The 232,500-nt window shown below is 42.6% G+C and overlaps 10 protein-coding genes across 11 annotated transcripts; 3 read left to right on the top strand and 7 right to left on the bottom strand.

The window, feature by feature from the left end:
* Positions 1 to 10,849: 10,849 nt before the first annotated feature.
* echdc2 (enoyl CoA hydratase domain containing 2) lies at positions 10,850 to 37,649 on the top strand. The gene is made up of 11 exons (XM_080769972.1): positions 10,850 to 11,170; positions 12,108 to 12,175; positions 12,685 to 12,772; positions 13,396 to 13,482; positions 13,914 to 14,006; positions 14,738 to 14,794; positions 14,945 to 15,007; positions 15,419 to 15,543; positions 36,284 to 36,334; positions 36,630 to 36,677; positions 37,301 to 37,649. The coding sequence occupies exons 1-11, from the start codon at positions 10,921 to 10,923 to the stop codon at positions 37,376 to 37,378; spliced, it is 1,008 nt and encodes a 335-aa protein (XP_080626098.1). The 5' UTR covers positions 10,850 to 10,920; the 3' UTR covers positions 37,379 to 37,649.
* A 192-nt stretch (positions 37,650 to 37,841) lies between these two features.
* On the bottom strand, positions 37,842 to 54,419 carry zyg11 (zyg-11 family member, cell cycle regulator). The gene is made up of 18 exons (XM_080769540.1): positions 53,874 to 54,419; positions 52,638 to 52,803; positions 51,394 to 51,605; positions 50,804 to 51,121; positions 50,272 to 50,385; positions 49,411 to 49,527; positions 49,177 to 49,317; positions 47,883 to 48,059; positions 46,329 to 46,393; positions 45,167 to 45,266; positions 44,589 to 44,639; positions 44,350 to 44,511; positions 42,390 to 42,437; positions 42,056 to 42,253; positions 41,725 to 41,777; positions 41,375 to 41,472; positions 40,507 to 40,710; positions 37,842 to 39,962 (listed from the first exon to the last, which is right to left on the bottom strand). The coding sequence occupies exons 1-18, from the start codon at positions 53,895 to 53,897 to the stop codon at positions 39,946 to 39,948; spliced, it is 2,265 nt and encodes a 754-aa protein (XP_080625666.1). The 5' UTR covers positions 53,898 to 54,419; the 3' UTR covers positions 37,842 to 39,945.
* Positions 54,420 to 54,894: 475 nt separating this feature from the next.
* On the top strand, positions 54,895 to 56,954 carry coa7 (cytochrome c oxidase assembly factor 7). Its single transcript, XM_080770299.1, has 3 exons — positions 54,895 to 55,281; positions 55,913 to 56,053; positions 56,257 to 56,954. The coding sequence occupies exons 1-3, from the start codon at positions 55,176 to 55,178 to the stop codon at positions 56,700 to 56,702; spliced, it is 693 nt and encodes a 230-aa protein (XP_080626425.1). The 5' UTR covers positions 54,895 to 55,175; the 3' UTR covers positions 56,703 to 56,954.
* A 402-nt stretch (positions 56,955 to 57,356) lies between these two features.
* fam20b (FAM20B glycosaminoglycan xylosylkinase) lies at positions 57,357 to 76,397 on the bottom strand. The gene is made up of 9 exons (XM_080769897.1): positions 76,240 to 76,397; positions 74,080 to 74,409; positions 73,314 to 73,561; positions 72,440 to 72,526; positions 70,629 to 70,738; positions 69,747 to 69,918; positions 64,135 to 64,326; positions 60,621 to 60,680; positions 57,357 to 58,454 (listed from the first exon to the last, which is right to left on the bottom strand). The coding sequence occupies exons 2-9, from the start codon at positions 74,206 to 74,208 to the stop codon at positions 58,223 to 58,225; spliced, it is 1,230 nt and encodes a 409-aa protein (XP_080626023.1). The 5' UTR covers positions 74,209 to 74,409; positions 76,240 to 76,397; the 3' UTR covers positions 57,357 to 58,222.
* A 2,089-nt stretch (positions 76,398 to 78,486) lies between these two features.
* On the bottom strand, positions 78,487 to 184,380 carry ralgps2 (Ral GEF with PH domain and SH3 binding motif 2). Of its 2 annotated transcripts, XM_080771188.1 has the most exons (21): positions 184,236 to 184,380; positions 156,525 to 156,622; positions 153,651 to 153,778; positions 152,178 to 152,285; positions 147,944 to 147,994; positions 136,350 to 136,433; positions 131,782 to 131,871; positions 131,259 to 131,351; positions 126,582 to 126,708; positions 95,176 to 95,313; positions 94,695 to 94,785; positions 94,265 to 94,332; positions 93,790 to 93,925; positions 92,291 to 92,442; positions 91,626 to 91,680; positions 90,793 to 90,870; positions 89,472 to 89,577; positions 87,924 to 88,016; positions 84,857 to 84,962; positions 82,698 to 82,789; positions 78,487 to 82,205 (listed from the first exon to the last, which is right to left on the bottom strand). In XM_080771188.1, exons 3-21 carry the CDS (start codon positions 153,705 to 153,707, stop codon positions 82,176 to 82,178), a joined length of 1,755 nt encoding a protein of 584 aa, XP_080627314.1. In that variant the 5' UTR covers positions 153,708 to 153,778; positions 156,525 to 156,622; positions 184,236 to 184,380; the 3' UTR covers positions 78,487 to 82,175. The 2 variants fall into 2 exon arrangements, with proteins under 2 accessions (XP_080627314.1, XP_080627315.1); XM_080771189.1 differs by lacking the exon at positions 90,793 to 90,870.
* On the top strand, positions 98,384 to 122,096 carry angptl1a (angiopoietin-like 1a). Its single transcript, XM_080771190.1, has 6 exons — positions 98,384 to 98,756; positions 110,963 to 111,215; positions 111,939 to 112,556; positions 117,923 to 118,116; positions 119,875 to 120,145; positions 120,862 to 122,096. The coding sequence occupies exons 2-6, from the start codon at positions 111,026 to 111,028 to the stop codon at positions 121,047 to 121,049; spliced, it is 1,461 nt and encodes a 486-aa protein (XP_080627316.1). The 5' UTR covers positions 98,384 to 98,756; positions 110,963 to 111,025; the 3' UTR covers positions 121,050 to 122,096.
* A 15,829-nt stretch (positions 184,381 to 200,209) lies between the features above and the next one.
* Positions 200,210 to 202,481, bottom strand: faslg (Fas ligand (TNF superfamily, member 6)). The gene is made up of 4 exons (XM_080769989.1): positions 202,085 to 202,481; positions 201,295 to 201,340; positions 201,115 to 201,177; positions 200,210 to 200,993 (listed from the first exon to the last, which is right to left on the bottom strand). The coding sequence occupies exons 1-4, from the start codon at positions 202,364 to 202,366 to the stop codon at positions 200,584 to 200,586; spliced, it is 801 nt and encodes a 266-aa protein (XP_080626115.1). The 5' UTR covers positions 202,367 to 202,481; the 3' UTR covers positions 200,210 to 200,583.
* A 2,036-nt stretch (positions 202,482 to 204,517) lies between these two features.
* On the bottom strand, positions 204,518 to 208,515 carry LOC308319748 (uncharacterized protein). The gene is made up of 5 exons (XM_080769928.1): positions 208,378 to 208,515; positions 207,735 to 207,772; positions 206,913 to 206,987; positions 206,488 to 206,677; positions 204,518 to 205,652 (listed from the first exon to the last, which is right to left on the bottom strand). Exons 1-5 carry the CDS (start codon positions 208,442 to 208,444, stop codon positions 205,090 to 205,092), a joined length of 933 nt encoding a protein of 310 aa, XP_080626054.1. The 5' UTR covers positions 208,445 to 208,515; the 3' UTR covers positions 204,518 to 205,089.
* A 618-nt stretch (positions 208,516 to 209,133) lies between these two features.
* Positions 209,134 to 212,695, bottom strand: caiap (CARD- and ANK-containing Inflammasome Adaptor Protein; the record flags this gene model as incomplete). Its single annotated transcript, XM_080770502.1, has 4 exons — positions 209,134 to 209,883; positions 210,484 to 210,706; positions 211,191 to 211,320; positions 211,666 to 212,695. The coding sequence occupies 4 exons, from the start codon at positions 212,693 to 212,695 to the stop codon at positions 209,134 to 209,136; spliced, it is 2,133 nt and encodes a 710-aa protein (XP_080626628.1).
* A 4,428-nt stretch (positions 212,696 to 217,123) lies between these two features.
* On the bottom strand, positions 217,124 to 219,214 carry jun (Jun proto-oncogene, AP-1 transcription factor subunit). Its single transcript, XM_080770161.1, has one exon. It carries the CDS (start codon positions 218,825 to 218,827, stop codon positions 217,838 to 217,840), a length of 990 nt encoding a protein of 329 aa, XP_080626287.1. The 5' UTR covers positions 218,828 to 219,214; the 3' UTR covers positions 217,124 to 217,837.
* Between the last annotated feature and the right edge of the window lie 13,286 nt (positions 219,215 to 232,500).

Below are 232,500 nucleotides of genomic sequence, written 5' to 3'. Positions count from 1 at the left end.
ACTAGCGCAACGCAGACAACGCAATTGCGTTGTGGGCCGTGGCTCAGAGGTATTGGGCCGTCTGTAAAATAAGATTATAAATACATACAGAAATGCAATGACAGTTGAGTCAATTCTGTGTTTCTGTCAAGGAGGGCTGCATGGAGAACCTGCCAGTGATATATAGGTTTGGCCTTTTCAAACAAGATTTACAACTTGTTTATATATAATGCAAGAACAATGGCCATTGGCCAAGGTCCATGGTCATTTGTAGATTAAAAATAGTCTAACCCGGCTAACACAAATGTATGGTAAAAGTATAATACATTTACCATTTACTGATAACTTCTCCCAATGAGCAGGTTGATGCCTTGAATTCAGATTCCAGTGCACATAACATTGTGTAAAGCACTTTGGATAAAGGCACACAGACAACTAATATTGCACTCTGGAATTACCAGTTTATAATCCTAAGTAACAGGCCTATCTGTAAAAGTGCATTGTCCTCCAGTGGGCTGACCGACCCACCCACTACCACACTTAAATACTTTGTGTAATGGATTTAATTTCAGTGTTCATAATTTATCACAGACTATATCTAACCTCCATACCTTGATGTGTTCATCCAGGCTTTTTTCTCCTGATAGTCCCACCCACACTGGAATGTGGAAGTGCAGTCTCTGTACACTCGCAACTCGTAATAGGCTGACTTGTCCACTAAATAGAGTGCAGATATTCCTTTTTTCATTGACTTGTCCACTAAAACATTTAAAACAAGGTCACCACACTGTCAGAAACTGACTTAAGCCCCATGAGACACCGAATTAGCCGAATGAGCCGTTATGCAAAGCAACAGGGAGAGTCCCTTCTCGTCTAACCTTGCGTCACCAGGCTTTCCACCCTGGAGGAAAGCCTGATCTGTGTTACTACATTTCCATGTGATCCAGTCGGGAGCGGATGATATCGTTACGTGTTGTAGTCATTGTTTTGTAGTCATAGTCTTTGGAACACTTTACTAAATTTTGTGCATAGACAAATTTGGCCCTAGGCCCCACTTTGACAATTGACACCATTGGATTAATTATGTTTGAAATGAATGATGAAATGAATGATGAAAATGAATGAACAACATGAGCAATCACACAGAAATGTGTTTGATGTTATGCTGGGCCGTACTGGAATGCAGCTTATTTAGGAACACAATGGTTTTACTCTCTTTTGTTCTTTATAATGTATGTAAGAAAATGATCACAGCTGGACCTGATTATAGCCTACATGTATTTATATTTGTTTATACACAAATGTATTTTGTATGCAATGGAAGTAAGCTTTTAGGCTTTATGTTATTTTCTTGACTGCTACAAGCCGACCAGAGAAACAAATGAATACATAAGTTCAAATGTAACCGTTTCTATTCTGCTCTGCCCTGGCACACACTCAACAAAACATCTTCTCTTCTCCACAAGGAATCCTTTCAGAGGTGCTTTGTTCTGAACCTGAGAACTTTCTTCAGGTGAAACTTAAGCATCATTACAGAAGGACAGCAGTGTGCTAGTGTCACCCCATCTTTATTTCTGTTTTTTTTGCTGGCTATCCATAAGAGTGACCTCTTGGGTTTCCTATAGTGGATTGTATTGCCAGATAACTGCCTTGGTAAGCCTTGACGATCGGAATCATTAGTGTAACTTTTCTCCTTAGCCACTGTAAAGGGTGTCAACTTGCAGGCATTTGTAGATGCTGTACTGTACTGTACTGTTACTGTACGTGTGTGTGTGTGTGTGTGTGTGTGTGTGTGAGTGTGAGTGTGAGTGTGAGTGTGAGTGTGTGTGTGTGAGTGTGTGTGTGTGTGTGTGTGTGTGTGTGTGTGTGTGTGTGTGTGTGTGTGTGTGTGTGTGTGTATGTGCCCGGCTTCTCCATGCTTCTCCCATGCCCATGCCCGGCTTCTCCATTTACTATTTAATAAGAGAGTGTGCAGTGTCGGCTGTCACAAGTCAGACAGCCAGTCTGGACGCTGGCCAACAAGGACTGCCTCAGACTCCATCAGAGGTGAGGCCCCACATCAATCAGCTTCTACTTTTCAAAACTCCCCACCTCTCTAATCCTCTACCGTCACCAATTGCCCCTGGTTTCTTTCTCTGAAACATCAAGTGCTGTTTTTTATGCCTCCACCGGCCACAGCCGTGGCTCTGGTATTATGTTTTCAGGTTGTAACTCAGACATCTCAAGGAACGCCCGGAGGAACGCCTGGAGGGAATTTCATTACATCTGGCACAAACAAGCACTTCAACTCAAGGATGAACTGATTCGAATTTGGTGGTGAAAGGCCAAAGGCACTGCGACCTCATAATAAAACATGTTTTTTTATGCCCCTGCCACCAACGGCCGTGGCTGAGGCCATTATGTTTTGCGGTTATCCCTCTGTTCAGACTTATATCTGTCCAACACAATATGAATGCAATATGTCAGGAATGCTTTTGTTCTAGAATATGGCTGTTACAATTTGTCTAGGGGTATAAAGGCCGGAAGGAAAACATAATTTAAAACTGAATATATATTTATTTGTACAAAAAGGATGAAATAAGAATGGGGTGGATAAGATGACTGTCAGCTTAACAGCAGCAGAGACTCTATTTCTCTGTCTTCCAACCAAGCAAAAATGTTCTTTGTGCCTTTGGTTACTTGACCTTTAATGTTTCACCAAACCGTGAGTCCAAGTAGACATTTGTTCCATTGTTACAGCCAGAAGTATTTGATTCTGTATTCATATTTGGTAATTGGTTATTTAGATTTGTTATATTATAGTATTTGTGTGTTGCTTTTGTATTATTCTACATTTGATGCTGAGGCCATCTTGGTTCCTAAACTCAATGTAAACAATGGGACCACCACTCTCTCCACCTCTCCACCTTGCAGAAACAAAACAAAACACACATTAAATACATCCAAAGTCTTCACTACATAATACTTTATAAGTCTGGACAGACATGGATGTAACAGCGATGCAGTTTTTCTAGTTCTTTGGAGTGTTTTTTATTATTATAATTAGTAAAGTGTCTTGTTAGTTTGATCAGACCATGACTAGATATAGTGAAATATTTAAAAAAAAATCATGGGAGACAATGTTATGGAAAGAAGGAGATAGTACGCACGTATAATGTTGGACCGGACTCTGTTCACTTCTCTTTGTCTCTCTGAAGGTTGGTGTGGTCGTAACTCTCTGCCCATCTAACCCCTGTGTCTTTCAGGATTGTGAGTCATAGCCTAGCTCTTTTTGTGAGGACATTATTCGTCTCCATCATTCTAATGTAATTGGAACGGCTGTGAGAGCATTCATCACTGCATTCGACAGGTTAGGGGTTTTCTGAGGTTGGACAAAGTTCAGTGCCCTCAAGAGAAGGCCCAACATATGGTATGCTCATTTTATTATGTCCACATAAAGCTGGCTTGTCCTCATTGTAGATGCTGAAGAGCAGAAAACATGATGAACACAGGCTCCATTTTCAATGATCAGCATAATGTACCATATTATATCCATGTACATTGTATGGAAATGTTACTTTTGACATGTAGAGATCCTCTGGCCTATTGACACATTAAAATGTGTATCTGACATTGTTGAATGTCATTAACACCATTTGTGATGTGTCGAGTAAGATAGTGTGACCGACTAGTCACTACCCAGGGCAAGGAAGGACACAACACAGGGCAGCTTTCTTAAGTAGACCGTTTTATTCCTCCATGTGCAAGGAATAACACAACATATGACACTTTACACAGGAAAGCAGATACTCCCCACTGCAGTACCGGTTCTAGGCCTTTTGAGGCCCTAGGCAACATATTATACAGAGGCCTCCTGCTTTGCCACGCCGGATAAAAATTGTAAATTTGCCATGAAAATGCTTCAATCTGGTGCACTTTGAGATCAAAATTAAGAAGCTAGGTGGGGGCCACATGTGGCCAGTAGCCCATGTAAGGGATACATGAAAAAAAAAAAAATCTTCTCCCTGTGACGAGGCCCCCTCAGTGGTTGAGGCCCTAGGCGACCGCCTAGTTCGCCTATGCCTAGAACCGGCCCTGAGTGGTCCTACCCCCCCCATGAGACTTACAAATCCCAAATGTTTATAAACAAATCCCAAATGTTTGTAAACAAATCCAAAATGTTTATAAACAAATCCCAAAATGTTTATAAACAAATCACAAATGTTTATAAACAAATCACAAATGTTTATAAACAAATCACAAATGTTTATAAACAAATACCAAAATGTTTATAAACAAATCCCAAATCCCATGAGACTTGGTCCTACCCCCCCCCCGACCATGAGACTTACTACAGGTCAACTGGAAGTGGTCCTACCCCCCCCATGAGACTTACAAATCCCAAATGTTTATAAACAAATCCCAAATGTTTATAAACAAATCCCAAATGTTTATAAACAAATACCAAAATGTTTATAAACAAATCACAAATGTTTATAAACAAATCACAAATGTTTATAAACAAATACCAAAATGTTTATAAACAAATCCAAAATCCCATGAGACTTGGTCCTACCCCCCCGACCATGAGACTTACTACAGGTCAACTGGTAGTGGTCCTACCCGGCCCACTGTCCGGACAGAAGCTCTTTTGTGAGTGTTTGTGGAGATGACTGATTTATCCTGTTGTGCCTTGATCAAGTCCATGCACAACAGGTGCGCAGCCACACCCAGCTCTGAGTCCAGTTCTAGTTAGACTCAGGCCAGGTGTGACTGCTTAAATCAGTCATCCTCCATCTCACAGATGGCTTGTTGGTTATTGTTGATTATGCAATGTCAGCAAAGTGTACTAATTAATCCACCCCACCTCCCTCTGCACACTAGCCTGTGTTTTTATGAAGTCTATTAAAGTGTGCAGAAAACTGCAGATAGCCTGGGTAAACCCCTCCCCCCTCGCCAGATTTGCATTCTGCCTGAGGGGGCAGAATGAAATGTTGTCCAGCAGGGGGAGTGGGTTTACCCAGGCTATCTGCACACTTTAATAGACTTCATAAAATACATGCGCGCACGCGCGCACACACACACACACACACACACACACACACACACACACACACACACACACACACACACACACACACACACACACACACAACCCTCATTGCATGATTTGAAATACAGCCCAAGATACACAGATGTTCAAGGTTCTATTTAGGAAAACATCTAAAAACAAAACAACAACAATGGTGCGATCCATGGCACATACATGGGGCTAATATATTGTACATATGGAGCGAACCTGCACAGGCACCAGTCTTGTCTATGTAGCAAAAGGTCAGACATGAGGGTAAGTCATGCCAGAGAAGCATAGAGCAGATCACTGTGTTGACAGCCCTAACGACACTCACTCTCTGATGCCTGATTCATAATTAGCCTGTCGCTATTTGTTTACATCCAACGTTCTGGGTGGTAAATCTGGGACCGAGGCTACTTCAGACCAATCAGATCGTTTTGTAGGCAAACAGGAACTTCTTTCCACACAAACTTGACAGGGTTGCCAAGTCTGCTTATTTCCCGCTACTTTTGGCTTAAGGCTAATAATTAGTACTGTAATACATTACCAAAACATTAATTAGCATAGATATAGGCCTACATAGTATTTATAATGATAAATGCATACAATATTTTTATTAGGATTATATATGGTCATATTATTGTGTTTGTTTTGGCTTGTTTTTCTTGATTTGGCTTTAAGAGTTGGCTTGTTTTTGGAGGTGGGTTGGCTTATATCTCTCACACAATGTGGCAACACCGAAGTCAAAACAAAAACATTACAACGTTGATATTTTTTATTAAAAATAAAACGGTCATAATCAGCTTAGTGTTCTAAAAGAGTGAGTTTGAGAGTTGTTTCCCTGTTACAATGGAAGTCAATGAGAGCCTATTTTTATTTCTAATATGTAGGCTACTATTAAACTGCACAACGGAGCGAAATAATTAATGGAATGGACTAGTTTGCTCATAAGGTAAGAAAACAAACCCACACATGATGTACGTCAAATATATTTATTGACACTGCTTAACCATTTTGACCAGCATTGCAAGCTTGACCGAGTTTCCTAACCTAGTAACCGTTGCTAATGTGGTATTGGCCAACAACGGGCTTGGGTGGGACTTAGCGACAGGCTAATTGGTTGCCGATCTACAAGCTCACAGCATGTCACGCTGCGACGTGTTGTGAGCTTGGCGATCATCTATTTTTGGTGTGAGACATCACATCCAGTCCCATAGCGTCATCATAAGGCCCTGGTCACTCTCTCTGACAGGACGAGGGGGGGTGTAATCAGGGGTAGGAGGGCTTAGAGGGGAGGAGGTGGAGGGGGAAGAAGTGGAAGTGAGAGATGGATAGGTAGGCGAGGCGTCAAGGCTGGCGTCTCCCCTGACCACAGCAGTTTGTCCCTGGCATTGCGGGCAGTATAAGAAGGAGACCCACCCTGGGGACGCCAGAGCCAGTAGCAGGGTCAGGCAGCGCCGGCACAAATTGTGACCACATTGGAGAGGGAAGGGACCAGAGAGGAGAGGGCGACAGCATAGGGCACAGCGCCCCTCCAACCAGCCTTCTGATACAATGTTGACTCCTAAAGAATGGGAGGAGAAGTGTCTGAGTGGACGATGGAGGGCCAATTCACTTGTCACTGATGTCTGTACTCTCTGTGCGAACACGGGCGGAGAATCAGCACGAGCAGGGGGAACGAATGGGGCCGTCCACTGGCGTCTCTCTGAGGCTGAGCTCAGCTGGAGTGTGCTGCAGGTTGTGTCGGTGCTTCTGTGGAACAACGTGTGCGGTATCCTCGACGGCCGCCTGCAGAGAGGGCAGTGGATCTGTCCTCTGGATGCCATCGAGGGGTGCAGCAGGCAGGGCATGCAGAAAGTATGGCCACAGGGCAGGGTGCAAGGAGGGTGGAGACACAGATCAAACTCACTGAGACACACCGGGCACGACTCCTCTTCCTCATCCTGCTCCTCCGCTATGTCCTCCTGCTGGTCCTCCTCCATCTGGCGTAACGATGGCAGGTCGCTGTTTGACGGCTCTACCGTGGCCTGTGTGTGTGTAGCAAGGTTTTGCTCCGTGTCAGCTATTATTGGTAGCTGCGATACACTGTATGGAATGCATGCATAACATTCATAGTGCATATATTGCTGTATTGTTCATCTGTCAAATCTGTGATGTAGGCCTACCAATATAATGTCAGTGCATTTTGTTGTATGTCCTGCATTTATGTCCTTTGCTTTACTCTGTATGCAAACACAAATACATAATTTTAATGTATGTGTAGTGGTGGTCTAGTGGATCTGGATCTGTACCCACATCACATTGACTCTCTCGCCTCTCCATCATGTCCCTGCTCCTCTGACGCAGCAGGCGTAGTGTGTCTGCAGCCACGGGTCTGCTCTGGACAACAACAGACCGGCCGTGTCAACTTGAGGTGAGTGTCATCTCCCGTCACGATTTTCCATCTCAAGCTATGGGCGAAAGAACGCAGAAAGCAGAGAGGGGGAACACACACCTGTCATACGGTCACAGAGTTCAAACAACGGACTCCCTAATCGGAATCAGAACCTCGGAAAGGGGCGGCAGGGTCCAACGACCTTGAAACATTCCACTCCACCCCGTAATAATAAGAAGCTTAAAAAAACCTTAGAAAGCAACTCACCTGCCTCACCTGCTGTGATTTGACTCGTCTTTCTCTCTCAGTTTACCGATCTCTCTCCGTCTCTCTCCCTGCGTGTCTCCTGTGTCCTCTGTATCATCTATCTCGCCCTCTGGTCGATGGTCAGACTGGTGTGAATGTGAAAGTGTGTTATTATTGGTACAGCTGTTATGCCCCCAGATGGGTGACAGATTCCTCAGTCAGATTCAAATGTCTAAAAAAAGACCACCACGCCTCCCACGCACCCCACCCACCTCACTCCCAGCAGCACGTACACAGGCCCTTATAGCAGATCTGCACTTCACATGCTTACTAATGCGACCCCTTGTATACTGTGATAGGCACAGTTAAATGCCAACATTAAACACAGCAAGGCACTGAAAAATACATAAATAACAGAAAGAAAATAATAGAAATGCGTCAGCTCAGCCGTGAAGCGTGTGGTATATAAAGAATCTAGGTATACATGCGATTAGATTAGAGGATGCCTGAGTGCTGAAGAACACATCATCACCGTTTCATAGATTTTCAATTTCTCAGGCACACACACATGTGCACGTGCATCTGTCTTGTCCCAATGTGTTGTGTCACCGGAGCCCCCACACGTAAAGACCCGATCAATAATGTACGGTCAGGCTAGACGAGAGCACCTGTACGGCCATGGATAACCTTACCTCACTCCTCCCAACAACCCACCTGCTTTGTCTGACCGCCACACAGTGGTGGAAAGTAACTACTATAAGTACATTTTTAGGTACTTTTACTTTACTGGAGTATTTCCAATTTTCAATACTTTTACTTCTGCTCCACTACATCAGAGGCAAATATTGTAGTTTTTACTCCACTACAATTATTTGAAAACTGTAGTTACTAGTTACTTTGTAGATTTGAATTACAAAACATATATTCAGCCCTATTTAAACATCTACAGGCTCACAATGCATCTCGATTTGACGCGTTGTGAGCTTGTAGATCTTCTATTTCAAAAGACTTGACTAAACTTTATACAATGATACCTTGTGTCACGCACTCAAGGGCAATACATGACAAAAATGGAGTCCACACACAAAGGAAACCATATAATTTATATGTAAACTACAGTAAAGAAACAGAAGTGACACTTCAGCAAAGACAATGAAAAATAAAAAGAATAAGTAAATATAAATATATAAAATAAAAGGTATAGAACACAAAACACACAACAAATTAATGTAAGACTCATGCCTGATAGACCTCTATTGATCCCCACAGGGAAATTCAGTATAGGTTAGTATAGTATTCAGTTATATTACAGATAAAGTACAGTAAGAAAAAGTACACAGAAAGATACATCAAACACAGGAACAACATGCAGCACAGCCTCTCGACTTCTGCAAAAAAAAAAGCCTACTTTCCCTAGTGGATGCACTCTGAGCCACCCACCACACAGAAAATGTTTTTTTTTCACCAGAAGGAAAAATCTAGTCAATGGGATTTCCTCTTGGCAATATCTGTAGAGGGCGCAGTGGAGTAATTAAAAGTTTTTTTTTCTTCCGGTGAAGCAAAATCACTTTGTGGCCAAACTGTGCATTTTAAGATTTTTTTCATCACTAAACCGTCTTTGTATTGGCGAGTAGTGCAATCGTTCTTTGTATTTTTGCAGAAGGCAAGAGGCTATGGAGTATGGACCAGAGCTACACCTGTAATACCGGTATGCAGAACAACCAACACAAAGTCACAACCTCATCACAGTATATCTCTGCAGAAACCAGCTATGTCCAGCTAAATATAAACTTTTCAATGGAGAAAATGGAGACGTACAGCGACGACCTACACACAATATAACTTGAAAAAGAGAAAGGCGAGCACTTCGGTCAGTTGAATAGTTCACAGTTCATGTGTATTAGGTGCACGGGTCAGTTCTGGCAGAAACAGTATCTTTGAAAGGATCATCAGCACTCACTTGTTCCTTTTTGGGATCTCTTATTTATTGTGCAGCCCAAGCAGCAGATCAGATCACTCACGGACGTTTCGGTTTTGGCCAACGGCCTTCAGGATTTAAAAGGGTCAAAGGAGGGGGAAGACCTCATACAATTTGGGTAAACCATTCAAAATTCTATAGGGCAGCATCAGAAAAAACAAGGTCACCGTTTTTAACCGGGACAGAGGAACAACAGACAAGATCTAATAAGAGGCCTGGAGGTGGAACCGGGGCAAAGGAGGTCATAAATAGTTTGGTGCCAATCCATGTAATGCTTTAAAAACAAATAATAAAACCTTCTCATTTGACAGGCAGCCAGTGAACAGAGGCCAGAGAGAGAGGGAGGGTGTGTGTGTGTGTGTGTGTGCATGTGCGTGCAAGAGAGAGAGAGAGAGAGAGAGAGAGAGTTAAGTGACAGTGTACGTGGTCACTGCTTGACAGTAGAGACAGATGCACTTCTGGGTTCCGCCTCCTTGAGAAGTTGTCTTCCTAATGCTAATCCCAGAGTAGAAATTGGCAGTTCTCCGGCATGGGCGAAGGGACAACAGCTCGTCTATTCTGGCAGCAAATATGTATACCCTGCCACAGCCACTCACAATCAATATAAGATCCTAACCATGTATGGAATGGATTTGTATATGGTATGAGTAATACAATTAATGAAATTGTATTACACTGTAAACCATGGGTGGGGAAACATTATATTGTGGTTATTAATTTGGATCTGTCTTATTGCATTTTGTATGACTATAAATATTAACAATAAAGAACCTTTGAGTAAAACGTTTCTTAATAAACTGTCCTTTCTTTGACTGTATAGCGATCAAAGAAAGGACTGCAGTATAATATAGATTGTGCAGTGTGCATTATGTGACACTTGCATGCCCCCACTATTGCGGGGGCGAGTTGGTAAAGGGGCGAGTCGTTTGGTATTCCTTTGAGAACTTCTGGCACTGCCCTATAGGTTACTCAGAGTAATATAGAGCTATTAAATTATGAGGCTATACTCCTCTACGTCGTTTGTTGCTTGCTGCAGTATTTATAGCTGATTTATTTTGCTGAGTCAGTGTTGACACACAGTTCAAGTTTGACTCAAAAAGAGTTCTACCCAATGTTCAATGTACCGTATAGGCCTACTTCAATGTAACCATATAGCTCCCTCCCCTGGTAATAACGTACGTGTTCTTTTTCTCCACTCACTTCCTTGGGGAAACTTCAGCAGACGTGGTGGACTGCGGCTGATGTTCTTTTGTTTGTGAATCCTTAATACAAACTAAAAACTTCCCCACAATGATTACTTTCCTCCGCAGATTGGCAGCGCGACAGAGTTCATTGTTGCCGGGTTTGAGCGTTATGCTGCCGAACTCACTTGGTGGAGAAGCTCCTGCTAGCTCATTAATACCCCGGGTCGGAGTGAGTCTGCTGGCCCGCGGCAGCCGCGGTCTCTTGGGATGCACTCGCACACATCACCGCGGGCAACATACAGAAGCGACAGACTCTGTAGAAGTGGATCTAAATCGATTAGATGGAGAGGACACCGGTAGGACCCATTTTCACCAGTCGCAGGCGTGCACACACGCGTGACGCATATTGCAATCAACAGCAGCCGTTTTATTCAGGCCGCCCAAATAAACACCCAGTCCCATGCAGTCCCAGACTGAGAGCTGGTGGATTCAGGTGGAAGAGCAGTCTTGACTGAGCAGAGCAGTAGTACAGGTTACTCTGATATTTTATTAAGCTACCGTCAAATAAGCAAATGCCAATGTAGAAATACATGCTACGGCTACAGGATAAAGGCCTACATAAAAAAAGAGTAAAAGCCTGCATTTGTATCACAATACAGTAAAAGTAGATTAATGGTGGTCCAAATGTTTTGCAGATAGCTATAGGCCAATATAGTGTTGTGAGCTTATTTTCGAATAATCATAGTACAAAGCTGAAGTGGTTATAATGTATGGTTTGTAAATCAGCAAGATATTAAGGTAACTATAAGTAAACAAAGATTTCTAATAATTAAAGGATTACATACTTTTTTTTATGCCAAAGTATTGGCATCAAAATTTAGAGTAGAGTAGGGTACTACTCATTATGTGATGCATTGTGAGCTATTGTGGGCTATTTGTATGGTTGATGTATGTTTTGTAATAATAATCAAAATCTACAAAGTAACTAGTGATTAAAGTTTTTAATTAAATGTAGTGAAGTCAAAGTACCATATTTGGATCTGAGATATAGTGGAGTAGAAGTAAAAGTATTTGAAATTCGAAATACTGAATGTACAACCATAAAAAAACCAAAAACGAAATACTCAAGTAAAGTTAAAAGTAGGCTGCCTCAAAATTACAGGGCTATACTCAAAATAGTTCTATGGTTGTGTTTATAACCAGAATTACTCAATATCAGAAATTTCAAGACTTTCACTTCCTAACTGTGTTCCCTAAAAGCTTTAGTGAGTCAGAATTCTGTCTTCCTCTCAGGGATAGTGGAGGTGGTGATGTCGCGACACCATGCAAGGAATGCTCTGGGCCATGTGTTGGTGTCACAGGTGAGCTTCTGACCTGTCAGCTACCTGCCACTCATTCCCTCACACAGGCACACACTGACCTGTCGGCTACCTGCCACTCTTTCCCTCACACAGGCACACACTGACCTAAACATGTTACAGTTGTGTGAACAATCAAATTCATGTGACACCACACAAAACCCACACAGTGAGTCTTTTCAGAGTCGTCCAGGGTTAGGGTTAGTCATTAAAAAGCATTGTAAGATGCAGAATGCAGAGTCATTATGATTAAAATCCAATAGCAGATTAAAGTGTCTTGTGCATGATGGTTTTTACTATTTCCAGTGGGGGTCCATTCGGTTCCTTCTCAAATGCTTCCTCCTCTGTCCTTGCTGTAGTTCTCTCTGTGCGTCACCGTGTATCTAGGGAAAAACTGAAAAACCTCACTCTCCATCTCCAACAGTGGCCCTTAAACAGGGTGAATCAGCAGTCTTATCAGCATGACAGACACACATCTGGTTGAAATCCCCTCTGTTCCCCTGTGTGTGTAGATGAGAGAGCTGCTGTCCACACTGTCCAGTGACTCCGCTGTACGTGTAGTTATCTTCAGGAGTCTAGTCCCCGGGGTCTTCTGTGCAGGTGCGTTGAGTTCATCATCTACTCTCTACACCAGTGGTTCTCAAACCTTTTCATGTGAAGACCCCCAAATTGATATGTACTTTGCTGCAGACCCCAATTTGAAAAGGTTTTCGGAGACCCCCAGAAGAGAATATTTGTGTTACAAAATGGTTTCCAATAATTTCAAAAATAGCAGATGTACAAGCTCACAGCGCAGCACACATTGATGCATTGTGAGCTTGTATATCTGTTGTTTTTGAATAGCCAAACATAATTGGTGTATAGTGGTTAAATTGATCGTGATGCTGTTTTAACACATTTTGCTTGCTGGGGACCCCTGGATCCCCCCCCCCCCCCTCCCAGGACCCCTGGGGGTCCCTGGGCCCCACTTGCTCTGCACAGTATGTCCTCTCTTATATCCTGACTTTGATACATCAAACAACCCAATATTCTGTATATGAAAGCTGTATTTTGTTTTGCAACCCTGTCTGAACATAATCTTAACCCTAACCCGCTGAAATGGCCCTGAAACGTCCTAGTTAAGGGGCTGGTTCTACCTCAAACAACCCACGTTGTGTCTCACAGTGTCTGTGGTGTAAATAAAGTGTGTGCTAAAACAATCCTGGTCTCTGTGTTGGCCGCAGGTGCTGATTTGAAAGAGAGAGCTCTAATGAACGACAGCGAGTCAGATCTGTTTGTTCACGGCCTGCGATCGATGATGACTCAGATTGGTGAGGTGTTAGTAAGCAATGTGAGGAGCTCGTGTGTATGCATGCAAATAGGGGTCTTGTAATTAACCTGGAAGTGTGTTAGTGTTCCTTTAAATTGTGGATGTGTGTGTGGTAAGCAGAAGATATAATACATGGGGGGATCTACAGTATGCTTTCTATCCCTCCTTTCACTTGTTCAGATCTTTCCCTTGTGTAAAGCACTTCACTCTCTCCCTATCTTTATCCCCCTGTTTTTATTTCTGTTTTGTCTCTGTCCCTTCCTGTTGTGGTCGTTATTATTATTTTTTAAATCCTTGTGTTTCTATTTTACAAACCAATCGTGGCAGTATAAAAGTATAGAAATGTGCTATAAAAACATTACAAGTAATAACAAAGAGAAACGTGAAAACATTGCACTGAAATCTCTCTTTGGCGATGTGCTGCGATGGCAGCTTCGTTGCCCATGCCGACCATCGCGGCGGTGGATGGCTTCGCCCTGGGAGGTGGCCTGGAGCTGGCCTTGGCCTGCGACCTCCGCACAGCTGGTGAGTATAATCTGATCCCTTTAAAAGACATGCTTGTGAGATGTGAGTGTCTCTCTCTAGGTAACGTCATGAAAGAGTAACCTGTAGGAAGGCACACAGATCTTCTTTCTAAAAGTTTCATTATTTAAAATCTGTAGACCGGCGTCCTGACACCACCACACCATCAGAGCCAGACCTCATATTTGTACAATAGGAGAAAAAAAGATCTGCACAGAACAGCTAAGAGTATTATTATATGTTTATCTCTAAATTTCCACGACAACGCTCAGATGCATGCATCTCTGGCTTAGATTCTTCAAGTTACCCCGACACTATTCATTTGCTGATTTAAATGTCCATTACTGTGAGCCCCGGGATTCTTAATAAGCTTGCTGAATTTCTTTTTCCAATGTGGCTACGCTACATGAATACTGAGACAATACATTGGTGAGCCAAGGGACTAATGATGCTGGGGCCAGTCCCCCCATCTGCCCGACTGCTTATGTACCTTGAATCTACATGTGATTGGCTAAATCAGATGTGGCAGCTCAGTGATTGGTCGAGGGCTGATGCACGAGGTGAGCAGGTGCTCGTCTGTGTTTCGTCTGACACAAGCATCAGTCTGTCTTTACTCCCTCTCTGGCTTAATGACACTCTGCAGCACAAGTGACCTTCAACTGTCCTCTCTGTGTATTGTGCACATGTGTGCGTGTGTGTGTGTGTGTGTGTGCGTGCATGTATGTGTGTTTCAGCATATTCTGCACAGATGGGACTGATTGAGACGACACGGGGGCTGCTCCCAGGGGCGGGTAAGACAACCAGAAGGTCACGCAGCCACGCACATAGCCACGCACGCACGCAACCACACGCGCCTGTTTATTACATTGCATTGCCATTGTGTGCCATGTGTGTTAATAATAAGCTCCAACATCTTGACCTTGACCTTGTCTGTCCTGTAGGGGGCACTCAGAGGCTACCGAGGGCTGTGGGCATCACCCTGGCCAAAGAGCTGATCTTCACAGGTGGCATTATAAATTGCTCCTTTAGTTACTCTTTCTTTATATCACTGTTGTCGGGCAGAAACCTCTTATCATCATATTCTAGTTTTGTGTTTTTTGTCGTAAATGAACGCCCTACTACGTGATCAGACCATAGCGTCACACCAAAGCATAGAAAGTTGCAGATCCACAAGCTCTGCTACTTTTGTTACATTTGAATTTGAATCCTGAAAAGTAACAGTTTTGGACATACAGGTGGACATGAGGTTTCCACCCTGTCCAAACCAGGTGTTTCTCTTGAGACTGTAAAAAAGTCTCAAGAGTTTAGTGAACACTTCTCTTAGTAGTAAGATCTGTTTCTGTGTTTCATTCTCCTCTTTGTCTATTTCTGTATCTCACTCTTTTCATGATCCTCCTTCCTTCCTCTGTATTCAGGTAGGCGTGTGGGAGGCCAGACAGCTCTGGAGCTGGGCATGGTAAACAGAGCCACAGAACAGAACCAGACAGGGGACGCTGCTTACAGAGAGGCTCTCAGCTTGGCCAGAGAGATACTGCCCCAGGTCACGCACACGCGCGCACGCACGCACACGCACACACACACACACACACACACACACACACACACACACACACACACACACACACACACACACACACAGATTTAGCTTTCTGCCATGGCTCAGATACTCCTCCTTTAGGCATGGACAACTCTGCTTTATTTTCCTTCTCCTCCTACTTCACTATGGTCTCTCTCTCTCTGTCTCCCTTGCCCCTTCTCGACGACTCATCCCTCCTCTGCTAATCCCCTCGCTCATATTTTCTTCCCAGCATTCCATCTCTCTCTCTCTCTCTCTCTCTCCAGGCTTCTGTCGTTCCATGTTTCTCTCACTCGAGTTCAGATGCCCAATGTCGTTGGGGCCACAGTGGCGGTCAAGTGGAGAAATGGACTAACAAATTACACGCACACATCCACTCTCTCCCTCACACACACACACACACACGCACACACGCAGCCACACACACACACACACACACACACACACACACACACACACACACACACACACACACACACACACACACACACACACACAGAATCTGCCGAATGACTGATTCAGGAGATAAGCTATAAATATGTAACATGGATGGAGATGAACACCTCCACAGGGACACACATCTGCCATCTCTCCAATCACATCTCGTCTGCTGTCGTCAGACAGCCAAACAAAGTGATGCCTCACTCCCTGACGACTCCCAACTCTGAAATGCTTTTTGCACATTTGTGAGCCAGTGGAACAGAGATAGACTTTTGCTAGGTTTCTGGGGGACAACTCCTCATTACCAGGATAGAACAGATGCAGAGGGTATACTTACTGCTGATAATGTTGTTGGTTCATTTCATTTGCTTGTTAAAGGGCTTTTGAAGAAGTGTTACTTATGTTCATGATCTTCTACACAGTGGCCCGCGGATTAAGTACATAAGTAGTTTTACATGTTTTTTGTTCTAGACCAGTGCGTCTCAAAATGTTCTGTATCAAGTGGTCTGATGGGTGGGCCACATATGCATTATAATGTTCTGTATCAAATGCTCTGGTGGGTGGGCCACACATGCATTTTCAGAGAATGTAATGATCAATCAATCGACCGTGTTCCGGTTTCTGGCTTGGATCAATGGAATTACTTATATACTTAGTACTTACACGTACGGCATATTCTAGCGCGACGTTTTTCATCATTTTTGAAGATTTGAAAAAAATGACGAAATGACATTTGAACCATGTAAATACAACAAATTGAGCAGGGCACTGCAGGGAGTTGAACCCCGTTCCGGTAAACCAGAAGTCTGACACCAGTGCCTTAGTTTTTGTGTTGTTAATTTACAGGTCCAGGTGTGCATACGCATGTGCGCCTGTGCGTGTGTAGGTGCATATGTGCATTTGTGCAAAAAGAAAAGTTAGCCTCGTTTCTCATCATTTTGGACCGTGGGCTATAGCCCATATCGTACGGCATACTATGGCACGCCGTTTTTCATCATTTTTGAGGATTTGAAAAAAATGACGAAATGACAAAAACGATGGGTTATAGCCCATGTTTTTTGAAATTTTGAAAAAAAAAGTTAGCCTCGTTTCTCATAATTTTGGACCGTGGGCTATAGCCCATATCGTACGGCATACTCTAGTGCGCCGTTTTTCATCATTTTTGAAGATTTGAAAAAAATGACGAAATGACAAAAACGATGGGTTATAGCCCATGTTTTTTGAAATTTTGAAAAAAAAAGTTAACCTCGTTTCTCATCATTTTGGACCATGGGCTATAGCCCATATCGTACGGCATACTATAGCGCGCCGTTTTTCATCATTTTTGAGGATTTGAAAAAAATGACGAAATTACAAAAACGATGGGCTATAGCCCATGTTTTTTGAAATTTTGAAAAAAAAAGTTAACCTCGTTTCTCATCATTTTGGACCATGGGCTATAGCCCATATCGTACGGCATACAATAGCGCGCCGTTTTTCATCATTTTTGAGGATTTGAAAAAAATGACGAAATTACAAAAACGATGGGTTATAGCCCATGTTTTTTGAAATTTTGAAAAAAAAAAGTTAACCTCGTTTCTCATCATTTTGGACCATGGGCTATAGCCCATATCGTACGGCATACTATAGCGCGCCGTTTTTCATCATTTTTGAGGATTTGAAAAAAATGACGAAATTACAAAAACGATGGGTTATAGCCCATGTTTTTTGAAATTTTGAAAAAAGAATTTAGCCTCGTTTCTCATAATTTTGGACCGTGGGCTATAGCCCATATCGTACGGCATACTATGGCACGCCGTTTTTCATCATTTTTGAGGATTTGAAAAAAATGACGAAATGACAAAAACGATGGGTTATAGCCCATGTTTTTTGAAATTTTGAAAAAAAAAGTTAACCTCGTTTCTCATCATTTTGGACCATGGGCTATAGCCCATATCGTACGGCATACTATAGCGCGCCGTTTTTCATCATTTTTGAGGATTTGAAAAAAATGACGAAATTACAAAAACGATGGGTTATAGCCCATGTTTTTTGAAATTTTGAAAAAGAAATTAACCTCGTTTCTCATCATTTTGGACCATGGGCTATAGCCCATATCGTACGGCATACAATAGCGCGCCATTTTTCATCATTTTTGAGGATTTGAAAAAAATGACGAAATTACAAAAACGATGGGTTATAGCCCATGTTTTTTGAAATTTTGAAAAAAAAAGTTAACCTCGTTTCTCATCATTTTGGACCATGGGCTATAGCCCATATCGTACGGCATACTATAGCGCGCCGTTTTTCATCATTTTTGAGGATTTGAAAAAAATGACGAAATTACAAAAACGATGGGTTATAGCCCATGTTTTTTGAAATTTTGAGAAAAAAAAATTAGCCTCGTTTCTCATAATTTTGGACCGTGGGCTATAGCCCATATCGTACGGCATACTATGGCACGCCGTTTTTCATCATTTTTGAGGATTTAAAAAAAATGACGAAATGAAAAAAACGATGGGTTATAGCCCATGTTTTTTGAAATTTTGAAAAAAAAAGTTAGCCTCGTTTCTCATAATTTTGGACCGTGGGCTATAGCCCATATCGTACGGCATACTCTAGCGCGCCGTTTTTCATCATTTTTGAGGATTTGAAAAAAATGACGAAATTACAAAAACGATGGGTTATAGCCCATGTTTTTTTTAATTTTGAAAAAAAAAGTTAACCTCGTTTCTCATCATTTTGGACCATGGGCTATAGCCCATATCGTACGGCATACTATAGCGCGCCGTTTTTCATCATTTTTGAGGATTTGAAAAAAATGACGAAATTACAAAAACGATGGGTTATAGCCCATGTTTTTTGAAATTTTGAAAAAAAAAGTTAACCTCGTTTCTCATCATTTTGGACCATGGGCTATAGCCCATATCGTACGGCATACTATAGCGCGCCGTTTTTCATCATTTTTGAGGATTTGAAAAAAATGACGAAATTACAAAAACGATGGGTTATAGCCCATGTTTTTTGAAATTTTGAAAAAATAATTTAGCCTCGTTTCTCATAATTTTGGACCGTGGGCTATAGCCCATATCGTACGGCATACTATGGCACGCCGTTTTTCATCATTTTTGAGGATTTAAAAAAAATGACGAAATGACAAAAACGATGGGTTATAGCCCATGTTTTTTGAAATTTTGAAAAAAAAAGTTAGCCTCGTTTCTCATGATTTTGGACCGTGGGCTATAGCCCATATCGTACGGCATACTCTAGCGCGCCGTTTTTCATCATTTTTGAGGATTTGAAAAAAATGACGAAATTACAAAAACGATGGGTTATAGCCCATGTTTTTTGAAATTTTGAAAAAAAAAGTTAACCTCGTTTCTCATCATTTTGGACCATGGGCTATAGCCCATATCGTACGGCATACTATAGCGCGCCGTTTTTCATCATTTTTGAGGATTTGAAAAAAATGACGAAATTACAAAAACGATGGGTTATAGCCCATGTTTTTTGAAATTTTGAAAAAAAAAGTTAACCTCGTTTCTCATCATTTTGGACCATGGGCTATAGCCCATATCGTACGGCATACTATAGCGCGCCGTTTTTCATCATTTTTGAGGATTTGAAAAAAATGACGAAATTACAAAAACGATGGGTTATAGCCCATGTTTTTTGAAATTTTGAAAAAATAATTTAGCCTCGTTTCTCATAATTTTGGACCGTGGGCTATAGCCCATATCGTACGGCATACTATGGCACGCCGTTTTTCATCATTTTTGAGGATTTGAAAAAAATGACGAAATGACAAAAACGATGGGTTATAGCCCATGTTTTTTGAAATTTTGAAAAAAAAAGTTAGCCTCGTTTCTCATAATTTTGGACCGTGGGCTATAGCCCATATCATACGGCATACTCTAGCGCGCCGTTTTTCATCATTTTTGAGGATTTGAAAAAAATGACGAAATTACAAAAACGATGGGTTATAGCCCATGTTTTTTGAAATTTTGAAAAAAAAAGTTAACCTCGTTTCTCATCATTTTGGACCATGGGCTATAGCCCATATCGTACGGCATACTATAGCGCGCCGTTTTTCATCATTTTTGAGGATTTGAAAAAAATGACGAAATTACAAAAACGATGGGTTATAGCCCATGTTTTTTGAAATTTTGAAAAAATAATTTAGCCTCGTTTCTCATAATTTTGGACCGTGGGCTATAGCCCATATCGTACGGCATACTATGGCACGCCGTTTTTCATCATTTTTGAGGATTTTAAAAAAATGACGAAATGACAAAAACGATGGGTTATAGCCCATGTTTTTTGAAATTTTGAAAAAAAAAGTTATCCTCGTTTCTCATAATTTTGGACCGTGGGCTATAGCCCATATCGTACGGCATACTCTAGCGCGCCGTTTTTCATCATTTTTGAGGATTTGAAAAAAATGACGAAATTACAAAAACGATGGGTTATAGCCCATGTTTTTTGAAATTTTGAAAAAAAAAGTTAACCTCGTTTCTCATCATTTTGGACCATGGGCTATAGCCCATATCGTACGGCATACTATAGCGCGCCGTTTTTCATCATTTTTGAGGATTTGAAAAAAATGACGAAATTACAAAAACGATGGGTTATAGCCCATGTTTTTTGAAATTTTGAAAAAAAAAGTTAACCTCGTTTCTCATCATTTTGGACCATGGGCTATAGCCCATATCGTACGGCATACTATAGCGCGCCGTTTTTCATCATTTTTGAGGATTTGAAAAAAATGACGAAATTACAAAAACGATGGGTTATAGCCCATGTTTTTTGAAATTTTGAAAAAATAATTTAGCCTCGTTTCTCATAATTTTGGACCGTGGGCTATAGCCCATATCGTACGGCATACTATGGCACGCCGTTTTTCATCATTTTTGAGGATTTGAAAAAAATGACGAAATGACAAAAACGATGGGTTATAGCCCATGTTTTTTGAAATTTTGAAAAAAAAAGTTAGCCTCGTTTCTCATAATTTTGGACCGTGGGCTATAGCCCATATCGTACGGCATACTCTAGCGCGCCGTTTTTCATCATTTTTGATGATTTGAAAAAAATGACGAAATTACAAAAACGATGGGTTATAGCCCATGTTTTTTGAAATTTTGAAAAAAAAAGTTAACCTCGTTTCTCATCATTTTGGACCATGGGCTATAGCCCATATCGTACGGCATACTATAGCGCGCCGTTTTTCATCATTTTTGAGGATTTGAAAAAAATGACGAAATTACAAAAACGATGGGTTATAGCCCATGTTTTTTGAAATTTTGAAAAAATAATTTAGCCTCGTTTCTCATAATTTTGGACCGTGGGCTATAGCCCATATCGTACGGCATACTATGGCACGCCGTTTTTCATCATTTTTGAGGATTTTAAAAAAATGACGAAATGACAAAAACGATGGGTTATAGCCCATGTTTTTTGAAATTTTGAAAAAAAAAGTTATCCTCGTTTCTCATAATTTTGGACCGTGGGCTATAGCCCATATCGTACGGCATACTCTAGCGCGCCGTTTTTCATCATTTTTGAGGATTTGAAAAAAATGACGAAATTACAAAAACGATGGGTTATAGCCCATGTTTTTTGAAATTTTGAAAAAAAAAGTTAACCTCGTTTCTCATCATTTTGGACCATGGGCTATAGCCCATATCGTACGGCATACTATAGCGCGCCGTTTTTCATCATTTTTGAGGATTTGAAAAAAATGACGAAATTACAAAAACGATGGGTTATAGCCCATGTTTTTTGAAATTTTGAAAAAAAAAGTTAACCTCGTTTCTCATCATTTTGGACCATGGGCTATAGCCCATATCGTACGGCATACTATAGCGCGCCGTTTTTCATCATTTTTGAGGATTTGAAAAAAATGACGAAATTACAAAAACGATGGGTTATAGCCCATGTTTTTTGAAATTTTGAAAAAATAATTTAGCCTCGTTTCTCATAATTTTGGACCGTGGGCTATAGCCCATATCGTACGGCATACTATGGCACGCCGTTTTTCATCATTTTTGAGGATTTGAAAAAAATGACGAAATGACAAAAACGATGGGTTATAGCCCATGTTTTTTGAAATTTTGAAAAAAAAAGTTAGCCTCGTTTCTCATAATTTTGGACCGTGGGCTATAGCCCATATCGTACGGCATACTCTAGCGCGCCGTTTTTCATAATTTTTGATGATTTGAAAAAAATGACGAAATTACAAAAACGATGGGTTATAGCCCATGTTTTTTGAAATTTTGAAAAAAAAAGTTAACCTCGTTTCTCATCATTTTGGACCATGGGCTATAGCCCATATCGTACGGCATACTATAGCGCGCCGTTTTTCATCATTTTTGAGGATTTGAAAAAAATGACGAAATTACAAAAACGATGGGTTATAGCCCATGTTTTTTGAAATTTTGAAAAAAAAAGTTAACCTCGTTTCTCATCATTTTGGACCATGGGCTATAGCCCATATCGTACGGCATACTATAGCGCGCCGTTTTTCATCATTTTTGAGGATTTGAAAAAAATGACGAAATTACAAAAACGATGGGTTATAGAGCGCCGCAGTCCCCGCCCCCTTTCAGAAAGCGAGTGGCCCAGGAAGTGAAAGCCCCATGCATTCTGCCATCTGCACTTTTAATATAATTTATTTAAAGACGGTTACGCCGCGGACAAAGCCAATTCGGATCGTGACGAATCATGACAATGAACACAATATTTTGGGGCGATCAAATAATTTATAAGACGAAAAATAAAACAAATAGTGTTGTCTCCTGACTTTCTTTTCTTCTTTCTAATGATTTGATCGTCCCAAAATATTGTGTTCATTGTCATGATTCGTCACGATCCGAATTGGCTTTGTCCGCGGCGTAACCGTCTTTAAATAAATTATATTAAAAGTGCCGATGGCAGAATGCATGGGGCTTTCACTTCCTGGGCCACTCGCTTTTCTGAAAAGGGGCGGGGACTGCGGCGCTCTATAGCCCATGTTTTTTGAAATTTTGAAAAAATAATTTAGCCTCGTTTCTCATAATTTTGGACCGTGGGCTATAGCCCATATCGTACGGCATACTATGGCACGCCGTTTTTCATCATTTTTGAGGATTTGAAAAAAATGACGAAATGACAAAAACGATGGGTTATAGCCCATGTTTTTTGAAATTTTGAAAAAAAAAGTTAGCCTCGTTTCTCATAATTTTGGACCGTGGGCTATAGCCCATATCATACGGCATACTCTAGCGCGCCGTTTTTCATCATTTTTGAGGATTTGAAAAAAATGACGAAATTACAAAAACGATGGGTTATAGCCCATGTTTTTTGAAATTTTGAAAAAAAAAGTTAACCTCGTTTCTCATCATTTTGGACCATGGGCTATAGCCCATATCGTACGGCATACAATAGCGCGCCGTTTTTCATCATTTTTGAGGATTTGAAAAAAATGACGAAATTACAAAAATGATGGGTTATAGCCCATGTTTTTTTAAATTAAAAAAAAAAAGTTAACCTCGTTTCTCATCATTTTGGACCATGGGCTATAGCCCATATCGTACGGCATACTATAGCGCGCCGTTTTTCATCATTTTTGAGGATTTGAAAAAAATGACGAAATTACAAAAACGATGGGTTATAGCCCATGTTTTTTGAAATTTTGGAAAAAAAAATTAGCCTCGTTTCTCATAATTTTGGACCGTGGGCTATAGCCCATATCGTACGGCATACTATGGCACGCCGTTTTTCATCATTTTTGAGGATTTGAAAAAAATGACGAAATTACAAAAACGATGGGTTATAGCCCATGTTTTTTGAAATTTTGAAAAAAAAAGTTAGCCTCGTTTCTCATAATTTTGGACCGTGGGCTATAGCCCATATCATACGGCATACTCTAGCGCGCCGTTTTTCATCATTTTTGAGGATTTGAAAAAAATGACGAAATTACAAAAACGATGGGTTATAGCCCATGTTTTTTGAAATTTTGAAAAAAAAAGTTAACCTCGTTTCTCATCATTTTGGACCATGGGCTATAGCCCATATCGTACGGCATACAATAGCGCGCCGTTTTTCATCATTTTTGAGGATTTGAAAAAAATGACGAAATTACAAAAACGATGGGTTATAGCCCATGTTTTTTTAAATTAAAAAAAAAAAGTTAACCTCGTTTCTCATCATTTTGGACCATGGGCTATAGCCCATATCGTACGGCATACTATAGCGCGCCGTTTTTCATCATTTTTGAGGATTTGAAAAAAATGCCGAAATTACAAAAACGATGGGTTATAGCCCATGTTTTTTGAAATTTTGAAAAAAAAAATTAGCCTCGTTTCTCATAATTTTGGACCGTGGGCTATAGCCCATATCGTACGGCATACTATGGCACGCCGTTTTTCATCATTTTTGAGGATTTGAAAAAAATGACGAAATTACAAAAACGATGGGTTATAGCCCATGTTTTTTGAAATTTTGAAAAAAAAAGTTAACCTCGTTTCTCATCATTTTGGACCATGGGCTATAGCCCATATCGTACGGCATACTATAGCGCGCCGTTTTTCATCATTTTTGAGGATTTGAAAAAAATGACGAAATTACAAAAACGATGGGTTATAGCCCATGTTTTTTGAAATTTTGAAAAAAAAAGTTAACCTTGTTTCTCATCATTTTGGACCATGGGCTATAGCCCATATCGTACGGCATACTATAGCGCGCCGTTTTTCATCATTTTTGAGGATTTGAAAAAAATGACGAAATTACAAAAACGATGGGTTATAGCCCATGTTTTTTGAAATTTTGAAAAAATAATTTAGCCTCGTTTCTCATAATTTTGGACCGTGGGCTATAGCCCATATCGTACGGCATACTATGGCACGCCGTTTTTCATCATTTTTGAGGATTTAAAAAAAATGACGAAATGACAAAAACGATGGGTTATAGCCCATGTTTTTTGAAATTTTGAAAAAAAAAGTTAGCCTCGTTTCTCATAATTTTGGACCGTGGGATATAGCCCATATCGTACGGCATACTCTAGCGCGCCGTTTTTCATCATTTTTGAGGATTTGAAAAAAATGACGAAATTACAAAAACGATGGGTTATAGCCCATGTTTTTTGAAATTTTGAAAAAAAAAGTTAACCTCGTTTCTCATCATTTTGGACCATGGGCTATAGCCCATATCGTACGGCATACTATAGCGCGCCGTTTTTCATCATTTTTGAGGATTTGAAAAAAATGACGAAATTACAAAAACGATGGGTTATAGCCCATGTTTTTTGAAATTTTGAAAAAAAAAGTTAACCTTGTTTCTCATCATTTTGGACCATGGGCTATAGCCCATATCGTACGGCATACTATAGCGCGCCGTTTTTCATCATTTTTGAGGATTTGAAAAAAATGACGAAATTACAAAAACGATGGGTTATAGCCCATGTTTTTTGAAATTTTGAAAAAATAATTTAGCCTCGTTTCTCATAATTTTGGACCGTGGGCTATAGCCCATATCGTACGGCATACTATGGCACGCCGTTTTTCATCATTTTTGAGGATTTAAAAAAAATGACGAAATGACAAAAACGATGGGTTATAGCCCATGTTTTTTGAAATTTTGAAAAAAAAAGTTAGCCTCGTTTCTCATAATTTTGGACCGTGGGCTATAGCCCATATCGTACGGCATACTCTAGCGCGCCGTTTTTCATCATTTTTGAGGATTTGAAAAAAATGACGAAATTACAAAAACGATGGGTTATAGCCCATGTTTTTTGAAATTTTGAAAAAAAAAGTTAACCTCGTTTCTCATCATTTTGGACCATGGGCTATAGCCCATATCGTACGGCATACTATAGCGCGCCGTTTTTCATCATTTTTGAGGATTTGAAAAAAATGACGAAATTACAAAAACGATGGGTTATAGCCCATGTTTTTTGAAATTTTGAAAAAAAAAGTTAACCTTGTTTCTCATCATTTTGGACCATGGGCTATAGCCCATATCGTACGGCATACTATAGCGCGCCGTTTTTCATCATTTTTGAGGATTTGAAAAAAATGACGAAATTACAAAAACGATGGGTTATAGCCCATGTTTTTTGAAATTTTGAAAAAATAATTTAGCCTCGTTTCTCATAATTTTGGACCGTGGGCTATAGCCCATATCGTACGGCATACTATGGCACGCCGTTTTTCATCATTTTTGAGGATTTAAAAAAAATGACGAAATGACAAAAACGATGGGTTATAGCCCATGTCTTTTTGAAATTTTGAAAAAAAAAATTAGCCTCGTTTCTCATAATTTTGGACCGTGGGCTATAGCCCATATCGTACGGCATACTATAGCGCGCCGTTTTTCATCATTTTTGAAGATTTGAAAAAAATGACGAAATTACAAAAACGATGGGTTATAGCCCATGTTTTTTTAAATTAAAAAAAAAAAGTTAACCTCGTTTCTCATCATTTTGGACCATGGGCTATAGCCCATATCGTACGGCATACTATAGCGCGCCGTTTTTCATCATTTTTGAGGATTTGAAAAAAATGACGAAATTACAAAAACGATGGGTTATAGCCCATGTTTTTTGAAATTTTGAAAAAAAAAATTAGCCTCGTTTCTCATAATTTTGGACCGTGGGCTATAGCCCATATCGTACGGCATACTATGGCACGCCGTTTTTCATCATTTTTGAGGATTTGAAAAAAATGACGAAATTACAAAAACGATGGGTTATAGCCCATGTTTTTTGAAATTTTGAAAAAAAAAATTAGCCTCGTTTCTCATAATTTTGGACCGTGGGCTATAACCCATATCGTACGGCATACTATGGCACGCCGTTTTTCATCATTTTTGAGGATTTAAAAAAAATGACGAAATGACAAAAACGATGGGTTATAGCCCATGTTTTTTGAAATTTTGAAAAAAAAAGTTAGCCTCGTTTCTCATAATTTTGGACCGTGGGCTATAGCCCATATCGTACGGCATACTCTAGCGCGCCGTTTTTCATCATTTTTGAGGATTTGAAAAAAATGACGAAATTACAAAAACGATGGGTTATAGCCCATGTTTTTTGAAATTTTGAAAAAAAAAGTTAACCTCGTTTCTCATCATTTTGGACCATGGGCTATAGCCCATATCGTACGGCATACTATAGCGCGCCGTTTTTCATCATTTTTGAGGATTTGAAAAAAATGACGAAATTACAAAAACGATGGGTTATAGCCCATGTTTTTTGAAATTTTGAAAAAAAAAGTTAACCTTGTTTCTCATCATTTTGGACCATGGGCTATAGCCCATATCGTACGGCATACTATAGCGCGCCGTTTTTCATCATTTTTGAGGATTTGAAAAAAATGACGAAATTACAAAAACGATGGGTTATAGCCCATGTTTTTTGAAATTTTGAAAAAATAATTTAGCCTCGTTTCTCATAATTTTGGACCGTGGGCTATAGCCCATATCGTACGGCATACTATGGCACGCCGTTTTTCATCATTTTTGAGGATTTAAAAAAAATGACGAAATGACAAAAACGATGGGTTATAGCCCATGTTTTTTGAAATTTTGAAAAAAAAAGTTAGCCTCGTTTCTCATAATTTTGGACCGTGGGATATAGCCCATATCGTACGGCATACTCTAGCGCGCCGTTTTTCATCATTTTTGAGGATTTGAAAAAAATGACGAAATTACAAAAACGATGGGTTATAGCCCATGTTTTTTGAAATTTTGAAAAAAAAAGTTAACCTCGTTTCTCATCATTTTGGACCATGGGCTATAGCCCATATCGTACGGCATACTATAGCGCGCCGTTTTTCATCATTTTTGAGGATTTGAAAAAAATGACGAAATTACAAAAACGATGGGTTATAGCCCATGTTTTTTGAAATTTTGAAAAAAAAAGTTAACCTTGTTTCTCATCATTTTGGACCATGGGCTATAGCCCATATCGTACGGCATACTATAGCGCGCCGTTTTTCATCATTTTTGAGGATTTGAAAAAAATGACGAAATTACAAAAACGATGGGTTATAGCCCATGTTTTTTGAAATTTTGAAAAAATAATTTAGCCTCGTTTCTCATAATTTTGGACCGTGGGCTATAGCCCATATCGTACGCCATACTATGGCACGCCGTTTTTCATCATTTTTGAGGATTTAAAAAAAATGACGAAATGACAAAAACGATGGGTTATAGCCCATGTTTTTTGAAATTTTGAAAAAAAAAGTTAGCCTCGTTTCTCATAATTTTGGACCGTGGGCTATAGCCCATATCGTACGGCATACTCTAGCGCGCCGTTTTTCATCATTTTTGAGGATTTGAAAAAAATGACGAAATTACAAAAACGATGGGTTATAGCCCATGTTTTTTGAAATTTTGAAAAAAAAAGTTAACCTCGTTTCTCATCATTTTGGACCATGGGCTATAGCCCATATCGTACGGCATACTATAGCGCGCCGTTTTTCATCATTTTTGAGGATTTGAAAAAAATGACGAAATTACAAAAACGATGGGTTATAGCCCATGTTTTTTGAAATTTTGAAAAAAAAAGTTAACCTTGTTTCTCATCATTTTGGACCATGGGCTATAGCCCATATCGTACGGCATACTATAGCGCGCCGTTTTTCATCATTTTTGAGGATTTGAAAAAAATGACGAAATTACAAAAACGATGGGTTATAGCCCATGTTTTTTGAAATTTTGAAAAAATAATTTAGCCTCGTTTCTCATAATTTTGGACCGTGGGCTATAGCCCATATCGTACGGCATACTATGGCACGCCGTTTTTCATCATTTTTGAGGATTTAAAAAAAATGACGAAATGACAAAAACGATGGGTTATAGCCCATGTCTTTTTGAAATTTTGAAAAAAAAAATTAGCCTCGTTTCTCATAATTTTGGACCGTGGGCTATAGCCCATATCGTACGGCATACTATAGCGCGCCGTTTTTCATCATTTTTGAAGATTTGAAAAAAATGACGAAATGACAAAAACGATGGGTTATAGCCCATGTTTTTTGAAATTTTGAAAAAAAACGTTATCCTTGTTTCTCATCATTTTGGACCATGGGCTATAGCCCATATCGTACGGCATACTATGGCACGCCGTTTTTCATCATTTTTGAGGATTTGAAAAAAATGACGAAATGACAAAAACGATGGGTTATTGCCCATGTTTTTTGAAATTTTGAAAAAAAAAGTTAGCCTCGTTTCTCATAATTTTGGACCGTGGGCTATAGCCCATATCGTACGGCATACTCTAGCGCGCCGTTTTTCATCATTTTTGAAGATTTGAAAAAAATGACGAAATGACAAAAACGATGGGTTATAGCCCATGTTTTTTGAAATTTTGAAAAAAAAAGTTAACCTCGTTTCTCATCATTTTGGACCATGGGCTATAGCCCATATCGTACGGCATACTATAGCGCGCCGTTTTTCATCATTTTTGAGGATTTGAAAAAAATGACGAAATTACAAAAACGATGGGTTATAGCCCATGTTTTTTGAAATTTTGAAAAAAAAAGTTAACCTCGTTTCTCATCATTTTGGACCATGGGCTATAGCCTATATCGTACGGCATACAATAGCGCGCCGTTTTTCATCATTTTTGAGGATTTGAAAAAAATGACGAAATTACAAAAACGATGGGTTATAGCCCATGTTTTTTGAAAATTTGAAAAAAAAAGTTAACCTCGTTTCTCATCATTTTGGACCATGGGCTATAGCCCATATCGTACGGCATACTATAGCGCGCCGTTTTTCATCATTTTTGAGGATTTGAAAAAAATGACGAAATTACAAAAACGATGGGTTATAGCCCATGTTTTTTGAAATTTTGGAAAAAAAAGTTAGCCTCGTTTCTCATAATTTTGGACCGTGGGCTATAGCCCATATCGTACGGCATACTCTAGCGCGCCGGTTTTCATCATTTTTGACGATTTGAAAAAAATGACGAAATGACAAAAACGATGGGTTATAGCCCATGTTTTTTGAAATTTTGAAAAAATAAGTTAACCTCGTTTCTCATCATTTTGGACCATGGGCTATAGCCCATATCGTACGGCATACTATAGCGCGCCGTTTTTCATCATTTTTGAGGATTTGAAAAAAATGACGAAATTACAAAAACGATGGGTTATAGCCCATGTTTTTTGAAATTTTGAAAAAAAAAGTTAACCTCGTTTCTCATCATTTTGGACCATGGGCTATAGCCTATATCGTACGGCATACAATAGCGCGCCGTTTTTCATCATTTTTGAGGATTTGAAAAAAATGACGAAATTACAAAAACGATGGGTTATAGCCCATGTTTTTTGAAATTTTGGGAAAAAAAGTTAGAATTCTATTTTATTTGAATGATGAAACCCAGCTGCCATTAATAGTTGGAAATGGAAATGGAAATTGCGGAAATACGGAAATGGAAATTGCAGAAATTGTGGAAATTTTAATTGCGGAAATGGTGGAAATGGAAATGCGGAAATGGAAATTGCGGAAATGGTAATTGTGGAAATGGAATTGCTCATGGACAATTGGACAGGCAGGAAGGCAGACAGCTACTCATAGACAGGCAGACAGTAAGACAGCTACTCATTGACAGACAGACAAATAACTACTCATGGACAGACAGACAGACAGACAGGCAGGCAGGCAGGCAGGCAAAGAGCTACTCATGTTATGTTATGTTATTATAAAAGCTACTCATGTTATGTGCAATAATTTGTGCAGTTATGGAAACAGCTCTTTGTGTTTATGCAAGAAAATGTAACACATTTATTTATTTACATATTGTGTGCATGCACATTGTACTTTGATACATTTTGCGAAAAAAAAAGCAATTGAAAGAGAGAAGTTATCAAGTATCATTATTCATTAATGTCGTAATTTTATCTACTGGCCCCTGGCCCCTTGCCATTTTTGTAATGTGGCCCACAGGTAAATCTATTTGAGTATCCCTGTCGTACGGCATACTCTAGCGCGCCGTTTTTCATCATTTTTGAAGATTTGAAAAAAATGACGAAATGACATTTGAACCATGTAAATACAACAAATTGAGCAGGGCACTGCAGGGAGTTGAACCCCGTTCCGGTAAACCAGAAGTCCGACACCAGTGCCTTAGTTTTTGTGTTGTTAATTTACAGGTCCAGGTGTGCACACGCATGTGCGCCTGTGCGTGTGTAGGTGCATATGTGCATTTGTGCAAAAAGAAAAGTTAGCCTCGTTTCTCATAATTTTGGACCGTGGGCTATAGCCCATATCGTACGGCATACTCTAGCTCGCCGTTTTTCATCATTTTTGAGGATTTGAAAAAAATGACGAAATGACAAAAACGATGGGTTATAGCCCATGTTTTTTGAAATTTTGAAAAAAAAAGTTAACCTCGTTTCTCATCATTTTGGACCATGGGCTATAGCCCATATCGTACGGCATACTATAGCGCGCCGTTTTTCATCATTTTTGAGGATTTGAAAAAAATGACGAAATTACAAAAACGATGGGTTATAGCCCATGTTTTTTGAAATTTTGAAAAAAAAAGTTAACCTCGTTTCTCATCATTTTGGACCATGGGCTATAGCCCATATCGTACGGCATACAATAGCGCGCCGTTTTTCATCATTTTTGAGGATTTGAAAGAAATGACGAAATTACAAAAACGATGGGTTATAGCCCATGTTTTTTGAAACTTTGAAAAAAAAAATTAGCCTCGTTTCTCATAATTTTGGACCGTGGGCTATAGCCCATATCGTACGGCATACTATAGCGCGCCGTTTTTCATCATTTTTGAGGATTTGAAAAAAATGACGAAATTACAAAAACGATGGGTTATAGCCCATGTTTTTTGAAATTTTGAAAAAAAAAGTTAGCCTCGTTTCTCATAATTTTGGACCGTGGGCTATAGCCCATATCGTACGGCATACTCTAGCGCGCCGTTTTTCATCATTTTTGAGGATTTGAAAAAAATGACGAAATTACAAAAACGATGGGTTATAGCCCATGTTTTTTGAAATTTTGAAAAAAAAAAAGTTAACCTCGTTTCTCATCATTTTGGACCATGGGCTATAGCCCATATCGTACGGCATACTATAGCGCGCCGTTTTTCATCATTTTTGAGGATTTGAAAAAAATGACGAAATTACAAAAACGACGGGTTATAGCCCATGTTTTTTGAAATTTTGAAAAAAAGAAATTAGCCTCGTTTCTCATAATTTTGGACCGTGGGCTATAGCCCATATCGTACGGCATACTATGGCACGCCGTTTTTCATCATTTTTGAGGATTTGAAAAAAATGACGAAATGACAAAAACGATGGGTTATAGCCCATGTTTTTTGAAATTTTGAAAAAAAAAGTTAGCCTCGTTTCTCATAATTTTGGACCGTGGGCTATAGCCCATATCGTACGGCATACTCTAGCGCGCCGTTTTTCATCATTTTTGAAGATTTGAAAAAAATGACGAAATGACAAAAACTATGGGTTATAGCCCATGTTTTTTGAAATTTTGAAAAAAAAAGTTAACCTCGTTTCTCATCATTTTGGACCATGGGCTATAGCCCATATCGTACGGCATACAATAGCGCGCCGTTTTTCATCATTTTTGAGGATTTGAAAAAAATGACGAAATTACAAAAACGATGGGTTATAGCCCATGTTTTTTGAAATTTTGAAAAAAAAAGTTAACCTCGTTTCTCATCATTTTGGACCATGGGCTATAGCCCATATCGTATGGCATACTATAGCGCGCCGTTTTTCATCATTTTTGAGGATTTGAAAAAAATGACGAAATTACAAAAACGATGGGTTATAGCCCATGTTTTTTGAAATTTTGAAAAAAAAAATTTGCCTCGTTTCTCATCATTTTGGACCGTGGTCTATAGCCCATATCGTACGGCATACTATAGCGCGCCGTTTTTCATCATTTTTGAAGATTTGAAAAAAATGACGAAATGACAAAAACGATGGGTTATAGGCTAGCCCATGTTTTTTGAAATTTTGAAAAAAAACGTTATCCTCGTTTCTCATAATTTTGGACCGTGGGCTATAGCCCATATCGTACGGCATACTATAGCGCGCCGTTTTTCATCATTTTTGAAGATTTGAAAAAAATGACGAAATGACAAAAACGATGGGTTATAGCCCATGTTTTTTGAAATTTTGAAAAAAAAGGTTAACCTCGTTTCTCATCATTTTGGACCATGGGCTATAGCCCATATCGTATGGCATACTATAGCGCGCCGTTTTTCATCATTTTTGAGGATTTGAAAAAAATGACGAAATTACAAAAACGATGGGTTATAGCCCATGTTTTTTGAAATTTTGAAAAAAAAAATTAGCCTCGTTTCTCATAATTTTGGACCGTGGTCTATAGCCCATATCGTACGGCATACTATAGCGCGCCGTTTTTCATCATTTTTGAAGATTTGAAAAAAATGACGAAATGACAAAAACGATGGGTTATAGGCTAGCCCATGTTTTTTTAAATTTTGAAAAAAAAAGTTAACCTCGTTTCTCATCATTTTGGACCATGGGCTATAGCCCATATCGTACGGCATACTATAGCGCGCCGTTTTTCATCATTTTTGAGGATTTGAAAAAAATGACGAAATTACAAAAACGATGGGTTATAGCCCATGTTTTTTGAAATTTTGAAAAAAAAAATTAGTCTCGTTTCTCATAATTTTGGACCGTGGGCTATAGCCCATATCGTACGGCATACTATGGCACGCCGTTTTTCATCATTTTTGAGGATTTGAAAAAAATGACGAAATGACAAAAACGATGGGTTATAGCCCATGTTTTTTGAAATTTTGAAAAAAAAAGTTAGCCTCGTTTCTCATAATTTTGGACCGTGGGCTATAGCCCATATCGTACGGCATACTATAGCGCGCCGTTTTTCATCATTTTTGAAGATTTGAAAAAAATGACGAAATGACAAAAACGATGGGTTATAGCCCATGTTTTTTGAAATTTTGAAAAAAAAAGTTAACCTCGTTTCTCATCATTTTGGACCATGGGCTATAGCCCATATCGTACGGCATACAATAGCGCGCCGTTTTTCATCATTTTTGAGGATTTGAAAAAAATGACGAAATTACAAAAACGATGGGTTATAGCCCATGTTTTTTGAAATTTTGAAAAAAAAAGTTAACCTCGTTTCTCATCATTTTGGACCATGGGCTATAGCCCATATCGTACGGCATACTATAGCGCGCCGTTTTTCATCATTTTTGAGGATTTGAAAAAAATTACGAAATGACAAAAACGATGGGTTATAGCCCATGTTTTTTGAAATTTTGAAAAAAAAAGTTAGCCTCATTTTTCATAATTTTGGACCGTGGGCTATAGCCCATATCGTACGGCATACTCTAGCGCGCCGTTTTTCATCATTTTTGAAGATTTGAAAAAAATGACGAAATGACAAAAACGATGGGTTATAGCCCATGTTTTTTGAAATTTTGAAAAAAAAAGTTAACCTCGTTTCTCATCATTTTGGACCATGGGCTATAGCCCATATCGTACGGCATACTATAGCGCGCCGTTTTTCATCATTTTTGAGGATTTGAAAAAAATGACGAAATTACAAAAACGATGGGTTATAGCCCATGTTTTTTGAAATTTTGAAAAAAAAAGTTAGCCTCGTTTCTCATAATTTTGGACCGTGGGCTATAGCCCATATCGTACGGCATACTCTAGCGCGCTGTTTTTCATCATTTTTGAAGATTTGAAAAAAATGACGAAATGACAAAAACGATGGGTTATAGCCCATGTTTTTTGAAATTTTGAAAAAAAAAGTTAACCTCGTTTCTCATCATTTTGGACCATGGGCTATAGCCCATATCGTATGGCATACTATAGCGCGCCGTTTTTCATCATTTTTGAGGATTTGAAAAAAATTACGAAATTACAAAAACGATGGGTTATAGCCCATGTTTTTTGAAATTTTGAAAAAAAAAATTAGCCTCGTTTCTCATAATTTTGGACCGTGGTCTATAGCCCATATCGTACGGCATACTATAGCGCGCCGTTTTTCATCATTTTTGAAGATTTGAAAAAAATGACGAAATGACAAAAACGATGGGTTATAGCCCATGTTTTTTGAAATTTTGAAAAAAAAAATTAGTCTCGTTTTTCATAATTTTGGACCGTGGGCTATAGCCCATATCGTACGGCATACTATGGCACGCCGTTTTTCATCATTTTTGAGGATTTGAAAAAAATGACGAAATGACAAAAACGATGGGTTATAGCCCATGTTTTTTGAAATTTTGAAAAAAAAAGTTAGCCTCGTTTCTCATAATTTTGGACCGTGGGCTATAGCCCATATCGTACGGCATACTATAGCGCGCCGTTTTTCATCATTTTTGAAGATTTGAAAAAAATGACGAAATGACAAAAACGATGGGTTATAGCCCATGTTTTTTGAAATTTTGAAAAAAAAAGTTAACCTCGTTTCTCATCATTTTGGACCATGGGCTATAGCCCATATCGTACGGCATACAATAGCGCGCCGTTTTTCATCATTTTTGAGGATTTGAAAAAAATGACGAAATTACAAAAACGATGGGTTATAGCCCATGTTTTTTGAAATTTTGAAAAAAAAAGTTAACCTCGTTTCTCATCATTTTGGACCATGGGCTATAGCCCATATCGTACGGCATACTATAGCGCGCCGTTTTTCATCATTTTTGAGGATTTGAAAAAAATTACGAAATTACAAAAACGATGGGTTATAGCCCATGTTTTTTGAAATTTTGAAAAAAAAAATTAGCCTCGTTTCTCATAATTTTGGACCGTGGGCTATAGCCCATATCGTACGGCATACTATAGCGCGCCGTTTTTCATCATTTTTGAAGATTTGAAAAAAATGACGAAATGACAAAAACGATGGGTTATAGCCCATGTTTTTTGAAATTTTGAAAAAAAACGTTATCCTCGTTTCTCATCATTTTGGACCATGGGCTATAGCCCATATCGTACGGCATACTATGGCACGCCGTTTTTCATCATTTTTGAGGATTTGAAAAAAATGACGAAATGACAAAAACGATGGGTTATAGCCCATGTTTTTTGAAATTTTGAAAAAAAAAGTTAGCCTCATTTTTCATAATTTTGGACCGTGGGCTATAGCCCATATCGTACGGCAGTATAGTTTGGTATCGGTATCACAAAAATACCATGACTAGTTTAGTGTTTTGGGTTCTTCCACAGCCACAGGTTGAGACTTGCTGCCTTATTTTACCTACAAACAGTACTAGTTACAACCCATCAAACTCATGAATGTGTGTGTTTGCATCCCTCAGGCTCCTATTGCTGTGCGGATGGCAAAAGAGGCACTCAACAGAGGCACAGAGGTAAATTATGTTTTTTTCCAACAACTATCAATATATCTGAGGTTTTTCCTGGCTCAGAATGGGCCTTTAGGGAATGACTATGCATGCCAGTACCGTATGTTATGATTTGTCTGCATCACAACTATATGCAACAGTAAAAGCAATGAGCCAGCCTCCTATTATTTGATAGAAATCTATGCATTTTCCATTTTTCTTGCCATTTGTTTGTTGAACAACAACATTTCTATTATGCTTGAGTAAAGGACACACTGTATATAACTTCAGTGATACACATCAGTATGCGTCTCTTCTGTAGGTGGACATTACTACAGCGATGGCAATCGAGAGGATGTGCTATGCCAGGGTAAAATATAACCTTTTGATTTTTTTTAAACAAAAAAACAGCTTCTGTACAATGCATGCAGTGCCTTCTTTTGCATTTAACTTGCTGTCGGAAGTGGCACTGCAGTAGTTGACCACATACAGTAATGTGTGGTTCTATGTTTTGCTACCCAGTCAAAATGCTGCACATTGCATGTTGAGCCATGAGCTTCACTTTAATTTAAATACAGCACAGAGGATCTTAATGTGCATGCTAGATTATTATCTTCTTTCATGGTCTCTCTGTACCGTCTGTAACTTATTTATATGCCAATGGGAGCTTTTGTGCCTTTATTGATAGTATCAAGTGAAGATGGACAGGAAAGAGGGAGAGAGAGAAGGGGAGAGACATGCAGCAAAGGTCGTCATGAATGGGACTCGAACACGCTAGACACTGTCAGGCCAGTGCCTATAATATAGGCTCTGGCCTGACAGTGTCTAGCGTGGTCCAGACGCATGCCACATATTATGTGGTATGCGTCTGGACCACTAGGCCAGTGGGCACCCCTACTGGACATTTATTGATGTGCAGTGTCACCTCTCATGCATGGAAACCTTGTTTAGCTCATTAATGATTGTTGTCAAATTGCAAACCTTTCTTCTCAGGTCATCCCAACACGGGACAGACAGGAAGGCATGGCTGCCTTCATAGAGAGGAGACCTCCACAATACACTGGAGAGTAACGGGCTCTTGATTTATTTGACAGATAACGTCTTTCTCACACTCAAGATGCACACCGATACACCCCCACAAACATACTGTCCGATTGACGACAATAATTTGGAGTCCTTGCGAGTGTTTGCAGTAATATTCAGGATAATCAACAGCTTGTAATGTTTATATTACATATACACTAGCCTCAGAAACACAGACTGCATATTACTGTAGAACAAAATCACTTACATAATGCACATTCAAACGGAGTCCACCAGTTTATATCCACTATCTCAGGTGTAATGTAAATGTTTAATTATTTGTACTGTCACAGCTATTCCAAGTATGTGATAAAGAAATCAGTTTGCAAATCCTTTTCATGTGTTTACGTTATTGATAAGCTCTACCAGTTTGCATTGAGGGTAGATGTGAATGTGTGCCCCTGCTCCTTTAGAAATACCTGTAACTGAATTAAGAGACCATGATTCCCAGTTCCAGTTGAAGATGTACATTCTTTATTTAAAATTGAAGGGAAAATAATAATCTTGAAAACTTTACTCTCAGCAGCAACATAGCACAGACCTGTCTGGACTACACCTCATCGCACGAGCATGGCACAGATTACTCGTTTCCAACCGATACAATGTCGTGTGATGAAGTATACATTTGCCTTCTTGTTTCAGCAGATGAAACAGGTCTCAATCAAGGGCAGGCTATGGTCATATTAAAAACTAAATCCAAAGATATGAGCAACAGACAGACTGAGAACAAAGACAACAAATGCAGGCTCTATTCCAACTACTGTTTTGTTATATACACACACATACATTTGAAGTTCGAAACTTGGACCCATGCAAGTAGTAGCAAACACTGTACTGTACATGGACGCCAATTCAATGACATTGAGGCCATGGTACATTGTTTGAAACACTGCACCAACTATAGATCTTTTCCCCTATTAGGCAATACCGCCATTGCTCTTCAGAAACAGTTTTTCCATTGTATGAATCATCGGTGGTTTTAAAAGCACAATGTAAGAGGAATATCAGCTTAATTTGCATAGAGAATGCTGATACCATAGGTGCATTAGCCGATTAGCGGAGTCCAAAACAAGGGCAAGAAAGAGGATCGGCAGTAGGGTGGGTTTCTATGGTAAGGGTTTTCTCCATTGTTATGCTTTCCCGGGTGAACTCCCGGAGTGAAGTGACTCCTCGTGGAAAACTATCCAGGAGGATATTCATTTTCATAGAGCTTTAGAGGACTGGTAAGTGCTCTATCGTATTCTATCACAGGATAAATCTTTTAAAATCTTAAATCTGTTCATCCTCTACTACAGCAGTACCTTTCAATCAGATAAAACAAAACAACTTATCAATAAACATACAATATAACATTGTTTCCGTGCAACAATTTCAACCACTCATGACTATTTCTCTTGCATTCTATTATATACATAGCTTGTACTGATTACATACATACACTCGGATGCACATAGTTGTACCGACAGACAAACACAATCTGTCTCTCTTCTATGCACTCAACAAAGGCATAGGAAAGTACAACTAACACATAATACGCACAATCCTCCAGGATTAAATACCCATCTGAATACCTCCATGCATATAATGACCAACATTATTGCCGGTATTTGAGCCCGCCAAGAGACATTTGTACTTCCTAGATAGTAGATATACACATTTGCATTCCACAATTCCTATAAACCAAAGGCATTCTGCCCCGGACCACTGGATTTGCAGCACTGCTGGTGTCTCAGTTACACTTTTTGAGTGTTTGGCTACCAAAACACCAGACATTGAACTTTAAAACACTGATGACTTTTAGATCAATGATACAAGATTCCCTGTAAAGTTTTGGGCATCATGACGCCACTGTCCGAGCAAGTGACATTTCATCAAATCAAAAGATATGCATTGATTATTATATAATTTCCCTGGACTTTAAGGAGACCACAATAGCATTGCAGATCCAGGGTTTTGGGTTTCTCAGAACACAACACTGCTATAAAACAAACAAGCAGGCATTCCTATGGTAATTGGTAGAAACATTCATACAGATTCCAGCATGCACAAAGCTCACACCATCATGCACATGACAGATGCTCTCAGTGAATAGGATCAGTCGTTGCGTTCAACTGAGCGATTGGGGTATTGTACGATGCCGAGATTCGCACAAGTCGTGACTTTCAACTGAATGTTTGAATGGTTCACTTGTGCGCTTTCAAAGTGTTTGGTAAAAACATGATACGTGGGCCGACGAGACAGGAAAAGGGAAACCTCAAAATAAGGGTTCTTCTCACCATTTCCATACTAATTACAATAAAATAAATGTTTATGATCGGTATATAATACTTAGATAATACTTTTGTTCTGAAACAAACAACGGAAATAAATAAAATGTGTGCAAAGAACTGCGTACTTTTCTGTCATTTCGGGTCTACTTTGTACTGTTTGTAGGGATCACTGATTAAGAATTAAAATTATGTATATGTGTGCGTATAATGTGTCAAAATACACACATGCGCCCATGCTAAAATCCTCTCTGTTGTGGGACCAATGAGGTGAAGTCCTCTTCGTAGTCAGGGAGCCTCATTCTCTAAGGGAGAGATGCAGAGAGCATGGATTAAAGCTAAATAAAATATAACGACAATGTTTGTATGACGAAATCCTAAGGTGCATTTGTGAAACAGTGTGAAAGGAGCCGCCCCGCCCACACTAGCACTTTCAAATTCAAAAATGTAGATTTGTTTTTGGCTTTTGTGCCTTTATTGATAGTTACAGTGAAGACGGACGGCCAGCGGGCGCCCCACTAGCAGTGATTCCTAAACAATTATCACAAAATCTAAAATTACGATAATAATATTATTATTATATTATTCCTGCTGTTCTACCAACCAGGTGAAGAAATCACAGATTGAGGCTTTAACCTTTGCTTTTATATGAAATATCTTAGAACACATACAGTACGGTATGACACTTCAAATGCTCTAATCTTAAAATAATCACAGAAAATATCCAATCTACAAGCTTGTAGAGTGGCTATTTTCGCTGCGCAACATGCCTCCATAGAAGACATGCTGGCTTCTATGGAATCCAAGTGAGTGAAATCAGTGGTGGCGAGTACGAGTGGGACGCTTTACCGTTGTGAGGTTCTTGTTGTTGTGGCGGTGGGCGACACGTCGGTGTGTGTAAAGGCTGGCCAGTACGAGCTCTGTGGTGCTGTAGGCTCTCCAGGATGCTGTCCGTCAATCGCCTGACGTCTTTGTGGGTTTGTGGGTGTGTCTGGACATGCTCTAGCTGCTGTAGGCCACCCTCCTCCAATAGCATGCTGCAATAGCGAGAGGCTGTGGAGAAATAATACCACCTTCTCTGTCAAGTCAACCTTTTTTGGTTGACTTGAAACTTAATAGGCATCACAGAAAATACAAACCCAAAATAAATACATAAAATACAAGGTAGGTAGTGGCTATGGGGTTCACACAGGTTGGATATTGTTGTAAACTCTAAGTACTGGACCCTCGTCTGGTTTGACAGACAGGTAGTGTGTTCAGGCTGGGTGGTGTGTGATAATCCGGTTTAAGTATTCCTTCGGTACGGCGACTGCGGCGGTGGGCCCGGGAGAACAATAACGCGACACGAGACAATATCACGCTAAAGGTTCACAAAGTTTATTACACAAACAGGAACATATATAGTGCTGGATCATAATGACGTGACAACAAGATATCAGACATAATAACGTGCCTACTGCAGCAAGGCTGACCTTGCCGTCACCGAGATGTCTCTCGTAGCCTAACTATAAAGTATGCTACAGTTCAGGCAATACACAATACATATCAAGTACACTGTGTCTCACGTTCAAGTACACAGACATGGGCGATCAGATTATAACAGATATGAAGGCTAAAAACAAGCTTTAGTGAATTTACAGGACTAAACTTCTGTTTAGTACTGAGTTTACACTAACTACAGCATTGTATGCACTGCAGTATGTGTGTCGTCTCTTACCGTTCTTGCTGCAGACATGCTGCATGGCCCAGGCTGCCCACAGCTGAACTCCAGGGGTATGGAAGCACTCCAGCAGAGGAAAGAAGGGGTTAAATGACCTAGAAGAGGATAAGAATTGGATGAGGTGTTAGCATACAGCTACTGTACTGCTGAGATCATTTAGAAACTGAGTCATCACTAAATTAAATTGTTTACAATACTCAGTAGCACACCATTCATGCTTGCTTGCCGTGATAACTAACTAGTTAAGTCTAGCCACGTAGCTAAATGGCTTTGTGGCAACACATTTGGAGGATGTGCTCTGCTGAGTGCATTTAGTTGTGTGTTTCTGTTGGGAAGCAAACTCTCACCTGTATGCCACCATCTCACACTCTGGTGGCGGCCACTTCAGGATGGCAGAATGCTAGAAAGCAAAAACAAACAAATGATTAACTCCAATTCAAACGCTTACTATACAAGGTTTTAACATGCACTTACAATACAGGTGAGGCAACTTTGCATATATATGTTACAGAAACCAGGACAAGTGAGAAAAACGGAGCGGAGGGCGCCCATTTTCCTGGTGCGGGAAGCCGTGGCCGCCCTCAAAGGGTCCCGGTGCCCCCTCCCCCCCTCAAAGGGTCCCGGTGCCCCCTCCCCCCCTCAAAGGGTCCCCCCGGCCGCCAGTCACTGGTGTCCTACCAGCTGTTCCAGCAGTGTGGTGCGGAGGCCAATGCTGAGCGTCCAGGCCTCCTCCCCCCTGGAGGTGAGGTGGGCCAGGATCCCTGCAGCGAAGTAGCTAACCTCCACCTCAGAGCTGTGGAGCAGAGTGCAGATGTGGTCCAAGAAGCCCTGCACCATCAGTTCAACATGCAGCTCCCCGACTTCTGCAATGTTGTTCTACAACAGTGAAAACATGAAGAGCGGATTAATAGTGCATCAATATAGTGAATTTATTCCACCACGTAAGTCTGTGTGCGGTATAAAACAACAGCACTAAAACTAATACTTATGTTGAGAATCTTTAGAAACGTACCAGCAGCCCAAGAACTTTCTGCTGAATGGAAGACTCATTGGGGAATGACTGCAGACAGATTAGAGAGAGAGAGAGAATGTGTGTGAGATTCAGAGACGGAGTCAGCTTGCCTCCTTAAGCCCCGATTCATGTGGGATGTCGAAAATAGCCTAAATAGCCGACCCATAAGTCCACAACGCATAGCCTTGTGGGCTTGTAGGTCGAAGTGCGACACCGTTGTGCGATGGAGCATAAATTAGCTTTTAGGCATAGTTTTATAGCTCTGAACAGAACTCTTAATTACTAAGGCCCTCATTTATCAACCGTGCGTACGCCAAAATATGGGTGCACGCCGAAATTACCGACATTTTTGACATTTACCATTTCCGCCAACGCTTGAAATTGAACGTGACAACGTTGAAAATCCACGGTTGCTCCTCAGCTGGCGTACGCATTTTATTTCTGTCTTACACAAGCGGAGCAGCCTTGTCTGAACTGCTGACACTGTCACAGGCATCAAAACATATGTTTTCACTCCTAAAATGTTAATATAAAACGGTATGTGTATGTAAAAAACAAAAGAGAGATTTCCAACTTTACAAGTAATTAAAATCGCGCAATTAAAAACAATATAACATGTTTACAATGTATTAGTTTGTGCTTAATCAAACACTTGTTATGCGAGCGCACTTGTGAGATGATTTTGGAGCGCATGCGGACGCGGTGATGCGGCATATGCGATTATGATATTATTATTTTTTTAAAGGCATGAATGGACTGCACGCCTTTATTTCCAAGTGACAATGACAAGCATACAATACAGCTTGCCTATTTGTAGTAAGTACTAGCAGGCTATAGGCGTAAGGGGCTTAATCATTCACCATTTATAAGTGCTTAGACAGTTTTGACAGTTCAGATAAAAGCGAGATCATTTTCGGGGCTCGGGAGGACGGGACCGCGGCGTGCGTCGCCAACACATACCAGCGCAAGCGGCAAGCCTTCATCCATATGTTTATGATTCGTTCATCAATGATCAAATCACTACATAAACGTTGATTGTGAACTGCCTTGACGACATGATAGCCTATCTCTCATGCAGGCATGTCACCCACAGGACTTTAATATCACAGCAGTGCGCAGTATCACGCCTTCGCCGTGCACTGCGCACGAATGGGTAAAATTAATATAGGCCAGCCTACAAAAACTAATTCCATTCATGGCGATGCGATGTCGATGTGTCATGTATATGCGTGCATGCGTGGACATGACAGCAAAGCAAGCGAGGTGAGAGGAAAACAGACAGGGTAGGCCTACAACTTTATTTAATTCATGCAGGTGTTCGTTCTTTATTTAACAAGACACCAGTGGGCTTGCAAGTTGCGTGTGCTTCTGCGTGTGTGTGTGTGTGTGTGTGTGTGTGTGTGTGTGTGCGTGTGTGTGTGTGTGTGTGTGTGAGAGAGGTGCGTGAGGCGGGCAAGGCACGGGAGAAACCTTTTTTCCATAGTAAAAACTTGTTTCCATGGTTCCCACAGGTCGTAATTCATGTGTTCAGTCGCAAAAACGAGGGCGAGGCTTGATTTCATAGGGCGTGCCAGATAGATTTCAGCCGTCACATTTATTAACGTCAGGACGAAATTAAGGAAGGATCAGCTGTTTGCGATCACTTTATAAATGCCGTGGCGACGTGGGTGTACTACGAAACCTGCACTCGAATCTGTGGCAGATTTTACACTCGATTGATAAATGAGGGCCTAAGTCTACATAAGCGTTCATTTATTGGTGTGTGCCAATACAAAAGTGGAAATGTTAGTACTTTGTCCTCCATTGATTTTGGTTGTGGGGATTTTTTTCCCAATACCACAGAGGAGGACGCACACACGCACGCACGGCACGCACACACACACACACACACACGCACGCACGCACGCACGCACGCACCACAGTTTGGGAACTAGATGTGCATGTGCATGTATTTACATACCTCCAGGACTTTAATAAACAGATCCAGCCCTTGGTTCTCAATAAAATGGCGACAGGTCGTTGGTGATTCATCTGTGAGATTCCAGAGTGCACTGAGAGTGAATTTAAGGGTGGCGTCCACCACGCCTTGGGTTGCCTTCTGACGCACAATGTGGAGCAATTGCTGGAGGACAAGGAGAGCATCATGAGAATCTGACCGATTTTTCTTCTAAGCGAACACGAGTGAACCGACAAGCTTACCTTCACGATGAACAGTTCTGCCCCCAACTGAGCAGTCTGCTCTGTAGACAACTGAAAGACAACAGACATCCGTTAGGAAAAGGCATGTCAACTCAACAATGACAACTGTTTTGTTTCAATTATTTTACTCGTTTCACATAGTACCATAACAATATAACTCCATGGCCACTGCCCTTCCAGTTCAGACACATGACGAAATGCCCTGTACATTGTGCAATATATATAATACTAGCGAGTGTTGTACCACAAAGTTAATACTGAACTTTACAATTCACAATTTTGGCATTTAGCAGATGCTCTTACAAGTCTGAGATTGGAATAAACAGAGGAAACATGAACTCTAGTCAATAAACAAGGTAAATAATCACATGCTAATTAGAGCACAGCGAGAACAATGTAGTGTCTCAAAGAAACTAGGATACCAGGTAAACAATGAACCTAGCATCTTTCTAAATAACATGCCATCTAATATCTTTATCACATTCACTTTTAACACAAGCATAGACACATACACACAAAAACACTGATGGTGAAAACATACAAGCATGCATGCATGACTGCATGCACTTCACATCTACCTTAGCTGCCAAGATGGAGATGATGGCGACAGCCATCCTTTGCATGTTCTGGTCTTCATGGTTGCACAGCCACTGCATCACCAACTTGGCAGCCTCAAACCTAACGGACACAACAAGCCATTCAGATTGGATTTGCAACATACAATTCATACAGTCTCTAATGAGAGATCCATTCCCCTCTGCTGGCTTTGCAATAGAGGCCTTGTTGTACCGAAGGTTGGCATATTTCTCTTTCCTCTGGCATGGCTGTCTGTAAACATTAAAGGACCACTTCACCACTTTTCAACCTATCTTCATATAATAGGTCCTCACTAATAATCATGAAGAAATTGTGCAATGTTTTTCTACTCGGTCTGTGTTTCATAGGAGGGCTGTGGGCAGTTCAGAAACCGTCTTCCAGTGACATCATCGATGGGGAATACAAGCTAATAAAAACTGTAGGCTTTCTAGTCCTGAAAAGTTGCAATGCAAAAATGGAAGCCATCGTTCTCACGATAATGAAAATCTAAATATTTTTGTAAAAAAATCTTGTTTTAAAAAAGATCTGCCTAATGATGATGTCACTGGAAGACGGTTTCTAAACTGCCCACAGCTGTCCTATGAGACACAGACCGAGTAGAAAATAATTGCGCCATTTTTTCATGATTATTAGTGAGGACCTATTATATGAAGCTAGGTTGAAAAGTGTTGAAGTGGTCCTTTAAGGTAACCACTTTCTAAAGAAAAGGTACATGTGTGTATATAGACTAGAGTAGACACATTACACACATACTGTATATATCTTGAACAGCAGTTGTTGTATAGCAAGCGTTGTTTCCTCCAACATGGTGGGGGATAACGTGCATTCTAATTGAATAAAAAGGTTATTTATACTAATGTCAAGCACAGAAAATATCAGAACTCCAACCTAAAAACGCTATGAGCTGCAATGCGCTGTGAGCTTGTAGATTGACTATTTTTGTTGCATGACCCTGGCACACAATTAAAGTCCTTTGTTTCCTTGTGTATTAAAACTACATCTAAGCAATACAGTAACATGTATGATTGAAAACTAACTTGGAGTTCACGTTTTTACCAGTGCTGATTCAAGTAGACTGTACGCATTTTGTGGTGTATTGTGAGTGGGGGAAAACAGTTTGTGTGTGTGGGGGGGGGATCCCACCTGTTGAACGGGACTTCCTGTAGAATACGATCACTGCACAGAGACAGCAGGCAGTTCTTCTGCAGCTGGAGGCAGAGGAACCAACATGGCCGTCAAAACAGAAGCTGAACAATAGCTGGCTGTACTGAACTAACACAGTGACCGTCTGCTTCAGAGTGTCCACTGGTTCCCAAACACTGGGTTGGGACCCATTTGTGGGTAGCAAACACGGGCCCCCTTATTTTTTGTTTCTTCTTCTCATTATTATTATTATTATTATTATTATTATTAAAACATTCCCAAAACTTTTCATGAATTAAACCAAAATGCAATGATTCTTTTCAGTACTTCATGAAGAAATCAAAGAAAAATAAAATAAATTCCATAAATTAGAAGAAGTAGTGAAAATAGCCGATCTACAAGCTCACAACAAGGCGTGAAGCGATGTATTGTGAGCTTGTAGATCTGCTATTTCCACTAGTAGAGAATTACTAATTTCTGTTTTGGGTCACGGAAACCACGGGGAAGTTACACCATCAAAGCATCAGTGTTTTATTTAACCCATTTTGGGCGGGAAGTTAACCCTTTTTGGTGTTTTAAGCATTCCGTTATACTTTAGCTATTGAGAAATAGCAGATCTACAAGCTCATAGCACAGCACTGAGTGCCGTGTTATGAGCTTGTAGGTCTGATATTTTTGAAAAATCGCGCAAATCATTGAATATATATTCTTTCAGAGTGAATGTTTTTAACTCAAATCTTTGCTTCTGGGGGGTCCCTGGAACAACATATTTTCATTTTCACGTAAAGTTTCGACTTCAGGCCTAAATGGGTTAACCCAAGATGAAGGTGACATCATGCAGCAGGATACACACTGACTGACTTCCTGGTATCAGGCTTGTCACAATTATGACATAATTTGCAAATTATTTGAGATAATCACAATTATTATTTGCATAATTGTCCTATATATCATTTAAATTCCACGTTGAAAAATGTTCATATAGTTTCAAACCCTTTAAAAAATAGTGGAACTAGCAGATCTACACGCACAAAACACGTCATGTTGAGCTTTAGTTCGGCTATTTAATTACTGTATAACGTTAAATATGCAAGTTATTTGTCATATCTGCTCTGTGCAGTCGATACACAGACCCATTCAAAGGAATGAGTTCTAGGTATCGCGGGTTGCAGCCTGCAACTTTTGTTTACCAAACCTACAATGCAAACTGAAATGAAATTTTCATTCATAATGACAGAAACACAATCAAATCGTTAATCGCAATTATTTGAGCGTTAATCGTCACATAAAATGCCCTAATTGTGACAGCCCTACCTGGTATCCGTCCTGCGTAAAGACACTGTGAGTGACGTGAGTGTGATCATTGGTTCCTGGTATTGCTGGTTTCCCCCTACTACCTGGAAGCTAACTCACCCATTCATGTCTACTGGACACTGAGTGTATACGATCAACTTGTACAAATGACACCAGCTATACCAGGGGTTATGAAAAACCATGGTTGAGTAGTACCAGTTGTGTATGCACCCAAAATGACCTGTGGAAGGTTGATCATACCTGCTGGTGATTGGGGAAGGTCCTCATGGCCTCCAGTAACAAATGGGTGACGGTGCCCAGGAGCCTGACTGGCATCCCGGCTGCCAGGTCTTGCTTGGTCAGGTTGAACACACAAGCACTGGCTGCCAGCTGGACGTTCAAGGTAGCGGGGTGATTCTTCATACCCAACACTACCAACTGCAGATATGCATGGGGAAATAGTTACGATAGTTAAATAACGATGTCGTGGTGGTAGGTTGTTTTATTTTTTACAACTGATCCTCGTTAACGGTCATTAACTCTTTTTTCCCCCAGGTACGTATACGTACGTCGACGCTAGGTGGCGTCATATCCCAAGTCCGTACCGTTCCAACTATGGGATTGGAAATATATTCACAGTGCAAAGCAGTGGAGGGGAGGATTTTCCAACTCCTCCCTTCCTTAACTCAGATTCTAGGATAGCTGTCCTTGGTGGTCCTCTGCCATCCACATTTCGGATTTAATTTGTGCCTTTTTACTGCGACACTGGCGCCATGTAAACGCTTCTGACAAGAGGTAAGGAGTATGTGCTTGTTCCAGTGCTGCGGTGGTGTGTGTAAAAAGAGTGTGTGGGGGGCGGGCAAACTCCGACTTCTTAAAGTAAACGTGTATGCTGGCCCCTGGAGCTGGGGTTTATACCAACATAAATGCTACATGTTTTCATACAAAGCCTTTGGTTTGGTAAGCTGCTTGCTGCACTAAAACTCTTTTAGTGCCTATTAATTAATTATCAATAAGAGGCAAGCTAGCAGGTCCCATGAAACTGCGACTATGCCAGAGTTAATAGTCTTGAACTTCTTTTCCCTCTGCGACACGCAAGGAAAGAGGAATTGAATGAACCAAACTTGAAACAATATTAAATACACTCAGAGCATGAAGGGATGTTTGTGGTTGGCTGGCTTTAGCTGTTCAGAGGGAAAATGTAAGTTATACCGACCATATAGCTACCGTTCTCGGGATTAATATCTTACGTGTTCATATGTGGTTGACGATAAATTATAATGATCGTTCAGACATAGTGCAAACTCTCCCGGGAGGGTACAAGGTGTGTGATGGGAATCATGGGATGGTGTCACATACATGATGGAAAAAGCCTACCATTGATTTTGACAGAAACATTTAGTTTTAGACATATTTTAGTCATTTGAAATGTTTTAGTTTTAGTCTAGTTTTTATTATGCCATTGTGGTATACAGTATTTATCTGAAGTTGAATGGGGTGCAGAGAATGAATCATGATGTAAGTAAGTGTTCTTTGAACATTTGTGGTGGTGTACCTTAAGGATATCGGGCCGTGGTTTCTCCATGACATGGGTTAGGCTGAACAGGTGAAACAGAGCTTCTCTCACAAAGCCTTCTCTCTCGCTGTAGCGGCGCAGTGCCTCACAGATCTGCGTCTCGTTGGCTTCTCCTGTCACCTACGCATGCACACATACGAGACCACTAAATATTTGCACATCTTCAAACAGTGAATATTATGTTTGAAGGTACAGTTATTCGCCCAGACTTACTTTTAGACTGCCCTCTCCAGAGAGGAAATCCGAAAAGCCAGCATCTGTGGCCAACAGTCCCATAAAGGTCATCCCTGGTCTCTCCTCAACAAACGCCTTAACAGCTGCATCTGTCACCTGCAGAGCCCCAAACAAGAAATACAACCTGACTCTACATCTTGAAATACAGGTCCTTTACAAGATGTACAGCGCATCACGCAACACACACACACACACACACACACACCCCTTTAGTGGCACGAGAAAATATACAGTACGTTAACAATGCACAACTGAAAGGGAATAGAAATGATATGTACACTGAGCTATTACGGTACATTACAACTGAGCGAAATCTAACTTTCAAAACCATAAGAATTGTGCATTTGCTGTGAGAAATAGTTGGCCTATATATATCCACATAGGAAAGGTTAGCTTGGGGTAAGCTTTTGCAAGGTTGTGCACAAAAAAACACAGTTGTGTTTCAAAAGTGTTTAAAGGTAGTTGCTCTGTTTGTACAGTTTTTCTACAACTTTTTGTGTTATAATTGTGTGTAATTGTGTTGTCACAGCAGCAGCTCGCAAATCTTGCTGCTGTGTTTGCACATTGTTGTCAGTGCAGATATGGGAGTTTGTTGTCATTAGTCATGCACACACCAGGGATCCCAGACTTTTTCATGAATGAACCAGATGCTATAAATGAATGAGATGAACAAGTCAAATCATCTCAAACCAAAATTCCATTACTTTCCCCAAAATGTTTCTGCCTCTTACAATTTTACATCATCTATCCAGGTCAGGACAATTCCTTGACTTTTCCAGGATAAGGGGAAAAGGGACTCTCTGTCCGTCTCTCTCTCTCTCACGCACACCATGTACGCACCTGTTTTCTCCCTGATACATCCAGGGATACTAGAGAGGGCAGGATCCCTGGCTGAGCGAGTAGTTGACGAGCCACGTCAGAGGTAAACTGCTTATCATCACTGATGTCCAGATGCTACATTCACACACAAAAAGAAAAAACACCATATAAAGTATTTATTTTAAAGAAAATGTTCTGTTTCTACCATATGTAGCTTATGTTCTCTAATATTTTCTTTTTGTTACAATAAATATAAAGTATTGTACTTTATTAGAATCAATCATCAATGTTCTCTGTCCATAAGAACACAAGGGGAAATTTGTTTTCAGTAACAGCGAGTAAAGCGGAAACTATGTTTAACCCATTCAAACCGGGAAAGAATCTGTGTCATTTTAGATTTTTGCATTGGCTATTAGGAAGATAGCAGATATACAAGCTCACAGTTACATGTCACTTTGTACCGCGGCCCTGCTATTTTTTAAATAAAATAAGATGTCAAAAGGGACACATTGTCAACAGCATCACGGACACAACTCTTTTATTACAGACGAACCTGCAGCGCATCCAGCTGCCCTATGACGGCAAGCAGCTGTGCGGTGCTCATCTCCAGCCTCTTCAGCTGGTGCAGTGTGAGCGACCGGAGCCTCTCCCTCAGCCCCAGCAGGGGGTTCAGGTTGGTGACCGACGTGTTGGACAGATCCAGGCTCTCCAGCCGAGGCAGGGAACACACGTCGGCCAGTCCCGAGTCATAGAAGTCCACGTTGGCCAGAGAGAGGGCGCGCAGGCCCTGGAGGGAGCTGAACCGCAAGCGACTCGATTCATCCAGAGAAGACATGGTGAGGCCGGTCAAAACCAGGCGCTGAAGAGACTCCTGTAGGATGAGTGAGAAAGAAGTACTCATTTCATGATTTCATTTTCATGTGTCTACACTCTACAATAGTCAGACTATGGATGGGCATTTCAAGAAAAAGTATGATTCACTGGGAACTAGTTTGTCCATTCTATCTAATATTATTATTTTATAGTCACACAAACTATTCACTTTTTTTATGTAATGACCCATCACCAACATGGATCTACCATCAGACGAGGTGATGGAAAAAGGTCGCTTGATAACAGTTGTCTCCCGTACTCTGCCTTTACCTGACAGTGTTTATTGCTTGCGAGCCCCTGCAGTATATCAGGAATGGTGAGGTCTGCATTGACCCTGGCAGCGTCGAGCTCCAGCAGTCTGTGAGAACACAGGGCTCTCTGAAAGGCCTCTGCAGAGATCCGCGCAGTGCGGATGCATGCCCGTCTCAGCCGCAAGTATTCACAGTTCCGGAACACACCGACTGTGCTGTCGTTCAACAGACCTAAAACACAATTGAAATTTTTATTTTCTCATATGTCAGATAGATACCAAAGATTTGAATGCAAACTGAGCCTTTGGACACTCCTTCCTCTGGGGAGTTCCAGTGGGGCTTTATTTGACTTCTAAGAGGTTTGGGTGCTTTGCTTTCATGTCGCAGTTAGACCATGCAACTTGTCAGGAGAAAACACAAAACTCTTGGAATAGGAAACAAGTTGCATAGTAAACATAGGTACCACTAAGGGATCATCAAAAACAAGAAAGAAGAAAAGGTTCAAATTACATTTTCATAAATATTGTCATGATTATATAAACTTACAATGTAAGGCATTGTGAGCTTGTAGGTCTACTATTTTTGAAAATGTTCACCTATAATGACAGGCCCAAAATAGGGACAAAACCTATAGTCCTACCCTAGAAGATATTACATACATTGTATGTATTATGTTGTGTTCATGTATCATTTAAAGTTACTAGAACAGTGCAGGTTGGGGGTGTGATCAATTGGCTAATAAAGGGTGAGGTCAAGCATCATTGTGATGTCAGAACATCATTGTGATGTCAGAGAACAGGCCAGCTCCACATATGGAGATATAATTTGGACCCTGTCCAGAGCCCGGGCAGAGGTTTTGTGCTGGTTCTGGACAACCGGTGATCCGACAGACTCGACACCGGGCACTGCACTCCCTGTGATGGTGTGGAATGCGTGTGTCAAATTTGAGACTTGGTGCATTTATAGATATAGATGGTGCTGCATGTGCACTCAATTATTTGTATCAGATATATTGTGCTCTAGTCTAGTATCGCATCCTTGAAAGTTCTGGCAGAAAACATGTTTAGTAAAATATCTCCACCTTTCTACAAACTTCCCAAGGACAACATTCGCTTCCCGCAACGGGGATTTTATTTTGAGAAGCGCCTTGTGATTGGTGCAGGGTATTTAAAACAAATGGAGGGCAGTAATACGCCTTGCGGCGTCCACACTGCCGGAAATACAAAAGAAGAAGTATTCTTGTGGATCAATGGTTGTACCCACCTTCAAGAGCCATCTTGGTCAGCAATTGATCTGCTAACTCCTGTGGGAAAAGTATTGCCTCTCTGAGACAAAGGGAGCCATCTGCGTGCTTCGCACAGAAACACTCCAGGTTCTGGCTGACATAGGATAGACACAGGTCTACCAGAGAGGCTGGGGAGGCATCATCCTTAAAACACAAAGGGGACATTTATTGATATGACACGGTCAGATGTAAGTTCATGGCTAGCCCTAGAATGTCTCTGTTGTTTCATACATTGCAAGTATTCCACATACCAGAGCCATAGAACACTGCCGTAGACTTGCGGTTGCAGCGGCAACGGTAGCATAAATGTGATAAATGCTCCGTTTGTACTCACACATTAAATAATTCCAAAGAGGTGGAGTAAGATATTCTATTGTGAAAGTTCTGGCACTAAACGTGTATTTAGTCAAATATCTACACTTTTTCAAGAGCTGCATCCTGGCGGCCCGGAATGATCGATGGACTGAATTTACCAACAATTCCTGTTGATTACCACAGACGTCATCACAAGAAATTGACCAGGGAAGCACAACTGTATGGGGCACACAATTGGCAGGTGGTGTGATAAATTACCCAGCACCCATCACAAGGCCCCTGCCAATTGTGTGCCCCAAACATTTGTGCTTCCCTGCACAATTGGTGATGACGTTTGTGATGATCAGAGGAAGTTTTGATTAATTCAGTCCAGCTGTCATTCCGGGCCCCTCTGCCCGAGAGAAAGCCATGGGTGCAGCTCGTGAAAAAGTGGAGATATTTAATTTTATAATAATAATAATTTTATCTCATTCCACCTCTTTGGAATTATTTAATGGGCGAGTAGTACAAACGGAGCATTTATCACATTTATGCCACCGTTCTGCCACAAGTCTACGCCAGTGTTCTATGGCTCTGGTATGTGGAATACTTGCAATGTATGAAACAACAGAGACATTCTAGGGCTATATAGTTCATGGCAACAGTACGTAGTCATGTGAATGCAATTAAGTAGTAATGTAAAAACAAAAACTAATCGGCAGTAAATACATAGACCTACAGTACTAGATATTGATTGATGGAATACTGTATTAACAGTTTGCTATATACAATGGTGCTAAAAGTTTAACATAATAAGCCCTGAGGGCTTATTTCCAAATTTTCCATTGTGATCCTGCGCATTAAATTTATAATAGGCCTATATATTTTAAGACGTGCAAAAATCTTTTGACAAAACTCACCATATTGAGAAGATTAGAGGCCATGAATAACGTCCCTATATTGACAACCGCGACTTTTTTTCTTTATGTCTTCACGACAGATTTAACTGCTGGCTATAACTGTCGAGTTGACCCGTCTTAGATATGCATGTTATGTTACCCTCATGTAACCTGGCACCAGCAGCCTGGTGTTGTGGTAACGTAGATATGTAACGCTGTTAACCTCATATAACCTGGTGATAACAAGCCCGATGTTGTGATGATAGTAGCCTACCACTCTCGCTGAAAATAGCTGCGGGAAAATGACGAGCTAGCTGCAGCTAACGCTCGTGAGCCAGCTAGCTAACTTGTTGGTAGTTGGCAACACTATGACTATCTGTGTGCTGGAACTGGAATATCGCCTTTTAAGCAAAAGCAGATTATTTCTGTTTTCGCTTTTCATGTTTCATTTTAAACGCATGTCTGTCGATCTACTCTGGGCCGTGTCGTGTGTCGGAGACGTATAGCTCTGATAAAGCCGCAGTATGTCACAGGCTCAGCATAACTAATCGGTTGGCGGAGAGTCTATTTTAGATTAGACATTAGACAAACAGTGAGAAAAGGTCACAACACTGGAAGTACATCAGGAGCTGGGGGCGGGGCTAATGGAGCCCCGAGTGAAAGGACCATAGACTGTGGAAAGGACACTGCTGCGATAAACATACCAAGGATTCGTCCGTGATGTCACAACTCACGAAGCCTCAGACTGGGGAAAACATTGAAAACAATAACGTCCTCGTTTGCTGCCACGTCATCCATGGTCACACCAAAAATGACGTATTTATGTTCAACTGAAATATAAGTGCAGTTATGGAATTAGAATAGTGCCATTATACTTGCTTTTAAAAGGTTCTGAATCTCTGAGAAGCGTTAATAGACTAATAGATAGTCATTGGCTCCACAATTGCGACGTCACTCACTGTACCATTTTGGCGGCTTTAGCTAGACTCAACTACGGAAGGCCGTTTGAAGCATTTGCGCGATCAGGAAGCAGTAAAAATACACAACCGAACGTGCAAGTTGCTAAGGCAAATTGGCATAAATTGCATCGCTTTGCAGATGACAGGCGTCATAAATAATCCTTGATATTCTGAAGGAACTATTTAGTTCAAACGATATCACGGTATTTATGGTCATTAAACTAAATGGGGGCTAAGTTTATTGGAAGGGACTAAAGGCATGTAACTCTACCGGTTAACGTCACCAAACAGCAAGGTCAATAGTGGTGCGCGCGTGGTTAAATCACTACAGAAAGCACGTCGGCACAGAACGTGGATTGTAAAAATGGCTGGACTCATCAACTTTGAGGATGAAAACGAGGTGAAAGAGTTCCTGGATAATTTGGGTATAGAATACAGCTTCCAGTGTTACAAAGAGAAGAATCCTGAAGGTATAAACTTTAACTGTCCACGGTCCATGGTGCTGAACTGATCGAAACTAGTACAGTACAGTGTGTTATTGCAGTAGTTAGTTTTAGTTGTTATTGCATTCTGCATGTAACTATTAGCCTGACACTCAGTCTGAAGTTTCATTTCACTTCATTATTCATTCATTATTCTGAATGATTAATTATTAATTATTGATTATTCTGAATCGCCAGAACATATTTTCTTAATGGGCGTGGCTAGCGATTCAGGGCTGGAGCCAGGCTATGTAACTATATTAACTGGCATATTTTCCTTTGAACATATACATGCTGTCATTGCTGTACGCAGAATATGTATAGTTGGATGCTCAAAAATAATATATACAAATGAGGCAAGACGAAATCAGACTTCAAAAGTATGAGTGATTTTACTCGAAAAATGACCTGCCAATGCAATAGAAACCCAGTCTGGCTCATTGAACAACAGGGATTCACAGATTTTATACCTGCCCACAGCTACAAAACAAACGGACATGTTGCATGAGCCAGGATCTGTTATTAAATGTTTACTCAGAATTCCTCAACAATGTCACTTTGAATTGTCACTATGAAATGTGTTATATAAATGCCCCTTCTCCTTTGCATTTGTACTAAGGATGCCAACGACTTGCTGACTACTTGGAAGGAATTAAGAAGAATTATGAGGCCACGGCACAAGTTCTCAAACACAACTGTGAAACAAATGGGAACGCTGCTAGTTGCTACAAATTGGGGACTTACCACGTCACAGGCAAAGGTACACCAGGAAAAACAACTGAACGGTCTGAACCCTTCTCATCCCCCCCTTTTGCTATTCCTCTGTTGTTGGCGATTGGATGTACCAGCAGTTAGGACAAAACCTGAAAGTAAAACAGTCAGAAAGAAAATTATAAATATTAAGATCTATGAATGATACCACCTGAAGCTATGTTTGCCTGTTGTCCCAAATCTCTCCACCAGGTGGGGTGACTAAGTGTCTGAAAACTGCCTATTCCTGCTTCATGCGCTCCTGCAATGCAGGCGGAAAGAAGTCTATAGATGCGTGCCATTTTGTTGGAACACTAGCCCATGACGGACGAGCCCTGGAAGGCGGACCCGACACTGCAGTGGCCCTGCAGTACTACAGGAAGGCATGCGACGGGGGGTTCGCTCCTTCCTGCTTCAACCTCAGCACCTTGTTCATCGAGGGAAATGCCAAGGGCTTGGGAGGAGACATGCCTCAAGCACTGAAGTATGCCAACATGGCTTGTGAGCTGGGACACGTGTGGGGCTGTGCCAACGCCAGCCGCATGTACAGGCTTGGGGACGGCACGGAGAAAGATGAAAAGAAGGCAGAGGAGCTGGCGAACCGAGCCAGACAACTGCAAGGCATGGGGAAAGAGCAACAGTTGAAGTTTGGGGAGTGATTTTATATGGCTGCATTTACTGTTATTTGTCTTGGTGCTCTCTTTGTCAGTGTGTTTCTGTGATGATGTCCACTTACACCACCCAACTTGTTGCTGTATATAGGCATGTTTGTGGGATTCGTTCATTTAAAAGTGAACTACCGGTATATCTTTATCATGTAAGTTGGCATGCAATGCCCATTGCCCACCCCCCAAGCAGGGGGAAGTTTTATTGAATATATTTGGACCTCGTGGTCTGGGCAAAATGTGTGACCCAATTATTATCAAAAAAAATCCAAATAAAGTACTGATAAGAAATGACAAAGATGAAACCTTGTCTAAATAGACATTTTAATATTTGAAAATGTACCCAGCCATACATCTGACTTTACCCCCAATTATCCTCTCACATCAGTAGCATTCTCGCTGTACAGTATGGCACTTTCTCTCACTCACTCTCACACTCACACACACACACACACACACACACACACACACACACACACACACACACACACACACACACACACACACACACACACACACACACACACACACACACACACACACACACACACACACACACACACACACACACACACACACACACACACACACACACACACACACACACACACACACACACACACACACACACACACACACACACACACACACACACACACACACACACACACACACACACACACACACACACACACACACACACACACACACACACACACTTTTCATAACATTATTGTTCGCATATTTAGTCTCTTTAACACTATTTAACAAGTTAGTTTCATATGTACACACTGGCTGGGCAGGTTGGATTCATTACCATCTTTGTTGACAAAGTGGAGATTCAAATTGTCATTCTCTTCGGACTAAGAAATGATGGACCGTCTTGACGAATGGATAGTACTGATTCAATCTCTCAATTCCCGTATCTTTTACTACTTCATCAGCACCGGGAGCTTGGTCGTTTTGGTGGGATATGGCCATTATCATACCCTTCTCTTCTGACAACTCTTCAAGCTCAGTCCTATGGCCTAAGCTTTCCCCCTGGGGGAAAACGTTGGACAATGACAGAGGTTTTGGCACAAGGCATGTATGTATGCATTATCATTACACAGCCAGTAGTAGTTAATAGTAGACGTGGGAGCATTCAGATATACAGCAGATACTGTCCAAGTGCACAAAAGTCCTGAGGGAAAGTTTATAGCGCGTGGGACCACAGACATGAGGAGTTCAAATGCTTTTACAAAAGATACTTTCACCTCTTGAACCGTGGCAATTGTTTTTCCTCCACTCCTCCCTGGCTGGTGACAGTGTGAGAAACGCATTCGTCAACCCTTTTATTCACACCGCCATTTCGTTTCTTACAAACCAGGCGGTTCCTGCTCTCAGAATGGTTCATTACGTCTGCCTCCTCTCGCCTTTCTTTGAGGCATATTGGGAGGTAAAGCGAAGTTCTGGCCCCCTTCCTTGGTCTTCTCTCATCACTCCTACTATAGTTATTTGTTGTCGTTTGCTCTTTAAGGGTGGGGCAGGTTCATTCGATCCTCGATCAGAGCGTTGTCGGGCCCCTGGGACTCCATGCACTGCTTGACGGTCGCGATGACCCCTGACAGACGCCTGTCCAGCGCGGCCATGTGTGGCTCGGCCAGGATGGGGTTAATGGGGTCGAAGGCCAAGGCCTGGCGCAGGGCCGTGCTCAGAGCCCCGCTCCGCAGCAGGTTCAACCTGTTCCATGTAGACACCCGCACCCTAGAACACAGAGAACACACTAAATGTTTTGATGTGATTGCCATCTGCTTGGGAAATATGGACTTTTCAAGAGAGTAAAAAAGTAATGAAGCTTCTTTAATGCAGCCAAAGCGTATCATGTCAATCGATCAGTCTCTGTCACTCTCTTCTTACCACAAAAATGTGGGGTAAAGGCTTCCAAACTGGCCCAAAATAATGAAAAAGTAAAAAAAGGATGATGCTTCCCATGAAGGAAGCAGTAATGATTATCAGTGCTATCAGAGTTAAGGCAACTGGCTGTTGACATAGGCAACACACTTTTCTAGTAGTCTATACAGACACAGACATTCAGACAGACATTGGCTTAATTATAGTATGATGATATGATGATGATATATTAGGTCACATTCATACCAGAGAGCTTTGCTGCGATTAAAACGAATCCTGCTGCGCATTTTCAGAAAGTGCACTTCGTTTGGCAGGTGTGAAGGCTCAAGAACCGCATTATACTCCGAGCAAAAAGGGGGGTTTCGCTTCACTTCGAACTTGATTACGATTCGGTGCAGGTGTGAATGCAATCCGCAGTAAATAAAGGAAATGAAGCAAACAATGTGGTGGGTGAGGAGCTGAACACAGTTGGAGACGGAGAAGGCATATTTTACGCAGCGCAAAGATGTTATCCGTTACCGTGGATAGACGTGGTCGAATGAGGAGACTGAAGCCCTGATCGAAATGAGGACGAGTACATTAATCAATTGCTTAAGAAAACACATAAACACTGCAGTGCAGTGTAATAGTATTATAGCCTACAGAATATTCTGTCTGTCTGTGCGTGCCGTAAACATGGAGTGCTTGTCACTGTGTGGGGACTAGTGGGGAGTAGGAACTTTCATCTCAATAAACGTGTAAACATTTTGCGCTGCTGTCTGTTATATCAGTGAGCTCGCTCAGCGCTGTGCCTCCATGCCCAAAAGAACAGTGTGTGGCTGCGTGCGTATAGTGAGAGAGCGAGAGAGAGGGGTCCAGTCCCAGACAGCACGACACATGCTTGTTATGAGTATAATTTTATCACCATAGATTTCACTGTGTAGGCTAGTTTATGAATGGAACACATTGATACTGACTAAAGGTCCCCCCTGCTGCGTTTCCAATTGCTGCGGATGACAGCTGTGTGAAGGCAAACCGCAGCAAATTAAATATGCAAGAAGCCCAAATTCTCCGCCCATACGCATTGAGTCTACCGAAGTATTAGGTGAGAATGTGACTTTAGACAGATCACACAATACATTGAAACTATACAGCTCCTTTCTTGCAGAGAGGAAAAAAGAAAAGGCTACCAGTCATAGTTCCAAGAGGCATAACAATACATTACATTTTATGCACAGAATTGAGATGGGGCCTTCAGAAGTCCTATACTTGTGGGGACAAATGATCTTGAAGCCCTAGCCTGCAACATAGGTACATTGTACCACCATCCTGATGGTAAAATATGGTATTGACTGTATAACTGTTCTATCCCTAGCAATAGCTTTCCCCTTCCTGAGTACCTGGGTCTCATACATTGCTGGAAATTACAAAAAGAAAGAAAATAAAATCACCTACTTTATTATACCTGTAAAACTCTGTGAATATAAAGTTGATTCTGATTCTGATAGGGTATTCTGGTCAGTTTTCATTCGGAAGGTGGTGGATGTGATGAGAATGTAGATAATCTCAGGTGAACCAGTGTTAGGTTTAATTTCAAGCGTGGTATGAACCAGCCGCCTACTTAAAATGCTGTGCGAAAGCCAAGCGACACTGTTGACAGTCAAGAGAGTTCAAGAGAGAAATGTGAGGAAGAAAGTCTGTGGAAATGCTACCGTCTCAGTTAAAGGACCACTTCACCCATTTTCAACCACTCTTCATATAATTGGTCATTATAAGATGGTACCATTTTTGTCTACATTGTCTGTGTCTCAGAGGAGGGGTGTGGACCGTTCAGCATACCGCCTAGTGCGCCTACCAGTGACATCTGTGCAATATACCTGACGAAGGTCCAAGCGACAGAAACATCAATATCTCTAATTAACCTTTTTTTTGGCTGTAAGTGAAGACAGTGTGCAGGACTTGAAATTAAAATTGTTTGAAAACCACTGGTATAGAGCAAAGTAGTGTTTAACCCTGATAGGAATAGGTTTGAATACTCACATGCAACACTGGTAGAGAGGTGCGAGGATGCTTCGTTCGTCTAGAGCTGCATTCCCAAAGCTGCGTGAAAAATAAAGAAGAAAGTGTTAGCACTTTATTCCTCCCCATATCCCCATGAATTCATCAGGGATCTGTACAGTGTTCAGTATGTTCATTCATCATGAAGTTCAAGAACATTTCACAACTTTTTAAAGCATGAATACTGTTTTTCCTTCATGCACAGATGTTGAATACCCTATATGTAAATTTGTGATAACCCAATACACTACAGAATTTCACCCTTAATTTGTTTCACATAATAAAGATTTGATCACAGTTGAAACTCAAGTCGGCCTCTTTTCCACCAAAATAACTAGAGGTTCTAGAACTGGTTCTAGATTGTTGGAAGTGAACCATGGTGCTTTCACGGAACCGGCAGCCATTGTTTTGGTTACAGTTTCGAACCAACTTTTCTGAACCAATTCATTTTCTGTGGAAACACTCTGAACTGGTTCAATATTAGACGGGAAAAATACTACAGGCTTTGAGTGGTTAAGGCTCTATCTGCACTTCACTATACTATAGGTCCAGGAGTCCAGGACACACTATAAAAGACAACATTTCTAGGACAGTCAACTCAGCCAAGCCAAACTAGGCCAGGACGGAGAAAGTGAACGCCTCTCTAATTTCTGATTGCAAGTTCAAGCCATACTTCATGATTCCTTAACGCTTATCAGATTAAGGGTTAGGTTAAGTTATATTTGCAGTGCAAGTATAACTATACTATAAGTATACTTTCAGTGCAAGTATAACTCGTTATACTATGTATAATGGTTTAAAATATATTTTAGGGAAATAACAAAGCAATCTTTGGAACATCAATTCCAGTGGAAGTGGAATGATCATATTGGACCAACAAGTCTAAGCTCTACAAATGCTTTTTGTGGATGTTGTCAAATGGCTACAGCGATGATGTGAAATGCATTTTCAGGCTTGCCATTGGCAGAGAATATTACTGTCAAGGTGCCAAAATGATCGTGTGGATGGAGATGGTTTTCATTTAAAAATGCCACTTTCCAATTACAAATATTGTACTGTATGTAGCCTCAGGAACCACACGTTAACCTAGCTTAGGATCTAACCTTAACCGCTATATACAGTTCATTGTGTGATAAACAGCAAAAATAGCTGACACAACGCATCACATAATGAAATGTGTGCGCTATTTTGAAAAATAAGACCGGTCTGAAGTGAGTGGTGCTGTACTATACTGTGCTCCTCCCTGGACTCTGTGTATGTGTGTGTGTACACGTGTGTGTGTGTGTGTGTGTGTGTTCTACTGGCCACTTTAGGTGTTGCAGCACGGACACGTTGGTACACATACTGTACATACACGTACGTACACATACACGCATAGCTCTGCATAGGAGTGGCTAGCACCACTCAAGAATTAAGAAAATGCTTTGACTAGAATTACATGCCCAAAATAGGGACGGCATGGAAGTGGTTATTCACACCAGAGCCTTCCTCATCACGGTCTCTGTCTCTTTTTAGACTTCATTGTCTTCCTGTTTTTGTATTGTCTTGGTGTTATGTGCTCTGTGTTGTTTTTAATGTGGGTGTTTGAACAGACTGTGAAGACGAATATCCTTCGGAACAATAAAGATTATTATTACTATTGTCCCACAAGGGGAAATTATTTTCTACAGTACTGTACTAGTCAGACACAAATACAGTACTCTGTACACACACAAACAGCAAATAACAACATAAAATGACAGTCATCACTCATTGACAAGCACCGTTTAGTCAGTGTCTGCTGGTGCTGCCCACAAAACATGTAATCCAGCTCCCTCCCATCGAGGGACACCAATTATCCTTGGACCGAAACATTAAAAATGCAAGCGACGGACAATTTTAGAATGGTGTAAAAATAAAGGAAATAGGTACTTATTACTACATGAAAACATTTCCAAAATGATTGTCATGGTTGAGTTTGGCGTGGAATTTATGATAAAAAAATATCCCATAGGCTTATACGATCTTTAACAATGATGCTTGTTGATTTAAAGATTCAATTCAATTACACTTTATTAAAGTGTCAAATCACAGAAAGTTGACTCAAGACACTTTACATGTAGAGCAGAGAACCGACAGAGATGATCTATGATACTAAACTTCTTACTTTAACAGTTACTATGGGTTAAAGTTTAACCCATTAAAAACCGGAGATCTGTGTCATTTTAAGATTTGTGTGTTGGCTATTAAATAGCAGATTAGAACTACTGAATTAGAAGGCATTTGTAGAATCCGTCTCAGGTGGATGGGTTAACACATGGGTTAACACATATTGTATAAATGATTATGGATTTGACAACAGACTTTTAAGATTTGACTTATGACAGACCTAACAGTTTATGGCATAAAGCTGCTGTGCTTGTATTTGTATAAAGCTGCTGGAGAGGGGGTGGAGAGTCTCCGACTTTAGCTTCCAGGTCATGAACATCCCAGAGAACCTGACCTGGAAAACAAACACCACTGCACCAAAAGGTCAACAGACAGAGAGAGACTGTATTTTCTGAGGGTACTGAGGAAAACCGAGTTCCGCAGAGCTACGGCATTCCCCTGCGGTTTTCCAGCTGCACGGTGGCAGAAAGAATGATGCCACTTCAGGGCATCATAAACACAGCTGAGATAATCAATAGATTCCATCTCTGGAGGACCTTTTTGAAGAGCCAACACTTCATCCTCAGGGACTCATCCCCATAGATCACTGGCCGCTGCAGTTCATTGGAGTGACGTGTCTCACAATGAAGGCAGGAAGTCAAGCGAAGTGCAGTGCTGAAGGCTTTTCTTTTTTTTTTAACAAATCTTTATAACAGTCATGACAATACGAAACAAGACAAACAAACAAACACAGACAACATTAAAGAATGTCCACAAAGCAACAGTTCTCTGCAGCTTCCTTATTTAGAAGTGCTGAAGGCATTTGCTGAAGGCACGCTGCGTCGCTGCCCAAGTGACTCCTCCATGTCTCTCGCTGTCACTCAAGTGACTACTGGCCAATCACAGCGTGTCTTTTCCGGGACTCATGTTACGCACGTGGAAGCTTGACATTGAAGGCAAATGCTTTGCAAGGAATCTCGGGAAAATTGTGACACACGCCTCAGAGCCGGAAAAGGCCGTCTACGTTTATATTTCTATGCTCATCCCATCCAGGTCACTGCACTAATTGTTTGAACCACTGCCCTCAGGAAGGCGCTATAGGGCCATCAAAGCAAAAACAAACAGACGGAGGAATAGCTTTTATGCCAGAGCTGTACTCTAAAGTCTAAACACTGCACGAACCAGAGACACTTGACTGTAGTCTAATGGACTAATGGACAGATGTGCAATGTATGAACTTACATTTTGTTGGCTAAATGACTACTTCGACTACCTATTTTCACTGATGAAAACTGAATAAACACTAAGCTATGAGGACAAAAACGAAATATATTGACAATATACAGTGTGTGTGTGTGTGTGTGTTGACCTCTTGGCGTTGTCTAGGAGGATGAGCATGCTCGCTCCCCCGTCGTCCTGGAAGCTCTCGTAGTGGTGGCGGTCAGCGTTCCCGATGAGGTAATCAAAGATGGCCGTGTCGATGACGTCCAGCAGCCTGGGCCCAGCGTCGTACGGAGGCATCTTCTTCACCGCATCGCAGTAGCTCTCGTCATACTCCCACCTAAGCACGCACGCACACACACACACACACACACACACACACACACACACACACACACACACACACACACACACACACACACACACACACACACACACACACACACACACACACACACACACACACACACACACACACACACACACACACACACACACACACACACACACACACAAAAGCAAATCTAACGACTGACTGGGCATGTCTCTGTATACATGTGTGTATGTGTAATTTGTGAAACAGCGTGAAATGAGTCACCACACAGGCACACACACTAGTGCTGTGTGTTTTGGTAGCCATACAGCTACCAGTTGAAGAAATTGTAGATTGAGGCATTAACGATTGCTGTTATGACATATCTGAGATCATTAGGGTTTTCTGGAAGACTGAAATACGTAACTAATAACCGAAAATAGCTTACAACACGCAGTTGTAGTCGACGAAATTAACACTACAACAACATTTTAGAAAGGTAATTTCATGGATGACATTTATTTTGTCTAGCAGTCTAGCAAATCTTTTAGAGATGTGTAAAATGAGATGGTAAGGGTGGTGCTAGAGGAAAGGCCTTGGGGTCAATTAAATCGCCAGGGTTCATCATTGTGTCTCTGGTTTCTCAAGTTGTCTCGTTATCAACTTCTGTTTCAGGCTTCAGTTTCAGACCAAAGCCTTTCATTTTAAACACCAAGTCATTAGCTACGAAAGTGAAACTTAACAGGCATTTATAGAACAGGAAGCCGCATTTCCCCCATAATGTGGCGCTTATTTGAAAAGGATTCCTTGATGGTCACAAACATTGGATATTTGATACATACAAGTATATTGAATGAATCCAACAGGATAAAATGTATGCAAGTTATCTGGACTGAGCAGGGTGGTTAATTTATCAATACTATAGGCACGAGTCAGCAGCACTGTGCTATGGTAGATATTAGAGAAACAATTACTTCTATTTTTGCCCCTGACCTCAGCGTTCTGCCATGTGAGAAGGCAGCACACATGAGAAGCCAATGTAATTGATTCTCTGCCAATGCTCTTATTGTAGGCAGGAGGCACCGCTGTGCCAGCTGTAACCGTCTGTGCTGCTCAATTTTCAGATTGGCGAGGCTTGGCATGAGTTTCCACGGAAGAGAACACCGCCGTCTCCCATTTGCATCGTATCACTATTTCATGATGTGCTGAAATGGACACATGGTCGTTCCAACGTTTGCGGTAGTCTTTACGGTTACATTTTGTGCACATGTACATGAGAGTAAAACTTGGTTTTGTTTGGCTTATTCAGATATCGCAGCAGCATAAGTAATAATATAACAGACAGAAAATATATATACGTGTACAAATTAGGCACACCATATCGTCTCTGTCGGTTGGAAACCTCATATGCCCAAAACTGTTACTTTTTCAAATTAAAAAATAGCAACAGTAGCAGATCTACAAGCTCAAAACGTGTCGCTTTGCACAAGAAGTAAAAAAATGGAGATAGGAGGTTTCTGCCCGACAGTGACAATATACTGTATACGCCCAACACGGGAAGAGGGGACACAGTAGCAGTTCCCAACGACTTGCTTTTTCCTTCAGGTCAGATCATTCATGTCTGCTGCTGCCAGGGGAGTCTGAGGCAATTCCTGATCTGATACGGTCCGTGGTTGTAATGGCTCAGATCTGTGATGATTCTGCGAGTTTTACTGACACAGCGTGGCAGGCGAAGAGGCTGGGGTCGAGTGTGAGTAGCAGCCTGCTGCTCTGACACGTTTCTCAAAGCATTTGCTCACTATGGGTGTGAGTGCTACAGACCACAGGTCATTTTAGAACATTGACTTTACTCCTTTTTTTGGCACCAGATTTATTATCGATGATTTAAAGCATGACGGACTCACGCAGGGATTGGATGTGCTGCTCAGCAGACACCACCCTGAAATTCCTGGAATTTCCAAGGACAGCACCAAAGTGTGTGCCAAAGTTTTTAATGAACAAATTACCCTTTTGGGGTAGAAGTTATACATTGTGTGGTCTTATCTGAGAAAGAACAGAATTTGTGTTGAAAGAACGTTCCCCAGCCCAGCTGACGATTCTCCTTCCTCCATTTGCAAACACAGTGGGTGTAACTTACTCAAATCTCATGGGGACAAACGCCTCAAGTGCTTTGTGTTTTATCAGGGATGAAAGAGGGGGAAATGACGATAACACAGATATCTATTTAGCTTATCTGTTTGGAAAGTTGATTTGTACAGCGTCAGAGCCACCCTCAGCAGTCAAAGCCATTGTGTTGCCGGTCTTGTAGGCGATGGCTATTATTTACATAACATATATTGCATCACGCACTAATTGGCATAGAGTCTGATAAAATTATGTGAATGAATGTGACACACGCTATAGTCCAGACAATCAATACAACACACACAGCAGGTGAGCCCTGCCTCCGGGCGTGTTTTTCCTACATGACTTGACCCAAACTAGTGAAAAAAGTAGATCTACAAGCTCACATACCGGTATCTGCTATTTTCAATAACTCTTAAATAATTGATTTTCTTTGTTTGAACATTTGTAATCTTTTGAAATAATATCTTTTATTTTATAAATGTAGGAATCAAAAAACGAGGAAATTTACTCCCGACCCATAAACAAATATGATATATTATCTACTATACAAGTGAAAAGGTGTACCCATACTCATTCTTCATGCTCTATCTCCGACCGAACCACACTTTCACCACACATCTCTATATGCAAAATAAATTCGCCACCCTCCCCGAACTGACATAGCCTATTTTTTAGCCGTTCAAGTTTCTTAGTTACTCTGCAAATATTACTTTTATGAAAATCACGATCGAGCCAGCAGATAAACGGGTGCCACAACACGCCGAGAAACAAGGAATTTAACCACGCTACTTGCATACACTGCAACTCGCTTACAATTCGCAAACCTGGCAACACTGCCTGCCTCTTACGTCACCAGCTCTGTTCCTCCTGGCCTCCGTAGTCCGTCGCGCTCACAATCTGTCGCAGCCATCTTGCTTTTCTTTTGGATGGGCGAGTGGACATTTAATGCTAATAAATTAATTATAGGTCCAGCAAGCAAATCATGATGGTCTGATTGTGCTCAATAGGTCACAATAACATTCCGAAATTAGGTGTTGTGTTTTGTATGGCATTTTCCCCAGTAGTAGTTGCATATCTATCTCAGCTTTTGCCTGATAGCACACATGCTAACGTCAGCAGCCATAGCAACATACAGTGTGCGCAGAGTTGTTTACAACACAAACACACGGCCTTTTAACCACGCAATACACACAACAGCTCGGGAGTTATTAAACCGAACGTGGACGCTGTTTCAGTGTTACATTTGCTGCGCATATCGGAATAATTGTAACGGCATGCATGATAAATGTAACAACGCTAAAAAACACCATTAAACATATCGTTTTCAGCTTAAAGCTATTACATTTCATTGAAGCAACTCCTTAGCATTGTTTTCATACCATGGATGTGATAAGATAATGTATCAAACATAAGGGAAATATTAAATAGCATCGGGTGTACCAGTTTGGCCATTTCTTTTTTTTCAATGGGGCAATACATTGATTAAACAAACGTTTGATTGATTGAGTTGTACAACGTTATACAACCCTAAACTAATTTTAGAATACACTACACAATACAATACAATTTTAGAACATATTTTGCACGTTCCATTTTTTTACTCAGAGATCCCTTTAGCTACACATGTCATATTTCCAGGCAACGGACCTACACATGTCAGCTACCATAAACCACTTCAAGTTATTAGGACGAAATAACTGACAGGAGTGACGGTGCTGTGCTGTGAGTAAACTAATAGGGGAGAGCCGCCAAGGATGTAACATTTTGCACGTTTCATTCTTTTACTCAGAGATCCGTTTAGCTACACATGTAATATTTTCAGGCAACGGACCTACACATGTCAGCTACCATAAACCACTTCAAGTTATTTTTTTGATAAAACAGGTCGGGAGTTATTCAACCGAACGTGGACGCTGTTTCAGTGTTACATTTGCTGCGCATATCGGATCAATTGTAACGGCATGCATGATAAATGTAACAACGCTAAAAAACACCATTAAACATATCGTTCTCAGCTTAAAGCAATTACATTTCATTGAAGCAACTCCTTAGCATTGTTTTCATACCATGGATGTGATAAGAAAATGTATCAAACATAAGGGAAATATTAAATAGTATCGGGTGTACCAGTACCAGTTTGGCCATTTCTTTTTTTTCAATGGGGCAATACATTGATTAAACAAACGTTTGATTGATTGAGTTGTACAACGTTATACAACCCTAAACTAATTTCAGAATACACTACACGATACAATACCATTTCAGAACATATAATATTGGCCAATATGTCAAATATGTAAATATTACATATAATGGCATTGAATGGAAGCGGACCATTTGTAACACATGTTACAAATGACCCGCTTTTGCAAGTTTTCTTTGCAGTTGCTTACAGACCAGAATGAACGTGAATTCCGTCTAAACACGATGCAAACTAATGAAGAACATAAGCATGAACACATCCATGTGGATTTTTATTCACCAACACCAAAGACAAAAATTGTACCACACATATACTCCAGGTGTAAAATTAGACGCATTTTGAAGGTAAACACTTCAAACTTCAAACTCCTGGCCACGTAGAGTACGTTGCTGTACACATACTGACGCGATGGCGTCATGGTGGCGTTGACCAATCAAGATATAACGTCCATGTTACAACCGTGAAGCGTTACAACCTTGGCGGCTCTCCCCTACATTTGTTACTAACATTAGGTTGTGGCGAAGTAGACACGTGGCCAGCAGATACTGTGTTTTGGACAAACAGGCTAGGTATTGGTGTTGATTTGGGTCAACTGGACAAACAGCGTGGTGTTGTTTTGTGTCTGTGTTTGTGTTGGAGCGCCTCAGTGTGGCCGTACAGGTCATGTGCAACCTCTTCCACAGAGAGATGGAGACACTAAATCTCAGCTGGACAAACATGTTTGCATGCATGCATCGCTGCCTTGCATGCTGTGTGCTACTGTTGAGTCTGTCACTTACTTTGACTGATTTATGGCATTGTCTTTCTGTTAAAATCCAACTATGTTAATTTAAGAACTCTGGGCATATAGGTCATTGTTTATTCACTGTGCACACGTGTAGCCTATTGTATGTCAGACTGTATGTCTGTCCCACAGTCACAATCCTTTAGTACTTAGGCTGTGGAAATATTCAGGACAAAACAATGGTACATTTCCAATAACCCATTCGTTACTACATGTGGAGTCAACTCCCGCCATTTATTTCTTCCCATAGTGCGTGGCAAAGTCGCTCTGGGATGAGTGCGCGCGTAGCGCGCACGAAATTCTAGTAGTATACAGGTAGAGACCAGAACCCACCTGGCCAGCTTGCCCTCTCTGTATGTGCGTCCCCAGGGGTGCCTGTGTTTCTGCAGGGGCCAGACGTCAGGTAGCCACAGGGTCAGCGAGCCCTCCATGTTCTCTCCCTCCGCACACGCTGGCTCAGTGTCTCTGCAGTAGTAACACTTCCCATAGAAACACGTGTTATTACCTAGAGACGGACGGACAGACAGACGGTGAGAGACAGAACGTGTGTTCATAACATAACGTCGCTGTCGAGCAGTCACCTCTTATATCCACCTTTTATAACACCCTACTTGATCATACTACTGCGTCGCACAAAAGCATAAAAAGTAGCAGATCTAGAAGCTCGTTTTGAGTTTGTAGAACTGCTACTTTTGCCATTTGAATCATCAGTTTTGGACAAATGAGGTTTCCACCCGACCCTAGAAACAACACGCTCATTCCTAACCTAATATTAACTCACTTCTAGCCCTTTTAGGCATGTGGTCTCTAAAAGTCACATGCTGTGAGTTAAAATGTCTCCGTCATTTCAATGTTTATGCTTTGCAAGCAAGTGACAAAGAACTGCCACGCAGTCAGCAAACAGGACATGGTTGTAAAACGTTCTGGTTGAACGTCAGTTTAGTCAAGTGTCATCTTTCAGAGTGTGGCACGAGAAGGTAAGCAGGGAGAGAGTAGAAAGAGAGAAGGCTCCGGCTTTTGACTTTCACGTCCACAGCTTTGCCAACATTGCAGGCATTGAAAGCCCACTCAACGGTGTGGACAAAAAAGAGAGAGAGAGAGAGAGAGAGAGAGAGAGAGAGAGAGAGAGAGAGTGAAAATGGGAGCAAAGCAAAAGACTGGAAGCAGAGAAGGAAAGCAAAAAAGAAGTCAAGAAAGAGAGCAAGAGATACTAACCCTGCATAAGAAACGTGCTCAACAGCTGATCAGTGGCAATGGGTTTGAACTCGGTGCGCAGGTTGACGTACCTCCCCACCACCAGAGGAGCTCTCCTGAACCCCAGGATCCTGTGGGACAAGCAGAATGGTTTGTTTCTGAAGGTACACTGACGAAGGCTGGATTGTTTTTGTCTGTCAATCTTGAGGAATATGGAATAATAAAGACTTTTATTTCTGAATGTGAACCTCCATGTTTTGATTTGTTTCTGAAGATATTCATTATTTTACTAGTATTGTTTTTAGCCAGATTAAATAGAAGCTGATCATACTGTATTAATCAATGCATAATCATCTTTTAGTTAAAAGGCCACTTCACCCCTTCTGCAACCAGAACTTATTTTTAAATGGTGTTTAGGACACAAGAAACACTTTCCTGGGGTGTCATGAAAATGTGGTCGCACTTCCTTCCTGGACTACAAAGTCACACCTCCATTCAGCCTAATATTTTTATTCACCATTACAATTTTAACTTTTTGTTTTTTATTGTTATCCAGTTGTTTAAGAAACTCAAAGTACAATGATGTCATTACCTACAATGTTATAACCAGCTGTATTGTATGTTAAGTGTGTGACAATAGTACAAATAAATCACACCTGTGTGAAGTGAGGGGTCCTCTTATCAGCATACATAATCATACATCATCTCATTCCGGCCAATCACAATTTGCGCCCTCCTCACTTTTCCGTCTTTTCTATCTGACTTTTTATAGTACCGTACTTTGCTCAGCCAATCAAATCATCACTATGGGATGCTCAGCCAATCAAATCATCGCTATGGGGTACACACAAACACACAGCGCTGGTCATAGGAGGGGCTAGCGCCCCTAAAAAAAACCCTTGAGCTTTGGACTTCTGCTTCTGCATACACCTCTTGGACTTCAGATAGCAAGCGCATGGCAGGTGATGCAATATAGGATTGGAGAGTAACAGCATTATGTCAAGTAACAGCATAATCGCACTGACGTCCGTTTTCAACAGAGGTTTTTTAAACAACACAATTAGTGTTTGATCATCATCTAACACAGTGGTTCCAAAACTGGGGGTTGGGGGCTCTACAGTAAACAAATAGGTGTATACAGGCCAGGGTATCTGCACATATCTAAAGTGACAGTTTAATGTCTTTTAAGACCTTTTTAATACAAAATTAGACAAATAATATTCACAATATTGTCAAACTATGTAATAATGTCTACAATTCCAAGTGCTTGTCAATGTGTGGGTGGGGGTCTTTTGGGAACCCTAACAGCATACACTGGCTGAGTGCACCTCTACGGCAGCAGTTGACTTCCCAACCTTTTCTGGTTCAGGGCCCACTTGAAAATCTTGAAAAGCGTTCGCGGCCAACCACTTAACATCGCAGTCATTCAGCTGCCATTTGGCTGACCACTTAAACACGGCAGCCCGCGGTTAAGTGGTCAACCAAATTAAGTGGTCAGATGGGTGTGCCGCGTACGCTCTCACAGTAACTTTGTTTTAATGATCGTCAATCAATTGACTGTGTCCCAGCATGGATTAATGGAACGAATGTACGTAGTATACTTTAAGTTCCTATTCATCAGTAAACTAAATTATCAAGGTTTTAATTAAAATAATATAGAAAATTCCCACATAGCTTTATTTTCAATTAATGCTATATCATCAATCTGTGTTTTGCCAATAATTAGGGGCCCACGGGTTTAGGAATCACTGCTTTAAGTATCATATGAATTCAATAACGAACCACATGCATAAGAAGAGACGGGTACTGGGCAAATTAAGAGGATTTCCTACCTGTCCAGGTGAAAAGCAGCCACCTCAGCATTGTGTCTGTCATAACCTGCATACGGCTCCCCTTCCACCACATACTCTCTGCTATACCTGGCAGACAAAAAAGGGGACGGTTACAATTACACACTGATCTCTTCAAGTATGTATGCGTTTAGTTTAAGGCATGTCTTTAATAACGGGTACCTGGCATCCTATAGTTTCAATGTACAGATCATTCTTTTTTGATATATCGCTTAATCTGATGCTAGATTCTTGGTTTACCTATAATCCCAGATTACTGAGAAGCTACACTGTCTCTCTGCATTTGATGAATGAGTACGTTTACTTGCTCGCCATACTCCAAGTCGCTCTGGAAAAACTGTAAATTGTAAATATACTGTAGTATACTGTAGTATAATACTATAATTCCATATCACCTGTAATACTTAAGTCAAAGCACTTCATTCTTTTAATAAAAATGCACATTATGTACATATCTGTGTGTGTGTGTGTGTGTGTGTGTGTGTGTGTGTGTGTGTGTGTGTGTGTGTGTGTTCTCTACACATGCAATAGTCTTTATTAACAGTACAATTAGGGATGGGACCACATGATTATTGTTGCAAACATTGTGATTAACGATATTATCACGATAATCAAAATATGCTTAAAACTTTAACTTCATCCCTATTTATGTAGATCTGCAATTGTGTGTAGACTAGAATGAAATTAGAGCGTACCAAATGCACTCCTTACAGGTCCGTTTTTTACAGTACAGACAGTTTAACAGGTACTGAATTTGCAGCTCAATAAGAGCCAATTCATCCTAGTGTATGGCGGAATACAATTTCACAATAATAAAGATTATAGTCCCATCCCCAAGTACAATACCACAGCTGACCTCTTGGGCTTGAAGACCACCTTCTGTCCACCCTCCAGCACTAGCAGAGCTTTCAGCTGGGTTCCTTTGTAGCCCACGTCTGCACGCTCTATCTTGGCAGTGCTCAAGGAAGTGAGCACAGCAGCCAGTTCTGGGGTCTCCTCCGGGTAGACCTCCCGGGGCCCGACCCATTGGCTCGCAATCTCCCAGGGCGACTGGAGTGTGTGGGTGAGACGAGCGCCACGGGAGAGCGTAAGACCAGCTTCCATCTGCCAACACACATCAGGTATAGGTGATGAGATTTGAGGCAGAAGTCTTGGGTACATGTACCAATACATAGAGTCAGTGTAGTGCTGGGGGAAATATCAGGTCCTGGGAGTACATTCGGCAGTGATTATTTGTGTTGGGCGGGCATAAATACATACATACATACATACATACATACATACAGTATGTATTCTGTTTGGGGATAAAGCTTGAATTAAAAGGTCAACGGTATTGTGTGCCGACAATAGCCAATGTACAAGCTCACAACATGCATGAAACAGCATCTTATCTTACGTCCAAGTATATGTATTAAACATAAATGGCATGTCCTCATTTGAGATGTAAGTCCTTCCTTGCACACAAACGGAATCATTAATATTTCACTGCCATCAATGTGTGATTCAGCTCACACACAAACACTTTGAGCTTTGAGCGAGGGGTTCTGGTTATCAGAACTACCAGAAATTGTTAGTCTGTGCTCACACACACAAATCAGAGAGAAGACACCAGCACTACTGACCTTACGGAAGGCCCGCAGGTCTCGTCGGCTGGCCGCGGAGCCCTCCCCTCCATCCAGCAGGAAGATCTTGGCGAGGCCCAGCAGGAGAAGCACGGCACACAGCACCACCACACGCTGTTTGAGCTTCATCTCTGCAGAAACCAGCCCTGACCCCTCACCCCTGCACTGTGTGTATCCACCGCAGCGAGCCTTCCTCACCCCAGGTGCATGGCTTCTGCAACCTTCCCCCCTCACTTGCGCTCCGCCAGACGTGCACCTCTGACAAATTGAGCCCCGAGCTCCTCTGCCTCTCGTTGGAGCTATGGCCAGGGTAACGGAGAGAGCACCCTCCTGGGAAGGAGAGAAAGAGGCAAGTGGGATGAAAATGTTAGTGTGGAAGAGAGAGAGATAAAAGACGTGCCGTCAGTTAAATGCAGGGAAAATGCCGATTGATCTGCTGCCCCTCTTGCCTGTTTCCCCTTAGGGAAGGCTATGACCCAGTACTGCAGCAAACAGAAGCTTCCCCAGCATATGTAACTGCTAACCGTGGTGTTGCATATACACGGTTTGTGTATCTGCAACTGAGTGTACATTCAGTGGTACTCCTCTTATTAACCTGTTCTACACACAACAACACAAACATGGGACAGTTAAAACGTTACGCTGGGCGATATTGGATCAGCATCACGGAGAAGAGATACATGCCAACAGTATGAAAAGGCAGTGCAGTGTGTGCCTTTAAAAATTCCAACTTTCCAATTAGAAAACAAGATTCTTCCAGCATGCTTAAGGTTTTTATTGTTGTCATGTGCACTTAGTCACAATACAGCTGTGGCAGCATCGCAGGCACTGAAATTCTTATCCTCATCAACGGTGAGAACCAAAATAAGTCGAAGAATAAGAAATAACACTTTCTTCTTCGTAATGTATCAAAGCATTCAGGTTGTCAGACTGTTCCAACTATCTTGTTTCAGGTAAGAATATCACCATCTCTCTCTCTGAGGGAACAGCAGTCTGTCTGTCTTGTCTATGTCTATCGACCCCGTCTACTGCAGTTTCATGGAACCAGATCTGAGACAGTCCTTAAGCTGAAAAGTATTTAACAGATCTACAAAATAGCAGTAAGTAAAATGTACTTACTGCACATAATGAACTAACTATCAATCAACCTAGATCGAGAACCAACCACTGCTTTAATCAGGACATAAATGAACGTAAAACGTTGCACACATCTTCCCCTCACATGGCTACTTCTGTGATACCCAGGAAGTGTCATGGGACACCACATTATCACAGAATATTATCAACATATTAGCTAACCAGGAAATCTTGTAAACATCACCAGTTCCTGCATGAACAGACTCGTTGGCATTACATAACATTGAACTTCAGTTGACTTGCCCTAACTTGGACGCATTATTATCAAAGTCCAGGGACTCTTTTAAGGGTTCGTGTGGGTTCTAAATTAAACCTTTACGTATAACTTTGACAGCATTCAAATGCATTCGTATGCTGTCAGGGTTAGAGGATGAGTGCAATATATGAATCTTGATAGTTGATATATGTTGTGTGCCTGCCTGTGCCAGCATCACAGGTTGAGGTTACTTCCTGGTTGTTGTGTTGTGTGAGTGTGACAGTGACATGATCAGTGTATTCATGCTGTTGTGTCGTGCCCTCATACTGGTGTGTGTCCTGGTTATTGTGTTGTGTAGTGGCGGAAATATTTCACAATTTCACAGCAACTGTTAGCCGACTTGAGTTAAACCAGCTAGTGGGTGAAAATACACACACGGCTGCTGCTATAGCCACGCAGGCAACCGACTCTTTTTGCACAATCGGTCTTTCATGACAGGCTTTTCAGTACGTCCTAAAATACCTCATATCCTTTTTGTCGTTATACGTCGCTGTCGGCTTACTGTACATTACATTGACCCGGCAGACAGACTGCTTAAAATCACACGCAAACCTCTTCAAACGGCTGTTGTTGGGTTCCCTTATGCAGCTGCTGGACAGTTTCAGCATTATTTATCTTTGATCATTGCTTGCTTGCTGCATCGCATTGCATCTGGTGTTAGCCAGTTAGCTTAGCATACCTCTGTATGCATGTACTAACACCTTGCTGCTGTAGCAGAGCTAAAGCTACGCCGTTAGTCATGTTACATTAGCCTGGATTGAACGTACCTTATCGGCCAGACAGTGGCGATTCTCCCGAGAAAGAATGGGCTGCAAGCCTGCACCATCCAAATGTAAAAGTTAATTTTTTCTACTCCCCGGTTAATAATCAGCGAGGCTCGTCATATCTCTCCTCCATCCCCTTGGTTGGACCCCTTTCCTCGACCCTTTCCTTCGATTCCTTCCTTGGCCTGGTGCGTCCACTCCTTCCTCTACTTCCAGTAATGTTTTGGTTCGGCCATTAGGTGGCGCTATTGCATCATATATGATAACAAGCAGCAGGGCTCCTTCATTAATCATTACATGTATATATTCCCATCCCTGCTTTTGTAAAGTGAATAAAAGAGGGACTTGAACAGCCTGAAAGTTTAAAGTGACTGAAACAGGGACTTGAACAAGTCTGAAAGACGTTTCAAAGTTCAAATTTTATTTCAGTGATATGAATTTTTGGCAAACATTGTTTTTGTTAGTACTTAAGTGACACAGCTCTGGGTGACACAAATCAGTAAACAACCTTCTTGCACACACCTTTCCCACTCAGCATATCTGTCCTCCATAGCGCAGATAATCAATCGTACACAATTCAATGTACATTCAACACGAAAATAAGCAAGATACAAATCAGTGGAGTAAAAAAGGGCAGAGTGTTTATTGGTTCTCGTCTTAATGGCCGGGAGCGCATCACTCAGGTAAGAGGTCATAGCGCTAGCCCATGTAAGGACAGGAGGGTTGACAGGCGCACAAGCGTGCGCACGCACGCACGCACGCGCGCGCACACACAATAGGATGGGGACTAAAAGGTATAGCATATCTACATCTCGCCTTCTTCATGTGACATGAACAAAGCCGGCAAACATCCTTGATGAGTCACAAATGACACCCTCTCAAAGCAAGAGTGTGTAGAACTAAAAACTGTACATTCATGCTGATTCCACTTGTCTGAACATGTTGCATAATGATGCCAAAGCTTAATTTATACTCTTTATACTGTAGCTTGCTACAGCAACGCCGTTTGTAAAAGGAGCGTAACTTAAGCTCGACACCTTCTCTGATTGAAACCCAGACCATTCACTTCATCGGAGTGGTTAAACATTTGAAAAAAAAGAAGAAAATAAATCATGCTCTGTGTGTGTGTGTGTTCCTAGTACAGAAGTAAATCTAAACTCAGCATTTAAGGAAGCTTCTGAAATGGAGTTAACTCTTCATATGAAGACATCATTATGGAGTGATGAGCATGAGAAATTAGACCATTCCAATACAGAGCCAACATGGCTGAATTACTGTTTCATACTATGACGTTACGACAGAAAAATAAAGAAAAACACATTAAATTCAGGTACAATGGTAAAAACTCAGAAAGAAAAGCTCTTTGGACAATCAGGGTATTTAAGAGAAATGTTGTTAAACAAAGTAGTATCCGAAGCAGAAAACTCTGTCTGGTGTGGTGTCTCATGATAGAATCTCGTGGATATGCACCACTTACAATTGATCTGATGCAAGTCTGAGTCACTGTCATTGCAACTGTCTTTTTCCACTTTTCATTGTCATTACAAATCAACATGAAAGAGATGTCAGGGGGCAGAGGGGCTCGCAATCCTCACATGAGATGAGGATGCAGTTAATACTTCTATTAACAAGACCACCACTGGCTACTGCCTTTGGATTTCTGAGAATGCATCGATCGGTCACGCTCTCTGGGGTCTAATAATGATTATTATTGTGATGCTTAATAAAGTGGTGCCAAGCGGGCAGTCTTAGACTGACTGCATTGGAAACGACAGCAGGTTTTAAAGGGCTTCTCAAATCTTATCAGTTAACTGTAAATTGGCCACACGGTTACTGTGACTATGCATGGCAGCTTCCCTCACTCTGCAGGTACACCTCACCTCACCTTACATCTTACTCCTTATTTCATTGGCAACCCGTTTGTCCTCAACTCACTGATGGCATTCTGGAAATTGGAATCTGTCTAAAAAAAAAAAAAGCGTAATTTTTACTTTGTCAAACGACCACGCCACTAGCTGAACAAATGACCACATTAAAGTATACCCTCATGCTGTACTCAACAGTATGAATGCTGAACTGAACATTCATGGTTCAAAACATCAGATTGTACTCTAGCTCTCCGAATCCAAACAATTCATTCGTCTACAGCTCTGGGAATTTGGCATTTCATACCGGGGAAAAGAAGAAAAAGAAGCTCTCCCACGTCCCAGTGAAGCGCTCTCCCACGTCCCAGTGAAGGCCCCCCCCCCCCCACACACACACACCAGGTTACATTTCTATATGCTGACCAGTCTTAAGTACTAATCTAGTACAAAATAAGCCAGCTTAGAGCACCTTGCTTGAGTTGCCAAACAGATGATTAGCTAGCCACTTCCACGCTGCATCAATGGCATCTTCTTTTAACTTAAAAAAATAAAATAAAGTAGAGGCAAAGTACTGCACTGTATCAACACACCCATCTTTGGCTTCTTCATTCATTCATCCCTCCACTTGTTAATTCACTACCGTTTCTTCACTAGAAACGCTGCTCTACAAAGGACTGATCATGTGCATTGGAGTAACTACCCTTTGATTTCCTATTTATGCGGATGTCTGGCAGACTCCATCCACACAGTGTTGGCCAAAGTGCAGTCCTGACCTGTATAACGTCTGCAGGAGTGTTCCATGCATGCCTCAGCTGCACACTCACTGACAGTGTCACTGTCAACCGGGTATTACTGTAGATTGTGTGACAGGGCTGAATGTGGACCATCACGTAAGTGTCAATGCAATTTTTTTTGTCATAGCATAAATTAGGCTTCTGGCCCAGAAGAAAGCGTGTCAGTGGAGTACATTAGTGGGGACTTTGGGACAATTTAACAGTTAAAAGTGCGGGTATTTTTCAGCACCATGTGTTAACAGCTAGAAACTAAATACCAAGCTAAAGCGAGCTCACTAATGGAGTGGAAACTGAATTCCGCGTAGCTAGAGCAGGTGATGTCAAGTGTTTTGTGTTAAGAAATGTAAAAGAGTTGTGGATGCTATGTTAAGGATTGTGTAAACATACTATGTAAACAGTTGTTTTCAATATTCAATAAAATTATGGAAAACACAACCTATCATCACACAGGCAATGCAACTTTGTCCTTTTTTCCAAATAAATAATTTGTTCATGGGTTTTCCAGGTGGCAAGAGGTAGTACCTGCTCACCACACTAGAGACTGAGCGGTGTGATTTCTCCACAATGTCTCTGGCTTGGCCGGGTATGCCAACAATCAGCTCTGTGCATAACTGTAGTCCCAGTTGTCAGAAGGTGGCATACCCATTTCCTGTTCTAGTTCGTTTTCCCACAGCTTCGTCTGATTGGCTCTGCATCAGGTTTTGAACAGGAAACACGTGACAACTTCAAGTTCAAATCTGCTGCCAGGTCAACCAAACTAAACTATGGGGAAATGGAAACGACAAACATGGAATGCCACATTCTGAAAACTGGGACTAAAGTTACGCACAGAGCTGATTGGCCATGGTTGTGGGTGGGTGTGAAAAACTGTGAGGAAAAACATGTTCCTCTAAACACGTTACGCACTCCTGGTGAAACTCCTCACTATAAAGTGAAAAGAAGTGGCTAGCGAATCCATTTATAATTGAGGAGATGTGGTCATCAACATCCTCCCCAGACCAAGCAGTAGCGGTGACACATGGGGGGATTGGAAACAACTGAAAAATTTAAATTAAAAAAAGGAGAAAAGTTACAAATACCAAATACAAATTACGGCAATAATTTGTTCATCCGGATTATATTTAACACTGGCTCTCAAAAGAAAATAAATTGAGAATAGTGCATTTTTGGCGCACCAAAACAGATGTAATACATACTGGAAATTATGAACACAGCATTTTCCTAGTGAAACAAGCCAAACAGCTGTTTTCCATGAAAAAACACAATGCCTGATTCCATGGCAGCCTTGAACTTTGCCCTTAAACTCCCAACAAACTGAATGAATGGAAAGGGCCAGCAATACCACTTATCACTTGGCACAGATTATAACCAAGGAAACTAATCCGAAGGGCAAAGGGATTTAGAGCCTAAAAGTTGAGCTGGATACTGTAATGATAGGTCAGTTCTGTAGTACTCACTATAGAAAGGGGGGACTAAATCAAAGCAAAACTACTAAAAGGTACAAAACAAGCACTCCTAAAAGGGAGGCAACCCCCCTCCCCAAAACAAATGTAACATAAAAGTGTAACAGACATTTAAAACCACCTAGACATGTGCAAGTCAACTACAACAACATCATAATACTGCAAATCCCACCCCATCCCTCTGAAAGAAAAAGAGACAAGAAAAGGAACAAAGCAACAACAAAAAAAAGAGGAACAATGACGAATACGATTTCCATTGGATTCTGAATGGCTCCAGATAGCTTTGAGTCTTTGCAGTGGAGTGAATTGTGTGTCTCGCGCGCACACACACACACACACACACACACACATATACACTCCCTCTCGTCTTTACTTGTAAAGCAGGCCCGCTCCAGTCCCCTACCGAATTAAAGCAACGAAAGGAAGCAGTGATAAAATCATGTATCACAGGTTCTCATTGCTCTCTCCCTTGGATTCTTTCACAGCTTGGAAGTCTTTAGTGTTGTGTGTGTGTGTGTGTGTGTGTGTGTGTGTGTGTGTGTGTGTGTGTGTGTGTGTGTGTGTGTGTGTGTGTGTGTTTTGTTGGTTTGTGTCCTGTGCCTCTCTTATCTAACTCAAGGGTGGCTAACCCTTGGCTCGGAGAAGTCTGGTGAGAGAAAACAATAGTCTGGAGAACACAAAAAATATACTTTTACAAAAAAAGAGAAAGGAATAAACTCTTCTTTCTATATAGAATGGTGGGAAATACTTAGCTTAGTCTCTGGGATTATCGTACCCATGTGTTGGAACTGAAGACTGATGTTTCCAGGAATCAAATAGATCTGCAGTGTTTTTTGTATCCGTCACTTCACAGCTATACACACACATACACACAGACATACATACATACGTACAGTACACATAGTGAGTATACAGTATGACACAGGGGTAGTAGTTCTGTAATAAAAACTAGACACATTCAGGGAGTGTGGGAGTCCTTTCTGCTGGGATCGGTTGAGAATCAGAGCCCTTATTTTTAAAATGCTGCAATCAAACAGGTGTGTGTGTGTGTGTGTGTGTGTGTGTGTGTGTGTGTGTGTGTGTGTGTGTGTGTGTGTGTGTGTGTGTGTGTGTGTGTGTGTGTGTGTGATCCCAAGTCAACTTGTGTACGAAGAGACCAACAAGGTCTGTGGTCAACACGTGATTAGTCATAATAAAGTAAAAAGTTTAGGTTCAAACCCTCCATAGTTCATCGAGTTAGTCCAGTGTAAGAGGGTGTGTGTGTGTGTTGTGACCGAGTATAATGTGGGTTGCCCAGCCTATTCGAAAGGGGAAAATGTTCCATTGGAGCACATTGAAGTTGCCAGTAAAAAATGGGTTCTCCAAAAGAAAAAAAGAAAAGAAAAGATTATTCATGTCCATCCAGCCCTAAAGGACAGTCCTTTAGCGAGAGAGGAGAAGATAAGTCAAATGGCACCGCTGGAGCCAAACACACAGAGGGAGCGTGACCGAGAGCCCACATGATAACGGAGCAGTGGCGCACATCTGTGTTCAGTAGTCAATGCAGCCAAAATGAGTTACTTCCACACAAAGACACACAAATACACACACACACACACCAAATCGCTCAACGCACAAACACACACATACACACGATCCTGTGGTTAAGGCAGTGGTGGCACGTGAGGCTGGGGCTCGGGAATCAGTGGATCAGTGGCTCATGGCAGTGAAAGCTCCACCATTACCGAGTCAATCCTCAACTTCCTCTTCCCCTCCTCCTCCGCTTTCCTCATCCCGCCGTCCCGTCGCTCAAGTCACGCTACACTCTTCACCGTCAATCACTCGAATGACATCAGATTGGCCGGCACCTGTGGGATGATTTATGCTTAGTTTATACTTAACCCATTTAAACCAGGAAAGCATCCGTGTCATTTTAGATTTGAGCTATTCATTGTCTCAGCTGGGTAGAAACATCACATGGATTCAAATTCAAAAGTAGCAGACCACACAGCGTGGTGCGAAGAGACACGTTTCCAGCTTGCCGATCTGCTACTTTTGGTGCTTTTGTGTAACACTGGAGTAAAGCATTTATTTACACAAAAAAACAACAACATATAAACACAAAATATGTACTGTATATATGAGGTTTCTGCCCAACAGCAACGATATAGCAACATTATGGTAGGTTATTCAGAAAACTCTTAGAATTTAGAAGGCATTTGCAGAATTGGACTCAAGTTTTAACAGGTTAATGTTGCAACTCTGTGCAGTGCAGAGAATCTACACGCTCAGATTGTGAGCGACAGATGTTGGATAAAAGATGAGGTGTTTTGGGTGAATTTGTGTGGATTCTAACAGACCTGTTGTCTGTTGCTCTGGCAGGCTGCACTCAGATGTTTGAACCAGAGCAGAGCATTCATTCGGTTCCCTGCCTGATACTTGTACGTGTTACCTAGGAAACAGAGACAAACACAGGGTCAAATACAATACGTTTTGTCCCCCACTCCTCACAGAGTACCCCCCAACATTGAGTCTTCAGCCACGCTCAACCCTACACAAATCAAATCCACTACACATGTGGAAGTAGTGAAAACTGTAATACTGTACAAGGACCAATATCTTGTGTGTATAATGCTGTGAATGAAGGCTACGACCGTCCAATATCACCAGAATGCGGTCCACATGCTATTAACTGAAAGCAAAGGGGTTACTGCTCGGTCAGATAGACAGGATTTCATGTCCCTGGTGTGTCTGAATGATGTACAAGTACCTATTCACGGACTAATCTCAATTTACTGCGTGCACCGATAACATTAATATGTCTTAAATATTACAGTTAGTCATTTCCAGTACACACAACTTATATTGATATAGTGGCGTAGATTAAGACCGCAAGATTGTTTGAGAGTTAAAAGCGTTGCGTAAGTACATTGGGCACATACTCACTTTTCAAGGATTATTCAGGAGTAAGGACGTGGATTTAGAGGTAGTAATAATAAGCTATAGTTTATATAGCATGAGACATTTGCTGGTTTTCTGCAGTCATAGGTATGATGCTGAAGGTTGAATGCCAATATCTTTCATGAATTATATTACTGACTCGAAAGAAAAAAGCTAAATGCTAGATACGTTAGTTGTGCAATTATATACGATTACCGATATAATTTGTGTAGATATATATATACCGTTACTCATTACAATTCCTCTCAGCCAGTATTATTGCAAGGTTGGAGCTTTTCTAAATTACATTACACTATATTACAGGTAGATCTAGACAGGCATTCCAATTCACGTTAATATCTCCTGCTATAGCACTCCAGGTCCAAACCCACTATAGGGGGAGGGCATAGTGATGCGATCGGTAGGATTTTGGCTTATTTGAGCACCATCTTCCTGCCTACATGTAGGCTAGTAGGATGCTAGGCTACTTGGCTGCCAGTCTGTAGTTCGTAAGTTTGCTTGTCAGTGACGCTGGTGTGTATACTGTCACTGCAGTACACCATCTTCCATCTCTCTACTATCTTTGACATGTCACAACTCTTCTACTCTATGGCTCTGGTGGTATTATTATTATTCACCGTTAGAAAATGTGTTCTGATCTGATCCCCTCGTCAAAACAGTTCTCAATGTTTACATCTTACTTGACTAGTGTTGCATATCATTATGGAACAAGGGAGAGGGGGAAAAACGCCACCAGTGTTCTCTCCGCAGTAAATAAATAATCTGTCTGTATGCGATCTGACGATTATTATTTTGATTACACCGTCATGCTCGTTTGAGAACAGGTCGAGAGCAGAGCATACATGTGTTTGGGAATGTTGCTGAAGGTTATGTTATTTTGTCAGCTGACACCCAAATCAAAGAAACCATACAGCGTGTATTTAATTATTTGATATATCCGACAGTCAACGCACTGCAAGGCTACAATGGAAGCATACTTCTGACAGCGGTGGAATGGACAAGTTAGAGTATAAAAACGGACCCATTACTGTTGTGGATCAAGGTTTATTCTGTCATCTGACACGGAAAACCACGGATAGAATGGATTATTATGGCGACGACGATCTAAGATGGGCGATCCAGTGCACAGCTAGCTAACCGGCTAACGTAAGTAGCATTATGGCTCGATCGATCAAATGCACTATAAAAGCGCAATTGCCATCAGTATCATTGAGTCAGTATCACAATTAGGCTTCAATTGACAATGATCTTCGGCAATGGCGCTATAGGAGTTAACTAGCCCTTACCCGTTGTGAAATACTTGCCGCGGGGGGTACTGTGCCCTGGGTGCGTTTTCGCATTTTTAATACACTAATAAATTAATTATTAATTTATAATTTGTTAAATTGGAAAAAGGGCTTCGCTAAGACCTCCATATTATTATGGTCAATGCGTGTGTGAAAAGTGGGAGCGATTGGTGCAGGCGGTGAGAATAGAAACATATAGAAAGCTACAGTAAAATCCTCAGTGTCATTTAACAGAGAGTGTGGGACCAAATGGTGTGTTCTATCAGTCTCACCATGTTCAGAGTCAGTCAACAGGAAGATGTCAGGATGCTCGGGGTCGTCCGCCATCATGGCCATCAGACCCACCACACACACACACTTGCTGGCTGTCGACTTGAACTGAGAAAGTGAACAGAGAGAAAAAGTGAAAAACCCAATTAATTGTGTTAGAATTATAATGCTTTTTTTCACTTAATTTGTATTGATGAAAAGACAGACAACAAAAAAGAACAAAAGGAGGAAGACAAAAACAAAAACAAGGCTGCATTTTTCATATTAAAAATACATTCATTGAAATCCTCTTGCATTATCGCTATAGGCTGAGAAGAAGAGATCCCACTTTTCCCACTTTTTATAGAACTTATCCTCTTGTAGTCAAAGTATGAATGTTACTTTTTCCATATCGTACAGTTCCTCAGTAATGTTCATTCAATGTTCTTTCGTTGGTGGATCCTGTTGGTACCAGCGTGGTGTGATCACTTTCTTACTTCTTGCTAATCAAGAGGATCTTGATTAAATATTTATCATGTATTAGAAACTCTTCAGGGATATTTCCCAGCAATAAAAAGGAACAAGTCTGAGGTATCTTAAAACACAGAATGGTCTCCAAGGTGGAGTGGATATCCTGCCAGTATTTCTGAATTTTAGGACAAGTCCAGAATATAGCGTGGCCACACTGTCTCCAGCATGGCTGTTCTGTTTTCAATTGTCTTGACTTAATTTTAGGTGTAATAAAAAATCTCATTAGGTTCTTCCAACAGAATTCTCTCCACACTGAGTTGGTGGACGTAATTTGTGTTTTGCACCTATTTACCCATTCCTCTGTAGTGATCGTAAACTCTTTTTCCACAATTAGTTTTAATGTACTCTGTGGAGTTAGCCCTAAAATTATAATGCTGTTTTAAGTCAAGCTCAATCCCATTTCAGACCAAAGATACACGACGGGAGTACGGGACAAAACCATTTAAAGGGTTGGTTTGGATTTTTGGACTTAAAGCTGTATGAAATACTTGCCATAAATCAAAGCTAGGTGCGCTTCGGTCAGGTTTCAACGTGAACAGTGCTTGAAAACATTTACTGTCAGCAGTAGCTTTGCACCGCTTCTTTGGACATATGGCTCGCATTCACGCTCTCGTTGCAGCTGTTGGCACGGCTTCTCTCTGCCCCGTTCTATGTACATTTTCGCAGTCTAAATTGTTGAAGTCATTCTAATTTCTAAAGTTATAAAGTAGCCAGAACAAGTCTACAAGTAAATGTTTTCATGTGCCGTTCACCTCGTAGGTAGCTATAAACAGCTGATCGGGCACGGGGGCCGCTGAAGTCAAAGCGCACCTAGCTTTGATAGTGTGCTGCAGCGCAGCACAGCACACTATATGCGGTGCAGTGATACTGAACACAAAAAATAGTACCATGTGACAGAGGGATCAAAGTTGAACGAAAGTTGCTCTATATGGTTAACAATACAGATGACGCTAGTTTTGTGGATTAATTTATTTTTAATGCGTGGCCCCCAGTGCCCCACGGAACTACTTAATGTTCCCCAAAACAAGAGCAGAACTCCCACTACGGGAGTGGTTGTAGTGTTTGCAAACACTATTTCATACAGCTTTAAGTCCAAAATAACCGATTCAGTTCATTTAAGCATTAGAACGTTACAAAGAAAAATCGCAGGAGTTTGAATTGCCCTTTCTCAATGCAAAAAATGTGACCGTTGACTTCTTTGCTACTATATACAGACAAAGAGCGTACACGCACACGCGCACACACACACACACACACAAAACAATAGTAATGTTATTAAAGTAGTATGCGCACTAGTGCTATATGCTATATGCGATTATGCGTGCGCCCATGTGTGGACCAAAAAGGGATCAGCCCAGTCAAAAGTCTGGACACGCACACACCACTGTAATGCGCGTACCAGTACCACACAGGCTCTGATGCCGAACAGCGAGTTGCGGGTTTGATTCCTGAGCCAGACGAACCTTTGCTGCATGTCACTCCCCGAATCTCTCTCTATGTCTTCACTGTGGACTATCCGGCCAGGAGGGGAAATACCAACAAAGACGTTTTAGGTGTACGTGGTTCACTGTGTTTTGTAATGTGTGCTCCCACAAGGTTCCCATTACGGTAAGAATGACACCCAGGACTGTGGTGATGTCATGGCTCTCATTATTCAATGAGTGCTACCATCTGTCTCCGTCCCCTGCTGAGCCAGGCCTAGCTCCCTGGCATTACAGCATCCGCGGTACAACCCACAACCCCTGCACTTATCTGCACTTCACTCTCCTTTTTCTACCAACACACACACACACACACACACACACACACACACACACACACACACACACACACACACACACACACACACACGCACACGCACACGCACACGCACACGCACACGCACACGCACACTCCTGTGCCATTTCGGCAAATGTCCTCCCGTCAAAAGTAATAAAGTTTGAGGTAGGCCTGGGCGATATGGACAAACGCTGATCCACTTGTAGATTGGACCTTTTGAAAAGATCTTGACCCCTCAGACGTCAAGAACTACAGACCGGTATCACTCCTTTTCCTTCTTTCCAAAACTATTGAAACGTGTTTCCAATCAGCTTTCTGATTCACAGTCAGAAGTACTCAATGCATCAGCAAGCATGACCAGCAAGCTGACCATGGCATCGCTGGGACAGCACTAAAGTGACTGACTGGACATGCCAGGTTTCTTTGCCATTTTGCTTTGATCCACCCCTAGACTCTCCTAACCTGGGTCGTTCTCATGTCATTTAAACAGATGCTAGGTTCATTGTTTCAATGGCAACCTATAGAGAACCGGGATGACAGGAAGCGATGTGTTAGGTGTTAAAATGGGCAAAAATAAAACAAAGACAATTGATACACACACAGACAGTCTGATGTAATGTGTTCTTTCTACAGGCCTGGATTCAATTCCACGAAAACAATGACCAGCTGCTTTATTTGCCGTTGAGAACATGCAGGAGCAATTTGAGGTTGGTAAGCGGAGAGGACAGTGACATAACAGTTACTGTATGTGTGACTGACACACTTATGGGTTTGACTTACATGCTTTCTCTCCGTGGCCTTTAGGGACTTGGCAGGGTAGTAGTAGAGCTGTGTGGAACACAGAGCCACCCAGTACTTGGTCCAGGATGCCACCTGTTCGGAGACAAAGGCCACATCCAGTCACAACCGTGCTCATCGTGTACATTTAACATCTATCCTTGAAGTTCAACCATTGTTATGTTATGTATGCTGTGCCTCATGCTGAAATGTACAGTATGTGGTGGATTAATGTGATGCCTGAATGAATCTAAAAGTTGAAACAAGAAAATGGGAAACAAGCCCTTTAACCACTTTCAATATTGCATGCCTATTTTGGGCACGAGATTATAGGCAAAAAAATAAAATAACAATTGATATATGTGTGTGTGTGTGTGTGTGTGTGTGTGTGTGTGTGTGTGTGTGTTTTTTACAACCATATTGTATGCCTGTATGAGGTATGGGATCATCTGAATTTTCCCTCTGGGATCAATAAAGTATAATCTATCTATCTATCTTTCTTTCTTCACTGTGTAACGCAATCATAACGAAATATAAAATAGGGCTCAAGTGGTTAAGTGGTTGGTGAATATCTTCTAATAGACAAATGCGAGTTTGGAAAGACTTATCAAATCCTTTAATAGTGTAAAATATGTGGGAAATTGGTTGTGGCTTTATGTCTGGTTCTGCCTTGTTTGACATAAAGAAACCCCTAGTTCGACTTGGAGCACAGATAAAGAGAGAAGATTACAGAGGCAAAAGACGAGAAAGGAAATTCAAGGAAATGGAGACCGCATGTACACTGGTGGTTTGGCAAAGAAAAGGAAAATTTGATTTTTCCAGTTCATGCCTGGTTAGGTAATTGGAGAATGCACTTTTAAAAATTAGCAATACGGTATACTGAGAGGAGAGAAACCCTCCGAGACCCAAATGGAAAATACATGCAGGGAATGGACGCAAGGACAGAATGTGAAACAAACCAAAGAGGGCAGTAAACAGCTAATTCATGCTCGCCACAGTAAAGACATATCCCCCACATTAGATCTCCGTTACTTCATCATCACCAGAAGCTTATATATCACCTATATGATCACAGACTGCTGTCTGTGGTCTAACTAGGAGTTACGGCTGCTCTGTAAAGAGCTCCAGATTTGTTTCCAGGCACAGCACAAAGTGCACGAGAAAGAGATGCTCGGCATGAGTAGACATAAAAAATATATGTTTTTTGAAACATGAGGACGACATAAAGAAAAGCAGAGCGAGAGAGAGAGAGAGAGAGAGAGAGAGAGAAGAGAGAGAGAGAGCGGAGAGCGGAGAGAGAGAGAGAGAGAGAGAGAGAGAGAGAAGAGAGACAGAGAGCGGAGAGAGAGAGAGTGTTCAGTGTGGAAAGAATGAAGGGTAAAGACAAACAGAGGGAGGGAGGAAGGAAGTTCTCTGACTCTCTGAGGCCCACTCTTGTTCTGGGGATGGTCTTTATAGATGCTGCTCTCCAGACCTCACCCTCAACATGCAGCTGCACAGGCCAGGTGTGTGTGTGTGTGTGTGTGTGTGTGTGTATACACATGCTCTCACCGTGGGCTTCTTGCCCTCCTTGAGGACAGTCTTACGTCTTAGGACCCCCTGGACTGTGACTGCTCCAGGATACAGGTGGACTGCCAGCTCCTCAGACTCCGCTGAGCTACAGCAGGATGGACTCAGTGTCAATAAACACACAGACACTGCACCCAACGTTAAACCAATTCAACGCCAAGTACACACACTCGGCGCGCGCACGCACACACAAGCACGCACTTGCGAGATCAAAACAAAAAAGGTGAAATAAATACAGGCGGACACAATCTGCAAACTCTCTCCTCGATAAAAAACTAAACAATAACAAAACTAAACAATAACACCGCTTCATGTCATGAATTGTTAATCTCACACCTATTTTGTTTGCGAAATTGAATTTCACATATACAAATCTCTGCATGGCTATTTCTGCATAGTGAGGCGCAGACAGAGAGAGGAAGGCGGTGTGCAGATTGTGTCTGTCTGGAGGATCAGAGCAGGAAAGCCCCAAGTGCTGAAAAAACCCACTGAAGCCCCCTGGACACAGAGGGAGAGAGAGAGAGAGAGAGAGAGAGAGAGACCCCAGCCCTATCTGTAAGCAACTGTCTTAATCAGATGAACCCTAGCATCCATATTCTGGGCATGTTCATAAGAGGTGAACATTCGGAGACAACAGGGGACCATATTGGTCACAAATATAACAATATAACATTCGATTAAAGTAAGTCTACAAGCTCACAACGTGTTGTACGTTATTTGATGTACAGTGACTTATGTTATGGTTCTACCGGTAAGTGGTTAAAACCTTGTTGTCCATGGGACCTGGCAGCAATCATACTTAATCACTGTCTGTTCTCTCTCTCTCTGCCGTCGGAATGAGGATGCGTCTTTCCAGCCACACGTGGAGTTCATTGAGACTGTGGAAACTCACTCTGAGCTCCAAGCTCTGAAATATGTTGGAAACCAACGAGAATTACTCTAGGTCTACTGAATCTCAACAACGCTGTGAGAGTGAGTGTGTGTGTGTGTGTGTGTGTGTGTGTGCGTGTGTTCAAAAAGACAGATTGATGGTGGGCAGTAAAGACCAAAGACAGAATTATGTCTCCGAGGCAACAGAAGTCTCCTTTACCTCTTGCAGAGTAGAAGGAAAAAAAACACACACTCCCAAAACTCCCCAAACACGCAATTTCACACCACACACCCATCAGCTGCTTAACCCAACACACCCAGCACCCATCAGCTGCTTAACCCAACACCGCACACCCTCTAAGCACCAGCAAACAGTGGCCCCCGGCAGGGGGAGGGGGGCATGGAGAGAGGAGGAGGGGGGGTCGTTGTGTACCTGCTGGGCCTCAGGACTCCTCTGTAGGGGATGCGAGACACGCGGGTCACAGGGCCCAGAGAGTGATAGAACCGAGTCCTGTTCAGAGTAGGATAGGTGGGGTAGGGGGGGGCACGGAACGGGAACACTGTTAAGGTTGTGTGTGTGTGAGTGTGTGTGTGTGTGTGTGTGTGTGTGTGTCTAGGTTATTTTTGTGCGTTTCCATGAATTAAGGCTGGATGGAGGAGGAGGAGGTTGGAGCTGTCATTTGGCACATTATTAGAAGAGTCATGGATGGATCGGTGGTTGCAGCAGAGTTAAAGGATTTAGAAGATTGGTGTTTTGGAAAAGAGGGTTGCGTTGCTTTTCAGGCACATTGGGTTTCTGGGCTGGGACAGTGTTTTGCCTGAGGGGATATCGGGTTTTTGGCAGCAGACGGTTATTGGCGTGGAGGGACCGTTATTGAGTGGATTGATATACATGCTGGCGAAGGAGTGACGTTTTGCATCTTCACTACAAAGAGGAAGGACAGCGGAGTGATGATGAGGCAGGGTGGTCTCAAGGCTGGATTACACAATCGGCGCATGATTTATGTCACCCATCCGCATCACACAGCAAATATGTCATTGTCGTGTGACGCGCTTGTGTGACGAAGCATTAATTAAAATAGTTAGATGTGAGGCTACAAACAATGCTGCTCGGGGCGTTACATACGTATCATTGTGCATACTGTAGCAGCGTTTCGAGGCCAGAGCTTCACACATTCACAACAGAGTTCAGGGCGATATGCGGTTTTCTTTAAAAAAAATAAAAAATGTGGATGGACACACCATGCGTGTGTGTAATGGACTTACCTCTCAAAAGCTGGCCAGGACATCTCCTCACTGAGCTCAGAGCCCTCGCTGCTCCCTGTGTGCACACACACACACACACACACACACGAGAATGAGACATTCCTGTGCCCCCCTAAGCAAGACACAGCCTCTCAGACCGCCCACCCCCAGCTCAGTAAAGCTGAACCCGAATTTCCCGCGAAGGATCAATAAAGGTCTAACTTACAACCTCTTATGTGCTTGGCTGAGTTTTATTGTCCACAAACAGAAAGGGATCCCTGCAATTTAGGCTTACTCTATTTAATGTGACGAGGATAGGTTCAGGACCTGACAAGGTACACACAGTACTGAAACATTGTCACATATTAACCCATTGACATAACCCAAATTCTACAAAGAGTCTTCTAAATCCTGACAGTTGTTTGTATGACAATTTCATGTCAGGGACCACAACATTTTTATGTAATTGGCCATCGACCCCCATCTGAAAATATGTTGTTTCAGGGACCCCCTAGAAGCAAAGATACGAGTTAAATATGTTTACTGTGAACGAATATATATTTATATATTCAAAGATTTGCACACGTTTTCACGATTTAAAAAAAAGAGCAGATCTACAAGCTCGTAGCACGGCACTCGGTTCCAGGTCTGGTGGAGCAGAAAGTGGCCTTTTCACTTTGTCTTACCAAGTGAGATGCCACTGGACAGAGTGGAGCTCTCTGCGTGGCCCCTGGCGGGGGTGTTGCTCTCCAGGACGCTGTCATCCAACAGATGGCGAGAGCCGGCATTGGGGAACGTAGCACTCTTAAACTCCACTGTGTTCATCTTGTGAATAAAGCTACGTAGAAAAGAGAAGGAAGGATGGACAGAGGGCAGGAAGATGGAAGGGAGGAGAGAGAGAGAGATCATTATTTTTTATACCTTTGTGTATAATTTGCTTTTTCTCTTCCATATATATACAAAGGAGGCTAGTGTTATAACTATTTGTGAAACTCTCTCTTTTGCGCCTGTAAACTTGTGATGCAACAATACATTTCAAGTTCAAGAAGTCAGTGCTGGCATCTACAGGTTGAAATGTTCACCCTGATGCACCTTGCCTAAAATATGTCACGCTGTGCTTTTGGAGACTTTTTTATTTGATGTTAGTGACTTATGTTAAGGTTTTACCGGTAAGTGGTTAAAACCATGAGGGTCCATGGGACCTAGCAGCAATCATACTTAATCACTGTCTGTTCTCTCTCTCTGCCGACGGCAGAGACTTTTAACTATTAACCTGAGACTCAGTTAGCTAGGAAAGGCTATTGATCTCCCTCAGAAACATAACTCTTCATTCACTTTTTATTGCCAGGTATGTTTGCATAGATGAGGAATGTGTCCCAGTGTGTCCCAACACAACAGCACCGGATACACTACTTTTTCTTCTAATTTTGGAATTTCTTACATTTTATTTGATGTAGTTATGAAGTTACTGAATTTTTTTGTTTTTGTTTAATTGATTCATGAAAAGTGCTTGTTTTTTGAAAATATTTGGAAATAATTAAAAACCAAATTTAGGAAACTAAAAAAGTGGAACAACAACAATGTGTCTGCGACCCACAAATGGGTCCCAACCCAGTGTCTTTGACCCCCTTTCCACCGGTTGGTTCCCAATGGGAACCGGTTCAGTTATTTTTGATTCTTAGTCCATGAGCCAGAGCTCCAAAAATGGTGGGGAAAAATAAGCCTATGTTAAATATGTTAAAAATGTTTATAGGATCAATACAAGTAAATTGATACATGATATTGATAACCCTTCCACAGTAGTAGCTTTTTCATATTTTCGTTTATTTTGCATATTTTCCTACATAATGCCTCATTTGCATATTTAAAAATGTAAAATTTGTAATACAATAAATCATTGTCTTCGTGTAAATACTCAATTGGGGAAGTTTCATGGTGATAACAATTTAATATAGGTATTGTTTTGCCCACTAAATGCATAATTAAGGTTCCAATTTTGGAGCTCTGGCTCATGGACTAAAAACCAAAAAGAACTGAACCGGTTCCCATTGGGAACCAACCGGTGGAAAAGGGGCCTGAGACTGACTGTGTGCAGTAGTAAGTGGGAGACTGGCTGTGTGTGTTGACTGTGTCACGTGGCTCTGCTCTGTGTCCCACTCCCACTGAGGGTGTGACTGTGACTGACTTGTAGCCCAGACTGTGGCACTTCCTGTGGCCATAGGGCAGGAGGTTCCTGGGGGAGGGGGGCGTGGCTGGGACGATCATGGCTCCGTCTGCCGTCCCTTTACGGCAGCAGAGAGGGGATGCCGACGCCTCCTGGCCTGCACGGGGAAACACACAAACATGTGTTTATTTTTCAACCATAATATGCACTCTAGCGTAGGGGGATGGGATAATAATAGTTACTATTGTTTTCCCTTGATTACAAAAACGCTCACAATGATCATATCGTGGAGATTTTAGTGTATCTTGAAATTACACTAGGATGAGTGTATGATGTATGATCTGTTAATGCAGTAGCACTTAAAGCCTCTATACTTGCTAAAACGGACCTGTGAAGAGTGTATTTGGTACACTCTTATTTCACTCTAAACAAATTGATTAGCCAAAAACTAAGTGGAGTCCTATAAACACGCTTACGAGTTCTATAAATGACTCACCGACCAGGTCTTCTTTGGAGACATTAGCTCGTGGTGTGCTGGTGGATGCCTCAATCTTCAAAGATAACCTGAACATATTTGAATCATCAGTTACCTAGCTATTTAGCAGAGAAATTCAAATTGGCATTGTACTGGTCTCAGGGTCAGAAACAGGGTCAAAAATCGATGGCTAATTAAATAATAAAATGCTTCAAGTTCGTAGTTGACTACAGTCACAATGCTGGGTCAACTTCTTCAGAACCATTAACCACAAACATTTGTAGAACCATTCTTACAGTAGCAATTAGAAAGAGACAGGAGATGCGGAGAAAGAGCATGCAGCAAAATGGTCTGGCTGAAACCAGGGACTCATTGATCAGGGCATTTTGATATGGTACATCTGTGCCCCAACCAGTAACCACTTACACCACGGAATAATGATGCGACTTACTTATAGTTGTCATCCTCCACAAACTTCTGCAGTTCCTCGATATACCGGACTGAGTTGAGATACTTTTGGACGTGAGGCAATACCGTTGTATCTGCGGGAGGACAGAGAAAATGTGTAGTAATTAAAGCGTGTAAGTGAGATTGAGTTGGTCTGTAAGTAAAGTACTGTAAGTCAGTAATTCATTCTGAGCTCCAAGCGCTGAAATATGTGGGAAACCAATGAGAATAACTCCCTCAATCAATCATCATGTCTACTGAATCTCAACGACGCTGTGTGTGTGTGTGTGTGTGGGTGGGTGTGAGTTCATGCATGCACTGAATCGGTGTCTGTACATTCGATGTCTGTGTTAAGTCCTTCCACATGAGTGTGTGTGTGTGTGTGTGTGTGTGTGTGTGTGTGTGTGTGTGTGTGTGTGTGTGTGTGTGTGTATGTGTGTGTGTGTGTGTGTGGGGGGGGACTTTATGACATGTATGTGACTTACCGTAGTTACAGGATCTCTGCAGGTCTGCTATAATCCTGAGGATGTTATTCATCAGGTTGGATCTCTGTTCATTCTCCAGTATGCTGCCAGTGGAGGGATAGGCCGAGTCTACATACGTCAGGTCCGACAGGTACATACCTGCAATACGAGAACAAAAAAGCACAACATTGTTTATAGGGGTTCCTGGTGGCACAACCACATGCCCCTTGTGAGTCGCGAGGACCCACAAGGGCTCCAGACTCCAGTCATGTCTAACGAGTAGATAGGGCTTTGCAACCATCAATAAATTCACAATGTGTGTGTGTGTGTGTGTGTGTGTGTGTGTGTGTGGTGCGTGCATACGACTGAGGACATTCCGACACATTCATACACCGATGGCGGAGGAAACCATGCAATGGTTATTAGGGGTTCAGTGTCTTGCTCAAGGACACTTTGACCGAAGTGGGAACATCACGGTTCCCATCTAGCTGCTCTACCGGCCACTATGTCCCAACGTAGGTCTATATCGGTCCGTCTGTGGTTCTGTCTGTCTCCCATTTATCCCCATGTACATCATCAACACGACGTCAGCAGTGTTTGATGATATCATGGATCTCTGGGTACCTCACTGGACACTCACTCTGGCAACGACTAGTAACGACAAGTACAAGTATTGCATTAATGTATTCCCAACTTGCATCGTTCCCGACTTGTGCGGGAACGAATGGGCACCTGTCTGATACAGTAAATGCACATCCCTTCATTCTGACATGCAAACCTTTCCATTGGGCAGAGGGTCAAGGTCACCCAGCGTAGGCCAAATGAGGACAGAGCACATCTGTCCAAGGTATTATTCCAAGCCCCGCTGGGATTATAAAGCCATTCCACACAACACGGTCACAGAGTGAGCCTCGCTCAATTGTAAACAAACACTTAAAACACGTAGCGAGGCTGGACTGTCGTGTGCTATCAGTACTCCATGTTGTTTGGATGCACACAACGAGAAAGCGAGCCATACAGCTGCGCTTCTCCTGGATGTGAGGAACCGTAGGTAATTGCAGGCGGCTCGTCCGATTACATCACTTTGGCCAGAAATGACAAGAAAGATAAACCCCCGACATCCACCACACAATTCATTTTGATTTCACGCAGGCTTAATTAGCCTTGATCCCTCGACACGGGTCCTGAGTTCTGGTGCTGACAGGATCTTTTTCTGGTGGCACATCATCTCATCTTCAGCCTCGCCAAACCCAAAGTGAAACTCTGTTTTGTTTCTTTTCTCTCATCGTCGCACTCTCCTCTCCCAGTCTCTGTCCTCCTACTTTAACACTCTCAGTATCTTTCCCTACCTCACCTCTCCCTCTCTGGCAAGCTCGGAGCACCGCTCAAATCTTTAGTTTCTTATATAAATATTAACATTAGCAGGCAAGCCCGGGAGCCACTTCCCCACCATTCTGTAAAGTGAGATTCAAATGTGAACGGACCGCGCAGTGCACCGTCCCTTCTCTTCCAGTCTATTCCTCTTCTCTCTTATGCTTAATGCAACGTGAGGAGAGCAGATGTGGGACCAGTTATCACATACACAATGCAAAGATCACACACGCCTTCTTTTGGAGTTGGAACCTCATTGTCAGACAACCAAAAGCATATGCATATACGTGCACACGGACATATTTACAAGGGAGAGCAGCCAAACGGTTATAAAATACACATGCAAAAATAATAAGCTCTGTGACGACAGAACCTCCAGGACCGAGGCCCAGCAGATGAAAGCCAAAACCTCCTCGTCAGGGTTCCACAGAGACTACATCATCTGATTAGAACCAGAGAGAACGACACATGGACACAGAGAAAGAGGGGACCAAAGGAACGGGCTGTGAGTTTTGCAGACACAGATGTAAGACTTGCTTTATAGTTCATTGCTGCGACAATGTCGTGTGCTGAAATCTACAAGCTCAAAACGCATCGCACTGTGACTTTGCAGACACAGATGTAAGGATCGCAAAATATCGAAAATAGCAGATCTACAAGTACAAACACAACCTGTGAGCTTGCAGATGTTCGGCTGGTGATCTCAGAGCATGTCATCGGATAATGGCAGTTTGTCACGCAACACTGCATTCTGCCCGGAAGAGAGTTAGACAGACACACACACACACACACACACACACAGATGTGCATGTTTATAAAGAACAGTAGTTAGGGCACAAATAGTCTGCGTGTGTGTCCTGCACATGCCCCACTATAGTTTATAAAGACTGCAAAGACCAGCTGTGCAACTAAAAGGAGTGAAGAGCACTTCATGTGGTTCCTAAGTACTGGGTATTGTTCTTGGATATCCATCCAGGCAGCTACCCTGCAGAGAACAAACACCCTTGGTATTTCAGAAAAAGAAAAAACACAAAACACATTGTGTGCAGGTTGCTGCAGGTGAGGACCTTATTATCCGTGATTCACATGCCCCAGAAACATTAAACTGAACGACGGGGCAATAGCAGGGGGTGGGGAGGGTGGGGGGCAATCGGGGGTTCGGAAATAAGGGCCCGGGAAAGCACCAGACTACACCTGGAGCGACTGATGTTTCTACAACGACGCCACAACTCACTTATATATACAGCTCAGCATCTGCTAGGAAGTTGTTCTGAATATATACTAGCCATTAGCCTTGATAACTTTGCTTGAAGCTACGCAATGCATCATTACAATCACACCCTCCTATTACCCAGAGTGGGGATAGGGGGTCGTTAGAGGGTCCTTGATCAAAGGTGGGTCAGGGGGGGTTATGGAGTGTGAGTGGAGGGGTCAAAGGGGCCTTGTTCCCCGCTCAATAAACAGTCCTGAAATCAAACGGGTCTTGTTTCCTCTTACTCATTACCCTTCCTACTCTATTAGTGGTAGTATGTATGCGAGGACTGCGGATAAGAATTAGCAACTGTGCTATATCCGGTGTATTTACGTCCATGTGCATTGTCCTGTCCAAATAAACAAATAAAGTAAAAGTAGAACTACAGCGATCCATTCTGGAGGATGGGAAAGTTGAGGAGGAGGTTCTGTTATTCTCTATTAGACTTTTTCCCCCCCTCTCCTTCATCAGAGTGACATCAGAGGTGGGCTGGGCTGCGGCGAAAGAAAAAAAAAGAAAAGAAAAGAACAGCAGTCTCCAACCCCTACACCACCACCCCCCCGCCCCCTCCCTTCTCTTCCTCCTTCCCTCCCTCCATAACCTCGTCTCCCTCATCCTTTGTGAGAAAACCTCAAGGCATCAGTCGTCAGAGCTCAGTTTGTTAACAGTGGTCCGTTTTTGAGTCATGCCCTTGTCCCAGTCTCAGCCCAGCTGAGAGAGGAGCACGTCTGAGTACGCCAAGGCCTCGACTACAGAAGGCCTTCCTGATATACTGTGGAACTCCAGGAGCAGCCTGTTGATCTTCAGCTAACAGGACAGGACAGGGAGTCCGCGGGACAGCGTGTCCAAGAGAGGAGGCAGCGGACTTGGACACACGGATAAGAGATGAGTGCTGGGAACAGCCAGGGGAGCATTGCAGCTCAGTGAAGAGAATATACTACAGCAGTCACGTGCACTCAAATCACTGCCAACAACAAAGGTAAGCAACTGCCTGGCAGACAAGTTTGTTCGCTTGTGCAAGTAGCTTCTCAGCTCACGTGTTAAGATTGTGTGTGTGTGTGTGTGTGTGTGTGTGTGTGTGTGTGCGCCTGCGTGCTTCAGCAGCTGTAAGAGCTCTCTGGCTTAGAGGTTGAAGAGGTTAGAGCGTTCCGTGAGACCGGGTTCTCGGGCTGCAGACAGAAACATTTAGCAACGCTTCTTTAACTCTCTGGAGAAATAGGATACACTGTATAGTGTACAGTATACAGCGCACTGTGAGATCTCTATACTGTATAGGACGAATGTGCTGCTGGAACGCATAAAACTGCCAGATGTGTATTGTCACATGTGTGTGTGTGTGTGTGTGTGTACACAGTAGGATGACGTCTGAATGTGTACAGTATGGTAACACATGGGAGCGGGCCTCACTTCATCACACCACAGGTGAAGAGGGTCAAATGTTCTCAACATCGGAAAGAATCTATGGGATTTCTTTTTTTATTAATCTTTTTTCAAATTAAAATAGTCTGCCATTCTGAGAAGTAATGTTTCTCCTCATTTAACTTTAGATTTTCAACTTCCACCTGGGATACTAATGCAGTATAATGAGTTTTTCCCTGAGACAAAATCATGAAGACAGTATTATCTTCTTCCAAAAAAACTGGCGTACCTCGTTTACTGGAGAGAGAAGAGAGAGAGAGAGAGAGCACGCGAGGCAGAGAGAAAAGGAGAGAGAGGAAATGGGTTAAGAATTAAATAAATTAAAATTGACATAGGAATGACAGAGACTGAAAAAAGGAATAAGGACACACAGAGAGAGAGAGAGAGAGAGAGAGAGAGAGAGAGAGGAAAGGGAAAAGTAAGGCAACATCAGAGTTGCTCCATTCCAGTCAAACACTTTAAGGCAGAGCGATCAGATCAGATGAGGAGATTTGGAACGTGGAGCCAGCCTTGTTTATTTCTGTTAGGTTTGGGTTTCCTAAATTCAGCCTCCTGAAGTCTGGCCTCTAAACGGGGACGAATAACCTGCTGGAACGAGGGTTAAATAAATAATATCCAACATGACGTGGTGGTGACACGTCCTGCAGCAACGATGCTCAGTCTCACACACACACGCGCGCACACACACACACACACACACACACACACACACACACATATGTTGTGGGCTTGACAATAGCAGCTGAGCTACACACCGAAATGTTTCAATTGGGTCACCTCAAACGTTCGGGTTTTGAGGAATTAAATTAAGCGGGCAAGTACTACACCATATTCTTAGTATTCTAGTCTATAGTAGCTTCTTATTTTTTGTCCCTGCAGTCTGCACCTTAAAAAAGGTTTTCGGTGTGCACATTTTTTTGGGACCCTGACAGAATAGAAGTCCCATTCATACAGTCCTTTTTTTTTTTAAAGGAACTGAACCTGATGACACTGTAATTTTACTCTAACCACATCCTCCTGTAGTGAGTGAACCCCTGCAGACATCAGAAACACAGCCACTGCTGCCTCAGCCTCACCATGATAGCAGAGTGCTTTGAACGATAATACTATCGCTCTGTGCAGGGCCTTCCTATCACCATTCACAATTATGTTGGACTGTTTCCACTTACGCTGCTCGGATGTCCTTCGCTCGCTGTGGAACCACATCTGTGAGTGTTGTTCAGTCAGCTCTTTTAATTTGAAAGATACCCAGTTTCATTTTCATTGGGCCACAGACTGCCATTTGATACCATCTTAATCTCTGAGAACTCTATCGACACTGTACAATCCCCAGTGTTCATTAAACATCTGGACAAAATGTATCCATTTGTACCCTCTGGGGGCTCTGGGGACCCCCTGGGGTCTGACAGCCCAGAACCAGTTCTGTAACTTAAGGCTACACAGTATGTTCAGATTGGCAGACCAAATCAGATTTTTGGCCTCAAAAACCTGACTTCATCGTACAATAGTGTCGAAATGAAAAAATACCGTGCAGATAGGATGATGATGTTGGAATACACACACTGTTAACAGCCCGAGCGGAACAGAGTTCTCCGTTCAATCAATTAGTAACGCCCAGCGCTCAGGACGGGGATTGATAAAAAGGACGGAGATTATTGATATCAAAACCGATCGCATCGCTCCACATGCAGGCTGGGAGCGTCTGCTGCGCAACATTCAATGTTATTTTCCGGTGGGAGGTCATCGAAACAATCCGGTTGGCTTGCCTCCTGCAACTAAGACTATCGTTGTCTATCCGCATTGGTTGCTGTGGTAACGTCATAATGTAACTGTAGACGCGAGTAATGCTTAACCACTTAAACCCCATATCGTTGAGACTGAGTGGAGTCCCCCAGGGCTCTATGCTAGTGTCTGTTGTGTTTTCGCTCTACAGTACGTTAAACATATTCATGTTCGTGCTCGACAAAAAAAAAGCAGATTTTCAAGCGCTCCGTCGTGACAAGTTGTGAGCTTGTAGATTGGCTTTTTTTAAGCGAGGGACAGTCGTACTACAGAGTATAAAGGCTTCAGTGTCTGAGTGCAAAGACTGAGACACATTAGACATCACATTTCAAACAACCAAATGTAGGAATATGTTTAAAATGTCATCAGCAAACTGTTCAGGCATGATAAAAATCTTATTCCAATCTGGATAGACCGAGAATGGGATTTGGGCTGCCAATCTGAACACAGTCTAAGTGACTTGAGAGATACTCAACTGTATTTATTGTAGGACACTCCGAACACACATCAAAAGGACAAAGCATAAGGTGAAGGATAGTATGAGCGAACTACGTACGGTTAAGAAAATATATTACGTGAGGCCATGCCATTTGCGTTTGTTTTTCTTCCCTCACAAAGTGATCAATCAAAGTAAAAATACTGCAATAACTCATGCATGAAAATGAGCAAGACGGCGAGAGACAAAATTATAGGACGAAGCTTACTAAGAATCCTCCAGAACATTCCATGCTGGTGCGCCAGTGCTTGGCCGCACGCTCACCTGAAACGTCTGTCTCCGTGGGGACGGGCCTTCCCAAGGAAAACTTTAATGGGTCATTACTATCCACCCATACCAAAACATACTCCACTCTTAACCATTGACCCCGGACATAAATCACAAACACAAGGTGCCTTGCTCACTCCCGACATTCTACATCTGCGGACAGTTTTGATGTCTCTCCTAATAAAAGGTTTTAAATGCTCACTGGACAAGCCAGTAAAATGCGTCGGGGAGTATACTACAGACCAGTAGTAGAGCGTTCAGAAGGCCCGTATTACTCCCGTTAAATCGCCTTGTCTGTCATGGGGCCGTCTTGTAACCCCAACAGGAAATTGACAGCCAGCGCAGCCACCCCAAGACAATCATTGGCCAGAGCAGTGGGCACGGAGCCAATCATGTCGTCGTACTACACTACTTTGACATGACTGGGGAGGTCTGGGTCTGAACAAACATGTTTAAAAAGGGCCACTCAACTCCTGATCTTATCACTGTACTGTACAAACAGAGCCCGATATAGAAACAGCCACATAGACAAACAAACACGTGACACATACGCTGCACATGGGGACCGGTCCAAAAACCCTGGTTTTCAAGGCAGTGGCTCTAGCATTGCTGGCAACATGCGGTCAACTCGACCGCAACCACAGCAGGGGGGCGCATGCCCCAACACACTTTTCTTTGGACCCATTATCTCTCCACAAACAAGAGCGTCAAGGACCACCGGTTTTAATGTTGTTCACAGGGAAATGACGGCAAATAAAATAAGTCCAACAGAGACGATTAAAAAGCTGGTGAGAGCTGACGATCGGAGCGGTGAAATCCTCAGTGTTAGTTTATCCACTTGTAAATCGGAAGAATGTACAAAATGTAACCAAATGGTTAGATCTGTAGACGCTGAGTTAAATCAACACTCAGGATTTTACTGTGTGGAAAAGGATTGGAGTAAAGGTCTTGTTTATAGCTCGGCTGCGAGGCTCGTTTGGAGCCCTAATGAGGACTTGGACACAGTTGAATGGTCAGGTTAACATAAGGAGGAACCGGTCAGCCAGAAATGGATGAATAATGGACAAGGGATGCCCAGAGGAGAAGCAGAGGCTTAGGATGTGTGTAAAGCGTGCCCAAGACTCAAGCAGTGAACTGTATGTGTGTGTTTTTGGATCACAGAAAGCATGTGCAGCTGGAGACAAACACTTTAGTAGAGGTGTGACTCAAATAGCGGGGAAGGGGGCAATAATGAGAGAGAAAGCAGCTAAAGGTCTACCATTTCTCCTCAACCAGAAAACACAAATGATTTAAGCTAATAAAATGTTGTTAACACTCAAACGCACATTATTATGGTTTCCTGGCTCTCCTCTGACGCCAGACCCTCCTTCGGCTCACTCTCCTCACAGAATACAAACGAAACGAAAGCCGAGCAGCTGCAAGTGATCCACTTAAAAGTTAACCAAGCTGTCAGTTCACTAGTTGAACTCTATTCGGAGAGAGAGGACGCACCTGAACTGCATGGGTTACAACAAACCCACCATCCAAGTGGGTAGAGTTACTGGAGTCTGACATTGAGTGAATATGCAGACTATATTTACTGGAATATTTTGTTCCTCAAAAAAACGTGTGTGTGTGTGTGTGTGTGTATGGAATGATAGAGTAGGGTATTTGGAGAGGTGAGCGTCTGACAGAGAGATGAGGGAGGCCTTGTATGAACTCTGTACTCTTCAACACCCTGCCATAAACTCACAACATGAGCTTCGTGTGCTTGTGCTCGTGTGTGTGTCACTGTGTGTGTGTGCGTGTGTCAGCATCAAGTAATGTGTGTGTAAAAGGATTGAATAAAGAGGGGGTAGCCCCTTTACACAAAGACTGATTGACTGCAGGGTGTGTGTGTGTGTGTGTGTGTGTGCGCGCGCGTGCATGCGTGCGTGCGATGGGTATAGCCACACCCAAATCCCACACACACACTCACAGAGGAACCCCACATGTAGACCTCTGACCCACACATGAGCCCACATGTTTAGAGTTTCACTGCCAGAAGAACCAAAATAGACGAGCCTGAGCGGGGCTCAGGGGATGGACCTGGACCTACCTTCACCTTCCCCCCACTCTGGATGGAGAACCATACCTTTCTAGTGGAGGTGAAAGTGTGCAGTAATGCTGCTGGGGGGGGAAAGCGTATGGAACCCTTTGGGGGTTTGTGTACATTCCTTTTCTGACCACACGGCTCACCTCTTTCCTACTTCAAACCATTTATTAGATCACAACTCAACTTAATTCCACATCCTCTCTCTCTCTCTCTGCTTCCTTCATGTGTACACCCTGAAGGGCAGGCTCCGGGGCCCATTAGGAGTGATTTATACTTCTCCTTTAATATATTATCTCAGGCACCATGTAAATATGTAGGCATTTAGTTTTTTGATCTCCTTAAAGGATAATTCCATGCTAGAAGGCTTTCTTACCCTTCTTTGAAGTCGTTATGTCCCCACCAAAGAGGTCCAGGTGTTTTTTGGTGCAAAAACTCCTTATTGGCTATTTCCCCTACCATAAGCCCACAATGAATTGAATGGGAATTGAATGGCGCTATGGTGTGTTGTGCTAATTCGCTTATTTCCATCAAAATAAGTAGTAAAGTGTGCCGCTTGGGATATTATTTACATTATGAAGAGAGGATATATACAAAAAATATATAATTTTGAGCGATGGAAATAACCGAATTAGCACAACACCCCATAGTCCAATTCAATTCCCATTCAATTCAATGCAAGTCATTTAGGGCTTATGGTAGGAGAAATAGCCAATAAGGACCTTTTGCACAAAATAACACCTGGACCTCTTTGGTGGGGACGTAACAACTACAAAGAAAGGTAAGAAAGCCTTTTAGTATGGAATTCTCCTTTAACTCCCTCCCTTCTTCCATTTCGCTCTTCTACGGAAAATAACGATACGATGGGAACGATGCACAAAAACTAATTTCACCCACTTCTTTACTTCTGTAAACCTGTGATGTGACAATATCACAGATCAGCTGATTCTGATTCTCCAGTGACATGCAACAAAAATATATCCCCAAGCAGTCCACAAGCTCACAATGCGTTGCAGTGTGGGCTTGTAGATTGCGTGTGAGCGACACACAGCACAACCAAGTATATAAATGAGTCATTACTGCGCTATTGAGCTGGACAGTCTTCTTGACTTCATAAAAATACCACTCTTAAGTGCTGTGCTCCATCCTCCCCCTCACTCCGGCTCTCATTTCCTGCATCAAACGTTTAAAGTGGGGCCAGAAATCACACCACACTATTACCAATAGCGTGGTGATTGCCCCTCTCCGTCCATTCCCCTCTCCTGAGCTCACCTACAACCCCTCCCCCCTCTCGTCTCTTTACCCTGGCATCATGACACTCGTCTCATCCTCTTTTCCAGTTTCACCGTGGCAGGCACTGCCATTAACCCTCGGCTGCGTTCTGCGTCTTAATCTCCTGGTCTTTCTTTCATTTGCCTGCCTTGGCTCCGTTGTTAACTGCTACCACGTTTTGAGTCGGCGGCGTGTGAGAATGAGACCCAGTGGTCGTGTGAGAATGAGACCCAGTGGTCGTGTGAGAATGAGACCCAGTGGTCGTGTGAGAATGAGACCCAGTGGTCGTGTGAGAATGAGACCCAGTGGTCGTGTGAGAATGAGACCCAGTGGTCGTGTGAGAATGAGACCCAGTGGTCGTGTGAGAATGAGACCCAGTGGTCGTGTGAGAATGAGACCCAGTGGTCGTGTGAGAATGAGACCCAGTGGTCGTGTGAGAATGAGACCCAGTGGTCGTGTGAGAATGAGACCCAGTGGTTGTGTCATGCAGCTGAAATATACATATACAATTAAAATGGGGCATAACAAGAGGAGAGAGGGAAGTTGTTGATGCCCTCTGAGGATGAAAGGCTGGAAGGGTCAGCACTGTTGACTGTTTACTAAAAGTACGGCTGCTTGAGCTGCTGTTTATTGCTGGAGGCTCCATGGCTCTTCTCCTCAAAACTCTCTCCTCTCCCGAGTCCTCACCCATCTTTCTTCCCTTCCTTCCTTCTCCCCTTGCCGTCCCGTGTATTTCTGACCGGTGATGGATGTGTGGTGGAGCTTTCGGGGCGCTTTGGACCGGCGGTGGGAAAGTCTGAGGGCCAGATGGGAGGCTGGGAGCCGGGGATCTCGGAGACTGGGAAATACGTTGGCTACGAAATGTATAAATAAGTTTCATCCAAAAACATTTCCCTCCCTGCTTGTAACACTGCAATCCATCAGGCTACAGCAACGAGGGCGCATAGATACGAGCTAAGGTCGGAAACATGATTGATGAATGGATGCTGGGGACATGTTGGGACCTGTGAACCTCTGTAGCCAGATACTGTAGCCTCTCCACGGCCTACAGCTTGATTTCTGTGTCTCAAACTATGAAAAAAGGAGTCATGTAAATCCACACAGCCAACAATCAACAGTCATTATGCTGTTGACCAGAGGGCCTTGCTCAAATGTCTTTTGTTATTGAAGCAACCTTAATGAACTGTAATTTCCTGTCTCGCGAGTCGCTAATGGCCATATGATGTCAGACCCAAGACACGGATAGAGGATTAGTTATATTTCATGCACAATGTCGCTTACTGTTAAATGTGCAGCAGACACGGCAGACCCAGTGGCCAAAAACCAACAACAGCAAATGGGAAAGACTAAAGTCAACCAGACACACACACACACAGTGATGCAGGAAGAGTTGATGTTTGGTAAAATAACCTTGACAAGGCATGCCAAACCTAAAATAGTAAAGTCTAGCTATTGGCTGTATAAAAGAGTAAAGACACACACACACAGTGTCCAGAGGTGTGTGTGCGTGCAGCCTGGCAACACACACACACACACACACACACACACACACACACACACACACACACACACACACACACACACACACACTTGATTATCACAGCATGTCCTAACCAAGCTTCAGAAATTTGGCAGCTCTCCAGTCCAAACTGAGACTCCCGAGTGATGAACTGAGTTGACAGAGCCGTGTCTCTCTCTAATGCAGTGGATTACTGGATTTCAACCATTTTCATATCAAGGTCCATTCAGCATTTGCGCCACGGACCACCATTTGATGAGATGCTGTCTCTCAGACCAAAACTTTGAATAATTCTCTACATTGTTATTCTTATTGTGAAGACTTATGTAAATTATGTAATGCAGATGTTTAACAATAATTGTACTCTTGAGCGCGTAAAATGAAACCAAAATGGACCATTTGGTTTTGTGTTACGCTCTCAAGAGTTAAAGATCCAATAATGGTCCATTTGGTTACCAACTCTCCGTCCTGGGGACCACCTGGCTGAAACCTTCTCCAGGACCACTTCAAAGTGCTCCAGTGAAATGTCTACACTTTATGTCTACACTGCAGGAATATATGGTGGTGGTTCCATACCGTAAAAAGATATGGCACATTTTACACTATAAGATTCCACAGGGACTGATAAATCAATGGCTCCGTCTGTTTTAATACACCATATATAAAAAAGTGGAACACGCATAAATAAATCTCATTCCTTTGACAATTCCATGCAGTAAGGTGCATATCAGCCTATAAATAAATCAGACCATACTGCTGCTCAGAGAGAGAGAGAGAGAGAGAGAGAGTCAGCAGGCCAAAGTCATATGTCTCCCGACTATTAATAACCATTAGAGGCGCGAGCACCCTGCAGTGCTCTTACAAAGACTTATGAAGCTAATACCGTTTCCATCATGTAAGGCGGCCTGGGAAATTAAACCACCGCATGTCAGTTATTCTAAACAAGCTCTCCTCCGGCTCCAAACAGGAGAGGTTGCCACATCTGTTACGGGGCGGGCACACGGGCCGCTTGTCAGTGAGGACCGGCCAACGGCACATTTCATTTGAATTTAGGCGAGGAGGAGGAAAAACGAGCGTTTGGCGTTTCTGCCTTTGTTCGTCCGTCCACGGCTGTCCGTCTCCGTTTGCTCTCCGCTGTCGAGGTGAATTAAGCGCAGCCTCCAAGTACCAGGGGAGAAAAGCTAAAGGAGGGGTGGAAAGCAAAGGAGATGGATGGAGGGTTGAGGAGGAGGAAAGGCTATGCAAGAAGAAACAGAAGGGCGGTATGGAGAAGAGGGTTTGCTTGCAGGGAGGAAACGTGATCATAGATGGAAAAAAAGAGGGGAAAGGAAAGAGCAAATCAAGAGAGCGAGTGCATCATATGTTGTCCATGGGAGAAGATACCGTCACTGTCGGGCAGAAACCTTGTATCTCCAAATGTTTAATTTTTTGTGTCATTTAATGCCCCACTTCGTCATACAAGAGTGTCAAAGCAAAAGTAGTGAAAATAGCCGGCGTACAAGCTCACAACGTGTCGTCTCGTGAGATTGTAGATCGGCTATTTTCACTATTTCTGAAAGATTTGGACATATGAGATTTCCACCAGACAGCAAGGTTATGATCATCAGGCCAAAGCAAGAGAACAAGGGTGTCATGATCCATCTGTTATGATGTATTATATCTCTGTCTCTGTAGTCTATTTTTCAGCATCATTACAAAGGGCTGGTTCTGGTTCCGTCTAATCTGACTCATGCGTTAAAGTTTCATCTGCTGTTTTTGAGCTTTAATTGAACAAGACATTTCGGTGCAGCTCCTGCCCATCTCTGCAAACACTCCTCACACACACAGAGACATGTGTGCATGCTGCATGGCATGTATGCTTTTCTCACTCAAGCAGACGCACGCACACGTGAGCATGCACATACAGAGACACAGAGTGAGGTGAGCAGAGAATGATTGCCATTATACAGTCTACTCCTTGGCCCCACGCTCATGATTAGTTTGGGCTTTCTGAGATAGAGAGGTACAGACAGATGGACAGAGAGCGAGAGAGAGAGGGAGGGACAGAACTGTGTAAACACCTCTACCACCACAACACTCTCCTGACCTAGAACCCTGGAATGTCTTTCATCTGCTTTGGTTCAATGGAAGAGACCGACTCAGGGCCCCCACAAGAGGAAAGTCCCACCACGACAGCATGAGACACAGAGGGGACACGGGGAGAGTAGCATGAGACACAGAGGACACAGGGAGAGTAGACAGCATGAGACACAGAGGACACAGGGAGAGTAGACAGCATGAGACACAGAGGACACAGGGAGAGTAGACAGCATGAGACACAGGGAGAGTAGACAGGAAAGGAAGAGCGGAAAAAGTGGGAGAGATGTGTGAGGAATTGGAAAGAAGAGATGGACAAAACTAATCTGAAAGCAAGAAAGGTTGAGAGAAACTGACAGTTCACAGATGAGTGGAGCAGTACGTTTTTTTTACTGTCCTGTTCCAACTCCCCAAAACACCCCCATGTTGTGGTGAACTGGATCTCGCATTGGAGACCGAATAGTGGCACGTGTGGGCCTGTGAAAGCCTGGAGCAGCAGCATTAAGCCTGATTTATACTTGGTTCGTCGTACGACAGTGTCGTGCAGCGAAAACAGCCAACCCTACAAGCTCACCACGGCGTAACACCATTGTACAACGGAGTATAAATGGAGCATTACTTGAGCAGCGCCACTGCTGCTCCCTGCCGCTGCTGCTTAAGTCATTAACGTCTCTCACTGAGGTCTGCAGGGAGATGGTACCTGGTTACGCTGTCAGAGACGACCGCTGTTGGAAAAACAGGCGTACACACAGCCATGGAGATGAACAGCGTCCCGGGATATCCGCACATGCAGGCATGCGCCACGCAGCTAGTCAATCAAGCAAAGAGACCGACACGAACACACATTCGTAAGGCCTACGGAGGGACTCTGTGTGCATAGTACGTGCAGTTTAGCGACCACAAGGGTGTCAACAATGGACATTTCACTCAGGATTGGTCTCAAGATTTAGGGCTCAGGTTTTGCCTCGTGTTCAGATTCTGACGTATGAGGAATGATGAAGTGATATAGCATGGCTAGACGTAGCCTTGGCCTTGCATGATGAGGGCAGGCCCCTGAGGCGGTAAACAGAGCAGTGCATGTTTAGCAGTGTATTAATAAGAAGCAGACCAGAAGCATCGATAGGGGCTAGCGAGCAGCAGGAGTCACCGCTATAAGTAGTCTCACGTAACCAGACAAACCCAGATCTCCATCTACCGATGCATCTGGTGCACATCTAAATTCAATGCCGTTGCCAGAACAGCGTTGAGAATGGTCGCTAACAAGCCTACGCCTATACTGGCTTAAAAACAAATCAGAGGACCCCAATAGGAATGTTCACCCTGAAGTCTTTGTAATGGTTCTGTAATGCAGTTATTTTTCAAATATTCCACCCACATTTAGCAACAATAGGCTCCTCACATGGAGTGAGATCCCACTGCAGCTTATAAAGAGGTCAAACATCTTGTAATAGACCTGTGTGTATGCTGCCGTCTGTGGGCTGTGTTTACTGAACACTCTGACAGGAGGCTGCCCAGGCATTAAGGGTGGTGGAGATGATGAGAGGACAGCAGCACAGAGTAGTCAGTAATGGCCGACAAAATTGTGAAACGTTGGATTTTATTTGGATCCGTCTCTCATTTGAGTCTGCGACGGATTGTAGAATTGAGCTCAAGACTCTTCTCTACAGGTATTCAGGTTAGTTAAGGTCACAACCCGAGGGTCAAGGTCTTTCATCCAACAAAGCGCCACTACTTGATAAATCACCACATGAAGTATTAGAACATTGCTCCTCTGCTTTAGCTTGGGACCACATTATTCTCCACAAAGAAGTCAAATGGAACACAACGTTCCCTTACCTTTGCCATTCTTGGTCCGCAAGCCCCGTGAGAACGTCTAAAAAATAATCCCTTCTGGTTCAATGTCCACCAGGTGAGAGACACGTGCAGTACAAGAAGGTTGGGGGTTGGGGGGGGTCTTAGTTATGGGAATTGGGAACACAGTCTGGAAGATAAGTGTATTTCCTGATAAAGTGATGAATTGCCTCAAGGGAGGATGAACGCAAATGATGAAGGACAGCCAGAGGTCTCCTGCATGAGACCTCCTGTAGGGGGCAGAGCAACGGCATCCCAGAGTAATGGGGTGTCAGATGAGGAACTATCTAGGAAACAAAACAGACCTTGGTGCTGCAGGCTAAACAGAATGTTACTTCACTCACACACACACACACACACACACACACACACACACACAGAGCAAGCAGTTGTACTTCCCGCATTGACTCCCCACGACTTGTTTGCTTGCAGTTACGTCCAGAAGGCCTTGGGGTGGAGAGACGTTGAGGCAGTCGAGCCAGTCAACCAGCAGCCATGCGGGGGGCGTGGTGGAGCCTGTGTGCCCTGTTCTGCCTCCATGTGTGGGAGCAGGCCTACTGCAGGACCTCCAGGGTTGCACGGAGCACCAGACACTATTCACCGCACCGGACAAAACGAGCTGCCAACGATGCCGATGCCAAAAAGTGCTCTTACACGTTCCTGATCCCCGAGCAGAAGATCACGGGTGAGAGACTTTTGTCGTCATTAAAAATGCTACTTTATCAGCACAATATTCAGTAGGTGAATGGTGCACCGTGTGTTGCATGTATGTATAGTATATAGTACACAGTTCAATTATATTTGGTTCCTGGTGCATCATAGCAGCAATTTAAAAAAACAATTACGTGCATGGCCAAATGAGGCACAGAGAAAAGAGAATGGCTGCAACACTCCAAAATAAAAGATAGTCTTAAGGTGCACATCGGCCCAACAATATCATGGAATAAAATAGACAGCCAGCACTCTATAAATCTCCTCAGCATACGCTGAGGAAGACCGATAAGGTTGTCTGGGTACAGGCTTTAGTTCCGACACTATTTTTGGTCCGACAGTCATTAGACCGACAACCTACCTCAAACCCTAACCTAACCATAACCGCAAGCACAGGAGCAGCGCATGTTCGAGGTTGAGGCAAATTAAACTATGTGAAATTGACATTTATTGAGCGCCGGCTGTCTCCTTCTTCAAATGAGGCATAGACTATCACCCCACTATACATGCACACAAGCAGCTTCGTCACCCAACACCACATGGTGATTTGTGCTGTACGCCTTCATCCACTAACTTACTATCAATAGTTCAAGGTTGGAGAGGGAGGCCATGCCATTATTACGTATTGTTAATTTATCAAAAGGATTAGAAGATCTCTTCTACAAGAGACAGTTTTCTAATCGTTCACGTTTCTCAGGCCCCATCTGTGCCAGCGCCACAGGCCCCGAGCTAGACAAGGAGCGGGTGACCCGGATGGACATCGCGGACGTGCGCGAGGTCCTGCACAAGCAGCGGCGCGAGATCGAGACCATCACGCTGGTGGTGGACGTGGACGGCAACCTGGTGAACGAGATGAAGCTGCTGAGGAAGGAGAGCAGGAACATGAACTCCAGGGTGACGCAGCTCTACATGCAGCTGCTGCACGAGATCATCCGCAAGAGGGACAACTCCCTAGAGCTGGTCACGCTGGAGAACCGTGTCCTCAACGTCACCTCCGAGATGATGCGGCTGGCCTCCCGGTACAGGGACCTGGAGGCGCGCTTCGCCACCATGGCCAGCGTGGTCAACAACCAGTCCGTGCTCATCACCGCCCTGGAGGAGCAGTGTCTGAGGACGCTGGGGCGCAGCGAGTTGCCCCCAATTCCCCCGCTGGTAAAGGTGGTGCCCGAGAGCATACCGGTAAACAATCGATTCACCAACGAAATACAGAGGGACCACTCACGGGCCTTCCCCAGGGGGTCGCGTATGGAGACGGTTACAGCCGGCCCGTTTGGAAACAATCCACCTCCGCCGCAGGGCACACTCACCTCCGACGGTATGTATCAGTCTCAAAAACACACCAACTGCATAACGGGGTAATAAACTGCATAATAAACAGTGCAGTATAATGAAGAATCAATGGGGAAGCATTGTTAACTTAAACGAGGAAATGGGAGTAGAATAGTAAGTCTCGAATCTTAGCACGGGCAAATTTGCCAGGTGTGAAATTGCTGGTTCCTAAAGGATGGTAATTGAGCATTACATTCCAGTGCCACTGTTGCCCAGTTGGCTCATCCTTGACATGCGAAGAGAGGCAGTGAAATCATACATTCCTGCAATTCTCTTGGCCAGTTGTACTGGCCTCCATGGTCGGAGCATATGGACTGAGCTTAGACAAGGCCTTGCTCCTACAGTATGTAGACATGGTTAAGGCCTTTTGTGTATGAACTCTCTGACTTTTAAAAACCATTCTCAGAACATAGAGATTTATGCCAGGGCAGGCATACCTACAGATCATCGCAGATACTTTACAGACAAACTCGTATATCTCACTGAAAATACATCCAAGAGAGTGCATTCAAGAGAGTGACTTTGTAGGCAAGTGAGAACATATGAATCTAGTGAATGTGTCAACAACTAGTCAGGCAGAACTCACTAATATGGTGGTGACACATGAAATGGCTCTTATATATTTCATTTGGGCATCCTGTGAGAACATGCCAATTTCGAATAGAAATGTGTGCCGTCAACCTTGCGTCTCCCTACCTTGTATTATGGTAGGGAGGCAGCATTATGAACCTGCCACAGGAGTGTCAATTAAAATAATCTACAGCATTTACCAGTACTGTCACTCACAATGGTGCTTATGTAAGCATGTGGAAAAACGATATCAGTGTAAGACCACTACAAGAGAGAAAACCTGAGTGACAGTGAGGTTGGGTCGAGAGAGCATGACCTATACCGAGTATAGTGTGAGTGAGTATAGCGAGTGTGTGCGTGCGTGTGACAGCGAGGCACAACAAGGCTGCCTGCAACTGAACTGAGGCGATAGTTTTTTTCCCCATTTTTTTCATTTAAAGATATTTTGGGGGCTTTACTGCCTTTATTGATAGGCACTTTACAGTGAGCTACACATGGACTGAAATAGATCACTGATAAGACTCCTTTGATTTGTGTGCTGCTCTCTGACTGTTGGGACATTACCCAATGGTTAAGAAATAAAATCACACATGTTTGGCATGAAGTGAGAGGTGCAAGATTTTTAGAGGAAGTATTTATATTGGCCATATGACGTCTTAAGTCGTCTTTACTACCCTAAACCAGTAAGATGCCCGAGGGTGAGAAGCGACCTCGCTGCGCATATGGAATGGATTCTGTACTGTCCATATATGGAGCGTCTTGAGTTTACAGGGTTTGATGAGGTCAGATCAACATATGGAATGTCAGAACAGGTCAGCTCCATATATGAAGATCTAAGGGTGGCAGCGGGGGCAGTGTCTTGAGTTTAGACACTAATTTATTACATTGAATTACTACTGCTCATATCTGCATTTACTTACTGTACATATTAATGTCTGACACTCTGGTGAGATTTGAAAATACTTTGCTGTACTGTACTTGTACTGTACATTGACAATAAATTGAATCTCATCTCATTTCATCTCATCAGTGTACAGGGTTTGATGAGGAGGGCCCAAGTAGGGCCGGGTCTTAATCTTCCGGCCTGTTGAGAACTCTAGTTTTCACTGGCTGCCGGGCGCAGCTGCACTAATAACTTTGGTGCAGGCCCGTCTAGAGTTTAAATGGAGAGGTATCAAAAGGGAGACATCGAAGAGGAAGGATGGATGGGGAAGGATCAACATATGGAATGTGAGAACAGGTCAGCTTCATATATGGAGATCTAAGGGTTTGAGGTCAGATGTAGAGTTGCTGGCCAATATTGATGACATCAGGGATCTCCATATATGGGCTTAATATTGACATCACATGATGTCACGAGGCATGACCATATATGGGGGGCAACCAAACAACTGACGGGAAATGCACGATTTCATAGTAAATTAAAATAACTATAGTCTGGTTGCCCTTTCGGGCATAAACGGTAATAAACCACGGCAAACGATTTACATCATAAGTGATCTAAACAAACAAAAATCCCACAGACTTGGCTACTACTTGGCTACTATACCCACTGTGGCTGCCACATGACGTCACTGCTTTCTTAACGTCACTGCTTAAAGCAAACATTAAAAGTCCATAGACTTGAGTGCCACATGACGTCACGGGTGGGGTCTTGTTTTAATTCAAATCATAGCCAGACGTAGGAGGAGATAGCAGCCCTCAAAAACATGGCTGAAATTCAGCAACCTAATTTCTAGCATGAAAACAATTTGCAAGGTCATATTGCTGCTCGGAAATGGCTCTATTATGACTAGCGATTAGACCATGTCGGAGGCTGCTGATAAGGGTTATACAACCAGTTACCAGATGTGTACAGTGGGGGGGGGGGGGAGACGAGACAGTGAGGGGTGCTTTCTTCAATACCGTCTGGACAGGGGCAATGCCATTCAATTAGCAAGGCACTGCAGACATACAGTATACCAGAGTTAGTGTGTGGCTGGACATATGGTGGACTACGTCAATCAGACGCAATGCATATCTCCAGTTAAAATCTGCCATTACAATGAAGTAGCCATACTGTAATTAGGAAAAACATACCATCTAATAATAGAGGGTGGAAAAAACCCAAGAAACTTTCAGCAATCAATGAATGAAGTGAAAAGATGAAAGCGGAGCCTTAAATCATCATTTTAAGGATCCGACATCAAACCTCCACTCAGTCTTTGTAATAACATTGGTGAATGGTGAAAAATTCTTACCATAAACCATAATTAACATAATGTTGTAAAAACATTACGACAGAATCTCCACTTCCCTGCCTTAAAAAAAACAGGACATTGGACCCGTATAGCTGTAATATTCATACAATATCGTCTCTGTCGGGTGGAAACATCATGTCCAAAACCGTTTCTTTTTTTTAACCGTTTCTTATTCTTTACACTTTTGAGTGACTCTGTAGTATGATGAAGCAGGGTATAATTTTAATAATTAAATAAAATTGGATTGGAATAAAATACAAAACAAATAAAACAAACTTTATGGTAAGTTGTATGGCAGCCTAGCCTACACAAAGGCAACTCCATGTCAAGTGTGAAGAGTTCCCGTTCAGAGCAGCTCTCTCTTCCATGTGGTCAGGTGGTAGAGAGTTCCTGGTTAGAGGACCCTCCAGGGAGGGCTGTGGGTGAACACGGCTCTCCTCAGAACCACAGAGCAGCCCACAACTCCTGCAGGCTACATGGACCACTTCCAGCACACATAACACCAGGACTATTCCACGTTGAAAGGGTTGCGAGGGGAAAGGGCCATATTTTCTAAAGCCTGCATGGTAAAAAAATAAAAAATAAAATAAAAGAGGACCTGTGGGGATGTGGCATGATGTAAGACAAAGCAATGAAGTTGGAAATTGGTATGCTGCACTGCCAATGCTGCAATATAACCCTAATTGTGGTTATTTGCAAATAATGACTCCTTGGTGCAGGAATAAACAAAAAAACTATTATAATGAGTAAGAGCATCGAGATGCAGCTGCTTTTAAAGTTCTCCAACAATGTCTCCTGAATTCACCTGCCCTGCATCTTTCCTCTCTTAATCCCCCTGTGCCTTTTGATCCCTGGCACTGGTGGCAGACTAGGACCAGCCTACATAAACATCTAAATCATACATGAATGCACTGCTCCGTGGCTTTGGTCCACGGCCCGAGCAAAGCTCTCAACGTGGACTCCCCACCACAATCTGGAACCAAGAAAAACATCAGAGACAAGGGATGGATCATTTTTGCCGTGTGAGCCAGACACGCCATCGCCATTCATCAATTACCTATCAGGAGAAGCAGAGTGTTGGGCCAGGCAAAACGTCATTGGGCTAATGCAGGCAAAAATAAAGCCCCTTCAACGAGTCTTTGTCCTGTAATATACTGTAATAATGAACCCTAGGATAACCAAATAGTGAATATGAGTTTAACACAGCCTCACAACATGTCACAACGTGTTGTGAGCTTGTAGATCGGCTGTTTTCGTCAAAGACATTTGGTTTAGAGAGAAATACTAGCACTCCTAGCATTTCATAGGGATCCCTGTCAACTAAGCATACTGTATACAGTAGGGGCTTAAGCAGTTAGGACTGAGAATTCTCTGCACCACAGTGAAATGTGAATTGAGAAACAAGTACAACCTAATAGAGCCTGTGTCCAAGTGGTTCCATTGACTGCTAATAGGATCTTGTGCACGCGGCGTAGGTTCACCTACTGTAAATACACTCGCAGACCACAGTCTGGTCTAGCCGAGCCCCATTTCAAACCACAAGGGGTTTTAGATGTCTCCATTTATTTTTAACCCAGATCGTTAACCACTTTCTTTTCAGACAGACAGAAAGTGAAAGATAGATACAGTATAGAGCATAGGAAAGGGAAAAGAGGAAGGGAGAACTCCTCCAGAATTAAACGCAGGTCTGATGAAGCCAGATTATTACTAATAAAATACAAGCTTAAAGCATCTACATTGGGGCTACAGTGGGCCCCTGTGTACTCCCACACCCAGCTGAGAAAACCATCTACGGGCCCCTGGGGGCCCCCTGCACAATGCTGTCTTCATGCTGCATCAATACACATCATTCACACAGGGGAGAGAAGTGGAAATGTGCAGGGGTTAAGGGCTAGCCACTTCAGCCCTGGATGCAGTGCAACTGCAGGTTCCCCCCTTGAATAACAAAATGTATGCGAATGTATTGAATTTTAAGTTTGTATAACTTTAGACCGCAGGACTTTCGGTGGTTTGAGTGAGAGGAGGCCCCTCAAACCAGAGAGCCTTGGCAGACCTTTCTTCCCCATTTTCTCTTGTCTTCTGTTCACTATCTCAACCTCAAGAGTAATGGTGATGACTTTAACATGAGCAGCGAAAAGGGTCGACATCTTATTCACCTCAAGCACACTATAGGGCGGCGGGGCTATTAGCAGAGAGATTACATCACAGTAAAGGCTCTATACATGCTGAACAATGCATGATTACAACCATGGGAGATTTCCCTAGGAACAGGTGGGCCAAAACACTTTAGGGTTTCCTGTATGTAGTTTGCCAATTACTAGTGTTGGGGTGGAATACTGATGTAGTAATAAGACATAGTGTGATATTCTACCCCACAATAACGTGTTGATTCGATTAAAGTATGCTTTATGTTATTTTACAATCATATATGGTCACCGAAATTATCGCAGGTTATTGCGGCCATGTTTTTGAATAAATAAAATACAACTTTATTGCTCACAAAGGGCCAATCAATCTAACCTGTTCATTCTCTACACTCCAGGTCCATTCAGGGACTGCTACCAGGTGAGGCAGGCAGGCCACACCACCAATGGGATGTACCTGCTCAAGACAGACGGCAGTGAGCGTCTCATCCAAGCCTGGTGTGAACACGGCCTAGACAATGGAGGGTGGACTGTGCTACAAAGGAGAAAAGATGGCTCTGTAAACTTCTTTAGAAACTGGGAGAATTACAAGGTACGCTCCTTCAGGCACATTTCTAAATGAAGGAAGCACACACACGACTCCAACTCGTCTCCATCTCTTTGATCATTTTACCGGGTGCATGGTCGGGAAAGACACTTTTAAACCGGAGAATACCAGAACTCACATAACTGTCCTTTTAAGGCGTTTCATTACAGGTATCAGGTATGGTATGCTGCCTGCAAACAATCAGCACAATAACGAACACGTTTCGGCGTGAAGCCTTCGTCAGCGTTGTATGCCATTGTATGCCAAGCTCCTTCAGGCACCAGACACACACACAAAGGTTGCACAGAGTTTAACTGCGAAGTGATCACACACAGAATGAGTCAAACAGTTAAAACAACAACTCGAGAGCCACGGACTGATCCTCCATTCTCAGGCCAGTCGAGACAGCGCCACCACAGCAAAGAGCCACAAACTCAGCTCTCCCAAATATGCTCTTATGTAACCAATCCAACCAACGACGATCATGTTAAGCTGCGAACAAACATGCACACAATGGCTGTAAGAAAGGATCGGCCATGGAGAGAGATAGAGAGACGCACAGAGAGCACACACACACACATTCTCTGCAGGAAGGAACTACCTGTCCTACATACAAATCAGAGAACCCCTGTGGGACTGAGGGAAGGAAAAGCATCTCCTTCCCTCCATCCCAGAAGGAGTGAGTAGAGTCCTCCATTTCCTTCTTCCTCCCTAAGCCACCACTGGCGAGATGTGATCCGGGATCTAACAGAGCCGGCACACAGATTAAAGGATGAATGCCTCTCTCCAAAAAAACAAACTCCCCACTCCATTATAGGACTAGGTACAGAAAAATATAGTGTGCCGACGCAACGGCACTGATATAAATTGCGTGCCACGTTTTTGGGGGACAGTAATGGGGATTATTATAGGACTAGGTACAGAAAAATGTAGTGTGCAGAAGCAACGGCGCTGATATAAATTGCGCGCCACGTTTTTGGGGGACAGTAATGGGGATTATTATAGGACTAGGTACAGAAAAATGTAGTGTGCAGAAGCAACGGCGCTGATATAAATTGCGCGCCACGTTTTTGGGGGACCTCTGTTTTTTGCTCCATTAATCTCTCCAGCCGTTCTGCTCAACGCCAATGTTCCCACCACCAAGTAATTCCCCACGACTGGGAAGCCAGGTAGCAGAACCTTTAGACGTTTTCTTATTAACGTCCGTTGTTTGAATGAGGGCACCGGGCTAGCATGGACTCAGACCACTGCCAATTTTTTTTTTGTATAATCCTGTGATTTTCCTGTTTGTGTCCTTTGGACACAACTTCACTTACCCTGACCACAGAAAGAAGACAGAGATCCCCCTGTCTTTGCCAGTTGCTAAACCTCATACTGTAGTGTAGCCCAACCAAACCCAGAGAAACTGTGGAAAATACAAATATGTGGAAAATACTCAATTGTATTGGTATGCATCGCTGAATTGTCCCACACGGAATCTCTCTTTTTTAACCCATTCTGGGCGGGAACCCCTTTGTGGGTGGCGCGCTACGAGCTTTTAGGTCTGCTATTTTTAGAAAAATCGTGAAAATGCGGCACAAATCTTTGAATACTGTATATATTCTTTCAGAAGACATTTTTTTTATTTCGACGTCAGGCCTATAAATGGGTTAAAACATCGCCATGACCTAATCTGGGTGTTTTCTTTTTGCCATAAAACCTGTGCTAAAACTTGGAACAACCAACAGCCAATCCAAATATGCTCGAACCCTTGTCCCCTTACAGAAAGGCTTTGGGAACATAGACAGTGAACACTGGCTGGGCCTGGACAACATCTACAACCTGGGGAAGCAGACGGACTACAAGCTGCTGGTGGAGCTGGAGGACTGGACGGGGAAGAAGGTGTACGCCGAGTACAGCAGCTTCCACCTGGAGGCCGAGAGCGAGGGCTACCGCCTGCGGCTGGGCACCTACCAGGGCAACGCCGGGGACTCCCTCAGCAGCCACAACGGGAAGCAGTTCACCACGCTGGACCGTGACAAGGACGCCTTCCAAGGTATGGAGATATATACATGCCAGTTTCAGAACAGTTTTCTGAAACAGCTAGGTTTCTATGTCAGTGGTTCTTAGATTTTTCAAAAAAAGCAGACCTACAAGCTCGTAGCGCGCCACTCGGTGGCGCGCTATGAGCTTGTAGCTATGAGCTTGTAGATCTGCTATTTTTCAATAGCTAAAGCATAACATAATGCCAACACCAAAAGGGGTTCCTGCCCAAAATGGGTTAATGTTTTACTTGCAAAGAACCAGTTAACAACTTTACGGGTACAACAGTACAAGCATTGTCACATTGACAAAATAATTAAAAACAAAAAAAAATCCAGTACCATGGTCTCTAATTACTGTATATATGCACGCTAATTCTGTTTTCTATAAGCAGAGATTTGCCCAGGGTTTATTTTCATCTGTGTTTTAAGTCATTTGTAAACCAATCAAGGCTGTGTAAACCAAGAGATTCATGTCAAGAGCCAATCAACAATGACTTTGACCTTGGCATCCTACAGACAAATGTTGAGTTTGTTTGAGGTAGAGTTGAGTTTCACATTGTTCACATTGTTTGCTGGATACAGAAACGTTTGTGTAAGTAAATATGTTAACAAAACATTTTCACATTTAAAAGTCGGAAATTGTAGAGCGAGGACCTCGAGCGACAGTTTGGTCTGTCCATCACTGGTTATTCACGGATGTGTCTATCTACGTCTGCCTTTCCTCCAGGTAACTGTGCTCACTTCCATAAGGGCGGTTGGTGGTACAACGCCTGTGGCCAGACCAACCTGAACGGCGTGTGGTACAGCGGCGGCGTCTACCGCAGCAAGTTCCAGGACGGGATCTTCTGGGCCGAGTACGGAGGAGGCTTCTACTCCCTCAAGTCTGCCCGCATGATGATCCGACCCATTGACTGAGTGTCAGGTTGGCAGCCTTGATCAAAAAAATAATGCCACCAGCCTCCTGCAGCCCCTGCCACCATCTCTTATTACTGCTGCTTAAGTCTTTACTTTACCCATTAACGCATAACGTAAAAAGCAGCACAGAACCAAGGACTCACTGCCGACCCTCATCTGTGCCTTGTGAGAGACAAGAGAATGCAAGGGAGAGGGAAATGTGCTGTACTCGTGTCGTCATGGGACCAGGATGACTACAGGCGTTAATAAAGTCTTTCTGATTCCGACGTCAGTGCAGTGGACGGCTCCAATGTTGACTCTAGTGAAATGAACAAGACTGCCACTGCACATCCTACCCCACTCACAGCTCTGGGACAGCATGCTCTGTTGCTCACTATCCTCAGCAACACACAATATGCAAGGAAAGGGAAATTGTCATTTGGACATGATTTTCGTCTGAGCAGCTAATGGAGGTGATTCATTGGTCAGACCAGTGGTCACTGGGAGGTATTGAATGTTTTTTTGTTTATCTTGCTAGCATGAAAAAGATCATGTACTGTAATTCAAAGTTGTGTTATGCCAGCTAGAATGCAATATTATCTTAACAGTTCAAAGGTTGCAGTACAGGCCTTGATACCCTTACTGTTTCTTCCTTGGTTTGACCTGTCATTCGGGGCTTCCCACAACCCCAAGAGAAAATGGACTCTGCTTGTCTGATGTGGTAATGGCTGAGCTGACTTTGGTATGTAAATATCTTTGGCTTTATTTGTGAGAGTTAATTTAAGAGGTATGATTTTACTCAGGCCAAACACTCCCTCCTTTTGTATCTCCGCCATCCTGCCCTTCTGTTATTTATCAATGTATTTATATGGATTGTAGTCAAGGGAGGCCCTGTTTTATACAATTTCCAGATACACTACACATGGATACAATTAGACCCACAGAGACGCATACAAGCCAATGCCAAAATGATCAATAAAGAGGACGCATGTCAAGTTGACAGGAGGTTGCAGTACCTGAGACATGATCTGTTTCCCTCCAGCTCCAATTAAAAGTATTTTCTAAATACCGATGTGTCTGACTCTCATTCAGCTTCATGCCTCCAACACAATTTCTCCAAATAAGGCATCTGAATTTCCCTGCAAAATTATAAAAACTGCCCTCTGAAATACATTTTGGCAGTCGTAGGTGAGTTTTTTGGCCACATGGGCAGGCAAGCATCTAGCATTTGGAAATGCCATTTCCCATTCTTTGCAGACATCATGGTGCGTAAGTAATTGGTACAATTTACCTGTCCTTTGTACCTTGTCCTTGTGTTTTGTGATTAAAAATAATAAAGACTTCCGTTCCTTTCCCTGGCAGCATACAGTAAATGGTGGACACTTGACGTCAAGTAGAATTTATGGCATATAACAGCAGGATTTGACATTAACCTCCTGATTAAAGTGCAATATGACCTGTCAAGGGATTGTAGAAGGGATGATATATAGCTGCTGCCCTCAGGGATGAATGGACAGAAAGATTGGAGAAATGGAGGGACAGAAGGACGACACGGTTCTGCGGCGATCTGTGAGACGGAGCACAGAGCACAAGACGGATCTCCACACTGCCAAAGGGGATGTAATAATTAAAGAATGCGTACAGAAAAAAGCTGAATAGTTATGATAATGAAAAGCTAAAATGAAAAGCACATTTCTGCTACTCTGGAAGAGAAATAGGAGAGAGATGGGGGGTGTAGATGAAAAAGTATATATAAAAAGAGAATATAGGTATACAGATAGGGTGCATTTGGGACTATTTCAATTTACACTCAGGATTGTACTGTGTATCGTGTGAACCGCGGTATGGCTGAGAACAGGAACGACATTAAAGAGATTCCACTTTGAAAAACTGGAGGCATAAAAGGAGAGAACAGCAGAAGGTGAGAATGAAAAAAAGGAAAGAGAGAGAAGGGGGGGGGCAGAGAAGGAAGGAAGGGAGGGGGAGAAACATTCTTTCCACATAAAATGTTTGAGTTTTTCTTTCCTTTAAATATATATCCTGAAATTATGATTCCCCTCTGACCCTTTCTCCCACAGGAGCTGTAAGTCAGAGCAGAGAAGAGCCTTTTGAAGAGAAAGCCACAGGCCAGGATGAGCTAATGTACACGAAATGTCTACGCACGTCAGTGCGTACGCGCAGACAACACAACACACCGCCACTACTGAAACTATACGACGGGAGCCAAGAGAACTGGCATGTCGCTCGCTCTTGAAGTCAGTTAACTCGAGTGCAGTATATCCGTGCAGTCAGAGAGACCAAGCAGCCAAGCCAGGCCATACGGCTGCTGTACCGTCATCTGACACACACAGGCCTATAAAGGTCATGGAAACCAGCAGGGGAATTAAACTCTTTAAAAAAGAGCAAGAGTCGGTTGGCTTGCTTCGCTGATCTGACACTTTGCCCCTGGTGCTTTGAACTGCTTTCCATTGCACTGGTTCCTCCACAGCGCTTGTCGCTCGCTACTTCTGCTACACCAGCAGCAGTGGTGACGGGCAGGCGCGCCAGCGGGCGCAGTGGCATGAAGGGGCCGCACGCACGTCATGCCTCTGAACCTGCACGGGTAGTCACTCTCTCCATTAGCTTGGGCCGAGCACCAAAGCAATGATGGGCCAACATACAGTATCCTAGACTAACAGATGCTCTGAAAGAAAACGCTTGGGACCAACCATAACAAGTATATGGGGGTGCGGCGCATGGACCATTATTGGATAATAAGTGCTGTATAATGCAGAAAATGTAATAAAGTGTAGTGCGTCTGTTTCCTTCAGTATAGCCCGCTGTTCTGAGGGCCCTTTGTCCCGTCATGATTGGCTGGTGAAAAGGAACAAGTTAATCACACTATTTAACAGCCATGCTCTGTGCTGCTGAAGAGAGCAGACAGGAGAGTGTGTCTGCAGAGCGCACACACACACACACACACACACACACACACACACACACTCTAGACCAGGAGTGAAGTTATCAGCGTAGATAAGCATCAAGGAAGGAAGTCAATCAATCCATCTCCATTCCACACGTGGAATACACAACCATGCACAGCCACATACAAACGCACACAAAAAAGGCCATGGAGACTCAATAGAGCGGGGGGACTCACAAAAGAGGCACAAATACAAAAAGGGGTAGTAAAATCTAGATGATTGGGGAATCGACCTCACAAATGATGAACGTAGTGCACAGTAGTATCCTCAGTGTGCATTTAATTCTGAGAGACTCAGACCTGAGACCAGATTCTACAAAATGTCTTCTAAATCCTGACAGTTTTCTGAAAAACATATCAGTGGTGCTCACAAATTTCACGTGAAGGACCCCCAGAATTATCTTTATTTGGCCACAGACAGCCCGATCTGAAAATATTTTGTTCCAGGGACCCCCATAAGCAAAAATGTGAGATAAAAAAAGTTTGCTGTGAAAGAATATACATTCAAAGATTTGCACACATTTCCACAATTTTGGTAGATCTACAAGCTCATAGCACGGTACTCTGTGCCACACTAATAAGCTTGTATATCTGCTATTTTTCAACAGCTAAAGTAAATGAACACACAAGATTGTACTGTGTAGGATAAACACACATGGCTGTGTTAGCACTGTGGACTCGCAGTGTAATTCACGACCGCTCTCAGACTCAGCAGGTTTGGTAACCGGAGAGGTAAACGGAGCATAAACAAAGCCTTGCCCCGAATTTAACCGGCACAATCCGAAAACACACACACACACACACACACACACACACACACAGCAGGGCGCATCTGCTCTTGGACGTGCGTCGAGGGGATCTTGTTTGCTCCGTCTTTCGCTCAACCTCTCATCGTGCTCCTTCTCTCCCACAGAGACGGAGGTAGATTTATGACAGAGGGGAATGGTAGAATTTTAATGCGTTTTAGATCTGCTATGATGGAGAACAAGAGAGCAGCATTTTCCTCCTGATGTGCCAGCCCGCCTGGCCCTCTGGACGGCCAACCGGTCACACATCTCTCGCTCTTTTACTTACACAGACACACTCGCACGCCTACGCACGCATATCACGACACACTGGCAGATTGTATGGAAACATGTTTACGTTTAGAACAAGCCACACACATACAACATATCACCACACACTGGCAGATTGTATGGAAACAAGCCACACACATACAAATGCAGCACATGCATCCACAGTGGATTCCACACACACCTCCCTCTATGTGCTACAAGGACATGCAGTCACAGCGTTAGCTCTGCAGTATGGTAAGTATAGGGCCCCGCCAGGCCCCTTGGACGGGAGAGCATGGATGCTTGCATGATGCAGCAAGTAGGATATGATGAGCTGATTATAAAACTATGTTTCTGGGGATTATTTTTATTATTATTTTGAATGGCAAAAGGACTGGAGACCAGCGCTGGCGTGAATGAGTGTGTGTGTGTGTGTGTGTGTGTGTCCGTCCGTGGCGGTGCGTGTGCCTTTAGTTAAGACATCCAACCAATAAATCTGCGACTGCACTTAGTACATTCTGTGTATCCACCATAAACACACTTGTGTAGGGGGACATCTGAGACTCACAAGGAACTTATGAGGACTACCCAATGTCTAGATTCAGTCCCTAACAAATGAAACGAAACGGGAAACAAGGGATTTCTTTGTGATGTCCTCTTGACTTAGACACACGAAAAGCCTGAAGATTAATACACTTTTAAAATGTTTCCATGACATTTGTCCTAGTTGAAAGGGACTATTGAGAAACCTCTTAGTGGATGGATGCACACAAGGTCCCTTAGAGTGAGTGGCTTCATTAAGCCCCTACTGCTGCAATTATTATATGATCTACTGTACAAGCAGAGCCACAAACCACACTTCTGTAGTAACCTCTTATACAATCTCAGTGTACCATAACCAAACCCTTAACGATTTTGTTCCATTTGTACACTATCCCAGAATTACAGAATTTCCACTTTAGGAATTGACTGTGTTTGTTGTTAGGAGGAATGCGTGTTCTCCTAGGCTAAACCCAGAGGGAAATGAAGTTGAGAATCCGTAGCAGTTTGGGGTCGATTAACAGTAAGCCGACTGACGGATACTTAGCCAGAGAATAAACATCATTAAGACTTTCTGCAGGGCACGGTCAAGCCAGTATGCCTGGCAAACAGAATGCGTATTTGCGTTAAGACAAAAGAAAAGAAAAAAAAGAAGAAAAAAATAATCCACTTCTGTCGACCCCAGAATAACTACTGCCTGTGTGTGTGTGTGTGTGTGTGTGTGTGTAAATGGTGCATTTATATAGCGCCTTTATCGAAGGCGCTTTACATAGATTACATAGATAGTGGGCATAGATTACCCACACACACATTCATACACCGATGGCGGCGGAAGCCATGCAAGGTACCAACCAGCACATCGGGGGCAATTTGGCGTTTAGTGTCTTGCCCAAGGACACTTCGACAGGAGGAGCCGGGATTCGAACCGCCGACCCATGGATCATTGGACGACCTCCTCCTGAGCCACATCTGTGTGTGTGTGTGTGTGTGTGTTACCTAGGTATGGTATACAGGACACCATGCTTTGGCCTGCTATGTGGTCCCTCAGCCGTTTGTAATTGTCCTCTTTATCCATCAGGTACTGGAGACGCTCGAACGTGGCCTTGTCCTTACGACTTAGTAACTAGGATGGGAGAAAGGAGGAGAATTGGAAAGAGAGAAATAATCGTTTTGTTTTTATTGAGTACTTATATTATTCCAAAGAGCTTCATTGTAAACAGTGCGCACAGCCTAGCACTTACGGTAGGCTTCACCACTAGGATTACCTTAAATAAGTCACCTTCATTCACTTCAAAATAATGGTCAAGAGCAGCCCAATGTCCACGAAAGTACAGCAGCAACAGTAGAAGTAGTGTCTGATTATTACATTTTTTTCACTGCAGACAGAGGGTGAGCAAAGTGGATAAACGTAGTCCGAATTATTTCACAAAGCACTGTTGGCTCACACTGCTCTGCTAAGTCCTGTTTGTTCATTTAACTAAAAGTTAAAGTGGCCCTGTGCGGTTATACTAGCACTCAGGCTTTTGTTCTAGGGCACATCCAGTGATGTCAGCACACAAGTATGCCGTTTTCTCTGTGGAGAGGTGGCGTGAGAGTGCATGCTTGTTTGTTTGTGTGCGTTTAGGGTGTGTGTGTGTGTGTGTGTGTGTGTGTGTGTGTGTGTGCGTCCATTTGCGAGGTGCAGATGTGAGGCCTTTTCCATCGAGGGGGCTAAATAACATTGTGGGAGGTTCCCCAATCCCCAAGGTCTGTTGAAGAAAGCAATGCAACAGTTGCCATAGCATCAGGTCACTGGATCTCAGGAGTGCCGCTGATACGCTCAAATTAGAAGTCTATGGACTGAGAAAATGGCAAAATTACTGATGATATCTACAGAGAGTGTTTCCATGTTAGTGTGTGTGTGTGTGTGTGTGTGTGTGTGCGCATGCGCCCGCGTGTGTGCATATGTGCGTGCATACAGTATATTGCACGTGAGTGTTTGTCTGCTGCGGAGCAGGTGCAGCGTGTCCAAGCCAGCAGTAGGAATTTATTGTGGGTTTGACGGGCTAAGGGAGCTACTGGGGTTTTCACAGACCTTAACGCAATAAATTTCCACCATTACATCAGGGCATCATTATGTCATTATGTAAGCTCGGCGTCTTCAGTCAAAATGCTGAAACACGGACCGGCTGGGCCCCCCTCACGTCTGGAGAATGGACATTTATAAGACAATTTGTCTCCTCAAGCGCTGCACTGGAATAACAGCTTAAATATGGCGACTCCCTGTCATTATGTGACCCGTGAGGCCAAGTGTCCAAACGTCAGCACCTGCTAAATGGTAGCTCGCAGATGCTGGGTGATAGTTTCATTGCATGATGGACAGAGTGTGTATTTTACTTGTGTAGATTGCTTGTTAAGTATTTATGCTTTAATAACAATAATATACTTTATTTGTATAGCAGTGTTAATTTTGACAGCAAATTTAGTTTAGCCATAGTCTTTTGAATAACATTTCATTTAGTTTTAGTCATATTTTAGTCATCTGAAAAGTGTTAGTCTTAGTCTAGTTTTAGTCGACTAAATATACGATTTTAGTTGTACAGTTGATTGTGTTGACAACAATTTATTTTGGCAGGCTGATTTTACACTGGCTATTTTCAGCATGTAACCAAATCTACAAGCTCACAACAGTAGTAGTCGATTTGCTATTTTCAGCACCTGAGCACCTGAACACCTGAGCTCAAGCAAACTTGTCTTTTAGCTTTTCTGGATCTCTTCTCCATTTTCCCTATCTAACATTTTAGTCAAGCTTTGATTTGTTGTCAAAATTGTCTTAGTTTTTTTTTTTTACGGACTTAACTCATGCTTCCTTCATGCATGAGTGTCCAAGTTGCTCCTTTACACCTGACAGGGGGGAGTTTCCCTGGTTGGACGTAGCGCGTGGAAGGAACACGTTATTCCAACCAGTTCCTTTCCCCTCCATCAGGCGCCCCGGCCGGCCAGGGGGAGGCAGTTTAGAGACCAGGATTACTGCATGTTTTTGTGAGGGTACCTACCCTAGGGGACACGGGGAGAACATGAAAACTCAGAAATTGTCTTAGTTTTAGTCATCATAGTTTAGTTTTTATTTAGTCTTTGTCATACCATTTAGTAAACAAAAAACCCCACTATTGTACAGTATAGCACTTTTCAAAAGTAAGGTTGCAAAGTGCTTTACACAAACAAATATTACTAAACAGGACAGCATAAAACCCGTTTTATAATTACCGTAGTTGTACGATGATATCAAACTACAAGCTTACAGCCCGTTGCATTGTAACGTTATACGATGAAGTGCATCAAGTATGCATAATGGACAGAGTAAATAGGTAAAGGTAAAGGTAAATACAATAGAAATGAAATGGATAAAGCTTAAAAGAAACATAAATATCTACTGTGAAATGAGACAGGAGAATGGAAAAGAGGCTGGGGTTTGGAAGGCCACAGTGTTCAATCCAAGCAAGTTATAGTTTTGCTGGAAGGTATAACTCATAGTATTGCAGTCAAAAGCAACATTTAGCAAGCATTAACATTCCATTCAAGACCAATTCAGTCTCAGGACTGAAAATGTTGGGCCTTCCAGACGTCAGTGTCAGATATTGATGAAAGCTGGAGAGCTGAAAGCAGTCTTGGACTGAATTAAACTTCAACTGAATTATTCGCAGTAACCCACACTGTTGACTGCAGTCCCATTTCTTTTTGAACACCATTAAAGCCTGACCTACTGGGAATACTTTAGTCCATTCAGGGAGAGTGTGTGCATATTGCTTTATTGATAGTCAGTTTGTTCTTAAATACAGTACCAGTAAGACGCGCAAACGTGGGAAGCGAACGCAGCTGAGACCCTGCAGATCATGTCTGTCTGTCTGTCTGTCTGTGTGTCTGTCCCGCTGTTACTGTATATGTGGACCTGGCCCCTTTTGTGCCCATATATGGAGCTGAGTGGACCTGGCCCCTTTTGTGCCCATATATGGAGCTGAGTGATTGCTGATGCAACACACTCCATATTTGGATAGCGGGACAGACACACAGACAGACACACACACAGACAGACATGATCTGCTAGGTCTCATTGCGAACGCAGTGAGCACTAACTACCAGTAAGACGCGCAAACGCGGGAAGCGAACGCAGCTGAGACCCTGCAGATCATGTCTGTCTGTCTGTCTGTCTGTCCCGCTGTTACTGTATATGTGGACCTGGACCCTTTTGTGCCCATATATGGAGCTGAGTGGACCTGGCCCCTTTTGTGCCCATAAATGGAGCTGAGTGATTGCTGATGCAACACACTCCATATTTGGATAGCGGGACAGACACACGGACACACGGACATGATCTGCTAGGTCTCATAGTAAGTGCTCACTGCATTCGCAATGAGACCTAGCAGATCATGTCTGTCTGTGTGTGTGTCTGTCTGTCTGTCTGTCTGTGTGTCTGTCCCGCTATACGTCCAAATATGGAGTGTGTTGCATCAGCAATCACTCAGCTCCATATATGGGCACCTTAGTAGTTTCTTATACACAGCATATCTCAAATGCATTCAGTGTTTCACAACGAAATCTGGTATTCAGATTGGGAATGGTCTCGCTAATATCTACAGTAGTAGCTTCCGCATCGCTAGGAAACGCTCGCTTCCGCTGTGGTCCGACAAATAAAATGTTTCCCCGTCGTCCACTTCCATTAGAAGAGCGATCTTTGATGGTGTTTTTGAAGCTCAGATTGAAGTGATTGAACAGAATGTTGATATTCGGGGCTATCATCACTACCTCGTGGTTACAATAATACAATATTAACGCTTCTGATGACTTAACGTTACGGTGGTCACAATAGCTATAGGCTGTTTTTTGGGAAGTGAATTTTGAGGTCTTCAAAATAAAAGAGCGGTGATGGGCATTAGACTGAATCACGGGAGGCAGTCAAAGTGTAAAAATATACTTTCATGAACGGAAATGATAAACAGATGACGGCTTTTGGGATGTGTAGTTCCAGACTCTGATTCGGAACCTGTACTAAATGAGACAAAATACAGAGGTATACTGTAAATCTCCTTTGTGAGGGAGAAAAATACATGACATTGTAGTAATTGCGACTAAAGGTCGCATTTACTATGAAAACGTGCAATTCCAGTCAGTCAGTCAGTGTATCACTCAAAATGCCCCATACTGCGAAAGCCCCCATATATGGTGCCCAGGTCTCGTGACATTACTATGACATCTGATGTCATAGTAAATGCGATCTGCTGTCGCCCATATGGAATGTCAGAACAGGTTCTGACATTCCATATGTTGATCCATCCCCATCCATCCTTCCTCTTCGATGTCTCCCTTTTGACTGAAACCTGTCCATTTAAACGGTAGACGGGCTAGCCCCAAAGTTATTAGTGCAGCCTCGCCCGGCAGCCGGCAAAAACTAAAGTTCTCAATAGGCCATAAAATTAAAGCCTGGCCCTCATAAAACCCTGTACACTCAAGAGAATGTCCCCGCTACAACCCTCAGATCTCCATATATGGAGCTAACCAGTTCCGACGTTCCATATGTTGATCTGACCTCATCAAACTCTGTACACTCAACCTGTACACGCTTCTCGCCCTTAGGCGTCTTACTGGTGATAACTGGTTAAGCATTCTCTGAATGTTTAAGGTGTTGTTAAAACTTACCGCCCATGTCTTTGTGAGCCTGTAGATGGGAACACTTTGTAACCCTGACACCACAGCCATGACCGCATGCAGGTTGTTCATGTCACATAGTTTCTGTAAGGAGTAAAAACGGATTGGGGTCAAGTGTACTTGGAAAACCAACTCAAGATGTGTATTGGTACGTCACGTCACACATGCCTTCAGATCACTGGAACTCAGGAGTGTTGCTGATACGATCAAATTAGAAGTCTATGGACTGAGAAAATGACACATTTGGTATGTGTGTCACTTTGTTATGAATAAAATCTAATCTTGTTCCAGAAGGGTGCAACACTCCTGTTCTCTAGAAACTAAACTAAATGCGGTGTTTACCTAGCCACTTTTAATGTGGCATCCTTATTTAGGAAAATAACATTCTAGGAATTTTCAACTGCAAAGTATAAAATGGGTTTCCTGGCTATTGCTGTGGAGAAAAAAAATTACTTTGATCTTACCATGTAAATAAAGTAAATTATTGTTATAAAATGAGAATTATTAACAGTACCTTGGCAGTGCGGATGTAGTGACTCAGCACCTCCGCTCGTATCTTCAATGTCTGAGCATGGAGGATCTCTCGTACCACCCAGAAAGTTGTCTATAACACACAAACAAATAAACAGCCTGTTACAACATCTGCCAACGGCAAAGAGAGAGGGCTGCACAAAGTGCACATGGACCGTATTGGGGGAAAAGATTGTCCTGACCTGCATTTCTCAAGTTCCTCAAAGAGAATGTGCAAACGAACAAAGACAGTTCTGCTGTGTTTAAAGTCCACCGGCTTGTGAGGCCCGGGCCAAGGATTGCAGATAGTTGGAAAACTGTGGGCTCCGAGCATTGTAATGTCCAAGGTACAGTATACTACAACCAGTATACATTTGATTGATTGATTGGTGACGTTTTTATTGGTAAAATGCATACACATATGCTTTAAATAAAAGCATAAAGCACAACAAAGCTTGAAAGCTTATTTATATTGTGTAAATTCATACTATTTCCAACAGACAGTACTAAGCAGTGGGCAACCAAACGTGAAATAAACATGGGTACTGTAAATTGAACCTGCTAGTTCAACTACCTCAGGCTTAAGAAAAGGGAAAGAAAGTCTTTGCACTGTAAAGTAGCTCCCCAAGTTGTTGACTTGACAAAGTGTGTGGAGTCTGTGGACTTTTTCCCTGTGCTATTCCGTCTTTCCTGCACCTGAGCTACATTTTGGATGTGCATATTCTATTTGTTTTGTCTCAGAGTATCATCAACCAGAGGAGATAACGATATGACATTCCAGCAAAAACTTCTGACTTCACACATGCATACAAACACATCAGGGAATCAATCCGAGCCCATGGGTGGAGAGAGGCGGTGGGTTGGGGGGTGTCAGCAAAGGGAGAGTTGAAGTTAATGGGAGGAGAGGGCCTCTTTGAGATTTTTCAAACACTGCAGATGTCTGCACATTGCTTTCCTGATAAGAGCGAGTCAGACAGACCAACATCGCTCCCTCGGTCTCTCACCATTCGCTCCTTTCTGCTCTCCCACTGGCGGACGGAGCTTGTGTTTGATAGATGTATTCTGGACAGCACGCAAGAGTGTCGACAGAGTTCAGGCACTTCAGAACCCGGGAAAGATCGTGCTTTGCTGCCGTGTATGTTCGTCATTCTACGTTTTTCATCTAGTGCCGTCTGGATGTTGCGCGTGCGTGCGTGCGTGCATGTAGGGTCAGCGGGATATTATGTTGTGTAAGCTATCCTGCATTTGGTCGAAACAGCCCCATTTTTATTTCACTGAACTAAGGGTTGAGGAACCAAGGACTGAAGAGATAAATACCCATCTCACACACCACTCACACACCACCAAAAACTTTATTTAATCTATGCAAATATACAGTGTGTGTGTGTGTGTGTGTGTGTGTGTGTGTGTGTGTGTGTGTGTGTGTGTGTGTGTGTGTTTGAGCGCGCACTCAGACCGAATGAGAGACATAGATGAAGACGGGAGGTGGGATGAAGACAAGTTGATGGTGAAAACGTGACTCCCACCAACCTCTCTAAACTACAGCCACCCATCAATGTAAGAATGTGAGGTCACACGTGGAGAAGCAACTCCACACTCTGCGCATAAAAGTCCGCTCTCACATCTGCCTTCCACCTCGGGGAAAAAACCCCACACAAAATCAGTATACCGGTGGGGATCGTTACAGAGCAGGTGTCCCTGTCTGTCTAAGGATACTTGCAATGTGCACGTTTTGACTATTTTACAATGTTGGCCTCAGCTTGACCAATAAAGTCTTTGAACAGGGTCATGACCACGCTGAGATGATGTCAAGCAATCAACTGTGACCACATGGTCTTGTGTTATGTGCATGGATATGGATACAAGTGTGGACATGCTGGACTAGGTGAGAGGAGAGACACACATGGAGAGAAAGAGAGAGGACGTGGACGTTACGTCAGCGAGGTATTATGGATGCACCTCCCGCAAACAAGAGATGCAGCGGGGTGAAATCAGCCTTCAACTGCTTCTGACAGAAATATAGGGAGCGAGGCTTCCCTCAGTTTGAGTGGCACCGAACGCAGAATCCACGGTTGCCTTTCTGACAGAATTACCATCAGATTAACACATTTCTGATAGAAATACATTGTGATAAATGTATTTTTGACAGAAATACCATCTGATTAACGAATTAAGGCTTCCCTCCCCTACCCCTCCCCATATTCCTGAAAGAAGCTGTTGAGGGCTGATTTTACCCTTTTACACAAGGGATGCAGTCTTTAGCAGTGTCTTTATGAAGTATAAAATGCTCCCAATGCAGGGTAACGGTTGTACAGCCCAATCAGAGATAGAGAAAGAGAGGGGGGGTTCATAACAGCAGCAAATTTTAGTTTTTAAGAAGTTTACAAGAAGCTAACACAACACATCTCTATGTTGTCAGTTGGCAGTGGCTGAAATGAGGATCCTCTGGTTGGAGCCAGATTTACTGTATACAGTATATAATCCAAAAACCAGACAACCCCTCCCCCAGCTATTCACTTCAATGGAAGTTGCTCAGTGGCGTTTGAAGCACCCAGAAGTCTGCCGGAAGTACCACTGTTGACTATAGCTGGCTCGAGCGCGGTCTCAACTTTGATGTCAACTTTTACGCACTTTTGTGTCATGACATTAACTGAATATCCGTCCACCTCCATGAAAGTCCTGCAGTTCCAGCTTTGGCGAGTAGGGTATTCGTGGATTCAACGTTGGCCAGCCGCTCTGGGGGTCTGGCCAGCAGCTCTGGGGGTCTGGCCAGCCGCTCTGGGGGTCTGGTCGGAGCGAACGAGGGAGGAAGGAAGGGAGAGGAGTCCAGCTGGCTTGACACCAGGCGGATTATGGGTAGGGACTTAGTTCTGACCCAACTGAAGACTGTTGGAAGAATCCAGTTATATGCCCCAGGGCCAAGGAATCACTGCAGTGACTATACCATGTGAGACCAGGACGAATGAGCCAGAGGAACCCATGCTGGCATTCTTAACCTTCTATGCGTTTATATTTATAGGACCATTGTCGACGCTCAAGGTTCAGTAGATTATACTGTGATAGGTTTATACACAGTACAGTTTAGGTATTATTTGTACGTGCAGTGTTTGTGTGTCATGTGCTGGTTGTTGATAAATATAAAGTATGCTTCTACACTGGTATGCCCCAACGTAAGAGAATATATGCCAAAGACGTCCACAGACGTCCTAGGAACTAACCCAAGTAGTGACCAGGACATCTGTGGACGTCTTTGTAAGAATGAAAGCTATTTTGAAAGAATGAAAGGGCACATAATGTGTTAAGAAAAACAAATCTTGTCATTCTTTCGCTAATTTAGTTTTTTTGCATTTGGCGAATAAAAGTGATGTGATGCGACTTCTGACTTCTTCTGTCATCGTCTCTTAATCCCTGACGCCTGTCTAATGAACTTCCCTCCACGGCTCCGCCGGCTTCCAGAAGGCAGTGCCAACAGAATGCGAGAAGAAGGAAGAGGAATATGGCTTGGGATCATGCTAAGGAGCTGTCTGGGACTCTTTCCTCCTGCTCCAAGCACCATTATTCAAAAAGAAAAAGAAAGAACAAAAAAAGGACTCATTTTTCTTGGCGTTGCATGTGTGTAGCTAACATCTTGAATCACCGTTTGGGATATGCTATACATGGGGAAGTTTCCACAGCAACACATTCTTATTAGATCATCTCGTATTTATATTGGGGGGCAGTAAAGTGGTCTTAAAAGGGGCTCGGTGGAGAATCTGGAGGAAGATTAAAGTGTATGTTTCCCCTGCTTACGTAATTACAGACAACGTCCTGTTGATGACGTTGACATGATGCACGGCAAGAGAATATCGCACACAACACACACACACACACGAAGGAGTTCCAACACCTGCTGCATAAAACTTCAAAGACACGTACTGTAATATACCTTTTTATTTACCCCCACACCCATTTTAAGACCACAAGGGCCAGCTAAGGACAGTGAGCTATGAAAACAATAACCTGTCACTCTTTCTCATAACTCTCTCTCTCCGTCTGCCTATCTTTCTATTCTTTCTTTCCAATTCTCACTGCCTTCTCTACCTCCATCCGTCGTTTGCGTTGCTTTTACGGTATGACCTCCATCAATGGTGTATAGCAGAGACAGAGATTATGCGGGTCTCAGTCAGGAAGTCCACACATGTTCCTGTGTGTGTGTGACGGTGTGTGTGTGTGTGTGTGTGCGCGTGTGTGGGGGGGAGGGGGGTGGAGGAAGTGATCTCGCCGTCACTTAACGGCTAAGGTTCGTAAATTTGCAACAGTCAGCTTTTAAGTGCAATTGAGAAGTGGGCTGTAAAATGCCCAGAGAGCTTTTTTGTGACACATTGAGATTGGAAAAGAACACTAGAGATTTTACGAGGCATGTGTGCGTGCCTCACCTGGTTGAACCTGCGGGTGAAGGCCACAGCGTTGGTGTGTGTGTGTGTGTGTGTGTGTGCGCGTGCCTCACCTGGTTGAACCTGCGGGTGAAGGCCACAGCGTTGTGTGTGTGTGTGTGTGTGTGTGTGTGTGTGTGTGTGTGTGTGTGTGTCTCACCTGGTTGAACCTGCGGGTGAAGGCCACAGCGTTGGGGGCAGAGCTGTGCTTCTCCTTCTTGTTCCAGCCACAGCTCGACAGCTCCTGAAAGACAAAACGGAAGCGGTCAGAAGTGTACTTTTCAGCATTTGCAGCACGTCAGCATTGTGCTAAATTAATTTAACAGAGTGTGTGGATTTCACGCAGGTTAAACAGGAGGCTAGGCAGCGTGCTGCCGCATATTATGAGTTGTACTTTTGATTCATCTTTTTAAATCCCATTCACTCGAACGTATTCATCCTCAGTGCATTCACATCTCTCATTGAAATGGATCGCCTTAATACAAAAGAACAGAGAGACACTTAAATGTTGTATGTAACGTAACAAGAAGGGAAACTCTTCTCATTAAGTTAAGTACAAAGCAACATTTCATTTTCCTTCTTTCATGAAGGAAAAGGGGGAGCAAAAACAAATTGAGAAGAGAAATTCTGATGTGATTATGTGATGTGCGGCTGGTAAAGACATTCAATTTCAATCCGATCCTCAGGGTGATTCGGATGAAAGCCATAACATCAATTCCATTCAGGATCTTGAGGTGCCTCAGCATGAAGCTGGCTACTCATTATTCAGAGGCTGAGGCCAATTCTTTAGCAATTCATGTGCAATGGACTATATTTAAAGGACTGTTTATTTAAAGGATCCCGCTGGTGTTTTGTCACATTGGGCTCCATAGACTTAATCCATTCTTGTCAAAATACATACTACAGTGGTGTCAGATTAGCATCACTGCATTTGCTATTGTGAAACTTGCCCTAGTGTTTACAGAGGTGCAATAGCAAATATGGAGTCCATCCATGTTTTGACAATGACAAATTGCATGGAACTAAAATCAAAACAAAACAAAAAATAAAGAATGTCTGGACAATTACATTTTCTGTGGAAACAAACGTCATACCTTAATTTTATTTGACAATTGGGTGAAGAAAGAATTATTCCGAACGAATGCAAACGCTACTGGAATAAGGAGAATAAAATCTGTAATTCAAATCTGTAATTCAACCCGATGATATATTTTGAAGAATTCACAGAACATCACAACGATACCCAATAGTACTGAGTGTACTGGCTAGACCCAGCTGGGTCTCAGCCGCTTTAATCAGTGAACCCATTGAGGGCGGACCACACAGATGCTGGAGGGGAACCCGGACCCCCCTTTAGCGACAATATGCCGTGCAGAGGCCATGGGCGCTGATGTAACAGTAGGAAAATGTTGTGCAAGCCTCTGTCCTGTCAGCCCAGCCGACTCGGGCTACAGTATGAACAACTGTATCAGGCAATATCCCCCTTTCCCCTACACACACATTCACACGTAAAATATCCCCTATGAGACCAATGTCTGGAAACCTCCACGAAACTGTTCACGACTCCCCAAGCCGAGGCCAAGTTAGGACAAACTCATGAAAACGAGATCTCGCCCTGGCTGTACAGAGTGTGTGTGTGTGCAGTGAGTGCACGCTTGGACGGGTGAAGCGGCAGGGGTGAGGAAGCCGCATATCGAACGCAGATGTTAAGATGACACATTAGGAGAGTGGGCGAAACTGTCGATACCTCCGGGTCTGAGCTGGCCGACAGCGAGGATCAGGGAAGGCCAGAGGAGGACAGTGTTAAAGTGTCAACACTTCCCAATGGAAGCTTTGCTGGAGGCTTGGAACATTGGAAGACCACAAGCTTAATTTTTAAGTAATTTCTGTTACATTAGAACAATAGAGACGGACAAGAAAGAGGGAGTAGATACCGGATCATAAACGAGATTCTAGACCAGGACTAGGACGGTCTGTACCTAATAAGAGTGCTACAGGGATGACGTCTTCTTTTAAGCCAACCCAGACGTCAACTCCGGCAATTGGTTTCCACAACAGAGTTCCAATGGACGTTTTGCATTTGGCTTTTTTTAACGTTCAGTAGAAAACAAATAAAACAAAGCATAATCAATCATATCTCAATTATATCATAATAAGGCTTATTATATTGAACAACATAAAAAAGTTGTATGATTCTTGAACCACACAGGAAATTAATGCCTTTTTTTTAAAGCACATAAATGCCTTCAAAATTCATAGTTGGCATATTAATGGATGAAATTTATGTCAAAGAACAAAATGCTAAGGTTTATGTTCACCACAGACTTCATTTGCATAAATAAAAAAGCCCTATGGTTAAAAGCATTGAAAATCTGTCTAGGGAACCATTTCACTTCCAGATTTTAGGACTACAAACTGCCGCACACTAAATACTAGGCATACTATCTGCAATGTTTATGATGTCATTACAGCACTGCTGTATACAGCAGGCAGAGAGAGACAGAAAGACATTAGGTGTGTGCATAATGTGTAGTCGAACCCATGCAGCCACTAGGTCTGTACCCATGGTGGACAAACTAACCGCGTGCCCTGTGAGCTCCCATACGCAGCCTCTACCAGCAGGTAGGAAGCTCTTGCCTGCGTCAATGATATTAAATAAACCCCCCAGGTTTATTTTTGCATCACTCCTCTTTAAATAAGCACCTCGCTCTGGCCGCGGTCCTGCCAATCACTCTCGTGTCCATCCTTTCATCCCCTATACCTCCGATGAGCATTTCCACTCTCGTGATTGTTTGTCTGTCTGTCTGTCGGCGTCAAGGCCGTATTGATGCGTGTCTGTCTCGGTCTTATTTCACTACCTGGGCCACCCAGGGAGAGAGAGAGGCACACACTGCACACAGACTGTTCACTGTCTCTCTCCGTCAACATGGCTTTACGCTGACCACGACAGCTCCACCGCCAAAACATTAGGGTTTGGCAACACAGGACAAAAATTAGACCGGTCTGTCTTTAGACAGGAGAGAAAGGTCACTTCGTCATAACGTCAAACAATTGCGCCCGTTCATGGAGCCACCACTCAATCGCTGCTGCGCCAAACATCCTGACCAAAAGGAAACACTTGTGGTGTCACTTCGGAGTTCGGGTTCCCCAACCACAGTCCTCTAAAAATAACCTACAGCAATTACCTCGTTTGTGTCACAAAGGCACAAGGAAGCTCATCCTCAAAAAGGCAGCTGATGCTTTATTTCCTTTGTGTTACCCAACTTGTTATTCTTATTGCAATGCCGGAGGCCATTAAAACAATGACAGACTGCACTTGAAACACAGAATACACAATAAGTGTCGTTGACAGTGACGGGGTGTTTACAGAGAGAGAGAGCGAGAGAGAGCGAGAAGAGCTTTGATGAGGCTTCTCCAGGGAGGAGAGGAGTTAAACTGCTAGAGTCAGAGCCAGCGGCCTGCTCCACCCAACCACCGCTGTTCGCCTCCACACGCCGGCCGCAGTGAGCCGTGTTTCAGCTCTACCAGTCCTGGGAACCAACTCTGTAGAGACTTTACTCCAGCTACAACTAACTCATTCACCAAGAACAATATACATTTTGTAACCGGTGATCATATCGTTTATAGAGATGAACACAGCCTGGAAGAAGAACGTGAGATTAGGATTCTAAAAACTCTGTTCAGAGACAGCTTAATCCAGCACTGTTTTTGTCAGTTACAGTTTGGCAGTTACAACTGCTCATGAAACGTAAGCGACCTAGTCATGATTGGCTCCCCCCAAGCCAATCGTATACTCTGAAACGCCGCCTAAGCCAACGGGAGTCTGCACCAGGCGTGTAGCCAATCACGTAGTAGAGACCTAGTCATGATTGGCTGCCTCCTAAGCCCTGCCCCGCACCACGGAAGTCCGGCAACGCCGCCTGCACCGCGGCCAGTGCCGGCCACGCTAAGGTCGCTAAGGAGACAGCGCTTGTTTCACCTGACAAATATGACTGTCATGATTTCTTGTTTTCAGTTTTTTTCATCGCTCGTGTTACGAGTGCATGCAGAACAGAGTTGTAAAGTGTAATCAATATACTGTATATTAAAAAGATGTCCAAAGACGATCTCGGCGTCGAGTAGATAAAGGCGACAACACGATATCTGCGCATTCTGCAGCAAATTAGTTAATGTCACGCTCCCCTAGGCCGCCCCGACCAATGCATGTATTGAGTATTACATAGTCATGGTTAAATGCTTAGTAAGCTAACCAGCTGCATCCAGCGCGCAGAACAAATTGAGGTGATCTAATGTGAGATACCGCAGCCTCTTGGCCACGCCGTCAGCGGAAAGTTGGAGCGACCGCTGAGATCCCTGGAAACAGCAGGGACAACAAAGAAGAACACAGGACAACAAAGATGAATAATGAAGATTAGTAACAGGAAGGAGCAGAAGGGAGACGAGAGAATGTGGAGTAAGATTTACTGAAGTTGACAATAAATGTAATGGAAAATCTGCATGGTACATTGTATGCCCGTTGAGTACACCATTTGGCAGTGGCACATAGTGCTACACTGTCTGCAGCTCAGACCAGATTGGCTTTTCAATCTCATATTATCATTATCATACTACTGACCTCCATGTCACTGTGTGTGTGTGTGTGTGTGTGTGTGTGTGTGTGTGTGTGTGTGTGTGTGTGTGTGTGTGTGTGTGTGTCTACTGTCTGTCCCTTCAAAAAACCAATAAAAGGCGTAAGCCGCAAAAATATATCTTTTAAAAAAAAACCACAGAGAGACTACTTTCAACCTGGCATCCCTATTTTGGGGTGCAAATAATCACATTTTGGGGTTTGTGTAGATGAAGGTAATGGTTGTCATAGAGATACGTTTCCACCCGCCACCGGCGATATGTTTGTCCCTATGAAAACAGGCAAGAACTTCAAAACGGGCCCTATACATACAACAAAACTAGACGAATAGGAAGTTCATTTATAAATGTTATTATTCAACAGTGCAGAGTTCAAGGGAACCTTAGAAAGCATAGGAACACAAACATGGAACACGTTTCAAACTACAGTAACTTGTTCCATGTGTTTGTAAGCCGTTTAGTGTTCCCGCTTTTCTGATTTTAAGGTACCATTTCATTCTGAAATGTTGAATAGCATAATAAAAGTTTAATTCAAATTGAGGAGCTTCCCATTTCTGCATTTTCATTGTATTGTTTCATATATGTTGGTCTCCAAATCACTGATTGAAGGAGTCATGTATTTCTTAACTCACACACACAGCACTATAATCTCTGGCAGTCTCTACAAGTGTGAGTGACAACCTCCCTTAACACCTTTTATACAGTTTATATTATACACAGAGGATACAATTACATTTCCAGGAGCTGTACACACACACACACACACACACACACACACACACACACACACACACACACACACACACACACACACACACACACACACACACACACACACACACACACACACACACACACACACACACACACACACACACACACACACACACACACACACACACACACACACACACACACACACGTCTAAAGAAGAGATTGTCTAAAGAAGAGATTGTGCACGTTCACTTAGACACACTTTTATCCCACGCAGGTCGGTTCGACTGAAAAACTAACTGTGTAATTTATTTCACATGCACCGTCATTGCACATAGAACACCGAGTGACATATTGAACTGTATGTGACCAATGCTGGATTTCATTAAGCACGCAGGTGAGCCAGGGCTGTGTGTGAGAAAATGCGTCATGTTGGAGCTATGGATGATCTCCATGTTCCAACAGAGGGGTTTAGTCTGCTGTGGGGGCTGCGGGACTTTGCACGGACGGTGGGTGCTCACACATCAGAGGAACTGGCATATTTCTCCACAGTACGTAAAAGGCAATCTGATGCCCATTCCCAGAGATGCCCCATAACAACGTCTGCCAACTGAAGCCACAAATTTACTTCCCTGGCTGTTGTCATGACTGTGGGTTAGAAAACAAAGGCAAAGTCTGCCTCCCTCTCTCCTCCCTCCCAGTTGTTTCAAAAACAAGCAGCTGTGAACCATCAGCTTTGTGTGTCATTACGAAGTTAGAAATTGTCTCGAGAGACAAAAAAGAAGAGAGAGAGTCGGCAGGAGAGTCACAGCAAAGACAAAAGCAAGAGATTGATATTCTTGGCAAAGGACTATCATGTAAATTATTGTTCCCTCATTCAAACGCAACCATGCTCCACTGGCCCTGCTTCCTCTTCTACCAAATCTTCCCTTCCGTCCATCTCCGTTGTCAGCTGCTCCGTTCCCTCCATCTCTGCCGTCAGCTGCTCCGTCCACACTGTGGTGACGGGCCGTTGCAATCTGATTCATTCTTTCTAAGTAGAAACAGACCCTCGGCTAGCTACTACCTTAAAAGTAAAACCCTGCCTTGTAAATTTAGATGAAAGAAAGCGGCTTGGGTTCCGTGTTTTTGGGCAACTCTACAGGTCTCCACTTCTCCTCTCCGACCCTCTATGAATCTGCTCCCTCTTTTAATGCCTTTACATTTTCCAGACCGGCAGCCAACGTCCTTGTAAGAGATTCAGCAGGAGACGGGGTGACGGGGGTACATTATATGTTGCTCTGTGCCACGGGTCACTGCGTTAAGACCAAATAAATAACTGCTACAGCGATCATCCATCTTACCTGTAGTCCGAAAGGAACACCGGATATGACAAATCGCAACGGGCTCTCTGCTCAACAGATCGCTGTCAAGATTATCTCCATCATACCACTTCCCCTGGTTCCCCTCCACCCCCAAGAGGAGGCCAAATTGGGGGGAGGCAGAAAAAGAGGGGAGAGTGAGTCAGCTATTCTTTATGCCCTGAGGGAGTTTATGGGCTTACTGCAGCTCCTCTTGCTTTCAGAATCACAGTATTCATTTCCCCATAAATGTGATTCTAGATGGGAAGGGAGAGAATACAGATACCGTCGTAAAAATTGACTGTCATTCCTCACCGGAGAACTTGGGCAGATTCCCTACATTCACTTTTACGATCACTGGACATTGGACAATAACTCCATCGAGTCCATTCAACCACTCCCCAGTACCGTCTGTCTTCCGATTACGTACGCTCAGAGAAGGGGCAAGAGAACAGAAGGATTAATAAGAGTCCACAATGCTTCTTGCCCAGAGGAGCTCCCTTCAACTTTATAAACACCCGCCAAACTAAGAGGAAAGGAAACTAGAAAATCTTCCTCCTGATTGTCCACAAGGAAGGCAGCGGCAGCGGCTGTCCACCTCATGAACAGCTCTCAGCGGGTAAATGGAGACCCAATTGGTCTCCGATTCCAACTCTGATGTTTTTGATTTCCCCCCCTGGACCCGGGGAAATAATAATACTTCAGATTTATACAGCACTATTTCTAAGTACTCAAAGATGCTTTACATGGCAGGGGGGGGGGGGGGGGGGGACCTTATTATTATTAGGTAAAAGAATAAATCATGGGAGTTTCCACTGCTGTCAGCCACCCGCATATATTCACACTGAGAGACTTCCCTGTCCATCTGCAGTCCCGTCTGCCCCCATGTGTTCTTTTATCATTGGAGTGACAGTGAACTATCTCTCCTGCCCGGAGGGGTTTGGCCAGAACATTCAGGCTGCCGTCCATCCATCTGCTCCATGTCTGTGCTGGAACACTTCACTTAATGAGATCCTCCGTCCAAGTACAAGTGCAATCATGCCCGGGGGAAATCACTGGGTCTCACGCCAGACTTCACAGACATGCACAGATGCATGTAAAGAAGCATGTGGAGTTGCGAGTAACCTTGTTGTCACAGAGACAACGCAAAATGATGAAATAGTTGTACTTCATGGAGACAAGAAAAACAAATACAATCTTCGGGTCAGATCATAACTACTTTAGGTTGTTTCAACATCCAAAAAAAGTTAGTGGGGTTGTTAAAAAAATAAGTTACAGCAGCTTTGGGAGCATAACAAAATACCAATACCAGTAAAAGCAACTGAAAACATACTGTAAGAGCCTGCTGATTCAGAAACTTTTATTTAAGCCCTGCAGATGACAACATCTCCATTATACACTAATGCGATTGAAAGGCGGGCTTAGCTGGTTAAAGTCCGTTGGAATGACATTCATGAAGCATGCAGTAAAATAAAATTCTACCACAGCGACCGCAGACAAGGAGTACTTGGCAGTGATCCGTTGGAAAATCTGATCATGGGTTTGTCCGTTGTTATTATACAAAATGTCAAAATATGTCACTTTATGAGCATCTGGTATGTCAGACGTAGGCAAATGTATGGGGCTCTAATTGAGATGTGTGACCCAGGGGCTGACCTGTTCTCATCCATATTACAGTAACACCACCTCTGAATTACAGAACATCACATCATGGAAAATTATTTGCCTTCTATGTTTTCCCCTCAACTGAAACCAATATGGTGCCAATACCAAATATTTTTCCATGATGATATGTCAATTTTACTAATGAGCCCCAAAAAAACAATTGCTGGCCTTTCACTTACTGGCAAGCCCAGCTTCTTGGGGACATTCTCGGTGGGTTTGTGTGTACATTACACCAAATGAAACAGAGCTTTGTTTAAAGTTATGGTTGTCAACTACAGTCCTGGGGGCCCTGGAGACCGTACTGCTGGTTTTCATCCTAGCTGTCTAATGAGCGACTTGAGTTGGAGCCCCAGGTGAATGTCATTAACTGCCTGGTAGATTAGAAATGTAGGATTACTTCTGTGGGTCCCTCCCGCGCAGGACCCACGTTGAGAATCTCTGGTTTAAAACGATAATAACGACAAAAGGGGCTCCATGTTACCATACCAGTCAAACATCCAGACGTGCGTTTCAATATTTACACACACACACACACACACACACGTGTTTTTCCCATACTGTGTGCAGGAGGGGGGGGGGGGGGGTGCTGGTAGCTGACAGCAGTGGAAAACTCCCATTGAGGTCAGTTCAGTCAGAGGTTTGGAGCTTTTTTTCAGTGAGACAAAAGCACAGTGAGAACAGGAAGAGCCCCTCCGTCCATGCCAGGACTCAGAAACCCGCTGGGTCATGCTGCAGCCATGCACATACTGCTCTCTCTCTCTCTCTCTCTCTCTCTCTCTCCCTCCCTCTCCCTCTCATCCTCTGAACCGCAGCCTCCGTGCCCTTGTCAGCCACCCCCTCACACGTACAGTACATGGACCAATGGGTGCTCTAATCCGGTGGTTTCTCACAGTGGGTGCCCTGAGTCCCAGGGGTGCCACAGAATACTTTGATAATATTTGTAATTTATCTAAATCACTGTCTTAGACCCTCCATACTTAAAGGACCACTTCACCACTTTTCAACCTATCTTCATATAAAATAGCATGTTTTTTTCTACTCAGTCTGTCATAGGAGGGCTGTGGGCAGTTTAGAAACCGTCTTCCAGTGACATCATCATTAGGCATATAATTTTTTAAACAAGATTTTTTTACAAAAAAATGTCATTATCGTGAGAACGATGGCTTCCAATTTCGCATTGAAACTTTTCAGGACTAGAAAGCCTGCAGTTTTTATTAGCTTGTATTCCCCATCGATGATGTCACTGGAAGACGGTTTCTGAACTGCCCACAGCCCTCCTATGAGACAAGATAGGTTGAAAAGTGGTGAAATGGTCTTTTAATAAAAATAACTGACCCAATTTGAACTATAGCCTACTTCCTTTTCAATCTACACAGCTTGTAGATCTGTTGTTTTTGGTGAATGTTCCCCCCAGAATAGGAATGCTGAGGTTCAATGGTTCAAATGTCAATAACGCTATGATCAATCTGTCCTATAAGGAATGGAAGTTTTCCTCCTGACATACTGTGTCTTTAGGGGGAAAGATTTACATATTCACTTACTGAAATATTCCATAAATGTAAGGTGCTACACAATAACAATTCAATGGTGCCATCGATGAAAAAGTAATTTACAGGGGTGACCGGAGCCAAAAAGGTTTGCGAAACACTGCCCTAAGACCACCAACACACCTTCTGCTGTCATCTTCTCACTGTCTTGCAACACACGCCCGCCCCCCCCCCCCTCACCACCGAGTATATGCATCTCACTCACTTTCCATCTTTTAATCGTCTCGAAAACCACATCTCTGCCTTGCCCTCTCATCTCCTTATACGACGCGTCGCTCCATCTCTAAAGTCTAAACCATTCCATCGTTCTTCCCAGAATGCTACATTAGGTCTCAAATGAAGTGTGAGATCATGGCGTGGCTCAGAAAGCCCAGCTTGGTACAGTCAAGTCAAGACAGTGATTCTACAGCCAGTCAAACAGGGGGAAAAAAGAAAAGAAAAACAGAACGCGGCCCTGTGTAAACATTTATAAATCCCTCTGGGACGTCTACCATGTCTCTATGCTGTGGACGGAGCCCAGGCAGTTTCATGGAAGCACCAAACAGAAGTGATTAAGTGATTTGATCGGCGTTTTCTTTTCCATTACTCTCATGCAACAAACATTTTATAAGGCATTGTAAACGTCAATTTAAAGCACTCGGAAGGCACGCCGGTCCGGGTCATTGTTGTTTAAAACTGAATAACTAATTGGTTCTGGGCAACATCTGAGGACAGGCCACGCCAGAGAGTAAGAACACTTAATGGTAGCTAATAAGTGATAAGTGGCAGTGTTGCAGTGTTTACAGACGGCAGGGGCTGAGCGAGCTTGTTGCTGTGCATCACCACCACCACATCATCGCGCTGTGGTCGCCGTAGCGCTGCTTTTATAAGCCCACGGTGGCCAACCCTAAACACAGGTTCCCCATGACTGCTGTCAGAGGCTGCTTAACAGACCGGAAGAGACAGTACATGAACTTTCACTGGAGCCAGTGACAAGCCGGTGAGTGTGAGAAGCACAAATGCATGAGAGATTGCATGCACGTGCACGTGTGTGTGTGTGTGTGTGTGTGTGTGTGTGTGTGTGTGTGTGTGTGTGTGTGAGAGAGAGAGAAAGACTGTATATATTTCATGAATGGGTTTGTTCAGTCGTAACTTGAAATGAAAATAATAAAACGCTTTAAAGGAAGAACCACAAAGTGTAATGACTTCTGCAGAGCTGGGGTGAAAGTACATGGCGATGATGGCGGAGACAGTTATATAATAACCAGCCCACCTCCCAGCTTCCCCAAACAAAGAAAAATAGAACCGTTGCCAGGTGACTTGACAACCATACTTGGTTTCTCATACTATCAGCAAAAATTACATGTCAATCACTCTGCACCTTAATCTCATAACGCACCGATACGCTTCTTGCACCAACATAACGGTACATACCAGTAAATGTTAAATGGTATATGCGTTTTATCGAAAGTGCTTTACATAGATTGTGCATTACATTGGTGCCTTGCATGGATTCTTCCGCCTTTGGTGTATGCATTACATTCATACACCAAAGGCGGAGGAAACCATGCAAGGCACCAACCTACACATCAGGGGCAATTAGGTGTTCAGAGTCTTGTTCAAGGACATTTCGACACCATCTCTGGGAGAACTGGGAAAGTTGCTGCTCTACGGGCCACTCTACTCCTGAGTCCCCGTACCAGCTGCTACAGTATGCTCATCCACCTTATTTCTAATACAATTGTGTTTATAATGGATAGCATGTGAATACATTTTCTGATTCCCCCCCCCACTGTCCCCGACCCCTCTACTTGCATTCCCTTCCTGGACATTTCACCCACTGTATGCCGCACACACGCACACACGCATCTGTGTCTGCTCACCTCGGGCTGAATGGCTTTGAACACAGGAAGATCCATGAGAGTGATCTGGCCCTGTGGGAGACAAAACACAACATCTGTTATAGGACCACTGTTCAGGTTGGGTCACATTGACTATTCACTCTTCAGCATTCATCACCGTGCCCAAAATAGCCATAAAACCCATCACATTATGTGGGACAGGATCTCCCAGACAATTAGGTTCAACAAGATGAAGGTCGGTTGGGATCATGTGGATAAAAATGTTCAAAGTGTCCATTCAGAGGAGCGGTGGCAATTTGAGAAGGTCACTGTGCCTTCTCATTGGGCTCTGTTGGCGTTACTGATACTAATGAAGGGCTGAAGGCTCTGTTCCATTCTGGTCAAAGTCAGGGTGCTGCTATTGTGCATGTTGGCTCACGGGAAACACTCTGCTACACCAGTGGGTCTCCAAGTGTCCTTGAGTGGGTTCCAAATGGCCCAGTAAGTTTTTTTTAAATAGCTATCTGCTATTTTCAGAGCCCTAGCACAACCAAACATAAAAGTACTTGTCTTTGAGGTCACATTCTCACCTAATACTTCAGTAGACTCGAATGCGTATGAGCGGGGAAATTGGGATTCTTGCATATTTAATTGGCTGTGGTTTGCCTTCACACTGTCATTCGCAGCAATTGGAAACGCAGCAGGGGGGACCTTTATCAATGTGTTCCATTTATACACTAGCCTACACAGTGAAATCTATGGTGATAAAATTACACTCATAACGTGCATGTGTCGTGCCGTCTGGGACCCCCTCTCTCTCTCTTTCTCTCTACGCACACAGCCGCCACACACTGTTCTTTTGGGCATGGAGGCACAGCGCTGCATGAGCACACTGATATACAGACAGACAGAATATTCTGTAGGCTATAATAGGCTACACTGCAGTGTTTTTATGTGTTTTCTTAAGCAATTGATTAATGTACATGTCCTCATTTCGATCAGGGCTTCAGTCTCCTCATTCGACCACGTCTATCCACAGTAACGGGACATCTTTGCGCTGCGTAAAATATGCCTTCTCCAACTCTCCGTCTCCTCACCCGCCACATTGTTTGCTTCATTTCCTTTATTTACTGCGGATTGCATTCACACCTGCACCGAATCGTAGTCAAGTGCGATTGGAAGCGAAGCGAAACCCCCGTTTTTGGGCGGAGTAAAATGCGGTTCTTTGCTGCGCATTAGGATTCGAATGAGCCTTCACACCTGCCAAACGAAGCGCACTTTCTGAAAATGCGCAGCAGGATTTGTTTTAATCGCAGCAAAGCTCTCTGGTGAGAATGTGACCTTAGTTCTACTGGATCCTTTCTCACTAGTCCCCCCCCCCCCCCCCCTATTTTCAAATGCTTCTGTCATACAGTCTGGAGCAACGGAAGCTCCAGACTTCAGCAAGCGATGAAGCGGAATTGAAAGCCTCCTCTCCACTTCCGTTTCGTCTTTACACAGTAGCGCAAATTCATCCCAATATAAATAGAAATCATCTAAGCATATATAACGTTATGCTTAGCAGAAATGAAAAAAAAGGTGTAGTTCCAGATTCTATATAGTATTTGGAGAATGTGGAATACTTGTCTGGCTACACGAGACTAGTCCCTCTTTAACATTTTAGGCGAAAATGACAATATCGAGTTAGTTGTCATAGCTTAGTTTTTATGTAGTTTCTGTCCGTAAAAAAGGGTGGTCGACGAAAAATGTTTTGTCATGGATTTAGCTGACGAAATTAGCACTACACTGCTGCTGGTCACCTTTACAATAGATGACTCATCTAAAGTGTATCTTGTTCCACCAGGTGGGGAGCAGAGCAGACAGAGCATCTCTGTTATGTGGAGGGGACAGTGTTTCCCAAACACTGGGTCGGGACCCATTTGTGGTGGGTCGCGGACACATTGTTAATTATGGCTGGGTCACCATATTTTTTGGTTTGTTTCCTAAATTAGTTTCATTATTAAGGGACCAAGAAGACACGCAGTGACTTTGGTCACTTCTTGTATTTGTGTTTTTTTTTCTTCTTCCGCCAAAAATAGCTGTTCTGACTGAACCGTGCAGTCGCTTTTTACGAAACTCTGTAATCTGGTAGAGGGCCATGCCAAACGGTGACCATGTGAAGCCCATGACCATTGGCCAAATGGTGGCGCTATAGCACTGAAAATGCAAACTTTGAACGTGCATATCTCATGAACCGTTTGACCGTTGGCAATGACACTTTGATACACATATTTGTCTCCTCATGGCGAACAACTTTCGTATTTTGACTTTTGACCTCTGACCTTTAGATTACCCACCATTTTGAATTATATGAAAACCATTTAAAATCTATCTCCTCCCAGAATCTTTGATCAAAATGTACAAAAACGTCTACACTTGAACTTTGGACTTAAACGAACAAAAAATCGTAACAGATTTCTTTTAAGTGAAAAAATGAAGTTTTTATGAGCCAATGAAAGTTTCTGTTTTGTGAAACCTCTCATGCAACTAATACGTCTTCCAAATACGGTTGGCAGCTAATACCTATACTGCATGATGTTATTGTATAGAATGAGTCAACTGACAGTGTCTGCTTAGCTCAGTCGGTAGAGCTCTCACCTTTGGACCACAGGGTCACTGGTTCAAATCCGGGTAGCGACTACTCAGCCTGTGATTCTTATTTGTGCATATCTATCTCTCCCTCTCTCTCTGTCTCTCTCTCTCTCTCTCTCTCTCTCTCTCTCTCTCTCTCTCTCGGACATGACATCACAATAATAGAGATACTAGTAACTGTAATAAGTGTATTAGTGCAATAGTGTAATAAGTGTAATAGTAGTGTAATAGTGTAATAAGTGTAATAGTGTAATAAGTCTATTCTGTCTTCTCTCTCTCTCTCCACCCCTCCCTCCCTCTCTCTCTCTCTCTCTCTCTCTCTATCTGTCTCTCCACCCCCCCTCTCTCTCTCTCCCTCTCTCTCTCTATCTCTCTCTCCACCCCCCCCTCTCTCTCTCTCTCTGTGTCTTTCTCTCTCTCTCCACCCCCTCTCTCTCTCTCTTTCTCTCTCCCTCTCGCTCTCTTTCTCTCTCTCTCTTTATCTCTCTCTCTCCACCCCCCCTCTCCCTCTCTCTCTCTGTCTCTTTCTCTCTCTCTCCACCCTCCTCTCTCTCTCCCTCTCCTTGGTCCCGCCTTATCGCTGCTCGCAGCTATATTTATTATTATTATTATTTCAAAACATTTTCAAAAAACATCCCCCAAAGAAGCTAAAGTTTTCATGTATTAAACCAAAATTCAATGATTTTTGTTTTCAGTAACTTTCAGTAACCATAATTTAGAAGAAAAGTAGTAGTGAAAATAGTTGTGAGCTTGTAGATCTGCTATTTTCACTAGTTTGGGTCCTGTGAAGACTAATTTCTGTTTTGGGTCATGGGCTAAAAGGTTTGGGAACCACTGCTCCAGTGAGTCTCCAAACAGGTGGTGAGGTAACAAAGTGGAGAGACAGTGCTCTCTTGTGGACAAAGTAGGCGGTGCAGCAGGGGTTGAAATCAATGAGATGTTTGCAGCCCATCGATTAGAATCCGTTAACTATAGAATAAGATACTTTCGCTAGAGTCCTTAAAGCTAAAATCCTGTGTGTCAGCACTACTCCCAGTAATAAATAAATTATATATATATATATATATATATATATAATTTATTTATTACCGGGAGTAGTCCTTCAACAGTAATGTGACTCCTGTTTGAGTGCCATCATGGAAAGTTAGCACAGAGCCAGCTGGAGGATATGCGTCTGCCATGGCACTGCCCAAGTGCCATCAATTATTACTGATCTAAACTCTAACCAGGCTTTCTGCCCTGTCATGCCTTCATCTAGCCTCCGTTTCCTACCCGCCGGTACGCGTTACACATCTCACTTTCGGTGACTGAGAGGGTTCACATTTCAAAACAAGAATCGTGTTTACGCTGTCCAAAGACGGGCGTATATATCGTCCAAAACTGCTTTTCAGGATTCGAATTCAAAAGTAGCAAATCGACACATTCAAAACGCATCGTTTTGCGGCACATTTCTAGCTTGCAGATGTGCTACTTTCGTGCAACGCTGTAGTGTGATCAAGTAGAGTGTTCATTTGCGAGAAAGAAATTATAATAAAAAAGTTAAAATATGGGGATAAGAGGTTTCTACCGGACAGAGACAAATTATACTCTTTTTCTATTTATCTCTCTGGCTAAACATTCTCTCTCTCTCTCGTTCAGAACTTACTGCATATTCTTCTGGGGTGACCTTCTGGACATCAAACACTACGGCGTCAAAACTCTTCTTCAGCTCTGAAGATCCTTTATCACTCAGAGACTCTGAGCTGCTGCTCTTCTGGAGGAAAGGAAGGAACACACAAAAGTTAAGACCACCAGGTCTAACATAAATACTGGCTGAAAGAGTTACACATTGAAGAGGATTTACGAAGTTATAACATTACATGTGTGTTGTGTGTAGTCCTGTCACAATTATTACATGCCTAATTATTTGAGATAATCACAATTATTTTGCATTATTTTCATAATAGTTTCCATGTTGCAAAATTGACACATTTTTACAAAAGTAGCAGACATAGCAGATCTACAAGCTCAGACCGTGTCTGGATGCGACGTGTAAGCTTGTAGATATGCAGCTATTACCAGTTTAAAACAATTATAGTAAAAACAAGTATAAATCATTTTTTATAAATCATACAGTATCTGCCGTGTGGAACTTTTGATTACAAAGCCTAAAAAAATGCATCTATATGTATGCATGTATGTATTGGATTAAAATGGGTGAGGTTTAAAAAAGGCAATTGCACTGGCCTAAAAATGGGTCCTTAAAAACTGCTTAAACATTCTGAGATTAGTGTTCGGTTTATTGGCCACCAGATATGGCATACCTTGTAAAATCCACGCCTATGTATGTATTTAAAAGGTGTTTTTTTTATTATAAAATCCCAGCCTACATCAACATGCCTATTGACTGGGGACTATGCAAGGCAGAGGCATCCACCCCCCTGAGTCCAAGTTAGACTAGACCGCATGCCTAAACCATGGTCCGAAACCATCTTCTAAAACATGGGTTTTCAACAGGTGGTCCGTGGACCACTGGTGGTCCGTGAAGGTGTTGCATGTGGTCCCTGACCATGCATTTAGTAATGTAGGAAAGTGAAGATTCGTATTTGAATTTATTGTATTGACCACAAGTTGAGAAACAATGCAGTAAATGATCTGGTGACAAATTATGTCGATGTCATCAGTTACTGGGATGTCTACTCTGAACTTCCACAGAAAAGTGAGTTAGAATCTCAAGGGAAACTATTCCGGATTGCCTGGTTGAGTCACCATTATAAAGAAATGTGCCCATAATCAACCGCAAGTGTCCGCTTACTCATAGTAAGTTACAATGAACAGCAACATGAGTTTAATATGGAAGGTTAATTTCTTTCCCCCACACCACGACGGTATCCCCCCTCCCAACACAACAATGGTCCCCAGGTTAATTCTCAGTCAAGGTGGTGGTCCCTGGTTCATAATCAGTTGAAAACCCCTGTTCTAAAACACAATGGTAAAATGGATACTTGGTAAAAAATGGACATTAATAAAACAACCTAAAACCATAAAAGAGTAAAAGTTCACAGCAAGCCTGGATACCATTGTTTTATTGAACAAAAAAGTTGAAGTGCAAGTAAAATGTCATGACTGCATCTCTCACCTCAGAGCATACAGCGGGGTTGGTGATGATTGTTTGGCCATTAGTGAGGTCCATCATTCCCGCACCATCTAGCTCTAGTGCAGGACACCACTCATCATCCTCAGCTACAGCAAAGCCCGCCCAGCCCTCTGTGGACCCACGCACACACACAATTAAAAGTTAAGGCAAGAGTTGCAATACATCAGACCGCAGGGCTAAATCTGATGCATTTCTCAAATACAAGCATTAGGATAGACTGTCCACAGCCCACTGATCAGATCAGATTTTGTGCTTAACAAAAACATCAGCGCACACACACACACACACACACACACACACACACAACACACACACACACACACGGCAGCAGCACCTCCAAGTGGTGGAAAACAGCTCATCTGGTATGTGAATTGTGAGCAGCTTCCAACTCGGTTATTTCATGGATTCAATGTGATGGTCATTCTTCAAGAGGCGATGCCAGTGAAATCACCTCGCTCATGTGTGTTCCAGTAAGCCTATGCCTGGCATATGCACGGACATTCAGACAACATGGCGTCTTCTCCCAACAGCACGCGGTTGGGAAGACGGCACAGAAGGGGCTTAGCACTCTGTTAAGCGGGGATCTCATGTGAAGTGGATTCGGGGAAAGTAGTTGTCAGTGCAAGCCATATCACAGAGGAGATTATGCTTGGACTCACAAGAAGAAAGCTTTACTGGCAGTGTGCAGACCGTGCACCTCTCTATTCCAGGCTAAATCGACTGAGAGAAAGAAACTGGCGCTTATTTTTGGGCACTTTCTACATTTTACCAGCAGCAAAATACTTAATACAATAGGGCTTCCAAATGTCTTTAGATGGCAAGATTGTCTATCCTTCCAGCCGTATATAATCAGCCATATCAAAACAAAAAAAATGACAGAAGTGCCAGGTGAATTGTATAATCAATTAGCCCTCACAAGCCAGTTACCCTGCCGTAATTGGTTACAGGTCAATCTGTTAAATCTATTCTCCTGACCTATTCTGAACATTCAGCATGAATAATGCAGGTTAATGATCAATCCAAAGTCAAATGTAAGACCTTTTAAGACGGCTGGTGCTGGATTTGTATTAGAAATGCATTTAAAAATATAAGATCTGAACATTTTGAAATACTATTTTAAGAGTTTCTCCAGAGCTTCCCCTGCGATATGGATGAATGTAGCAGACTGGAGAACTAAAATAGCCACTTCCTCCACCCTTGTTGAACCTGGTGTGCATCATGGAGATAACATTTGAAGCCAGAGTTCCAATCCTCTCATTCCGACATCATCAAGGTTTTAGACATAAACCTAGCATCAGTTGTGGGGGAAAAGATCACAGAAAATAGCTGACTAGCATGGCACCGACTACAATGCAACGCATTGTGAGCTTGTAGATTGTCTATTTTTAAATCAGCAGAGATGAAGGTCGAAAACAGAAAAGTCACTAATAGAGTCCGGGCAACCAAGTATAGGGTTTAAGTGGTTAAATCATTCAATATATTCCTGTCCAGGGAGGGATGGACTGGTGTCTTTCCTCCATTGTTTATTGTTTCTTTGAACCCTTTGTTCTTTCTCTAAAAGTATCAGAGTGACGCAAATGGGAAAGAAGGAGCTGCTTAGACCTCTGACCGCCAGCAAGACTTGCCTTGTGTACCATGCAAGTAGGTCTCTGTGTGTGTGTGTGTGTGTGTGTGTGTGCGCGCGCTATTGGCTGGCTCAAGGTTGTAGCTTAAATGGCCTATGCTTGCAGAGCCATTAGGCACAACCTTTTAGATTCTGCCAAGCCAACGGTAAACACCACTACATCATGTCAGCCTCTCTCCTCTGGAAGCGGCGGTGTTTGATGGTAGTATGATTACACAGGAAGCTGTCCCCAGTCTGTATGTCTTCAATAGAGTCTGTCTCACACAACTGTAATTAGCCCTGTGGTCTAATACCTAGGTACATGTCTTGTTCTATTTATATAAACAGTGAACAGAGCAGTAATACCACTTGGAGACGTTGGAAGCATGTACGTACACAGAGTTTTCACTCTGGGAAGCTTTTGCTTGAAACTAAGTGCCAGTGCCAGCTTTCAGTGAAGACTGCATTCACTCAATTACTGGCTGGCTAGTATGTAGTTTGTCTTTGTTTGTGGGATTTGCTTGGCGAGAATAATGATTACATAACACAAATGTCTAAAATCAACCAATAATTCAGCCAGAGAGGCTTTAGAAATGTCACTTAATTTATGATGGTGGTTTTGCCCCTACACTCTCACAGAGCACATCTGTAGCCAGGCAACTTTACTGAGGCTGCAACACAACACCAACACAACAGCTACACTCCCCCCGTCGTCCAGGGCCAAGCAGACTGAATAGAATAGACCAGACTGCTGGCCTGCTCGCTTTGCCTAAAAAAATGGCAACTAAAAAATACGGGGAAGCAGCTTTTTGCTTCTACGGGCCGTCAGCATGGAACAAGCTCCCACTGTACCTTCGTCAGGCAGCCTCTGTAGACATTTTTAAAGCTCAGCTCAAGACCCACTTCTACAACATTGCTTTTAATTGATCTTTAATTTCTTTTTGTTATTCATGTCCTCACTGTATTGCATTACTGCTTGTTTTTTAATGTCGTTGCCTTGCTTTTCTTTTATTCTCCATTGTTCTGTAAAGCACTTTGAGCTGCATTTCATGTCATGAAAGGTGCTATACAAATAAAGTTTTATTATTATTACATTGGGATTTTAAGAAAATATTGCTGTCAGATGAAAAGGCTGTACTACTTACCAGTTAGATGTCAGATGAAAAGGCTGTACTACTTACCAGTTAGATGTCAGATGAAAAGGCTGTACTACTTACCAGTTAGATGTCAGATGAAAAGGCTGTACTACTTACCAGTTAGATGTCAGATGAGCATAGTGCTGGAGTTCTGGCCCCTCTGTGTAGCTCCAGTCAGTACCGTGTGGATTTTCTTCCCCTCCGACTCCTGAATGCTGTTGGACAGAGAAGATTAAAAAGATTGAGAAAGAGAATGGGAGAGAGAGGGGGATTCATCTGCGCACAAAGAAAATATACACAGCCATATGAAACAAATTTACAGGCAACAAACAAATTACTGCAATTCTGAGAGCAGAAGTGGAGGAACTTCTAAAAACAAATCCCTTTTTCCCCTTGCCACGCAGGGTAAACACAGAGGCCGCTGCTCTCTGGCGTGTGTACCATCTTCTGTCCCGCATTTAGTTTATGACACAATGAATTAAGTCTACAGGATACAGTTTGGCTGATGCAAGCTATACATTAGGCAAATCCCCCAAATAATATTCACACACACACACACACACACACAGGAGAGTTCTAGACTGCGAAAATAAGTATAACCGTAAGCCTAAAGCACTCACTCACTCTACTTGAACATTACTAGCAGTTGGCATAATTTGTGAGGGTGTATAATTGCATTAGGCTCTGTCTTTAGACTGTATGGATCAAAGCTTCTTGATGCTGTTTTCCAGACATCACGAGGAGTAGATGGAAGAGAGGCGGGTCTTTGTTAATTATAACGCAAGTGTGGGGATAAAAATGGAAAGGACTGCATTTCTGTGCAATTATTTTGCCCTCTATTGACTTCATATAGGCGGGTGTCTTTCTTACATTAGCCACTAGGTGTCTCAGTGCTCTCAGGAATGAACCGATTCTGGAGCGGATTGCAGATAGAGATGCAGTATGATGGCAGACAGACAGACAGTCGTTGGCCACTGTGCATGATGGTGCATCCACTGCCATTTATCTATTCTACACATCTATGCCTTGGTGATCATCAGCACGTTGATCAGTGATGTAAAGCTGGGAACATTCCAATCACTGACAGTAAGTGCCCAGGCATGGATTCAATCTTGGCCTAGATATGCATGAACACCCTTTCACCAAAGTGACACATGACCAAAGTGACAATCATCATCATCATATTCATCATCGCCATCATCACAGGGATTTGTTAACAAGCAAAACGGGCACTAAAGGCAATTTTTTTTTGTCATGGCTGTGGTGCAAATTAATCTGCGCTTGAAAATCCCCAAACTCAAATACGAGGGCAGCCAAGGCTGCCTTTTCGAGCCAGAGGCCAAGTTCACCATCTGTAGTCTGTGCCACTGTCACACAGCAGTCAATGAGTGATGACTGGAGTGAATGAGGGGACTATAGCCGGAGCAGTGACTGTAAATACCGCTCTGGCTGTCTGTCGCCTGTTGCTACTTGCCTGCTGTCAGTCACTCTGCTCCCTTTTCCAAGGTGAGCGACTCATCAGCAATGATGACCTCATTCATCCGGTTTGTTTCTCCAGAACTCTCAATGACATGCAGAGATGTACCGATACCATTTTCACCTTCCAGATACCGATTCCCAATTTCCGATCCGCATAACGAGCGTATCGGTCGATACCGAGTAGTACCAATCCGATACCAGTGTATAATTAAAAAGAAATCTAGGACAGTGGGTACTACTACTTCCAGGCACTCTCAGGTTTCCTTGTTGTCCAAATTGATCCTTATAAACACTATAAACGCAGAGTGTACAAATGGAACCAAATGGACTCTGCAGGTCCATTTCATTGAGTTATGGGGGTCCTTGAAATATATATATATTTTAAAAGTGAACCACTGATTTAGGAATACAAATAAATTCTATTAATAATTGTTAAAGTGCAGCTACACAAGTTAGTAAAATAATAATATGTAAATGACATATCAATGCAATGTGAATGATGTGGTATCGGAATGATTGACGGGCAGAGTGGCACACTTGCCGATACCAATTACAGCATTTCATTTTACACAGTATAGGCAGCTTTTCCGAGATTCCGACACTGGTGTCGGTACAACTCTGATAACATGCACATGCTACAATATTGGCTTATAAGATAACATAATATTGTGCAACTGTATTACAAATTAGAGCAGCAGTCAGGTCAAACTGCAGAAAATTCCTGTCCTCAGATTTGGTTTCCAGTTTCCACTAAAGTCCAGTTCAAACCAGCCTGCTCTCCCCCACCTCACCCCAAGACATATCCCCCTCTGTCTCTCTGACCCTGGCTCCCCCACCTCACCCCAATACATACCCCCCTGTCTCTCTGACCCTGGCTCCCCGAGCCCCGTGTTGGAGATGACATAATACCACGTGTTGACAATGCCACAGGCACCCTTTTCCCTCCCCCTCAGCGCCTTTTCTGTTTTCATCGGTTATGACACAGGCAGAAGAAACAGGCAGGTTACGGCGCTTTAGGTCTAAAGGAACGTTTACAGAAGAGCTAAAGGAATATTATGTGAGTGAGAGGTGATGACCGACTTGTGTGCATGTTGGGGGGGGGGGGGGGTATAAGAAGTGTGTGGCGAGTGATGCGAGGTACAGATTGAAGCCGACGAGTTGGAGCTTGCACTGGGGTTGGGGCTGTATGTGACTCATCCTATATTGCACAGTAAAGCCTGATTTATACTGTGTGTGTGTGTGTGTGTGTGTGTGTGTGTGTGTGTGTGTGTGTGTGTGTGTGTGTGTGTGTGTGTGCAGCACTGTCCCATGATGTTCCTGTCCTCAGCAGCCCTGAATGTAGCCCTTCCCAATTACACCCATCCTGTCCCTCTTTGGCTGCCTTAGCTTTCTTCCTTATCACGCTGCCCTCAACATCATCAGCTCACAAACATCATTTCCTTACCCAGAACACCTCGACTTCAAAGCGCCACCGTAGATAAATGGGTCTCCATTGTTCAAGGCACACAAACGGGACATTGCCCAGAAGCTAAAACCTGTCAAACAGTAGTTGCTTAGTGTAAGACACAAGGCCTGCAGGGAGGAAAGACCCAAACCGTTCCAACGTTAGGCCTAATCCGTCTTAATCTCATTTACTTTTCCATGCGTACACATCTTTATTCACGCCTCAGTCTCTGTCCCAACAAGTGGAGCAAGTCACCATATGCACACGAGTCGCACACCACATAACAGGGACCCAATGTTTACGAGGACCCTGCCCCTCCCCAAGATTCAGTGTATCGTCAAGTAAAACAAACAATGTTTGCTATACAGTGGTGTGTTCAAATGTTTTCATGTCAAGGATCCCCAGAATTATGTATTTGGCTGCTGACCCTTATATATATATATATATATATATATATATATATATATATATATACACAAAATATGTGGTGCCAGGGACCCTCCCAGAAGGAAAGATTTTAGTTGAAAATGTTGGCTTAAAGATTTGCACAAATATAGCAGATCTACAAGCTCATAGGGCAGCACAGAGTGACGCTCTCTGAGCTTGTATATCTGCTATTATTGAATAGCCAAACTGCCAAAGTTTAAAATAATAAAAATGATTAAATGATTAATAATTAAAATGACAGATGCTTTCCTCGTTCTAATGGGTTAACTGAGGGCACCAGCAATTTGATCAGATGTGTGATATTTTTGTTGTGATTCAGATAACTTGCAATTTGTACTTTGTACCTTATACGATCACATTATACCTCATGATCTAAATCAGTTGTACCTTATACGATCACATTATACCTCATGATCTAAATCAGTTGTACCTTATACGATCACATTATACCTCATGATCTAAATCAGTGGTTCCTTACGTCTGACAAAAGCCGACAAACACACATACTTGTGTTTTTCAGACATGACGGGAATAGACGCATACTTCTCGGACCACAAATAGCAAAAAAATTGCTGAGCTGCAAACTGAATGTATGAAATGTCTGAATGACAAGTTGGGCTGATATCACATAAATAACACGTAGGCATATGAAAGCAAGTTATGATTTTGTGCAACACTGCAACATGTTTAACATTTTGGATGACCAGAAAGACGAGACGACCGCTGTGATCTTTGGAACACCCCAATGGGAAGATCGGACCACAGGTTGGAAACCACTTGCCTAAATGACCAATTACAAAAAAAAGAAAAAAGGAATAGGATAGATTAATCGATTATGAAAATAATTAGTTGCCAACTTGCCACCATAAACAGATCCCAGACAAAGTCTAGTTTCCATGCAAAGGTCAAAATCTCTGAGAGTGTACGAGGATAATGGATCGGTCATGTAAGAAGTTTCACTGTCACATGCAGTGTTGTGTGAGTAAATGAACACTGAATCACCAACTTTAACACTAATCTCTCAGCACAACACAGTGCAGTGTTGTGTGAATTGTGCTTTTCACTCCTAAAATGTATAAAACGAATACATGTGAAAAAATATATTTTGTAAAGGCATGTCATATGAAATTGGTAGGATATTTCCAAGTGTGCAAGCAATTAAAAACAATGTTGCAACTTGCAAGTTAGATGCTTACGCCATTTAAACAGTGTTTTTCATGAGCGCATACATGGGAGGATTTGGGCTGTCTGTGCTGTATTATTTCCATGACGGGATGTTGGAGAGTATAGTGCAGTGTCCCAACATGGGTAGCCTACTGTAGCCTAATCTACAGCAGTACATTAGGAGTTACGGTATGTGCAATCTCCTCCCCGTTTAATAAACCTGATGCGTCGCTCGAATGCCAAATGTACCGTGCCAGCGCAAGTGGGAACCAAGATAGGTGTAGGCTAACCCAGCCAGCCCACCACCACCAGTGCCAGTGAGTGCCACATGAGGCTACGGTTTTGGCTGCACATTCATTTAATTGACAGTTGACAGCCCAGCCACTGCAGCGACTAGCGACTGAGAGTCAATCTAAAATAGACTGTCGAAAGTGCATGGTCAGTTGGTCACGGACCACGGTGTCACGGACGGACCACAGTGATAGAGACAGACAGGACAGGAGGGAGGGTGCCAGATTGATTTCAGCCGTCACATTTATCACTGCTAGGAATTAAATTAAGGTAGGATCAGCTGCTTGCGATCACTTTATAAATGCCGTGGCGACGTGGGTGTACTACAAAACCTACGCTCGAATTTGGGGCAGATTTGACACTGAATTGATAAATGAGGGCCTTTAAATCTAGGCTGACATGTTTATTGTTTACCTGCTATTTTACATTTCAGGCACTCTTACTGAGCTTAGTGCTCGTTACACATTCACAATGTGAAAGGAAAACAATGTAATTAGCCTATTTTCTGTAAACAAACACAACTTTTGGAGTTGGAGGTTGTCAAATTATTTGACAACCTCCATCTCAGACATCTTTTAACATAATGTCCCTCTTTCTTCCTCGTCCCATTCCACTCAGATCATGCTGTGCCTGAGAGGGCACCAGTTCTTCTCATTCTCCCTCACAAAATGGATCCCTGGCCAATTAATACAGTGTTATCTGAAAAAACTAAAGCAGAAAAGAAATGGGGAAGAAATGAAGAAGAAAGAGCAAGAGGCAGACATGGGACAGTGCTTTCAAAAAGAAGAAGAAAGAGGATTTCTCTGTGTGTCATGTGGACATGCATGCATTCATTGTGTGTTCCCCAGCAACTTTCTTTAACCCATTTTGGGTGGGAACCCCTTTGTGTTTTAAACATTATGTTATAGCAGATCTATAGCTCATAGCGCGCCACCGAGTGGCGCACTACGAGCTTGTAGGTCTGCTATTTTTGAAAAATCTTTAAAATGTGGCGCAAATCATTGAATATATATTTCAGAGCGAACATTTTTAACTACAATATTTGCTTCTGGGGGGTCCCTGCCCTGGAACTACATATTTTGAGATGGGGTCCGTGGCCCAAGAGAGATAATTCTGGGGGTCCTTGACATGAAAAAGGTTGAGCACCACTGACATAGAAACATGGGTTTTTCAGAAAAATCTTAAGATTTAGAAGCCTTTTTTTTTATCGACCTCAGTCCAAAATAGGTTAAATACTTGAAACCCCGGCATCCATATTCTGGTGAATTGCCTATTTTTGATGTTGGTTTGGTGTAGAGTAGACGGGGGGGGGGGGGGGGGGGGGGAAGCAGACCAAGTTGAGAGACGAGCCAATTGGGTCCAGTTTACGAAGTCTAGAGAGGGTTAATGCCTCATGCATTTGTAAAACATGCTGCAGATGCACCAGAGAGAGTCAAGCAGTCAAAGTGGGTCAGTGTGCTGAGCAGAGTGGGGAGGAGGGATATGACACCCATTAAGCTAGGCTCGCTTTATCTTTTATAAAGCACAAACGCACAAAATCACAGCCTAATTATACACTGCACATGTACGTGCACACACACACACACAGCCACACGCACATACCCTCTCCACTGTCAGCGCTGCCTGCAAGGCCTACCGGGTCAATGCTGTATTATTTAATTTATTTTATAATAACATTTATTTGCATTATATTGCCTACATATCAGATTAGGAGCCAAACATTGTCACCTGAATGTTACGAGATATTATGCCACTGGGCAGTATCTGTATTTTTACGATTCTGGTTTTGGTATGGAAACAAGTCAACTCTATAATAAACCTGGAGCATGTCCCCCTTCAACCATTTCAATACATGTCCTGATATATTAACACCCAACTAAGGAGGGCCATATGAAGCCTAATTAATGCTCTGTGGCATGGCAGCGTTGCTCGTCAAAAATAACAGATTTTCAAGCCACAACGCAGCATAGCAACGTCAGCGTGAACCTCAGTTTTATTTGACGAACCACAGAGCATAAATTAAGCATGTGTTCATTCACTCCTCGGCATTAGTGTAGGTGTACAGTGATCTCCAGCTATGCTCCCCTCCGGCTGCTAACCTTGGCTAGCCTAGGATACATCATTTGCAATCTGGTCAGCGATGTGTGTCACAGATGGGAACCAAGTTGAGACATAATCCTGACTCTGGCCTCCAGGGGACGACACTATTGATCCGGAGTAAGAGAGGGGCCGATCACACACACTCTCTAATGATGACCTGTACACCGTACACACGGTCACAGCATGTGGTTGCACGGCTGTCACTGACAGCAGGTCGATACTTGCGGCTGTCACCCAGCAGGTCGAACAGTACACACAAACAAGCTGTGTGTGTGACTGTGTCTGTGTGTGTGTCTGTGTGTGTGTCTGTGTGTGTGTGTGTGTGTGTGTGTGTGTGTGTAACAGAGGCTGAACCAACAGCATGACTGACCCAACAGCCTCTTCACACCATCACTTAACATGCCGCCGATGTTCAGACGTGCTTATGGAGGTCAGAGACTGGAAACAGACCTTCCATGGGTATGGTGGAACAATGTACTATACATGTGGGGGGCAGAGGACTAGTTAGGTCTCATTTACACTGGCAGCCAAATCTAGCCTGAATCACATCTGTGTCACTTCAAGATAGTCCGATTTGCTTAAATAAGTCTAAATGCAGACAGGTCACATGGAGGAATCCGATTTTTTCAAATGTGACTTGAGTCACATTCAGAGGTGGTTTCAAATCAGATTTAAATCCGATCTGAGGAGATCTGTCTGTCTGAATGCAACGACCAGATGAAGTGACCCAAGTCACTATCCAAATTGCAGCGCAACCCGAGTGCTACTGACTTGATGGCATTACAGAGCGCGAGTATTTTCATTTAAGTAAACAAAAGAGAGAGAAAACAAACGAGAGCAGAAGAAAAAAGCGAGAGGACAGAAAAGAGAAAACAATAGTGCAACATACGTTTGTTTTATAGGAATAATCATTATAATAATCAGTATGTCAGCACTACAGCGGACAGATGGTGAAATCTGTACCAAAGTGCTGATGTCACTCGCTCATCCCCTGGTCCAGGGTCGCAGAAGTTTCATTTTAAAATAGTCTCATAAGACAAAACTGTATAAGATAAACGAACTGTATCTGCGATATTAATGTCAGGGAGGTGTCTCTGTATTGTTACAACAATCAGTCATATTTGATACAGTCCGTTTCTAGAGAAAATGTTACTAATTCGGCGGCAGAAACATTAGCGTTTTCTCGCCGTCAGTTGATTCTTTATATCCATACGAGTCAAACCACTGGGATCATTTGTTTGGAACACAGTTCTTATTTGACGCGATATGAAAAAGTTATTGGAATTCAGAAGGGGGAGGGGTTAAATGCAAACCGGGTAGGATGTGAAATTACGTCAAACTTTGGCGCTCCTTTCACTTTGGGGGATGCCTCCGTACAAACTAAACTTCTCAAAATGCACAGAAACAAGGCCGTTTATGAGGACATTTCTCGCGGAATGGTAGAGAATGGCTACACACTGTCCTATCTGCAATGTCAGATTGTTGTTGCGGTAACCAAAGCAGATATGTCGACGCAGGGCGGCTTTGAGTTGTTAAAATGAACACACAGATCGGATCTGATCACTTGAAAACGGTAGTGTGACTGGTCGGGCAAAAAGATCATATTTGAGAAGGAAAAAAATCTGATCGGATTGACTTGATGTGACTGGTCTAAATCGGGCCCTAGTTGTATGTAGTGCATGGTCATGGTGAGCAGCAAAAGAAGAAGTCTCATACACTCATACTTGGATGTTGTTCATGTTTTCCTGCATTATTTTTACATTCGCACAAATTCCTATCAATGTTTGCCCACACATAGCAGGACAAGAAAGTCTGTTGCCGTTATTCTGTGTTTGATAAAGTATTAAGACTTGGAGGAATTCAGTGGTTTGACAAGGTGGCTCACAACGCTGCCCTTGTTGCTTAGTGACAGCAGTTCCTTCCAAACCAAATGGACCATCTGTTGATTCCATTTGTACACTCCGACTTAAATGAACACTGAGCATTTTACTGTGTATATGCACTATTAAACCCAGAGCAATTTTGTAGATACAAATTGATAGAAAACAACACACTACAGACAACACTTCAGTGCCCACTGAAGGGACAGCCGTATTCTGCCCATCTGACCAATCAAGCAACTGGTTCATGAATATTTAAAATGCTGAGGTGTAATTGGCAGCGTGAGAGGGCCTACCGGTGAGCAGAGATCCCGGGGTGTTGTGCTTCTCTAAAGTAGACTCTCTAGACTTACAGAACAGATTGTGGGGCCTGCAGACAATTGATCGGGAGAGCGAACATTGATTGAAACCTGATAATTCATTCCGACTGGGTATTCATTCCCAAGCTCGTTTAAGTCTGTGGGGCAGAGGAGCATCAGTGTGTGAAGCCCAAGTCTCAGGTAACAGCATTTCAGCCTCCATCTGTGCTGCAGAAGCATCTCCCTCTTACGGCCGGCCATGCTACATTTGATTAAATGAGAATCCTTTTTCATTATCCAATAAACTGACTGGTTGACACCAAGGACTTGCAGGAGAATAATGGATTCAGCAGCAACCAAATTCAGATAAAGATTCACCTCATCCATCCGTCTGTCTGTCTGTCTGTCCACCTACTTTTCCACGATATTATATGGTCATATTGAGCCACAATAACCATGCAGTCCTAGTAAATAGTCTGTGCAAATGTGTGTATGTGTGAGAGAGAGAAGGGGGGGGGGGGTCGTCAGTACTCTGCTCAGGTGTCAGGACACTCAGTGTATGATGATCATGATCGAAACAAGCGCACGCCAGCCTAGTGCCTACAAGCCCTTGTATGTACTGACAAATCCTACAAAACACTGTGGACTCACTGGACTGTTGGTGAAATTCCACTTGTTCTAATCAGTGTCTCGGCACGGCAGCAGCTCTGACCTTGAGTGTGAATTTGCTTTTTTTAGACACTCTCTCTCCCCCCTCACACACACACACACACACACACACACACACACACTATCTCTCCGTCCCTTGCTACTCTCGGGTTGATAATTAGAGCTCAGGCTGTGCATACAGTCTGTTCGGCCCTGTGCTCGGTCCCCTCCTCTTCTCCCTCACATAACTCCTCTTACTGCCATCGTTTCCCCTCCCTCCATCCTGTCCTCTCCTGGCACAATCCCCAGCGATACAGCCGCACTCAACATGTACAGACCCTCTAAGACCTAGATAGCAGCGCATCTAGCCAACACCTCCCAATATATAGTAGGCCCATCTAGGCGCCTAGCACAAGAACCGGCACTTACAACTTAACCACTTGCAACCCACTCTGTCCCCCATTTTGCTAAAATAACCAATCTACAAGTTCACACCGTGAGCACGTGTTTGAGTTTGTAGAAGAGTTATTTTCGCTATTAAAATGTATATGTCTTTTATAATAGGGCAAAAGTAGTTTAACGACACAATCCAAACAACCTGATCTGGGAACAATGTGCTTGGATAGAATGTACCAGAGAGAAGAGGCAGTGCCAAGCTGGTGAGTGGTGGCATGTGGCATGGTCCTAGAGCAGCAGGCTGTCACGTGCAGACATTGCATGGTGCCTGCCGTCTGTGTTTGTATGTGGTGTGTGTCTGTGTGTGCGTGCGCATGTGTCTATGTCCATGTCACTGTGTTTAGTGGCCCCAGTTTGATTTGTGGCCCACGGGGGGAGGTGGGCAGGCAGCCCAGAGCGTGTGTCAAACTCTCCTGCTGAAAGCTGAAGGACCGCTGGTGACAGACGAGTACGAAATAAGGCAAGGAGGAAGGAAGGAAAGAGCAGGGTGGGGGTGGGGGGAATGAAGGAAGGAGGGGGGGGATGACGGGGCAGAGGAAGTGCGGGGTGTTTGGCAGCAGTGGCGTAGTGTGTGTCTGTGGCCATTCCGTCTGCTCACACGGAAATGGCAGGGTAACAAAGGGCCAGGAACAGAGCGGTCAGCTGTAGCCGTCGTGTTCAGAGGAAGCAGATACGATCTATATCTTCCTCTATGAGTCTCAAGAGAGGACAGACGGGCCTCAGACTGATGGCTGTTCAAATCAAACTCAGTGACGCCGACTGAAGCTACCGCAAGGTGACACTGTATGTAAGGCAGCCAATGGAAAAGTCCATCTGTTTGTGTGTGTGTGTGTGTGTGTGTGTGTGTGTGTGTGTGTGTGTGTGTGTGTGTGTGTCTGATTATGTATAAATTCACGTGACCACTAGCATCTGACTGCGAGTATGACCCATTGACAAAAGAAAATTGCAAACAACAAGATTAAAATGACACTTCTAGTCAGTTCAACTGGATCACTGCAGGATTCACATTCAATACTCAATATGCAATATGGCGATCATATTCCCACTTGGTGTTGGGCCAACCCCTCCACCAGAGGCCTAATGTCTCAGGCCAAGACCATCTCTGTCTGAGTAGTAGTCTACACATGGCTGCCAGAAAAATAATAAAAGAAGAAATATTGCATATATTACAAGTGTCATCTATGGCCATTGGCCTGGTAGTAGGTTTCTCCCCCCCCCCCCCCCCCCCCCCACACACACACACACACACACCTTTCAGTCTGGAGACAAAAATCTAATATCACAATTTAGGGAATTTTCTTTTTCTTCAAGTTGAGCTTCACTTCTGTTTGCTACCACAACATTAAGATACTGTCAAGATAAATTCATATTTAAAGGACAATACCATTGTTATTTCATGTTTAACCCACTGACAACATTGTTCAGCCCTACAAAGAACCTAAGAGACTAAACAAGGAAGGAGAAAAGTGCCAAGCTTCCATAATGAGGCTAAAGTCTGCCAACCAAGTTCAGATTCATTACACACCGAAACAATAAAAGACAAATAGACAGGAAACAACTTGAATACAGGACCGCGTCAAGGTTTAGGCCGTTATTCTGTTCTACGCACAATGAACTCACACACTTGGAAAATCAACCTAAAGAAAATAAATTCATATTCATACAGCCTCCTCCAGAGTCCAGACACCACGCAGCACTGAGCATTTGACCATTCTATTCCAGAGCAAAAGACAGAGTAATGGAAGCAGAGGAACAGTGTTATGGAATGCACTTTGAGCTAATTCACCGGCGCGATCCCTGCATGACGGCACTCATGTGGTTAAGTGCCGTCATGTTATCTGATGTTTGGGTCACAGCAGATTAGTTTCATATTGACTGAGCAACAAAACAAGCTTCTACAAACGCAGCCTCATGAGCTCGAGTCATATGGAGTCAGTCAGGGGGGTCAAAGTTCACCCCACTGAACCCTGAGCCAAAGCAGAAGTGGCATGGGATTAAGTTGTCCTGACCAAAACAGAGTTGTTTTTTTGTGTCATTTTGTGAGTAATCCAAAAGATCCTAAATTAATATTGGAAAGATGTTATTTTGTTCAAGTGGTGTCTGACACCTTGTGACCTTTAGCCAGTATATCTTGGGTTATGTAGTCAGGCCATCCTTGGTGTTAAACTAATTTGATGCAAATCCTATCTCTAAAGTTGAAAGCAAGTTTACGTTTTCCGGTTTCACAGTACAGCATATTTAGCATTTTTGCTTAAACTGAATCAGGGATAAATAAATATGCATAATATATTTGTTTAATCATCTCACCCAAAAGCTTTATTGTTCTAGCTCGTTAACACTACACTTTTCAACACTACAACAAGCGATTACACCATTTTAAAGTGGATTTTCATGACAAGCAACTCAGTGGTCGATGCACTGGCTGTTCAAGGTAACTTTAAACATAGGCAGTCTAGCCTGAAAGACAGCCATAAATTGTCGACGTTCAACCTGTTAATTGATCATAAGGACAGCATCACAAATAAAGTGTTTGTGTTCCTAATCCTATAGTATGGAGAGTAAATATGCATAAAACAATATAAAAAACAACTTCTGGCCTGGGCCGGCCGAGCGGTCCAGGCACATAGGCTGGTAATCCAGCCGGACAGCGTGTCGCAGGTTCGAGTCCCGATTACCTTTGCTGTGTGTCTCCCCCCCCCCCCCCCCCCCCATCTCTATCCCCCTTTCCTGTCTAACTATTGTAAAATCTATCAATAAAGGCAAAAAAGCCCCAGTCATCAGGTCAACAGTGTTAGGTTGAATTGATTACTTTGTTGTGCAATGTGCATGCTGAAAATGCATTTAAATGTAGAAGCTCTTAATCAGAGCGACTTACAATAATCAAGGTAAATAATCACATAATTAGAATGCATAGAGGACAGAGTAGTGGCTCAAGAAAATATGCATAGCAGGTAAACAATGAACCTTGCATCTGTCTAAACAACAGATGTTATCTAAATAACAGTCAATATTTTCGGTGCAAGACACCAATGTGCAACAAAGTATATAATTCAGGCTATAGAATACCACTACATTATCTCTATCACTATCAATAGGTTTCTTTCACTTTGAATTGTTACCGTAAAAGTCAAACAGACACACATACTGTACATCGGGGGTGGGTGGGGTTATGATGCAGAGCAAAATGGCCACTATGTGACCAATAGACTACATTACACAGCCAGACAATACTCTGCTTCCGCCCTCTCTGCAACGAACCAACACACTTCATATGAACTCACCAGCTGTGCGGAGCTGAAGCCGTTACACCAGGCCTACACATGGGAGTCTTGTTCACTGCTTTGATCCTGCCAAGGTCAAGCTAGCAGGCCAACCTGTCCCCCAGTGTGATGCTTTATGGGGTAGGTAAGAGAGGCTGGGGGGGGGGGGGGGGGTGGAGTGGGGCAGTGGTCCCAATAAACCCCAGCTGTGTGTGAGTGCGTGCGTGACTACGTGTGTCCGACAACATATTGTATGTTTATGGCTCTTTGGCATGGAAACCTTCGATGGTTCATCCATCAGATTAGATTCGTGCACTCTACAGTACTTCTGCTCTTACCTCAGCCATGAGCTCATACTCCCCTCCAACGTGTTATCCTCTCCTCCCTGCTTTCTGGGGTTAGAGGCTTTCTCTCCACAAATACTGGAGCCAAGAAAACAGTGAAGCAATCACAGAGACGTGGTTCTGCCTGTGTGTCTAAACCAAACACTCTGGGCTTCGCTTATGATCATGGGACTCATTTATATTCACTGCGTGCGAACATGTGAGCCGTTTCTATAATGCAAACAAGTGATGTCACTGCCATAGCAATATATTTCAGTAATAACCAAAATATGCTTTCAAGCAGCAGTGGGTAGACTTTTTGGGAGAGATCTGCATACGTTTATGCCAGGTTCAAACTGCAACATTTTATCCCCGATCCGATACAAAATCAGGCACAACTTGAGGTTTTGCTCGCCGTGTGTGAAAGGTTCAGAGACACAAGGTCGGAGTGATTCAACCACTCAGAGATGGCTCGGGGATACCTCATTATAGAATCAATGGGAGGGAGAGTTAGGGACACACATTTCTGATGATGCTTTGATCAAAAAGAGATGGCTCGGGGAGCGTCTACAGATATTTGGCCTGTTTGATATCTGAAGCCGTCTGTGACTGGAAATCGTGCAGTTACAGAATTAACTGGGTTGCGACCAGCAGAGAGTGGGGAGTGCTACTGCCTGCCAATGAGAGCACAGTACAGTACACAGGTAGACAATGGACACGGGCGCTTGTTTGATTATGTAAACGAGGCATATTGTTTGTAATCCGTCTATACACTACAGACATCCATATAGATATAGAGGTGTCCAAAAAGAAATACAGGTAGCAATGTTGATATTGCAGTGTTAAATTAAAAATTATAGTGTAGAGAAATGGTTGGAATCAGCACGGTGAGCACGCTTAGCACAAAGAATCTCCGTCCATACCAATTGCCTGAAAACACATCACATTTTGCAGCCAATTGAATAGCTTCCATAAACAAATACTTTGAGAGTTACACAGAGAATGTTTCCCTTCACTGTTGCTAGGGGTTGATTTACTTCAATGTGTGTTCTGTGCAGTTGCCCCCAAGCATTGTAGCATACCATGTGTTTGTTTGGTAGAGGTTGATGACAAGATCCTTCACTTCGCTCTCCGTACTGTTTGATGTGTAGTCTAGACCACTGGTTCCCAAAACACTGAATAGGAAACCTGTGCAGCTGGGCTTTAACATTGAGCGCCTGTTGCACTTCCGCATTTTGGACATGAATAGTGGGGGGGGGGGGGGGAGGCAGGGCTATCGAGTCGGTTCAGTCCATCATTTTAATACTCTACGGTCACATTGTTATGGGTCCCCATATTTTTGGTTTCCTAAATTTAGTTTTTAATTATCATTACAAAACATTTTCAAAAATAATTCCCAAAAAAAAAAAAGGTACACTTTTCATAAATTAACCCAAAATTCAATTATTAATTTTTACTTCAGGAAAAAATAAATCTAAGAAATTCCATACATTAGACAAAAAAGGCGGCGCGATCTGCTATTTTCACTAGTTTGAGTCCCGGGCAAACATCTAATCTCTCTTTTGGGGTCACAAGCTAAAACGTTTGGGAATCACTAGATCCAGAAAGATGGTGATGATGTCTTGTCAGTTGACACAACTTCCCAACATAGTCCAATTACATTAGCAGTTTTCTGGAGACGGATAAGAATATGGGTGTATGATGTGGCATCATTTTCAAAAGTCTCCATCTCTCAAGTCTAAAACACAATGCCTTCAATACAATACAGAGCCAGAAATGATAAGATCATATTGAGAAAGCGTACAGACTACAGACCCTTGGAAAACATGTTCCGGTAAATGTCTTTTAGAAACATTCAGTTAACCTTGGACAGACTGTACAGTTTTGTTAAGAACTCTCCCTTTGAACCTGTTCAACTGAGCAAGACTGAGATAACAGGACTCCAGCAGAGCCACACACACACACACACCTTGATTTCTCCAAACATGGTGCTGCCCTGTCTTTACCTCTTCAACGCCAAGGGGACACAAGAACTAGGTAAAACAATGGACAAAAATGCAGGAGGAATTAAAGAAACCTAGGAGGGATGAGAGACGAAAAGTGGACAGATTTCAATTTTGTGTGCGAGTGTGTGCTATATCAACTGTGAATGGCAACTATGTGTACACACACTGTCACCTCAGGACAGGTCAGAGAGCAACACACACGGTTAGAGAGCAACACACACGCATGCGCACACAGTCTGCTCTGTGAGTTTACTTGGTCATAGTTTGAGGAAGAACACCACAACGTAACACCAACAACCATGCATAGATGAGGAAAAGAAATGCTGGAAGAGAGAAAGCAGAACCTGTTGTGAAATGAGTCAACAAAAAAAACTGGAACCGACTAATTTCATGGAAGATCGAGAGAGAGAGAAAGAGAGAGAACACGACATATTCATACTTCATCGCACGCCGGTGTCACATGCCAAAAATAGCAGACCTTACAACCTGACCACACATCTGTGATGCATTGTGAGCTTGTAGGCCGGCTATTTCCGACGCACGACAGTCGTGCGACGAAGCATACTGTAAATCAGGCTTGAGAAAGAAGCAGAGACGGCTGCTTGTCTTAGCATCACGGCTAGCTACTTTCTTCCGAGCCAATAGCGGTGGTGCTGACAGATTGATTCTTTCATCTGTGTCACATAGAGCTGCACAATGTTGCATTGTGTGCTTCTGTGTCAATGTAGGTGCGTGCGAGTGCGCGCGTGTGTGCGAGAGAAATAGAGAAACGAAGCCATTTACATTTAATGGAATAGGAGCAACAGCTGAGGCTGAACAAACAGCTGCATCTCTTCAACGCCTCCTCTCCCTCTCCCAACCCTCACTTGTTCCTTCTCTCCCCAAATGAGCCCCACACACACCCTTCTCTGATCCTTCCTCGTCTCCCACAGTGCAGCGTGGCCAGGGGCTATACTGTGGTGCGCGCACACACACACACACACACACACACACACAAAATATCCGCCCTGGTTAAACAGACTTGAATCTCTGTTCTCCTTCTCTCAAGGCAAGCACAGACAGGATGCGTGAGCTACCAAACATTAATCTCTATTGACTAAAAATAGGCAAGACATTGTTTCCAGCCGTGCTGATGTCCCCAGTGCCGCTCTCACCCTGAACAGACGTCAGACCCCTCACTATGTTGCAAGGAAGTGCAGAAATGCAGAGACAGCCATCACATATACCTGATTACCAAGACTGTAAAGAAGACACCCAGTAACAGTTGTGCATAAATACAAGTGCGTTCAATGTGTGTTTAGACGCGTTTAGTGAGTGAGGAATCAGTGCAGCCATATGGGCGAGTGCATAGTGAAGGAGTCGGAGTCACGGAGTGTACTGCAAAAAAACAAGAAGACAGAGACAGTGTCATCAGGATGCCACCACACATACAGCCTTTGTGGCTTTCGCCTTTTATTTTATATTTTTTATTGAGGGATAGACAGTATAGGCTGACAGGAAATAGGGAGAGAGATGGGAGGGGGGGGGTGACATGCAGTAAAGGCCGTCGGGATCGGGAGTCGAACCCGCGGCACACTGCCAGACTGGATTACCAGCCAAGGTGCCTGGACCACTGAGCCACGGCCCAGACTGTGTAAAAGATATGAATGTGTGTCTCTGCCCATGTAGTGTGAACATGGACAATCATAACAGGAAACAACAGCATCTTGGTTACACTGATCTACTGTAAGAGATGAACAGATTGTTTACAGTAGTGGTTGTTGGCTGCCACTGCCAGCTCTTGTTGGTGGTTCACTATATGTTATGAATGCCCCAATAGTTATGAGTTAGTTTAACAAAACTGACGAAACCTAATGCATTTTACAGTGAATGATAATCCGTTGCTGCTGTTGTGCTTGTATTGTGGATGCTGTTCTGTGACTTTGTAATATTCCTGTATATAAAAGACCATTGACCGTGGTTGTGGTTGAAATTTAAAAAATATATCCAATAAATCGTCACTCGTAGTCATTAAAATAAGAAGTTGGCTACAGTTTTCTGGTCTATAACCTGACGGATTACAGATATCTCTGTCCAAGGAGATGGAGGCATCATTCAAATAAGGAAGAGATGGGGCTAAAGTAGGGCATTAATAAAGGTGCAGAACTGCCGCACTTTGTTCTCCGGGCCAAAAACAGCCCACAAAGTACCTGTGATCTGAGCCTATCTGACGTCAAAGACAGAGCCGGTGAGAAAGAAAACAGATGAGAGAGAAAGTAAGAGGGCAAGAGATAGAACATGTGATCTATTGTCTTTGTCAAGAGTTCAGAAGCAAGTTCACTAGTTTCCATGACATAGAAGTGGGGCTCAACTCTCACAGCTGAGCTGCTGTGCCAAGACGCAGAGCATGGATAGTATTAGATAGATAGGACCCGGTATCTCCACCCTAAGGTTCTCACCCAGAGCTCTATAGGCCGCTGTGCAACTCAGGGATGGGATCGAGGCAACATGGAGGGAGGGGGGGGGGGGGGGGGGGGGGGAGGGTGCGATTGTGCTGCATTGTTTCCGTTCATGCACTCTCACAGGCAGCAGGTGGGATTAGGCACTTGTGTGTCAGTCTGTACATGGAGGCTAAATCCACACTAATGTTTGCATTTTTGAGTGGTGCAACCACTCCAAGGAACAGCAATGTCCGTGTTCACCTATGTGCCTATGTGTTGGTTAAGGAGCACCTGAGCACCAGTATATGACTATGAGTACCAGTAGGGGCGCTGTTGTGCCAGAAACAGAGGGAGAGATAGTGCTGCACTGTTGCCTGCTAATGAGAGAGAGAGAGGGGGGGTTGCAACACTCAGTTCACACAGGTGTGATTTTTTTTAATGTATTTAAACATTTGAAAGTGTTCTTGCCATTCCTCAATAAACACAACTTATCAAAACTTGATAAAACTATCCCACAGGCACCGCACCGGGCATGTTTCTTCCCAGCCTCATCCCAAACCTAAACCATTGCTCAATGAAGGGCTGATAATGCTGCTGGACAAGTGGACATATGTAGGAAGCAATGCTTGCTTGAAGTTGCTTCCTACACATGTAGGCAAGAGGCACATTAAAATGGTAATGCTACATTTTACAATTACTACCACAGACTACAAGGTCTGATTTTTGTTACCCATGTTGAATAACCACTGGTAGGCAAGTGAAGGTGTCGCTTTCTTCCGGAAAAGTGTCACGTGATAGGCCTCATGTGATGAATCAGGAAGGGACATGTTGGGACTGATAACACCCAATCAGGAAACATGGTTGTCTGCTGTATCATTTTCAAATTGCATTATTCTCCTTGGGTTCAAACGGTTGCAAGGAGTTAACGCTAAAACTTTGGTGTGGTTTGGGCTATTGAATGCGTTGAATCACTAGGGTCAACGTGGGTCAACGTGCAACAAGACATAATCACAGCGCAGGGACAACGCTAAAACCGCCTTGACCCTTTGGTGTGGTTAGGGCTTCATTTTTTTTAAACGTAAATGTTTAGTGTGGATGTGTAGCAGAAGCAACACTCAGTTTTCCTATAAAACAAAAGAAGCGCCCCCCCCCCCAAGTCATGGCATGCCATGAAGACTCATTACAACTGGTTGGTGCCTGGGCTCCCTGGGCTGGGTGTGACTCATGAACCCACAAGACACAGGGAGAGAGACAGACAGACAGACACACACACCTGAAGGAGTCTGTCACAGGGCAGGATGAACAAAAAGAATGTGCACTAGGTAAACAAAACACATGGTCAAATGAAAAGCCATTGCACAAAAAAGGAAGCACAACATTGAGCGGAACATACCTATGAACCAGTATGTTGAGACACAACTTAATTCCTTTTAACTGAATTCAAAAGTGCTTTTATATTGCATTTCCTTTGTTTAATGTTTTGCCTTGTTGCTGAAATGTGCTATATACTAAGTAACACACTGTTTGCTTTTATGCCAACATTTATTTATTAGCCACATTGTTGTTCTACAGTCAATTTTATTTAATTTTTTACCCCCTGAGCTGGCTAAGATCATTTGCCTTGCTTGTTTTAATGCTGGCAAAACACAGAAAAATGAATAAATAAATTAACAGCTATACAAATGTTATGTTCTAGTAGGGATCAAGTGCTCAATCTCCCAGGAGGTTTTCTTTAAGACATGCAGACACAGAAGGCATCAGTTGGATCAGCCTGAATTCTGACTGTTGAACAAGACCATCACAGCTGACATTCTGCATGCCTTAAAAAGGCCAGATCCTAAGCCACAGCCCAGCCCCTACTCTCCCCTTTGTCCCCTGACCCTGGGGTTTCAAACAGGCATCCCTGCATGCAAAACATGACTCCTACCTAACCAGACATTGAGTTTTTGAGTGGTGCAACCACTCCAAGGAACAGCAATGTCCGTGTTAACCTAGGTATGTGACTATGTCCGTGTTATTAACCTAGGTATGTGACTATGTCTGTGTTAACCTAGGTATGTGACTATGTCCGTGTTATTAACCTAGGTATGTGACTATGTCTGTGTTAACCTAGGTATGTGACTATGTCCGTGTTATTAACCTAGGTATGTGACTATGTCTGTGTTAACCTAGGTATGTGACTATGTCTGTGTTAACCTAGGTATGTGACTATGTCTGTGTTAACCTAGGTATGTGACTATGTCTGTGTTAACCTAGGTATGTGACTATGTCTGTGTTAACCTAGGTATGTGACTATGTCTGTATTAACCTAGGTATGTGACTATGTCTGTGTTAACCTAGGTATGTGACTATGTCCGTGTTATTAACCTAGGTATGTGACTATGTCTGTGTTAACCTAGGTATGTGACTATGTCTGTGTTAACCTAGGTATGTGACTATGTCTGTGTTAACCTAGGTATGTGACTATGTCTGTGTTAACCTAGGTATGTGACTATGTCTGTATTAACCTAGGTATGTGACTATGTCTGTGTTAACCTAGGTATGTGACTATGTCTGTGTTAACCTAGGTATGTGACTATGTCTGTGTTAACCTAGGTATGTGACTATGTCTGTGTTAACCTAGGTATGTGACTATGTCTGTGTTAACCTAGGTATGTGACTATGTCTGTGTTAACCTAGGTATGTGACTATGTGTGTTGCTATGTGACTATGAGTACCAGTAGGGGCAAAAGTGGCGCTGTTGTGCCAGAAACAGAGACAGAGAGATAGTGCTGCACTGGTCCCTGCTAATGAGAGAGAGGGGGGGGGTTGCACCACTCAGTGTGATTTTCTTTTTCATGCGGCATGTCATGACTCATGAAAAAGGATACAATGGTGGCATCATGGAGAGAAATGTTGAAATTGTGACCAGATTTGACTGAGAGCCTGCCATCGCACAACCTCCAGCTTTTCAACAGAGGATAAAAACTTTTTTTTTTAATCCAAAATGAGTTAAGCACAGGTTAATGACTCTTCACATAGAGCATGTCTGAAAGAAGTGTCAGATCTGAAATCGACATGTAAATATGACAAATGCTTAAACAAGTAGCTAGGTGTAAATTTTGTTAGAGACCACAGAAGTGAACCTTTCAAGCCTGTATTCTGCAAGACATTACTCTATAAGCCATATCTCGACTATAACCGGTGGGTCAAACTGAACAACCAATATGTCAGGTCCCAATAGGCTAATCTCAAGTGGAATCTAATAGCATAGGCATGGAGTAGCCAAATCAGCAAAATGCTCAGAACAACATTCCAGCACTAGCTGCCAAGCAGCTACTCAACACACAGAAAATCAGTTACATGGGTTTGACCTAAGCCCAGACCAGGCAGTGTGTCCCGGACCCCAATATGCTTCAACTCTCTCCTACACATCCATGCAATATAGACAGTTACTGCAGGTCTGACAGGATATTTAGTGATATACAAAAACACTGCCAAGAATAATGCAGCTTAATTACTTCAATTATTCTTGTGGTCATTCTTCAGAAAATAAACCTCAGTGGGGGCAGGAAAAATAAATGCCAGAGAAATCAGCCTCTCCCATCTCCACATCCTCGCTACGGTTAAGTCCAGCTCCACACAACCATGAACTGTTTACATGAGACATCAGAGGGAGGGGTGTATAGCGAGTGAGGGTGGAAGGCAGGAAGAAAAGGAGCGGATGAGGGGGAGGAAGTAAAAAAAGGAAAGGAGAGTGGCGACAAGGACAGACGGCGAGTGTGACAAATGTGGAGCAATGTGGATATGACCCCTGAGTGATTCAGAGAGAAGTTCAGAGAACCAAACACACAGATCCACAGTTCCACACACTCACATCCACATATACAGGCAAGAAAGCACTCACAGGAGGACAGAATGGGATCAGATAACAAAATAAAAGATGGTTTAGGAGTTTCAGGAGAACAAGACGGGCCTCAGAAACACAGAGTGGCAACAATGAAATTGACATAATTTGACACAGAGAGGTGAGACGTGAGAGCAAAGGAAGAGAGAGAGGCCAGGGACAGAGAAAGACAGGACAAGAGTCAAATGGAGATGACAGGGGGAGAGAGAGAACAGTCCACTGGGCTGAACAGCCCATGGTAAGTGGGCCACTCCCTGTTAGTGGCTAAGTACAGGCTAAAATGTACAGCGCTCCAGGCTTTTGGCCACCAGGATCCCTTGTTGTGGTGTGTGCCGGCCTGCCGGGAGGGGATACAGCTTTAGCCTTCATCAGTCGTGTCATGTGAGACTGACTGACTGTGTACCGTGCACTCTCAATACAAGATTCAAGTGTGTGTATTTGGCCAATAGATGTAAGGGCTGTGATTAGAACATTTGTATGAAGAGTGGGGTGTTGGGGGGAAAGCTGGGTGGGTAGAGTGTAACAGTCAGTAGTAGTACGTTTTAAAATTTGGAATGTTGCGGGTGTGACTTAAATAACATTGCTCAATCTTGAAGAGAGTAACGACTGTGTTTGCCTCCCAGATTCAAGAAGTGAAACCTTGGAGGAAGATGGAACAATGTTATTCCGATCATTTGCTCTGTTGGGGTTCTCAACAGACTGTAATATATGTCTATATTCCACCCACAATCACCGCTGCTGGGTCACAGTCAAGTATTGATAAGAACCTACTGTACTCTGGGTCCCCAGAACTGGAGGTGACTAAAACTGGCACGGCTCATAACTGGACACACATGTATGCATTATGCACATTACTGTATCTATACACACATGCAGCAAGGCAGTTGCTGGTTAAACAAAAAACAAAAAAAGGAGAACAGAAAACACCCACTTCAGTCAGTAGCATCTGTAAATGCCTCACACACAGCAGACGTCATCAAGCATACAGGAACACGAGAGGGTATCATCATCATACCCAGAAGTTATGCGGGAACGTCTACAGAGTGGCAAACAAATATTTTCTGGCCTTGACAGCCCATACATCCAAACAGAAAGTCCCATGAGATTGCATTAAATGACATTAAACTCACTTTACCACTCGATTAGCCATTCACTTTATTCATGCGCATACCCTCTATCATTCATCAGTCTTCCCAGGAAAACTTCAGAGAGTGCAGACTGCAGAGAGTCAGACCCTGGTCATTACTCCCATAGTAAGAGAGAATATCTAGGCCAGTGGCTCTTCTGTCCTGGAGATCCAGAGTACTGCTGCTTTTGCTCATATTTTACTCAGTGACTCACTTAGATCTGGGACATCAAATGGATGCAGTTAAGAAGAACCACTGATCCGGGGCCTGAGCTGTAGCAGTGCCAGTGTGGTGGTGATATAGCAGTAGCAATTGTAGTAATATAAGCAGCAGAACAGAGAAACAGAAACTTGAAGAACATAAAAAAATGTCTATCTTTGTCTTGCAGCATTGACAGAGATAAGGCTGTGTGGAGGCATCAGCAGATAATGTGACGACATGTGACTTTGTGCTTCCATCTGTGCTTGAATAGATGTGCCAGACAGCCATGCAGAGTTACCCTAGCAACTGAGCAACATGGAGGAGATGGAGAAAGAGAGAAAGCTCGCCGCAGACTAAAACAGGGCTAGAATACCAAAAGCACTGAGCAACGGGCAAAAACATGGCTGCCGCTCGCTTGAAAGAAAACCAAGATTTATGCACTGGTGAATTTGAGACATGCACAAAAAGGAAGGCTCGGCCTCTTCACAGTTCACACACACAGCCAAGCGCAAACACACATGCCACATTAAAGAACATTCTCACATAACTTGTGGAGAAACAGTCGACAAGGTAACTTAATCCGAGACAGACCGCTGATGTACTAGCCCCAAGGAGTTCTTTCTCTTACACACATACAAGCAGGGGGCTCTGATTCTGAAAGGGGAGTTTCATTTCACACACACCAATGTAATCTCCATTCTCCAACTAATCACATTTGCAAGCCTTAGACAGAGCAGCAACACCACAGATCTGGACCCATGTAGGCATGTACACACCAAGACAGCTCCGGGATTAGACCCAGCTCTAGGTGGAGGTGGGAAGGAGTGAGAGTGATGCTCAGAGCCTCAGACAGAAACATGAAGAGGATTATTACACTGGGAAGTGGCTGGTAATTTTTGCTCAAGTAACATCTGCAGTCTAAATAAATTCCTTAATTTGATGGTCTGTCTAATAATTTCAATAAGGGTCATTGTTAAAATTGTGTTCAAATCCTGCTTTAACTTCTATGAAGGACCACTGGACCAGTCTCTCTGAATGATTGTCTGCGTCTTGATGAAGAACTGCAGGCCAGAATTGCAGTGATAATAAAACCCTATATACTTAGTTGACCGGAGTCCCCAAGGGGGTCTGACGGTCTGTACACTAACAGTATACAGTGCCACCTCCTTTTTTGATGGTCAACAATATTATGTAACTTAGATAGCATTTTATGTAGAAATAGCACTATACGTATGATTCTTGATGACTATTTTTATGCATTTGATGTATTACCATGTATTTTGTTCCTGCTTACTGTAAATCGCTCTGGATTAAAAGAGTCTGCTAAATGCCTAAATTGTAAATTGGTTGATGCCAACGACGTCTCAGAGGCACTTGTCTGTCGGGCAAGTACAGGTCAAATTCTACTTTCCCAATGCTTGTGCCCACTTGCCCAAAAAGTCAAATCCAATCGATAACTGCAGAGTGGTGACAGTAACTTTAGAATGGTAGCATTATTTGTTCTTTCATGAATAACCAATAATATTTCATGACGACGTTTGCATCCCCATTCAAACACATTTGTCTGTCAGGCAACCTGAGAGCAAACTCCACTTGCCTGAACGTTTTATTTACTTGCCACGGGCAGTCGGGCAACCTAACTAAAACTAAACTAACTAAAATCATAGAGAAAAATGTCACTGAGACCTTGGGTCTCAGTTCCCAAGGTTGGCCGATATGGCTTCAAATCAATATCATGATAATTATACGATTAATGAACAATTATTTTAAGAAAGTGAATATAACAAATCTACACGCGGTGACGTGTTTCCGATATTTTCACTATTGTTGTGCAACACCATTGTACAACAAAGCAATACAGGTGCTTAATCAGCCTAATTGATTAGTCGATTATAAACAATCTATTATTGGTTATTATTGGTATTATTGGTTTGCCACAGCAGGGAATGAAATAGTATATCCTACTGATTGAATCAGTCACAGTTATAATCCCTGAAAGGACACTACCTGGGCAAGGGGGATCATCACACTCACTGTAACTTGACTGCTATCGAAAATTGTCCGACACCTTTTCTTACAAGCTGTTATTCCAGCTACTCGTGTATGCATGCAGTTTGCAAAGCCATGACAATTAATTCCTTGCTTTTCTTTTGAATTTAACCTAGATGGGGTGATGCCAAGTACAAAGAAGACCCAAAAGGAATTCATATTCTTAACAGATCCCACTTGATATACGGAAGCCTGGGGCCTTTCATTTGCATTTTGAAGGAATTTGTTTGAACTTGCCTTTAGGGACTTTATCTATGGCACTATCTAAGCACTCTATTAGAAAATGATTTACACAATGCTGCTATTGGAATATCTACTCCACTACACATTTTAAATAAGGCGACATCACAGCACTGTAAAGGCATCCCAGTTATGAGTTTGAACCTGCAGCCTGAGGGTCATATGTCAAGTGTTGAACAGCAGCTCCACACAACCATACCAAATGGCCTATCGAAAGACATTCCATACAGCCTTTTAAAACTGGGTCACAGGGGCAAGTAGCAAGCAGCATCACAAAGGACAATGATGCAATGAGCCTGTTAAGACATTTGAGAAGTGGCAGGCTTTGTTTTAAACAAAATAGGTAGCCAAGCCATGAAATAGACTAGTAATTACATGTGTGAAGCTAACGCTGTTTGACAGATAACAGAAATGGACCACTCAAGTGTGTACATTCCAAGTACATGTCTTTCTGTGCATTTTGCCTTTTCCACATCCACAAATGAAGGTAACAAAGACGGATGCAGTCTGTCTGGTGGGAACCGAAAACACATTTGATTTGTAATAACATTTGTGAGTTGTGCCAATGTATGTCAGGAATACGTTTCTGTAACATTTTGGATATCTCCATTTGTCTGTGAGTGTGTATAATAAATACTACTAAGTTGCTCTCTAGCTTTCAGACCTACAGACAGACTCCACTGAACATTTTGTAATGACAGGTTTTCAAAAATATATTTTTGTTTGGTTAAAACAAACTAAACTAATAAGGTTATGCCCATATTTTAACTGCATGGTTATAATGTGGCCATGATCAGTCACCAGTGATCTCAAGTGAAACTGACATAATTCACAGCACAGATTTATTAACACTATAATCAATCTAAAAAACATTATCGATTCATGATGTGCAGTCATTAATGAGGACATAAAGTAGTGCACGTGAAGAACAGATACACCACCACTCAAAGAGGATGAAGCCATCAAACTTTAGATGCCAAGTTGCCAACCTAGTTGTGAAAGTTTTCGGAATGAAACGTCTGACAATTGACCTCGGAGTAACCCCTCGTGTTCATGCTCAGCTCATCATCACATGCCTGCCTTACTAAATGGATCCAAGAATGTAGCGTCTCGAGATGCAGGCCAACTATTTGCCAACCTAGAAATAGAATCCTCACCCAGTTGCTGACGGGTTAGTTTTACATTATTTAGGCCCAAGTGCAACGTAAACGCATGATATTGCATAATCATGGATCATGGTTACTACATGTTACAAAAAGGTGGATGCAGCGTTTCTGTTGAATGGAACCTGCACGCCACACCCGAAACAGTCCCCGGGGGGTAACGGGGTTGTACCCAGAGCCAAGCCCCTGCGGAGCAGAGAGAGCATGGCTGTGTTGAGCTAACAACACATAGGGGGACACAGCACAATGATGAAGCGCGCAATTCTGTTTTGGCTCTTTTTTTGTTCCACGTCACCCAGGAACATCAAAAGGTACCACACTTCATAATACACAATGTGACACAATAAACGGCAAGCTAGCCTTAATTGTCGTCCCTCGGTTGTGTCGTTTCCTTTTCAAGTTCAGAAGACAAGGGTTTGCACCACATTAGCATGTTGCAATGCTGACTTAGCTTACGTTAGCTAAAGCGGGCGCATGATTTATATCCATAAGTACCACTATTATCTATAGCTTACCTATAACTGCTTCTACTTATTTGTGTGGGGTGTGGCGATCAGTTTATATTAATGTAGTAGTTGGTGTTATGGATAACACAGCAGTTGATAAAAAATAATAATAGGCGGCCCCGATACAGTTGTTACTGTCAGTGTACATTAGTCTTATGGCACAATTAAATTACTCACAGTCACAACACAACACGTCTGCTCCTGTCGCCGGATGGATGCCCAAAACAACTAGCCCTGTACATCAAAACAAGCACACCCCACCATAGCCATCTTCTGGATGGATGCATTATGTTAGCTATAATAGCTAGCTTGACATTTCCAATAATCTTCTATAATCTCAGCACCCACTGACTCCACCACTAAAGATAAAACATACCACACGTCTATATCACATAATAACACAGATGGATGATGCACTCATAAACACACACAACCTCACCTCTCAATGAAGAGTAGCAGCGGTTTCTTCTATATGGATTAAATAATAACCTCTTTCTTCCATGCAGCAGGGCACTGCAGAGATACTAGCTAAAACGTTAGGCTAGCGAGCAGAGAGAGAGAGAGGGACGCTCCTCGTAACAACAGCTGTGTTCTGTTTTGAATGACGGCCTGTGTGTGACTGTGTGTGTGCGTGCGTGCATGCGCGCGCGTTTGTGCAAGCTCCGCCCATTGGCCGTGTAGACACAGCATAGGACAACGTTTTTTACCCTGTTTTAAATATGAAGACACATGAAGAAATGTAACCGTTGGTATGTTGTCCGGCAGCTGGGGGGAGGTGAAGTGAGAAATTTAAATTTGAATCCACTTGTCGGTATTGAGCATTTTTTATAGGGGTTTATGTGACCATAGTATACCATTAAGTTAACCAGGGCCAAATTAGCCATTGGGGCCGTGGCCCAGGGGCCCTTGGCTCTCAGCTCAGGGGCCCTTCAAGGAAACTGGATCGCATGCAGAACTGGGTTTGAGGCTCTGAAATTGGCCATTGATTTAGTTAAATTTAGGTCAAAAAGATGATAAAAACACGAAAAAACATTACCGCAAAACATTACCGGCCCAGGGGCCCTTGTGGGGGTTAATCCATTAACATCCTATCAGAGCCATTTTTGATTGATTGATTGATTGATTGATTTATTGATTGATTGATTGAAATATGAATTAACAGTTTGCAGAATATATCAATAGAGAGTTACGATATTGAGAGGGCAGACACCGAGCGATGTTCATGCAGAACTGAACTGAGCCAAGCTGGAGTTGGAAATACATTGTTTTCAACAAGGGCGGCGCAAATAAGCTATTTTAAGCATATGTGTGCAACATGACAACTGTTTTAAAGTATTGTACAGTAACAAGTTAATAACTAAAGTCTCTTTAATGTTTATGTTGTACTATTACTACAAAACAATCTAAAATAAAGGGATTTAAGATTATTAAAGCTGGGCTGTTGCCTGAGTCCAATGCATTTCTGCCTACTTCCGGTCCAGGACTTGTCCCAGTTGGTTGTCCCCATTCTTAATAGAAATATGTAGGCGAGGCGCCATTGGACTGGCCCCATGAAGTGAACGCGGTTTGCATAACTCTGTCTATATCTAAGGCTCTGCATCCTATATAAGGCAAAAATGTCAACATTTTAAGTAGCATGTGACGTGTGAAACTTTTTCACAAAAAACACTCCAAGGTCAGCACATTTTGGGCATGCAGGTGTTTTCACCCCTCAACTGCTTCTGACAGACATACTAGGGGTTGGGGACATACCAACCCAACTCACTTTGAGTGACACCACACAATTCCACGGCCCGGGTGAACATGTACTGTATGTCGGATATTACTATTAAACCCTACCTAAAATCTAAACATAACCGCAAGCACATCACAACGCATGTGGGTGAACATGTACTGTAGTCGAACATAACCTCCCAAACCCTAAACCTAAACATAACCGCAAGCACGTCGCAACGCATGTCAGACCAAAGTAAACTTCACTTTATCCGCAAAAACTAGTTGTTTGCGGTGGACACAAAAATGAAGGCGTGAGCAGGAGTGACCACTCAACCCAGGAGGTATGGATTGAAAGAACGAGCCATGCTATTGCTACGAGCTGGCTGCTGGAATGCTTTTCCAGAGTCTACTACATTATAACACACCCCAACTCATGTAAAAGAAAGGAAAACCCCCGCCCAGTAAGGAAAAACCCCACCCAGTAGGGGAGGGGTTGGGGGAGGGGAAGCCATCCCTCCCATTATTTCTTAGAGATATAGCTCAGGGGTGATTTAGCCCAAGGAGTGTTTTTGTGCAAAACTAATGCTTGGAATGGATTCAGAATCATGAAAACCCTAGTTTGACATATCACATGCTAGCTACATAAAGCATAATGAAAATGTTTAAATCTTGCCTTATATAGGATGTTAATGGTATGGTCCAGTCTATTGTATGGTCACTATCCCCCTATAAAACATGCTCAATACCGACAGCCAGTCAGGAAGTGGATTAATGTATGTTTATAGACTATATTTTAGGCCAATAAAAAATAACTATACCAAATATCCAACAAAAGAAGTCTGTTGGCTGCCGGACTAGTAAAGAATTGAACATAAATAAATATTGGGTCATCAGGAAGTTGTTAGATCATTAAGTAGCTATGATTCTCCATCTCCACCTTCATTTGAAATGAGAGAAAAAAAAGTAGGCTATATTGAATGGTCTGCTATTTGCTATGCTGGGTATCTTATGTACAGTATGTAGCAGCCTACTGTAAATGTAACACAGTAGGCCTAATTTATTATTGTGTGTGGCATCAGAGTGCATGAGCTCAGAATTTGAAAAGATATACATCAGAGCTCATGAATAATTTGAATAAATATTTGAGTCAAATCGTTATTATAGGCTATAGTTCATTATTCTCTAGATTTTATTTGTATATGAAGTTGTACATTGGGTGTAGTTATCATATATTAAACTAGACTGACAGCAGATAGCATGTATAAGTATAAGTAAGTGGTAGATCATCATCTTATGTGGAACTGGCACATTGGATCTGTACAATAAAGGACACATTTAATGCAGTTGTGTTTATTTCTTTGCTTCTAGCTCCCTCTTGTGGTACAAGTAGTAATAACTGTAGTGGCCGTGTGTGATCTATATACTTGATTCATGGATTGTCTATTGTGAAATACATTGCAGATTTGTTTTTTATGCTATTCTATTCAATCTGGACTGTAACTGTGTAATTAATATTATTTTGTTTAATCTCAGTTATTTATTGCTTTATTCATTTCATGTCTAAGTTGGGCCGGTAGACCTGGTAGTGGCAGTGCCTTCCAACTACCAGCAGGCAGGCATAGTTTACTGATCGAGGGTTAGGGTTAAGGTTAGGTTTAGGTATAGTTTTACTGAGGTTAGGTTTAGGTATAGTTTTTTTTTCTTTTACTGAGGTAAAACTATACCTACTTCCCAAAACAAACTGGTCAGGCTTCTACTGGGCCTCACCCCCCGAACCTACCTCACCCCTGCCCACTTTGACAAGCTGGAATGGTTTAGGATTGAAGACAGAGTAAGAGCATCTTGCAATGGGTCTGGTCCACAAGATTCAATACACCACCAAGATACCTATGTACCTGTCTAAAATACTTCCTTAATGTCAATGAAGTCCACACCCACAACACCAAACCATGTGCAACCCAGATTCGGCACAAACAAGGGACTACATTATTTTCGCTCCTATGCCACCAAAATGTGAACGCCCTACCAACCAGTTTGGATGAATGGACTGTCAATGGGAAGTTGCACCTAGTTAGCACCTTGCTGGCAAGATGGCAGCGGTGTATATAAGGTCAATAGTCATAAGGTGATAAAATTGGCATACTCGGCCTTACCGGAGGCTTAATTTAACTTAACAGTTTTCCTCATGTCCTCCCATACATGAAATGGATTCTTGTATAAAAGTGTTATATGCCTACTGCCAAAAGTGGTGACATTATAGGGGGATAGTTTCTTTTTGTGGATTTCACCTTTATTTTATATTTGTTATGGAGGGATAGAATGTAGCAGGAGGAAATGGGGAGAGAGATAGGGGGTGACATGCAGTAAAGGCCGTCGGTATCAGGAGTCGAACCCTCGGCACACACAAAGTGTTTTTTGAGAGTCATAATTTCACCCCCCTCCTTATCGAAGTATTTGACAGTATTAACATGTTGATATTAATTTTGTATTCATCTTTAGGGCCCCAAATCACACCTTAGAATAGTCATATTTTGACAGCAGCAACCGACAGCAGTAACTGCCGGTCATTTTTTTCCCCCGTTTATTTACCCAGGGTAGTAGCTGAGCACAAGTGCTCATTTTCAGCAACGCCCTGCACACAGACACACACCTGGGAGCTGACCAGTACAACCTCAGTCTTGTACTGTTGGCCACTAAGCAGCTCCACTGGAGCAGTTGGGGGTTCAGTGCCTTGCTCAATGGCACATTAGGAGTCCACCAGTGCAGTGGTTCTCCAACTGTTAATTTTCAAAGACCCCATAACTCTGAGACCCTTTTTCCACCAGTTGGCTCCCGACATGCGTGCCGTGGCGTGTTATTGTTATATTACTGAAATATGTGTCAAATGTTTACTGTAATATATGAGACCAGCAACAAAGAAGTATTTTTTCCCCCTCTTAATAGACAGTTTCAATGCCTCTTCAAAATCTATCAATGATTACCAAAACCTGTCAATGATTTCCAAAGGTTCATAAAGTAATTTAGTTTCTGTCTTGCCATAATCACACCGTGCTGTACACTTGGAACGCTGCTTGGTTTCATCATCATTTCACTCCCACTGTTTGCACATGTTGCATCATGTCGTTAAATGTGAAAGTGGGAATCCCACTGACGTCACACTGGATTGTGTCTGAGACGTGTCTGTGAACTGTGCAACCACAATCCCACTGTGTCTGTGACAGGTTATACAGGCCTTTTTGTACTTTGTACTTGCTTGACCCACTACTACTTTTATAAATGTTGTTGGTCTAAGAGGGTATCGCACCAGAAACAACAACAAAAAGTGTATTTAATCTGAAGACATAATATTCATAATACCTGAACTTTGTATTTGTTTATGCATTTATTTATTCTAATGTAAAAGGCACACATCCAGTTCTGATGTATTGAATAATTCTTTACATCTACATTTTATAATAAATCTTGTCCTATGTGCTCCATGAGTTTGCAGATGTACAGTCAACCGAGGTGCTTATATCATGCGGGAATATTCTTTTGTTTTTGTTTTGCAATCATTCAAGCTTTCATTCAATATTTTACTGTTATGGGTGTGAGGAAAAGAAAGAAAAATTGACAAATAATAATATGAAATCGAAATAAAATGTAAACTAATGAGAATGCAAACTAAATGAAAATAACCTTGTGGAGGGAAAATAAATAAATAGTTGTGAATGAAACATACTGTACTGTAAGGGCCACAGGTTGGACATATAATGCCTTATGATGATCACTGTATAATGCATTGTAAATGTGCTTATGATGCATGTAGACCCGGCCGTATTATACTGATGTCACACTGGATTCTGGCAGTTCACTGTGTCTGTGAACTGTGCATGCAACAAGGTCACTGTCTCTGTGACACTGCAGTGCATGCATGAAGTCCCACTGTGTCTGAGTGTCTGTGACGCATCAGGTTAAGGTTTTCGTGCAGGTTTAATCTGATGACTATAGATAGCCGGAACTTTTGTTCATTCGGACGTAAAGAATAATAAAAAAGTCAACTCGCTCTTGCCACACTGAGTGCACTACACTACTATTATAAATGTTGTTGGTCTAAGACAGGGGTGCCCAAAAGGTAGATTGTGAATGTGATCAGTTCCATTTCCTCCCCTCTCTTCCGCAAGTGTGCTGCTATAGGTAAAAATTTAAACAATTTTCAGCCATGGGATAATACAGTTTTTTTGGTGGGTAGATCTTGTTGAGCTCGTCCTTTTGAAAGTATCTCGCAAGTCAAAAAAGTGTGGTCAGCCTGGGTCTAAGGATATCACAGAGAAGTCTGAGTGCAGTGGTAACAAAAAGTTGATGAAGACATAATTTTCGTCATACCTCATGAACTTTGTATTTGTTTGTTTATGTATTTATTTATTTTAATCTAAAGGCACAAACACGGGACTAAATTCATTTCGCTCTTATACCAAAATGTGGAACGCCCTACCAACACCAATGCGAATCCCTTGACTCCTTCAAAACTGCTCTCAAAGGGCACCTACGGACGGCTGCAATTCGAAACTGGCCCCCGTAAAATCTGAATCCCCCACCCACCCCTTTTCACCCTCACTGTATATGTTTTTGTTTTTCCTTTTAACCTCCTCTATGATGATTTCCTGTTTTTGGCTATATATAGAAGTGTATATTCGTACGTCTCTAAATGTTTTGATGAATTGAAAATGGTGGGCCCTATTGTAAACAAGTGTAATGCTTTATGGTGTCGTCCACTCACAGTTAACAGTTTTTGTATTGAGTTGTACTTGAAATGTACTGTAATTCTGAAAACTGTTAATAAATCAATCAAACACATCAAGTTCTGATGTATTGAATAAGGCTTTACATCTACATTTTATAATAAATGTTGTCCTATGCTATGCTCCATGAGTTTGTTAAAACAACATTTTACAGATGTTTGAGAGAAATGCAACACGCTTTTAAAAAAAGGGGCCTGTGGTCCAGGCACCTTGGCTGGCAGCCCGAGTCTGGCAGTGTGCCGCGGGCTCTACTCCCGATCCCGACGGCCCTCACTGCATGTCACTCTCCCATCTCTCTCCCCCATTTCCTGTCAGCCTACTGTCTGTCCCTCTATACAAAATATAATCAAACTGTGTCATGCAATCTGTGTTACCTTGAGAGTGGCTGTCCAATCTGGGGAACACCCTCTCTATTTATAGATCATTTTTTGTTTGATGCAATATTATCTCCCGAAACCTAATATAAAATTTGGCTTAGCTTCACAAACAATCACATGTGTCAGAGTCACGTTCAATGTGCAGGAACACGCTTTATCTTGTTTGGTGTGAAGCAATACCCGTTTGGAGGTGTGTGTGCACCAGCACCTTTGGGGAATTTGTGGATACTTCTTTGTCAGTATCAATTATATCACAACTCCAAACAAGAAGACAGATGTAGCTGGTCAGTGCATCACCTAGTTAGATCTACAGTAGGTCTTGCATCATGACAAACCTTTATTACTAACAACTCTCAGTTTCTCTTTAGGAAGGGATTCCTGGCTATGTGGACCATGGGTCAAGGTCAGCAAGTCATACAACATTAGAGTGACTGAGTGAGAGACAGGATAATTAGCAGAGACCGGGGGAAATGGCATTTCCATCTCAGAGAACGTAAATAAGGTTACCGGTATGTCAAATGAACTGTTTTTCTTTTTTTAAATGTTTTTTTGTGGCTTTTGCCTTTATTTTTATATTGTTTTTATGGAGGGATAGACAGTAGACTGACAGGAAATGGGGAGAGAGATGGGGGGAAGACATGCAGTAAAGGCCGTCGGGATCGGGAGTCGAACCCGCACACTGCCAGACTGGATTACCAGCCAAGGTGCCTGGACCATTGAGCCATGGCCCAGGCCAACTGAACTGTTTTTAAGTTGCGTGCGTGGTGCGTGCCTGTGTGCGTGTTACTGTATTTAGCATATTGTGTCTGTGAGTGTGTTTGGCATGTGTTCATCATATTGCCTTGATCAGTTGTGTTTTTGCTCTTGGCCAAGTGTCAAGAGCAAGAAGTATAATCTTGTTATCAGGACTAAACAAATAAAACCATAAAAACGGAAGGGGTGTGTGTGTGTGTGTGTGTGTGTGTGTGTGTGTGTGTGTGTGTGTGTGTGTGTGTGTGTGTGTGTGTGTGTGTGTGTGTGTGTGTGTGTGTGTGTGCGTGTGTGTGTGTGTGCGTGTGCATGCATGCCCATTCATGCAGATAAACTATTTTTATTGTGCGTGGGTGGACGGGGATCCCTTTCTCTTCTCAGTGTGTGGGAAGTCACAGGCTATATTAAAGAGTAGAGAAAGCAGGTAGAGAGAATTGAAACGATGAAGACACAGCAAGCAGGACAGGAGAAGACACTGCTGGAGGTGAACGTGATACTAGAGGAGATGGACGTCCTACCTAGATCCACAGCTTCACCTGAACTCCCCCAACACCGCTGCGTCCAGGGTATGGTCATGGTCAGAATGATGGGACTGGTCATCTTGGGCCTGGTGCTGGGTTTCATCCTTGCCATGGTGATCTACAAGGCAAGCAAACAGGTGAGAGAACCACTGACAGCAAGTGACCTATTGTTATATGTGTGCTGTTTACAACTTGAGGCATTGACTAATTTTATCCTTATTTTGTACAGTTAAGTAGACTGAATTCCACATGCATGAAAGGTGCTCTGCAAATGAAATCCAACTTTGACTTGAATCTGCCCATACATTCTATAGGACCCTGCAGTACCTGTACCACCAAGCGACATGGAGGAAGTCTACTACGTAACCGGTAACCTGACAGGTATAGAGTGTAAATCACATCACAGTGAAATATCTATGTTTTCTTCAACTTCAACAGTATCTACCGAAAGGTTACTTTACTAGTGTTTGTTGACTCTCCTTCTCTTCCTTCCTCAGAGAGGCGTGTGGCGAAGAGCAGATACAACATCTTCACTGCCCCAAAGAATGCTCACTACAACATCTACGTACGAGTGAGGCACCAAGACAAGAACCACAAAAGGCTTGTTTACCTCCAGCGCTGTTGGGACAGCACTGGAGGTGCTGGTCAGTTAAACTGTGTCAAACTGACTCCTGACAGCAACATTCACTCAGAGGAGGGCTCGTATTTCACAGAGAAAGCTGTAGAGGAGAAGCTCTACAAGGGCAGCAGGGTCATTCTCCTCTTCAATGAGGAGAATGATATACCTGTTGTGGAAAAGAGCGTTTTCCACATCTTTGAAATTCAACAAATGGGAAATGGACATTGAGCAATGAAAAGAGTTGTCAGAGCTTGATATTTATAGCTGGAATGATGCTGTGTAATTAGTGAGCCATTGTAAAATAGTTCTCCTAAGTTCTCCTACTGTATATAGCCTATCCATGGGTCAACACATTTTGAAACTGGATCAGAATTCCTGCAGGTCAGTGTATTCTGTGGTCATACAGTAAGTAAAAAAAAACATCGATGGAAACCGAAGGAGGTGTTTGTGGTGCTGGAAGCATTTTCACCATTATTCTGACATGATACTGCATGACCTCATCAGTATCATGATAGTATCATGGTCAATATCGTGATCAGTAACTTGCTTTGATTGGGCGTAGGGGCGGTAATGGCTGGATATTGGTACTGTAAGTGGGCGCCCAAAAAAGTTTGAGAAAAACTGAAAGTTCACTTGTTGTCTTCAAAGTAAATAGGACATTTTAACTCATTTTACCAAGTTACATTATTGGGTAAAAAGCAATGTATTGTTTTTCAATGCCATAGCATTGCCAAGTCCCTTATAAAATAAGGAGAATGCTATAAAGTACATACTGTATAAAGGTAATGTTTAGTTAGAAATAATGTATCTATTTTTATTTGGACCATAAGAACAGTGGTCTTTTCACAGCTCTCTACAACTGTCAACTGTTCCAAAGTCTATTTCCACTACACTGGGCACATGGACAGTAGGCCTACACTCTTAACTTTTTTAATAATCATAAAGTGTTTCATACAACCCAACCAAATGTTGCCTAGTTATTAACAACAGCTTGAACAAAAGCCAGATGTAGGCCTATTTGACAGTGCAGTGCAGAAACATAATTGCCTTGATTGCATAACGAGCGTCACAGCTGAATACTGTAACGACGTGGCCGTAACTTTCTTCTCCAAGGAGTGAGCTTGTTGCCTGGTCTGCTGAGTTGGAGATCAGGGTTCGATTCCACCTCCCACTCTGAGGGCTGGATTTTGAAGGTGCGTTTTACCATGTGGTAATACATAAATTGGCCTCGCTCTGCGCACAATCGTATTATGAAAGCCTTATCGTCCCGTGTTGAACGCACACACATATGGAATACGACGTTGCTGAATATTTTAGCATTGTGGGAGTGTCCATATGTTAATTATTTTCGCTTTGCGCAATTTGCTATTAAGCCCCTTGACCTGCGCATAACGATTAGACGTGGGTCTAGGCACCTCATAAACGCAAAAAGAAGAAAAAGCACTGTTTGATTTTACACTTGAGCGGCTCTGGGACGCTGCTGGAGTGTTGCCAAGTCTGTTTATTATAAGCGGCTTCTTTTTCTGTAAAGTTGCTTGTAAATATTGGTAGGCCTAGTTGTGGTTGCTTTTCTTGTTTCTAAAGGTTTCTCCCAATGTTGTTTAAACCAGTGATCCTCACACAGCACATTCCCATGTCAAGGATCCCCAGATTAATGCATTTGCCCAACTAAGGACGGCTAATACAAAAATGTAATTAAAACTTTACTTTTGAAAATAGCAGATCTACCAGCTCACAATGCATCACATTCATTCATTAAAACTATGAACTCTGACTGCAGGCGGATATATAATGATCATTATAACAATGTGCAAGAAAATATTTAAAAAGATGTAAGAACTTTATATTTGTGGACAATCAAAATATGTTTTTTATTTTAATGTGGTGTCATTAAAATTAATCTGGATATAGCAGACTCACTATCTAGAAAATAAAAACATGGCACTTCATTTAAAATAGGTTACAGACCCCTGTTATATGCGCTTATTTTGGGATTATTTTTATAGACCTATTTACTTGTTTCTCTGAGACATGGCAACAGCGTCTTTTTATTGCGTCATTTTATTAAAATGTTGAGATTAGAAACGGCCATAATTCTTTCATTTCTCAACCTTAAAAAAAAACAAAAACATATCCATAATCCTTGGGAAGTTTGCTTTCATATGCTGTATCACACTCGATTCAAGTCTTCTTCAATAAAATGCTACGAGCGAAGACCATACCATCACGGGACCATACCGCATCACGGGCATACGCACCAGGCATTCAACTCATTACTCATTTCAAATATAATATAATTATAATTTAAATTAAAATATAATTTTACTGGTGTTTCTCAATAGAAACAACTTATTTTGAGGCATAAAGGTGACAGCATGCAGTGCAATAGGAATAATTAACCCAAATGTGACAAAGTCATATGTCATGTCTTCTATGGTGCCAGCCTGAAGAAATGTAATAATAACGATCCCCAAAGTGCGCATTCCGTATGTGACATCAGCTGACTGGTAAAGAAAATAGTAGGGGAGAGCCGCCTTGGATGTAACGCGTCACGGTTGTAACATGGACGTTATCTCTTGATTGGTCAACGCCACCATGACGCCATCGCGTCAGTATGTGTACAGCAACGTACTCTACGTGCCCAGGAAGTTTGAAGTGTTTACCTTCATCCTGCGGGGAGCTATTGGCGAAAAACTGACTTTTTTCAAAATGCGTATAATTTTACACCTGGAGTATTTGTGTGCTACAAGTTTTTTCTTTGGTGTTGGTGAATAAAAATCCACATGGATGTCTTCATGCTTATGTTCTTCATTAGTTTGCATCGTGTTTAGACGGAATTCACGTTCATTCTGGTCTGTAAGCAACGGCAAAGAAAACTTCGGAGGGAGGGTCAATTGTAACATGTGTTACAAATGGTCCGCTTCCATTCAATGCCATTATAAGTAATATTTACATATTTGACATATTGGCCAATATTATATGTTCTAAAATTGTATTGTATTGTGTAGTGTATTCTAAAATTAGTTTAGGGTTGTATAACATTGTACAACTCAATCAATCAAACGTTTGTTTAATCAATGTATTTCCCCATTGAACTGAAAAAAAAAGCCCAAACTGTACACCCGATACTATTTAATATTTCCCAATATGTTTGATACATTTTCTTATCACATCCATGGTATGAAAACAATGCTAAGGAGTTGCTTCAATGAAATATAATTGCTTTAAGCTGAAAACGATATGTTTAATGGTGTTTTTTAGCGTTGTTACATTTATACTCCATGCTGTTACAATTAATCCGATATGCGCAGCAAATGTAACACTGAAACAGCGTCCACGTTCGGTTTAATAACTCCCGACCTGTTTTATCAAAAAAATAACTTGAAGTGGTTTATGGTAGCTGACATGTGTAGGTCCGTTGCCTGAAAATATTACATGTTTAGCTAAACGGATCTCCGAGTAAAAAAATGAAACGTGCAAAATGTTACATCCAAGGCGGCTCTCCCCTACGGACATGTTGATTGGGTAACTCTCAAACACGCCTTAAACACTCCCATGACTAATTCAAGGCCGTTTTGCGCACTCCACGGGGTGTCGAAAGCGCTTCTTAACATGCTTAAAATTGCAATATGACATACCTCACGCCCCCAGCTCATATTACTGTAATAGGTAAAACGCACCTTCAAAATCCAGCCCTGAGAGTCTGGAGTCATTTCTCTCCAAAAGCCCTCGAATATGATGGAATATAAATAAAGATTATTGTGTTTATGGTATCACATGCTCAATTATTTTCGATTTATCTTTGATTTGTGGGATACGGGACAGCCCTGTGACTGTCCCGGCCGTGGTCAGCCCTCCCGAGTCCCAACACAATAGTGGTGGTCCCCATGTGCTCCGAGTCAGAATGGTGGTCCCGGGGTCAAAATCTGTTGAAACCCCCTGGTATAGCAAATATCCCTATGTGACCATTTAGGATAACGTACTCTGGCTGCTGTGATCTGTTTTCTGCCTGAATTTTCTATTCTTCAATAAATTGTCAACACTTCAAGTTCACCCTGACTGGATATTCATATTTTCTATTACAATGCAGCAGTACTCTGCCTCTGATATTGTGTAGCCTACTGTAAAATATATTTGATAGGTGTGGGGCCCTTCGGTCCCACTTTTGATGTCGTGTGTGTGTGTGTGTGTGTGTGTGTGTGTGTGCGTGCGTGCGTGCGTGCGTGCGTGTGTGTGGCAAGTAGCCTACTCCTCCAGTACCTCCACATTAGGCCGTTGCATTGCGATCTCGTCTTGATCAATCTTCGTTAGCAACCTGGTCGTGGCCCTTCGAACTGCTCCCCGTAATATTTTGTTTCTTTGTATGTCCGCCATGGCTGCAGGTGTCTGTGTATTCGCTTCTTCATTCATAGATAGATCTTGTTTAGATCTCTCTCCCGGGTTTCGGCACCAAAACTGCAAATACCATCAGACGGGACAACTTCTTGCTTGCAATTAAGATTTCATTTTATTTCCTATACGGTTTAACAATACTAAAAACAGGGAAAAGGGGAGGTGGAACAATGTTGGCATGAAGTCAGAGTGTCACTTCCTGCCTATAAGCACTCACAGCATGGGCTCAATCCCACTGATTAGGGATGACACTATAGGTGTGAATGGTCATTGTCCTATTGTCTTCTTTAAAGTGCTGTAAATGCAGTGCAATTCAATTAAGCTATATCACAGACAATATTCAACACCAGCACCATTTTCATATAGCAGAAACATGTCAAGGACTTATATGAAACTTATATGTTAGACATATATGTGGCATATGAAATTGGACCCCCTGAACATATATGCATGTGCATATGCACTTATATGAACATATAAGCACATGTACATATATGTACATATATGTACATAAATAATACAATATAATAAGAATACAATAATAATAATAATATAATAGCAACAATATTATTTACACATACACAGAAATGTTTGGGAACCAGTGATGTAGCCTTTATATATGTAAATTACACAATCTTTCTGAATAAAACAATATCTATGTGTCAGAAAAGAAGACCTCAGAGATGTTTCTTGGGAGAATAAACATTTATTGACTGCCCCATATAAAAATAAATCATAAAAAATATGATTTTGTTTTATTTGGTCATAAAAATATACATTGGAGGGGTGGGGGCTCCAGGTCACCAAGGCTTCTCTTGGGCACCACTCTGATGTCATCCTCGAATCTGATTTGATTAAAAAAAAGAGGCATCATTAGTTCAGAAGCAAGCTACAATGCACATCACAATTTGCGTCATGTCATCGTCATGTCATCGTACAATACACTATAACGTATCATTCTCCATTCATTGTCAATCTGAATTTAATGTTTGTGTAGTGCGACGAGGTTCGGCCTTAGAGCCGAGGAAAGACGCTTAGCGAGGTCTCTAAGAACCCTATAGGGTAACATCCCTAACTATAGGGATCTAAACCGGGAACCGTGACCTCTGCACTGCACACATCTACATACATGGGCAGCACTGCTGGTATAGGTTAATGCACCCATCTATACACTGGCAGATAGGTGCTATCTAGGCTAAAGTGACAGCACTGAGTTTACGGATGCATTTAGGGACTCCCCTGTGCCACAGTATCTGAAAACTACAGCTCTGTCAGCCCTAAACAAATATAGCCTCCAGTATTAATTTAGAGTGATTTAGAGAGATTGGCTGCATTTTGATTTTAGGAACCCTCCTCCTGACTAAAAGAACAAAATTGCAGGTATACCGTCATGTTGTTTATGGTGAATTGCAACAGTAGGCTTGCAGTGCATCAAGATCAAGCACAATTACAGTAAGTCTGTTCTGTTTCTGATTTCTAATTTCATTACCTTTCCCCCTGTGTTTACATACAGTTACTGTATAAGGACTCTCCAGTCTCTATGCCTTTACTAAGAGGATTCACATAATTGTAAGAATAATACCTGCATTTTACAAAATTTGCAGAAACAGAAAATGCATATAATTCAAGTTATTTGTTTATACACCCCCAAGACAGCTCTGTGCAATTGTCATTACACAAACATGTTACGCTGTTGATGACACAATGGACCTTTAGGAATGTGTAACTCTGAGATTGTACAAATTGAGTATTTTATACTCACCGGGGACTGGGGCACCAGCTGCTCTGACAGCAGGGGGGTGTGGTCGATCTACTACAGTCACATCTAATGTGTCAGTGGTTTTCCAAGTGGGGTCGATCGATCGACAGATAGGTAGGTAGATAGGTAGGTAGCCGGCAGTAGGTAGGTACTGTAGGTAGGTAAGTCGGGGAAATGATTCATCATTGTAGCACCTCACCACAGTACGGATGAGACAAAGATACTAGCTGTACAGGTATAAGGGAAGAGAACAAGTACAGAGAAGTAGAAAGAAACACAATATAACGATGATAGTGTATATGGCCCACTAACAGGTGGAAATGGAGGTGAAGGCTTAATGTGCATGCATTATACACTTATGTGCAGATAATTACATTAATCAACAATATACACTAAAGGTTTTAAGTGTGTAATCACTGGTTACAATGTCAGAAGGTGACTAAAATAGTAGATCTGCAAAGGTTGCAGCACAGAAAAGGAGCTGCATTGTTTCAATTGAAATGCAGTTCATTGAATATGTGACAGAGGGAGCCAAGAACTAAGACATGCCAATGGAGAACACCTTGCTCTTTGGGATTCCTTCTCATGTCTGCAGCATCATTCCTTTAAACAACAACTGATCAAAGTCAGCGGAATGGAGAAGTTTGTGAGTGACAGTTTATAGTGGGACGATTGTCCCCAATTAGTGAGACACGAAATAGCATACGCTCCCAAAATCAGACAAATCCATGCAGTTTGCTCTGCTGCCTTTTTTCCCTTTCAGTGAAGATGAAACTTACGTGCATAGAAGGAAACAGAGCTCTTACCGACCTGTCAGCCTCAGCCACAAGCAGAGACCATATTCACACAGGAAGGAAATGTAGATAGAAAAGTACAGCCTGTATACCTCACTGAGGTCTTTATATCAACACAGGTTGCATGCCCCCCACCTTCACTGTACATTACATGGCATGCATTACTGTACTCACTGTATGTGAGCATGTACATTCTGTGTGGTGTGTGTGTGTGTGTGTGTGTGTGTGTGTGTGTGTGTGTGTGTGTGTGTGTGTGTGTGTGTGTGTGTGTGTGTGTGTGTGTGTGTGTGTGTGTGTGTTGTGGTCTGTGTGTGCCGAATGCAGAGCTGAGCTGTGACAGATAAAGAAAAAAGTGGTGGTCTCAAAACTACTGCAATGTGAGAACACAAAGTAATAAATAACACTATCATGTTCACATTAAGGATAATAAATTAAACTAAATAAAGAGTTGGTATATTTGGATATTTACTTTTGATGTGTGGGCTTGTTATGATTGTAAGAGCTGAAAAACAAATCACCATCCAGATTTAAATTAAAAATATACTGTACATTTTAATAACTTAATTTTAAAACTATTCCAACACTCTGTTCTATTACCATACTGTACATTCAGACCTGACATCCAGTGTCAGATTCACATAACAATAAATATCTATAAGAGAAATGTTTTCCTATCAACCATCACCTTAGTGTCACATGGTATCCATGACCGAACAGTGATGTCATTCTTTTCAGCACCACTAAAACTGTATCAAACATATGTGAACATCAAGATCACAGTTTATACAGTATATCCTTCCATGTTGTTGGAAGTACATTCACCTGCCATCATGAAGTCTGATTTATACTTAATCACACGGCGGTGCCAGTGTCTCACTGCAAAAATAGCTGATCTCACCATGTATTATGGATGTTTGCTACACCAGCATATGACGGAGCATAAAGAAAGCATCAGACAGCAAGAAGCAAAAGGAGGGCAGGTGGGTTCAGCAAACTTCTGGAGTAGTCCTACTTGCTTCCAGCTCCCCCCTCCTCAGGGTTTGCCTGGCTTAGATCATTGCAAACCATTGCCATAGGCTTAGATCTTGTAGAGGCCAAAGAAATTGGCATGACGCTGATGGCTGAGATACGAGGGATGAGACACATTCACAAACACTCTGTCGTGTTTCTCTAGGTGCAGGGCAGAGGCAAGATAGCTATCTGAAGTCCAGACATCGCTCTGCCTCTGGCTACAGAAACCAGCTCTGTGGGCCTCCATCAGTTTCAGAGGCTGTTTCGCTCTCCTCAGAAACACGGTGTGAGTGTGAGTGTCTGTCGGGCCGCAGTTCTTGAAGTGCAGCTCCACGCGTGAGTAGATGTGGTAGAGACCAGTATGGTTGACCTGCAGACCTCCGTCCTCGACGCGGTACACTACGCCCCCCTCTGTGAATGCACGGCCTGTCTTCGCCTCCCATCGCAATGTTTTCTGGGGATCTTTTTCAATCCGCCCTGTAAGAGGCAGGGGAAGATGACATGTTAGATATTAGAATCCAGAGCAGAGAAAAGGGCAGGAGGAGAGGGGGATAGAAGATGACAGGAGGACGACAGGAATGGGAATGTTCATGCTTACCTATAACGTGTGCTGCGGCTCTGCTGTCTGTGATTTCTCCATGCAGCTCAGGTTCTTGGAAACCTGAAACAGTTATTGGAGAGCACCTGTCAGCAATCATCTTCCTATTTCCCACCTTGATTTTAAAACACTATTCCCTTTAATAGTGACCCTCTTAGTTAATGTGCTACTAACACTTACCAACTTGCTTTGCGGGTGTGAGAAATTCTTTCTCTGTGTCGATTTCCTGTCAGATAAAAGATATATCAATACCACTTCACATGAAAAATTAAAAACACATTCATGATTATGTGTGACATGGAAAGCTTTTTATTTCAATTTGAAATCATCTGTCTTGTCAAAGTTTCTGACAATGTTTGAGTTCAATGTTTGAGGAGGATATCCTGTCTCAGTAGACAGGTGACCAAAAAAAAGATTCTCCTTTTTAGCTTTTAAATGTCAGAGCGGAGTTGAGGTGAAGCTTTCTGGTGAAGTTTAAAACACATAATTGATTATAATGATTTGACTCTGGTCTTCATGTTTTCCAGAAATATTTCTTTCCACTATCACTATATATGCAAAACCTACAGTTTCCCACTCACTTTCCAGTGGTCACATGCCATACCATTGATGTTTGTTGCATTTCTGTGCCCATTTAAATATCTTAAATAGCATTCTTAATTATATTAGAAGGCAATGTTTTTGGGGGTCTTTAACTGTGTAATCTTTTTCATAAAGCTTGCTTTTCACAAACCACTTCTTACAATCTCATGTAATTATACATCATTATATATGCGTGCATGCGTGCACGCACACACACACACACACACACACACACACACACACACACACACACACACACACACACACACACACACACACGCACACACACGTATGCACGCTCTTTTCATCTTCAAACTATTCTCATTTTACTATGTACTTAACGTAATATTATTACAATACCAGCCAATCACATCTTACAACAACTTACCTTTCTTATATTAACCAGTTCTCGCTGTAACTTGTGTATCTGGTAAGCTCCAAGCCCCATGGCTGCAAACACAAGCATTAGAAGGAAAAGCAGAACCACCAGCAGGCCAGGACTGACCCCCATGAAGCTCTGTCTCTTCCCCCGGCTCCTTGCTCTCTCCCGGGCAGGAGGAAAGGACCAGCATGGTATCAAGCCTGGGGGCTGGACAGAGTGCTGTGGGTCTCCTCCACCATCATCTACCAGAAAGACCTGTGGGAACGGATACCTCGGATCATGGCTCATGGTGCAAATCTAGGTGCAACAAAAAGATAGTGTATTGCCTCTGTATGTGCAAGGCGGTGTGTTGCATCTGTATGCTGAAGGCGTGCATGTGTGTTTCTATCTGAGAGCACCCTTGTCTTAAAACTCTGAAGCCTTCAAGCGTCAAGCCCTCTGAAACCCACAACCTCCACCCACACACATAATATATGGACTGATGTGAGACATTAATGGCTTCACTCATCCATTAATCACTTTCCTGTGCACACAGTACACACACGCACGCACGCACACACACAGCAGACTAGGACAACCACAACTTTTTACAATTTCCCTGAAAGGCAACACTGAGAATACCCTTGGCTTACATGATGAACACTTCACAGCCTAAATGCAAAGGCTGAGTGTGAGAGATTTCCTCTTGCCCCAGAATTCACCAGATGACATTTCATTTAGGGTTTGCTGTGGCTTCTGTGCAATTTCTGTACCACTGAAAATCAACGCATCTTTGAGCTTAAATTAATGACAATTAGTATAGTTTTAGTTTGCAAAGCATCGGAGCAGTCTGGTCTTGAATTACAGGAGGAAAGATGATGTAATTTGTCAGCATGACATTGTTGCAAAAATGTTGGGTCACTCTGAGGATTATTTAATTGAATTGAGACATGAGTGATGATAAGTTTAATGAGAGCCTCGGTGGATTAATATCAGAAATTGTTTTATTTAAAAAACATTATGAAAATAGAAATATAATAGCATTATTTTTTCATATTTCAGCGTTAGAAATACAGAAAGTGGGTAATGCCAGGTGATTGAAAGTTTCAAATAAATGTTAATATACATAATATATTTTCAGATGTTTTTGTAGCATAGAATATTTTATTCTGAACAATACATATATATATACACACACACACACACACACACACACACACACACACACACACACACACACACACACACACATACAGTATGTGTAGAACTATATATATATATATATATATTTATTTAAAAAAAGAAATAAGATCAGGTTACATTGAATTAAAGATGAATTAATCGTTTTGAAGAGAGATATCATCTTAAAAGTATATATTTTTTATATATTATTATTCATAAAGTCGTATGATATTTTATAGAAATTAAATATCTATCATATCTATTCTCTCTAAAGTCTTTTGTAGAAAATAATTGTATTTTATATTAATGTCGGATTTCTTTAAAGGTTTATTTGTTGTTTTAGTATTTCATTTTAATATTTTCGAGAGGTCGGCAGTACTTGCGTGCTCGACAGAGTGCAGATCTAGTTTTCACAGAGGTTATGCATTTTCCATAAGACTGATGCAACTGCCAAAATCAGGACTAACTAAAGTCAATTAGCTTGGTTAGCTAAATTGCAGAAACAAATGGAGACTCAAGGCTTTTATATAGCCACCATGGAGAGAAAGCTGATGCTCTTCCTCAAAGACGTAAAGATATACGATACGTAGCTTGCGGAGTTAGTCAGATATACTCGAGCGGGTTCATGCTATGCCCAAGGGACATAAATGTATTCGAGGGGTTAATATGTGGGTAATTATATAGTGTTTGCAAGACCCACATGTCATTTGCTGACCAATTAGGCGGGGTGTTTAAGCTCGCCTAGACTGCATGCATTCTTCCTGCCTTCCTTCTGCATGATTCCTGGTTGTTGTTGCACTATTTGCTCCCACCACCACTGGTGGGCTGTTATTTCTGTTCCTCATGGGGGTTGTTATTGTATATCCGTTACCTATCCGTTAATGTATATCTACCAGGGCGACTGTGGCTCAGGAGGTAGAGCAGGTCGTCCAATGATCAATCTACATGGAAAAGACACTGAACCCCAAATTGCTCCTGATGTGCTGGTTGGTACCTTGCATGGCTGATGGCTTCCACCGCAATCGGTGTATGAATGTGTGTGTGAATGGGTGAATGTAATGCACAATCTATGTAAAGCGCTTTGGATAAAGGCACTATATAAATGCACCATTTACCATTTACCTCCCTGCTCTTTATATTTAATGATGGTGTTTAATTGTGCCGAGCAGTGAGAAAATTGCAGCAGAGCCGAATGCAAAGATAATATTTATATGCACACTTGATTTATATGCATGACTCTGATTCTATAATAAATATTGGTTAAACCTATTCGTGAGTTATGACTGAATTCAATTTATTTTCCAGAAAAGTTGCACGCAACAGCAATGTAGACCTCTACGTCAGTGGTAAGTGGTAACCATGAGCCATGTAAAGTTCCTGCTTTCGACACGCCACCAGTTTCGCAACCCTCATAGCTGAAACGGAGGCAGAGGGAGGGGTTTGGGGACTAACCAGGCCGTGCACAGCCTCACTGCACACAGAAAGTCTAACCAGTGACTCACTTAGTTAGCAAGTATTTTCTCTTCAGCCTGCATAACGGTGCAAGTGTGGTCTTGACTCTTGATGACGGTTTTACACGGCATTACACTGATTGCACAATTTCTCCACTCAAGACATTTTTCTAAACTATTCCTTTTCCAGTCATTCTTATAGATTTGTCACAGATCAGATTATTACATACTGCAATTTCTTACAAAATTACCTCCCACTGTACTGTTGTTTATCACCATTCACATTTACAGCAGAATACCTATAATGTACGACAGTTTCCAAACAAAATATACATCATCTTAGCCATATGTACAAAACCGTAACACCAGACATACAGGTGTCATTGTAATCTACCGGTGTCACGTATAAGAGTCTTCATCTGAAGAAGAATAACAACACAGTCCAAGTACATTCCCTGCTTCCATCATCCCAGTGACGCAGGATTTTGTGGTCCTCCCTGTACAGTCAGACCCTGGATTCTGCTCTGTGACTTCACCTTTCTGTCCACTAATGTCCCCAATTCCTGTCTCTTCAGAAATGTCTCTGCTCTGATCCAAAATAGTTTGTCCCAGAGTGGGATTATAGAGGTTCGGCAGGCCAGACTGCAACGTCCTGACTAGACTGCGTGTATGAGACAAATCCGGCTGAGCTACCGGCCCTCTAAACCCAGCCACTGCCACTGCCAGTCGGGTACGGTCAAAAGAGAGTGGCTGGTCCTGGTCCGCACACACTAGCCTTGGAGGTTCTGGAGTGGGATTGGGGGTAACAGGGGCTCTGGGCTCAGCTTCTGGTTGGTTGTGATGTCCTGTTTTGCCATCAGCTGAGGCTGCGTAACCTTCTGTCCTTTCACCAGCCATGTCACTTTCAACTCCCCTCAAGGGACCACTGCCGCCATGTGGCTCACAATGCCGTGATTTCTTAACTGTGCATGAGAGTGAAAATAGGGGAGAAAACAGAAGGCTTGTAATACGTTTGATGTAAGCACTGATACTATCATCCTATCAAGAGAAATGAAACAGAAACCCAATTTTGTATACCTACTACAGGTCACAAAATATGACAAACACTCAAAACAACATGTCTGATAAGATGGGCTCCAGGTTTTTCGTTTTTCAATAATAATAATAATAACTGCCATCATCAGTGGTTGAAATCCCCTCCCCAATGAAAATGTACATATTAAGCATTAAGCAACAAAAAAAGAGTTCTGGAAACATCGAAGAAACTTGAATTAACAGAGTGATACCTACAGTATATGTATGTATTCTGAAACCTATCTTAATTACGTCACCATCAACAGCCGATTATAACCACGCCTACCATACATACATACCACTTCTGGTCCAGCCGACCTTAATACTTGCACTCTGCTTGCGCAAGTAGTGATTTTGCTTGCTTGAACAAGACTCACTGGGTCTATGGAGTGTCTCCCATGTGGATATCGGACTTCATCAAACTATGACATATAGTGTATATATACACAGGACATCTACTCCGTTTGATGACATATCAATCTCAGCCTCTCCTCTCATCTCATCCTCTTATATAGTAGTGACATCAGACAATGTAATCGCTTTGAGCAATCCTCTAAAGGTCCCTGCACACTGCTGCGTTTTCTCTTTTCTGACCCGAATATCGGAGCAAATTTCAGTTGCGTCGTTGTTTTTCTGAAAAACGCACCAGTCTGCAAGGACTTAATCCGAAAAACACAGCAGTGAGCAGTGTGCTCCTTTATACTTTAGGTTTGTTAAACTGACCACTGCTTGGAGAGTCTTGTGTGTCTTCCCTCCTCTTGGCATATGCCCGAGGAGTCCATGGCTTATGTTTACAGGAGGGGTCAACAATCCGTAGTTTTGTGATGAAGCGTTTGTATTCTTTCTCCAGGGCATCAATGCATAGCTGGAACTCTGCTATCTTTCTTTCTGGGTAGTGGGAAAGCTGGGACTGCTGTGAAATATTAAGAAAAGCGTAATATGTAGCAGTATAGTTCCCAAGCATTGCAATGTAATCACCTCTCCATCTGGAGAGGGAAGCAAACAATGAATGGACATGAAACTGACAGATTGTAGAGGCCATTGATTCATCATTGCAATGAGTCTGGCCATTCTAACTTTTTCCTGAACAACCTCATGAAGTGCCAGCAGTTGGAATCAGGTTCACCACACAATACATGTGAATTTACCTGCAGGTAATACTCAATTTCACTCTTGATACTAGGGATCCACTTCTTCACAGATGAGGCAGAATTAAGAGTCGACTGTAGGAAAAAAGGAATGACATGAAAAAGGAGTCAAGGCCAGCTGCAATTTGCAACAAAAGATTTTTTTAAATAATGGGTTGAATCTAGAGTTGCAATACCAGCCATTGACAATCCATTCATCCAAACAGAAAAGTCAGATCTGCTTGTATTAAATAACGTTAAACTCACCAACATTTCAGCTGTAAGGAAAGCTTGAATTATCCTCTTTCAATCTGCAAAGAGTTTGTTTCATAAAAATCCCCCGTAGACATGTTATGAGCTACTTTCTGTTAAGACATTCTGTGCAGGTGATACGTTTTTGGAAGTACTCGTTTTCATTAACGCATCGTACTGCTGCTTCCTTGTGCAAATTCGAAATAGGTGGTCGTACGCTCGGGCCGCTCAGTGACTTCAGACGAGTCCTTCCAAACTACAACACTACAGCAGAAAGTAACTCATAACGTGTCTATGGTGGATTTTTATGAAACAAACGCTTTACAGATTGAAAGAGGGTAATTCAAGCATCCCTTACAGCTGCAATGTTGGTGAGTTTAACGTTATTTAATACAAGCAGATCAGACATTTCTGTTTGGATGAATGGATTGTCAATGGCTGGTGTTGCAACTCGAGGTTCAACCCATTATTAAAACATATACTGTATATAGTGTTTCAAATTGTGGCTAGGTTTAGGCAGTATTAAATGGAATTGTCATGTTAGAATTAGAACAGCTAGATCCAGGTGTTTTAAAAGCTTTAATAAATTACCAATTTGGGTCTCCGCTCATGTACTTTGATGCGTCCCTCTGCAAAACATATGAAAGACATGTTACATTTTTATCTCTTTTACAAAGGCTAACATTGTCATAGATTGCTCCAAATGAATACTAACATCAGTAAAATAACATTGGTGGAATAATATTAATGAGGGTATGTGTAGTGTTTTTGTTGTGTTTCATTTATTCCCACAATAAAAACAGTACAAAGGTAACATTATTAAAAGACACAGAAATAAGAGTGAGAAAGGTTAATTCTCACCTAAAATACCAAACAATTACTAAGTTAAACATAGTAATACTAATCAAACAGTGTGCTGTTGTGTAGGTACTATAAATACATGTAGGCATAGCTCTGGTACATTGTAGGCCTATGTTTCTTTCTTTTGTTTTGTTTTACTTCTAATGAACATACTTATTTTAACAATTAAGCCTATACCTTAGATTATTTTTCGTGAATTCATTCAGAAAACTAGCAAATGCTGTCAGCTTCATATACTGTAGGGTAGGCTGTAGGGTTTCAGGACGCTCGTTTACCGTTTCTGTATTTTGGAAGGTTCCCATACAGAAAAGGTAAACAAGGGTAGCTAGTATAGCTACTGCTAGCAGACACAACTTAATTGGCTACAACTTGCCCTCTTTCTCTTTCTGAAGCCACAGTCTGTTGAGCCTTCCTTGTTGCTTCTCCTCGTTCCTTGCCATCTTTGCACAGTCAGTAACAAGGTGTAAAAATGGACAGTGAATGGAACCGCTAATATAATATTGCACTGGCTGTTTACGTTCCACCACGTCACGTGACTTTGAAACCGTGGTCACGTGTAATGGTGTAGTTATGCCCCAGTCTAGAAAAGGAGGCAACCCTATTGGGTGGTTTTTGTTAGTTCATGATCTTCTTTTTTAAATTTAAATAAGATTTCAAAACTGTCGATGCTCTTTGCAACTTTTTATTTTATTTAATTTACAAATTACAATTTTACATTTGAATAGTAGGCTACTATATGACTTTGGGAGTTTTGTTTGCATTGTAGTTGTAACTTGTAGGTGATAAATACCTGTGGTCAATTAGAGAAACGACGGTCAACTGACTGTTATTTGTGAAAGCTAATTACTATATTCAAATATCTCAGTCAATAAAATGAAACGTTGGATATGATACGTATTTATATTCAAACAAATAAATGTGGGGATTCAATAGGGGATTGTAGTCTAGCTATAAAGGCTATTATCTACTTCACTGTATACGTGGGGAAAATACTTTTTTTCTTATTTGCGTTATCCTTGATTATGATGGGTTTGATGTTACATGATAGACACATATGTTTTATTTCAATCAAGAACATTACTCCTTAAATGTATGTCCATCCTACTAAAATGTCTGATCTTCCCTTCCCCTACTTGATCAGAAACATCTTTCTCTTCAGCAAGGTTGCGATGGCCTCGTGCTCCAATGTGTTTCCACCCTCTGCCACCTGTAATGGAGTCTTCCCTACGTTGTTGGTGGTCTGCAGATCTGCCCTCTTCCTGTGTCCCGCCTGCCCGGCCTGACCCCAGCCCAGCAGTCTCCTGACTGCCTCTTGGTGCCCACCCCGAGCAGCACAGTGTAGGGCCGTGTCCTTACTGTTGTCTATAGCGTTGATCTTTGCCCCGGCCTCCAGGAGCAGCTCAACCGCACTGTAGTGGCCTTTCTCAGCTGCAGCATGGAGAGGGGTTCTCCTCCATACGTTCCTCTCGTCCACTCCCTTGTTATTCAGTGCTTGAAGAAGCACTGTGACCAGTGCAGCCTGCCCGTTAGCTGCTGCGTAATGGAGAGCAGTGGAACCGTTCATGTCCTTGGCCCCTGCCTTTGCCTTGTGGGACAGTAGTGATGTCACAGCAGCCATGCTTCCCTCACCAGCGGCTAGGTGCAGGGGGGTTTTCTTCTCCTTGTCAATGGTGTTTGGGTCCGCTCCAGCTGAGATGAGAAGGCTCACCACAGGGGTTTCCCTCTGGGTTGATGCTGCCCAGTGCATGGCTGTCCTCCCCTGCCTGTCCTTTGCTCCTGGGTCGGCCTTGCCCTGAAGAAGCTGGGTCACTGTCTCTGTATGACCCAGCTGGCTGGCAAGATGAAGAGGAGTCAGGCCATCCTGAGTCACTGCATTCACCTGATGAAATGAAACTAAACTTGTTAAGTATTCACTCATAGTATAGTAGTATATGTTTTTCTTACCCCTTTCTTATCCCCAATTTAATTTAGTCATTAAGCCAATTTTGCAATTTAGACTAATAGGGCCTTTGTCCTACTCCTCCCACCCAACACTCTCTGCCGACCTCAGCCGTAAGAATACTGTATTCTTACGGGCTGAGTAGGACAAAGGCCCTATTAGTCTAAATTGCTAAATTGGCTTAATGACTAAATACATGCAGTGACAATTAGGGTGATTATTGTCACTGCATATTCTTATGGGCTGAGGCGGAAGCCCTTTCCGGCTTCCCTCCCCTGAACGGAACACGGATCAATTATGTTCATGTAGACGCTTGACAAAGCCGGATGGACCACAGTGGATTCAAACCCTCCGTGGTGGTGGGCAGATACTTTGCCACTATGCTACCCAAGCGCTATATTTAACTTCATGATACCGAATGCCATGAGTCCAATTTGCAAGGTTATATGTGTCCCTATAGGAATCTACAATAATCATCCAAGAATGATTGCTTCTAAAATAAATTACATACTGTATTTATTACATAATGTCAGAATTTACCTGAGCCCCAGCTCTCAACAGCAGACCAGCTAATGCTGACCTGTTGTGTTGTGCTGCCACGTGCAGAGGGGTATGGCCTTCAGGTCCTGTGATGTTAGGATCTAATCCCTTCTCCAGAAGTGTCTGCACTATAGACACACTGCCACTCTGGGTAGCTAGGTGTAAAACTGAGGACAGGTTGGGTAGTGTGGCATCAAGTCTGGCCTGTTTTGCTGCCAGAGCTCTGAAGTAAAAACAAGCAAAAACAAAAAAGGAAAAGTCAGTCAGATAATTCTATTGTTTGCAATCATGTACAAAAACAACTGTTTTTTATTTTGTAGACAATATACCTTCTCTCCCAAATTCCTTGCCTATGTTACATAGCGTCACAGAATAGAAATGAACAGAAAGCTCTGTGATTAATAATATTTTGTGTAATGTGGTCTTGACTGAACTGGTGATGTAGTCTCCTGCCGGGGATTTCACACCGGGTCTAGAAGGAGATCATGGATTTTGTCTGAGTAGTTGATCAATGATCATAGAAAACCTTTCTTGTGTGACCACCACGCTCTGACTTGTGGTGCGTTACCCGTTCAAATGCAGCCTTGGTGTGTGCGACCCATTACTGTTACTTTTTGATAATCAATCGATTAACGGCCCTGTTGAATATAAAACTAGCTGATAATCAGTTAAGCATGGCCTGTCTCAGAGTAACTGTATACATTTACCTGAATGCCTCTGTGTGCCCCAACTCAGCAGACAACAGGAGGGCAGTGTATCCCTGCTTGTCGTACAAATTTACATCAGCTCCATGGTCTATCAGAGCAGTCATCACTTCATCTTGGTTCTTTTTCACAGCTGAGAAGAGAGCAGAGCCCAGGGTCTCTGCACTCAGGGCTCCTCTGGCATGCGCTATTAAGATTTGCAAAATTATAAATGTAAAAAAGTATTCACAGTTTTACATTTAAAAAAATCTCTTTTTCAGTGCTATTGAAATATTTAAATTGTCATAAATGACTACCGTGATGATAATAATAATTACAACACTATAACGAATATACAGTATGAGGTTGAGAACTTGAGACTCACCAAGCAGTAAATGCAGTATAGATCCATGATTGAGTTCAATAGCTTTAAGTATATCTGCATGGCTAACCTTTGCGCCTGCATTAAGAAGGACAGTCACGGTTTTCTCATTGTTACCAGTGACTGCAAGGGACATTGCTGTCTCCTTGTGGCAATTCCTGGCATCAACAGCAGCCCCACTCTGCAGAAGCACCTCAGCCAACCTCCAGTCATCCTCTCTGGCAGTGATGTGGAGGAACGAGTCTTGCATCTGTTTTTGCCTGGTCTCCTCTTTCACGAGGGCTTTGACTGATCCCAGGTGATTGTTCTTTGCTGCCAGGTGGACAGGTGTCTTAGCCTGTTTATCCTGGAGGTAAATGGGGGCCCCGCTCTTCACGAGGGCCCTGACCGCCTCAGTGTGGCCCCTGCCGGCTGCCCGGTGAAGAGCTGTTTGACCATTGTTATCTATCAGGTCCAGCCTGGCCCCTCTATGGATGAGGAGCTCGATGACTGACAGGTGGCCATGTTCAGCGGCTATGTGTAACAGCGTTTCATTGGTGGAATTAAGAATGTTAATGTCAGCGTCTTCTAAGCGCTCCTTCAGCAGTGACAAGTCCTCCGAGGCAACAATGTCAAAAATGTTTTGTGGCTTGCTCTGTGCTGGTTCATACCACTCTGGGACCGTGGTCCTGTCCTCCTTTTGAGTTTTAGAGCTCTTCGAACTAGTAGCCTTCTGGTTGACAACCTGTGTATTAGTCTTAACCAATCCCTCCTCATCCCTCTCTAACAAATACCCAATCAGCTGTCTCCTAGGATCTCGAATATGTTCGTTCACAACCCCCACATAGGCCTTGATGCGCTGATAAAGGTCGGGCTCTGCTAGCAAAAGACACGGGTGGAAGAATTTCCGACAAGCCCTCTCACCTCTGGCCACCAGGATGTCCAGGAGCCTGGAGTTCTGCTCTTTCTGTGTCCCAATGGTCAAAACGATGGATTTCTTGGCAGTTGTGATGACTCCCTCTGTGACGAGAAGATCCAGCAGGTGTTCAGTATGTGAGATGCCATAGACCAGATCTGACTTCTTTCCCTTGATCACATCTATAGCATAGGGATTAGCAGTGTGCGCTGCTTTAAAATTCTGAAAACCCTTGAGTTTTGTGTTGATCATTTTAAAATGACGATACACTCAGCAAGCCAGAGATCTCATAAGTTGGACTGTCTGGTATGTGTGTATTATATATCTCATTGCTAAGTGAATTATCTCACCTAGGCAACCAGGTAAATAGAGACAGCATTTACAACTCTACCTATCCTTTGTGTGGCTTTGGCCAGTTGTCATTATGCTGCCAAAACCTGCAATTAAGTTATTGGTTGTTTTCATAAGCAGGGCCTGAATCCTCATAAATTTGCTTCCAGTCGAGATGAATAAAATGTACCATATGTTGTTCTATAAAAAACATTTCAGCCAGGAGGTTACTTAGCACTGGTATAAAACAGAGTAAGAAGCTAAAAAGCAATACATCTGTAGCTTGCTTCTCATCTTGTTATTCACTGTGTTTTTCTCAATGTGCAATATCATGGAACACCAAATCATCATGATTCACCACAACCAAATATGCTGTAGAATTGAAGAAACCAGGTCTATTTAACTGCTCAGCCTTCCAGAACGGACTATGTCCCTGAACCCATCAAATGTTATGCTTCTTCAAAAATTATTAGTTCTGTCAGAAAATGTATCCTTTTCAATTGGATTATGGATAAACCACCAACAGTTACGCAGTGGTGCCGGGATATATATACAATGTTACCCATGGAGAGAATGCTTGCTATAGGTCTAAAGGCAATGGAGACAGATGACTCTGAGTTCACTTATCCCCCTGAACAGTTAGGAAGACCCGTTCTGATATTCCATTATGTTGATCTGACCTCATCAAGCCCTGTACACTTAAAACACGCTCCATATACTGTATGGCCAGACCTCAATTTCTCCTGCCTTTCTCCTGTTTGGGGGGATTTCACCCTTTTTGCGTGGGCATCCCATGTGTCAACGGCCCATATGCCCCACATACTTGCTATATGCTTTTATCTGACGATCTGAAGTTGGCAGGTATGACGCACACACGCACCGACGCACGCACGCACTCACACATTTAACATCTTTATTTGCATTCACATTTTATTCTCCAAATATGGCGACTGCCAATTATTGCAGACACTGAACAGAATTTTGCCGATGCAGCTCTCGGCTTGGGCATGCCTGCAATCTGCAGGCCCCTCACGACTGATTTATGGACATTACCGAGGCTTCCAAATATGAACACAAGTAGTTTACATTTGTAGCCAAGCTGTATAACACACACACACACGCATGCGCGCACACACACACACACACACACACACACACACACACACACACACACACACACACACACACACACACACACACACTTACTTACTTACTTACTTAGGCCTACTAGCCTACTATTCAATTTGGTCCCCACTCCTTTATCATGCGACAAATGTTAGGCTATTTATCTTTTATGATCCCTTTCTATCACTGTTAATATAGACTACTACAATTTTAACTTCTTCTATCTTATTTTATGATATTTGCATATTCTCAACACTGTTGAAGAAGCCTTAAGTACAGGAATGTAACTGCCCATAATGCTGTATACCAGGTATATTAGGCCTATAATGTGTGACATAAACACACTTGAACTTGAACATTTGCTCTCAAAGAACACCCCATATCAACATACGATTATAAACATTATGTATGAATTGATTAGATAGCCTAGCTACATCTTATAAATTAATTAACAGCTTATTGCCTTATTTGGGAGAAACTTTCTACAATCATGAATGATTTCCTCTTGTTTGCCTGTTCTTTGGAACGTTACCGATAATTGCCTTGCTATGCATGCAATGCAACTGCGTAACGTTAAGGCAGATTGTTGTATTGTTTAACATTCAGCAGCACACCCGCTGAGCTCTAATAATCCACATGGTAGCCTACACTATACTGCCAGTGCCCAGCAGCTTTGGAGCGACTCATTTCCCGTAAAACGCGCCTATGCCATGGTGACGTAGTTCTTCCGACGAGTGGGTGTCCTTATATGGTCAGGAGATACCACTTCCGGAATGATGTCATGTTCGCACATATTGGGGCAAAACAGGAGCAGATTTTCTTAATGATAACAGTACAATTATACAATACCAGCTGAGCCACACTTGATTTTATTCGAAATTACCCAGAATATTACACCAGAGTTGAAATAGCCATTCACGTGATGATGGAAAACATTTGCATGCTTAAAAGATAATATTTTAAGGCCCAAATACAAAATCTGATACAACTGACTGATTATTTTTTATAAATCACATTTGAATCCCCTGTCATTTAAGTAGATTTAAGTGTAATGTAACCGATTGGACTGAAAATAAGCAAAATTGCTGTTCTAAGATTTCTCAGAGAATTTCTCTAAATGTTATTATGTTAAATCTGTTGTTTCACACTGTTGATCTGTTATTTGTTGCCATTGTCTATTGGAGGCCCTATATTGGTGTTTGAATTGTATTTTATAATTTTTATTTGTATATAGCCTATTTAGTCAGTCCATCATTTGATCTTAAGAGACCTTCATGACTAAATAAACATTACCATAATGGTGTAAAATATAATGTAAATCAATATATTGTTTCAAATATGTACACATACTGTGTGAATCCATTCATTCATGCTCAATAATATCCTGACATGAATCTATTAATTAGGCTAATGTTCAGTTCAAGCAGAAAATATACTAGAACAATACATTGCTTGAATAAGATGTTGTTTTAATGTATCACACATCTTATATTTTGATATATATTTCAAACAGGCTATATTCGTTATCATTAATGTAAAACGAATATGAAATTATAGATCAAGGGCCCTGAGGTCGATTGACTGACCAGTCACCTCTCAAAGCTGAAATCACGGGGGATAGGTCATTTATGATTTTACACCCACACTGTGGAATGAACTTCCACCTTATAGAGCTTCTCAAACCTTGCCTTTGTTCAAATCACGTCTGAAAACTCACTTGTAGCCTACTCCTTGGCATTTGGACACATACTGATTAAGAGTTGCTGCTTCCACTGCATTATGTCCCTATGTTGCCCTGTTTATGTATTGTTTTTTTTCTTTCTTTGATTTTAGTATTTATTTGTGTACAGCACATTGTTTCACCTCTGTTGTATGAAAATGTGCTTTATAAATAAAATGGATTGGACATTGGATAGATCCCAGACAGCAATGGCGCCTGGTAGGCGCCAACTGTTAGACAATGTCGCCCTCTTGTGGATAGCAGTAGTATAACTGGAACATTTAGAGAACCTTCTAGACTAGACTAGACTGTACTGTACCAACACTATCTGCTATTATTGATGTTCTTTCTGTGTTTTATTATAAACAGTGGTGGAAAGTAACTAAGTACTTAAATATTATACACAAGTAAAAATGTTTAGGTACTTTATGTTTTACTTTAGTACTTGAATATAACATTTTCAGCATAAAATAGCCTACTTCATGAATACTTCTACTCTACTACAACTACACTATACATATATCCAAGGTAAATGTAGCCTACTTCTAGCTCCACTTTAGACATATTTAGTTTAAGATACTTAGTAGATTTCAATTATTATTGCAAAGCCCTATGTTATACTTCAGCTATTCAATAATATCCAATCTACAAGCACTTCAACACGTTGTGTTGTTAACTTGTTACTTTCGTACTATAAGTATATTTTGATGCCAATACTTTTGTACTTTGACTCTTCATACAATTTTCAATACAGGCCCTTAACTTGTAAAAACGTTGTGCTATATTGTGGGATGTATACTTTTACTTAAGTAAATTATAATCTGTAGACCTACTTCTTCCACCACTGATTATAAGGAATGTGTTAGTTGTTGTTGTTCTGTTTGTTTGTTTACTTTTTCGATGAAAATAATATTTGAGACTGATAATGTGTATATGACATTGTTATTTCTGGGAAAATATATAGGTCAAATATCCCCTTGCCCATTGCACAATAACTAGGCATACTGGTTAATTTAAATAATGTAACCATGTGTTTTGTCATCAGTAATGATTGTTATAACATGCCATTACTTCTGATAGGAGAACAGCATGCTATGATGATCATGATAGCCTTATCAAGTAGGCCTACTATAGCTCCTAGAGAAGATTGCATTCTCTCTGCTTTCATTTGTGTCAATTTGTTTTATACCATGTACTTGACCAGCAAGTAAAAATGTATATTTTTTTCTTTGACATAATTTGATCTGCAGTTTTAAAAATGTAGCTGACTCACAGAGTCCGAGCAACTCTGTTCACACTTTGCAATAGTGCAGCTGGTCTCAGGCAGACTGAAACACAATCACTTAAACAGGATCAATACCCTGGCCTGCACTAATGGAATTTATCTTGAGGTACTGGGAGCTAGTTGCTCTTGTAACATGTTGCAACATGTTTTATTGTGTGAGGCTCCCATAACACACCCACTGCCCCCCCTATCAAAGAACACAGAGTCACTGTTGTTTCAATTTACACAGTTTATTACATTTCTTAAATATTGATTCGTTTCTGAAGTGCTCAGAAAATAATAAACATAAAAAATTATGCAGTATTCTTATTACAAATGGTAAACATAAGTACTCCAAGTTGATCTTATATACATAGCAATGAGTGAAACCCCATCAAACAACCTTAGAAAGAAACAAGTAAATCTTGAAGCTTTTCTAACTTAATAGTTTCTTACAATTAAGAAAAAAGTACTGTAACTCAGAAAGTCAGGCAGCCTTTTGTTATAACTTTTCAGCCAGCAAGTCTCATTTTTTGGCGCCATGTGGATAGCCTACAGCAAGAACAGTCTGTATTGCATGTTCTTTAATCCTCTCTAATACTGAATGTCTCCTGTTGATGGTCACGATCAGGCCCATGCAGAGTTTGGTGTAAAGGTAAAGTAAACACAAGTCCTGTCCTGTTCTGTAAAACAATTAAAACAAAACAGAAAGATGTCCTGCTTGTTGCCATTCCCCCCTCCGGTCCACCACTGTCACCCACTGTCCTGTCGGGGACGCGCCATCGTGGAGTGGAGCGCCTTGGGTGGGGGGGATGGGGGGGGGCACTGTGTGTAAAGTGCCAGCCCGGGTCCGTCCTGCCAGTCTCGTGCCATATCGTCCCAGATCCATTGAGAGATACGGCCATTCACTTTCAAACGAACTGTCTATGTCGTTCATAGTCTTTGTTTTACCTTCTCAGAAGGTCTGCAGTTGCTGCGTCAGCATCAGTTGGCAGCCGCTGTTAACGTGGTTCATCACCTTCTGTTTGAGCTGTGCCACCTGCTCGCGCAACATGTTGGCGGTGGAGGCGAGCTCCGAGTTCTGCGACTTGAGGTTCTTCACCTTGTCCTCCAGCCTAGAGATCCTCTCCAGCTTCCTCTTCCGGCACTTGGAAGCCGCGACGCGGTTCCTCATGCGCTTCCTCTCGGCCTTGATGCGCTCCTGGCTCTCCATGTCAATGGGCGAGAGAGGAGGGCTGTCCCCGGGCATCTCCGGCACCGTCTGGGGCTCTTCTTTGAGCGCCGCTAGGCGGGGAATGAGCGCGGAGTGCTGCCCGTACATGGGGAGCTGCGGCGGGGCTGCCGAGAAGGACATAGTAGGGGCCGAGTTTGTGTAATTCGGCAACGAGACAGTGCTGATGGTCGGGTTGAAAGTGTTCAAGTCCTCGTACACCGGCGAGTCAGACCGCATGGTGGCATTGTTGTTGTACACTACTGTGGCACCGGCGACGGATGAAACAGGTGGCAGGGCAGCGTTGCCGCTGCTCTGGGGAGCCGAGGTGACACTCACGCCGGCGGGCATGGGCAAGACGTGCTGGTGATGGAGCTCCGCCAGCGCGCGGACGAAGCCCTCCGCGAAACCCTCCTGCTCATCGGTGACGTTCTTCGGGCAGATGAACTGCGTCGGGGTCGGCGTGGTGGTGATGAGGCCGTTGCTCGACTGGATGATGAGCCGCTCCAGCTCCGGGGACGCCAGCTTGAGCAGCCCCACGTCCGGCGACGTGAGGATGTCGCAGGCTTTCGCCCGCAGATGCGGCTTGAGGGTGAGCCCCGTCGGGTCGGCGAGGTTCAGCGTCATGGTGTGTTTCAGCGCCTTGGGGTTGCTGTATCCGTACACCGCGCTGTCATGCTGGGAGAAAGCGTTGAGCGAGTCGTCGTAAAATGTAGTTTCCATCTTGGTAGACATAGAAGAGTAACCGAAACAAAACGAGTCTCTTACAAAACAACTTTTAGTCGTTCTTTTCTCTCTCCCCTGTCGGTCTTTTAAGCTGCCGGGGGTAAATCACTGCCGATCGAGGCTCCTGTAAAACTTTCGAAATCGCTAGTCGGACTCGGTACCCGTCCCGCCGAATACTTGATATGATTCAGTGAGTCAGCCGATGAGGCATTCCCCGTTGTGAGAAGACTGTTCAGAAAGTTTTATTTATTTATTTTTATTTAAATGAAAAAGAAAGAAAATCCAGCCTTCTATTCAAGTCTCGGAATGAAAAGAAGAGCCCAAGTTGCTCTGTAGTATAGTATAAGTCAGTGTCTTGCCACCACTCTCTCTGTGTGTCTCATCCGTGGTGGATGTTGTTATACTCTGCTCTTTCTCCCGTCCAGCGTGGAAGGCAAACCTTATCTATCAGGCTACCGCTGCTTCTCTAAAAATAGCCATGATGTCATGCCTGGGCTCTCCCATTGGCTGGAGGCGGTCCGCGGGGCGTAGCTTCAGAAATCTTCAGATAAGGTGCCGTTGCCTAGACGACCACCCAGAAGATTCTTCGGTTTACGCTTCGGCCGTACGGCGGTGCGGCGCGCCGACACGACAGTCGATCTGCAAGCCCTACAGCCTTGAAAATCCTCTCCAGTTTGCAGCGCTGCGGGCTTGCAGATCGGCTGTGCATGTCCGTCGTACGATGAAGCATAGGCATTGCTGCTCTCGCGGTGGATTGTGGGATGAGGTAATGCTGTAAGGAGACTGGGCGCAGTGCATTGTGGGATGACGTAGTGTTTTTGAATATCTGGTTACCCGCTTTACTGTCAGTGGCGGGACAGCCCGTAGACCTGCATGTTGTTGTTATGTTACGGGACAACACTAGGGTTTCTCCATAATGGCCCACACATATTACATGTATTGCCCTGACATTTATGTAAAAAGCATTCCCACATGCTAACCACTAAATAGAAAACTTTTTTTTTAATCTGTCTTGGTTTTAATCATATATACGGTAGCTATAGGTTTTAAATTCCATAAAGGATGTTAATGAAAAAAGGGATAAAAAATATAGCTTGTGTGTAGGTAATTTATTCATTCGGAGGGTAAATGAATTAAGGTGTTACAGCAGCTCTTATCATCATTAAAAAAACACATTATATATATATTAAAAAAATGACAAACACTACTAAAGAGTCAGATGGCTTGCATTTCACAGTGGTTCTCAAAGTGGGGTCCAGGCACCCCCAAGGGTCCTTGAGGGGGTCCCAGGGCAGGGGGTCCCTAGCAAAATTAGTTAATGTAGCGTCACAATCATTTTAACCACTTTAATCATATTTTATACTTTGACTATTCAAAAGAAGCAGATATGCAGGCTAATAGTATAGATCTGCTATTTTTGAAAAATCTTGAAAATGTGTGCAAATCTTTCAGCGAACTAAAATCTTTGCTTCTGGAGGTCCCTGGTCCCAAAACAAGTAAATAAATAAAAGATGATGGGGGTCCGTCATATCATACGTGCACGTATAGGCCTACATGTGTCATATCTACCTATTTCCATTTTTCACTCTACCTCTATACTGAATACTACAAAACATTTTTAGCCACTGCTTTACAAATGTATAATGTGATGTGACAAATACCGGTTAAAGTTATTCTAATTGTATGTGAGAATATATAACTGCACAATTTGGGGGTTTAATTAAGAAATACTGTGTTTTTTTATGAGATGGAACTGTTAGGTGGAGGTTTTCTATTCTTGTTCTAACTAATATTTTCAGAACACCTCACTACTGTTTTACACATATGTAACCTTCTGTGTGCGCATGTGTGCATGTGCGTCTGTGCGAGCATGTGTGTGTGCATGTGTGCGTGTGTGTGTGTATGTGCGCGCGAGCGAGCATGCACGTGGTCTGACTGTTTTGTTTGTCACACTGCCTGTTGGAGGAGGGAGTGTCAGTGATATGATGGTGGTCTCTCAGGTTGGTGGCCCAATGGAACGTATCCTATAACACACAGATAAACACTCTCTCCTCTTTTGCTGTAACATGCTGACACAGTTCAAACTGGACATCTGGGCGGGTTAATACACACAAACACTGTCCCAGACTCATATTTACCCAGAAATGCATTAAAACTCAGTTATGACACTAGGGGCTTTACCACAGACCTAAAACAGCATTGCCAAGACCACCACCAGACTGAGACGTGCGCCCTGGTACCACCCTAGAGACCTAGAGACGTCTCTTCATTTCTCCCCTCCATAGTGGGGATCATAGTCTACTCTACACTACAAGTGGTGTGTTATTTTATTTAACAATTTTTACCCTGGCGGTATTCTAAGAATATCATAGTCATGTTGTATGCGGACATCTAAAAACATTATTATAATTATTAGTTATTTCATCAGCTGTCCAAAGTATATTAAACATGGTCTACACACAATTTAGGTGAATAAAGTTGCAAATCAATGGATTATGCTGCTTAAGGACTGAGAGAGTTATTTAAGAAACACGTACATAGGCCTAGTGATGCTACAGCACTGCTTCTTTCTTGTACCATGAAACATTTCCATTTTATATAGAGCAGGCCATGGCTTGTGACTTGGTAAAGGTGACATTTAAAAACTAAACTGTTCTCCTAACTGCAAATACTTCAAAAATATATGTACACCTGTCTGTTCCCCCCCAAGTAAAGGTTACGTTTAGGGGTGTATTTCCCATTCTTGGTGTCAGTTGTTCGTAATTAGTGTAGTGCAGTCCATTGTCCTCTGGCCTGTGCTCAGAAATCACTGTGGCTTCAGTGGCAGGAGGTTAACTGGTGTGTCTTACGTATTCCCCTTGAGTCCTTCTCGCTCCCACTGTCTGGGTCACTGATTGCCCCGCCAGCTTTACTACCCACCATCTCCACTACACCACGCCTATTATCTGTCCCCCTGTTGTGACAGGTAAATCAGCCCCTTGGCGCTGGGTGGCTCACAGACAGGGACCAAAGGAGGATGAATCTGAACATAAAACACCACTTTCTGTCTGACTTTTTATGACCACTAGCATCGCCTTTATGTACTGTGATGTATGTCGGATGTATTAGCCGGAGCAATCAAACACACCAATTAATGATATCAATAAAGTAGAATATAACCTGATCTAATTGGTTGACTTAATTGGTCTTTGACAAGTTTTTGATTTAAAAAAAGGAGAGGTGGACAGTGGGCATTTTGATCTAATCTTCATGGCTATGTTTCGGACTAGCTTGTCTAATGTAATAAGATGAATCTTGCATGCTGTAGATATGGATTCATTGAATAGGTCAGGATTCTACGATTTTGCATGTATTTCTCTCAGGTACCCCGGGATGATAGAAACAGAGATTTCTGTGCTTCAGAACACCAATGCTTAATTTATTCTTGTGCTGGGCATGCACTGAATTTAGATATACCGTACAAGCTCCCACAATGTGTCGTGCTGTTGTGTTGTGAGTTTGTACATCTGCTATTTACACCTGCGTACAACTAAGTATAACTCCTAAGTATATAATAAGTATAACTAAAATAACATCCAGTATGAGACATATTGTACCTGTACTGTAGGTCAGTGGCCATTCACTGACCTATCCTAAAAAAAAATCCACCTACTTTTCAGTTTCCATCATATTCATTCAAGAAATAAGATTCTGTCTGTTTTCTTCCCTTTCAGTATTCCATTAGGTTTCTGAAATATGAATCTGCCTCAGCTCATTTATGTATTCCATGCCACATTTATTTTAATTAAATACATTAACGAATGATAAGGAGGTGGTCTGATGCCCTACCACACTATTAGCAGGTATCCTCATTCATGACTTAATCATCCATCTTCCTGCATGAATAGTCCAAGGATGAGGCGATAGAGTTAGAGTTGACAGTGTATTCTCTGAACTTTACCTTAGGGCCAAGTATATGACGTCGTTTAAAGTTGCTTTTTCTTCTTTGGTGGTTCAACTAGTTAATGTGCCGACAACATACTGTAATCATCACACAATGTCCTCAGCAGAGAACCTGTGTGACATATCTGTAGAGTGGAAAATGGAAACCTCATATGTCCATACTGTAACTGTTACTTTCCATGACAGCAAAAGTAGCAGATATAAAAGCTCAAAATGCATCGCTTCACAGCACATTTCTATCTTGCAGATCTGCTACTTTTGACGCTTAAAAAAAAAAATGGAGATAGGACTAGGAGGTTTCTGCCCAACAGCAACAATATCATATGCCACCTTCACCTCCCTCTCTCTAGTCACTTTCCTATGTCCCTTCAATATCCTTTCTCTACTGCTAATTGCTATTGGACTGAATTGATTGCTTTGTGGGTCAGATCCCGCAGCAGAAGTCAGATGTAGGAAAATAATATTTCTCATCCCCTCAAATGTTTTACAGCTATGGTTAATACATTCTACCAGGTGCACATATAGGGAATACCATTTTCCTAACCACATGGCTTCAGTTTATAATTGAGTCACCCCCACATCATCCTCATTTCCCTCGCAAATATTTATGTGTGTAAATCCATAGGAAAATCTGCCAGGAAAGTCTATTGTTCAGATGACCCACTGCAACATGCAGTTAGCAGCATGGTGCTAATTGCATTGGATAAGAATTCCTCTGTGTTCATTTAACTCTAAGCATGTACAAATGTACACCGTGTACATTCCTTGGACTGAAATGAACACTGGGGATTGTACTGTTTATAGCTAAAAATGTAAATGCTAGTAAGACTGTACAGTATGTAAAGTTCAGCATAGCATGTCATTGGTAGCAGAGAGTGTTATGATGTTAATGGCGACAACATCAAAATATAATAAAAATAAAAATATGTATTTTGATATAAAAATATAAAAAACCTGCAGTGGTCCGATCTGATTTGCAATAAATGAAGAGGAAAATAAAGGGGGGAAAACAAGCCTATAAAGACATCCTTCATCCTATCCTATTAAAATGGTCTAGGCCTAGGGCCGTATGGTCTGAGCAGAAGGGACTGGTCAGTCCACCTCAGGGCTCTGGCTGCGATGTGTGCCTGAATTAGTTCATGTAAATATGGGGCTTTATATAGTTTACATCACAATGCGATGGGTTGTCAGAGGCAATTAAAAAAATAATAATCTTGAATTAAAAACATAATTATTATTGTTTCAAATATGGGGGTCACTGGCAAGAAATATTTTCAGTTGCGGGTCTGTGACCAATTACATATTATTGTGGGGGTCCTTGACTGGAAAATGTTTGAGACCCACTGCTCTATAACAACATTGGACAATAACATTTGACTGACCTGCCCTAGTCACTTGTTTTGGGCTTGTTTTCACAAACCTGGTTGCTTGATGCGCTCACAAAATCTGGCAACAGTCTGTCTGTCACCTCTTCTACTTAAAACTAAGGAACATCATGGTCTGTCATCAAAGCTGTGAAAGAGACACTTGAGCAACATGTATTTTTATGTCTACACCTCACACCTCACGTAATTCTTATTCACTTGAAGATCATTTATCTTAGTTTTTTCATCCCTACTTTGGAAGGGAAAGCTAAGCTAGACTGCACTGTCTGTGTGAACTAGTGCTAACAAGGAAAACACTCTCTGCCTCATTCCTCAAATCTTGTGCCTAATAGCCTACTTCACCCAGAGTTTCACCGTGCACTAAGTGCATGTGTTAGTTAGCACTATCAGTGTTTTCAAGCTAAACATGAGGGGTGCGGCTCTGAACTGTGTTTTTACACTAGAAGTGAAACACCTTTTGCTTCTTTTTCCAGTTTCCTGCCACTAATGCTGTATTGTATTTTCAGGATTCAGGACTCACAAAATCTGAAAGCACGCACGCACGCACGCACGCACGCACGCACGCACGCACGCACGCACACACACACACACACACACACACACACACACACACACACACACACACACACACACACACACACACACACGGTCCACATTTGTGGTCAGCTGTGTGCATACATTCAGCAGTCATCTAACTTGTTGAGATGTTGAGATGTGTCTCTCCCATCCTTAACACAATCATTTGTGTTAAGCAGTGAGAGATCAATTTCCGACAACACACACACACACACACACACACACCCATTCAGTCAACATCCGGTTTCCGGTGCGGTGTTTTGGAGATCTTCAAAATCAGGGTTGAACGGGGGGATATCCTGGCATATAGTAATCATTCTTTAATTAATCCTGGCGGCCAAACCTCCCTGTTCTTTATGGTCTCATCCTGACCTTTTTGTATATTTGTGCCAAGACCACCTTTTACTTTACTTTATGTCTCACCTAACCCTCCACTCTGTTTTTCTAATCGTGCCGATGTACTCACCACACATGCACTCTCTCTCTCTCTCTCTCTCTCTCTCTCTCTCTCTCTGCCATCTTACCACTATCAGAGGCCCTGAAGGCAGGATTTCCTCCGTGATGGAAACAGGCTTTGGGCTCCACTGTATTGTTTCAGTGGCTCTTTTTAGGAAAATCTCAGAGTGCTCTCCAAGTTTGCTTTTGGCATAAGAAAAATACATTAAAAGGACAGACACACACGCACAAGCACATGCATTAACACAACGTCACTTAAGCTGAAACTGCATCAACGTTAATTCGCTTCTAACTTTACAGTCCACTATTATAGCAGTATAAGGAAGGAGAGGGGGAGAGAGAGGCGGGTGGTGCTGCTATAGGTTTTGAGACAGTGCACAGCCGACACACAATGGCCTTCCCTTATGAGAGCAGTTGTTGTTTCAGCTGTTGATTCCCGACCATGTCGATTGTGTGCTCGCCTGGCGTGTATGAGGCGTGTGCATGCGTGGCCCTATGTGTGCACATGTGTGTTTTGGTTTTTTTCAGACCCCGGCCTACTGTGTATACAAGTCAGGCACAGCTTCATGCCAGTGGCAGTCACAGTATTATGAACTGTCTAACAGAGAGAGAGAGAGAGGAGAGAAAAGAGGGCTGGAAGGCAGATGACCTCTCTAAAGAATCCTATTGGGAGAGAGGAGCTGAGAACTCCAGTAGCATTTAGCCCCGGGGACAGGAACGATGACAAAGAGTTGTATTTGAACATTTTCAACATTTCTGCTGTCAGTGTGATGTGATGTCATTACACACCTCCACCTCCTCCTTTATCTTCTCTCCATTTTCTCACCATGTCTTTATCACCTTTATGTGAAATGTGTGTCACACACAAGCATACACGCACGCATGCACGCACGCACGAGGCATTAATAAGGTACTCTGGGCAGCCATATCCATTTTTATAATGAAAGGGGAAACACAAAAGTAAATGACGAACGTCCCTCTTTCCCCTTCAGATTTACGACGTGGTGTAAAAGCCGAAATCATTGTGTTTGGCCATTACACACGCACGCACGCACGCACGTGCACACACACACACACACACACACACACACACACACACACACACACACACACACACACACACACACACACACACACACACACACACACACACACACACACACACACACACACACACACACACGTGTGCACGTGCACGGCATGTGCACAATGCTCTGTGAGTGATGTCCCTTTGTTTCGCCCTTCACCGATTGAAGGGAAGGGAATGAGTGTCTGATGCTCCGCTTTGATGAGTTTATTCAGGGGCATTTTAAATTAATTTGCCCATAAAAAGAACCACGATTCCCAGCAGCCTCTTTGGCACCCACAGCCGAGGACTTTATTAGCCCCGACAATTAATCGTTGCTAACTACCTGGACTAATCATTCCAGATTTATATGCCAGAATCGTATGGAATATTGATTGTCTCTCTCTCTCTTTTCTGACCCTTTCAGCACACCGTAACTCACTCTTGGAAGTGTGCAATGACATCAGGGTTAGACTGCTAGAGAGATGCTTGGCACACTGTATACAGTAAAACTCTTTCAATTTGACCAATGTGGGCGATGTATAGGCTACAATTTTGAGTACCAATTATCAAGTACCAATACTGCAATGTAGAAATACATTACAGTAAAGTTCGGTATTCATATACTTAAAGTATCAAAGTAAAAGTAATTTACTTTGGTAGCCTACTTAAGTAAATATTTCAAAATCTGCGTTTTTGAAAACAGCAGATCTACAAGTATAAAATAGGGCTTAAGTGATTAACACGTGTTTTATAATAGGTAATAATAATAGCTCTATAAAGTAACTAATAATATAAGCTGTCAAATGATTGTAAAAAGTACAATATTTGCCTCATATTTGCAGTAATGAAAATGGAAATACACAGAGACAGTATGGAACCAAATGGCATCAGTTAGTATTTGTTGTATGTGCGTAGTTTGCTTTTAACTGTTTTAGGCTATACAGTAGATGCCTTTTTAACATGTCAAAAAAATACATCTAATGTGATTTTTGTCCAAATAGAGCATGGCTTATACCAGACTAGGTTACAGGCGGGGACTTGTATGTGTGTGTGTGTGTGTGTGCGGCAGTGTCTGTATGTGTCTCTATTTGTTGGTCTAAAGTAATTTAATCTATGAGAGTGAGTCTGGGCCTCATTATGTAAATTAAAAACCTTACGTCTTAAAAGAAAGACTACTGAGTGAGCCACAGCAGAGCGAGCACCCACCCACCCACCCACCCACACACACACACACACACACACACACACACACACACACACACACACACACACACACACACACACACACACACACACACACACACACACACGTGTGTAGGTAAGTAGGTGCATGGGTGTCTGTGTCACTGTGTCACTGTGTGTGTGTGTGTGTGTGTGTGTGTGTGTGTACACACACCCAGGGACCTGTATGATTCCTCAGCTGGTTGTGTTCAGCTTGTAACAGGGAGGGGTGTGTGTGTGTGTGTGTGTGTGTGTGTGTGTGTGTGTGTGTGTGTGTGTGCACGTGTGCGTGCGTGTGCGTGCGTATGTGTGCATGCGTGTGTGTGTGTGTGTGTGCATGCGTGCATGCCTGTGTGTGAGTGTGTGTGTGTGCGTAACAGGGAGGTGAGTGTGTGAGTATGTCACAGGGGAGAATGATCGATGGCTATTAAAACCCACTAGTCCCTCAGAGCAGATGGAGCACTGCGTGCACGTGTGTGAGTGTGAGTGTGAGTGTGAGTGTGAGTGTGAGTGTGAGTGTGTGTGTGTGTGTGTGTGTGTGTGTGTGTGTGTGTGTGTGTGTGTGTGTGTGTGCGTGCGTGTGTGTGTGTGTGTGTGTGTGTGTGTGTGTGTGTGTGTGCTAGCTCTGCTCATGCACTGTGTTTGTACAGGTGGGATACTATACAGCAGAGTGGTGCTAACCTGTTCCACTCCATTTACCTCTGGAAGCTGGAGAACCCTACCGCTTCACTGTTTGTGTGTGCGCACGTGCACATCTATGTGTGTGCGCGCGTGTGTGTCTATGTGTGAGTGTTTGATTGGGAGGCTGTCAGCGTGTATTTGTGTTTGGGTTTGCTGGTTATGCTAGGCTGGCATTTCAGAGGCAATAAAACATGAAGCAGAAGAAGGAGGAGGCAGGAAGGGAGGGATGGAGAGACAAAGCTGGGTGATGGTTTTAATACAAGATGCAGTTTCAGTCTGCAGAGAAACTAAGAAAAAAGAACTGACAAACTATAAGGTTTGTCAGTTTTCCATCCATGCAAAGAGGAAAAGCGAAGATGAGAGAGAAAGAAAGCGAGAAACACAGAGAGAGAGAGAGAGAGAGAGAGAGAGAGAGAGAGAAAGAGAAAGAGAGAGAGGGAGAGAGAGAGAGAGAGAGAGAGAGAGAGAGAGAGCGACAGAGCGTGAAATATAAAACATGAGTCTGAGCTCTGAGTGAATCATTATTGATACATGATATGTATGAAGTTGATCTGGCTGCATCTAATCCTATATGAAACATGAGATAAGTCGCTGTCAAAGACATATCTGTAGACACGCACGCGCGCACACACACACACACACACACACACACACACACACACACACACACACACACACACACACACACACACACACACACACACACACACACACACACACACACACACACACACACACACACACGTACAGAAACAAAACCATATCAGGGATCAATACTGAGTTGTATTAGGAGGAGTGTTGCTACCTGGTGTGCGTGCGTGCGTGCGTGCGTGCGTGCGCGTGCGTGTGTGCGTGCGTGCGTGCGTGTGTGCGTGCGTGCGTCACTCGTGTGTGCGCTCGTGTGCCTCACCCCGTTCTAGTTTCACAATGCTGAATCGACAACAGACCTCTCAGCCAGCAGGTCATGTTCATTATCTCTCTGCTGTGTTCACACCAGTGGTTTCAAGCATGGCCATCCAAGATGATGTGTTGCTCTTAAGTTCCACACAGCATGCAACCTATAAATGGAAAAGGCAGTTCCTTTAACGGAAGAAGAAGAGGAGTGGAAATGGTGCACAAAAACACTGATTGATTGACGTTTCACTGCGTCATCGGAGAGCTGGTAAAAAGGTTGAAGCCGGCTCAACTTTCTTTTAAGTAAGTATCGGACGTCACTTTGTAGCTTCATGTCGCCTAATTGCTTTGTCACCAATACTGTGATCACAGTGTCACGTTGCTCAACCCAACAAACCCTTTCCCTTTTAAACCCATTAAAACCAGGAAAGCATCTGTGTCAATTAAAAATTGTAACCACTATTATTCAAAAATAGCAGATATGGTCCGAACCTATAGGCTCCAATGCAGCCTGACTGTGTGTCGTGGGTTTGAGTCCCGATCCCAACTGCCTTTGCTGCGTGTCACTCTCCATCTCTCTCTCTCCATTTCCTGTCGGCCTACTATCAATAAAGGCATAAAAAGCCCCTCCCCGAAAAACATTGATAAAAAAAGATTTAAAAGCTCATAGCATGCCACTTTGTGAGCTTGTATATCTGCTATTAGTGTCCATTATAAATTTGTGCAAATCTTTGAACATAATATTATATTTACATTTGAACTCAAATCTTTGCTTCTGGTGGTCCCTGGAACTACATATTTTTTAAATGGGGGTTCCGTGGCCAAATACATATCATTTTGGGGGTCCTTGACATGAAAACGTTTGAGAGCCACTGTTGAAGAAGAACATTTTTAATGGGTTAAAAAAGATCATGCATAATGCTATTTTCATGCTGCCATACTTCCCCTTCTCTCAATTCCCCCATTCCTACATTCTTATCTTTCTTCCTCTCTGTGGCTCTCTTCATCTCCCTGTCCCTCTGGTATCACTGCCTTCTTTCTCTCTTCATCTCCCTGTCCCTCTGGTATCACTGCCTTCTTTCTCTCTTCATCTCCCTGTCCCTCTGGTATCACTGCCTTCTTTCTCTCTTCATCTCCCTGTCCCTCTGGTATCACTGCCTTCTTTCTCTCTTCATCTCCCTGTCCCTCTGGTATCACTGCCTTCTTTCTCTCTTCATCTCCCTGTCCCTCTGGTATCACTGCCTTCTTTCTCTCTTCATCTCCCTGTCCCTCTGGTATCACTGCCTTCTTTCGCTAATAAACCTGTTGGTTGTTCCGTTGCCGTGGCGACCGAACAACAAATATTTGGAGCTATGTGGCACCTTCCACCAACATTCCAGAATGTGCTGTTTTGGAAAGTTCTTCTCTCTCTCTCTCTCTCTCTCTCTCTCTCTCTCTCTCTCTCTCTCTCTCTCTCTCTCTCTCTCTCTCTCTCTGTCTCTCTCTGTTTGTCTCACCCTATACTTCTCCAACTGTCTTCCAATTTAGCCTAATTTTAAATACGGCCCCGTCGTAAAACAAAGTAAAACTTTTCTTGTCTATCTCTTGCCTCTCTCCTTCCTTCACCCTAGTGCACCCCCCCCCCCCTTCTCTGTACATCAATGGTTTCTTTGTCTCCTGGTAAAATCTAAACTGCGGTACGTGGTATACATAATGGACCTGGGACAGCTACGGTTCGGGAGGCAGAGAACTGCACCTGTTCTACTTAAACCCAACCCAACTAACCCAGGATTCGTCCCTCACACCTCTGTGATCCCCACGCCACCCGTTAGAACCATCACCTTTCACCACCTTCATTCTTTTCAATCAACAGCTTCATCATGAATGTTGGCATGCGGTTTTCTGCCTAGTGAACATGTGAAATATGCATGTCTGCAGCAAAGTATGTGATGCAAATCATAATCTCCATCATCGGTTTGGAGAAAAATGGAACAGGATTGAGCACTGATTCTTGGTTACATGCCTGTGTGCAGGCATACGGTTCTGAAGCACGCAAAACATTTGAGGTGACACCCACGTGGATCGTTTGAGGCGTAGAAATAATATGTGCCACTTAAATCCTTTCTTGGATCGCTCTGATATTGAAGAAGGCTGGACGGCCAACATGTCATGAACTAAAGAACAATGTGTATATATGTCGAGCTGTTTCTTCTTCTTGTTAAAGTTTTACTCTGTGATCCGTCCGTCCATTAAGGAGCGCCAACCACAACACGTATATGTAAATATTCATGCACACCACATAAAAGCACGACACCTGTACACAGACTTAAGTAACACATACTGTACATGCGAGTCGCACACAACATACACATTGGCAAGTACTATGGACAGCCATGGTAATATTTATGATTAAATGACTAACGTTGCACTTTCCTCCTCAGATTAATGACATTTTAGCTCTTCCTTGAACCACTCGTGGACTATACGCACCTTGAATAATGCCCTTAAGTATAGCCTATATAATATATAATGCACAGTACAGCAGTGGCTGCTAATATGCTCACGCACTTTATATTATCTGAAAATTGTTTTTTTTGTGTGTGGAAAAGGTTAACCCTTTTGGTTGTGGCAAAAGCTTGTAAATATCCACACAGAAGAAAACCCTTTACCTGTACTTGTTGTGCTAAAAGCGCTCAAACTTTCTTTCTTTTCCCTCATTGATCTTCTTACGACTTTCTACTTTCTTTTCTACTTTGTTTTTCTTGGAATAAAGATGACACCTGTAACACACCTGTTTTTACCTGTAAAACTGTGATGTGACAATAAAGCTGATTCGGATTCTGATTCACACACACATGCACGCGCGCGCACGCACACACACACACACACACACACACACACACACACACACACACACACACACACACACACACACACACACATTGTGTGTGTGTGTGTGTGTGTGTGTGTGTTAAGAATTAAGAATAAATGCATAATTCCAGATTTATTTTTTTATCCCATAATTTTGTAACCCATTTTTCACCCCTGTGTCAATGATCTAATGTGATCCTGGGCTCTACACACCCTCCACCAACCTAGTCCCTGCATACTGTAAATGGGGGACAAGGGGAGAGCAACAGACTTGAACTCATGCTTCCTTCATGCCTGAGTGTCCAAGTTGCTACTTCACACCTGACAGGGGGGAGATTCCTGGACATAACGCGCGGAAGGAACACGTTATTCCAACCAGTTCCTTTCCCCTCCATCAGGCGCCCCGGCTGGCCAGGGGGAGGCAGTTTAGAGACCAGGATTACTGCATGTTTTTTGTGAGGGTACCTATACCCTAGGGGACACGGGGAGAACATGCAAACTCCACACAGAAAGACCCAACCCCACCTCGGGTATGGGCACTGATGACGCAGAGGAGGAAACACGCCGCCAGCATCCACAGCGTCCCGAGCGGGAATCGAACCTAGGAC

The sequence above is a fragment of the Protomyctophum bolini genome, assembly GCF_963924005.1.
Source record: "Protomyctophum bolini genome assembly, chromosome: 8".
Taxonomy (NCBI): domain Eukaryota; kingdom Metazoa; phylum Chordata; class Actinopteri; order Myctophiformes; family Myctophidae; genus Protomyctophum; species Protomyctophum bolini.
The sequence above is the reverse complement of the archived record's forward strand: the minus strand, read 5'-3'. Positions and strand labels throughout refer to the sequence as shown.

Excerpts from the sequence above, each read along its gene's own strand:
- echdc2 (XM_080769972.1), top strand. The coding sequence starts at position 10,921 with ATGATTACTTTCCTCCGCAGATTGGCAGCGCGACAGAGTTCATTGTTG. Across the intron at positions 14,007-14,737 it reads CTGCGACCTCCGCACAGCTG|CATATTCTGCACAGATGGGA; the intron begins GTGAGTATAATC and ends TGTGTGTTTCAG. Across the intron at positions 15,544-36,283 it reads CCAGAGAGATACTGCCCCAG|GCTCCTATTGCTGTGCGGAT; the intron begins GTCACGCACACG and ends TGCATCCCTCAG.
- zyg11 (XM_080769540.1), bottom strand. The coding sequence starts at position 53,897 with ATGGCCTCTAATCTTCTCAATATG. Across the intron at positions 51,122-51,393 it reads CAAGCAATAAACACTGTCAG|GAGTCTCTTCAGCGCCTGGT; the intron begins GTAAAGGCAGAG and ends CTCATCCTACAG. Across the intron at positions 41,778-42,055 it reads CCACACTGCTGGAACAGCTG|CATTCTGCCATCCTGAAGTG; the intron begins GTAGGACACCAG and ends TTTGCTTTCTAG.
- coa7 (XM_080770299.1), top strand. The coding sequence starts at position 55,176 with ATGGCTGGACTCATCAACTTTGAGGATGAAAACGAGGTGAAAGAGTTC. Across the intron at positions 55,282-55,912 it reads CAAAGAGAAGAATCCTGAAG|GATGCCAACGACTTGCTGAC; the intron begins GTATAAACTTTA and ends ATTTGTACTAAG. Across the intron at positions 56,054-56,256 it reads TTACCACGTCACAGGCAAAG|GTGGGGTGACTAAGTGTCTG; the intron begins GTACACCAGGAA and ends TCTCTCCACCAG.
- fam20b (XM_080769897.1), bottom strand. The coding sequence starts at position 74,208 with ATGAAGCTCAAACAGCGTGTGGTGGTGCTGTGTGCCGTGCTTCTCCTG. Across the intron at positions 69,919-70,628 it reads GAGCACGTTTCTTATGCAGG|GTAATAACACGTGTTTCTAT; the intron begins GTTAGTATCTCT and ends GTCCGTCTCTAG. Across the intron at positions 58,455-60,620 it reads CCTCTCTACCAGTGTTGCAT|GGTGCGGGTGTCTACATGGA; the intron begins GTGAGTATTCAA and ends TCTGTGTTCTAG.
- angptl1a (XM_080771190.1), top strand. The coding sequence starts at position 111,026 with ATGCGGGGGGCGTGGTGGAGCCTGTGTGCCCTGTTCTGCCTCCATGTG. Across the intron at positions 111,216-111,938 it reads CCCCGAGCAGAAGATCACGG|GCCCCATCTGTGCCAGCGCC; the intron begins GTGAGAGACTTT and ends CACGTTTCTCAG. Across the intron at positions 112,557-117,922 it reads GGGCACACTCACCTCCGACG|GTCCATTCAGGGACTGCTAC; the intron begins GTATGTATCAGT and ends TCTACACTCCAG.
- ralgps2 (XM_080771188.1), bottom strand. The coding sequence starts at position 153,707 with ATGATGGACCTCACTAATGGCCAAACAATCATCACCAACCCCGCTGTA. Across the intron at positions 94,786-95,175 it reads GCAGAGATCCTGTAACTACG|ATACAACGGTATTGCCTCAC; the intron begins GTAAGTCACATA and ends GTCCTCCCGCAG. Across the intron at positions 93,926-94,264 it reads CTCCAAAGAAGACCTGGTCG|GCCAGGAGGCGTCGGCATCC; the intron begins GTGAGTCATTTA and ends TTCCCCGTGCAG.
- faslg (XM_080769989.1), bottom strand. The coding sequence starts at position 202,366 with ATGAGCCATGATCCGAGGTATCCGTTCCCACAGGTCTTTCTGGTAGAT. Across the intron at positions 201,178-201,294 it reads CACACCCGCAAAGCAAGTTG|GTTTCCAAGAACCTGAGCTG; the intron begins GTAAGTGTTAGT and ends TAACTGTTTCAG. Across the intron at positions 200,994-201,114 it reads AGCCGCAGCACACGTTATAG|GGCGGATTGAAAAAGATCCC; the intron begins GTAAGCATGAAC and ends TGCCTCTTACAG.
- LOC308319748 (XM_080769928.1), bottom strand. The coding sequence starts at position 208,444 with ATGGCAAGGAACGAGGAGAAGCAACAAGGAAGGCTCAACAGACTGTGG. Across the intron at positions 207,773-208,377 it reads GCTTCAGAAAGAGAAAGAGG|AGGGACGCATCAAAGTACAT; the intron begins GCAAGTTGTAGC and ends TATGTTTTGCAG. Across the intron at positions 206,988-207,734 it reads ATGAGCGGAGACCCAAATTG|TCGACTCTTAATTCTGCCTC; the intron begins GTAATTTATTAA and ends TTTTTCCTACAG.
- jun (XM_080770161.1), bottom strand. The coding sequence starts at position 218,827 with ATGTCTACCAAGATGGAAACTACATTTTACGACGACTCGCTCAACGCT.